At 40.4% G+C, this 288,358-nt stretch overlaps 3 protein-coding genes and 1 pseudogene across 17 annotated transcripts in view; 2 read left to right on the top strand and 2 right to left on the bottom strand.

The window, feature by feature from the left end:
• ANKS1B (ankyrin repeat and sterile alpha motif domain containing 1B) overlaps positions 1-161,961 on the top strand; it is a 1,152,360-nt gene extending 990,399 nt beyond the window's left edge. For 2 of the 12 annotated variants that reach the window (XM_060025438.1, XM_060025439.1), the window contains exons 18-26: positions 75,550-75,657; positions 77,932-78,111; positions 105,272-105,400; positions 107,289-107,360; positions 121,701-121,712; positions 123,041-123,127; positions 131,393-131,530; positions 156,462-156,629; positions 160,106-161,961. In XM_060025438.1, coding sequence (XP_059881421.1) covers positions 75,550-75,657; positions 77,932-78,111; positions 105,272-105,400; positions 107,289-107,360; positions 121,701-121,712; positions 123,041-123,127; positions 131,393-131,530; positions 156,462-156,629; positions 160,106-160,216 — 1,005 coding nt within the window. In that variant the 3' untranslated portion in view covers positions 160,217-161,961. Of the gene's footprint in view, positions 1-9,749; positions 9,766-10,016; positions 10,268-75,549; positions 75,658-77,931; positions 78,112-97,685; positions 97,790-98,961; positions 99,037-105,271; positions 105,401-107,288; positions 107,361-121,700; positions 121,713-123,040; positions 123,128-131,392; positions 131,531-156,461; positions 156,630-160,089 lie in introns of those variants that run through there. The other 10 variants (XM_060025447.1, XM_060025445.1, XM_060025437.1 and 7 more) reach the window with 10 other exon arrangements.
• Positions 161,962-176,432: 14,471 nt separating this feature from the next.
• On the bottom strand, positions 176,433-267,788 carry APAF1 (apoptotic peptidase activating factor 1). 3 transcript variants are annotated; one of them, XM_060025431.1, is made up of 27 exons: positions 267,712-267,788; positions 263,521-263,694; positions 263,201-263,387; positions 262,342-262,539; positions 245,013-245,196; positions 242,927-243,039; positions 242,686-242,817; positions 240,462-240,700; positions 239,540-239,707; positions 238,169-238,300; positions 234,335-234,448; positions 233,466-233,650; positions 229,323-229,449; positions 227,941-228,066; positions 225,867-225,998; positions 222,512-222,637; positions 213,698-213,859; positions 209,992-210,120; positions 207,253-207,378; positions 202,915-203,034; positions 200,757-200,873; positions 198,952-199,077; positions 186,581-186,700; positions 186,141-186,266; positions 184,368-184,493; positions 181,992-182,138; positions 176,433-177,662 (listed from the first exon to the last, which is right to left on the bottom strand). In XM_060025431.1, exons 2-27 carry the CDS (start codon positions 263,656-263,658, stop codon positions 177,516-177,518), a joined length of 3,747 nt encoding a protein of 1,248 aa, XP_059881414.1. In that variant the 5' UTR covers positions 263,659-263,694; positions 267,712-267,788; the 3' UTR covers positions 176,433-177,515. The 3 variants fall into 3 exon arrangements, with proteins under 3 accessions (XP_059881414.1, XP_059881415.1, XP_059881413.1); XM_060025432.1 differs by lacking the exon at positions 267,712-267,788 and adding an exon at positions 266,943-266,976; XM_060025430.1 differs by lacking the exon at positions 267,712-267,788 and adding an exon at positions 266,552-266,844.
• On the bottom strand, positions 256,704-256,817 carry LOC132434691 (U6 spliceosomal RNA; annotated as a pseudogene).
• On the top strand, positions 267,176-286,119 carry IKBIP (IKBKB interacting protein). 2 transcript variants are annotated; one of them, XM_060025434.1, is made up of 3 exons: positions 267,176-267,607; positions 273,661-273,778; positions 285,028-286,119. In XM_060025434.1, exons 1-3 carry the CDS (start codon positions 267,432-267,434, stop codon positions 285,781-285,783), a joined length of 1,050 nt encoding a protein of 349 aa, XP_059881417.1. In that variant the 5' UTR covers positions 267,176-267,431; the 3' UTR covers positions 285,784-286,119. The 2 variants fall into 2 exon arrangements, with proteins under 2 accessions (XP_059881417.1, XP_059881416.1); XM_060025433.1 differs by lacking the exon at positions 285,028-286,119 and adding an exon at positions 278,151-280,662.
• Positions 286,120-288,358: the final 2,239 nt, after the last annotated feature.

Below are 288,358 nucleotides of genomic sequence, written 5' to 3'. Positions count from 1 at the left end.
TTCCTTTTATGCTGGGTTCTTTCCTCCGGAGCCAGTGAGGGTGACAGCAGCGCCACCACCACGTGTTAGGCTGGGCACTGCTCTGCAAGCGAGGGGATGTTTGAGAGCAAAGCTGGTGTCAGTCACTGTTCTGACATAGCCCCCTTCATAGCACCTTGCCTAACGCAGTAGCTGCAGGGTCATGAGGCTTAGAGTTAGGAATTTTGAATTCCAGCCATGGTTCTGCTGCTTACTATCTGTGTGCCCTTGAGCAAATCGATGAACCTCTCAGGGACTCAGTTTCATTATCTATGAAACAGGAACAGTATTAGCCATACTAACCTCTGGGTTGCTGTTCAGAGGATTAATTGAGAGAGTGTGTGAATATATTTTTTCAGCTAGAAAATATCTTATAACTGATCATTTTTTAAGGAGACAGCATGGCATAAAGAAGAAATCATGGGTCTCAGAGCCATACACCCCGTATTCAATTCCAGTGCTGTTAGATCTTGGAAAAATTACTTAACCTCTCGGAGCCTCCATAATTTCTTCATCCAGAAAAAAGACGGTAATAGAATAATAGTAACAACCCTCCAGGGTTGTTGAGGTAATGCATATAAAGTCCTAGTACATAGTAGGTACATAAGAAATATGTTTCTTCCCTTCCTGTCTCTTTCCCATTCCCAGAAACATCTTCCACAGGTATGCACTTCTCTTTAGCTCCAGAACCTCAAAGTCAGGCTCCGCTCCCCTGTGGCTCAGGCAAACTCTGCTGCATCCTCATGCTGAGTTCTCTGGCTCCTCTCCTCTGCCTCCCAAGGTGCTGGCAGGAAGAGAGAAGGGAGAACCTGATCTTGAGTGTTGAACATAAACGTGTTATTCTGACCTGCACCCATGTGACACAAGTCTATGCAAAAATTGTTCTGGATGATTTCTTGATTAACACTGATTCAGATTCTGTTAAAATTTTTAAAAATTTATAGAGCTGTCCCATGCCCTTGGAAGTATTGGCCCCACTGGTTTATAGTACCTCTTTAGGTAACTAGCAGAACCTTCATCTTTCCCCACACAAACTTGTTCCTTCCCTGTTTTTTCGCCATATGTCTAATATCCAGAAGTCATCTTGGACTCTACCTTCTCTCTTGCCCTCACCCTCCATTCAGCCACCAGGTCATTGAGATGCTACACCTTTGTATCTCCAGATCCGTCCCTATCTACTTTATCCCCACCCCCTCCCCCAGCCCTTACCTCAGCCCCGTATCATTTCTCACCTGGATTTCTGAAGTGGCTTCCAAAATCATTTTATATCAGATTGTTTTGAGAATTAAATGAGATAATAAATTTTACATTTGTTAGCATCACATAGCAGAAGGCCCCTGCCCCCCAGTAGGTACAAAATAAATGGTAACTATACAAAAGTTTCAGAAAAGAAGTTCTCCCTTAGTTTAAGAAGACTTTCGTCGGAGTAAAAGCCCCAACAATGGGATAGGTTTCTTCAGTTGATAATGAGCTACCTGTCACTGGAAGAGTCCAAGTCTTGTTTGAGTAACTCGTTCACCAGAAGTTATAGAGAAGAGTCAAACATCAGATGGGAAGTTGAGATAAACTGTGTTTAAGTTCCCTTCCAAGGAAGTCAGTACACTTTCAATTACAAGTGCCAGAAACCCAACTCAAAATAAGGAATTTATTGGTTCACGAAAGAGATAAAGTCCAGAGGTTTCAGGCAAGACTGCATCCAGAGCCTCGAATGCTTTCACTGGAATCCTTCAGTCTCTCACTCCATACTTCCACTCTGCTCCCTCTGCACTGGCTGCACTCTCGGGCAGACCTTCCCCACAGGAAGGACGCTGGCAGCTCCAGACATTAAGTTCAGCACCCTAGCAATGCCTGTGTCATCAGCTCAGAAATGTCAGTGAAAAGAGTTCCCCTCTTTCCCAGTGTTTCCTGTACAGTTCTGGTCCTGACCCTCCCTGAACATACTACTGTGGCTGAGTGATGGAACCCGTTGTTAGGCCAGTGGATCACAGGTCCTCTCCATGGTCAGATCTTCTAGGGCTTTCTAGAATTTCATGGCTCAGGACTGGAGAGGTGGGTCCCCAGTGAAAAATCAGACTGTTGGTAACAAAAGTAGAGGGACTGGGTATTAAGCAGGAAAAAACAGTGAATATCAACCATACCTTCCTATCCTAAGATTCAGTTATTCCAACCCAAAATTATTATTTTAATATAATTAATGTTAATATAATTGTTATATTAATATTAATATAATCCATATAGTGATATAATTAATCTTTAAATAAACTAGTATTAAAATAATGATTTTAATATGTATTATGTAATTCTTTCTCCCTTTGTCCCTCTAGTATATTTCAGTACTCCTAAGGTACATTACTACAGAATTAGCATAATGACATACCTAATCACCAAATGATAGGCTGTCTTCCCCTCCACAAAATCCTGTGGGGGGAAGAAACTTTATTATGAGTCTACTGTACAAAAAGTTACTGTCCACTCTCAGGTGCGTGGGCGCTTCTTCACCTACACAGCTGATGAGCACACCAGAAGGTGCTATGGGAATGAGCTTTGTTATTTAGTTCAATTGATAAGTTGGAGTAGCCTCTTGATTCTGAAGGCTTATGAATTAATACTAGAGTGAACTTAATTCTTTGGTTAAATAATTATCGTGCTCCAGGTATTATGGTAGATTTTTTTACATGGGTGCACACATTTAATCCTTAAACAACATCCTTAAAGAACAATTATCCCTATTTTACAGATGCAGGAACTGAGGTGCACCAAGGTTAGCAACTTGCTTAGAGCCTACAACTAGTAAATTATAGAGCCAGACTTGAACTCAGGTAGGAGCCCACAGCCTTCTTCTGTACATTATACTACCTCCTTAAGGTCTCCAATTACGAGTCTCCACTATGCTGTAAACCATATTTTTCTGAACAAAAAATCAGATCTCATGGTCTGACTCATTTAAAGGGAGCTGTCCTGGGAAAGCGGGAATGTACAGCCACTTAGTGAAAGAGACGCCCACATCAGATTACTGCAGCATTGTCTTCTCATAGCTAACTTTGAAAGTTGCTGCCAGTGTTGTACACAGCTGTTTGGTTGGCTAAAGGTGTTGTTAGAAGGATGAGGTACTTAACACCTGTGCTGTGCGGCTGAGACAGATTCTCAGGGGCTGCTTGTAAGCAAAGTCTGCAAGCGAATGTCTTAGCTATGGCTCAGTGGAGCTGTATGCGGCTCAGGCCTTGAATGTAGTTAGCATCCAAAAGAAGTCCCTAGGTCTAATTCAGAAGACTGGGGCAGAACATTCCTGGCAGATGGGCTTCAGTGTTTACATTCATTCCCCCTGGATTCCAAGCCTGCTTGCCTTCAGGAAAAAGTGTAAAAGTCTCCTCTGCTCTGGGTTGTTAGCTTGGTAGTTAGATCTGTAAATATGCCCATGGTTAATAGGTAGTCTATAAGTTGTTTTAAATTTACTATCCAAATAAAGGAATTTTTCCACAGCAAAAGTATGATCATGCAATAAAAGTAATAAAATCTATGAGCATTGGAAGTCGGCCTATGCCTTACGTGTCTCATTAATGACAAGCAAGCGCTGAGTATAAGGGAGAGCCACGTTGCTTCTACAGTGGACACACACCGCCAACAGCTACGCATGCCCAAACACCACTCAGAGCCTTCCCTAACGCTTACCTCTTGTGGAACTCCTTGATTTTGTCGCTTTGCCGTTACACAGAATCTTTCTCTCTGACTCACGTGCCATGCCCTCTATCTATACATACCAATTTTTTTTTTTTTACAAAATTTAAAGTCCCACTTTCCACATATTAGAAGGTAAAATTCCACAATATCATGATTATAAATCCATATTCATAGTGCTCCTATCTCTACAATAGCTTAGTTCTGAAATATCTTTCTGTTAGAAACTTGTTCACGCGGTTAAAAAGATTTATTTGGGAGTGAGGTTTCCTGAAACTTTTCTATCCTAGCCAGCGGGCCATGTATCATCACACAGTGTAAAATGGAAAATGTGGGCTGTCCAGAGTTCTGACCTCAAACCTTCTCTTTCGTAATTATACACGTGGTTCTAGTTGATGACAGTTCCACTCCCAGGCCCTCCAACTACCAGGAATTAGCTGATAGCAAATCATATTTCTTGCCCTCACCTCTCTCCTCAGCTCCAGATTTATATTCTGTCTGCTTTCTGCATGTGTCTATTTGGAAAGCAACTAAAATTCAATGTCTCAAACTTTCTTTCAAGTGTTCAGTAAATATTCACCTAATGCCTATCTGGGGTCAAGAGCTGAACATAAATTATCGCATAAGCAAGGTCCTTGATCACATGCAGTCTTATTAGAATATCCATAACTAAACAAATAATTACCAAAAAAAAAGATAAATGCTATATTAGAAGAAGCAAAGTTACTATGAGAAAAAAAGAATTTTGTCTAGGCCAGTGCAGGACAAGGGATGTATTCAAATTTTCCTGGGGTAAGTTACATGTTAGTTGAAATCCATAAGGATTTCCAAAAGGAGTTACCCAGAGAAAGAGTTCCACAAAATTAGAGTCCATCTCTACTTTATCTTCCTATCCCTGAGCACCCAGCTCAGTGTTGGAGATCATAGGCATTCAGTGAATCTTGGCATAATGAGAAGTATTTTTATCTCACTACCATTTTAAAAAATCACTAGTGTGGTATAAAGGATCACAGGACAGCTCTCTCTAGCAAATACACACACAAATACACAATTTAAAACATGTTCATTGGTAGGATTGATTCTAAGTTACCAGAGCTTTAATAAAAAGTCAAAAGGTTCTCAGTCTCTCTCTCCTCTTCATCACCTTTTAATCCTATTTACATCTGAGACAGCCTTCCTGGACTTGGTTTACTGAGCTGAGGTATTTCCAGCTTTAAGTTTTGTACGCTTGGAATCATAACTCTGAAGGATAGAGGCAGCGTCTATTTAAGTAGGTTTGTACCATGCCTGCTTTTTTCATGGTATTTTTAAGGTATTTTTCCCTTTGCTTAAAAATGTTCAAAACAATATAAGGGTAAGGAATTAAGAGGTACAAACAATCAGGTATAAAATAAGCTACAAGGATATATTGTACAATCTGGGGAATATAGCCAATATAATAGCTACAAATAACCTTTATAACCTTTAAAAATTGTGACTCACTGTATTGTACACCTGTAACTTACATAATATTGTACATCACTGAACTTCAATAAAAAATAAAATTAAAAAATGCTCAAAACAAACTAAAACCTGTAAAATATAATAATGTAGAATACTAAGATAAGCTAACATTGAGACAAGAAAGATCTTTTGCTTTAATATTCTTAAATATAAGAATATTTCTTCCTCCAGGAATCTCAAAGCAGTTCTGTTAAGTACATAATTCTAGTTGGCTTAAGACCAACAGTCAGAGATGAATCTATTACATCATGGAATCCCATGATTGAAGATCAGTTTTCTTCATAGTTTCAGGTGCTAAATCTATATAGGTCAATCAAAAAAGGAATGCCTGCCTTTTTGTTCATTGTCTTCCTAACCCAAGAAACCGTCCTCATACTAGATTTACATGATTCCTCCACATAGCTCCGGATGGAATGATCAACCCTGTTGGCCTTTTCCCTTGTTTTTCTGGAAATTTTACTCAAACATTAAATCCCTTCCTGGTTGGGATTACTAACATTGAAGGTAATAGGTATCTATCCCTATTCTATCTCAGAATTCTAAGACATTTTTATCAGAGTGCATATCCCAATGCTGTGAATGTGAGAGGTGTTGAAGAAATGTTTTTAAACAAAAACATTTTAGCTAACATTTTTGGAGTGCTTTTTATGTGCCAGATACTATAGTTAATTCTTTACAACATGTATAAGTGAGGGTTCAATCAGAGAAGCAGAACCAGTGGGAGGTGTATACTAAGAGATTTATTGCAAGGACTTGACCCATGTGATTGTGAGGACTGGCTAGGCAAGTCTGAAATCTGTAGGGCAGGCTCTCAGGAAGGGCAGGCTTAAACTCTTTGGCAGGGGCTGAAACTGCCGTTCACAGATGGAGTTTCCTTTTCTTTGGGGAAACCTCAGTTCTGCTCTTAAGGCCTTTCAACTGATTGAACCTGATTATCCAGGATAACCTCCCTTAGATAAAGTCAACTGATTACGGACTTAACTTACATCTACACAATACCTTTACAGCAACACCGAGATTAGTGTTTGATTAAGTAACTGGGGACTATAACCTAGCCAAATTGGCACATCAGAAAGACCACCCTACACGGGTAATCTCACTTCCTCCTGACCACAACTCTGTGAAGTCATTTCCTTTATTATCATATTCATTTTGCAAAGTGGAGAAGTGAAGCTGGAAAAAGTTAAGTAACTTACTCAAGATCACAAAACTACCAAGTGGAATAGCCATTACTTGAACCCACTGTCCTGTTTCCAAAGCCGGGAGCTTAACTATTTGCATAGTACTACCTCCAAACCAATGAATAAATCATTTATAATTCTATTCCTCTAAATCTGTACAGAGGACTCAAATCAGTGTTTTATGTATCTGTTTGAAATGCTACCACCATCTTTAGACTTTCTGAGACTAGACTATTCAACATGGCCTTCTGGATAATTTTTTAAACGCAGATTGGAGAATCCCAAATGTTAGTCCTTTCTGATATAAAATTGCTACTCTTAAATAAGAAGTTTATGTCAGGAGGATTGCAATCCTGATGACCTGTAATGGAATGAATGCTTTACATTTCGCTGGAGCTATAGGGAGTTTGGGCATTTGCACTATAAGAGTCTTTTCTAAATTGTCTCATTTTTCAAGAAACAATGTATTACTTAATATAACCAGAGTACTAAAGATCAGTAGATACCCTCCAAGTAAAAGAACACAAGATTATATATCATTTGTATTTTAAATAACATAAATTGGAACTTGACTGATTTTTAGCAAAAAATAACTGAAGGAAAAAATAATTCTGACATTGAATATCCTGGAGAACCATAGTATCATGGTTAAGTGTCTGAACAAATGGCAAAAATTCATGGTTTTGCTCTGCTTCTAGTTAGGTTAGGTCATTGGGCAAGTGAATTAACCATTCTAAGTATCAATTTCCTTTTCTACAATATGAGAGAGTTTTAGAAGGTGATCTCTTACATCCTTTATGCTATCCTAGAACATAAAAATGTCTAAAATTTCAGCTATAAGTAGGCCAGAGAGTAAAAAGTCATTCTTCTGTGAATTATGCAATGTTTTGACTCCAACCAGTAGGAGATTATACTGAAAAGAACTTTATATTTTAATATGCATACCTGGAGGTCATCACCAAATTTCATTATTGCCATGCTGAAGTTAATTTCCAGGACTACAGTGTTTCATATGTGAGCTGATTATGCTGCATGGAGCATAATGTCCAGCCGCTCTGGACAGCAGCTTTCCCTCCCAGTTCCCTCAAGAAGAGTTTTCATTAGTCAGGCACAAATGCTGACAGGGAATTAGATTTCCATCATTCTCTAAAGGTGTTTCAGACACAAAATGGCCTACAGCCCCAAATTATTCTATAGTACAGAGGCTTCGACACAATACAAAAATGCTAGCATAACTCCTTTCTAAAGAGCCTGCAGTTCATCACTAATAAATGACATCTCTGATAGCCCAATATTGTTACCAGAGAACAATATCGAAAGAGAATGATGCTTTCTTTGGGAAGGCATTCTTTGGTTATTGGGAAACGTCATTCTTTGGTTATTTCCAAGATTGGGAAACTAAGAAAACACCTATTCCACCTCAAGTCACATGTGTTTCAGTTGCAGAGTGAGAAATAGAACTGAATGGCCTGACTTCCCAACCCATCAGAAGTTTGCTGATCTCAGAAAACAGACATCCGAACATGCCCCAGGCAAGAAGGCAGGTCATGTTCAGTCAGGAGTACACCAGTCAAGAAGGCAGCTCATGCCCAACCTGTTTCGCTTTCTATAGGTGTAAGACAGAAAATCAAAAAGCTTTATGAACCCCTTATGGAAATGAGAAATAGTTTCCATATGGCTAAGGGCTCACACTCTGGAGGTTGACAGGCATGAGTTTATATCCTAGCCCCATCCTTTGCTAGCGGGGTGGCTTCAGATACTGTTGCCCTGAACTTCACCAAAGCAGACAATGACATGACAGTAGACAAAACGGTGGACATTCAGTATTTCTTGCTTAAGAAAGTGGATGTTGTCCCATAACTGATAGTTGCACATCTCTCTAAACCTTTTTTTATCTGTAAAGCGAGAATAATAATAAAACCTACCTCATAGGGCTGTGAGAATTAAATGAGATAATTCACAGATGTCTGGCAAATAAGTGCTCAGTAAACGTTACCTATTATTTTAAAAATCGATTAACATTTCTATTTCAGTGTCTGATGTTTTGCAGTTGATCAAAATCGTTGTTCTTTGGTTTTGAGACAATAAACGCGTATTCAAAAAGTTTAGAAAGAAAATGTGCCCAGAACAACAGGTTGATTATAAGAACCGTTTGGAGTTCATCATGTCATACATTTCCTTAAGTACTTTTATGTAAAGTTTCTTCATTGCAACCTATTTTTCACAAACTGTTTGGGTGCTGTTACCTTGTGTTCAAACGTTGGTTATCCTCTGTGGGAATCTGTGGTTCGTATCCCAGATTAAGTGGGCAACTCACGCTTTTGGATGGAACGTTGAAACAACGAGGAACTGAAGTGTGTGGGTTGCCAGATATGTTTATTTGTATGTTATGGTATTAAGCAGTCTGTAAGCCACATACTATTTTTTATTTATTTATGGCAAGGAAACACTATTGGCATTAAAAACATATATCCAGGAGGGGTTTCCCTGGTGGCGCAGTGGTTGAGAGTCCGCCTGCCGATGGACACGGGTTCGTGCCCCGGTCCAGGAAGATCCCACATGCCGCGGAGCGGCTGGGCCCGTGAGCCATGGCCGCTGAGCCTGCGCGTCCGGAGCCTGTGCTCCGCAACGGGGGAGGCCACAACATTGAGAGGCCCGCGTACCGAAAAAAAAAAAAAGGAGAAAGGCCTTGTCATTTAAGGTCAGATGTATTACACTTCATTTAATTGGCATAATTTTGAAGAGAAACCTTTGCCCAAGTTAGTTTCTACAACTGTTGGTAGCAGTACAATGATAACTTCTGTGGGAACTGTGGGTGGGGGGAGAGGTGTTTGAATCGTATCAAAATCTTACTCAGAATCTTAACCGCGACCCTCCAAGTCTGCTGGGGGCCGATCACTGCCCTCAGAGAACAGCTGGAACGCTAGTGGCTCCGGGTGGTGCCACCACCCGTCACCCAAGTTGAGGAATGCTGTGGCTTCTCCTGCGTCGTGAACTCGAAGCAGCTTGGTTAGTGGGAGGAAACTCGAGGTGGCCTCGGGGACAGAGCAGAACCTGCCTTCTCCCCATCTTCCTCTTCCTGTGCCCAGCGGCGGCCACGGCGGCAGTGGCGGCAGCCGCCACTGCCGCTGCCGCCGCCGAGCTGGTCACCTGGGCGCCGGCGGAGCTGCCTGGCTGCTGCCTTGGCGGCGGCCTCTCGGAGGGCGAGGAGGGGGCGGCGAAGAGCGAGATATCCATAGTAACACAGGATGCGCCGGGCGCCGAGCGGGACCTAGTGCGGGAGGAGGAAGCCCCCGCGCGCCGGCAGCCCGCGGCGCTAGGCGCCCTGCAGCCCCCGCGCGCCGTGCCCGAGCCCGCGTCGCTCTCGCACTTTGGGTCCGACTGACTGGTAAGCCCTCCCGGGAACTAAGCCAACGCCTCCCACCCGCCCCGGCCACCCACCCCCGGGAGGCAACCGCAGAACAATAGAGAGCGCAGCCGGCCGCCCTGAAGACCGCGCTCGGGGGAGGACGCGCCGCCGCCGCGGACGCCGCCGCCTCCCGGGCTGGCGCGCGCCGCGTGGGGCCGGGCGCGTGCGAGGGCGCGCGGCGGGGTGGGGGGCGCCGCGGGGGGCGCGCACGCGGGCCCGGGGACCTCGCCGGGAGAGCCCGGCGCTCGGCGCGGCGCGGCCAGGCTCGGCGCCTCTCCGCCCCGTTCCTCGGCGCGCTCGCCCTCGCCTCGCGGCTCCCATTCGCTGGGGTGCCCAGAAAGATGCTCAGAGGCAACGGCTAGGGGAGCGGAGGTTCCTGCCACATGTCCGCGTCCTCGGGGGCCAGAGCCCGCCAGCCCTCGCGGATCCCGGCTCGCAGCCAGCCCGCGACCGCTGCCGTCGCTAGTGCCGAGGGGCTCGGGTGAGTAGCGGCGTGACTGCGGGCGGCGTGGGGTACGGCTACCCCGTCCACGGCCCCAGCTTTCCAAGATGCGGTTGCGGGAGAAAAAAAGGAAGCCGGGTCGGAGATCCGGAAAGGCTGCGTTAAGGGTTGCCGGGGCATTTGTTGCAGCCAGGCTGGCGGTCTCCACTGTGTGGGCCTGTTTTTGGGTTTTTTTTTTTTTTTGGTTTTTTTTCCCCCTCAAAAAACATGGTTTGGTTATTGCTTTTCTCTTTCGGGTTGGGCGCATTTTCCCTTTCCTTTCCTCATCTTCGGGGTTGCAAGGAGTTTGAAGCGGTAAATTGCCGGATATCTTTCCAAATGGTTTGACTTTCACGAGTAGATATTTTCCAAAGGTCATTTGTCTTCAGTATTAAAAAGCCACACCAATCCATGTAATTTCCAGGTGCGCTTTGAATCACTTTTGAGGAGTAGCTGGAAAACCAGACCCTGGAAGGGTTGCTGTTGAGCGTGCCCTCTCTCCTCGTATTTTTTATACATTATTAATCGGAGGGGAAAGTGGGCTTGGACTTAACCACTCTACGCCTTGGCGAACTGTATTAGAGCAGCAAAGACTGCAATTTGCTGCTTTCGTGAAGGTCGGATCAACATTTCCATTGAAATCCCAATTTCGGTGGTTGCAACTTGGGTGTAATTTTACTCCAGGCTAAAACTTGCCAAAGGCAAACAAGATGTTGTTTTTATAAGGATGCTGCCACCGCCGCGGTTTGGGGGTTTTTGTCGTTGCTGCTTCCCTCCAAGAAAACCAGCCACCTACAAACATGAGCCCTTAAAACAAATGGGCAGCTCAGGAAGGCTTTACATTTTCAGAGATTGTCCAGGAAGGCTCGTTCTCGCTGCAGTTATCATTTCTCCTCCCTGAGCGACTGAGATGTTAGTTTTAGGAGGCTAAAAATTCAGCCCCCAGGCTGCAGATAAGCACCCAACATATATGGGTAGATCGAAGGCATGTGAGCTTTGGGGTCCTTAACGATTCTTAAACACTTACTAGATTAGGATACTTGCTACTTGGACTCTTGCATGGAAAGGCAACGTGAGGAATTTAGGTACAACGTAAAGACTTTCCTCAACGTTGACACAATTACCAAAGGAGTCTATAAATCTCTCTGGGAGTCTTTACACTAGGGTAGCTTCACGTTGAAGTTTGGAGCCAGTTCTGAGCTTGTTTGGAGCTGGAAGGGAGAGAGAAAAGGAGATTAGGAAACCTCCCAGAGGTTCCTTCCAAACCTGTGTTCTTTGTACTCAGCAGATGAGCTTGGGCAAGGAGATGCCAGTGGTGTCTGGGTTATTTGAGTCCGTGGTGTCGATGGCTCTGTGACAGAATAGACTATAATGACTGGTGCTGGCATTGTCCCACTGCAAAGACTTCACAAGTGTGCCATTCTGTCATTCCACCCTGTCAGTCCTGAATAGTGCTTGGTGTGGTTGCAGTGATCCTCCTGGACTCAGATGGCGGAGAAAAGAGTAACTGGTACAAATGAAATTAAAACAGATTCATGCTACCGGGGCGACTTTGTGACGTATTTTAAAAAACATCGTTACAAAGACTTTTTTAACTTCAGAATGCAGGGGGAAATAATAATGTTGGATAAAAGCAGTGACGAGTCAGTGCTCCTTGCTCAAGGATAGGAACTTCCTCCTACAGTTGCTAATTGCCAAAACTTAATTTTACTGCATTAGAGTTACTTTGCTTGAAGCACTTCGGCACTTTTAGTAGAAGTAATATTTTTCTTCTTAATCAGTGACAGTAGAGTGATAATATATCCATGTATTAGGAATGAGCGACTCTGTATCATTACAGTTCCCCAAAGGGGGACCAGAGAAAGAGAACAAAGTATCTCACCTCTACTTGGAGATCAAATCTCCATTAAAATACTTTTGAAATATAGATACAGCATGGTACAATATTTAATAAGATATTTGGGGGTAACTAGTTTTTAACAAAACTTTGTAAGTACATTTATTTGTCAGCAGTTTAAAATTATAATCACTGGACAGTTAGTATCAATCTAAAAGTTTGCAGGTTTAACTAAATTTGTATACATGTATTGAATTCTGATACATTTCTTTTCTGTTAATTTACTGCGTATGGTATAATTGGTCTGAAATGTTAGGGAATGGCTTTCTTTAAAATAGTAATATTTGTTTAAAGTTACTGTACATATTCTAAATAGAGTAAAAATTAGCAGACATTGTTCAGGAAAGGCATTCCCAATAATCATTTGCGATGTTATTGTCCTCTTTTAAATGTTGGCAAATGTTTACCAGTTTATTATTAACTCATACTCATTGCATCATTCATTGAATGAGGATTTTTGAGCACCATGTGTTTTGAAGCAGGTTTATCCTTTCTCTAAATGGAAGGCAGACATGTTCTTTAAATATTATATTGAAATAAATGTTTTGGCATTATCAGTGTTTATAGCATTGGCAGAGTCTGTATAAACACCGGGTAGAGTTTACTGATGTCCCTAGTTCTAACCAGATGCTAATGTCAACATATGTCACATTAATATCCATCAAGCCAGTTAATGTCCCAGGAAGAATGAACAATTAGCAAAATTAATTAGGAGATCTGCTTGACTGAAGTCATTAATGGTCATCAGTAAAACATTTGTATTACCATAGGCATGTTTGATTTTTATACATTTTGGATTTATAGCAGTAATTCAGATTTAGCATTTACAAGTGCCACTACCAGTAATCAAAGTACAAGGTCTTCCATAAGCCACCAGTAATTAACAGAAGTGTGAACAGAAACCAGATTTATTTATTGGTTACCTATTTTTTTTTCCTTTCATGGACAATAGCCAGTAACAAAGCATAAGTGTTTGCGGTGGAATTTAATGGCAGTGGATAGCAGTAAGCCTTGGAAAAAGTGTTGCATGTGTATTTCTTTAAGTGAAAGAGTACATTAGCTGTGATGTCTTTACTCTTGTATTAATATTTGATTTCTTTAAAATGATTGTTTTCAAAGTGCAATGCTGTCAATATATTTAATAATTTGCTTGAGAAAGAACATTTACATGAATGCATTTATCTTCCCACATATCTGTCAATAATGCATTGTTCCAGAAATCTATTTTTATGTAGATGGAATTTTCATGTAAAAATTAGCCTTCTTATAATTCTAGTGTGATCTGAAAACCATTCTTGTTCATCTGATTTTTGCTTTCTCTCCATGAAATCATGAGACGGTTTTTTTAGAAGTCAAACTATGATTAAGCTGAGTCTTTTTTTTCTTTAAAAAAAACTGTGAGAATAGTTTGTTTAGAAGAAAATTCAAAGTTAATTCCCTTAAAAATTTTATGTTTAGGCAGTATCTCCCGATTCTGGTATTTACAGAGCAAAGACTTACTGGTAGTTTTCTCATATGGGGATAGGAAGGAGTGCAGAGAAGATCAATACAGGATTTGATCTGGAAGAAGCAAAACTGCATGTTCTGATCCCCTCTGTTACTAAATGCTTTATAGTGTGTTTTTAGGTGAATCTCAAAACAGAATTTTTCTATAAATGGCTTTTGTGGATACGTCTCTTTTGGGTTTGGAATTAAGGTAACTAAACTGAAATTACTTACTTCACAAGACTAACCACAAGAACATGCTCTGGAAAATCAATGGCTGCATTGAGATTGTCCAGATACCCATGTTTACCACGTTCCAGCCCCTCTGTCACTATAGACAGCCACCTTTGAAGCATACAGAAATCAGTGGGCAACCCCAGCACAGTCTCAGCACTGCTTGGCCATATGTTTAAGTGGTACTCAGTTCTGTAGGTCTTATAACATTGGTCAGGGCTAGGTTTTATGACCCTGTGAAAACTAAGACACTTGGCAGGAGAAAATTGTATTTTAAGACTATTTGAGCACATTTCAGTTAGAAGAATTTTTTTGTAACTGTAAGTTTTATGGTCTGTTTTTGGTTTCAATTAAGGCTTGAGCGTGACTTGCACATAGTCGTAATTGCAGCAGGTGGTATGTTTTGTGTTGTGTAATGTTCATAAAAGTCTCGTTTCCTGATGTTTAGAAATCATGACCATTTTGTAGTTATTCTTCCAGAAATACAAAATGTAACTGTAAAAATAAGCTGCTCCTCTTTAGCTCCATCATTCATTTCTTCAGAAAAGATGTGCAGACCATATGCAGCATCTCTTGGCTCTTAATACTTTTTTTTTTCTGTCTTAACTGTCAATTTAGTGTAAAAATAATTGGTTCAAATTGTTTTCTAGTAGTATAGCTTTCTCTCTGGAATGAAAGGTCTGGCATTGCGTCCTAAATATCTCCCAAGGCTTGGTTGGTACTCTTGTTATGAGTGATGCTATTTTTTTCACCCTACTGGTAGATCAGTCGTACACACTCATGCCAAACCAAATTTGGTACAAAGCTTCAAATTAGAAATAAATAGTCCCTCCCAAGTTTCAACATTATTTACACACTGGCTCTCCCTCCTTTTACATCCCCAGAACTATTCCAGATAGGAACCAAGCTGTCTTGGAAGATGCAAATTCCTAGTAGCTAACAGAAGGAACTTTTTCCCCTTCTTTTCCTGACCACTCATCACTGACTTTTTCTCTCCTCTCATTCACTGCTCTTAGCTCAGGTATCTTTCAAATCACATAATCTCTTTAATCCCTTTCATTAGGTTTCTCATTACTAAAACCTCCAGAAAATCTGTTATTTCCTCTTTTATGTTTTTGATACAGTGACCCAAGTCATGGCTGATAAGTATTTAGGGTGCTAACAGTGTTATGTCTGTTATCAAAGGAGCTGAAATCTATAAATTTTAAAGTTCTATGAATAAAAAACCAGGACCGGGAAGCTCTAAGGCCCTTCAAAATGGACCTGAAGCCCCCTTCAGAATATCCATAAATGTCTCCACCAATATGAAAGATAAATAATAATTGTAATTTGTTCATATTAAATAAATTAAAATATTTCTTTTAAATTGTATATTATGCCAGTGATAATTCATCATGTTGATTTTCTAGTATTTTTGTTGAATTTTCTAGAATTTTTCTAGAAAAAATTTTATTTTCTAGAATCTATTTTCTAGAATTTTTGTTGCATATATACAGAATTTTAGCCCAGTAGACATTCGTGGGCTCTAACGCTAATATTTAATTATTGTTTATACTGTGGCTTAGTTGAAGGAATTTGCATTCTGAATTCTAAACAACTGACCTAAAAGAGATTTGCCAACACAACCCTTTGAGAAACAGTATCTGTGTGTATTCAATTCATTCACTTGAGAAATTTTTACGGAATGTCTACTGTCTTCAAGGCACTGTTGTTAGGGCAGGAGATATAATGATGAACAGAATAGACAAGGTCTCTGTTTTGTAGAGCAGATATTTAATGGGGAAAGTTTAATACAAAACAAGTAAATAAATAAATGGAGAAGATGATCTCAGACAGTGGTAAGTGCTATGAAGGGCATATAACAGGGTGAAGTGCTTGAGGGTGTTCTGGAGGGGAATGATGCTACTTTTAAAAAGTTGTTCAGAGAAGGTCTCACTAAGAAGGTGTCCATCAAACAGAGAATGGTGAGCAGGAACCAGCCATGCAGAGAAACCTGGGGAAGGAGCATTCAGTCAAAGGTACCCACTCACCTAAGTGCCCTTGGGGGACAGTCACAGTATGTTTGGGTAACAGAGAGCAGTACAGTGTGCCTGGGTCCTTGCCCACTCAGGTCAGCCTTGCTGGTCATGGCAAAGGGTTTGGGTTTTATTCTAAAAGCAACATGAAGCAAATGGAGGATTTAAAGCAGAAGTACAACAGCTTTACCTTTGGAAAGAATACACTGGCTGCCGTGGGAAGACTGGACAAAACCAGAGGCAGAACGGACATAGAGGAACCACATAGAAGGCTATTATAATAGTCCAGGTGAGAATTGATAGAGATTTGGGCTAGGGTAGTGACAGTTAACAAAGAAGAGCTGTGGGAAGATTCGGAGTATCAAATTGTGAAAAGCTTTTGTGAAGTTCTACAAATATAAGAAAATACAAAAAAGAAAATAACAATTCTCACAGTTCTCACCATCCAAAGTAATATCTTGGCATTTTTTAAGGAAAAATTATCACCACATTATTTTTTATATTTTGATATTTGATCATAAGACATAATTCAGGCGATGCACATAATAAAAATACTATAATTTTTAAATTACGCTAAACCCCACCACCCAGAAATAACCATCTTTAACATTAGACTAATATCATTTAAGGCATGTTTCTATGCATATATACAGAGGGATTGGTAGATGGATGCATGAATAGAAAGAAATGTTGATACTTTTATGGTAATGGCAATAATGGAATCATACTGGAGATGCTGTTTCTAAATAAAAAGTATTAAAATTTGTTTTCTTATGTTTAACAGCATAAAAAAATGGAAGTAAGAAAAGCTAAATAATTATTGAACTTCAAACAAAGTTCTCCTTCCTACAAGTTATTTCCTAAAAGATCTCCCTTTATGTTTAAGAGAAATGGTTATGATTAACGGTTATTAAATGGCTATGGTTAAGAGAAATGAAAAATGTTAAGAGGTTTGAGCAGGAGTGGATTGAGATTTTGTAGGAAGGTTATTACAAGTTGGGACTCCTCTTTAAGAAAACAGAGTATATTTTACAAAAACATGATCATGTGAATGCTTTGCTGTGACCACCCCCAGGGCCAGCGAAAAACAAAACACCCACGTAGGTGAAAGGCCTTGAAGCTTAAGTAGCTTTACAGTAAATCCACCTCAGGGTTGCAATTATTATGCTTTTTAAACTACATATTCCAGCTTTAAGTACGTTATCACCCATCTCCTCTCCTCAGCTAATAATTTTAATTAATTTATATTGATCATGTTGTAATGCTTGCTATTATGTAATCATAAAATCATAATTACTAAGTTTATTTAATATAAATTCTTCTATTCAAATAGACCCAGTGTTTCCCAGTCCTTTAGTATAGCTTCTCCATTTCTAAATAAGTTCTTTGATTCATCTCTTAATTGCCTAGATGTCATTGTCAATTGCTTTCTGTTCTTATTTCAAGAAAGACTTGTAGCTACTGCATTTCTGAGAGTTTTTGTTTTTGTTTTTTTAATATTCGAGAGTATCTTTCTGTTACTTTTATAATTGAAACAACATTGAGGCTGAGTATAATATTCTTGTGTTGTGCTCTCTTTCCCTTATAGTTTTGCAGCCATTACCCCATTGTTGAGTAGCATTCACTATTACTGTGCAGTCTGAAGCCACCCTTTGTAGGTGTTTGCTTTTTCTGCCTGGATAGCAAAGAATTCTTTCTTCATCCTCATAGTTCAGTAGCATAGCTAGGATATGTCTTGTTGAATGTTCTGTGTCAGAATTTTCTGCAATACAATGTGCTCTTTAAATCTGCTGACATTGTATCATATCTTTTATTATACATTTTATTCCATTTGTATTGTTACCTACTTTGGGGCCATCAATTATCCTTATTTTGGATCATCTTTGTCTCTCTTCCATATCTCTTAATTTCTTTATACTTTAATCTTTTTGTCATTTTCAGCAGCATTCACAGTGATTATGTCAATCCTTTCCTCTGTGTTAGTAATTCCATTTTCAGAAGTGTCTACTCTGTTTCTTGATGTTTCTAATTTATTGATTGATTCTAAAATGATGCTCTTTGGTCCTTAAATAGTTTCATTAGGTCCACAATCTCTCTTTTCATCTCATTCATTTGTTTCATTATTCTGTCTTTAGCTTCAGTTTTTACTGAAATCATTCTTCTGTAGTAGAACGTTTGTGTGAGGAGGTCCTTCCTCTTATTTGAATAAATTTATTCTAGATTTGCTTCCTCATGCTATGACCCTTGCATTTTATATTCTTCCCTTCCCTCCTTCCTCTCTCCCTCCTTCCTTTCGTCCTCTCTCCTTCTGTCCTTTCCTCCTTCCTCCCTTCCTTGCATATCTGCCTTGCTATTTTTTTTCATCCGGCTGGTGCTTGGGGAGCTTTGCCCAGACATGGTGTAAGTAACTCCTTAGATCACTTCCCACCTTTTGGGGGACCAGTTTGATTTTTTTCTTTGAGCTATGTTTTACTGCCTGGACCTGTCCACTTTTCTGAAGTGGGAGGGAGTTGCCAAGGGAGGTAGAAATCGTGGAGAGAGGTAGCTCATGCCCTGTGCAGCCTTGATTACGTTTCCAGGGCTTTGCCTTCTCAGGTTTTGCAGAATGTCCCTGTTATCAGCATTCATTTCAGCAAACTGGGAAGGGGTAGGTGGGAGATACCAAGGACAGTCTTTTTATAATCAACTAAAGGGTTCCATGTGAGCTGGCAGCTACCCTGGAGGTAACCTAGGACTTCATGGGTCTCCTTATCACAGTGGGCAGCCCTGGAGTCTTCAGTTCCATGGAGTCAGCCCTTTGCTCCCTTTTTCTCATTTCACATGTTTCCATCACTCCTCCATAGAGAGAGGAAACAGATAAGGATATTCACTGAGTGTGTGCTTTCTCTAAATTCAGGGTTATTACTGAGAATTCTCAGAGTTTTGTTGACTGTCTGGACAGTGAGAACAGGGTTGGGAATCAAGCAACACTGTGCCTCTTCATCCTGCTCCAGAATCTTCTCTTTCTTTCCTTGGCTGCCAGTGTTGAAGTTTGTTTATATTTGTTTATGTTCCTTTCCTTGATTGGTTACTGTTGGTATTTTTTTCATACTGTTTACTATTTTTTTTCCACATTTTGTTGGGTATTTGGGAAGGGAAGTTCTGTGAGGCAGTTTAAATTTGCCATCTTAAATCAGACTCTGGGATATATTTTGGAGACAGAATTTAGATGTCTTGCTGATGAATTAATTTGAAAGATGAAGGGAAGGGAGGAGTTATGGATGATGCCTAAATTTTTGGCCTTAGCAACTGGGTGGGTGATGAACAGATTGGGCCAGTGTTGGGAGAAGGAATCAGGGGTTCTGTTTTAAGCATTTTAAATCTAAGAAACTTGATATCCATGTGGAAATGTCAAGCAGGTGGTTGGCTCTACTAGCCTGAAACCCAGGGGAAAGATGCTCAGCATATAGGTGGTACCTAAAAGCACATGCGTGGATGAGATCACCTAGGGAGAGAGAATATAATATTGGGAAATGTATAATGAATATGTACTAATCAGGATGTGTGGGTGTGTGGACTCTCCAGGCTCAGTGTAAACTCTTCTTAATCTGACAGATGTCTGAAATCTTTCAGTATAAATGTATCAGGTTAATGTTTGGTATGAATTAGTGAGAAATGTAGGTCAGGGAACATTTTGAAAGATGGGAAATTTTATACTTCTAGATCTACACAGTAACACAGTAAAGTGCTGCCTTTCAAAGATGGTTTAGACTTGCTTTTTAGCTCTTACCACATCAATTATCTGTATTTGAGGATGATAAAGATTTAATTTTAAACAAATATATAGCTTATTAGTTATGAAGACTCAATTTTTTCTTTCAAAATGAATCTATATATACATTTTTATTTAATACATACTTTTACAATTAAAATATAGCTTTTGCTTATAGTAGATGTACATTGTACATTTTAAAGCATTGCTATATTTGGAGGGAATGTGCTTAATGAAAAGGATACTGTTCTGGAAATTAGGAAACAAATTCTAGATCCAACTCCATCAGTAATAAAAATTAGCAGTATGAAACACACATAATCCTTTCAGTGTGACAGGTGCTGTTCTAAACACTTTACATAATATTTACTTTTTTAAGAAGTTGTATAGTCACACAGCTTTCAGCTACTTAATCTCCCAGGACTTTAGCCTCCTCATTTGTAAAGCCAGTGTTCCCTCTAGCTCTAAAATTCAGCATGATTTATCTTTAATTTTACAATTTTATCAAGAAACGTAAAAATGTTTTAATGATCTTATTAACCAAAGCAAATGGTAACAGACTCTTTTATAGTCAGGGGAAGATGAACCGTTATATCACAAAGGTTGACCAGTAAATTATGGAGATTTTGGTCGACTAGGATTGCATCCCAAACATACCTCCCCTTATGCTTTTGGTCACACTTTACCTAAAACATAAGGATTTTTTTTTTTTTTTTTTTTTTTTTTGCAGTATGGCAGTTACTTGCCCAGTTGCTAGGTAACAAGGCAGATCTCTATAGCTTTATCTGAACACACAGCAGATGATTTTTTAGTGACAATTGTTTATATCCAATATATTAAAGTATGCTGTATTGATAATGATTAAACTGTTGATTTATCTACTGTGCATTTGCAAGAAAGTGTGCAGTAGTTCACAAAGCTAGTTTTGTTCTAATCTTTCTCAAAAGCATTATTAATATTTGCCACTAAGAATGACCAGTTGTCTAGCAAAGAAGCAATAGCTAGATTGTTTATTTGATAATCCTTCCAGGTTGCTGATCACAATCAAAAGCATTGCCACACCTTTCTGATTAATTATGCTGTACATCTTCTGGGAGGGATGTTTTGTTCTTCTGTGGGGTCCATTCATATGTTATAAAGTTTGAATTTTGTGAAAATTGATATTCTTTATATCGCTTGTGGGAGCGATTCCTCGTACTATAATCATTCAGGAGATCTAGCTGTACACTGAGAAGTAGCAGTTGATTTAGAAGAATTGTCATTTTAAAACATTATCCAAATTTATTATTTTTTTTGTCTTTTGGTACAGAGGGGAGAAATCATAGCTGCACATCACCAATGTTACATAATCAGCAATGGTGTGTTGTTAGAGATCTTTTAACAAAAGTTACAATTAAAAGATCTGGGGGCTTCCCTGGTGACGCAGTGGTAGAGAGTCCACCTGCCATTGCAGGGGATACGGGTTCGTGCCCCGATCCGGGAAGATCCCACATGCCGCGGAGCGGCTGGGCCCGTGAGCCATGGCCACTGAGCCTGCGCATCCGGAGCCTGTGCTCCGCGACGGGAGAGGCCACAACAAGTGAGAGGCCCACGTACCACGAAAAGAAAAAAAAAAAAAGAAAAGATTTGCAATTTAAGTATTATAACCAGTAAATTTCCATAATAAGGAAGGAAAAAATCTCCACTCTTTGTGGATTTTGTTCACAATATTTGCTTTTAATCAGGTGGATTTATTTGCTTGAATGTTTCTTAGTATATGCCAGGAAACATGTGAAGTATATGCTTATTCCAAATTCATTTTCCTCCCGACATTTATATTGGTAAATTTGGATGATTATTATATAGAAGTTATCCATTGAGTTAATAGTCCTTTGTCACAGTCTTTTCAACTAAAAGTCAAAAGGCTATTTTATACTGTAATGGAGAAGAGGTGTCTGTTGAGCCTTGCACTTTTGTGGTAGAGTAGCTGTAATTAGTACATCAGCTATGGGATAATTCAAAATTATGGTACAATTTCCTTTGTAGCATAAGAAATATCACAATAGGTAATGTTAGGATTCAGGTTTGTCTTAAAAGATTTAGTTTATAGGACAGTGACATAAGAAAATTCTTGGAGATTATTTGTTCACAAGTTATTTTTTGATGATAGCAGAAAGAATGCATTCTGTAGAATCAGAAATCACAGAGACAAAAATGAGTTATTACCTGTCTCTTGGGAGAACTCAAGGTAACCCTGTCTTTACAAGTCAGCACACCAGGAAGCTAGTTTATATAGAAAATAGTTTAATATGGAAAATTGTGCTTTAATAATACCTACTAATTAAATGCCTGCATTCAATAAAATATAGTTCTCGCTGCCTGAAAACTATAAAAGCCACCTGGAATGATTCTGAATTTCTGTAGTCTTGAGTAAACCACAAGCAAGGCGTATATTTTATTGACTGTGGACTGAAGGCCTGAGCTATTTTCAAGACAATTAAACAGTAATTTATTTGACTCTTTACAGTGTTCAGTTATCACTGTGGCATTTAAATACCGAAAGTGAAATGGAAATCAGCCCTCTGATTTCTCCACTTTTCATATTCTCAGTGACATACAGTTTTGCCTAGTTTTTAGAAAACATTCTGTTATACAAACCATCACTTATTATACAAAAATTTTTAAATCATTTCAGGCAGGGAGTCGAAGCAGATGTCTGTTTGCCATATAACAGTAGTTCTCTCCTTATAGGGGAACTCACTGCAAGATTTCATTAGGTTTTTTTATCTTTCTCATAGTAATTTTGGGAAAAAAACCAAACCTGTGTTTATACAGAACTTATAGAAACTTATCCATCTTGTTAAGCTAGGTAAACTTGTGAATTCCAGTTAAGGTTGACTTATTTCATATTCTTATTTTTGATTGTCATATTGTTACCAAAACCCAACTCCATGTGATTGCTACCTTCTTTTGTGTCTTATTTTAGAAACATTATTTGAATGGACTTTCTTCATCACCCTGTGTGTCTTTGTGATTATTGTTGCTATATCATTTTAAATGATTTTAATGGAAATCTTTTTTCTCTCTCTCAATACTGGAGCCTATCTCCTATAGAGAAACTAGGTAATCCTAAATATGAGCTGTTATTGTCTCACTTTTAGGCTTTACTTACTTTTAAAAAGGGTTCTGTGGCCATAGAAAATAACACATAGATTTGTCAGAAGATTAGCATCCTAGGATATGAAAGCTACATTCTGCAAAGCATTGGAGTTGGTTCTGTTTTGTATTGTTAACATATATTTTATACTTTTAATTATTGTTTATCACACTGTGCAAAAAAGAAAAAAGCCGAATAATCTAGTGTTCAACTCCCTTTTTGTTTATCCAGGCATTATGGGAATTTTAGTTGAGGGTGAGACTAATACTGAATAATCATTTCAAAAGCAAATGTCATTTCTGATTTTAAAAAATGATTCTAATTTGTGTGTGTGTATGTGTGTGTGTGTGTGTGTGTGTGAGTGACTATGAAGATTCCAAGAGAATTTATTTGTCCAATATTCAGGGTGCCTGAAAGCCTAAATGTATTTATCCATACTATATGGATTAATAATTATTTTTAAGGATTTAAAGATTATTTTATGGCTCTTTTTCTCAGAACACCCTCAGACACTGTTTAAAGAATTTTCAACTGAGGTTTATCAAATGCCACAAAATCATAGGAGGGATAGGAATTGAAAAAAGGGAGGGGAGAGGGAAAGGAACAGAAAGCGGCAGAAATACATAAAGAAAAATGAGGAAGAGCAAAAAGTTTAAATTTTTATTATGTGTCAACAGAATACTTCGTACAAGTTGCTTCATTTCTTCTGAAGAATGGTGAGGAAAGATGGGCTTGGGAGTGCTTGTGATTCCTCGAATTGCGACTTACCTCCACCACTAATTGGCTGTGTGTGCTTTGGGGAAGTTACCAAATTGAACCTTTCAGAGCCTTATTTTCCTCATCTGTAAAACAGTCATGATGTTTACCTTGCACGGTTATTCTGAGGACTAAGAGGTTGGACAGACAGGTAGATGGATAGCCCTCTGACGCACAGTAGGTGCTGAATAAACCTCTAGCTGCTACTTTTGATAGTTCTTATATTTGTTAGAGACATTTTCTTTCATCCTTAGCCACCAAATATCAATACAGAACCAATTTTAGGACCATGAATGTTGCTTTCAAACCAACAGATCTGAAAACTTATAGCCAGGACAAGAACTTAAAGCCCAAAGCAAACCTAGAGTGGCTGACTGTGGCCTCCAGTTGTCCTCTGCATGGCCCCAGGGTGCCACTCCCACAGACAGTCTGTGCAATGTGATGCCAATTCAGTTGATCTGTTCTTGGTCTCTGCTTTTAAAGAAGCATAAAAATCAAGGCATGAAAAACTTTTTTTTTGTTCAAAACTACTTATGTGTTGTAAGTCCCCTTGTACAAAAGATGGGAAAATAACTTGTTTCCAGATCTGTTGGTTTTGGCATCCTCATATGAACCATCATCTCTCAAGGGGGTGCTCTGGCCAACAAGAGAGTTGATATATATATATATATATATATAGAGAGAGAGAGAGAGAGAGAGAGAGAGAGAGAGAGAGAGAGAGAGAGAGAGAGAGGGAGGGAGAGAGAGGGAGAGAGAGGGAGAGAGAGAGCACCAAAGCAATCTTGAGGAAGAAGAACAGAGCTGGAGGTATCATGCTCCCTGATTTCCGACTATACTACAAAGCTACAGTAATCAAAACAGTGTGGTAGTGGCACAAAAACAGACACATATATCAATGGAACAGAATAGAGAGCTCAGAAATCAACCAACACACTTAGGGTCAATTAATCTGTGACAAAGGAGGGAAGAATATACAGTGGAGAAAAGATAGTCTATGCAATAAGTGGTGCTAGGAATACTGGACAGCTACATGTAAAAGAATGAAATTAGAACATTTTCTCACACCATATACAAAAATAAACTCAAAATGGATTAAAGACCTAAACGTAAGACCAGAAACGATATAACTCCTAGAAGAAAATATAGGCCGAACAGTCTTTGACATAAATCGTATCAATATATTTTTTATCTGTCTCCCATGACAAAGGAAACAAAATCAGTGGGACCTAATTAAACTTAAAAGCTTTTGCACAGCAAAAGAAACCATCAACACAACAAAAAGACATCCTGCTGAATGGGAGAAACTATTTGCAAATGATATGACCAATAGGGGGTTAATATCCAAAATATATAAATATCTCATACAACTCAATATCAAAAAAAAAAAAAACCTTTTAAAAATGGGCAGAAGACCTGAATAGACATTTTTCCAAAGAAGACATACAGATGGCCAACAGGCACATGAAAAGATGCTCAACATTGCTAATCATCAGGGAAATGTAAATCAAAACCACAATGAGATATCACCTCACACCTGTCAGAATGGCTATAGTCAAAACAAATGTTAACAAGAATGTGGAGAAAAGGGAAGCCTTGTACACTGTTGGTGAGAATGTAAATTGGTTCAGCCACTGTGGAAAACAGTATGGAGGTTCCTCAGAAAACTAAAAATAGAACTACCATACGACCCAGCAATCCCACTACTAGGCATATACCCAGAGAAAATGAAAACACCGATTCAAAAAGATACATGCACCACAATGTTCATAGCACTATTATTTACAATAGCCAAAATAGGGAGCCAACCTAAGTGTCCATCAACAGATGAATGGATAAAGAAGATGTAGTGTATATCTACAATGGAATATTACTGAGCCATAAAAAAGAATGAAATTTTGCCATTTGCAACAACATGAATGGACCTGGAGGGCATTATCCTTAGTGAAATTAGTCAGACAGAGAAAGAGAAATTCTGTACATTATCAATTATATGTGGAATCTAAAAAATAAACAAATGAATATAACAAAAGTTACCAGTGGGGGGAAGGAAGGGGGAAGGGACACCATAGGGGTAGGGGATTAAGAGGTATAAACTACTATGTAAAAAATAAATAAGCTACAGTATCTGAGGGTCTTCTGAGAAGAAGAGCCATAAAATAATCTTTAAATCCTTAAAAATAATCATTAATCCACATAGTATGGATAAATATATTTAGGCTTTCAGGCACCCTTCACGTTCCCACCTAGGCCTAGAGTATTTATGTTCAGTGAATATGTGTAGAATAAATAATATTGGAGATTGGGGGACAGGTTTGTGCGTAATGCCTATATTGTTTTATCTCTCACTTAAAAATCTAAAATAAAAAATTAATTGTTGCCCCATTAGCCAGTATGACATTTGCTAGATTCTTCTTGATAAAGATAAGGGTAGCTAGACAGTTCTTAAAGGATGCCTTCTTGTTCCTAGCTTGAATCCTAACAAAACTAGAATGCCTTCATATACTAAACAAGCAAACACAAACAAAACCAACCCCCCAAAACAAAACACAACAACTAAAAAAAAATCCTTGATCATTAAAAAAGAAATAATATTTCTTGTTTGTGACTTTATTAATTCACTCATGCTTACCATGTATAAGTCATCAAAGAAGAAGGGAGAAAGCCATTTTGGACTTCCTCTGCCACTAGTTTCCACTTACTAAACATTCAACCTGTTGTACTACCCCAGTAATAGGTCAGGAAGTATTTCTTCAAGTTGATTTAAAATAAGCTTTGACTGATGTTGTTTTCCTATTATTTCTAGTAATGGAAGGGTCAACCTGATAATGTTGATATCTGTTGTTTGGAGGTAGTTCCTATCTCATTAGAAGTTTTGGATAATAAGAATCAAGATGGCATCACAACTCCTTCCTGGGCAGAACTTCCAATGATACTGCCCCATCGCTGAGACTGCTCTTTCCATATCTCTTTAGTCTCAGGAGGGATTTGTTAGGCTGTAGGTAGAATGCAACTCATTGTCTTCATAGGTGCCTATAGCTTAACTACATAGTGTTTTTATGAGCCACTCAGACCCAAACTGGCCCCATTAGATTGGCCGTGTTGCTATTCTGGTTAATTACTTGTCATCTAATTGCATTATTTAGCTATATATGCATAGTGACCCGAAGGCCAAGTGCTTTTCTTTATTGTACAATTACTCTGAATAAACTCACCGTGAAAGTAGAATTTAAATACCTGTTGTAAAATACCACTTCTGAAAGCCTGTTTTGGACTTTTTGCCAATGCTTTGATGCATTTTTAAAGAAAGCAATCTAAAAATATCATGTGATTTCTACCTGTACCCTAAAGCCATTAAATATTCTTTTCTGTGATTGCTCTTATGTTCAGTTTATTTAACTAAAAAGTTTGGTATCCCCATAGTTTCTGATTGTGAAGGTCTTTCTGCACATTCTTGATCATTTTAGTTTATTCTAATAATGTTCCCTATAGTCAAATGAAACACAAAAGTATAACCACTTTAGTTTTTCAGGCTTTCGGTAAGTGTTCTCTTCCATGTGAATTCAACAGATTCTATTTAACAGATAATTTATTGAGTTCTTTTTTTTTTTTTTTTTTTTGGCTGCCTTGGGTCTTCGTTGCTGCACGCGGGCTTTCTCTAGTTGTGGTGAGGGGGTGCTGCTCTTCGTTGTGGTGCTCAGGCTTCTCACTGCGGTGGCTTCTCTTGTTGTGGAGCACGGGCTCTAGGTGTGTGGGCTTCAGTAGTTGTGTCACGCGGGCTCAGTAGTTGTGGCTTGTGGGCTCTAGAGCGCAGGCTCAGTAGTTGTGGCGCACAGGCTTAGTTGTTCTGTGGCATGTGGGATCTTCCCAGACCAGGGCTCGAACCCGAGTCCCCTGCACTGGCAGGCAGATTCTTAACCACTGCGTCACCAGGGAAGCTCCATTTATTGAGTTCTTAATCTGGGATGAGCATTATGCTAGAATCCCAGAATACGAAAATGTGTTAAGTCCTGCCATGTGGGGAAGGAACAGCATGTAGACAGACAATCTATTCAATTACATGGTAGATTACAAGGTGTATTGGAGGCACCAAGGAGGCATTTCAGCTCTACCTAGAGAGTTCATGGAAGACTTCTCAGAGGAGGTGACAGTTGAGATGAGACTTTGAAGATGATCAGGAGTTCACCAGGAAAACCTGAGAAGAGGAGGAGGGAAGAAGGCACTGTAGGCAGAGAAAACAGCATGTGCAAAGGCACAGAGGAGTACACCATGTGGTGCCACTAGCAGTGTAGTGTGGGTGGGTATGAGGAAGAGGAGAGAAAGGAGGCTGTTAGACTTCAGCCTTCCTATGATGGGAAGGTGTGAAGCAGAGGTGTGATGTGATCATGCTTGTAGTTGGGAAGAGTCACTCTGGTGCAATCTGCATTCCTCATCCTCTGTTGTTTGTATTTAAAGACCAGCCCCTCCTTCAGTTTTTATTACAGTTTCTGTAAGGCTTGATCTAAACTGTAACATATTCCAGGCCAGATGAGCTGAGGAAGACTGAGTTTAAGGGCCACAGGCCAACGGGTGCCTACAGCAGTTATCCCCTACCTTGTTATAGCAACGTTTAGGTTGTGTCATCCCTGTGGTTCTTTTGTGGGCCATTCCTACCTCCTGTACAGTGCTCACAAAACCAATGAGCTTTGGATCACAAGCTCAGACTTGTCTTGATATTGGGTGCAGCCCCTGATTATGTAGATGATCTGGGTCCACTCACTCAGCATATACCTGAGGACCTGCTATGTGTCCCAGGCTGGGAACACAGAGCAGTGAGACAGCTCCTGCCTCCCACTATTTATTTGCAAACACGTAAACAATTCCAGTAGAGTACAATAAATGCCATAGTAGAGAAACTAAAGGAACAGAAAGGAGAGGAGAAAGACCAGGAAGGCTTCCTGCAGGAGACGGCATCTGCATCTCCTGAAGGAGGAGGCATATAAAGGTGGACAGGGTTGTCCAGGTGCCAGGCAAACAGACTGAAGAGCTGCTGAGAACTGAAGTGTGTCAGGCCAGAGTGTGATAAGAGAAGGAGCTAAAAGGTCAGAGGGCACCAGAGCCTCCAGGGCTGTACACAGTGCCACCCGGAGGGTTTTAAACAGGGAGAATTAACATGTTCAGCTTTGCAGAGGATTGTTCTGAGAGCAGAGAGAGCACATTGGAGGACAAGATGGAGACAAGGAAACTGTGTCTGTTTCCCTCTGTTACTGAGCTCTGAGAGTGATGCTGGTAAAAAAAAAATGAGAGCTGTAGCCAAGTTAGCATCTACGGAATGTAGAGGTAAAGATGGGTCTAAAAGAGAGGCAAGGAAGCAGAATCGCCAGAGGCTGGAGGTTCAGTGGATGTGGAGAGGAATAAGAGGGCCAAGCTGAGGATGAAGAAGGGTGGTCCATAGTCCACGGATGGTACAGGTTTTCAGTGGCTGCCACTGCTGTGATAGTTACATTACTGGCTGGATTTGAATGCCACACTGGAATCCCGTAACCCTTAATATGCCTTCTCCTCCTTGATTCATTTTCATATTCTTGTCCAAAGAACACTTCTTTTATAAGCCCTGAAAATTGTTTCCACCTCTTTTATATCATTTTTCCTTCAAAACCTGCGAGGAAGTTTAGACAAGTGTCAGTTTCTTCATTTTGCAGATACACATGTCACGCACAGAATCACACAGCTAGCATGCAGAGTAGCGTTAGAATCCTTGCCTATTTCTTGCTCCTAGACCACATTGCCTGCTTTGAAGATACGTCATGAGATTATGTAATTCTGACAAAACAGAATTCATTTTTTGGTTTTCAGCAAATAGTCATCGATGAGCATCCAGAGGCAAATGGCATGTTTTTCTCTGAAATTCATCTCTTTTAAATGTGTTGTCTGCTCACAGTGAGTCTAGCTGGGAATGGCTAACATTTACAGGGGGCTCACTGTGTGCGTTACATAGCGTCCATTCATTTAATCATTTCACCTGTGGACTGGATACTAGCGTTAGCCCCTTGTTAACTGAGGAAACCAAGGCACTGAAATGTTAAGTGACTTACTCTAGGTCACCGGCCAGCAGCAGTTGAGCCAAGGTTCACGCCAGGCATGGCGGCTTCCAAACTTCTCACCTAGCTTCTAACAAATACGTGAACTTAAGAGTGGACAAGTCCAGGACACAATCATTATTTTTCAGAACCTGCTCTGTTTGGTTAAGGTTTTTTTTTTAAACTTTGAAAAGAGATTTCTGAAAGCAGCAGCAGCAAACCTTCACAGCGGTGCTCGGGATCCTTTTAGAGTTGGTCACGACGGCGCTGGAGAAGGTTCATTTATCCAGAAATAGTTACAGGCGAGCTGGGCCTCATCGAGGACCAGATAAAAAGCCAGGGAGCGTCTCAGAGAGAGACTGAATGAGTTGTCCCTGCCCCAGAAATAGTTCATTTCAACTGTTTTAGTAGTTTTATTGCTAAACTTGAGGGTTCAAATTCATAATGGTAAAATCCAAAGTGAGTAAAAATCAGCCCTTTGGCACCTAAAAAATTATTTTGGGGTGAGTACATAATATGTCTTCGTTATGACATGGTATAAGTCATTAAAATCTCTACTTTCAATCTGTGTTACAGTTCACGTTTACAGCAAAGAGCTTCTGGGTAACTTTCAGTGTTATTCATTTCTGGTTTCTTCTTTTATGTGTGCATTTTTACAAATATGTTTCCAACTGTATTTACTTTTCTAAATATATAAATATATTTGTTAGCTCTCATTTTTCTCTATGTTCAGATCATTTTAACCGTGTTTCTCATCCCTTTGTCCATTAAATCTCCGTGTTTCCTGTCTGCAACTCTCATCCTTCTTTCTGCACAGATCATTAAAAAGAATATTCTGTCCACCCTACACAGCAGGGACCCTTGTGCCACCTCTTAACCACCTTCCTCCCAATGAGATTGATTGCACTGTATTGTTCCCCTCATTTATTATCTCCTCAGTCCTGCTTCAAGCCAAAGTTACTTCATTTTATGTAGGAAGTTGTATGAGATGTTCTTCCAAATGCTCTAATAAAATTCAAATATATCACATCTGCTCCATTCCCTTAAACTAATAATCTTGTAATTCCATCAGAAAAGCAGTCAAATTTGGCGTGCTTTTTTCTTTCTTCCTTCCTAAAGCTCACCTTCTTATTTGTTTTTTGGGGGATTTTTTTGCGGTACGCGGGCCTCTCACTGTTGTGACCTTTCCCATTGCAGAGCACAGGCTCCGGACGCGCAGCCTCTGGACGCGCAGGCTCAGTGGCCATGGCTCACGGGCCCAGCCACTCTGTGGCATGTGGGATCTTCCTGGACCGGGGCACGAACCCGCATCCCCTGCATTGGCAGGCGAACTCTCAATCACTGCGCCACCAGGGAAGCCCATCACCTTCTTATTACTTTTGGTTTATTCCCTCTGGATGTGAACAGATTTTTTATTACGCTCACAATATTGCAAACTAGCCAAATTACAATTTACAGGGTCACTTTCATCGTTTGCAAATCGGGCTCTCTTTTCCTTTTGCCTCATTTCGTGGTGCCTAAATCTGTGGATTCCTGTCGATTTTGTGTATCCTGTATTAACCAGGCTCATTATTGATAGGGGATGGTGGTAAAAGTGAGGAGAGGCGGGCAGAGGCTGAGTCCCTGATGCCTGTTATCTGAAGCCACCTTCTCACGCTACTCCCAGACCCTGTGATTCCTTCCCTCAAGTGAGCGTTTGTCTAAACAAGTCTACACCCAGGTGTAGCCCTTTTGGGTTATGTTGTTCTGTCCCAAGCTCTCTGGTTCCACTTTTTTCAACTTCTCATCTGCAATTACTTTCTTCACTGTTCTTAAACTCATCGACAGGCACTTTCTCTCTGTAGAGTTTACTACGGTTTTTTTTAGCTTCATATAACTTAACACTTTTCTTCCCTCAATGAACACACACAGCTGTTCTTCGAACTGTATTGGATATTTATTACTCTAGCCTTATTCCAGGAGGAGTGGAGACCTTGTTATTTCATTTATTCATTCATTTGTTCATTCTTTCAACCAACATTTGATGAGTACCTTCTAGGTTTCAAACACTGGGCTACAAAGATGAGTCTTGCCTTTGCAAGCAGTCACAGGATCTCGAAGGGGGGCAGCAGTGGAAGCGATTCTAACATGGTGTGATAGGTGCTATGACAGAGGTGGATTTACAAGTGTAGCAGGGGCACCACTCTGAGGAGATGAAAGCTCTGAAGAAGAATCTAACCATAGATCTGGGGGAATTGGGATGAGTTTTCTAGGCAGACAAAGGGGGAATGGCATTTCATGGGAAGATGTAGGCTTACAAGATGGTACTCTCAACTTATCCTGATTCCTCCTTCCAGATCTGCCCATCTTTGTATTGTTGACAGATCAAGGATAAACTAAAAGTCTGTGGGAAACACAGGCACAGAGACTGGAGAGAGAAAAATAAGTATTAGATTTGTGTATTAGTTTGTTAAGTTGCCGTGCAAAATACCACAGACTGGTTGGCTTAAACAACAAATTTATTTTCTCACAGTTCTGGAAGCTCAAGAACAGGATTAAGGTGTCACCAAGTTTAGTGTCTTCTGAGCCCTCTCCCTTTGCCTTGCAGATACGCATCTTCTCACTGTGTCCTCACATGGTCATCTCTCTGTGATGTCTGTGTCCTCATCTTCTCTTCTTATAAGGACATCAGTCTTATTGGGTTAGGACTCATCCTAGCAACCTCGCTTTAACCCAGTTACCTCTTTAAAGGCCCTATCTCCAAATTCAGTCACATTCAGAGGTACTGGGCTTCAACGTAGGAATTGTGGTGGGGAGACACGATTCAGCCCATGAGAGTTTGGATTTAGTCTTCGGTAGTGTTTGAACTAATGACATAACTGAACTTCAGAGTCACTTGACGTAACTAAAAGGGTATATGATGAGTTGTTATCTGCTGAGCAAAGCTATTTAAATGTTTTAAGTTTATACTGAATGTTACCATCTATGTCCTAGATTTCCCATGTGGCTCTGTTTAGAACTAAAATATTACAGAAGTCCTACCTCATTAAGTCCTATGTCCCTGAAGGCCCAGGACACGTGGCTGTATGTGAACCCTTTCAGTACTGCAGTGGAAGCCACGTCCCGTTCAGTAGCACTGATGAAATGATTCAGCGTCACATTGCTTAATTTCCAGTAATTTGTTCCCACTGCAGAGATAAATTCATTTGTCTTGATTTGGATGGATCACTGTATAGAATTTCAATATAGATAAGAATATAGTTAGTTAAAAACAGCTCCTCAAAGAGTGTAACTGCTTCTTGGATCTCCTCTGTGGAAAAAAAAATATATATTGTTACATATGAAAGTTTGAAAGGTCTTTGCATTATTAGACGTTCATAATTTTTCTAGTTTGCCTTTGGTGGTCTGACAGGAAAAGCGGTGTAACGACCACGTGATGTCAGTTCTGCTTTCCGCTGGGCGCCACACACCTTCGTGACTTGTGCAAGACCTTTAATCTTCCTGAGCTTTTGTTCTTCATTGGACAAATGTGGATGATTATATCCACATCCATCAAACTTATTTCATATTTTACACTCTTGTGTACTTTTCCAGTGTAGAAATTGTTACTGAAGTAATATGCAAGACAGTACTTAGATTTTAAATACCAGAGCTTATTTTTAAATATGAATATGTTATGTTTTCTAATGGAAGAGAATTGTGGATGATAGTATTTATAATGGGCAAAAAGTAATAATGTCTTGCCAAGAGGGAATTGATTTAGAAAAAAATTGGAAATTCAAAAGGTGTAAGAAACCTCACAGGTCGCTTATATTACATGAGGAAGCAGTCAAAAATTAGACCATTAGAGTCATTCCTCAGGTAAAATGAAAAAGATGTCTTTGAGGCAAATTTTTGAAAGGGAAAAAGACCTGCGCCCGCGGTTCAAAGAGGTAGGAGGAAATTTTGATTCACTGAGAAAGGAAGAAGTGAAATGGTGACACCTTTCTTGCCCCTATCCCAAGTCTGAATAATCAAAGGAATGACACAGGCAAGCCCAGAGTAAGTCTCCTCTTATAAAATCCCCTGGGAGGGACCTGTCTCATTATTGTCACGCAGAAGCATTTTGTAAGCACCACTGGAGCCGGCACAGCATTGAGCGTAGCACACAGGAGGTTGTGATCCTGGTCCTGCCTCCTTGTGCTGACTCAGGTGCGGAAGGATGTGATGGATATCCAGGCCATTGGATGCTGACAGCCAAGTGTTTGCATTTGTTATACAAGCTTTGTTAGGAGCAGGAAGTGGAACTTTGTTAGGAGATCACTGCCTCACTTCCAGTTAATTGGGGAAGATTGAGTGGATGGGGTGGAATAGCAGGGGTTTAGCCTGTTTCCTCATCAACTCCCAGCTGGACTCCCAGCTGCCCTAGCATCTCCTCCTAGGCAGCCCTGAATTCTGCGTCTTATTTAAATAGAGAAGAAAACATAACAGGAAGGACAGAGGGAGGGAGGAAAAGGAAATAAAGGGCATATACCCCCAAAAGTTCTTCTATCTGGGTCCTCTCTGTCTGGCAAAATGACCACCTTTATTGGATTGCGGGTGGGCCTGGGTCTGCATAGCCCTCAACCCGCCCATTACTGGGGACAGCTGTGAACATCCCCTTCCAGTGCTCAGGAAGCATGTAACTGGCCAGAATCGACATTTGTGTGCTGATCGTGAAAGCAGAGTAATAATCACAGTTAACATTTTTTTTTTTTTAACATTTCTCATGGGTTGGGCCTCTTCTGCCTTCTTTAGGTGCATTATCTTGAATCTCTCTACCAATTCTAGGAGCTGGGTCCGTGATTACCCTCCTGTTACAGATAAAGAAACTGAGGCACGGGTTCTCCTAAACTCGCTTGAGAACACAGCCAGCAGGTGGCTAAGCCAGGGCAGGGGCCCAGGGCCTCCCTGTTAGCTTCTGCAGCCAGAGTGAAAAAGATAGACAAAGCCCTGATGTTGACGAGACTATTTTCTGGTTTTCGAGGCATTTTAGCATATTCCGTCATGCACTCATCACATGAAGCAGAAGGTTTTATTATACCCATTTTACGGAAAGAACTGAGGCTCAAAGGAGTTAAATGACAATGAGTGGTTGAATAACCAAATTATTAGAAAAGTAATGATGGACATGGTTTCTTTTTGTTTTAAAATTCGATTTCCCACATAAGACAAGGGTTGGCAAATATATATGTGTGTGTATACTATTGTGTGCTATTTGTAGCACAAAATCAGAATATTGCAAAACTTTAATTAGATTGTTGGTTGCTAAACCAATTAAAGATGGTTGTCACAATTCTGGGAATCTCTAGAGCTCCAGGACTTTAGTTATTTTAATTTTCATCAGGACTGGGAATTAAATAGTAAAAGACAGGCCCCCAGGCATATCTTCCAGATGTAACTCCATCCTGAGTCTCCCAGCTCCTTTGTCATCTGAGTTGACCCAAGTCTCATCCTGACTAAGGAGTCCTTAAACTCCCCAGTCAAAAACTTCCTTCTCCCCAGGAAGGCTTGGGCTCAGGCCCTGCCCTCCTAAGCGAAAAGCTCACTCTCGTATGGATGGAAAGTGGTGCTGGGGGCAGAACACTCCTCCCCAGGCCCAGAGTCTGCTCATTTCTCAGCAAGTATTTACTGAGCACCAAGCATGGACTCACTGTGGATGGCACTGAGGGTGTAATTAACAATGAAGAGAAGCATAAAAGTTCCTGTCCTCGTGGAGCTTACTGTCTGTCTTTTGGACGTCCACAAGAGAAGAGGCAGATGCAAGGTTTGCTGTGCAAGAGAACAGAGCAGTCTGGGACTCGCAGTGGGGCTCCTGATGGAATTTGGAGTCAGGCACCTGCATGCATATCTTCACTCTCCACCAGTCATCTTTGTGCTCTTGGACGCACTTAACATCTCCAGAGCCTTCTTATAAAAAATGGGTATACAGGGGCTTCCCTGGTGGCACAGTGGTTGAGAATCTGCCTGCCAATGCAGGGGACACAGGTTCGAGCCCTGGTCTGGGAGGATCCCACATGCCGCGGAGCAACTGGGCCCGTGAACCACAACTACTGAGGCCTGCGCGTCTGGAGCCTGTGCTCCGCAACGAGAGAGGCCGCGATAGTGAGAGGCCCACGCACCGCGACGAAGAGTGGCCCCCGCTTGCCACAACTAGAAAAGCCCTCGCACAGAAACGAAGACCCAACACAGGAAAAATTAATTAATTAATTAATAAACTCCTGCCCCCAACATCTAAAAAAAAAATTAAAAATGGGTATACAGCATGTCTCTGAAAGGACAGTTTAGAAGATCAAATGAGAACAGCACATGAAGCAGCTAGCAGAGTGCCTAAAACGGGCAAGGTATTGAGTAAAGGTTAGTTCTGCGGCACCAAGTCCCCCATCCCTGCTTTTGTTCAGGCGCAGAGGCTTTTCCCATCCCAGTGCTCAGCTGGTAGGCTGTTGGACAGCTAGTCATAAATCGTAATAATAATCGCCCTCGTTTGTCAAGCATTTCTCACACAGGGCCGGGTCTCATGCTAAGTGTGTTAGCTACATCGCCCCATTTTGTAGATCTGCTTTTGGTGATTTCAGGTCTGTTTGGGGGCTTCTCTTCCTTCCTAGAGCTACCCAGCACATTCAGGGAAGTCTGTGTTTCTTATATGTGGTCTGTTTTCCCAAGAGTCAGTCAATCATGCCGTCAGTATTTGAGATAATTTGGGAAACCCCTTGTCTACATGGCCAGAGATTAATACCTGAATGCTCTGTACTCATTGAAAGCCATTAGAGGGTTTTTGTTGTTGTGTTGTGTTTTTTGTTTTTTTTTTTGAGGACTTCTTTCCTAACATGTGCATCCTGCAAAAGATTTTGAAAGCATGTCTCTGCAATATGCACCATCCATGGATCCTTCCACCTCCAGACAGCTGGATTCCTAGTCTGTAACACGAGGCAAGCCACTCCTGGGACGTTCCAAGCAGCCCACTCCTAACACCAGTGTTCCCGTTGCCTGTGCAGCCCACACTTGGTGGCTCTCCTCCAGCCTCCTCAGGCCCAGGGTGTGCTCTGCCATGAGTTATGGCTTTATTTATCTGAGTCTAGACCTTTTTCCCTCTAGACTTGGAGCACCCAGAGCCGCTAAAACATGTTTATTAATCAGTCAACACAGAATGCCTTTTGTCTCCTATCAAACCACTGATGGTTTGATAGGAGACAAAAGGAGAAGACTGTCACATTGAGGTGTTCGGGGAAGATGCTCTGCTGAAAGAGGTGGGCTCTTCTGAAGAAAACGCCTGGGTGGGATTCTGAGGCAGTTTCTAACTGGGGGTGGTGGGGGGAGCAAAGAATGCTTTACCTTCCATAAATGGCAGAAGCATTCAGAAGTAATATCCAGAAAGGAAACTGACTTACATTCCAGAAGATGCAATTTGCTTTAAGAAGTTTATGAAAGGAATGAAGATGACAGCTGCCTTTTTCCTACTGTTAGTTGCTGATTGCATTTGGTCATATTTCATTTTTCTGGATTCAGCTCTTTCCTGTCTGTATGATATTACCATTACATTTTTATGCCGTTTTAGATTTTCTTTTGTTGTCACGTGCAGGAAATGGATTACATTCTTCTTGTCTGTGAAGCCAAAGAGACTGTTTTGTTTGAGGATGGTCTCACCCTGTGAGTACTAAAGAAAGAGTACAAAAGCGATCAGGTGCTAGAAACGTCTGTGCTCAAGATGAGGCTTATTGTAATGGGTCCGGGTAATCCAGTTGACCTGAAAACTCATCCTAACCCATAGTGACAAAAGCAGCACAAATTATTCCTCTGCTCCTCTAGATGGCTGACTGTGGTTACAGATTCTGCTTCTGTAAGAAATTCCTTTTTAGAGGAGGTTATATGCAGTTTCTACTTTTATTTTCTTCCCTATCTTATCCACCTATATAATCCTCAACGTTCTGTGTGGGGATTATTCATTTGTTCATTCATTCAAGAAACACTGATGTAGCACCTCCTATGTGTCAAGCCAGGTGCTAAGTGCCGGGACATTAAAAAAAGCACAATCCCCACCCTGACTTAAAACCTAGCTGAGAGACCAAGAGAAGAAGAAGAAACTGTGGAGATACAGTGTGAATTTGCTGCAGGAGATAGGCAACAGTTCTCCTGGAAGCATGGTGGAGGGGGACCTAAACCAGAGAGAGGAAGGTCAGGAGAAACTTTCTACAGAAAGCAGCGTTGCAAGGAGAAAGCGGAGATGAGGCGGAGCTGACCAGACCATGCTTCTTAGCATGAGGAAGGTTCAGGAAGGGCTGAAGGAGGGTTGGAGAAGGTGTTTCAGGCAGAGGCAGCAGTGCTCACAGAGGCACAGGTGCCAGAGAGAATGCATTGTGTTCAGAGAATCTCATGCAGGGCCACGTGGCTGAGCACCAAGGTTGGGTGAGGTGTGGCAAGAGATGACAGTGGAGCGGTGGGCTTGAGCCAGGTGGGGGAGGGTCCCTAAGCCCTGCTTGAGGACCGCACACATCACCTCACAGGCAGTGGGGCTCCATGGGCCAATTCTAAGCTCATCTTAGCTACAGTGCTGTGTAGGAAACAGATGGGGGTGGGGCAAGACTGGACAGGAGAAAACCACCTGGAAAATCAGCATATTAGTGGAGCTGAGAAAGGACCAGGGCCTGGATTGAGGTAGTAGTGAGATGGACCGACTGGGGCTCATCTGAGTGCTACAAAGGAAGGAGCATGGCGGCTCTGCTCAAGCCACACTGGCCTCTTTGCTGCTCCTTAAACGTGCCAGGAACATTTCTGCTTTGGACCTTTACGCTAGCTGTTATCTCAGCCTGAAGTGATTTGCACCCAGATATCTGTATGGTTCCCTCCTAATTTCCCCAAGTCTTGGCTCCAATACCACCCTCTCATCGAGCCTACTATGATCACACTGTTTAAAACTGCACCCCACCTCCCCGCCACATACCTGAATCCCCATCACCCTGTCTTTTCCTCCTAATTTGTTCACCTCCTAATATCCTCTGTAAATTTAATTTTTTTTTATGTTCATTGTTTATGATCTTTCTCCCCTGGCAGAACATAAGCTTCTTGAGGGCAGGAGTGGTTTGGTTTTGTTTGTTCACTCTTATATCCCAAGCTCTAGAACAATGCCAGGTGCATAGTAGCCACTCAACTAAGTAACATTTGTTGAATGCATAACCGGATGGATATTGAGATCAAAGATGAAAGAAGAGGCATAGATGTTGCCTAGTTCTCTTCTGCTTTGGACAGATGAATGAAGAGAGTAGGTAGTGAACTCCTCAAAAATGGAGAAAAGAGAAGAGGAACAGGAAATAGGGAAGACGGTGAGTCCCACTTGAAGCATTTGCCAAGTGGTCCAATCAAGCATCCCAAGATAGAAATGGAAGAGGACCTGAGGAAGATCACAGAAGGTTTAGGGTAAGGACTCGGGCGGGGCTGACTAGGAACCACAGTTAGCCATTAGCCATCATGAATATGTAGTGGCTGGTGGTGGGACTTTTCTCCAGTAGAAGGCAGCTCTGTGGGAGTGGAGAAGATGCTCGATTTGATTAGAGGCTGAAAACTTGGAAGGCCTGAGCAGAGGAAAGACAGGGGCAGTAAGCTGTAGGTATAAGCAGCATCCTGGGGTTTATCCTGGCTGAGGAAGGAAGGTGAATCATGAGCAGGATAAATGGCAGGGAAATAAAGGAGGATGTGAAGGGCGGGAGGTCTGGATGAGGTCTAACAGCTCGGGTACTGAGAGTCCAGGTGACAGTTGGGAGGATAGAAGGAAGCAGCCAATCATTTTTCAGTCATCAGTCAAGAGATTTTTATCAGGCACTATATTAGTCAGTGTTCTCCAGAGAAACTAAGCCAATAGAATGTAAATACGGAGAGACTTACGTTAAGGAATTGGCTCACATGATTATGGAAGCTGACAAGTCCAAAATCTTCAGTTGGAGTGTTCATGCCTTCAGGCTGGCAACCCGTGGAGGAGCCAATGCTGCAGTCCGGCCTCAAAGGCCATCTGCTGGCAGAATTCCCTCTTTCTCGGGGGAGGACAGTGTTTTGTTCTATTCAGGCCTTCAGTTGATCAGCTGAAGCCCACCTGCATTTATGGAAGGTCATCTGCTTTACTCAGAGTCCCCTGATGTTGATCTCTTCCAATAACCCCCTCACAGAAACATCCTGAGTAATGTCTGACCACATATCTGGGTGCTAACTAGGAGTCCAGCTGTCTGGAGGTGGAAGGATCCACGGATGGTGCATATTGCAGAGACACACGAGAAAACCTCTAGTGGTTTTAAAGGAGCACAGAGCATTCGGATATTAATTTTTGGCTGTGTGGACAAGGTGTTTTTCAAAATACTTTAAATACTGATGGTATGACTGATTGTCCCTTGGAAAAAAATAGCAAATACATGAAAAACAGACTTCCTTGAACGTTCTGGTTATCTTTGGGAAAGAAGAGAAGAAATCTAGCAGAGCTGACACTGAAAATTAACCAGGCACCTGCTATGGGCCAGGTCTTATTGGGGAAACAGTAAGGATAAGATAGCTCCTTCCTTGGTGCAACATAGAGTGTGGAGGAAGACAGTGGCTCCTATGGCTACTGAGGTGAATAGCACTGAAGTCGTGCATCCAGGCCACCTCCAAGAGCATGAACATACTTTTATGTTTAAGATAAATCCGGTGCAGTGCATGCCTGTGTAAGTAATGCAAAATGTTGAAAGATGTTTATCCAACCCTTTTGTATCATTTACATTACAGTTAACTTTCTATCAAGATGACCATGGAAAGAGAATTCACTGATATTTGTGCACTATTTCCCTACCCCCAGAATTTCGCCAGTCACATCTTTAGCATTCTGTTCCTCAGTAACTAATATTCCAGTTTATTTCTATTCTGGTTAGGTCTCAGTGGTCCGTAGATGACATGAGAAAACAACATCTGTCAATCAAGTTGACATGAAAAGTAACAAGTTTTATTTATATGTAAGAATGCCCTCTTCCGCTCTTTCCCCTAATATTGAACCTATACAACCAACATACGTTATTCAATCCCTCCTTTAGAAAAGGGAGAGTAACAGATAACTTTCATGTGCCCTGTAAAGGAATTAAAAATTTACCGCCATAATCTGACTCATCAGGTCCCCACCTAACCGGGCATGGGACACAGAAATGCCTCGCTTGGCTTGTACTCAGGGCCGTTTGGGTTTTGCAGCCGATAGAACATCAGTGCTCTAATTTGCAGAGCTGGTGTCTCCTGTCCATTGCCTGTGGAGAGGCTGTTAGCAGCAGAGGTCACAGAGGCTGGGGTCACACAGCTGCAGGAGAACCCTGCTGTTTTGTTCTTCTTAGGTGAGAGAGTTCAGAACCTCTTTATTATTAGTTATTATCGTTAATAAACATTTACTAATCCATTGAGGGGGTGAACTCCACTTACAGAACCTACAAACTTTATTATGCAGGGCAAGACTGGAATTGCTTGTATCCCTAAAAGTAGCTGGAAAAGCCTATCTTTATATCTTTGTGATGAGGGTCTCCGGTCATACATAAGTCAAGGACCTCACAGTTGGTGAAAACCCCCAATGACATGGATGGGCTTTAGACCGTGTGGTCCACTGCAAGTGTGTTGGAGGTTATGTTTCATGATCTGTCGGTTTTCACATAGGGACTGTACTGGATCATTAAATTGTGAAACTCTGCGGTGGAGATCTATTATTTTGTACTAGGGCCAAAAAAAATCTGTGGGAACATACTTCTATCAAAATGCTCACGTTGCACATCGCATTTCGGAACTCTAAATGAGTCTTGAATGTGTGTTAATATGTGTAATATGTAAAGCAAGGTTTTCCTGAACAGTTTTTTGGGGAGCGAGAAACAGAGAGAAGGGGATGGGCATCTTGATTCATGCTTGAGAATTTAAGCCTATTCTTTTTTTTTTTTAATTTTTATTGGAGTATAGTTGATTTACAATGTTGTATTAGTTTCCAGTGTACAACAAGGTGAATCAGTTATACATATCCACTCTTTTTTAGAGTCATTCCTATATAGGCCATTACAGAGTACTGAGTAGAGTTCCCTGTGCTATATAGTAGGTCCTTATTATCTTAGTGTGTATATGTCAATCCCAATCTATCCCTCCCCCCTTCTCCCCTGGTAACCATAAATTTGTTTTCTACATCTATAACTCTATTCCTGTTTTGTAGATAAGTTCATCTGTACCCTTTTATTAGATTCCACATATAGGCGATATCATATGGTATTTGTCTTTCTCTGTCTGACTTCACTCAGTATGACAATCTCTCAGTCCATCCATGTTGCTGCAAATGGCATTATTTCATTCTTTCTCATGGCCGAGTAATATTCCATTGTATATAGGTACCACATCTTATTTATCCATTCCTCTGTTGATGGGCATTTAGGTTGCTTCCATGTCTTGGCTGTTGTAAATAGTGAACATTGGGATGCATGTATTTTTTCAAATTATGGTTTTCTCCAAATATATGCCCAAGAGTGGGACTGCTGGATCATATGGTAGCTCTATTTTTAGTTTTTAAGGAACCTCCATACTGTTCTCCATAGTAAGCCTATTGTTTTTCAATAAACAGATTTTCAGACTGCCGAACTTGTTCATATTAATACATATTAATACATTTCCCCAATATCTGAAAGTCAGTCATTGCTGAGTTACATTATTTGAGCAAAGGATTTTGTGTAAAAATTATCTATTCAGATTTAATGATGAAATTTCATGTTCTCATAGTGTGTTGTGAAGCGGAGTTCCCACTAATATAAATAATAACTACATAAAATTATTTTTCTTTTTTTATAAATTTATTTATTTATGGCTGCATTTGGTCTTCACTGCCATGCGCAGGCTTTCCCTAGTTGCGTTGAGCGGGGGCTTCTCTTCGTTGCAGTGCGCGGGCTTCTCATTGTGGTGGCTTCTCTTGCTGCGGAGCACGGGCTCTAGGTGCGCGGGCTTCAGTAGTTGTGGTACACGGGCTCAGTAGTTGTGGCATGCGGGCTCTAGAGCACAAGCTCAGTAGTTGTAGCACATGGGCTTAGCTGCTCCGCGGCATGTGAGATCTTCCCAGACCAGGGCTCGAACCCGTGTCCCCTGCATTGGCAGGCGGACTCTCAACCACTGCGCCACAAGGGAAGCCCCTCAGTTTTTCTTTTCTAGTAATAATAATAACTATGTTGAGTACTTACTATGTGCCAGTCACTGTTTATATACTCTGCATTGATAAGCTCATTTGATTCTCACCCAAACAACCTTATTATTAGCATTTTACAGATGAGACAACTGAAATGCAGAGAAAGTTAAGTAGCTCTCCCATGGATACACTGCTGGGAAGTGATAGGATAGGGTCTGAGCTCATTCCGAATGGCCCCAGAGTCTGTGCTCTTATACTATGCCAAGGTCAAGTCATTAGTTTTCTTTAGGAAAAGGAAACTTCAATGTCAGCATAACCACAACAAAATTTTATTACACTGAGGGATGACTAATGCAGTATAGAATAAAAGAGAACTGACACAAACTCTTAACCTCTAGAAATGGATACAGCAAATTTATCTGAATTTTAAAAAGAAGGAAAATGAGATTTAAAATATTAGTAGCATTTTAAACATGGGGAAACAGGAAGGTCAAGATGTTTTTTTTAAATCATCTGTTAGAGGAGAAAGCTAACCCCAAAATGACAGTGTTACTTTATGTCGTTCTTTTTCAAAGTGTGAATCTCAAAAACTGTGATTTGCAGTAGAAAAGCAGCATAGCAGAACTCAGAAGCCCCAAGATTCACTCCCGGCTTTTCTGTTAACTCCGGGTGACCTTGAACACATCACCCTCTGAGTTTGTTTCCACAACCTTAAAATCTGTTTCTTCTAGTAACTGCCAGAGTTCATGCCGGCTCTAATACTTTATATCTTCAGACTAGAAATTAGTGGAGAACTTGTACATGTTGTCTTAGAATCAAAATGCATTAACTTCTTTTCTAAGATGCTTATTCTGTTGTTTTCCTGATGAGATCAACAGCTAGACAGACTTTTTTTTCCAAACATTATTCATTGATCACATTAACTTCACCATCAGTGGCTCTTTGGTCATTTGATGAGGCTGGTGAAGTCTTCTATTTCTCCTCAAGAAGGTACTGTCGAGTCTTCGGAGCCATGTGGAACCGTTAGAGCAGCAAGCAATAAGGATGATCTAGTAAATAAGCAGTGCCTTCTCTGCCTCCCTTCTTTTTTTTTCCCCAAAGACACTAAATCTGTTTTCTCTTTATATCAGAAATTAGGCTACAAAAAGGTCCTCCCAGGAAATTGATAGGAGAAATGTTAAAATCAAGATACGGAGCTGATCCATCTGTATTAACAACACCTCTCCTGAGAGCTGGAAATCATGAAGTAGTAGCATAAATTTGGAAGGAGAATCTGTCATGATTTTACCATAAGAGAATCTAGTGGGAAAATTCGGGGTCCTTCCCACCTCAGTTAACCCAGGCGGGGGTAGGACAGATGAACTATGAAGCTTTTCAGATCGCTACAGTTCAGTCAATAATCCTTTTATGGACTTAAACCACTCTGTTCCTGTTGCCCCTTCACCTCTCAGAAAACAGCAACAATAGCAACTCATGTCAATGAAGGAGAAATGAGAGCACTTTTCATTTTTAGGGCCTTCAGCAGAAAAGCAGTCTGAGGAAGTCTTTTTCAATGCGCCTTTGACACTGTGACTCTCTTCTTCCTTTGACGGGCCTACAAAGTCCTGATCTTTTTCAACCCCTTCTAATTTTGTGCATATTTTAAGTGAGGGCTGTAGTGTGCTTCTCTATCTAGGTTTAATTAAGACATTAGTATTCATTCAGTAAGCACAAGGCAAGCTTTTATCTCCAAGGAGCAGAGATAGACCACAAAGGGCCAAACTAACTGAAGTAGAAGTATGGCATCTTGTCTTGAAATTCAGAGGCCCTGTGTTCGGCATTTGTGTGAAAAGCTGACACAGGACAGCTTCAGCATACAATGAGAAATTTGTGGTCCCTTTCCAATTCCTTTGTTCGAAGAATATATTTCAGTGTCTGTGCTCAGCATCCAGGTATGAAAACTGTGTATTAGGGTGTTCAGGACTGTGAAAACGCATAGGTTTTTAAATCTTTGAGATTGCAGAAATTGCATACATACATTAGCAGAACAGGTTTTTAAAGTCATTTTGGAATGAGGGAAAAACGTGAGTAGCCTACGTTAAACATATGGTAAGAATTGTTCATTCCATTTGCGTTTGTTTCCGAGAGCTGTACTTATTGCAGCTTATAAAATCGATTAAATTTGGCTTCTGTTTCTCTGGGCAATAAATTATTTTCTGTGTAATAAAGAAAACATGAGCCCAAAATATGTATGTGAAAATGTTTCTGTCACAAATAAAAATGTCAGCATTTTGACGCAAATATAAGCAAGATTGAAAAGTCTCTCTCCCAAAAAGCCAAAATATTAGGGAGCCTTTTCCATTTTGCTTACACTGATCTTAAGAAAAATAGAATATATAAATGTCAGTTGTTTAGAAGACCACATAAGCCTGTACTTTTATATCTCCTGGGCTGAAGTGATCTAAATGTCGTCTCATACATTATCAATTTTAATTTGAACAACTAGAATGCATTGCATAAAAGATAATTTGTCCCTATTGTTACCATTGAAAACATTGAACCAACATTCAAATTATACTTTTCTAATCAAATTCTTAGTCTGATGAGTCCTGTTTGTTGTCATTCATAGCTTTACTTTTGATTCATTATTAATCACAGCTCACGTGTTCAACTCCTATAAACAGTTCATGATGGCTTATTTGTAGCTTGTAGGTTTTCTTTAATCTCCCCACATTGAATTGCAGTAGAACTCAATTCATTTGCTGGCATTATGAAATAGTTGATTAATGCCCAGGTTTTATATTGTTAGTCTTTGCTTTTTTTATATAAAGAACTGAAAAATCAGGATTTGCTGTTCTTGCCAGAAGCCAGTGAGAATTTTCAAAATATTTCTCTTTGAAGACTTGGGCTCTGATACTCTCACATATGTGAATGTTCTGTTGAAGTCGCTTTTGGTAGCTTGAGCTCCCGTAACTGTCTATTCTTACGTGTCAGGTCAGAAGTGCTGGCATTAGACCCCAAAGCTCTTCTAGAACTCAGCCCTTATTTTCCTCAGGAACCAGATGAGTTCACGGGGATGAAATGTCTTTGGCAAAATGTATCACAACAAGCTAGACACAACATTCTTTAGCAAAAAGGAAGTCCATGAAAGTAAGCATTTACCCACTTGCCTGAAGTTCCAGAAAGAGACAATAACCCTAAGAGAAACAGGAAGTCTTTTCAATAGAATTGGGTAATATATGCTCCTCTCATCCCATGGGAAACAGATGGCTCACAAGACGTGCTTCCTCAAGGAACACTGGGATAAGCTAAGGCTGTGTTTAGTTAGATCTGCCGGAGAGCCTAGGTTCAGACATCAGTTACCAGCGGTGCAAGAGCAGCATCCTGTCCCTGTTCCGTGGCTCCTTATCACCCGTGGAGTAAGGGTCAGATTCACGAGCAAAGCATTAAGACACCGAGTCTAACCCCAACCCATTCTTCCAGCCTCACCTCTCAAAGCACGGTTGAAAGAACCTTCTCTTCCATTCAGCTGGCCAGCTTTTCCTCTGAACATGCTGTGCACGTCCCAGACTCTATCTTCTACTCTGAGCTATGCTTTCTCATTGATTCAAAGAGCTTTTTTTCCCAGAGCTACAATCCAGTGCTGTCTTCTCAGTGCAGTCCTCTCTAATCACCCCCATTTCCTTTTGGGGAGCACCGTAGTGCAATAGGTCCCAAACTGTGACCTGAAGACCCTGGGGGTGGGGAGAGGGCTTCAGGGAGAAAGTGGAGAGTACACTGAACTACTAAAACCACCCGAGTCTGTCTGTGTACCAAACATTGTTAGGAACACGAATACAACTAAAAGTACAACTAATGTCACATAGAGGCAGGCTCTGACAGTAAGGCGGGAAAAACTCACTGAGAAAAATCAGGATACATCATAGTGTATTATATAAAATGTAGCTACAAGCTTTTCCCTTTGAATATTCTTATTATTTTATGAACCATTCATTAAACTTTCTCTGCCTTGAAAATATGTATTATGGCCTTACATATGTTTCTTCAACTCACTTGCAAATACCTTGAGATCAGAAGCCATGCCATGCCTTCATTTGTTTCATGTTTACTGATCCCCATAAATAGCTCTCCAAAGCTTTATTTTATACTTCTTAAGCCTGTACTCAGGCCACCTTCATTCATTCATTCAATGACATTGCCTCTCACCGCACCAAGAGCGTGACGGTAACTAGACACGTTCTCTTAGAACTTACTGCCAGAGGGCAGAAGGAAACTTGGGGGTGAGGGGTATGTTTAGGGCATAGGTAGTGGTGGCAATTTCACAGTTATATACTTATCTCCAAACTCGTTGAGTTGTACCCATTAAATATGTACAGAGTTTTGTATGTCAGTCATACCTCAATAAGGTGGTTTTGTAACTGAAGTATAGTTGATTTACAATGTTACAGGTGTACAGCAAAGTGATTCAGTTATGCATATATATATATATTCTTTTTCAGATTCTTTTCCATTATAAGTTATTACAAGATAGTGAATATAATCCCCTGTGTTCTACAGTAGGACTCTGTTGTTTATCTACTTTATATATAGTAGTGTGTATCTGTTAATCCCAAACTCCTAATTTATCCCACCCCCACGTTCCCCTTTGGTAATCATAAATTTGTTTTCTATCTCTGTGAGTCTGTTTCTGTTTTGTAAGTTCATTTGTATCATTATTTAGATTCCACATATAAGTGATACCATATGATATTGGTCTTTCTCTGTCTGACTAAAGTGATAGTTTAAAAAAAGAACTTACCATTGCTCCATCTCTGGACTTACTCAATTAACACCCAGACTCACCTGCTCACAGAAACATGTGTCCCTCCTTCTCTCCAAAGCTAATCATTCTCTCTGTGTGCTGGGTCCATCCCCACCCTCCCTCTCCAAAGTCCATCCGTTCTTCCCTCCTCCTTTTAGCCTCAAGGCTCCCTGTAGTGTCCCCCTCACTCAGGTCCCCACTGCTGAAATCACTGTGCCTCCGCAGTATCAGAATATCTGCGATGCTCCAGGCATTGCTCACACTGTATCCCGTTCCTGACCCCCTCCTTCCCTGTGATCATCTTATAGCTCCTCCAAGACCTAGCTTAAAATATCCTTAGCTCCTTGGAAATCTCTTTTTAAATATCTTTTGATATAGGACTAATCACAGCCTGGCAGGTGCTTTCTTATGTACATACAGCCTTCTCCATTAGATTGAGAACTCACTGTACACAGGGGTTACGTCTTATGAATCGTTGTCTTCCCTATTGTGTGACTTTCTCACAGAGTTGGTATTTTAACAAATGCTTGTGGCATAATTTTGCCTTCTTTTCTCTCACCAGGTAGGACTTAATAAAAGTAAACACTCATGCCATATGTCGTTTGTGTTCTCAAATATAAACTTTGTTTTGATAACGTGCCTTCCTAAAGATTCTTCTAGACATAGAAGAAAATATGCTTTAAGAACTATTTTGTTTCATGCTTCTTTTGTTCCTAGCTGGTTGCAATCATCTGTCCTCCTGCGCTCACAGAGGTTATTCTGGATCTGCCTGTGGCCACCCTCCCTCATCTTACACAAACCATAGAACCTCTAGAAGGAAAAGGCAAATAATAGCCCTCACCACTGTCCTCACAGTCATAGTAAATCATAAAGCATAAGAGAAAGGCAATATTTACTACTCCTGCACCAGACACATGCACACATGCACATGCATGCACACAGCAGATCTATGAAGGAGGTATGACTATCAGCTCCATTTCACAGATGCAGAAAGCAAAGCTGGGAAAGGGGATCACCTTCCCTGAGATACAGCCTTAAATATTAGAGCTAGGAATCAAACTTGGGTCAACTTTGCATCAGAGCCAGTGTGCTTTCTATTCCTCATACTGCCTCAAAAATAGGGGGAAGTGATTAACGTTAATGGTTGTAAGGCTCATATGTACAACTGTGGTAGATTATTCATAGCTACACTGGGTATACATCATAAAAATATAAATTAGTCACTAAACTATGATGTATCAGGCCTCACATATGTTCCCAACTGCTGATATAAGTACCTTGCAGAACATCATTCGCTGAGGCATTATGTAATCTATGTTTGCAACCTTCATCTGAGACAGAGGACACTCCATGATTCAGATGAGAAAATCAAGGCCCAGAGAAGAGCAGATGCTTCCCAAAAGTCAGAATGATAGTCTCAGAGCAGCATAACTCCATCCTGGACTTGAGTGTATAGGTCTGACTAACCATGCTTTTTGAGAAACACAGTGCATCAACTAGTTTTTCTTGAGGGAGCAAAATTGACACTCCCCATAATTAAGGATTCCAAACCACAGACTAATTTGGAAGGGACACCAGGTTCACACAACAATACCAGTTGTAAGAAGAGGACAGCAAAGGCATTTTGCAGTTCAAAAATATTTGAAGACCTTGTTTTTAAAAAATCACCGGCCAACAGCCAGTTTTGACTTCTGCATCCCACTTTCCCAAACTTTTCCCACTGGTTATATATTTATATAAGTGGGCCCAGTTTTTAAGCCAATGCAATTCTAGATATTGTATATGGGTAGAATTATGAAAAAACAGATTATTTTAGCCTCCATTTATTTTCTTCATTTAGTACCTACTGTCTGTCAGCTATTCCATATAGTTTGAGTGAAGAACCAGAAATGATCCTTTTCAACATCAGAAAATTAAATATGTTGCAGAATAGGCTTCTATTTTAAAAAATTGATGAATAAGCACATTAAGCAGTAACAAATGATGTGTAGGGATATTCAAGGCACTGAAGCCCTTCAGGATGAGAAGTTTAGCAAAATACAGCATCAGAAGAACAGGTTTTGGTGCTATAAATATGGCTACTGCATATTTCAACTCTTGGCAACTATAGCTAGGATGCAGAATTCATGTATCTTTATTTAGAATTGTCAGAGAAGATGTTTACTGAAAAACAAGTATTTTGCAAGGAAACAGTTTGTAAGGAGATAGTTTCCTTAAAAAAAAAATAAGGACTGTTTAGTAGGATTAAAATCATTCAGTGGGAAATGGGTGAAATTCTCAATGACTGCCATTGTAGTCAACACTGAGAAAGTAAAACTATTGCTTCCCTAATGTGTTTCCAAATGGAAAATGCACCCCACCTCTTGGAAGCCACCATTTTTGCAATGTCACTGGGCCATCAGAAATATATTCCTAGTATATCAAAAGTGTATAAAAAATACGTAAGAAATGACATTGCAATAAGGAACTTAGAATTCTGTTCTGAACGGTGATCTGGCTTTGGCTCCAGTGGTAAGGAAAGTGCAAGTGTTGAAATGTAACAGACTCAATTGCTTGCATAAGCTCCCTGAACCTCTTTCCTCACTTGTAAAATAGGGGATAATACTCCTTTCCATGCAGGTTGTAAGGATCTGATGTGATAAACTATGCGTAGAGCCTGGCTGTAAACTAGTCTTACGTGGCTTTCCAGCCATATCACTACATATCATCTACTCATTTTAACTCTTAACAATTTATTTCACTGGTAGAAATGCAGGGGAACAAATGCAGTTCCAGAACCTCCCATGCCCTGAAATATGTAAATTGTTTCCTACAGTACCATTTCCTGGAGTAGTTTCTATTCCCACCCCTGGCACATTCCAGATTCTCCTAGCAGTCGCACCACCCACTGAATGGTCCAAACACCTTCCTGGTCTACTTTGAGCAACTGTGAGTCCTTCTGTCTGCACAATTATTTTTATATGCCATGCATATTTAACTAGGAGAGCAAGGAAACTACTCCGAGGTTGAGGAAGAGTGGTGTTTCTGTGCTCCTCCTTTGGGGCTTGTGTGAGGATCATTCAGTTCCTTTGGTTAGCATGTCTTGCTAATGAGACCAGAGAGGTGGCCTCGGTCCACGTGTGAGCCAATCCACTGCTCCATTCCTGGTCCCAGATCGTAACGAAGCCTAACTGTGGAACAAGATCCCCCAGGTGCTGTGTGGCCCTCTGCTTTCCTGTCACTTGTCTCACCATCTCAGGCTTAGCATCATTTTTCCATTAGACCAACACATAGGTTCTAACAGCCTTCAATATGCCAGGCCCATGCTAGGTGCTGAGTTGAATCAAGTAGAGACACATCACCGTACTCTCCACGGGCCCTCAGTGGTGTTCAAAGACTTTGTCCGGCACAAGGATAACGCACATCCCACCCAACGGCCACTTGCTCCCCACCCAGTCCCCGAGGGAATTTTGCAGACACAAGTCGTATGAATCTGGGTTTATTCAGAACCAAGGCTCTTTGAGAAAGTATTGAAAGCAAAAGAGTTGTAAACTCTCTGACTTTGGAAGGCAAAATGCATTCTTTTCCCATACCTCAAATCCAGATTTTCATGTTTTAGGAAAATTGACAGAAAAAAACAACTCAACAAGTTCTCTGAACTGTGGTTGCCAGTCAAATGGTCCTAATACAGCATCCAGCTCCTCTCATCTTTTGCACTTTTCTAGAATTCCTTAACAGGAATCTGAATATATTTTCTTCTTTTTCTTTTTTATATCGCCTTTTATAGAATGTTTTATATTTTTCAAAAGATTTCCATGTCTTTTTTGGTTCCTCATAATAACTCTGTGAATGAGGAAGGCAGGTTGTGGAGTATTAATGAAGCAAAAGTTAAGTTATGCTTTGGTTTCTTTGCAGAGGTACCTCTCCTCCCCAGCCACAAGCTGTCTGAATGTGGAATATACCTTATTCCAAATGTTCATTTTAAGAGGGGAGGCAATGTGATGGACTGACAAAAGCACAGGCTTTGTGGCAGAAAGATGTGTGTGTTTTTAATCTGGACTCTGCCACCTAGTTAATATGTCATCTTATTCCTCAGTTTCCCTGCCTGTAACCAGGGATAACAATACTGAACTCAGGGAGGGTTTGTGGGGATTAAACAAGGTGCCTGTGAGAGGCTCCTTTGCCCTCCCATGGCCACTTTTTCTCAACACTCAGGAGAGGCTGAACCCAGCAGCTACATGGAAAGAAATCCTCATTCACAAGAGCCTTGTCTTCCCCACCGACGCTGTTCCTCCCCCTTTCTGCAACACTGTTCTCCCAAGCCCAGTTTTCTGGAGTCATCCTTAAAAAACTTTCCTTTCCTTCACCATTTACAGCCAACACTCCCCATCCCTGCCCTTTCTGCTGCCAAATGTTTCTCAGATCCGCTCCCTCCTCTCATTGACACTCATTTGTTCATTCAGTGACTGTATTGGGTACTTACTACATGCAGCCACTTCACTGGACTCTGGGGGTACACAGTGAACAAGAACTCATTCCTGGCCCTCATCCTCACTCACTTGAATTACTTCAATGCACTGGCCTGTGGACAGGATCTCCTTACTCCAATGCATTCTCAGTACTGACATCAAATTCAGTATTATAGAGCAATAGTGATCTCTGATCTTATCAACTCTAATCTCATCCTTTCCCTTCTTTAAAACTTTGGTTGACTTCCCAAAGATTTCACCATAATAAAAACAGTCCATATTTACTGAGCATGCACACCGTGCCAGGCATTCTTCTAAGCACTTTACACGTGTTGTCAAACATAATATATTTGATATAATATAATACATAATATAATTAAGTTGGAAGACCAAATTTCTTTCAAATGCCCTTAAATCTGGCCACAACCCACCTTCAAGCCTCCTGTCCTGCCACTCACGTATACAGTTCTCCCTTGCCCAAAATGAGCAGGGACATAAATAAAATTGTAAACCCATAAACAGACATGTCATGTTCTTATGTTCTTGCACACGTCTGCACTTTTGCACGTGATCTCTCTTTTGCCTGAATTCCCTTCCCTTACTCCTCTACCTGGAAAACTCCTACTCATCCCTGAAAGCCTGTCTCCTACACCATGAAGATCTCCCACAGGCAGAGATTGTCACTCCCTACCCTGAGCTTTCATAACAGTGAAGATACTCACCTGGAGCATCTGTCACTTCATTTTCCCCGCTGGACCAGGAGCACCTCGAGGTGCTCCCGGTCCAGTGGGGAGCACATCCCATTCATTACATCCCATTCATTAATTACATCCCATTAATTACATCCCATTAATTTCTGTATGCCCCTAAGCACGACACAGCCGACGCTGGATACATATTTGCTGGTGGATAACTGCGTGCTACAGGCTGCATTTTTGGGGTCCCTCACCAAGGTGTGACTCTCAGAGCAGAAGCTGCCAGTAAGAACCTAGAACCGTGGGACTGTACCAGTCTGTCAAGGGCACAGTGACCAACTTCTGTACAACATGCTGTGGTTCCTTAACAAGCTTTCTTGCTTCAGTGTTTTGCACTTTAAGTAGCAAAAGTAATATAACTCCACGTTTAATTAAAACGTTGTTCCCCAAATGTAAAATAGGTAGCTAGTGGGAAGCAGTCGCATAGCACAGGGAGATCAGCTCAGTGCTTTGTGACCACCTAGAGGGGTGGGATAGGGAGGGTGGGAGGGAGATGCAAGAGGGAGGGGATATGGGGATATATGTATATGTATAGCTGATTCACTTTGTTATAAAGCAGAAACTAACACCACTGTAAAGCAATTATACTCCAATAAAAATGTTTAAAAAAATACTTTAAAAAAAACAAAAAAAAAAACGTTGTTCCCTTGTTCAGTGTGAGGTTAGGTCTTGGCCGGCCTGGGTGCTGTGAAGATGGCAGTATTGGCAGGCTGGGCAGAAAGAACTGGAGAGAGTCTTTTTTCCCCTTAAATGTTGCCTCTGTCATCTCCATCACCTCCATTATGTGGAAAATAACTTCCAAGCCGCCAAAGGAAGCCTTCTGCTGAAATTTTAATCAAAGATCGAACTGAACATTTTGAAGAGGAGTATTTGCTAACGGAAGACCCAGCACTTATAATTTCTGATATTTAACACCTAATTTTCCATCTTCCCAAAAGTCTCCAGTTGTGGAGAACATGACAGTGGATCAGGAAGGATGGCAACACGAAGCTCTTCCACTTCCTGAGAGGTAATTCGGCGAAGAATTAAGCAACAAAAAATGCTTAATGCTGAGCTTTTGAAAATTGACTTTTTTCATTTAATTAAGATAGGGTTCTAAATAGTAAGTGTGTCATGGGGGTGACTGTCCGTCTGTCTGTCTCATTTGGAAGTCAAGTAAATTTTCTGCAGGCATAATGATTTAATCGTCAAGTAAACTGAACTAATCAGACAAAGCCCATTTGTTCTCTTGTCTTAATGATCAATTCAGATACTCCAGCTTCCTAATAAATTGCTTGGCAGTCAGTCCAAATTAACCAGAGACATAAATCTATTTTGACCTTGTATATAGACAAGATACTAGCCATGAGGCCATTCCAAGGGATAACTTCAAATTCTAAGTTTAAACACTCTTGAATTTAAGCCCTTTCATATTGAAACGAATAGTTTATAAAACTCTTCTCCCTGCAAAAATCCTCATAAATGAGTGCAGTGTTACTATTTTAAAATTAAAACCATCTCTGTCAGCTTCTGCGTGACTAGAGATTTTGCAAGTAGCCATGTAAATGATTATAAAATGGGGGAAAAGTGTTTGAAAGTCGCATTTTATTAAATTCCTAGCTAGATGCAATTTGTTTTTCTTTCAAATTCACAATTTAAATTATTCAGCTTTTGGTTTGCCCAAATGCTGTCTTTTTTTAGGAAACAAAAACTAAGCCATGCTTATGTAAGATTTAAGTGCTTCATAAAACCACTGTATTAATAATACTTGGTTTTTAAATGTTGTGTTTGGAAAGGTAACATCTCTTTTCTCCCAGCCTCCTTAATTAGCATCTCTCATAAGCAACATTTCCCTAAGAGACACTGCAGTCAAGGAGCTAAGGATCTTGCAATATTTACCTCTGCTCATGGTTTTCCCACAGGGAGCCTTCAACACATTCTGTCCGTGTTCAAGAGATATAAATACCATTTTTTATGAACCTTGATGAGAGAAGAGATTAAACCTAAATAAAAACAAGAATGAACTGTAAATGTCAAGTATCCTGTTTCTGGGGGGTTTTATGCTTTATTATACTTTGTTAAAAAGGAAAAATTGTACATTTTTAGAATGTTTTTATCAGTCAGTTTAATGTACTAAAATAAAAATTTTTTTCAAATGCTGGGGAAAGGAAGCCACTTTCATCTCAAGGAATTAAAATATGAGATTTTAGTAATTGAGGCATTTTGCCTGAAATACTGTTAGGAAATTCTTTTTTAAAATTGAGATTAAATACTTCTATGGCAAACAGTCATTTTTCATATATTGGAAATAAACTTTGGCATTTAAATTCATCATCAAAAATGACAAATTACTTGAATCCCATGAAGATTGAACCAGGAAGATTTAATTTAAGCCTGGGTGGAAAATTGTTGATGTAGTCAGTAGGTTTGATATTAACACTATGGCGTTTTCATCATTAATTATGCATCTCATGGCTATCAAGTGCCCACTATGTGAATAACATTATATTAATTAATTATTGACATGCCCTGTACTGTCATCATTCTAGGGCAACATAAGAATGAATTACCAAGTTTTCATCGTATGTTGTTTTCTGTCCAGCTTAATATTAGGATTATCTTGAAGTAAAAATGAATAATCTCTCACTGTGCGAATGACATTATATGAAGGTGTAATGAGTTCTGTGACAATTGCATATTAAACCCTGTTTTCAACCACATACTAAATCATTGTTTATTGCTTGGTTTTCATTGGAGGCTTGTAAATTATAATGAATTATATTGACAAGTAGGGGTATAACTTTTCCATTTGATAGTTCAGCACGTCCTTTTTAGAAAGCATTGCTCTTCTTTTTGCTTTTTTGCCTTGAGCTCATATATTTGATCAACAAGCTTACAAACCTGATACAAAATAAATATACTTCATTTTTTCATACACTGCGCTAACTTGATACTTTTTTCTTGGAGCATGACTAATTTGATACGGTCATTCAAAGGTCTATTGCTGTGATTTGTTTTGAGATCTGTTTTGGTCTGGTTTGGTTTAGTTTTGAGCCATTTTATAATAGCTGCATGTAAGGAATACAAAAAGAATAAGACTGGGCTTCCCTGGTGGCGCAGTGGTTGAGAGTCCGCCTGCCAATGCATGGGACGCGGGTTCGTGCCCCGGTCCAGGAGGGTCCCACATGCCGCAGAGCGGCTGCGCCCGTGGGCCGTGGCCACTGGGCCTGCGCCTCCGGAGCCTGTGCTCCGCCGCGGGGGAGGCCACAGCAGTGAGAGGCCCGCGTAACGCAAAAAAAAAAAAAAAGAATAAGACTTATTTCTGCCTTCAAGATTTTGGTCTAGAGAAGGAAGCATGCAAACACCTAGCTGTAGTACAGTATGACAGGTGGCAGGGAATTGGGTGACAGGGGTGTTGGTAGAAGTTTCATCTTTCACAAAGTAATATTTGAACTTGGTCTTGACATATTGAAAAATGAGTAGAGGTTCACCAGATAGAGAAGAGATGAAGGCCATTCCAAAAAGAAGGCACAGCTCATAAGCCTTAAAAACCTGAAGGGCGGGTCCCATTTTATCACAGATTAAGTGCTCTGGCCCCCAAAGGATCCTTCAACACCAGAAACATCACTTCTTTGCATACCTTTATAAGAGAGTTTACAGCAGAGATTCTCATCCACTGCACAGGGCAACCTGGTCGCTCACCGTGGCTATCCCTCTCCACACCAGGATGGGAGAACAGGACTAGCACTGTCAGCCCCTAATGACTCCATCTTTTTAATGACTCTCCATCCTCCAGCTTTGTGAATCGTGGCTGGCCTAGGCAAGGAGAAGGAAGGAGAGAATATTAAAAGGAGCTTGCCCCTCTCCCTCAAAGAATTTTTTTTTTACAATAAACCCTCCATTAACTGGGACTTTTAGATAGCTAATGTTGTCAGCCCTTGCTTTTGGTGCAAGAGACAATGACAAACAACTGCTCCTAAGTATTTATTAAAAAGAGAAAAACCTGGGATGCTGCTGGGGCTAATGTGCATTCCTCCGCCACCTTCTGCAGCAGCACTGTGGCCCAGTGACAAATGTCTTCACACAGCATGAATCAGATGCTATGTGATATTCCAGATATCAAGGAAAGAATTAAAGACCTTCAATTAACTGCACTTAGGCAGGGGAGGAGCAAAAGTTGTTTATGTATATATATTAGATATATAGAGATTATTACATATTATGTATAATATATCATATATTTAGAATTTTTCCTAAATATTTACATATATTATACATATAGGCAATATATATTATATGTTTAGGAAGAACATGTATTATATATAACATTTGGAATTCTTACATATTTTATATATTATATTTATATGTATGTTATATTACTAAATATATATATTTAGGAAGAATGCCAAATATATATAACATATTATGTATAATATAATATATAAGGTATATATATTTAGAAAAAATTCCAATAAAGACTCCAACAATGGGAAAAAGTGTCATATAAACCATAAGATACACTAAATAAATAATTGAATTAAGTGAAAAATTTGTACATTTTATATGCATATCATTATACTAAGGTTACTTAACACACCACCCCATTATCTAAAGGTAATTGAGGTTTTTTCAAGTAAATATGCAACACTGAACCACTAATGCAGCCCTTGAAAATTACCTTAATTTAAAAAAAAGTTTTTATTATCTAGGAATCATTACTGACTGACAGATTTCAGATTGCCCTCAAATTTCCCACTACCTTTTCCTGGCCAGGGCTTCCCCTTCTGGCATGAAGGATTTTGGAATAATAGTGAGAGTAAAAGGAATATAAGAAAACAGAATCATTTCTGTGGTAGATATATTAATGGATAAACTTGAAAAGACTTAGAATAAACTGCAGGGCTCATACTGTAGTAAATAAAGTACCAGTCTTTTAAATAAGCACATAGCCTTACAGCTAAATGAGTCTCTGGGGAAAGACCAAAAACTTTTGAGCAGAAGATGTGGGCTGGGCACCATGCTAGGTACTTCTTCTAAAATTGTCTCACTTGAGCCTCACAGCGCCTCTGAGAGAGAAATGGCAGCAGGATATGATGATATACGTATAAAGAGCGTGAATTTTGGAAGTCAGCTCCTGACTTCGTCACCTACTTTGGCAACTTCCTAAAATCCCCGAGCCTCAGTCTGTTCACTTCTAAGATGGAGATAATCACCAAACTTGTAAGACTGAAACAGTAAGGTAAATGAGCTGATCTGTATTATATGTACATTCCTTTCCCCTTCTGACCTGTCATCTTATGTTCTTTCCACTAAAAAGAGGCACTTTTTTTGTGTTCAACTAAAAATTCCAATATTTCTCTGAACTGTGGCAAAGCCATATATTCCTCCATCTTGAACTTGAACCACTGATTTCTTTTGGAACCTTAATGTAGGACATTACATTTAACCATGTTAAATTGCATCTTTTTGGTGTCACCATGGCCTGTCGGCCTGTTGAGGGAATTTTGAATTTTGCATTGGCCTATTACCGTATTAAATATCCTTCACAGCCTTATGTCATTGAAAAATCTGATAAACGTCCCTCTTAGGTCTACTTTGATGCCATTAATAAAAATATTGAATAGAGCAGAATCCAGGGGCAGAGGCCTATGGCATTCAATCAGTGGTCCCCCCCTACAGGCTGTGACAGAGTCATTCATCAAGCCTCTTGGGTATAGCTGTACAACCAGCCGTGAATCCACTTAATTTTTCTCTCATAGAGCCCACCATCTTATAGATAATGAAAGACTTCATCAAGTGCTTTATTGAAATCAAAGACACTATATCTATGGCATTCTCCTGGTCTGTCAACCTCATACTAATATCCCTGTCAAAAAGAGGAAATTAATATAGTACAGCAAGAACTTATTTTTAATGAGACCACTGAAGTTTGAAGAGAGGCTGATGGCAGAGGTGTTCTTGCCAGAGAAAAGATGCCTGGCCAGTTGCCGAGGGCTTCGAGTTGTAACATGACGTCGATGAGTGACCAAGTTCCAGGGGTGGGCTCAGTCCTTCTGGTTCAGAAACTGGACTAAATCACACACTGAATGAACTTACCCTTTATTGAGACTCATTCTGTGCCAGGCACTGGGCTAGGTGCTTTTCATATATCTCATTTAATGCCGACACTAAGAGGGTAAGTACTATTTTTTTAACCCCATTATTCTGAATGAGTTAGGTGAAGCTGAGCGAGGCTAAACAATTGACCCAAAGCTATATATAGTAAGTGCCAGAATCAGGGCTCACACCCACGTCACCCTGACACCAAACCCTGCTCCCAGTCACTATGTTCGTCTGATAGAATCTTGTGCTTCCACGGTGTTGAGTTAGTTGACTCGAGAACAGCGTATCAACAAGATTTGCAGTCAGTTAATGTATGGTGGGAAGGCCTCTCTGTGGTCAAAGTCTCCCCACCCTCCATCTTTCACACTTCCTTTCCTGGTATCTGGGTACCAAGAGAACGGATTCTCTGATTGCCTCCCGGTGCACGTGGTATTGGAGGAAAGGGAATTTTGAGAGAGATCTTGTTTGGATCAATAGGAGACCTGATGAAATAGCCTCTGCCCAACGGCAGAGAATGCCTTTTAAGTGATCAAGGAGCTTCCTTTCTCCAGATTCAAGCTCTCTGTCCCAACAGTACTACCAAGGCCAGGCTTTTTAATTGTGTTTTATCCACTGTTTTGCTGCTTGAATCTGCCCCCCACCCTTTCTTCCATGCCCACCCCACCCTGACACATACCTTCTTTGTTCAGCTGGGTTTCAGTATCTAAACAAAGTAGTCAAACTGCCGGTCTATTCCATTGGCGCTTTCTGAACCAAGTCATTCTGTCTCCATTCATTCTGTTGGTGTGATTAATTTAGTGCTTAGAATGCAACCTTATTCCCTAGTGCTGAGAGAATCTCATTATCACCACCTGCTACCCCTACAGAGCCCATCATGGCTTCTAGTGAGCACTTCTCTCTTTTCAAACATTCACAAACCGTTTGCTGCAAGCATTTAAAAAGCATAAACATTTTTACCAAAGTGTCATCGCTAGGAAGATTAAGACTCTTAAAATATACATATTGAAAGCCATAGGTCCTCATTTACTGTAGACATGTAACAGAGAATGTCCTACTCACCCATTAGCCTGTAGCTAAACAGCACTCGGTACCTAGAGCAAAGCTGCCCTCTGGGTCACATTTCCCTTGAAATATCCTGGACACCCTGCAGTTCGAGTGTTGCTTATCCTTTAGTCCAGGTAGAAAATGGTACATTCCTAGAGGACAGCGGTTTCTCTCTGGAGCAACCTGAATTATAGCCTTCAGGAATGGCCTATTTACACCACACTTGCTGAATACTGAATACTGAGGGCTTTCTCCCAGCATTACTTCTTAAACAGCTTTATTGCGATACAATTATGGGTCATAAAAATTACCCATTTTAAGTATACAGTTCAGTGAGTTTTAGTAAATTTATACAGTTGTTCACCCATCAGTGCTCTTCGGTTTTAGAACATTTCCATCACTATAAAAAATTCCCGGGCTTCCCTGGTGGCGCAGTGGTTGAGAGTCCACCTGCCGATGCAGGGGACATGGGTTCGTGCCCCGGTCCGGGAAGATCCCACATGCCGCAGAGCGGCTGGACCCGTGAGCCATGGCCACTGAGCCTGCATGTCCGGAGCCTGTGCTCCACAACGGGAGAGGCCACAACAGTGAGAGGCCCACGTACCAAAAAAAAAAAAAAATTCCCTCACAGCCGTTGCAGTCAGTCCTCACTCCCATTCCCACCCTAAGCAAACATTGATCTGTTTTCTCTAGATATAGTTTTATATTTCCTAAAAACATCAAAAAATGAATCATACAACATGTAATCTTATGTGTCTGGCTTCTTTCACTTAGCATAATGTTTTTGACACTCACGCACACTGTAGCATGTATCTATAGCCTGTTCTTCTTTATTTCTGAGTAGTACTCCATAGCCTGAATATACTAGATTTTACTCATCCATTTGCCAGTTGATGAGACATTTGGATTTTTTCCAGTTTTTAGCTATTATGAGTAATGTTGTCTAAACATTCATTTATAAATCTTTGTATGGACATGTCTCCATTTCTCTTGGGTTGCTGACTAGGAGTGTACTTGGTGGGTTGTATGATAAGAAACTGAGTCATAATGTGAGATATTGGCAGTTCTCCAAAACGTAGAGGTACCATTTCACGTTCCCACTAGCGATATGAAGGTTCTGGTTTCTCCACATCCTCACCGCCACTTGGTATTGTCAACCTTTTTTATTTTAGTCATTCTAGTGAGTATATAGGGACTCCAATTTTATTCTGTTATGGGATTCTTCAGGAGATAAAGATGATAAGGAGATAGCTGATAGGGGTGGGGGAAAGCAATGGAAGAAAAGGATTATAAAAAAAATCTCTCTCTCACTACCATCCTGCTTCCTCATCTTGAGCCTGTCCTTGGGACTAACAACAACATCTGCTTTCCTCAGAAATACTTTTTTTTTTAACCCTTAACATCCTTTTTTCCCTCCATATAGGGACTGAAATACAGTGAACACCCAATTCTAAAGTGCAGTAGTAGCTAGGTAGGCTAAGTAAAATCCATGCAAGCATTTTTTTTTTTGTGGTACACGGGCCTCTCACCGCTGTAGCCTCTCCCGCCGCGGAGCACAGGCTCCGGACGCGCAGGCCCAGCGGCCATGGCTCACGGGCCCAGCCGCTCCGCGGCATGTGGGATCCTCCCGGACCGGGGCACGAACCCAAGTCCCCTGCATCGGCAGGCAGACTCCCAACCACTGCGCCACCAGGGAAGCCCCATGCAAGCATTTTTTAAACCTCAATTTGAACTAGTTTTAGATAGATTTTTGCCTCCTCCCATGCCAAATTCTTTTATCAGAGCTGCTGACAAGAAACAGAATCGACTGGTTTCAATTCATTGTCCCTTTCACTGTCCTACCCTCTGATAGAGGGTGTTACATGACAGTAAAGTAGCTAAACAGAAAGAAGGAAGCAGAAAAAGAGCAGAGAAGGAAACCATTTATAATCCAAAAATTGGATAACCAGGACCTCACCTAAGATTGCCTCTTGAGATTCAGTTTCTCTTAGAGATCTTCTACAAATATGTTATATTCATGTATTTTGTATATCTCAGTTTAATTTATAATAAATGGGTGTGTGTTAATAATGAACTTTGTTAAACATAATTTCATTTACAATAATGGGCACATTGGGCACACAATATAATAGACCATAAGTTTTATGATCTCAAAAACTGAAAAAAACTAAGTTGAAAAGTACCCTTAATAACCGTAAATATCTTGCATGGTTAGCAAAATATAAGCAAAATTGTGGCCTTTCTACTTCTTCAGATGCAGAGCATTTTTATGTATTAATAATACCGCAAAGAGATTGCAGCTTTCACATGCTATTAGCCCATCATCACATCTATAAGAATAACTTCACATGTGGGATATAGCACATAGTTCCCATTTTCTTTCTTTTTTTAAAAAAATAAATTAATCTATTTATTTATTTATTTTTGGCTGTGTTGGGTCTTCGTTGCTGTGCGCGGGCTTTCTCTAGTTGTGGCGGGCAGGGGCTACTCTTCATTGTGGTGTGCGGGCTTCTCATTGTGGTGGCTTCTCTTGTTGCGGAGCACAGGCTTTAGGCGTGCAGGCTTCAGTAGTTGTGGCATGCAGGCTCAGTAGTTGTGGCTCGTAGGCTCTAGAGCGCAGGCTCAGTAGTTATGGCGCACGGGCTCAGTTGCTCCGTGGCATGTGGGATCTTCCCGGACCAGGGCTCAAATCCATGTCCCCTGCATTGGCAGACAGATTCTTAACCACTACGACACCAGGGAAGCCCCCCATTTTCTTTCATAACAAATTTTTCCTTCAATAATCCCAAAAATTGCTCAAGTGCAATGCAAACCGAATTTCTCCTATGAAATTCCGATTTGCAGCAAGCTATACTTACAAGTAACTTACAGGGAAATTAGTTAGGAACTGATTCGTTGGTTGGTTGTTTGCTTGGTTGGTTTGTATTTTTTAAAAATCTTCTGGAGCAGTGTTTATATGAAAATATAATCAGAAAATTAGTACTTTCATCAAGAGGTAATTTAGAGAGCTTTGCAAATAAGCCTAAGATTCTCATTGATTTCAAAAAAGGCTTTCTACCTCCAGAACCCTTAAACGCTGAGGCAATTATACCATTAAGGCCTCTCTTTCTATGCAGAGATTATCTTGTTTCCTCGTAATTAGTATTTCCTGTTTACTGAGACAGACTACATTCAGAAACCACACATATCCCCAACTCCCAGCCCACCTCCACCCCCGTCTCACACTCTGCCTCTTTCTCACCACCCTCTGCTCTCTCTGGAATTGTGTAACTTGGAACCTCTTTTCCTTGCCGTAGGTTAACACAGTTGTGTTTTGGGTTTTGTTTTTGATTAAAGTATAGTTGACTTACAATATTATATTAGTTTCAGGTGTACAACATAGTGATTAGATATGTTTATGGATTATACTCCACATAAAGTCATTATAAATTATTGGCTGTATTCCCTGTGCTGTACATTACATCCTTGTAACTTATTTATTTTATAGCTTGTAGTTTGTACCTCTTATTCCCCTTCACCTGTCTTGCCTCACCACCACCACCCCCCAACTTCTCTCCCCTTTGGTAACCACTAGTTCTCTGTATCTGTGAGTCTGTTTCTGTTTTGCTATATTTATTTGTTTGTTTTATTTTTCAGATTCCACATATAGGTGAAAATATATAGCATTTGTCATTCTCTAGCTTATTTCACTAAGCATAACACCCTCCAGATTCATCCATGTTGCAAATGGCAAAATTTTATTCTTTTTTTTTTATGGCTGAGAAATATTCCATTGTATGTATATACCATATTTTACCTTCTTTATCCATTTATCTGTTGATGGACACAAGTTGCTTTCATATCTTGGCTGTTGTAAGTAATGCTCCTACAAACATTGGGGTGCATATATCTTGTTTGAACTATTGTTTTCATTTTCTTCAGATATATACCCAGGAGTGGAATTTCTGGATCATATGGTAGTTTTATTTTTAGTTTTTTGAGGAACCTCCATACTGTTTTCCACAGTGGTTGTACCAATATACATTCCCACCGACAGTATCCTAAGGTTCCCTTCTCTCCACTTCCTCACCAACACTTGTTATTTCTTGTCTTTCTTACTACAGCCATTTTGACATGTGTGAGATGGTATTGTATTATGGTTTTGATTTGTGTTTCCTGGATGATGAGTGATGTTGAGCACCTTTTCATGTGCCTGTAGGCCAACTGTATGTCTTCTTTGGGAAAATGTCTATTCAGGTCCTTTTCCCACTTCTTTAATTGGGTTGTTTGCTTCTTTGATACTGAGTTTTATGAGTTCTTTACATACTTTGGATATTAACCCCTTATCAGACATATCATTTGAAAATGTCTTCTCCCATTCAGTAGGTTGCCTTTTTGTTTTGTTGATGGTTTCCTTCACTGTGTGAAAGCTTTTAAGTTTGATAAGGTCCCATTTGTTTATTTTTGCTTCTACTTCCCCTGCCTAAGAAGACAGATCCAAAAAAATATTACTAAGACCTATGTCAGAAATTGTACTGCCTGTGTTTTCTTCTAGGAGTTTTTTGGTTTCAGGTCTTACATTTAGAATTTTTTATAAAATAAATCCATTTTGAGTTTATTTCTGTATATGGTATAAAATGTTCTAATTTCATTCTTTTACATGTAGCTGTCTAGTTTTCCCAGCACCACTTATTGAAGAGACTGTCTTTTCCTCATTGTATATTTTTGCCTCCTTTGTAGTAAATTAGTTAACCATATGTGCATGGGTTAATTTCTGGGCTCTCTGTTCTGGTCCATTGATCTATGTGTCTTTTTATGTGCCAGTACCACACTGTTTTGATTACTGTAGCTTTGTAGTATAGTCTGAAGTCAGAGCATGTGATACTTCCAGCTTTGTTCTTTTTTCTTAAGATTGCTTTGGCTATTCGGGGTCTTTTGTGGTCCATGCAAATTTTAGGATTATTTGTTCTAGTTCCATGAAAAATGTCATGGGTATTTTGATAGGGATTGCATTAAATCTGTAGATTGCTTTGGGTAGTATAGACATTTTAACAATACTGATTCTTCCAGTTCACAAACACAAGATGTCTTTCCATTTATTTGTATTGTCTCCAATTTCCAACACAGTTGTGTTTCGATGGCATCTGTCATACAAACTTATTTGCTGATTATTTAGTAGCAGTTGCTCTAAAAAATAATAGCAGAAGGAAAGAAAATCTGGAAAATCTAGTCACAGATTTTTGATTTTTTAGTTGAAGGGGTAGAGGTATAGGGAAGGACTTAGAGATGGTGGGAGGTAAGGGAGTTTTACATCACCCTTGGCAAGGCTGTGTAAAGGAATTTGGTGCTAAAATCAGAAGGAATAGAAAACTATTGAGAGTAGAAAGGAAAAGAAATAGGGTATAGTTGTTCCTTTCTTCTCCTCTTTGCCTATCAGAGGTATCTCCCCTACTTCGTTTGTTGTCCATTGCAAAAGGGATCAGATTTGAGATTTCAGGGATGTCCCTTTAAGGTATACTTGCGTGCTAGATGCCATGAGGGACCCTAGGTTACAGTGACGCTGTACCTGACTTCCCAGAGCTTACAGTCTGGTTGAACAGGTAAGACACATATATATAACAAGAGAGGTAGCAGTACCCACCCTTGTATATCAAGTGTCAACAGCACAGGGCAGCCCACAAATACTAGAGAAGTTCAAAGAGAGAAGCGAGCAAGGAAGGCTTTAGGTGAATTTTAATCTCATCCTTGCAACATTCTAATGATAAAGAAGACAGGGACATTCTAGAGTATGCAAAGGTGTTATATATTTGGGCCAAAGAGATGCACATGACACAGTTGAAGACATGGAAGAGATTTGTCTGGTTGGAGTTAAAGACATTTTAGATTAATAGGAAAGAGGGCTGGAGAGGTGAAAGGCATGGTTCTTGATCTAAATCTACCCAGAGGTATCCATAATTGCACATTTAAGTAACAAAGATATTATTCAAAATTTTGCTGATAGGATTATTCAAGGATAGGGTAAGAAAGTTTTAAGTTTCTGTTGTACTTAAAAGAGAAATAATGCCCTAATTTAGTGCTTTATAATTTCCAGAGCAGCTTCCTAGCCATTCTCATTCAGTCCACAGAAATCCCTTTTAGTCTTGGAAGGCTGTGTAGTCATATATATTTAGATAGATGGGTGGATGATAGGTAGGTAGGTAGGTAAATGGATGGATGGATACATGCATAGATAATATGCAAGAATATATACACACACACATTTTAAAAAATATTTTTTCACCTACTGGATTGAGAGCCCTAGAGGACTGAATTTTTTTCTTCTTTGGTGCTCCCAAATTGCATTATATGTGGAAGACATCCAATAAATGTTTGCTGAATTAGATTATTATTGTCCCTTCAATATCACACCTCAAAGATGTTAAAGATCACTTAGCTAGAAGAAGAATTCAGAGCAAGAACAAAATGTCATGACTGTCTGCTCCAGAGGTCCTTCTATCCACCATACCATTCCAGACATGGATTATTACAGCCCAAGAAAGGAGAGAGCAAATGTCACAGTCAAAAATCGAATGCAAGTTCAAATGAGGATTTCTGGAATTGTGGGAGTTGAAATTGAATGACACACAGGCACTTTTGCCTTGATGCTCTCAATGGAAAGTGTTTAGAAATTATTACCAGGAAGGGAGGAAAGCTTTCACATTTAATTGCAATTCCTCTGAGTTCTGCAGAGGAGAACAAACCTGATAAACTTCCATCTGAGCTTCCATTCTTGGCATTCAGAGCACTAGGAGTTTTGTTAGAAGAGGCCCCTCTGAAGGAAGATGAGCTCTCTAGATTTGCATGGGAGCTGCTGTCCTCACTTGGCAAATAGCTAGAAAAGGGAAGGGGGAAATAATCTACCCTTTTAAAATGGAAGGGGGGTTCCGCATGCAGCGTGGAGCTGTTTCTTTCAAAATACCATTTAAATAAAAATAAAATAAAAATCCCTCCCTAAATAAAAATCCAGAAATAAGAAGGATGCAGTCCCACAGTGATAACCAGAATCGCCTGTGTGCTCAGCACTGCTGCACGTGTAATCTCTGGAGGATTCCAGCTACCTGTGTTATTTCACGTCTGTCAGCTAAATCTGAACTACAAAATATAACAAATGCAAAATGTGACACTGAGGAACATTATGTGGGTTTGTGATTTCTCCCTGGAGGACTGGGTCCAGCCGGCAATAAACGGATTGAGATTTCATGTGGAACATGGAGACAGACTGTCGCTACATGACTCTTCTTCATGACTCACATGCATTCCTGCAGCGTTCTCTGGTGTTTTTCATATTGTGTCTATGCAAACATGGCAACGAAAATGGAAGTTGTAGGATGATAGCATTTATAAAGCACGTGGAATGTTTGATATTGAGAAAAGCACAAGCTAAATTTCCAACAGGGAGGGGGGTGGTTAATGAATTATGACATACTTCTCAAAAGCAATAATATGGTAACATGGAGTTACTTTAAATGCCTGCTGAGGGTAGTATAAGTAGGAAAGTTCTTTAGGTTTAATATTGAGTGAAAAAAATTACAGTAAAAATTGTACTTACAGTATGACAACCGCAACACATAATCATGGAGACAAAATGAAAGGAAATGTACCTAAACACTAAGAGCCTAGGATAGCTCATCCTCTTATTTGTTTTTCTGTATTTCCTGTCTCTATAATGGGAACACAGTATTGTTATTATAATCAAAACATTAATTTTTAAAAAGAGAAAAACATGTTTAATTTATGTCACATTAAATTTAAAGAGGGAAGAAAAAGAAGTCTAGGTACCCTGACTTCCAGTTTGCTGTGACATATATTCTGATGTGACCTATTCAGTGTGAGGGTAATGTCATGATATTGTCTAGCAGAATTCCCACAGCTAAACCCAGAAACATAAATGACAGTGATATAATACTATAGGATTGTCACTCAGCACAGTTATTCACCTATTGCCAGGGTGTGCAAAGGGGTTTCTGAAGTTGTCTTCTTTAATTGATACTGGAGAAGATTCCCAGAGGCAGCTACTACTCTGATGAGTGAATACCAATATGCAGCAGGCCTGTGTTGTTCCAATTCCTTCCCTTTAACCCACATTTCTCATGATAGTTGTAATAAAAACCATTAAGAAAACATGCACTAACTTTAATTTTTTACCCATTGGAACTCAGCAGTTGGAACCACTTTCTTATCCTCATATGTATAATAATTTATTCTTTTTTTTTTTTTTTTTTTTTTTTGCGGTACGCGGGCCTCTCACTGTTGTGGCCTCTCCCGTTGCAGAGCACAGGCTCCGGACGCGCAGGCTCAGCGGCCATGGCTCACGGGCCCAGCCGCTCCGCGGCATGTGGGATCCTCCCAGACCGGGGCACGAACCCGCATCCCCTGCATCAGCAGGCGGACTCTCAACCACTGCGCCACCAGGGAAGCCCAATAATTTATTCTTAGTTAATAGTTTGGCTCTGTAGTTTTTATGCCCAGTTTCTCTGTGTTTCCTCTTTGAATCCACCAAATAATTTGTGGCAGAAACTTGGTATTGGTTTTTTTGTTTGTTTGTTTGTTTTAGCATCTTTATTGGAGTATAATTGCTTTACAATGGTGTGTTAGTTTCTGCTTTATAACAAAGTGAATCAGCTATACGTATACATATATCCCCATATCTCCTCCCTCTTGTGTCTCCCTCCCACCCTCCCTACCCCACCCCTCTAGGTGATGACAAAGCACCGAGCTGATCTCCCTGTGCTACGTGGCTGCTTCCCACACATGTGGTAGTATATATAAGTCCATGCCACTCTCTCACTTCATCCCAGCTTACCCTTACCCCTTCCCGTGTCCTCAAGTCCATTCTCTACGTCTGCATCTTTATTCCTGTCCTGCCCCTAGGTTCTTCAGAACCTGTTTTTTTTTTAGATTCCATATATATGTGTTAGCATACGGTATTTATTTTTCTTTTTCTGACTTACTTCACTCTGTATGACAGTCTCTAGGTCCATCCACCTCACTACAAATAACTCAATTTCGTTTCTTTTTATGGCTGAGTAATATTCCATTGTATATATGTGCCACATCTTCTTTACCCATTCTTCTGTCGACACTTAGGTTGCTTCCATGTCCTGGCTATTGTAAATAGAGCTGCAATGAACATTGTGGTACATGACTCTTTTTGAATTATGGTTTTCTCAGGGTATATGCCCAGTAGTGGGATTGCTGGGTCGTATGGTAGTTCTATTTTTAGTTTTTTAAGGAACCTCCATACTGTTCTCCATAGTGGCTGTATCAATTTACATTGCTACCAACAGTGCAAGAGAGTTCCCTGTTCTCCATACCCTCTCCAGCATTTATTGTTTGTAGACTTTTTGATGATGGCCATTCTGACTGGTGTGAGATGATACCTCATTGTTGTTTTGATTTGCATTTCTCTAATGATTAGTGATGTTGAACATCCTTTCATGTGTTTGTTCGATATTGTTTTTTGAATTGAGCAGAATTGGCTCAATATCTTGGAATAGCTAAATCCTCAGTAGGTTGCCATTACTTTTCCTTTTACTCTGATGGGGTTCCTTCCTTTTACATGCAGTTAACTTTTCACCCAAGCAGTGATGAAAACCATACAGAATTCTTTTCTACCACAGTAACTATTGCTCCAGCTTTTTGAAAACTGAAGGTTTACAGACTGACTGCTCATGAATTATGGTGCCTGGGGTGGCAGGATCTCACTATTTCCCTATCTGCTTACAACGATGATCAGATGTTAAGCTGTTCTCACTCAAGGCAAACCCAGCTGCCTTTGGACTTAAGTTTTCCATAATGACTATCTTTCTTTGGAATAGTCTTCCCGTTGTTTTGCCAATTGGATTTCTTACTGTCAACTTTGGAGTTTTGAAGCCAAATGTCACCCTCCCTACCTCTCTAACATTAGTCAACTTGAATTGAATCTTAGGTTCATGAGGACTTCTTGTCCTTTGTGTATATATGCATTTCATGAGGAATTCTGTAAGGTACACCCACCTGAGCTCTTTTGGCTTGAAGCTTTAACCCTGCCTTGAGCCTTGTCCAAAACTGAAACTGTATTATTTTAATGTTTTCAGATGATCGAGACCCAGTATAAATGTTTTGAACATGATAACTCAAAATAAAAATCACCATCTTATGAAGCATCATAATGTGTAACTAATAGTGTAGCTAAGACCAAACAGTACAGAGGTTGATAGCAAGAAGAAGAGTGTGGTGAGTGGTAAAGAGCAGGTTAAGAATCAGGTGCAGATCCCAGACAGGATACCTGTTAGCGGTGAGACCTTCAACAAATTACTCAGTATTTCTAAGTCTCAGGTTTGGTATCTCTAAAATGGGAATGATACTGTTATAAGAATCAAATGAGATATTTACACATATATAGTACACTTGAAACAGTTTCTGGCACACCTGGAACATAGCAGATGTTCAATAAATGTAATCATCAGTATCTTCTGTAATATGGGATCATTTCTGGACTTCCCTGGTGGCGCAGTGGGTAAGAATCTGCCTGCCAATGCAGGGGACACGGGTTCGAGCCCTGGTCCGGGAAGATCCCACATGCCCCAAGCAACTAAGCCCATGCACCACAACTACTGAGCCTACGCTCTAGAGCCCGCGAGCCACAACTACTGAGCCTGCATGCCACAACTACTGAAGCCCGTGCGCCTAGAGCCCATGCTCCGCAACAAGAGAAGCCACCACAATGAGAAGCCTGCGCACTGCAACGAAGAGTAGCCCCCGCTGACTACAACTAGAGAAAGCCCGCACGCAGCAGTGAAAACCCAACACAGCCAAAATATAAATTAAAAAAAAAAAAGGATCATTTCTAATATAGAAGGAGAGTTACCCAGGCGTTCTTGACATGAACCATCACTCTGTGTTAATTTGTTCATTCTGTCCACCCATCTGTCTGTTTCCCTCTTCGGGCTAGTTGTGTGGAGGAGGCATCAATGGAGCTTAGTGTGGAGGAGGGCCTCAGCTTACCTCCTATTGGAGATTGAATGGTGGGATGGGAGAATAGGATGCATTCTTTTAGATTAGGTCTGATATTAAACTAATAGCTAGAAACCAGACCCATTACTACCAGTACATGTCACTTCAATGAGGGTTTTTCCAAGCTTAACCACATCTCATGATGCAAGGCACCAGCATATTTGTTTGACATCATTAACTTTATGAAAATGACCAAGTCCCTGTTTTTGCAGGTCAGATTTCCTTGCATCCTTAGAGACCACTAGCTGGAATGAGCACACCGTGAGATTGTGTCTTCTATGTGCTGGCACCGTGCTGATTATTCTCACAGTTTCACTCTTCATCTTTCCAACAACATTTGAGATTGGCATTAACTTCCTTATTTTATAGGCAAGAAAACTGGGATCAAAGGAATCAGGTAACTTGCCCAAAACTGAGCTGTCAGAGAGTAAACCAAAAGCAGCAATGGAAGTTACGCCAACTCAATTCTATCACAGTTATTTGTTATTTAGTGTCAGTTTTTTGTCAAAATAATTTTGAGTTGCTTTATTGCTATAAAAACATTTCTTGGCGGCTTCCCTGGTGGCGCAGTGGTTGAGAATCTGCCTGCTAATGCAGGGGACACGGGTTCGAGCCCTGGTCTGGGAGGATCCCACATGCTGCGGAGCAACTAGGCCCGTGAGCCACAACTACCGAGCCTGCGCATCTAGAGCCTGTGCTCTGCAACAAGAGAGGCCGCGATAGTGAGAGCCCCACGCACCGCAATGAAGAGTGGCCCCCACTTGCCACAACTAGAGAAAGCCCTTGCACAGAAACAAAGACCCAACACAGCAAAAATAAATAAATAATAAACTCCTACCCCCAACATAAAAAAAAAAAACATTTCTTGGGACTTCCTTGGTGGTCCAGTGGTAAAGAATCCGCCTTAGAATGCAGGGGATGTAGGGCTTCCCTGGTGGCGCAGTGGTTGAGAGTCTGCCTGCCGATGCAGGGGACACGGGTTCGTGCCCCAGTCCGGGAAGATCGCACATGCTGCGGAGCGGCTGGGCCCGTGAGCCATGGCCGCTGAGCCTGCGCGTCCAGAGCCTGTGCTCCACAGCGGGAGAGGCCACAACGGTGAGAGACCCGTGTACCACAAAAAAAAAAAAAAATGCAAGGGACACGGGTTCAATCCCTGGTCGGGGAACTAGGTTCCCACATGCCACGGGGCAACTAAGCCCACACACCACAGCTACTGAGCTTGCGCACCTCAGCTAGAGAGCCTGCATGCCGCAAACTACAGGGCCCATGCGCTCTGGAACCCATGCGCCACAACTACAGAGCCCACGTGCCCTGGAGCCCACGCGCCACAACTAGAGAAGAGAAAACCCACACACCACAACTAGAGAGAAGCCTGCGCGCTGCAACGGAAGATTCTACATGCCTCAACGAAGATCGCACGTGCCGCAACTAAGACCTGATGCGGCCAAAAATAAATAATAAATAAATAATAAATCTTAAAAACGTATATCTTTAAAAAAAACCCAAACATTTCTTAGCAGGTTTTAGGGGCCCAAGGCAGCACCATCAGCATCAGGTTCAATTCCCTACTGAGAGAAAGGCAGTGGAGATTTGGGGGGAGGAATTTATATCTAATAGCAGCTTTGGCAAAGTAATTGAGAATAAGAATAAAAGGGAATAAGAAAATGTAGTGGTTTTTAGACTTGCAGATACACTTGAAAAGGTTAATGTTGTAATTTTCCGAAATGGAGGAATTCTTTGATCTTGATGCTTAAAAAAAGAAGAAACAATGAAAGAATATAAGGGTATTTCTCTGGATTGTATGAACAGTATTGCCTGCAAGTAATCAGCCCGCGGACCACACTTAGCATATTTGTAAATCACCTGAAAAAAGGAGTATATGGTGAAATTCCCAAATTTGCAAGAACTACTAAGCTCCTCTGGGTAGTGAAATGCCAAGCTGGCTAATATGAGTATAGAAGGATAACACAGGGTTACATGAGTGGGCAGAAAGATGGCAGATGGGCTTCTGCATGGACAACTGTAAGATAAGGAATGTAGGGAGAAATCATTCAAACCATCCTTCCAAGATTAAAGGGCTTTCAACTATCAGCTATAACAAAATGAAGAGGTTTTACAGTCAGTGTATATTTTTGTGCCTAGTTATTCCTACTGCAGCTAAAAAGCCAGCCCAAAATCAGGAGTGCTTAGAAAGGGCATTTTTAAAGGGGCATTAAAAGCAGGAAATAGTAGCCCACTCGTAAGGCCATGGTTCACTTATACCTGGAATGTTGTGAGTAATGTGTTCAGCAGACCTGAAGCATTTGGAATACAGGAGGAGAAGGTACAGAGAGAGTGGACTAAAAGGACTGCTTTATGAAAACAACCTGCAAAGATGAGAGGATTTATCAGCCTGGGAAGATGAAGGTTTATAAAATCAGAGGGATGTGGTGCAGGTAGACACACGCTGATTAACATTTACCATCCCCATCTTCGACAGACATGGGTCAGAGAGTGAGTATAAAAGGAATAGAGCAAATTTGTGTTTATCAGAGAGGAAACATGGTGGGGTTAGGGATAAATTAGGAGTTTGGGATTAACATATACACACTACTATATATAAAATAGACAACCATCAGGGACCTACTGTATAGCACAGGGAACTCTACTCAATATTCTGTAATAACCTATATGGGAAAAGAATCTGAAAAAGAATGGATATATGTATATGTATAACTGAATCACTTTGCTGTACACCTGAAACTAACACAACATTGTAAATCAGCTATACTCAAATATAAAATAAAAATTAAATTAGAAATTAAAAATAAATTTGGGGGCTTCCCTGGTGGTGCAGTGGTTGAGAATCTGCCTGCTAATGCAGGGGACACGGGTTCGAGCCCTGGTCTGGGAAGATCCCACATGCCGTGGAGCAACTAGGCCCGTGAGCCACAACTACTGAGCCTGTGTGTCTGGAGCCTGTGTGTCTGGAGCCTGTGCTCCGCAACGAGAAGCCGCGATAGTGAAGAGGCCTGTGCACCGCGATGAAGAGTGGCCCCCACTTGCCACAACTAGAGAAAGCCCTCTCACAGAAACGAAGACCTAACACAGCCAAAAATAAATATAAAAATAAATAAATAAATAAAAAAGATTACTATTAATTAAAACCAGACATCCCAAGTTAATGAATTTAAAAATAAATAAATAAAGTTTTAATTAAAAAATAAATAAAAGGAATAGAGCATCATGCTGGTTTAAAATTGAAATCAGATTAGGCAGAAAGGCCAATAGGCTAACTGACAAATAGGCCAATAATAGTTCAAGGTAGCACAGGATGAGTGCCAAGGAAATGCGCACTTCAACCCCTTAAAACTTGAAAAGAGAAATTTTTTTAAAAAATCATTTTCACAATGGGTCATTCACTTTGGGAACTAGTTACCCAACAAGGGTTGTTCTATCCTGGTACTACACTTGTGCAGAAAGAGGTGAATATATTTCTTATGAAGGGATTTATAATTTGTTGTTTTAAAAAAGTCAGTAATATTTGGAGATACGCCCAAACTTTGCTGTTTGCCTTGGCATAAAACAAGTTTTGGAGTCAGGCAAACCATATTCAAATCCCAGAGCCACCACATACTAGCTCTTAGGTGGGCTACTTAACCACTCTGAACCTCAGTCTCCTCCTCTGTAAAGCAAGAAGAACACCTTCCAGTTAGGAATGTTGGGATGAAGGAAAGAGTAACATTTGTAAAGCTCTGGGAAGGGCTGAGGACAGAGGCTGTCTGCAAGGCTTGGTTTCCTTTGTTATCTCTTCTACACTATGCCCTTTGCAGCCCTGTCAGATTCAAAAAGACTCCCCATCCTGGGGAGTCTCTGGTCAGGCAGTACTTGATTCTAATCCTACTTTGCTACTTTCATCTGTATTAACATTCATTCTTTCATATTCATTGAGCCCCCACTATTTCAAACATTGGTTTAGGTGTTTGGGAAATAGTAATGATAAAGATATACCTGCTGTCTGGAAGCTTACCTGGGGGAGAGGGCTACACAAACACTAAACCTGCAAATAAAGTTATTTCAGAGAATTATACGAAGAGGATCACAGGGTAGAGTGTGACGGGGTGAGGGCTCCGTTCTTTTAGAGAGGAGATGGGAAGGGCCTTTGTGAGAAGACAGATAACACTTAAACAACGTCCAAAGGGATGAGAAGGTGTCATTTGAAAATTGCTGGGGAACATTCCAGGCAGATGGAGAAACAAGGGTGGAGGCCCCAAGGCCAGAATGAGTGTGGAATGTTCAAAGAACAGAGAAGGCTGGAGGGGAGAGAGGAGGGGACACAGAGAAAGACAGAGGGCAGGCAGCCTTATTGGAACTTGAGGCCAGCTCAGGACTCAGATTTTATTCTGAGCCGTAGGAAGCTATTAGAGGGACAAGGCTTGACTTCTACTTTGGAAGGGTCCTGTGGCTGCTTGGTAGAGAGTTAGACCCTAGGGCAGCCTGAGTGGCAGCACTGTCCCTGCTTTCTCTTCCTACCCACACTGCCTTGCCATTCTGTTCCTCTCTCTCTGGATCCGAGGGGACACACTGATTTCACACCACATCTCTCCCGGTGCAGAGGTAACTTTGCACAAATCTCTTTCCGCTCCTTTATCTTTTAGGACATGTAAAAATTATTTTTCTCAAGTGAAATATTTAACCCAAATATATGTCTTTTCAGGTTTTAAAAATCAATTTGATTGGCCACAGGAAACGTATCTTGGCATCTCTAGGAGACAGGCTGCACGACGACCCACCACAGAAGCCCCCTCGGTCCATCACCCTCAGGGTAAGTACCCAGCATGCTTGTTTTGTCCTCCACTCTTATCCTCGAAAATTATTTTGTGCAATAAAATAAAAATGATTGAAGCAGTGGGTCAGGAAGTACGGGCTGTTTTCCATGTAGCCTACCTCGCCTGTATAAAAAACTATCTCGCCTTTGATAGTGTTTTCTACGACAAGATTTGTTTTTCTCGGTTGGTTAAATATATATTTTTGAGATTTAAATTAACATCTGAAAAACCACCACCTTTAAAGAACCTCTCCGCTACCCCGCATCCCACACACCCCTCTACACCAAGAGAAGAAATGAGTTTTCTGTCAAACTCCTCAAACCCACAGGTAGAAAATCGATGAGGACCAGAGTTAAGTAAAAGATCAATTTAAAATTAACCTTAGGGTCTTCTGTTTTTAAGAAGTGAAAATTTTTCAACTTTGCCCACTTCAAAAATTAAGAGCAGAGAATCTAGAACTTTATTTAGTAAACTGTTTCAGCTGTATTTTAGAATTATGGGGTAGAAAAACTAGGAGGAAGAGAGAAATAAAGTGGGAGAGGAAGGAAGGCAAGAAAGAGCAGAGGGAAGGAGACAGAGAGAGAGAAGATTGCCAGGCCGAATGGCAGCGGAAGGAGTAGCCAGTGGTCGCTGGTGTTCATGAGGCCTGTAGAAACGTTTCAAAAATTTACCATAAAGGCAGGGTCACCATGACCAGTTGGAGAGTTCCAACTCTGTTCTCTTTATTGAGTCCTGCACTTGCTTGCTTCTCATTCCTTTTCTGCAAGTGTCAGAAAGGGTAGTGATAATAAACGAACACAAAAGTAGCACTTAGATATCACTGCCAGCGATGAAATGCAGTCGAATGCCTCTTATCAGTGGACTTCAGCAAACAGTAACTACTGTCAGTATCACAGAGGATCGAGCAGGAGAGGAGCTGTTAAGATTTTTAAAGCTGATTCAGTTTTAAAGGAAAAGAAAATACACAAAGGCTTCAGGAAATGCAAGAGAATTGGCTCCAGGAGGGCCATGAGGAAAACTGACAATTGGGGCAGTTGGAATACACTGGTTTATTTGGAGGCTAGTGAAGGCTTAGGGAGTAGTGAAGATAGAAGAGGACCTATTTCTCCCTCAGTAAGAAAAGCCTCAAATAAATTGGGGGAAAATAAGGCTAGAAAGGCATTATCGTTTTGCCTTTGTTTTGCTACACAAAAGAGGAGAAAGATATAGGCACCATCAGTGTAACCATCCTAAAATGACCCTCTTGAGGAGTAATTCCCTGCTACTTACCCTACTGTCTTTCCTTCCTCTGCTGAACCTCTCCCTCTGGGTCCCTGGAAGAGATTTAGGGAAACAGACAAATCAAAGACAGAAGTTCCCGAGAAAAAGTGTAGGACCTTAATCCATCATGGGAGGTCCAGCACATCTTGGGGAGAAGTAGCCTGGAGAATCGGCACGATCCAATCCTCCACTTACTTGCACACATCAGAGCCCAGCTGTCTTCCCCCCTTTATCTTACTTCTTTTTTTTTTTTTTTTTTTTTTGCGGTACGCGGGCCTCTCACTGTTGTGACCTCTCCCGTTGCGGAGCACAGGCTCCAGATGCACAGGCTCAGCGGCCATGGCTCACGGGCCCAGCCGCTCCGCGGCATGTGGGATCTTCCCGGACCAGGGCACGAACCCATGTCCCCTGCATCGGCAGGCAGACTCTCAACCACTGCTCCACCAGGGAAGCCCCTATCTTACTTCCTGACCCGTTTCCCCCAGTTCTCTCTGCCATTGAAGCCCATCCTCTGTCATTACATGCATTGCTCTGCAGTCTGTGCGTGTGACATGCCGTTTCCATAGTGTCCTCTTCCTGGCAGGGATTGCCAGGCCACTCGCTGATGGAGGATCAACACCCATGAGGTCCCACTTTAGCTTTCTTGTCATGGCATCTACCATGGTGAGGCCCCTCTGTCCACATAGAGACACGGTGCCTTCCCTTGTAAACACAAGTGATAGTGTCAGGGGTGCCCAATATAGGTGTGCCTCTCTCCTGGGATCATCCGTGGTGCTGGCTTAAGAAAACAGAGCCTGATTGTTGATATTGTAAACCTTCAACCTGAAATGCTTAGTGGGGAGGTATTGATTGTGCCTTTAATAAAATGGTAGAATGTCATCGATTCCTTGGCAGTTGATTCAGAAATGACTCCCCACCCCCGCAGTGTATCTTGTCAGTATTTCACAGTTTTGAAACCAGAGGTCAGCCACAAGAACATGGTATTTATTTCATGATGTATTTCCATTCAGGAACCCAGTGGTAATCACACTCCTCCTCAGTTGTCTCCATCACTTAGCCAAAGCACTTACACCACTGGTGGCTCCCTAGACGTTCCTCACATTATCATGCAGGGCGATGCAAGGAGGAGAAGAAATGAAAACTACTTTGATGATATTCCCCGATCAAAACTGGAGAGGCAGATGGCCCAGGTAAGGTGTTCGAAGCGTCTGTGCTGTTTTTGTCTTTCACCCACATCAAGCGATGCAATTCCAGTTTTGAACAGTTGCTTACGATGGATGCCTACTGTGCACAACGTAACTGGAATTCTACCATTTTATGCCATGACTTTCGTTCTCTGCTCAGTTGAACTAGAATGAAATGGACCTTTCTGGGAATGGAATGTGTACACAGATCCCTGTTATCCATTTCTTTACTGAAGAAGTTATGTCTGATCTCTTTGCACCCAGAAAGTCTTTGCCCTAAAGGGAGTAATACTGTGTAAGAATCAAATCATAATGAAAAACTAAATCATAAAAGTCTAGATTATAGAATGTAAATTGGTCAGATGACAGGGCAAAAGTTGGGGGTGGGGGAGTATTAACTCCGAGAAGTGTGGTTCATTTTCTCCCAAGTTTACACATTTGTGTAGAATTGTACAATGGGGACTAGTTGCATCCATCTCATGCTGTCACCTCGAGTGGTTGAAAATGATGCTGCTGCCTGACACAGATAACTGAAGAGAGAGGTCTGTCCTGTTCAGACCTTTCCATGTTTTGGGTATGGATGTCCGTGTTTCGCCTGTCCGCAGGTTGCTGCTCAGGAACTCAGGTCAGCCATGACCAAATAGTGGTGCTCTTCCTAAAGCACATTCAGATGGGCAGCTAGCTCTGCAGCGTCATCCCGAGGCTCACAGCTATGCATTTGTTGACAGCTGTTGGCAGAATCAGCCCTTTTCATCCTCATTCTAGGTTCAGACTGAGCGTTGAGAGGCTTCTCTGCCTCCCACACCTAAGATGCCAATCTTGAGGTGAAAATTTGACTGCAATTGCGTTGCCTTGGTTGTTAAATATTTTCCTCAGCTGTTCGGTGAGATACTGTTTTTTTTAAAGCCTTTGGTAAACATTCAGTGCTTGCCGCTCACGAAAGAAAAATGTGAAGAGAATGTTCTGGAAGCCATGGCTCTTCTGCCTGCATATGCCCTGGAGAGAAGGGGTCTGAGATATTGTGTCTCCTTTCAACTTGCTCAATATCAAATTGTTCTCAGGGTTCTTTGTGCAAAGAATAGCAATGTTGGGATTATGGAGAATCTTTTATTGAAGGGAGGTGGAAAATGTGGGAGAGACAAGAAAAGAATAATTTTCCCTCTCTCTCTTGTTAAGTATTGTCTTTTAATCCTTATTACTGTTTCACTGATGCTTTTTTTAAATAAAGAATCTAAAAGCTTTTTTCCCCAAGATGTTCATACATTTCCTGCTATTTGTTAGTATCTGTGGATCACATATGTGGTTACATTTCTCTAATGACAGTCTTTCAGAGACATGGTTTGTTTTAACCTTGAACCATGTAGTCTTTAGTATTAATGCAAACTGGGTCTTTCCTGGACCCTTTTCTTCCCTGAGTAAGGGCGGAGCATCCATTAACAAGCATTATCTGTTACTGCCTGTGCCAAATTCAGGAACAGAATCACCTGTCTGAACTGCTTATGTAATTTATGCGAGTTCTCCACACAGTGCAGTTTTTTTCAGAGAGGAAATTAATTACTCTTTGGCCTGAGTATGCACATCAGAAGTAATCTAGCAATTGCTCCCTTATGATCTTTGTGAGATTCACAACCTAGGGGCAGTATTACCGTCTGAAGAGCCTAGATCTTTCTCTTGTCATTCCAATCAGAATGCATCCCTTTCTGGAATTGCCTTGCCCTTGAGAAAATTGAATGAACTTTTATCTGGCCAGGTGAGAAAGGCCAAAATGCACAAAGAGAAATGAGGTAAGCAGTGGATGAGTTGGGAGCTATGGGAGGTCTGTGTGAATGTGCTTATTTCCCTCCCGTGTACTGTTCACAGTGATCGGATGACTGATGGAGACCTAGGCCTCCATCAGCAGCCAGGAGCTTATTAGAAGCTTTCTAACATCCCACTGCTCAATACAGCACTTTTGCTGCAGAATAAATAGGAGATGGCACTACAGGAATCCAATCGATAAGAAAAAGGGATTCTGGGATTGCAGCTCTTTAGGCTGTGTTAATTGCAGTTTTTTATTTGTCTTGAGACTTTCTCAGTCTAGAAATGCCAGAAATCGTGGAGAAATGAATGGGTACCTTTTAAAAAATAGAACCATTTCAAAGCTTTAACCTGTCAAAATATGAAATACTTGGTAATTTTGTTGTTGAACAGTTTTATTTATGTGACTTTTTCACCACTCAGCCACCCAATTGATGTTTTTTCTTATTTTTCTGCTTCTGGTCATTTGCTGTAATAATTTTTGAAATCCGTTCGCTTTTTTTTTTTTTAGAACCCATCAAACTGTCTCTAGACCACGTCTTCCCCAATGTTATGCCCTTAGCCAGTAAAGCTGAATTCAAGTCTTCTTCCTAAGGGCTTGAATTAGCAATTTTAGCAATTAAATTCCTGTAAGCAAGCAGCTAGTTACACCTCCTTCCCACCTGGAGCTCAGTCCCTGAGGTTCCTTCCCAAGGGGTTTCTCCCAAGGGACTTACTTGAGGTTGGGTAACGCATGCCTAACCAGTCTGTTTCCCACTAAAAGGCCGAAGTCCACCTTCAGCCTTTCTTACTTACTTACTAAAAGAAAGGAAAACACAATTAAAAGAAAATCACCTGGACAAATCCTTGTTCTCAGAAACCCCTTTACTGCTTCACGTTTACCTGCGCCCCCAGAAGAGTGATTTGGAATTCTAGCCGTAGGCCAGGAACCTTAAGTTCTTGGCGGCTGCAGTAATTCATAGCAGCATAGCTTTTGCCCAGCAGACGTGTGGAAGTGCTTTAACTTGAAAAGCCAATGCTGAAAGTTACATTGAGATAAATTTAATGTCCATTCCACCTATTAAATTTGTTCGTTAGCAAATATTTTTTTAAAAGGTAACACAGTGTTTGACTACTTGTTTTCAGTTCGAACCGATGTTTAAAATACTTGTCTTGGAATCCAGAGGGTTTTAAATAGTACGGCTATTGTTTGCTTTTATTCTGATGTAAGCAATATTGTGGCATCAAACTGTCTTAAATAAATATGTGAGAAACAAAATCAAGTTCAGTACTGATAGGATTTTTGAAACCATGAAATGTAATGATGTAAACACATCTAAACAATGGGTTGCCTATCATGCTGAAAACATAGCTTTCTAGCCTATAATTCTAAATTGGACTCAGCCCAGAAGTTCTGAAAGGCTCCCCTATTTCCATATCCCTAATAAATAAATGTTGCATTCACATTTGTATAATAATACCTTAATGCGTATAGAGCTTGCTTTTAAATTTCCAAAGTACTGTCACATCTGTCATCTCATTTTAGCACAGACAAGGTATCCTACACAACTATTTATGTGTGTGTAGCACATGGCAGATCAGCTTTTAAGGCCAAGTTCTGTGGAGATGAGATAGTAAGTGAAAATACGAAAAATAATAACAGAAGGAGGAAAAGTATTTCCAGTATTTAGGACCTAATTGCAATATTTAGAAATTTTCTTGAGTGATATTTAGGAGAAGTCAAAACATCCTTAAAATGAATAATAAATGAGAGTAATGGAATTAATAAAGTTTAGGGACCACATTCTCCAAAGTTATGAAAAAAGGAAACGGAGTTTCCCAAAGTGAAACTTATAACCATTTATTTATAACCAAATACTTATGGAAAAATGAAATAATACTTCTATTTTCACAAAATAAAAAAGACTCCTAAACAGTAAGAGAAAACCCACACTATAGAAGTTCTTGTGTTTTGAATGCTCTCATCTAATTAGAAATATCAATATTGCCTGAGGCAGTTACCTTACCTGATGCGTACAAACCTTAGAAACAGACATTATCCACATTTCAAAGACTGGGAAACAGAAATTATATGACTTGGTGGGGGTAGCACAGCCAGAAAGAAACCAAATGAGAACTTGCCTGGGGCAATATGTCAGGCACTAGAAAGGCTTTGTCTAAATTGCTTCTAAATCACTAGAAAGTTGATTCAGTTGAAAGTCTAATATATCTTGATCCAAACAGTATTACTTAATAAGTACGACTAGATCAATTACTTCTTTATTTGAAAGCACTTTACATATTATATTAGTTCTACAAATGGTCGTTCTTTTGATTCTGTTAGAGGAAGAGAAATGGAAACTGGGCCACATAGAAGCCCTGCCATGGCCCCATCCATGTCTGAAATTCCACATGCAGTATCTTATTTAAACCTCACAGCAGCCCCTTCTATACTCAAGGAACCCAGCTGGGTGAGCGCTTTGCCTTGCAGCTGCTACGTGGCAGAGCCAGGACTCAAGCTGTCTGCCTGACCATGTCCTGTTCTATGGCCCCTGATGCCCGGTGGGCTACTTCTATTTTAAAATGATATAGAATATCTTAGTAACAGTTCAATACATACTAATTTCCCATGTGCTCTAACAGATTATACATAGGAACAGTGAGCAGAATGAGGATAAAATTGCTAGTTGTTTAGTGGAAACTTACTGAATCAGCTCATGGTTCTCACCATAAAACCTTTTTTTAAAAAAATACTTAATTTAAAATTTATTTTATTGAAGTATAGCCAATTTATAATATCATGTTAGTTTCAGGTATACTATGAGTCTGTTTCTGTTCGGAAAATAAGTTCATTGATATCTCTTTTTTTTAGATTCCACATATAAGTGGTATCATATGATATTTGTCTTTCTCTGTCTGGCTTATTTCACTTAGTAGGATAATAGTAGTAGTAGGATAATCTCTAGGTCCATCCATGTTGCTGCAAATGGCATTATTTCATTCTTTTTTATGGCTGAGTAATATTCCATTGTATGTATATAACCACATCTTCTTTATCCATTCATCTGTCAATGGACATTTAGGTTGCATTCATGTCTTGGCTATTGTGAATAGTGCTGCTGTGAACATAAGGGTGCATGTATCTTTTTGCATTATGGTTTTCTCCAGATATTTGCCTAGGAGTGGGATTGCTGGGTCGTATGGTAGCTTTGTTTTTAGTTTTTTAAGGAACCTCCATACTGTTCTCCATAGTGGCTGTATCAATTTACATTCCCACCAACAGTGTAGGAGGGTTCCCTTTTTTCCACACCCTCTCCAACATTATTGTGTGTAGATTTTTTGATGATGGCCATTCTGACCGATGTGAGGTGATACCTCATTGTAGTTTTGATTTGCATTTCTCTAATAATTAGTGATGTTGAAGCATTTTTTCATGTGTTTTTTGGCTATCTGAGTGTCTTCTTTGGAGAAATGTCTATTTAAATTTTTTGTCCATTTTTTTATTGGGTTATTGGTTTTTTTGATATTAAGCTTCATGAGCTGTTTATATATTTTGGAGATAATCCCTTGTCAGTTGCTTTGTTTGCAAATATTGTCTCCCATTCTGAGGTCTGTCTTTTTGTTTTGTTTATGGTTTCCTTTGCTGTGCAAAAGCTTTTAAGTTTAATTAGGCCTCATTTGTTTATTTTTGTTTTTATTTTCATTACTCTAGGAGATAGATCAAAAAAGATTATTTGTAGACTTTTTGATGCTGGCCATTCTGACCGGAGTGAAGTCATACCTCATTGTAGTTTTGATTTGCATTTCTCTAATAATTAGCAATGTTGAACATTTTTTCATGTGGCCATTGGCCATCTGTATGTTTTCTTTGGAGAAATGTCTATCTAGGCCTTCTGCTCATTTTTTGATTGGATTGTTTGTTTTTTTGATATTGAGCTGTATGAGCTGTTTGTATATTTTGGAAACTGATCCCTTGTCGGTTGCATCATTTGTAAACATTTTCTCCCATTCTGTAGGTTGTCTTTTCGTTTTGTTTATGGTTTTCTTTGCTGTGCAAAAGCTTTTAAGTTTAATTAGGTCTCATTTGTTTATTTTTATTTCCATTCCTCTTGGAGATGGGTAAAAAGATATTGCTGCGATTTATGTCAAAGAGTGTTCTGCCTATATTTTCCTCTAGGAGTTTTATAGTATCTGGCCTTACATTTAGGTCTTTAATCCATTTCCGAGTTTCTACAGTGTTTATTTGTTGATCCTCTTAGTGGAAACCCTTCCTGCACATTTGGTAGAACTCTGCCCTCCTCCCACGTTTGTGAAAAGCTTTGTAGGTAGCTGTGGGGTTTACTGCATATACAGAGAAGTTCTTGCCCGTGAGGGTTTCTCCGATTAGTGGATGCTGTTTCCTTAGCAGCATCTTCAGTTGGAGTTTTGATTTGGTTTCTTTCAGGCTGTGTGACCTGTACCAAGTCATGCGATTTCTCTGAACTTTGGTTTCCTTGTCTTTAAATCATGGATAAAGACTGCCTGGCAGGCTTGTGTGTGTCAGATAATTTATGTTTAAGTATATTCTAAACTGTAAATCACAATGTATATATAGATAGATAGATGATATGACTATCGATTCAGATATATCATCTATCAGTCCCTAATTCAAAGGTCCCTGATTCATTGTAGGGCCAGTTAATGCCAAAGACATTAGAAAGGTAAGTGCTCAGATGGTTGTAGCATTCTATAAAGACCATCCTTTTGTTCCAGTATTATTTCCATGCTTAGAATGTATATTGAGAATGGAATTGGAATTTTCCTCCTTATTATTTTAATTGTATAAATATGAAGGCTGCCAAGGAGCATCTTTCATCATGGAAAAGGGATCTGTGAAATGATCACAAAGCCAGGGAAAGCAGAGGAGAGATGGAAGAGTCCTCTGCAAATTCAGCATACAAAAGTATGTAGCAAAGGATATCTTACAGTAATAACACATTAATATTGTAACATGGTAAGAGAAAATATTAAGTGAGAAAGAAAGGATTGTTTTTGACTTAAATGAACTTTAAAACTTGTTTGAAATACAAAGTACATAAAATTGTTAACTAGAAAGCATGGATAGCCCCAAAATCCATGAGGCAAACACTGAGCCAGCCTATGAGAAAGAAGGGAGTAATTTATTCTTCTGTATTTTCTCTGGGAAAGGAAGCCTGGTGTTCCTAGAAATTCTACCCACTGCTCTCATGTTATGGAATTTACAGAATCAGCCTTCAAAAAATGGTACAACTGTGTTGAAAAGAACAGCATTTTACAAAGCGACTTTTCCCCCACTAAACAAGTTTTATTACTGAGTTACATTAGATTTTTTCAGATGTCCATGAGTTAGTGGCTAATTTTTAATTTAGATTTTCATCACCTCACCACTGCTCAGAAAAGTTCAGCGTGTCCATGACTTCAAAAATTTTTTCCATGAAGGTCTAAAGAGCAGCTTCTAATACTTAAGCACAGACAGATAATACATAACCCCAAAAAGAAGGTTAAGAATAAATTCAGTAAGCTCTTCCATCAGGAGCTTCTGATGTGACAGCTTGTTGAGTTGACAAGCTAACACACCAGCTTCAGTGATAACTTGGGATGTTGATGATATCTGTGCCCTGTTTCAAGCCAGGAACTCTGGACCATCAGCCATCTATGCCCAAAGGCATCATGCCAAGCAAAAGTGGAAAAAGGTGCTTTCATACTTGGAATTTAAACCTGATGTGTTGTATACCTAGTTTGTTAATGTGGACGGTTAACTGCCTTTTCTCAAAATATATGCTCTCCCTATACTACAAAGCTACAGTAATCAAGACAGTATGGTACTGGCATGAAAACAGAAATATAGATCAATGGAACAGGATAGAAAACCCAGAGATAAACCCATGCACGTATGTCACCTTATCTTTGATAAAGGAGGCAAAAATATACAATGGAGAAAAGACAGCCTCTTGAATAAGTGGTGCTGGGAAAACTGGACAGCTACATGTAAAAGAATGAAATTAGAACACTCCCTAACACCATATACAAAAATAAACTCAAAATGGATTAAAGACCTAAATGTAAGGCCAGACACTATAAAACCCTTAGAGGAAAACATAGGCAGAACACTCTATGACATAAATCACAGCAAGATCCTTTTTGACCCACTTCCTAGAGAAATGGAAATAAAAACAAAAATAAACAAATGGGACCTAATGAAACTTAAAAGCTTTTGCACAGCAAAGGAAACCATAAACAAGATGAAAAGACAACTCTCAGAATGGGAGAAAATATTTGCAAACAAAGCAACGGACAGAGGATTAATCTCCAAAATATAGAAGCAGCTCATGCAGCTCAATATTAAAGAAACAAACAGCCCAATCCAAAAATGGGAAAAGACCTAAATAGACATTTCTCCAAAGAAGATATGCAGACTGCCAACAAACACATGAAAGGATGCTCAAGATCACTAATCATTAGAGAAACGCAAATTAAAACTACAATGAGGTATCACTGCACACCATTCAGAACGGCCATCATCAAAAAATCTACAAACAATAAATGCTGGAGGGGGTGTGGAGAAAAGGGAACCCTCTTGCACTGTTGGTGGGAATGTAAATTGATACAGCCACTATGGAGAACAGTATGGAGGTTCCTTAAAGAACTAAAAATAGAACTACCATATGACCCAGCAATCCCACTACTGGGCATATACCCTGAGAAAACCATAATTCAGAAAGAATCATGTACCACAATGTTCATTGCAGCTCTATTTACAATAGTCAGGACATGGAAGCAACCTAAGTGTCCATCGACAGATGAATTGATAAAGAAGATGTGGCACATATATACAATGGAATATTACTCAGCCATAAAGAGAAATGAAATTGAGTTGTGGTGAGGTCGATGGACCTAGAGTTTGTCATATAGAGTGAAGTAAGTCAGAGAAAAATAAATACCGTATGCTAACACATATATATGGAATCTAAAAAAAACAGGTTCTGAAGAACCTAGGGGCAGGACAGGAATAAAGATGCAGACGTAGAGAATGGACTTGAGGACACGGGGAGGGGGAAAGATAAGCTGGGCCGAAGTGAGAGAGTAGCATTGACATATATACACTACCAAATGTAAAACAGATAGCTAGTGGGAAGCAGCTGCATCGTACGGGGAGATCAGCTCGGTGCTTTGTGACCATCTAGAAGTGTGGGATAGGGAGGGTGGGAGAGAGGCTCAAGAGGGAGGGCTTATGGGGATATATGTATGCATATAGCTGATTCACTTTGTTATACAGCAGAAACTAACACAACGTTGTAAATCAATTATACTCCAATAAGGATACTAAAAAAAAATTTTTTTAAGTTTATATATATGCTCTCCCCTTGACAACTTCGGTGCCGGAAATTCCAGTATGATTATCGTCTTATGGGCAACATTGAAGTGTTACCGTCTATCCTGTACCACAGTCAAAAAATAATAATAATAGGAAGAAGTGGGAGAATCACTCAGATGGAGTCGCTTTTACGTTTTGATACTCATCTTACAAGTCTCAATTCTTTCATTCTCTTGTCAAGTCCATCAGTGAGGCACATTAGATGACCAGGAGTTTGTTCTGACTGACGCAATCAGACCTAAACACCTCCACTCTCTTTGCTAGGGAAGCTGTGATGTCTCCACCTACCCATCATGTGCTGGTACTTAACCAAGGAGAATGTTTCCAGTTAAAACCAGATCACGGATTTTTTTTTAAAACATGAACAGAAAGGATCCTATTTTCAAGTGAATAAATAATAAATCGGACAATATATAAAAACCTTGTTTTAGTGGAATTGACCTTGTGATATTTCGTGGTGCCTTAGGCTGGCTGGCATTGAGCGGCATGTTTGCCAAGAGGCACACCAGGCTATCTTTTTCCACTTGTTAAATTTTTGGAATGTTTCTTATTAGATTCAGTCCAGTTCTTGGGTCCACAGGTCAGTGTTGGCTCTTATAATCTGACCTTGATATGTTTTCAAGGGTAGGAGAATTCTCTTCTTTTCTCCTTCTTCCTTTTCTTTTTCCAGTATTAAAGAAAATAAAGGGAAGGTGTTTAATGTCTAGAGGAAATGGGGCTTCTTGTGCAGTCCTGCCTCAGTTACGTCCGTTTATGTATGACTAAAGTAATAAATCAGTAGGGACTCTTCTGAATGCATGCAGGTAACAGAAATCCAACTCAAGATGTCTTAAGCAGAAAAGGGCACATACTTGGGTCATTTTTGGTACAAAGTCCTGGTATCCTGGGTTCAGGTGCTCATATGACATCTTGGTCTCAGGCTCTTCATGTCTTAGCTCTGCTGTCCTCTGGGTTGGCTCTTTTCCCAATCAGGCTTTCTCTACATGAGGGGAGTTTCAAGTCCAATTCCTGTTAAACTGGAACCTGTGAGAAAGAGGGCTTATCTTACCAAGGGTTCCCCAAAAAGCCCCAGGATTGAGTCCCACTGGTTCAGATCAGGCTGGTTTGGCTCTTTTATGTGTCCTGAGCTAATCACACAGGAGAGGAGCATGTGTGTGTGTGGTGTGTGTGTGCATGGTGTGTGCGTGGTGTGCGTGTGTGTGTGTGTGTGTGTGTGTGTGTGTGTGTGTGTGTGTGTGAGAGAGAGAGAGAGAGAGATGCGATTAGCCAGGCATAGGTCACATGCCTGGAGATGGTTTTAGCTCCACCTGAACCACAGGAACTGAGGGATGGCAAAGAAACTCCTCCTGTGGACAGGCTTTCATGAGCAGAAGTGGCCATGGTTTCTGGGCAGACAGAAATAGCAGTGGTGGACACCTGATTAAACCCATTCTGACATCCGAATTCCAAGAATATCTGATCGACAATTGTTATATTACATGGGTATTCATTTCATTTTTGCATACTTGATTTGATGAGCTTTTTTAAAATACCAGATTTGAAGTAATGAGGTCAGAGTTAAAAATTCTGTCTCTGATATCTGATACCTCTGTAACCTTGAACAAGCCTCTTAGCTACTCAGAGCCTTAGTTTTCTCTTCCTCAAGTGAGATTAAGGCCCCCTCACATTGCTGTTGTGAGGCACAAATAAAGTAGTAGTTATCACAGTAGTTTACAAAGTATACAGCTCTACGTTTGGGTGTTTTTAGAAATTATTATTATTTTGAGATAACTCTAGCTTCCTTCTACGCTATGCTTTTTCAACTGCAACTGGGAATAAATGCATTTTAAAGTAAAGCTCATAATATTTAGCGGTGTTTTACAAAACTATTTCTGTTTTCCAGCTGGTAGGCCCCAAACTAATACCTTTCCAGAGATGTGGAAACAATAGTTCTTAGGATTGCAAACACTGCACAGGAGGTTCCTATCTGTGTGATAACCTAGTTAGCATTGGAGCTCTTTGGAGAGGATTTATGGATGGTATCCATACTTAAGTACTTTTAAATACTTTATGAGTTAACATATATTAAAAATGTCATTATATTATATATTAAATTTTATTTTATTTCTCTTATAGTAAAGTATATGAGTGCTAGGGGTGAGGCCTGACTCTTCCTTATTTTTTAATTCCCTGTAATAAGCATTCCATAAATACTTGTTGACCAGATTACTTTACATAGGTATTAGGCACCACAAAACCACAGGTTTCCAGGACTCCAGCTTAGACACAAACTGGGATGGTCTCAAATCTTTTAGAGAAACAAACTACCTGGAATAGTAGCATATCGTCTGCCAGGCTTAGATCTGGTAGTTAGTTCATCGTCATTATCGTCAGAGCCAGCACTGATGAATACAACTTTAAAATGAGGAAACTGAGGCTCGGAGACTTTGTGTTGTTGACCCAAGGCCACAGAGATTGTAAGAAGCAGAGCCAGGATTTGAACCCAGGCTCTCTAGCTTCAGAGCCTGTGCTTTAACCACTGTGATGATGAACACCCGGGTTGTGTCTATACCAGCAGACATGACACATTCTAAAAATTCTAGAACCCCAAAAGGCTTCAGCGCAATTTTTTGTAGTCCTCTGACAAATTCTGTTACTAATAGCTAATACTTTATGTAACTGCAAACTTAGTAGAGAATTGAACCTCTAAGGTGGTGTGGATAAACATTGTATTTAAAGAAGATCCTTTGCTCTTGACATCCAACTTTTCATTCTTTGCAAATCAGGGGTAGCAAACAATTGCTTCACATAACCAGTTGTGAAATGTTGTGACACCCCCCCCTTTCTGTATCGATCTCTACTTTGAGGCTTGAATGTAGTATCACAAAAATTTATAGTAACTTGCAGTATCTACATGCACTTATGGCTAGAGGATCCTTTTGTGCTTCTGTTAATGAAAAGCAGGGAGCTTTAGGGTGGGAGGGGGCCAGAAAATGTATCTTGATGCAGCGCCCCTTCTAATACATCCTTAATAAACAGCCGCAAGTTTGTTCCTGAGCTTGTCCCTGTAAGGCAGTCCCCACTTTGTGAGGCAGCCAGCCCCACCATCATCAGAAAAGTTCTAATGAATAGAACTCTTGCCTTATATTGAACTGAAAGAAGCCTCCTTAAAGCTCCCATGTAGTTAGTTAATGCTATCTTCTGAAAACACGAAGAGTAAATCTACTCCCTCTTGCTGAGAATAGTTCTTTAAGACTAAAGACAATTTGATGTCTTCCCTTCACTATATTAACCGCATCCACCTCTTGCCAATAGCATTCTGGTAAGTGGGACGCAGGCTACGCAGCATCCGGATTCCCCAGCTCTGGGCATGTCAGTGCCGTTTTAGAACTTGGTCAATGCTCAATGTATCAGTGATCCTTCCCAACTATGTAATATGTTGCTTTTAAAAGTGTACCTCAGAAAAGTGTGCCTTTCAAGTAATTCCTCCAGTGTATTGATTTCAGTGCTGAACAAGGCAGAACTGAGGAAAAAGTTCTTCTGGAGAGACCTCTTAGGCTGGCATCATGCAAGAGAATTAAATCAACCAGACCTTGTTTCCCCATACATTCCACAAGGAAAACGTGAGGAAGTAGTGCGGTCTCAGTAAACATCATTGAATGAATGTCCTGTCCAATACCTCTCTTTTTTTTTTTACCAGAGGCAGGAACCAATGTTGAGCATATAGTTAATAAATGGGTTGAAATTTTAAAAATGACATTGTCGATTTACAAGAAAGGAATATAATGTATATTTTAAAGAGATGTTACAGGCAGAGAACAATTAGTACTTTGCAAAATGGAATTTCTTTGCAGCAGTTCATGTTATGATAAAAAGCAGATCGGTGCAGTTCTGAATGAGTGATTAATATTTCTGCTAATGGCCCTGAAAAATGTTTGTATCAAGAGTCGTGGCATCCAAACTTTGAGGGAGAGCAAGTAAAACAGCCCATATTGCAAGAAACAGCATGATCCCAATTGACTTAAATTCCCTGCAACATCCAGGGAACCTGGGGAGCTGAACAGTAAGATCTGGATTGTATAGACAGTGTTCCATTTTTTTTCCTCTGCTCTGTTTTTTCTTTTCCTGTGAAGAGATTTCATAAATAATTGTGTAATGTCATTTAGGGCTACAACTGTCATATTAGGGAATGCAGGTTATGTATTATCTCTACAAATGAATAACAGGTCACATGGCTATAGTTCTCTCCTATTTCAGCAGCTGAGAGCTTACTTTATGTGCTGTCAGTAGCAGAATCAGAGTTTACAGGGAAAGAGGGAAGAAAGATGGTGGGGGGTGGAGAAAAGGAGGGAGGAGGGGGGAGGGAAGGAGACAGGGAGGAGCGAAGCGGGGAGGAAGTTAGTGAAAGAAAGCTGTAACTTTGGGCAGGCAGCAAGTAATATCAGAATTTGTATCATTTCAGTGTACTTATGATGAGACCGAATGCAGTGTTTACTTCCTCCCATTTTTGCTAGATTGATCCATTCTGACGCCAGCAATAATGGGTCACACATGGAAAGACAACTATTGGCCTGGCTTTTCATTTCCAGCAGGTGATTACCAATCTGTGCAAGAATTTCCCTGATACGGGGTCAAGTTCACAATCATGAAGGTTTGAGAAGACTGCTCATCAGAAAAGTGAAGAAATGACGGGAAGCAGGATTTTTTAGTCCAGCATTCCCTGCAAATAAAATAGTTGATCCAAAATCTTTCACAGAAAGGGCCAGTGGTAAGAAAGCCTGAACTTGTGACGTTCCCGACGTAGTTGAAGAGGAGAATCACACATGGTTGTTAGAGAGTGTCTACACATTGCAGAACTCCCCCGTGAAGAGAGGAGGAGGATGGTTCCCACGTCTACGACGGTGGGACGGAAAAATAAGATGCTGGCCTGCGACTTCTGGGTAACTCAGGAGAGACAAAAGCTTCTGATTTCTGGTTTCCAGGCAGGGTTTGGTTGGTGCCCATGGAAGAGGAGGCTGCGAGGGCTGTCGCTGCTAAAGAAAAGAGGTGTTTTCTTTTGCATACGAGGTGTTTGGTGCGTTGTTCCTTGACTGATCTGAATTTGTCTGACTCCATCCTTTGACAGATCTCATCTCGTTTTATTCTCTGCTCAAGGAGGCGCTGAGTTTGCTGGCTGCTGACCGAGGCTTCCTTTGTTAGGGTGCCCATTTTTCTTTTGCCTTTGAAGCTGTTTTGTTCTCTCTTCAAGTTTGTTTTTGTTTCATTTTAGAAGAGCTGTCATCCAAGAGAAGAAATGGACTTCATTACTCTTTTAACTTTCACTCTGAACCTTTCGGATTTCTTGTTAGATTCTTTCTGGTCAATTTCTGAACACCCCAAAGTGTGAAAAATTATGACAAACATAAGGGAGAAACAGAGGAAAAGCTTTCTTTTTTTTTTTTTTTTTTCCGAGCTAGAACAAGGCAGAAAATTTCATCTCTGAGAGAATCTGACCAGAGGGCTCTATTCACACAAGCTTCTTTATTAAACTAGCTACACAGCATCGCAGAATCCCGAAGGTTTTCAGAGCCTAATTGGTGTTACTGAGTGGGTGGAGCTATCGCCCACTTGCTGCTTCTAAGGCCCATCAACCTCTGAATCCCAGTTTACCACATACTGGTCCTGACAAAGGAAAATGGATCATGTCCATAGCAATCCCTATTCCATAAACGTTGACTAAAAGCAGGGCTGACCCCTACTCACTTTGCGACCTATGCCTTGTACCCAATAGATGAGCAGTAATTATCTCTGGATGAATGTCAGGGTGCCAGGAAGACAGGTTCTTATGCTGTAAACGTTTTTCCACATTTTCAATTTGTGCCTGAAAGAATAATCCCTTTGCAGCGTAGAAAGCATAGACTTAATTTGGATATAATATGCTGGGTTTTGGGGGAAGACTTCTCCGAGAAGGTGACACTGGAGTAGAACGTGAGGTATGGGAGCTGTTCCTGCAGCGTCTGGAGAAGGGGAAACAAGGGCAGAGGCTTTGAAGCAAGAGTGTGCTTTGCTGTCCAGAACCGAGTGAGCAAGAGAGCAGAGAGGTAAGGGCGGGCATGGGAGCCGGAGGATGGAGATCCTTGCCGGCCGTTATTAGGACTCTGACTTTTCTTCTGAGTTAAATGGAGCAGAACAGCATGATCTGGCTTTCACTTTAAATGGATCGTTTGGGCTGTTGTATTGAGAATAAACACTAAGGGGGCAAGGACGAGAGCAATGAGTTTGGAAGCCTAATGGAAGAATCCAAGTGAAAAAAGGTAGTGACTTGGACCAGGTAGTGATAGGAGGGTGAGAAGATTTTAGAAGTAGATTCAGTAGGATTTGCTGCTGGAATGAATGTGAAATGTGAGCAAGAGGACGACCCCAACTGGAAGAAGAGGGTTGCCATTTGGTGAGATAAGAAAGCTTACAGGGAAGGTGAGGTGATCCGGAGCTTGGTTTGGGGCATTTAAGGTTAGGATACCTCTTAATCACCAAGATTAAGAGAGGTGTTAAGAAGGCAGCTGGATGTCTGAATCTGGAGTTCAGAGGAGAGATCTGGGCTGGAGACATAAATTTGGGAGTCGGGACAGGATGAGACCACCTGGTAAAGCCAGAGAAGGAAAAGGGATTGAGGTCTGATGCTCCAGGGACCAGAGGATGACGGGAGCCAGCAAAGGAGGCTGAAAAAGGAAGGAGTGATCAAGTGTCAGGAGGTCAGGGAAGATGACCAGTTGGATTTGACACAATGAAAAAAGCAGTTTCGGCAGAGTAGGCTCAGGTGAGGACGGGAGAAGGGGAAGCCGAGACCATATAGATACTTCTTGGGGGGATTTGCTTCTTAAAGAACAGGAATCGGAGCAGGAGCTCGGGGAGAATGTTGGGTCAAGGAAAGGGGCTTGTTTGCTTTTAATGGAAGATGTTTCAGTACTTACAGGGAATGTTCCAGTAAAGAAGGGAGAACAGACGGTGAAGGAGAGAGAATTTATTGTAAAGTACTGGGTTGCTACCAACTGAGCAAAAAGAAGTCAACCTTTAGGAGAAAGACTTTGAATATAGGTAATACGCTTTTTAGTTTGTTACTAGATTTGAATGCAAACGTGTGGTATTTTCTGAACTGTATTCGTGGTAACCTGAGCTACATAATGGTAACAATAGCAATATGTGTGTTGCATTTTAAGAAAACATTTCCAGAATCAGGAGAGAGGTCTGAACTCAAGATAAAATTGTGTACCTCTAAAAGTGTGCTAACTTCATCACCAAAGAAATAAACATTAAATTATTGATATCTCAGTTCTAAGATCGCTATACCTTAACCCCCATTTATTTGGATTTCATGGTAATTCAAGTTCAGATCAACTAAATTAAGCTTCACAATGTATGAGGAAAAGGAACTGAGAGAAAATTAATAAGCAAATGAAATTGCAAAGGGTGTTTACCATCCTTTTACAGAATTGTTTCCAGGCTCGTACAAGCAGCTCTTTAGCATATAGGTGTGCCTCTCTCTTCAACAAAGTTAGCGGTGCTTTTTCAGCCTTTATCAGGAAAAACGAGACCATCTCTAACAAGAAGTCTGCAAGGTTAATCTCTGGTGCATTTTGCCAGAAGAGTGTTGTCAGTGATGTAGTTTACTGAAGGCACAAGTGGCAACAACAAAGTAGATCAACTAAACGTGATAATGAAGAGCAGTAATTAATGTTCCTATGGTGCTTGACCATTTGCCAAGAAATATCGAACACATTCTGTGATTCCATTCACTCAGTCAATACGTTTGATGGCTTCTGTATTCCAGGTCCTAGAAACAGAGATGTGAAAAAGTTCCCTCTCGCGTGAAGCTTACTTAGCACGAGCCACACGACGACCTGATGAAATAAGCAGGCCAAGTGCTATTCTTCTTCTTCTTTACACATGAGGATGTTCTGAAGTTTAATTAAAACTTAGATTTAAATCACTTCTGTTCTAGGAATTGGGGCCCCAGATGAAATTTTCTCACTGCTATTTTCTTTCTAAAAGCTTTTGAACACTCTGTAGTTCAATGCATGTTGTACCCTGAAGTATCATCTTCATAAATGTAATGAAATTCTGCAGGGGAAGCTCTTTTGCATTTAAAAAATTCATTCCAACACGCAGCCTGATAACCACGTGTCTAGAAGAAGAGCCATTTCATGTTATGAGGACACCAATTACAGCTGGTCTACCTTAAGCTACTGCTCTTACGCGCCTGGTAAAGTCTTTGCTACCGTCAGAATTACTGTGATGTCTGACATGTTATCAGCTTTTTAAAAAACCATCTCCATAACTAAAATACAATTAACTGCCTTTATTTTAAACTCTGTTTTTTGAATCTGACTTTTTACCATTTGCACTGAGGCACATAGTTATTGGAAATGAGAGAGGATTTCCTTTATCAAGTTTGAACATACCTTATAAGTGAAAAATAGTTATTGTAACACCTTTAAAAGGTATATAAGCCACATGGGAACTCTCTTCAGTGTATATGACTAGAGGTGGGTTTTATTTCTTCACTGAGAAAATCTTATATGGAGTTTTAAAAATAAAAATAATTATGGCACAAGACCCTCTCTTCCCTCCTTAACTTTCTGGTAACTTCTGTGACTGTTGGAAGATATATTCATGTAACAGGATGCTAAGGAGGAAATTGCCTGTAGGTACTAAGTATTGCACGTTCTAAAGAGAGAGCTGCTGATAAGGGAGCCAGACACCCTACTTGGAATTTACCAACAGGTGGTAAATCCTGCCCTGCACAGTCAGCCTCCTGTCCACAGAGTCAGAAGATTGGTGCTGGGGGCGGGCCAGGGGGGCAGAGAATTGTCTGAGCCACTGTGGAAAGAACCGAGGCTTCTCCTCCCTTCCCATGGGAGGGGAGAGAGTGCATCCCCATGCAACCCAAGCCTAAGGAGAAGGTCTCCAAGAGGAATGCTCACCCGAAGTGAGGGAACCAGCCAGAAGGGGAAACTGGTATCTCTCTCCCTAGGTGAACTTCTGGGAGCAGATGCAGATCAACCAACCTGAACTGAGGAAGAGAGAACTGGAGGGAGATGTCCTGGCAGAGAGGAGGATTGGTCACAGAGCAGACTGCTCTGCGTGGCAAGGATGTATATATGTGCTGTGGATGAGCAGTCAGGAGGCGGGGCTCGTGCACTCTCCCCTGCATCCCACCCAAGGGGCGTGCACGTGTCCTACCTAAGAAGGCTGGATGGGGTTGGGGAAAGTCAGGCTAGAGCCACATTTCTCACATCAGGGACTGTGCAGTAGGGACATCCCTCCCCAGCAAAGACCTCCAGAGAACCTCCACAGATACGGTAGAACCCAGGGCGGGGCAGCTCCTATGAGAAGGATCAGAGACCAAGTTAGTATTACCCTGAGAAGCAGTGACAACCAGCAGGGAGAATTCAGCCACTGTCAAGTAAGAGAGAGGCACTTGTCCTTCTCCTGTATCCTCCGGCCCAGCTAAGTGCATGAAGGAGGCTGAGCTTGGCATGGGGGACATCCAAGGAGGACCGTGCCACCCTACCTCGGGTTTCTTTAAGCCTCAGGACTGGAGTGTGGTGGGGAAGGGCAAAGTTTGAATCATAAATGATATTGGAGTTTTATAAAAAAGTGAATTCTTCATAACTCAAAGTGACCAGGAGGTCATGCAGGCTGCCCAGAATGTCGATTGGCCTGTTGCCCACCAGGGAGGAGGGACTGGGCATGGCCCGTTTGGGAGGAGTTGACTGGAAAACAAAACTTTTAAGGTATTTGAACCCCTGTAGAGTTGAGACTGTTCCATGAACTGGCTCCATTTATATATATTTGTTTCAGGATTAGTAAACAGCCTCCATATAACTGAATATTCTCTCCGTCTTCTGGCGAGGTCAGTACTGGGCTGGCATTCCTCCCTAGCCATCCTGGCAGGCTGACACGTTGTGACACTTCCCTGTGTGACCACAGCAAGCCACTTAACCTCTCTGAATGTCCTTCTCTTCATCTGTCAGATGACAGGTGATCCCTGGGTTACTTCTAGCACTAAAAGTCTGTGAAAGTCGTAGAAGATGTAATTTCTGTAAAAGAACTATCTCAGAACTGTGGGTGACAGTGCTTTAAGGGTATCCTAGAAGTATGTTTGGCGCCGGTTAAGATGGTAGTCCTGCTGAAGCATGGAATTAATATATTTAAATCAGATGACACCTATTGGAGACGAGGCTGGGGGTTTAATGGCCCCAAGACTTAACTTGCTAGAGATTTAATTTTTGCAGAGAAGGAAGGGGAAGATGCCCCTGTGGAGAAAATAGCATGAAGTTTAGAGCAGAAACTGAGAATAGCAGAGCTGGTTTAAGTGGGAGGTGGTTGGAGGTGCCTTTTGGTCAGACCCCAGGTATCTTACTTTCTTAACAGAATGCCAATTACCTGACAGTCTGTCCCCAGCAAGCCATCCAGATGACAGAAGGGATGGAAAGCAAAGATGTAGGTGTGTGTGGAGCTGCCTTTGGAACCGGAGAGAGAGATGTTAAATTTCTGGTGAGCGTTTCTGGGAGGGTGGAGGTGGGGGAAACATTTAGCCAGGGATAAGCTTTCTTTTCCACAGCGCATTTGCTGATGATATTGTTCTTTGCTGGGGTTCTAAACTGTGTTGTGGTTCCATTCTTATCTCCTTCCTGCACTGATCTTTGTGCGCTCTGCTTGTGAATTCTGGGGATGTTCGCGGCGCTTAGCTGAATAAGTTCAGGCGTTCTGCCATTTTCTGTGATTCAATTTCATGGTGTCTTTTAGATGATGGAGTTCAGGAAAAGAACTCTGTAAAGGTCAAGCCAGGAGTCTCGTTGGTTTATCTGGTGGTTTCTGCTATAACTCCTGGGAGGGTGTTGGTTCATTTGGCATTTGGTTCTAAGCAAACGTTACTGCCTTTGAATAATTGTTGGTTGTTAGATTGTTAATGGTGTGGTAGAGAATCCGCATCATGGAGCAGATTCATTAGGCTCCCAGACACCAAATGGCATTCCCCAAAGTTTCTGGTTGAGGGACGGAGCTGAGCTTCCCAACCCCAGCCCCTCCCTGCTGTGCCTCCCTGGGGCCCCTCCACCACCACACATTCCCTCTGCTGGGCAGCAAACTGGCACTTCTCCCTTGTTAATCACAGAGCTTTGCTCTTGAGAGCTCTGGAGGGGAAAAATCTCTCTAGGTTTACCAACTTGAGCAATGACTAAGTTAGGAAAGTCATTTTATTGCATTGTTTGCTCTCGGTCATTTGAAGATAAGAAAATTAAAATGTTTGATCTGTGTTAAAGATTTTTTTCCCATCCTTCTTGAACTTCATAAAAATATTTATCCTCTGAAACGAATGACATGAAGAGGGAAGGTATTTCCGTTCTCTTCGGCAAATGTAAAACACAGTTTGCTTTTTCCAAGATGTGAATGGATTGGTAATTTCCCTTGACATAATACTAATGCATAAATGGTCTTTTTTTTTTCCAGCCAACCCAAAAGTGTTTTTAGGCAAAAGAATGACTTGAAAGTCAATTATTAAACCTCGGGCACCCTGAAAGTTTTTTTGGTGTTTTGAGTTGGTTTTTTTTTTAAGAAATATGATTCTTTGCTTTTTATTATTTTCCTCCTTCCCTTCTTTGATGCTACCTTGGTAGCTGCCGTGTTTTAAATATTGACAAGATGAGATAGTTTTCTGTTTATATCAGCAGTCGTCTGTCTGTGAGATATGGACGAATCAGAACGCTGGATTTCCTTTCTCAGCCATCCATCAGGTTCATAATGTAAGGTTACAAATGGTTATTTTTCTCTTCCTGAACTTGAGCTGTGTCGTGTGTTGCAAAGTGTCGTCAGTAGCTATAGGGACCATGTCCTGGCAATGCAGAAAATTTGTGATGTCTAACAACTCCTGAAATTTCTTTTGTCTCTTATACTTCATTCACTGTGCCTTGTGACTAGTTAACGTGCAAACGTTGTCCTAAAATAAGAAACGTACTTGGTTTTGAAGTCTACAGTTAAAATCTGTCCCATGTGAGTTTGGCTTTCATCCCAGGTGTCTGCGTTAACTTGCTTTTACAGGAAAAAGGAAAAGGGTAAATTGATATATATATATACCCATGTATATATCAGTGTTATTCTTCCCCATTTTGTATTTCCCATGTCCATGGGCTATTCAGTCCTTTGTGCCTAACAATTCTTAAAGGTTCATGCACTTTACTTGTGAGAAATATTTGAGTATGATTTGCATGATATTATATATAAGTTTTATGCAAATATGGGAGGAGTATAGCCAGGAGAGGCACCATTACAGCTACAAAGTGGTTCTCAGCCTTTTTCTTTTTTTCCACTTGACAGTACTGAACTGATCTTTGGAATGTGTGTGAAATCATGACCTGTTTTACTCTGAGCTGCTTAATATTCAAATATTCACAGTTCACTTTGGCATACTTTTTAAAAATTCATTTTTGTTTGGAAAGGAAACATTTTAATGTCTGGGTTTTTTTTCCATTTTGTATTTTAAAATCCAATTCTATTTTCACACTCCGTTAAATTTCTCTTATTGGATAGCCTGCTGTCTAAGAGGTTGAGGCATTTGGTTGAGAATCACTAAGCAGAGCTCTTGGGGTGGCATGCAAAGGGCATCTTTTGAGGTGCCATGTCAGGCACACCCCTCCTCCTGTGCATGGGAATTTCTGGCACTTGGGGACCACAGTGTCTATACATTGCCTGGTACTGATGCTCCAGTGACCCAGCAGTTCCTCCTGAACACGTAAATTCTAACCAGTGCTTTTTCGTGTTCAGAAGTGGCCATCTCTGCTCTTTATCATCAAAAGGAACAAATTCAAGATAACCAGCTGCATTTGACCAAACCAGCATTCTTTATTCTTGAAGATGTTTTAAAAGAACTGCAGCAGCATCTTGCTTTCATGTGTGTGTGAATGTTTGTAGGAGACCTTTCCTTACATTCACATCCAAATACATGTGTACGTATTTATAAATATAGAGCTATATGTAGCCTTCTTCAAAGCTGTAGAGATAATGGAAAGTAAATGTAATTACATATATCATACATGTTTGGGTAGCCCATCTCTGTCATTTGTCAGAATTATTGAAAGTGAAACCTGAAAATAACAGTCGTCATTTAAAATCATTTTAGTTTTTCATTAAGTGTTCTCAGTAGAGAATAATGTTTGGTAATATTCAGATCTAAATTTACAAGCAGGTAGGTGGGAGCAGTTCCTAGTAGAAAGGATTTAAAAGCTTCTATTTAAAAAATCAATTAAATCCTAATTTTAAAAATTCTTTAAAGAATAATACAAGGCCTGGAAAATACCATATCTTCCTGTTCATGTTAGGAAACTAAGTCATAATCATAGCTTTTAATTATCTACTGACGTCCTTACAAAACTGTTTTCTCAGGAAGTAAGTAAGAATATAGATGATGTTTCCCCTTTGTATTCTCAGAACATATAGAATATGTGATATCTTCAGTTTCCATTTTGGGGGGTAGAGAGCTATGTGATATGATGTTTTAGAATTATATGTCTGGTGCACATGAACTAAAACCTTGCAGTTTTACCACCCTTTGAAATAATGAAAAGATTAAAAGCTACATTTTGGAATCCGCCATCCAATAAAAAGCTCTGAAATTTTGCAAATTTTTTTCTGTGTTATAACTAAATTCAGTTAGCAGTTTTATACTTTCAGCTGGTGGTATGAGACATTTAATGTAATTACATTATATTGGGTACGGCCCAATTATAATCCTTCAAACTCAGCAGGCTATGAATTTCTAGCTGGCAGTTGGCAAATACCTCTTAAGCAGAATCAATTCTCCGTTTAAAACTTTAATCTCAAATTATGTTTTTCTTTCGTATTGGAAGGTTAATTTTTATTTGAGTTTGAAGGGGTAGTTAATAATGTACATTTTCCTCTGTTTAACTGATATATATTAAAGGAAATAAATACATACGTATATGCCAAGTAAACAAGCTTTTGATCCATGGCCAAATTCTCGGACTGTTAAGAGCATTCAATACGTGAACCTAAAGAAAAGATTTTTCTCTAAGTATTTTAAGCTTTAAAGAAATATCCTGAAGATGCTTAGTAAGAGGGCCTTGGATCATTTTAATTTCTCTTCTGCAATTTCTTAAGCCTTTTAAAAAGCACTGCCAGTCACTAATAATCTACAGTATGACAGGCTTTTGCCCCAGGCTTTTTCAATTTTATTTTGTTATTCTAACTAAATAGTATTGCTTCATTGTAACCCATGTTTAGATCTACTTTTCAGTAAATATAAGACTTGATTATAAACCATTATTTCAGGCAAAAGACTTTCTAAGTCTGTTTGATTTTTATTTAATATTTAACAAGCATTTTTAACTGGGAAAGTATTAATGTTTTAAACTTACCTGAAGAAATACAGATATTATCTAGATACGAATGTACTATTTAACAAGAGCTAATACTGGGCTTCAAAACTGAAATTATTTTCTATGCGAGGCAAAACCCCTTCTTTGCTTTTTGGTCTCTACAGCTCCTCCATATTAGCACTGCTCTACCTCTTTCCTCCATAGCTCATTCCTGCTGTAATTCAGCCTCCAAAAGCACGGAGACCTAAGGCACCCTTGTTCTCCAAGCACTTTTGTTTTTACTGTCCGTCAACCAGGTGAAGCTGAATGCCACCCCAAGGATCAAGGCCACATCTGCCCTTTACCATAGAGTAATGAGGAGTCCATCCATTCCCACTGAATTAATTCCAAAGAGAAAAATCAACACGTACAAGCAGAGTCTTCTAAATATTCTTAGATCTAAGGTTAAAAAAAATCAGTTGATGAATTTCCAGGAAGAAAGGAAAATTATTTCCTTATAAATTTAATTTTAAGAACACTTTTCCCTCTGTTTGAAAACGAATTTCTGGAAATAGCACTAAGTATGACAAAATTCAGTTTCTATTTCCAGAAAGGTAGATTCAGTCCCTGTAGGGAATTTTTAAAATATTTGCACTGTAGCAAAGTTTTCTGGGCCTCAAAGAAAATGAAGTAAGGATTCTGTTTCTCTTCCCTATAATTATCTCCCCCCATTGCACGTAGGGAAAGTGTGTCAGATCACTCTGGATTCAAAGCAGTGGTTTGTGATTTCTGGACAAAGTGGAGTCATAGGAGAGCAGATGATGGCGCTGCCTAAACAGATTAAACGGAAGCACCACTGATTTCTTCAAGTGGTTATCAAATAAGAGATGGAAATGATCTCCAGACTGAGGTGCTGTATGCTGGGGCTTGTAATTCCCAAAATGGCTGCTGCGACTTCTGTGGATGATGTAAATATTTGCATCGGCATTCTGCTTTCAGTATATGTGGAACTCACATTGAAATTCAATTATAAAAGTGCCTGAGTTAATTCAGCAGTTAGAGAATGAGTTTGCATATGATTTGCATGCTTAATGTACGAACACCTCAAATGTCCCCATAACCCCAGCTTCACCCACCCATCCCCACCCCTACCCCACAACCCTTGCCCCACAACCCATGGTACCCCCAGCTCCTGCCATGTCTGTTCAGGCTTTTCTGAAAACTGCCCATTGAGCTTGGCCAAGGTGAACCTCAGCTAAATGATGACAGGGCTAACGTGAAGATTGGATGCTTGCTTTGGGTTGTCACGTCAGCGGACACTGGATCGAAGGATCTTTTGAGGTCAACCAGCTCCTTTTGTATCATTCCACAAAGTTGTGTGCCAACTTCTGTTGTTCCGTTAACAGTGTTACCTGTGACTTAAATGTACAACACCTGTTTGCTATGTTGTTGTTGCTTTATCGAGGGAGGGGGGAGAACAGGGGAAAAGGTTAATGGGGGGAGATTAGAGGATGATTTGCTAGATGTGAGGAGAGCTTTTAGTTAAGAACTCACAGCTGCATGTTTCCAGAGTTTTACCTTATTTAAAGGTTATTACACTCAGCTTCAAAATAATATTGAAATTCGCATATTCTGCATTTTTAGTTTTATACTAGTTTTTTTAAGACCAAATCACAGCCAGTTGAAATAAAGACTGGAGAGATAAAAAAGATCCAGACATTTGAGAGAGAAGGAAAAGAAAAGATCAAAATAGGAAGTCAGAGGAAAACTTACTCCAAATTAATTAATTGCAATCAGTTATTGCTTTCACGAAATAACAGTTTGTATAAACATGAAGAAAAACTCAAGAATGAGTCAGGGATGGGTCATAAAACATAGGATTTCTGTTTAAAAATGCCAAAGTAAGTATTCCAGGTAAAGCCTTAACAATATCAACAGACGGGAGATGGGAGAACGGAGCCCTGTGAGAGTAAATCAGCAACTAGAACAGAACTAACACACAGAGTAGCTCAGGGCAGAGCGTAAGAGACGAGCAGAGGGGTTCTGACTGGTCACACACTCTGGTGAGAAGCCAAGGAGATACTACGAGGCTCACTTTGCTCTTCCCGTGGTTGGGAGTCACCCATCTTAAGGAGAAAAGCTACAGGCTCTCTGCTTCATGAAAAGGCTTGTGCATTCCTCTGCCTCTGTGACAAGGCCTTTGCATTCCTAAGGGGCTCTAGAATTCTTTTGTTTTTTAAAGCCAGTTAGAAATTTCCAGACGGCAAAGCCTATGCCTAGCCCTTTCCAGTAATGACAGCCACCTCGTATTCCTCCTAATGTAAGTCCAAACTGCACAGGGAAAAAGTGGAATGGTAGTCGTCTTCCCCAAAACACACATCCTATTTAAGCTACGCCTGGAGACTTGGGGCTCTTAACCTTTTGAACTTTCTAGAGCATTTCAAAGAATTTAATGAAAGTTATGGACTTTTTTCCCCCAAAACATACACCTACATCCAAAATTTGGCATTCTTATCCCAGACTTCTTGAAAGTCCTCCTTAAGAAATCCTAGTGCCAACCCATTTGCCAGTACTTCTGTGGAACTTTGTCTCTAGCCAAGGTTTTATTTGGTTTTGGAGCTCATGAGACCTCTTTATACTCTTCCAGCTCCTGAGAAAGGTAATTTCTCATAATTCTGTAAGACCAACCAAATCCAAGTTAGAGGGAGAGTGGCTTTGGAAATCTGCCTGTTGTCTAGATTGAGTTATGTCCAACAAAGAACCGAATCTTGAACAATCAGAATCTTTACGAGGGAAAGGAGAAATCTCCCAACACAGGCCTTTGACTTTATAGATGCTCATACTAAACCATGACAGTAATAAAACATATCGAGGTTAACCTCATGGAAAATGATAATTAAAATGATAGAATGTCCTTCTGTCTTAGGTCTGTCTTTGTGGACATTTATGTACTATATGATATACCAGCATATGGGAATGTGCTTGTATTTGTGATTAGGGTCCTCAAGTACATGCATGTGCATGTATGACCAAACCTGGTATTTAAATATTTATTTTTCATTCATGCTTTAGGTTTTCTGAGGGAGCTGGCTGAGTATATCCAAGACAACCACAGTAGTATTGTATTGATACAAATGAATTCAGAGGAGGGAAACTAGGTATCATCCATTAGTATATTTTTCTTCTAAAATTCTGTTTAGTGTCACACCTACTGTATCTTTTCTCCAGAGATATAAAATTATTCAGAGTACATGGTACATGTCCTAACTGGGAACTGAAACCGATGGAACTGTGTATTCTGAATGCAAAAGCAGTTCAAACTAAACATTTCAGTCAAGTTTAAAAACAGAAAAGTCTTTCAAGGATTGTATGTTCTTTTCTGTTGGAACAGAAAATTAGTAAATCATTTATGAATATATTCATGTTTTATTTTAAAATTACTTACCTTAGGGTGTCATTCGAAAAATAGAATAGGTCAACTTCTTTCATACCTCAAAAATTAACTCAGCTTTGGGAAATATGATGCTAAGACATATTAAACCATAACAAACATATAATATACATTTGCACATTTACAGCACACAGGTATAAGATGAACTCAGGCCAGCTATAGGGAATGAACTTGGCCTACTGCTCATGTTACCTCTAGAATAAATGTGATTTTCAGACAGGAGACTGGGGAGAACCTTCCATTACCTTGCGACCTCCAAACGAAGCCACAGCCTCAACTCCAGTGCAGTACTGGCAACACCACCCGGAAAAGCTCATCTTCCAGTCGTGTGATTACAAAGCTTTTGTAAGTTACCCAGAATTCACTACTTGGGTACCAGCAGGGATAGAGGGTACATTTCTAACCTGTTTACTTTTATATTGAAGGTATCCCCAAATGTCCATCACTGAAATTCCTAAAATGTTTTCCCCTTCTCTTTTTTCTTAAAGTAGCCTTCTCACCACAGAGAAAGTCCAAATAAATAGAGCTTTATAACCCTTTTAATCTTGTAAGCTCAAGGTCTGTTTTATCTCCTTATATAGTTGTATATTTTAAATTAAATGTGATAAACTGCTATCTTAAAATGGAAATGAGTATAAATACAGCACATATAGACATTTCCACTTACAAATCTCAAAACATTGGGTCTACTGCTCTATATAAATAGCAGATTCTTTTCATTGTCATCATTTGGATTATATTACAGTACTGGGCTTTTTTTTTTTTTTTTTGAAATAGGAGAGAGAATCAGGCTTAGCTGAGAATTGTGAATGATATGAACAGGTAGATGTTCAAAAGATACCATTGGTTTGGGGGCAGGTGGTTGTCATGACTACAGCAGGGAAAGTGGCTGAACCCAGGACAGAGCATTGCAACTGTCTCTCTTTAAAATAAATGTTTCAATTAGGACAAAGTTTCCTGATACCTTAAAAGATAAGGATTTCACCATGATCATTTTCCTTAATTTGATGAAGATGTGGATGTTCTGATTATCTCACAGTAGTTTAGGCTTTTTTTTCATTTTGTGCTCTCTGCACCCCTTTAACTGCTTATATCTTGAAGCATTGGACTCATTTCAATAGTGATCTTCCCAGAACTGGGGGATTGAAATGCCTCCCTCCTCCAAGGCTCAAATGCCAAATCCCTGAGCCTTTCTTGGAAGGCTTTGACCAAACCCTCTGCTATTGTGCCCTTGCACAACCTCTTCAAGTCAGAGACCTCCCGGGTCGGTAGGACTGATTCCCAACCCAGTTTTTGCAGAGTGCCAGGGTCTCCTCAGTCATGTCAGGAAAATAATTATTTTAATGCACTCTTTTAAAAAAGACATATAGAGCTCTTTCTGTTTTTTGAAGGGAATTAGAGAAAAATGATAAATGGGAAGAGCCCCGTTGAAGCTTCAAAAGGTTGAAGGGGAGTCAACTGATAGAAAGACAAAATAGACATTTTGCTAAAAGCTATTTGCGCCCCCAGCCAGAATTTGAAGCATGCGTGACGATTTGTACCAACGCAGTATTGGAGCCGATCACCTAACGGCAAAGTGGTTGGTCATTCCTGGGAGGAGACATTCAGCCCCATTCAGCCCCTCCAGTGTCAGTTTGCACCAAAGACTCAGCTCTCTGGGCTGTGGAACAACTGTGAATGACATTCCCCCTCCCCGCACGCTCCCAGCCTGTTCTCAAGTGGATCAACCACAGGGCACACAGCTGTGAATGAAAAAGGTCCAAAACTGCATCTCTGCCTCAGAACAGCCTAACGTTAATTACCTATGCAGCCAACTAAGTCCAAATGGGGTGCATGTTGCTTAGCTTCTCAGCTGTCTCATACAGCCCTGTAATTACATAGATAGTGATGTGATTTATTTTTGCAGACATAGCTGCCTCAAAAAACAAGGGAAAACATTTTTAGATGCCCCCGTTTTGCAGTTAAATATGATCTGAAAGATGGCGTCTTTAGAAACTGCTACAGTTTTATTATAAAGAGCAATTTACAGCTTTCAGAACTGTGCTTAATTCTGCTGCATTCTCTCTATACGTGCATTTATTTGTTAGAATTAGTTACCGTTAGTTTTTAAAAGTTATGCAGCAGCCTACAGCCAGGAAACCTGGCCAGTAGTACTTCTACAGTCTGCTTTTAAATTGCTACTCATATTTATATTCTGTTTTTCATAAATCGTTAAATTTTTTTTGTATTTCAGTATTTAGGTTCTATGCTGATAAAAGAGCTCAGGGGGACAGAATCAACCCAAGATGCTTGTGCAAAAATGCGGGTAAGTTTGCCAAACCATTTTATTTCTAGTCACTGAAATACTAAATACTGGCTGTGGATACAGATTGCCACTTTTCAGATTACTATTTTCTTCATCTGTTGGTCTGCTGAATCACATTGGTGTTATATAAAAAGGTGTTTGGGTTTTTTTCATGTTTTTATATTTGAGCTTATGTCACTGTAGTTTGAGCTGATGTCTATTTAATTCAGTTACTCTTATTTTTAAAGAGTTAAAGTAATTTTATATACATTGATCATTCTCCAGATTAGGAGAAAAATGACCTTTAGTTTACTACAAGAAAATGTTTTAAGCACCCACTTGACAGTCTGAGAATATTTATTGAAAAGACTGCCAACGAACTAAAAATTAACAAATGGAGAATATTGAGAGCACATTATAAAAAGCTCATTTTCCTTATGAGCCTTCTTAATTATTCATTTTTTAATGTAAGAAAAACATTCAACTCTGAGCTGAATCATATAAGGACACAGTGTTGACAGAAACGGCAATTCCAAATGTCTGTGATTGGTGGCTGCTGGGTTCTGAGGAGTCTGTATTAGCCAAACTGATTCTCACTCACACTGCAGATCCATGTGACCTTTTTCTTTCATGTGTCCCTATTCTTCTTCCTCCATAGCACATGTGTAGAGGATATGGTGATATCTGACTGATGATACAAATTAAGAATATCGGACTTAGTCCATATAGCAACTAATCAGGGTCAAATTTAAGATCATTAGCAAGTGAACCCTAACTTTTGTCATTTATTTTATATGAGCACCTTTTGATGGGAAATACTTGAAAGCATATAATTTAACAGTTACAAAGGTAAACATGTAATGTCCATTGCTCACGAAAAGCTCAGTACACGTGAATCTTCATGAATTTGACACCTCAGTAATGTAAGCGTCATTTTAATATTTTGATCATTTCAGTAGCAGAAAAACTGAAACAGTTATCCTTCTATTTGATGTAGTTATACTTAAATTGTCAGGACCAGTGAATCTTTATCCCAGGTACTATTTAGATGAAAAACACTGTGACACGTGCAGCAACTCAAGTTCTAGTTCTGTTGCTGCTTACTTGCCTTAGGAGTCAGTTTTTAGTCATAATAATAATAACTGGTAGCATTTACTGAGTAGTTACAGTGTGCCAGTCTTCTGTGCTGAATACTTTCGAGTGTTCAGCTCATCCAGTCTTTACTACAAAGCTATAAAGATTAGTACAATTGTTGATCCCATTTTGCAGACGGAGAAACTGAGGTTTAGAGAGCTTAAGTAACTTTCTCAAGGTCCAGCAGTGAATAACTTGCCAATCTGAGACTGGGTCTGTCTGACTCCAGATCCCAAGCTTTTAACTACTACATTCATCTGCTTCTTCTGGGCCTCATTTTCTTAGAAAGTAAGGACATTGGACTGGATGCCCATTAGGGTTCTTCCTGGTTTTATAATTCTGGGAATCTTGTATACTAAATATCTATCTGATCTAAATTATGTCACCAGTGAACAATAAGAAATGGGAAAGGTTTTCAATCATCAAGCCTCATAATAATTTTAGAGCTATTTATGAAGATGTCTAAGAAATTAACTTGGCATCTCTGATTTAATACATCTGCGTCCAGCCACTTCGATGTGGTAATGAGCACAAATAGCGCATAGAGCACATAGCACCATTTAAAATACACCAAATCTGTGATTTGAATTTCGGTCAATTTCTTAAAATTAAGTGGATCTGAAATTTCATTTGGATAGCAATAGCAAAACCATTTTAATAGTCTCGGTGGAGAATAATTTAGTTAAATACTTGTCTGTTGCTTAAAATGAAAAGGCCATCTATTTAGAAGCCAGTCTTCTGTTCTTTGGGGTGTTTATCCAGTTTGCTGCCCTTGGTGTTATTTTGGGTAGTTTGCATGAAGATAAGAACTTTATCGCTTCTTAGGATATCATAAACCCTTATTTCCCATCTTGATTAAACAAACATCAGTCTTTGATACAGTAGCTGAAGTTGCACTCACTGGGTTCACCAGAGCCTTTCACAACCAGAAGCGCAGATTTGATCTGTTACGTGGAACTATTGAATTGTGAATTAGAGCTCTCACCAACTAAAAATGGTGTGGATCTCAACTTGCAGTTGATGTTCAGTTTGAACATCCAGTTGCTGTTTTCTCTCTTTTCAACATGGTTGCATTTCAGCCAAAAGTCCCAGTGTAATCCAGTCTCCCCAGAGGAAATACTTGAGGGCACAGATGATCTTAAAATTGATATACCGTAATGTCACTGTGCCAAAGTATGGTGCGCTAAAACTTTACCTGGTTTCCTCTTTCAGTTCAATTGAAAAAAAAAAAAGTTTTCAATTCAACAGTATGAATTTTAGCTGAAATTAAAATTTCTTTCCCAGTAAGAAGTAAATCAGTGTAGTTCCTTATTCTGAGAACTATTTCCTTAAATGTGTTTTTGTTAACAAAGATGACTACAGTTCGGCTCCTGCTGTCACTGAGTACGATTCAGTGGAGGAGGCCAACATGTTAACAGTAATTCTAGGAGTAGCAGAAGTATCACCATAGAGGTGTCTTCATGTTGCCATCAGGCGTGGTCTCCTAAAATCAGTTTATTGGGATTAATAACAGTTAACAGTTGAGAACTGTGGGCCGGGCCCTGCACAAGTGAAATGTACATTAATTCATTTAATCATGAGGTTAAGTATTGCTATTGTCCCCACTTTCCATATGGGGAGACAAAGGCCAAGGAAGGTTAAGTAACTTGCCCAAGGTCACCCAGCCAGTGAGTAGTGGAACCAGGATTTGAACCCAGGCAGTCTAACTCCACCACCCATACTCGAATCCCCAGGCTGTACCACCTCTCACATGTGCCAGTGGAACGTTTATTGTCCTGAATTTTAAAATAGCTGAAAAGGTGGATCATTTATGTTGATAAAGAAAGAACTTTAGAAACCCTCAAAGAGTGTGGAAGATTAGTACCAACTAAATTAAACCATTTAGCTAACAAACATATGTAGTAATTTGGGCTACATTCCAATGTACTAACATAAATAAAAACTTCAGGAGTTTTTTTTGCATCCTTAGCAACTATAAATGTTTTTTTTCCATAACACTTACTTTAACACATTCAGTTTGCCCCAGCAGAAACCAAACACAGTTTTCCCTTCTCTGATAGTCATGATTGGTTATTTTCTGAGTTTATCTAAACCTGTTTATTCATCTCTAAGGTCCCATCGGTTCTGAAATAAAGATAATTCTACACTACTCTCCTGGTGTTCTATTATACACCTATTATTTCAATTAAAAATACACCATAACTAACAGACATGTGTGAGATGATAGTCATTCATATCATTCTGCAGTATGGAATCACTTCTCTCTTTGTTTGTTCAGGTTAACCAGTCTCTTTCCTCTTCAACCTGTCTTAAGATTTTTTAATTAATAGACTTAACTTTTAGAGAAGTTTCGGGTTCACAAGAAAATGGGGCATAAAGCACAGAAAGGTCCTTCCATCACCACCACCCTCACAGTTTCCCCTGTTACTAACATCTTGCATTAGTGCGGTATGTTTGTCACAGTTATGAACCAATATCGATATATTATTATTAACTAAAGTCCATGGTTTACATTAGCATTCGTTCTTTATGTCATACAGTGTTTTGGGTTCTGACAAGTGCATGATGTCATGTGTCCACCATTACGCTACCGTACAGAATAGTTTCACAGCCTAAAAATCCCTTGTGCTCCACCTACTCACCCCTTCTCTCTGCTGCTACCGTAACACCTGACAACCCTGACCTTCTTGTTACATCCACAGTTTTGTCTTTTCCAGAATGTCATGTAGTTGGAATCATACAGTATGTAGCCTTTTCAGACTGGCTTCTTTCACTTAGCAGAATGCATTTAAGGTTCCTCTGTGTCTTTGGTGGCTTGATAGCTCACTTCTTTTTATCACTGAGTAATATTCCATTGTATGGATGTGCCACAGTTTGTTTATCCATTCACCTATTGAAGGCCATCCTGGTTGTTTCCAAGTTTTGGCATTTATGAATAGAGCTGCTGTAAACACTTTTATGCAGGTTTTCATTGTAAGATTCCCCCCATCCCCGGAAGAATTATCTTCTGAATTGTGTTTAGTGAAAACGAATCAATAGAAACCTGCAAGAAACCCTGATCATTTTGTAAGTAAAATTGTAGTTTTTGCCTTATCTTTTAGAGTTTTTTTTTTTAAATAAAAGCCTACGAGACTATCCATGTCTTGCTACTGAGGCATCCTTTTAGGAAGGATCATTTCTATGAATTATTTTGCACCTTAGTGGTACAACTGGCTGCTTATTTCCTTTCCCATGATAGCTTTACAGACATGTCTATTTAAAATTAAAAATTTTAAACATATTAGTAATATGTCAGGAGTTGTGACAGATATCTGTTTAATCTGAACACATTCATTTCGTGCTGCCTTTATGTTCCTGGTTGGGTTTTCCAGCTAGATTTGGGCTCAGAGCCAGAGTCTTCCTTTCTAAAAGGGTTCCTGAGAGGAATCCTAGCTCTACGGTCCTGAACACGATCCTCCCCTAACATATTCCCCACAGAACATGGAACCTTCCCTCTGTCACACCTCACACAACACTGTGTGACGTCTGGTCACACCTGCCCTGTGCCCCTTAGAAGGCAGGAACCGTGTGTGCTGTGTCCCCAGGGTCTGCTGATAATAGCTACCTTACGAAGTAGCTGTGATGGTTCCATGAAGTAATGCCTGTGAAGGGTCTAGCTCAGTAAAATCTTAAAACACGTGACCTCTTCCTCCAAACGTTGGAAAAACAAGTAAATTGATGGATAGATTTGCTTTGGATTATTTCATTTGTTTTTCCCCACCTCTGATGGGGTCCTTACCCTGGTTTTCTATGTATACAGTATATATGAGAGTATTCAGAAATTTAGGGACCCTGCACTCTTCTTTCCAATTTTTAAAGGTCATTGCCAAAAGCAAGAAAAAAATGAAGGAACACTGTAGATACGATGTTATATGTAATTTTGCATTTCATATTTAGGGGAGGTGATTTGTTCCTAATTCTATTGGGAGTTGCTTCTTTTAACTAATGTGTCTACAGGACTGAACTTTACAAAGCAATAAATAGATTGCTTGGGCCTTTCTATTTCCAAAAGGGCTTAGACAGTTTCACCATGGTTCAGACTTCTTGTTGAGTCTGTTCCCTTTAACTTTATATGCTTTTTAAACTTTTAATCTGGAAACAATTCTAAAGTTGAATTTTAATATAGATTTCCAAATAATCATCTGTGCCTTTATTGAAGTGTGAAGACCATCTTTTTTCTGTGTTTTCAAGGAAAGAAATTAATGGCAGAGAATGGATTGGAAAGATTGAAAAAAGGTAGAGTTTAGAATCAGGTGGAAATGTTAAATTAAGAGGCTCTTTCCTTAGGAGAGGCTCAAAGTGAAGTCATGTTTAGTCCTTCTGTCCTCATACAAATCCCTTCTCTGAGGAACTGTCATTTTCAGAAATAATTTCAGGGACTACTTCTTAGGAACCAGGCTGGGAAAAAAACCTAAAAACAACTGTTTTTTAAAAGTTTCTGTTGCCCAAGTTTCAGGAAGGAATCAAGTTTTATCTTTCACTCTCTCAAAAGTACTGCACGAGGCAGGTAAACACAGGTCTAAGCCCTTGAATGTGGTGTGTGTGTCTGTGTGTGTGTATTAAGATAGCAATACACACAACGAAACAGCTGCCCTTCTAACCCCTGTCACTGTGCTTTGCTCGTGTGTACTTTTTGCTTCGTGAGTATTGTATTTTCCTAGGAGTCTACCCAGTGGAACACCAAACGGTCCCAATCACCGTATCCCATATCATCTTCATACCCCAGTTCTCTTTACTTTTTATTTTTGTTTTTATTACTCTCGTTACTGGCTTTTCTCCCATGTAACACCCTCACTGCTCCACATCACTGAAAGATGTCATGCGCCTCTTCTGTCTTTAATTTCCACTTGTCTGAAGCCCTCTTTCTAAACATAGTGAGTCAGTTGTTTTTGGTTCAGATACATTGTTCTGCTGAACATTCCCTGTTGCAGCCACCGTTTCACTGCAGTCCGAGTATGTTCCGCAGAGGTTATTCAGTTACGCTGACAGATTTTGATTTTACTTCTGCCCTCCTTTGCCAGTGGGGTGCTGTGCTTTGAAAAGCTAAGCGAAAGCATTAATCCTCAGAATAACAGTAATAGCCCAAATCTATTGATGTTCACTACATGCTAGGCACGGAATTATGTCATCTCACAACAGCTCCACAAAGGAGATGCTATATTAACATACCCATTTTACAGATGAAGTAACTAAGACAAAGGGAGGTTAAAATACCTAGCCACATAGTTTGAAAAGGGTGGAGCTAAGACAGAAATCCAAACATACCCTCCTGTGCTCTTACTGTAGTGAGTAGAGGAGGCCCTGGAGGAAGGAGCTTATCATTGGGTCCCTTCATAAATTCAGGATGACACCACACACACACACACACACACACACGCACACGCACGCGCGCGCTCTGAAGCTGTACTTAAATGTGATAGACTGAAAAAGTCCGTGTGTTTTTGCACATGTTTACAGTTGACTTTGCTAACTTAATCTTAAATTTTTTAAACTTTACAGTTGCTTCTTACAAAAGCGATACACATTCACTATTATTCAACTTTCAAATAGGGATATAGAAAAGAGAAATAAAAACAACCCTAATTTTACCACCCAGAAGTGGTAAACACCCCTCTGTTAACACCTCGTTTGTACATAATCCTCCAGACTGATCAGTTATGCGTTTACAGGCATCACTTTTCGACAAAAAATGGAAATACTCTGAGCCTGTTTATAATCTATTTTTAAATACAATATATTTTGAAACATTTTTATTCCAATAACTGTTCATCCCCAATATTATTTGCGCTGGTTGAACAATATTCCAATCCATAACTGAACCAAACTTATTTAACCAGTTCCCCTTTTTGGTCATTAGGTCATTTTCAATTTTTTCCAATTATAACCAATACTTTGGGTAACATCCCTATACCTCAGTCTTTTGCAGCTGGTCTGATTATGTCTTTAGAATAAGCCACTAAATGTAGAATGACTGGGTCAAAGAGTATACACATCCTGAAACTCTGGGTAAGTATTGCCAAACTGCCTTGCAAAAACATTGTTCCAATTTATACTCCCAGAAGCAATCCAAGAAGACGCATTGATGTTTGCTTGTCACACCTCTCAGGGGCATAACTTAATATCTTGGATGTGTTCCTAGTTGAGGATGAACTGGGGAACTTTTACGAGAAAACATACATCTCCAGCATGACCTCTGGGCTTATCAGCTCTATCTGGTCAACATCTATTCTAGACATAACTCTAGAATCTGTCTTCAGGACCCAAACTCTTTATTTTATGTGCAGAATGTTTTATACTTTCACAGTCCCCGAGGAACCAAGGGTGAATTAAATACTAGTTAATTGCTCTGAAGACCAAGAGCTGCAGCTAACTGCTAACTAAGGATTTTTGGAAATCACTTGTCAAGTGGAGCATAGTGTGTTTTGATAAATTAATGTCTCTCTGAATTAATGTTAAGATGCAGTACACTGAGTCTATATGTATAGCAGCAGAGAACAGTTCTGACAGTGACTTTCAATCAAATTCATCAACTGCATCTTTAGAGCAGAAGTTCTCAAAGTGTGGTCCCCAGACTGGCAGCATCAGCAGCATCTGGGAACTTGCTAGAAATGCAAAATCTTAGGCCCTACCACAGACTTACTGTCTCGGTCTGTTTGGGCTGCTGGAACAAAAATACCGTATACTGGGAGAAATTTATTTCTCATAGTTCTGGAGGCTGGGAAGTCCAAGATCAAGGCACTGGCAGACTTGGTATCTGGCGAGGGCACTTTTCCTGGGTCATAGATGGCCGTCTTTTCACCATGCCCTCCTGGCAGAGGGGGCAAGTGAGCTCTTTCAGGCCTCTTTTATAAACACATAATCCCACTCATGAAGGCTCCACTCTCATGACCTAAGCACCCCGCAAAGGCCCCACCTCCTAATACCATCGCATTGGGCGTTAGGGTTCAACAAATGAACTTCGGGGGGATGCAAACATTCGGCCTGTAGCGCTTACTGAATCAGAAACTCTAGGGGTGGCACCCAACAGTCTGTTATTTACCAAGCACTCCATGTTACTTGAATGCTCTCGAAAGTTTGAGAACCACCGCCTTGGTCCACTGGGCATTCCAGTAAGGCTGCTGTGTAGATAGGCTATCCTGGTAGAACAGTCTGCCACAGTGCCTGGATACCAGCCAGGGCCAGAGGAATAGAGATAGAGGGCATTGCTTTGTGCTGTGCAGACCTGGCCAGGGTATGTGAGTTACTCCACAGTACAATAGCCGAGTCTTATGCCGGAGGAGGAGTTTGAATGGCTGCTGCTTGCCCACTGTCTCTTCTTGTCACGTGGCCTTACTTAGGCTCTGTATTCGCCCAGCCTTTGGGTCAGAGTCCTTGTGACCAGAAAAACCCTTGAGAGGTCATTTACCCTCATTTTCCAGCTAAATGAGACTTACCCCTAAGTCATTAGGGATAGATGAGGGAAACTCTTACTAAAGACCAGATGGAGAAACTTCCCAGCTGTCCCTAATAATCATTCTGTCCTCTCAAGAAGTCTTTCCTTCTCATCTCACTGCTTGCAGTTTGAGCCAATTTTCTGTTGCCAAAACGAAGTCCTAACCCTTCCCTCCTCGAAGCTGAACTCCACAAGATCTGTGACGCGTTTGCCACGCCATAGGAGTCTCTTGCTGCATCTCTGGTCACATCCGTGGTTCTCCTCCAAGGTCTTCAAAGGCCTCCATGCCTGGCTCTGAGTACCTCGGCCCTCTGAAAAGTCTCCCGAGTTCTCCGTGTGTCGAGAGGCTGGGGCAGTGGTCCTTCTTTATAAAACTGGCTTCTTCCTCGTTGCTGTACATGAATTCGTTTGCTCATTCCTTTAACAATCATGGATTTCAGCAGCTTTTAGATCAAACCCTATGAAATTGCTGATATTGAGCCATTTTTGACCCTTAAAAAAAATGACAACTTCATAGGGTTCACCTGAGACCATGTGCTAGTCATTATAAGAGAGACAAATCGAGAAAGGTGTGGGCCATCCTCAGGTGCCTGAGGGGAGCAGACAGCCCCACCCCAGAGCAGCGAGACGCCAAGGGACGGCAGAGGCTCACAGAGCAGGCGGGGGAGCAAAAGGAAAGCCGTCCCGTCGGCTGGGAGGCCAGAAAGTGACTTTGAAACTGAGCTCCAAAGGGTAAGAGTTCATGTTAAATGGCTGATTTGCGGTCCGTTTTTTCTCTCTTAATAATCCCCGCAGCGTAGCTGGTTTTGCTGCATACAAAATCACCACAATATTGCTTGTTTGGTGTATTTTTTTAATCATTTGAAAGTCACTTGAGGCTACCAAACATAATTGTTTGATCCTATTTTAATTTACTTGCTGAAACTGAATATAATAATTAAGTGTTGAAACTAAGGAAAATATTATATGGCAAAATTAATAATTATGGGGCTTCCCTGGTGGCGCAGTGGTTGAGAGTCCGGCTGCCGATGTAGGGGACGCAGGTTCGTGCCCCGGTCCGGGAGGATCCCACATGCCGTGGAGCGGCTGGGCCCGTGAGCCATGTCCACTGAGCCTGCACGTCCGGAGCCTGTGCTCCACAACGGGAGAGGCCACAACAGTGAGAGGCCTGCGTACCGCAAAAAAAAAAAAAAATTAATAGCTATAACTCAGCACTGAATATCTAACTAGAAAGCGTTCTCAGGGTAGCCATGTGTAGGTTAAAATATGCTCTAAGTTGGATGGCAGTAGACCATTGGGAAATCTGTGCCAGTCTGTGCTTAAAATACGCCAGCAGTTATCGGGGTATTGTAAGAATGAAGAGTCAGTGACCTCCTCCCCACGGACTGCCTCACTCTTTTTCCTCTCTGTGCTGATTACTGGGCACAGTTGATTCCTGTTAAGAGCATAAATGTCACTCTGGACTCAAATCCAACATTACAGCTCACAGCTGAAGTGTTTCCAGTCCCAGTTATAAATCTCTTTGCTCTCATGCACACTTGTGAAAGTCCTGCTCTGAGATGCAAAGGTCCCTGCAATCTCACAAGGATATTCTCATACTGTTGATTCTGCATTAGAAAATGAGAAACTATTGATATTTTCAGGGTGTGCTGTAAGGCTAGAACAAAAGCTCAATGGCAAATTCTTACTTGATACAAATATTCCAAGCAGTTCATAATTTGTCATTTAAAAGGAAAAGAAAAAAGATGGTGAGTTTTTGGATTCACCAAGGTTGATTCCTTCCTTGGTGAATCCAAAAATCCCTCTTAAAAAAAAATGCTTTGAAAGTGTTCAGTTACTTTTCCTATTAAGTACAATATTTCAGAACAATATTCAGTCCACCTCCAGATAGAAAATTATCCCTGTTCTGTATGACGCTTAAAAACAATATAAATCCAAGTGCTAAATAAAGGACTGGCTTCAAATTGAAGATTCAAAAGTTGCATTTTATTTTAGGTTTCAGAAATGTAACATCTCTATATAACTAAATACTGTTTCTCTTAGAATAATAAAAGGATGGTCATCTTAATTCAGGAAATTGTGAAGAAAATGCAATGGAATATCACTCTATTCTTTCAGCTTTCAGTGGGAGAACAAGATGCTGCAAAGGTTAAGTTAATTTGGGGCATTACCCCTGAGTATGTAGCTGATTAGGTATGCAGAGGTCCTCATTACAAATTAGTCTCTCCTGTGAAGCTGGCACTGAAGGGAGGGGCTTTGAGGACTCCGGAAACCTCAGAAATTCCACAGAGTGGGGCATAGTAAAAAGCAACTAGAAACAAAAGGGAACCACAAAAGAAAGTTTGCCCTGAGCATTTTACTGAGGAAATGGGCCTGAAGAAGAGAATTCTGTTTATACAAATAAATAAAGCTTCAATGTTTAACATACACATATGGGAGTATTCACCATCCAGAAACACAGCAAAGCATGAAGATAGGTCCATAGAAACCAAGCTGCCTGAGAGCAGATGCTTTGTAACCTGAGCAGTGGTGTCCAGACTAGGTGCCTTTGTCCCTGGGCAGGAGAAGAAGGTGATGACAACACTGAAGAGAAGCTGGGGAGGGTGGGACTTCAGCTGCCTGGGACCTCACATTTTGATATCTGAAAAGCCTTCCTAAAATGAAGCACTTATTGGATTTCTTGCCTCCCTGGTTAGCCAGTGAAGACTCAGTATATTTACCTTCTTTCTGTGCGCTTTCATCTTTCATTAAAATTATGTGTGAATAGACCTCTCTAAAGCTCTGTAAAGTACACCATCAGAAAATCCTCTAGATTGTAGAGTCCAGAAAGAGGTTGGATCCGTATCTCTTATAGAAATATAATGGCCTTAACAGAGGTGCATTACCCTGAAGACCTCCCACAGCCCCTTTGAACTCTGCGGCTGGCCAGATCCATCATCTTTTTATCTTGACTCAGTGGAAGAAGAAGTACAGTTTGGGCTGCAGGTTGGAACCTGTGGCCACCCGCAATACAGCCTGCATCGATGGGACCCCAGTGTGGCCTCCAGTTAGGAAAGCAGGGCTTCTTGCCACCCACGGAAGAGAAAGAAATGACCATCCTTTATCTTTTCTTCTTTGTTTAGCTTGGCTGGACATACGATGTGAAATCTTAGTATCAGGACAGAAATCCCCGCTGATGCCCTCATTTCAGCCTAAGAGCCTGTGTCCTGACCTGCCTGTCTTTCTAGCTCTCTGGTCCCCCTCTTGGCATTCATTGCACCGTGTTCTTTTCTGTGTCTGCTGTCACCATTGTCCTGAAGCTGCTCTTGATAAAATCAGCAACAAATTTTTCTACTTGCCCAAACCAGGGGTTTCACCCAGGAAACGCAGTAGAAGTAGCAGCCACTCCTATGTGTGCCAGCCGCTGTGCCAGGCACAGATTTTTAGGCCTTTTTAGTCCTCCTGGCATCAGGCACTGCTCCCACCTTCTAAGGAATCTTCTTCTGGACTTGTGATACTGCTGTCAGGTTTCAGATTCCTTCATTGACTCTTCTTACCCATTTCTTAAGTATTAACCATCCCCTGAGGGGTGATTCTTAGACCTCCTCTAGTTCACTCTTTGAGCCACTTTATCTGCTCCCATATCCTCAGCCACCCCCTCAATGTGGTTGGATTTCCAGATCTGAAAATGCTTATTTCCAGTTTTCTAGTGGACATCCCCACAGGATTATCACATTCGAGAGGGTTTCATGCGAAGGCACGTCCCCCTCCAGGGTTCCTATCTCGGCTGACGGCCTCTTTGTCCGCGGTCCTCCCGCTCGCCCATCTTCTGTCCGGATCAGTCAGCAGGTCCTCTTGATTCTTCTTTATCAGAATGGTGGCCCCCCCCCCTTCCATTCTCCAGAGCATCTACTTCAACTCAGTGCTTAGGTTCTCTCAATTGAATTTACACCACAGCTTCCTGCCTCCCTGCATTCAGCCTCTAGCTATTCCAGTCCATCCAACCACCAGAACTATCTTTTTGCAACAGAGATCTGATCCCTACTTAAAAGCTTCCAGTGGATCCCAGCTTGGTGGAGTAAGTCACAGTCTTCCAAACCTATTGTACCAGCCTCATCTCCCACCAGTTACCCAAACCCACTATATTATTTCTCATTTCCAGATGTTTATTATGTTGATTCTGCGGCTAAAACAGCCTCTGTGTCCTCTTCTGCCACATGGAAAATTCCTATCCAACCTTGAAGAGCCAGGTCGGTCACCCCTAGCGGGCAGCCGGTGTTAGTTGAATGAATGGATGAGGACTTGCCCACTTCCTCGTGCAGAGTGAGGCTGTCCCTGCTCAGCACTCTGGAAGCATTCTGTTCACATCTCTGTCCCATTTGTCAACATTTGCGTTATAGCTGCTCTCTGTATCAGACCAAGCCAGGAACGGTGACGTGTGCTTCATGTGCCCCTTCCTCTCCCTCTCCCATGGCAGAAGTTGTTCCCAACCCTCTTTACGACAGCCCAGACACAGGCTCAGAATCCTTCTCAACACGGCACTAGACAACCACTCTCAGCAGACCGGAGTCTGCACACAGTCTGAGGTCTGTGTGACATCCCCCAAAGAAGACTCTGCATTTTTCCAGCACATGGGCCGCCTACCTAGTATAACCACTCAATTGCTCAATGAATGAGAAATGGGTTTTTCTCTTTTCTTTAGGGGGTTTTTCTTGATACTACATGAAGTGTTGGTATTTTAACCTTGGGTTAGGTGTATATTATTTCATGTTACAGATAGATCTGTCCACGAGAATGTACTCACAGCAAGAGATGAGCGAGGTGATTTGTTAAAACCCATTGTTACTCTTTGCAAAGAATTCTTCACACACACACACACACACACAGTCCACCAAACCACTGCCTGTTCCTTCCCCGTCTCTACAGATTCAGCCCACGGCCTTGCCTTACAGTCAGCACACTGCATGTTATTTCCTCTAGCCTTGCCTTCACTTAATCTTGCACATTGTTAAGAGTTGGTTGGATAAAGCATTAAAAAAGATAAAAGTATCCTTACATTCCAATTTCATAATATCTCTTTTCGGCAATCACAAAAGAAAACTGTTGAGTCTGGGTAATTTTAAAACTAGTTAAAAAGCACTTCGAGGGAGCTGCTTTTTTCTATACTGTATGAAACAGTTAATATTAAATAGTAATACTCTCAGTAATCCATTCTCTTTGTCTTTGATGCGGATATAGTAGCTATCAAAAAGGTGTGTCAAAAACAACCAGGAAAATGAGAAGCACCTTTTCCATGGCTCAAGTGAAAGATGAAATGTAATTATCATTATTGAGTTCAATGAGTTTCATTCACACTATCCAACCTTCTTTCATTCTGGTCACATTTTCAGAGTTTAAAAATGGAAAATGGGTAATAATAAATGAAGAAATCAAGAAAGTTCATATTTTTCTCGGTTTCCTTAATATACATAAGACAGCTGGTTGTGGAACACTCAAAGCAGAAGGCTCTTGCATGTCAGTCATCAGACGACTGTGCAATGCAATAAACAGAACGATGAGAAAACAGTAGAAGCAGAGGAGAGACAGGGTCTGGAAAAGCCTGCAGTAATCTCTAAAATTACAGTTTCCCTGCATCAACATATATCTGTAGAGCCTATTCTCTTTACCGTTTAATGAGTCTGTGCTGTCTGTGAATTACTGAAATGGTTTCCTCTCACCTTTTTATGTATTTTCTCTCCTATTATGTTCTCACCTGTCTTGTCTGGAAAATCCATCAGGCTAACTGTCAGGTAGGTTCTTCTTGATGTTTAATGTGATTATTAGGAGTATCCACAGCAGGAAATGAAGTAAACAGACTGTGAGTGACCTGTGATGAATGATGAAACTAACCAGAAAAGGCAGTTGCTAAATTACAGAGAAACTTTTTGCAGATGCATAAAACTGTAGAAGCTGCAAACTGTAAGCACATTCAGCCATTGTGAACATCTATCGTAAGAACTTAGCCTAAGGGATTACAGCAGCTCTGAATGATAAAGTAGGTTGCCTGCACTGTCCGGTTTTGCTGTGGCTGAAAATACAGCCTCTGCCCCCGAGGGCTCAGTTGTCATGGGGTGGTATTATATCCTATGTGGCCATGAGCAGTTCTGCTGTAAACTATCAGCTTTTATGGATTTGGCCAGGTCCAAGAAAAATTCACAACGATGTTTTTTGTTTTTTTGTGGTACGCGGGCCTCTCAACGTTGTGGCCTCTCCCGCTGCAGAACACAGGCTCCGGACGCGCAGGCTCAGCGGCCATGGCTCACGGGCCCAGCCGCTCCGCGGCATGTGGGATCTTCCCGGACACACAAACCCGTGTCCCCTGCATCGGCAGGCGGACTCTCAACCACTGCGCCACCAGGGCAGCCCCACGATGTTTTTTTTTTTTTTAAATCTTTTTGATGTGCACCATTTTTAAAGTCTTTATTGAATTTGCTACAATATTGCTTCTGTTTTTATGTTTTGGTTTTTGGGCCACGAGGCATGTGGGATCTTAGCTCCCCGACCAGGGGTCAAACCCACACCCCGTGCATTGGAAGACAAAGTCTTAACCAGTGGACCACCAGGGAAGTCCCCACAATGATGTATTTTAGATCCCTGTTTTAAGTACGTATTCAGGCATGCCTTGTGCCTTGAAGAAAGAGAGAGACTAGGAAGAAATGGGGAGAGGTGGCATGTATTTTGTTAATGCTAAACTCATCCTTAGAGTTCAATCTGACGTGGCTTAACTCTAGTCAAAAGAATAGTTGTTTGAAATTGCATAAGGGACAGAGCTGTTCATTTCTCCCCTCGGGGTCAGGGAAAGGGCGTATTCCTTCACCCACATGGAACAGCGGAACAAGCTCTTTTTAGATCCTCAAGTGCAAAGCAGATACTTTATAAACCCAAACCATAGCTAAGCCCAGGAGGAGAGACATACATTTAAATTAGGGTGTGTTTGGTGTGTGTTTGATGTGTGTGTGTGTGTGTGTGTGTATTGTTTTTAGCTTGAGCTCATTTTTATCTTTCAAGAGAAAGAATTATATGCTGCAGTTGCCATGGAACACAGACTGCTCTAATAGCTTTCTAATTTTAATTTCAGAAGTCTACAGAGCAAATGAAGAAGGTCCCTACTATTATTCTTTCAGTCTCTTATAAAGGAGTCAAATTTATTGATGCAACAAATAAGGTGGGTACCGCACCTCTCTTTGGTTTAGACACCAGATACAGTCCTGAGTAAATGATCTAAAATCCGTTGCTTCCCATCATACCCAACCTCCCCCATTTTAATCACTCCTCACCCCTGACTTTCATGATCCCTAAAACAACTGTACACACACACACACACACACACACACACACGCACACGCACACAGGGGGGCACATCGCATTTGGGGGCTTGATCTAGGATTCCTACACATACTTTGCTTTCACTTTTCCCTGGTACCTTCCTTAGTAGACTGTAGCCACTCAGTATCTGGCACGTCCCTTTGGATCCAGAGAATATTAAAACAGAAAAAAAATCATGTCTAGTGTGAAAATGTACCAGTGTCATCATTCCTCCACCAGAGGAAGTGTATGTTACCAGGTGAAGGGCTAGAACATTTGTCTTTTCATTGCTCCAGAGATAGGCCTGTCCTTTCTTTTGATGTATATAATGAATACCTGACACAGGGAACCCATGCTCTGGCGTTTACATCATATAATTGCATTTCGTTCTCAACTATTGAGATGGAAGCGAGGGTTCCAACCGTATTGTTTTCTTAAGAGACACAATCAGAAAAGAAGCTGAGGCCGTGCTGTGACTCTGCGGTGACTTTGTGCTCACAGTGGGAACAGCTTGTGGGCCCTGAGGTCAAGTGTAGACATCTGGGTTGCATTTTACTTAGAAAGTGTCCTTTCTTGGCCAAGGTGACAGAGTGCAGGTGCTAGACTAGAAAACTCGGGTATGACCACTCTCACCCTCCATCAATTCAAACCTGACCTGCTCCTCCTCCAGAACCCCCAAATGTCCTGCATTTTCGTCTTACGTCCTTCCAACCAAAAAAGTGTAGAAATAGGGGAAATGAGGTGATGCCCGTTGGTAAACACCATTTGTTTTCTGGACTGCCTACCTAGTCCTCCCAGCTGGACCCACTCCACTCTGGAGAAAGGAAACAAAAGTCATGAAACAGGTGAATTTAAACAATGGAAATTTAGGACCACGGCAGCTGGATTTAGATCCCGGGAAACGTCCCGTGGGCAGTGACCCTTGACCGTCTATAATAAACCTGAGCATCTGAATCGACCAGTTCAAAGCCTTCCCAGTTTGTTTTCTGTAATGAAGAAGATGGCCATGTCAGCAGTCCAATAAGGCCAAGCTCCCCAAGTCTACTTAGAGCCACCTCCCAGGTTTAGAAGCAGTTCTGAAACTCAAGCCGAAAGCTGGTAACTCAGTCTGGTCGTGCTAGTTGATGACACCCAAAGCACACTCAGAGTCAGATGCCTTCCGTGGAATGATGCTCCAACCCGGCAATATGTCATTGACAGTTACTGCCGTCAGATTACAGTTATGGAAACTCTGATCAGAAAAATCCCAGTTGATTTGCTTTTTTATTTCTTGGAAGCAACTTTAGGTGCTGGTGCACAAACTTCCTTTAGCCCTAGATTATAGTCAGTTGGCTTTAAAAGTTTCTAAACTTTATGGAACTCTGACTGAAGATAGCATTGCTTTCACTGTTATCTAAATTTCAAGAAAGGCTTTGGCATTTGGATTTTTTTTTTAACCTAACCTGGAGCAACTGTCTCTACCCCATTTGCACTTGAAAAACATGAATGGCAGTATGTTATTAGCTTATGAGTCTGACACTCTCTTAGATTAACAGCCTTAGCAGGCTTGGATTCTGACAGTTTCTGAGCAAGTGGTATTTGGCCTGAGAAGTTTCCAGAGTCTTAAGGCTGTCATCCTATGAAGCTGGTGGTATGACTGGGTGCGTCTGTATTAACTGCATCCTCTCTAACCCACTCTGCACCATCAGAGGAAGGAGAGAGCGCTATCGGCCCTGTGGCATTTTGCTTACAGACACATCAAGGGCCCTAGATCTTGATCTCCCAGACTTTGAGGGAGTGCTTCTGCTTCAGTCGCCAGTACTTAGATGAGTTATTCATAGATCTCTGCTCACTAATGACTACTCTGGAAATCTAAGCAATGAAAGATACGCAAAAGATAATTGTGTGAATAAAGACACTAAATAAAGAAGGCCCGCATTTCTTTCAAGCCCTTGCAGTGTGGTCCTCAGCCTGTTTTCAGAATCCAGAGCAAAGGCAAAGTGCATATGTTGGTAGCAGGTGGAACCAGCCTCTCTGTGACTATATGACAACGTGTGCCTGGCTGTTTTAGGAATTTGGGGACATCGACTTCAACACTGGGGCTGCACAGGGTCCCCATCCCAGTGTCCTGTGACGTAGTGACCTACCCCAGTCTAATGGTGGATAGGGAGAGGGTGGGTGACTCGGGGCCGTGGTCTAGGAGTTAGTGTGTGAGAAGCCTAAAGCAGAGAGCTTGTATTAGAAGGTGGAAGAAAGAAACGGTGTAGAGCTGCGTTGGTGGAGTTTGGGGGAGGCTGAGAAACACCACCAGCCAGGGCTGAAGGCCTGGTTTCAGGGGGCGCAGAGGAGCCAGTGTTGAAGAGCCTTCCTCAGGTTGTGGTATGAAAGGAGCTGTGCTCATCCAGCAGTGTCTGCAGTGGCATCGTGCGTGCCACTTGGTCCTGTACAAAGACCAGCCTCTAAATTAAGACCCACAGCAGGAAAGGAGCAGATTGATAAACTCCAGGTCCTGCTTTCGGTTTGTACCAGAGATTCCTCCCCTGGGAAGCATCTGGGGGGAACCACTTTGATTTGAAGTGAAGGACTTGTGACGCATAGACATCTGTGAAGACCTCACAGTTTGTGGTGCTTGTGAGCACTAAGCCTGTAGTAAGACACAACCAGAAGTCACAGCTTATTGTTCATGTTTGATGCTTTCTTTTTTTTCAGATGCTCATCATTTTTTTAAATTTATATTTATTTATTGATTGGCTGCGTTGGGTCTTCGTTGCTGCACACGGGCTTTCTCTAGCTGTGGCGAGTGGGGGCTACTCTTTGTCGTGGTGCACGGACTTCTCATTGCAGTGGCTTCTTTTGTTGCAGAGCACGGGTTCTAGGCACACAGGCTTCAGTAGTTGTGGCACACGGGCTCAGTAGTTGTGGCTCGCAAGCTCTAGAGCGCAGGCTCAGTAGTTGTGGCGCACGGGCTTAGTTGCTCCGCATTATGTGGGATCTTCCCGGACCAGGGCTCAAACCCATGTCCCTTGCATTGGCAGGCGGATTCTTAACCACCGCGCCACCAGGGAAGTCCCCTGTACTTTATTGTTAACCGGTCCTCTCCTAACCGCCGCATCTCTGTAACCCTACCCTGGTCAGATAGAGGGGGTGTTCATCCTGCACTGGACGTAATCGAAGGCCTCAGACCTTCACTAAGTGACTGCCCTGCAGTCACACAGCTAGCTGGTCATGGAGAAGGACTAAAACTTAACTTTCCCACTCCCTAACCTAACGCTTTTTCACTTTCACTTCATGCGACCTTCCACCAGTCCGTTTGACATGCAGTGGATGCTTAATTAGGTGTTAATGACTTTTCCCCTCCTTTTAGCCCCCATTAGACTGTGTGAAAGATGTACCCTCCAGCAAAGCACTTCTTTCCTTTTACTCTAATATAAAGTACCAGCTTTGGCTGAGTTCATGGGGAAGGGTTAGGTGCCTAGCTGTAAACTTGTAAACCTGTTACCTAGCAACCTGGGAAATGAATTGAATCACTAAACCTGGTAAGAAGGAAGAAGCGGAAAATGATCTTGAATTAAAAATGGAACTTGGATTAGATCTATACTAAAATGTTACAGGTAAATCACACCAGCTTTCTGTAGATCCGTAGCCCAGAGGTACGTCAGCATGGCATTCTGCCAAGAGGGCTGCAACTGCTTAGCTCCAGACCCATCTTCAGATCAGCAGGGTCTTCCAAGAAGCGACACCGTCCGCACATCCAGTGCCTGGCTGAGGGTGGGTTGCATTTTGCCTTCCTGCTGTGACCCCCTCCTCAGTCTTCTCATCCAGCTAGATTAGGAACAATGCAGTGCCTGGGTTGGTTTGTTAGTTTGTTTTTAATTTATTTATTTTATTTATTTTTGGCTGCGTTGGGGCTTCATTGTTGTGCGTGGGCTTTGTCTAGTTGCAGCGAACGGGGGCTACTCTTCATTGCGGTGCGCGGGCTTCTCATTGCGGTGGCTTCTCTTGTTGTGGAGCACGGGCTAGGCACTCGGGCTTCAGCAGTTGTGGCACATGGGCTCAGCAGTTGTGGCTCGTGGGCTCTAGAGCGCAGGCTCAGTAGTTGTGGTGCACGGGCTTAGTTGCTCCACAGCATGTGGGATCTTCCCGGACCAGGGCTCGACCCGTGTCCCCTGCATTGGCAGGTGGATTCTAAACCACTGCGCCACCAGGGAAGCCCAGTTTGTTTTGAATGTCAGCTTCAAACAGGGCTTATGCTATTTTTTTAGGCACAGATTAACTTGGAACTTTTGCCTAAACAAGTGCCAGTTGTTTTTTATAGCACATGTTTCTAAAAAGCTCAGAGTCAAGTTAAGAGTGTGTGCTGTCCTCATCTGCACCACCCTCTCTGCAGGTCTCCTCCAGGTAGCCCCCGACCAGGCTGCTGCCTCTATGTGGGGTGCTCTCTGGACGGGTGCTGCATTGTCTCCCTCATAAAAGGCCTGGCCTGTGGAGGAGACTCAGAGAAGGGCCCTACCTGTCGTAGTCAGGAGTGAGGGAAGCAGGGAGAGGCCAGTTTCTAGGCCCATCACTTCGTTATCACACCCCCTTCTGAGACCGTCTCTGTTAATTGGCTGAACCAAACAAGTCTCTTCTACACCCACCAGCCAGATACCTCTTTAGCTGTTTCTCTACATGATGAGAGGCAACAGACAAGAAAAAGAACCACTCCCTGCTGAAGGGTACTGAGCTGCCACATTTTCTAGCCAAAGAAGCGACAGGGTGACCCCAGTCCTGGCTTGAGCCTTTTAAAAGCCCTCGTCTCCTTAGAAGGTGCTTAGATATGGAGGCTCAGCTGCATAAAGGCGTCCACTGTAAACTGAGGAACATCACCTGTACCTCATGATGATGTCAGCTTTTAATGTATGGAGGAGCCACTAATGACAGGGTGGAAAGAATGTATCCTTCCTTGACTTCTCCAAGGAGGAAACTGCAGTCTCCATCCTGTCTCCAGCTGTAGTCTCCTTAGTCTTGGAATCGTCGTACACATGGAGAACTAGCCTCACTGCTCTGCAGAGGTGGGCAGTGCAGACTGATGGCAGTGTCTCAGTGTTGCCTAATGCACATTTGTGTGCCCGATGCACAGTGAGGCTAAGCAAACCGAAGGTCAGAGTTCGGAGCAGAGAAAGGTTTATTGCAGGGCCAAGCAAGGGGAACGGGTGGCGCATGCCCCCCAAATCTCCAAGCTCCTCAAAGGGTTTCAGCAAAACATTTTTAAAGGCCAGGTAAGGGAGGGGCGTCCCAGGGTATGTGATCAGCTCATGCACAGTTTTCTGATTGGTTGATGGTGATCAATCCTTAGGCACTGGAAGGTCTGGGGGCTACGTGCTCATGATCATCAGTAGTTAATTTCTTCCTTTTTGTGGTGGTTTTGAGCCTCTGAAAAACTCAGGGAATATGCATGAGATACTATTATCTGGGTACTTCTGAGAGGAGGTGCAGCAGAGGACATGAGGGAGGGGTATGTCCTGAGAAGGCCGCTGCTCAGTTACATCAGTAGTGAGATCCCAGGTCCTCAGCACATTCTAGCACCACGGATATATTAGGAAGTTCTGTTCAAAATACCTCCCTACACAGTCCATTGCTATGAATTCATTTAAAAGCAAATTTTTAAAGTGCCAATTAGGATGACTGAGTGCCAATAACGTGAGTTATTCTTAACTGATTGTAGAATGTCTGTATTAGCTTGCCTTTCCTCTAGTTTAGACCATGGGAACAGAGGAATTAAAGTTTCAGCAGTGGGAGAGGAGGCTGATTTGGGGACATGGAGCAACACAGAGGAGGGCAGGCCTCGGAGTTTAAAAGACAGCCCTGGGCTCCTGGAGATTAGAGAAGAGGGGGCCGGTTTCCAGAAAATTGGGAGGGAGGACCCAGAAAGAGGAAAAATGTCTTAGCACTATAGTAAATTACCACAGACTGGGTTGCTTAAACCATGAATATTTATTTCTCACAGTTTTGGAGGCTGGAAAGTCCAAGATGAAGTCACCAGCAGATTCAGTGTCTGATGAGAGCCCCCATTCCCTGCTTCATAAGTGGCCGTCTTTCTGCTGTGTTCTCACATGGCAGAGAGAGCCAGCTAGCTCTCTTGCCTTGTCTTGTAAAGGCACTAATAGCATTCACAAGAGCTCCACCCTCATGACCTAATCACATCCTAAAGGCCCACCTCCAAGCAGCATCACACTGGGGGGCTAGAATTTCAAGATACAAACTTGGGGAGGATGCAAACATGCGGTTCATAATTAAGAGAGATCTCCAAAGATACACTTTACCTACTTAACAATTTTTCCCTGGGCCACAGTGCTGTCACACACCACTGAAAATTGTCAGGAGTGACATCTTGTGAATTGGCAAGATTCAGGGAATTCAGTGCAATGAAAATCACAGGGCACTTCACTGTTAACACTTTCCCGAGAAGCTGATCAACCTTATGCTAGTCAAAAAGAAAGTCTCAAGAACACAAAATGCCAATTTAGTTAAAAGTTGGAGCCAATGCTCTATTTTCAGTAATAGTGGATCCTGGATAGGTGAGACCAAATCCACAGGCTTCCCGAAGTAATAGCAGCCCCCAATTAAAATGATGGCGGAGGCTCTCAGCACCTGCTAACATACCTATAAAGACCACGCAGAGCTCATTAATTTTAAATTTAAGACTCACCGAGCTCCTAATTTAGTTTTCTCCTTGGAGAAATGCTATCTGGATGCCAGAAGAGGATCGGCACCTTCTATTTTGAAACTCTGTCTTGCGATAGGATGTTACTTGTTTATGGGATTCTGATTTCAATTTGAGTTATTTCTGACAGCGCTGCATGTAGCGTCAACATACAGGGTCACTGTGAAGAACGTCTTAATTTAATTTTCTTTTATGTGTTAATTCTGTAATTGCTTACCAACCACGTAGCTCAGTAGAGTGAGGGGCGTGAAGTACTTGCCGGGGGCGCTGGCAGGAAACGGCGTTTTGTAAGCAATTTTAGGCATTGATGGGTATACACGGAGCATTACATTCGCTCAGGTTATTTAAGACTGTGCAGTTACAAAGTAATTAGGGTAACTAAAGCATTGAGGGTTTTAGATCTATGACAACTGCACAAGCATAAATGGGATATTGTGAGGTTAAGAAATGTTTGCATGATTATGTGAAATCTTTTGCTTCTGAAATACATGAGTGTATCAAAAGAAGTTTCTGGCTGGGTTTGCAGCCCAGGTGATGCTCCTTGGTTATTTTGTGCTTCGGGATAATGGTACTTAAACCTTTCCTCAGTTACCTCCCACCGATTATTCTTAGAGGCAAGTTGGGATGAGGGGGCTGGCAGGGAGATGGCTTGAAAAAGTGCTAGCCGAGAGAAAAAATGAAGTTATGTTCAACCAGTGAGAGAGAGGTGGGGCTGAGAGGTATTGCAACATCAGGCCCAGTTCCACTACCTGCCCTGCATAACTTACACTGTCTGAGTACTGGTTTCGCCACCTGTGAGCTGATGATGAGGATAACCACAGCACCACTCATAATGATACACAGCGGGTATAGTTAGCAAAGCGTTGTCATCCACGGGGCGCTGCATCTAGCATGCAGCGTGGTGTTTCCCTCATCCCACCCTTACACCTTAGTCTCCACGGAGTCTTCATGAGAGAGCGCCTTGACGCGCCCTCGCCTACCTGCCTTGGCTCTGAGGAGCTAGGGGCCAGGCACAAGACAACAGGTAAAAGATGGTGAGGGATCAGCCTCCCGGCAGGCAGAACAACATGGCAGGTGATCCTTTCCAGACAGAGTTAGCAGGAGGCGGCGCTGACTCTACATGGAAAATGGAAACAGTGAAATGCTTAGTAGTTACTATTTTTTTAAAGTGTCTGCCACCCAGACTGCTTCTGCACACAGCACCATGTGAGAACTGCTGCTCCAGGACAGGACTATTTTAGGTTGTTTTTAATTAAACGAAAGCATTCCTTCCAGACCTGGTGTACCTTTGCCCACAGATAGTGTGTTGAATCACTTTGAGTGTTGCTGCTCTAGAACATTCTAGGACGAGGGAAAGCAACTGCTTCCCAGATCATTTGCCTTGGTTCTAAAATATGCTGGTTTGCAGAGGAAAACAACGGTCGTTTGTGTCATTTCTTCCAGAACATAATTGCCGAACATGAAATTCGTAATATCTCCTGTGCTGCCCAGGACCCAGAAGACCTCTCAACATTCGCTTATATCACAAAAGATTTGAAGTCCAATCACCACTACTGTCACGTGTTTACTGCCTTCGATGTGGTGAGTAGCTACCCTCTTTGGACAAACTAAGTATTTCCCTGAATATACCTGGACATTATTAATTATTATTAAATTATTGCAATTTAGGTGCTTGGTTTGTTTACCAAGTTTTAAGGTATACCTGGCGTAAGGTATTTTGCAGACTCAGCTTTTCTGAGTTTTTTCTGTATTTTCGTTCATTCATTAAAGTTAGAACTCCACTTCTATCCAGTATCTGAAATGTCATTGCTCAGTTACTAACCTCACTTTTCATATCAGACGAGTTCCTTTCTTTCTCTGGTACCAAAATATAGTAAATGTCTTCCAGCCTTTCTGTTCCTTTGCTCTGTCTGTTGGTTTCTTTGGTAGCCATTTCTAAGTAGTAGGGCATGATAGTCTAGGTTTGTTTGGAGGAAAAGTAAATTCAGTGCCTCATACAATATTTGTGGTTTTCTATATTGAATAGTAGTTAAATTAGACTTTTATAAATAATAATTGGGAACAGCAAGGTTTGGTTCATTTGAATATGGCCCGTATTCAGAAGTTAGTCTTGTAATGACGTCCTTATGGTGTTACACACCTATAGTCCTATTTGTCATTAAGTCTAAAAACTAGCCCATATATTACAAACTTGGAAAATGGAAGCAATTCTAGAAAATAACAAGTATTCCTTCTTGTACCTTCAGGATGGTACAAATTGCTCGAGGATAACTCTATTTTAGTACATTGGGCATTCTAAATTTGAAGCAGACAGAACAGAGACAGCTACAACCATGAAATAATTTGTAATCAGAAGAATTCTAAAATGTCACTTTAATATGACAGTTCTGCTCTGCTCAAGTTTTGAGATACACACGTTTAAAGAATTACACAGAAACTGCAGTATAATAGATTCTTGAGGGGCCAGCCCACAGTTCAATGTCATGGGTAAGACTGCTTGAAGCGATCATTTTTAGTTCTGACAAACTCCCATGGACCAAGGACCACAGTAACCCAGAATTTACCCCATCCTAAGGGATGTTAGGCTCATGCCCAGAACGTTGTATCAGGCTGCGTGTGGCCCATCCCTTTCAAGTTGTGAAGATTGAAAACAGGAAAGAATGCTGTGTGCCTTTAATTTTTTTTTCTATTTTGAGAGGCATGAGGAGAATAATATACAGGTGGTCTGTGTTAACAGTAAGGACTGCAAAGCCAAACCCTCAAAGGCTGCTCTAGATATCTCTGGATGCGTTTGTTTGCACAGGATCAACAGTGTTGATTAAAACCATGTCAGCATTTAGGTTTCTGGTGCCTTAGACATAACTTGCCATTCTTGTGAAATGCAATTGTTTCTTTTTTTAAGCATTTTTAAAAGTATATTTATTTATTTGGTTGCACCAGGTCTTAGTTGTGGCAGGTGGGCTCCTTAGTTGTGGCATGCAGGCTTCTTAGTTGCAGCATGCATGTGGGATCTAGTTCCCTGACCAGGGATCAAACTTGGGCCCCCTGCATTGGGAGCTCGGAGTCCCAACCACTGCACCACCAGGGAAGTCCCGCAATTGTTTCTTAAAACAGCGAAATTCCATTCTATCCACATACATTTTGGTTTGCATGATACCCCTTTCTCTGGGATTTGCCTTGGTGTCATAGAAAGAACAGGCTGCTCAGAGTTCACATCCCAACTCGCTGCCTGCTCCCTGGTCTTAGACGAGTTGCAGGACTTTTCTGAGTCCTGATTTCCTTTGTCTATAAAACAGGCACAGGGATTGTACCTTACAGGTTTTCTTTGGGATTGAAATGAAGGAACGTATGTAGAGCGTTCATAAGTAATGCGTGTTCAGTGTTTGCTTCCCCCGCACCACCTCTTCTCTCTCCTTGCCTGCTGACCTCACAGTTCACAGCCTGGACGTTTTCTGCTAAAAGACATAAGATAGATTTTCTAGAAGTGTACTTATGGTCCGAAGTTTTCCCACTGCCCTTGTGAAAGAATTGAAAAAAATAGAAGAAAAAATAAATAAAATAGAAACAATAGAAAGAAAGCATAGATTCTGTAGGCCTTCTATTGGTATATTGCATCTATATCGTGTTTTCATTGAATGTCAACATTAGTATTCCAGTATTGTCAGGATGAATTCCACCCTTCCCTGGGGTATTACAGCATTTCTTTCTCAATTGGTTTTAGAGTAATATATAATTTGCCTTCATAAGGCTATCCAAAACATTGTTCTCTATTGAAGCTAAAAATGATGCCCATGGGCCATCTGGCCTCTTGAGTTTTTCAAGCGTGTGTATATGCGACGCCAGAATACAGAAGTGAAATATGGGGGAAAACAGTCAACTGTTTAGTTTTAAGATCAACATGATGTTCCTGATACATTTGGAAAACAAGCGGAGAATTGCTTCACCTTTTGTTTTTTCATCCAGATGTTTGATTTAATGTAGACGTTCACTAGGTTAGGAGTCTGGTTTCAGCTCCAGAGGATTTTCGTCTTACATCACAAATCCACCATTTTAATCCTCTCTAGGTGAACAGTTTGTTTAACTTCAAAAATAGTAACAAAGGCCACCAGCCTTAACGTGGGCCTTCGAGCAATTTTGAGATGCACCAAGCTTTGCTTGCACTAAAAAAAAACCTCTTTGAGCGTGGATTTTGTATCTTTATGTAGGGCAGTTCAATATTCAGTCCAGTCTCGAAGCCTTAAAATTCTTTTGGTATGAACCAGTCCCCCAGGCTGCCCAAATGGCAAAAGAAAAGAAAAGAATACCTTAAGTATACATTTAGTCTTTCAGCTGATGTGTATGAGTACATGCACATTTTTAATTGCAGTTATTGCTACTTTGACCTTGTAGATCTTTTATGGGTCGCAGGAAGTTTTTATGAATATTTCTTATCACCAAGAAAACCCAATGATGTCTAGGAGGCTTCCAGTTTACGGAGAGTCGGATTTGAAATTCAGAACCTTTTTTCCATAGAAATCCTGCGGTCTTGGAAGGGAGGCCCAAGCCCCCCTACTCATATGAGCACGTGAATTTAACGTAGTTCCTTGACTCTGGGACCTTGCGGAGCCCTTCATAGGCTCAGACACCGGGAGGGGGTGGAGTGAACCTGGCTTCCCAAGTTCATTTGGCTGTGGTAGCCTCTTTTGGGGAGAGCTTCTCACGGAGGTGGTGTTCTGCGGAACACACTTCAGGAAATGTTACGCTTTATCTTCTCTAAGCTTGTTTCCATGACTTAGAATCTATGCTAAATTCAGCTTGTGATATTTTCAGTTTTTAATGACAGGTAGATGGAAATTTTAAAAGACTAGAGCAGAAAGGGAATTAGGGTTCCCAAGAAAAGCCAGTATGTACCTACCGGCGCATTCCAGACCTACTCTGCATTCTAGACTCACTATGGTGGTAGCTGATTTCTAGTCACCTCCCCAGTGGGACACATCTCACCCACTACAGAACAAGAGGCTGCCCGACCTCCACCTTCCAGGCAGTGAAAACTTGGGGGAAGAGAGTAGGACTGTGTAGGAAAAAAGAATGTGTTACAAGACCAGGAGTTGTCAGGCTTAAAACAACGGATTCAGCTTTTCTCTTCTCCACTCTTATCTCAAATGAATGAAGGGGAAATCCATGCTGCTGAGATGACAAGAGGGAGAATGGGTATTTCAGCGGCCACCAGATCCCAAGGCTGCAGTGATCATCCTTAAAAGGCCACCGTAGGAAAGAGATAGATACAACCTAGATCATTTGGCAACTCTCATCTATGTATTATTCACTCCGTCTGGATTTCTAGGACATAGAATGGAGATAGGTAGATTCGAAAGATTTTGATGCATTCTCTGCAAGACTGTCAGATTTATTTTAAAAATCTGGGAGGGACCTCATTCACTAGTTCTAAAATACGAAAGGTTTATTTTGTTTAAATAGCATTAAAAGCCATGACTGCCGCTAAACCCTGGCTAATTCTCACTTCTCTATAAAGAACATGTTTGCAGTCTTTGATAATTTTAACCATGCTCATTTTTCTCTTACTTGCACCTCCCAAATTCTGTCATCTTCAGTGTGTACAGCTTAGACTGGTTGTGGAATGTGTAGAGAATGTCAAAGTCTTGATGCCGGTGGGCGGTGCGTGGGGGAGACGAGGCTCCCTCTTTCCTGTGCCTTCTTGCCTGAATGTGGGCCGTGAAAGGATCTAAACTGGAGAAACAGAGATGACCAAATGCAGGAAACCATGGTCCGCAGGGGGACAGCATTTTATAGTCGTTTCCATCACTAGGGACCAGCAAACCTAAGCGCAGGGGAAGAACACCAGAGTCGACCACTCTGTCATAATCAGTCTAATGAAAGTGAGATTCCGGAGCCCTTTAATTTTCTCCAGTTTTATTGAGATAAAATTGACATATAACACTGTATTCATTTTAGATGTACCGCATAAGGATTTGATATATGTATTGCTGCAAAATGATCAGCACAATAAGTTAGCATCCATCACCTCACACAGTTACACGTTTTGTGTGTGTGTGTGATAAGAACTTTAAGATCTACTCCGTCAGCAACTTTCAAATGTACAATACAGGCATACCTGAAAGATACTGCAGGTTCTGTTCCAGACTACTGCAATGAATCGAATATCACAATAAAGCAAGTCACATGAATTTTTTGGTTTCCCAGTGCATATAAAAAGTATGTGTACACTGCACTGTAGCCTGTTACGTGTGCAATACCATCATGTCTAAAAAAACAATGTACATGCCTTAATTTAAAAATGCTTTATTGCTAAAAAATGCTAACCATCATCTGAGCCTTCAGCGAGGCATAATCTTTTTGTAATGGTAACATCAAAGGTCTGATCACAGTTCACCATAAGGAATATAATCATAATGAAAAAGTTTGAAATCTTGCCAGAATTACCAAAATGGGACACAGAAACACAAAATGAGTAAATGCTGTCAGAAAGCTGGAGCCAGTAGACTTGCTCAATGCAGGGTGCCACAAGCCTTCAATTTTTTAAAATAGCAATATCTTCAAAGTGCAATAAAACGAGGTACGCCTGTACGGTACTGTTAACTATAGTCACCATGCTGTACATTGCATTCCTAGGACTTATTTGTCTTATAACTGGAAGTTTGTGCCTTTTGACCACTTTCACCCATTTCTCCCTTTCTTAAACTCGGAGATTCTTTTCGTGGAGTAGCGTAGGGTTCCGAATGGAAAGTACTTATGGCTTATGTTGCAGAGATTGTCCCACAGAGTGGGAATTTACAAGTGCAAAAGAACTTCCGTTATCGTTGACGTTAGTTGACCTCTGACAATGAAATTAATACTGTACGTGGAACTAGGTGGTCTCTTTCATTCTGTTTCTCCTTTTCTCCAACTGAAAATGGCCCTCAACCTGTTGGACTATGATACTATGAAAATAAATGGCAATGTAAGAAAATGCTGAAGTGCATAGAGCCCTTAAGATGGGACTGTCACACTCCCTGGCTAGTCTCCCACTTACAAAGTAGCAACCTACACTTAAGTAGAAGCCTTTCCCTGGCCCCTTGCAGCAGCTGAAACTCATCAAGTCAGTGGCAGGAGTGACGGAATAAAAATGGCACTTTGCTGGTGGTCCAGTGGTTAAGACTCTGCGCTCCCAATTCAGGGAGCCTGGGTTCGATCCTTGGTCTGGGAACTAGATCCCGCATGCTGCAACTAAGACCCAGTGCAGCCAAATAAATTAAAAAAAACAAACAAAAAAAAAACACGGCAGCACTCCCAGTCCTGTGGCCGTTATATACCACCTCCTCCCCCGCCCAAAAAAAAAATAGATCAACACTGCTGCTGGGTTACATTTATCCATACCTCCTCTCCGTTGGCATAAACTGTTGAGAATTAACTAAGCCATAAAGCCAAAGGTGGGTGAATATTAAGAGAATAATTGTCACTCTTTTTTCCTCTCATCCCTATTTTTTTGAGGGTTGAGGGGGATGGATGTTATCAGAGCTTTAAATCAATCCCATTTTCTATGAAGTTAGAAAGAAAGTAGTCATTCTGACTTTTTTCACAGGTGGTTTTGCAGCATTCGTACATGTATTCGTTATAGCCCCCTCCCAAAGAACTGGAAATCAAATGTCATGTCTAGGGGTGACGCCTTTAGAATCAGCCTGGTTTTGAATCCCAGGTCGGCATCTCTTAGTTTCATAGTTTGGGCAAGAATGCCTGTAATCCTCAGTCTCCTCATCTATAAAATAGAGATAACAGCAGTACCCGCTGCCTAGGGTCACTGTAAGGATTCGGTGAGATGACACACGTCCGTGTCTAGCACACGTTCAGTCAGTCTTAGCTTCTAAGGGCAGGAGAGCAGCACCAGCAGTTACGGGGCTGGTTCTGTTCTTTCCTGTCAGACCTGTGTGAGGATTTATGTCCCAGTTTTCGGTTTACAACGTACATTTGATGCGGCGGTATCCCACACCTGAGATGAAAAGTCCAAGTCTGCATAAAATATATTTCTACATGTATTGAGTGCCTGCCGTGAGTCAGGCACACCACACTGCTCTCCAGGATGTCTGAGTTCAGAGGGAGAATCAAGGACATAACCAATGGTTGCAGTAAAATCCTGTCTGTGCTCTCCTGCAGTTTTGCTGGCCCCAGCAGGGTGAGGGCTCCCAGAGGAGAGGGACACAGGGGCTGGAAGCTGAACGTTGAGTTTGTATGAACATGTGGGCATCTTGGAGGCCTGACAATTCATTAATGCACTTTGGAAAGATGAGGTGAGGCATTAGGCAGTCGTCTGCCATAAGCAGAGAAAAAGTCATTTTTATCACCTGTCTTGTCCATTTGAGAAAGATGTTCAACAAGCATTAAAATTTGGTAGGTAAGAAGCGTCTTGAATGTGATAAATGCCCCTTTGGAGGTATCACAAGTTGGCAAAGGGTTTACTGTAGCTTCCACTAGGGGCTTTTACTTTTGAAGAGTGGCGAGGAGTTGAAATCCAGCAAATCTCTCTTCTGCACACCCTTTCCCCAAGTCCCTGCCAAGTAACAGGACAAAGACGGATCGTGTTCCCCTTCTGCCCTGGCAGGCCAGCCCCTCCAGCATGGGTGTGAGAGGTCTGCTGTCCAGCCACCGTAGGCTGTGGTTCCATGTGGACAGGCGACCACCGGGCGTGAGTACATGATTGCTATAGAGAACCTGTAACTTTATAAGAAAGACTTTCTTGGTCTTTCACGGAGCTGATGACACTCATGTACTTGGGGTGAGGCATGACGTGAAACCTTAGCAGATGCAGTGGAATGCTCTGCCACCTTTAAAAATCTGGTTTTTGAAGACCATTTAATGGCATGCAAAAACCATTCATGATTTAATGTTGCGTGAAAAAGTGACTCATGAAACTGCGTGTAAATATCATTCTAATTTTGTTTTTAAATTCACATAAATATTCATATAGCTTATAAAAGTATTTGTGCATATATACAAATGTAAGAGGAAAAGAAACCAAAATGTAGCAGTGGCTATATCCCAGCAGTAGAATTTTGCAGGTGATTTTTAATTTTCTTCTTTATGTATTTTCAAAAATTTCTCCATGTACCCCCGTTATATTTAGAGAGAAATATTAATTTCATTATTCTTTTAGTTAGCTGGAATTAGCCCTAAAGAAACTATCTGCATTTTATCCAGTTGCTGTGTCAGCCCTGGGCTAGATAGGCATCTTAGCAGAATTCCTGATACTTATTTCTAAATGCTGAAGACCTGTGATTGGGCAGTATTTGTTTCTATAAATATAATCAAGACTTAATCACTGACTTGTACTTGAGAGAACTAAGTAGGTAGAGCTAAGGAATGTCAATGAATTCTGTGAATATGGCCAGAATATTCTCAGTTATTTTTGCCTCAAGACGTGGATGAAGCAAGTTGTAGATGAAACCTACCCTGGCTCTTAAAAAACAAGATGTACAAGCAAAATACAGCCAGAGGAGAAACGTGGCTTCTTTCTGGAGGCCCCACCATAGACCCGTATTGAAAACGCTTTATCTTTAGGCCCAAAGGGCGTGCCCTGCACTGGTTCAGCATTTATTCAGCCAGGATCTACCTGTGGAGAGAAAATAGAAGGGAAGAATCCGCTGTGGCCATCCACAGGCAACCGTATCTTACCCCTGAGGTGCAAGTCCTCTTATCTTAGGAACCTGCCGGGCAGCGTCCTTTTTTCAGTTCCTCCAACATTTATTGCACACCTGCTATGTCCTAAGCCCTAGAGATGCAGTCAAATGAGAGGAGAGCCCTCAAGGAGCTCAGCCGGCTGGGGCATTTGGATCTATAAAGAGAAAATCCTAATAAATGCTTTACAGTCAGTGGAGCTGTGCCCATCTGAGCAGGGGCACCTGGCACAGCCTGGGGTGTCGGGGAAGGGGATTCAGAGCAGGCTCCTGGAAGATGTAATACCTCAGGTGAATCTTCAAGGTTGAGCAGTAACTCACCAGGCAAAGGGAGAGGTGGGGAACGGGCATATTGTTAAGAATGAAAGCCATTTAATAATAGACAAAATACTTGGCCATTTAGAATAGTTTTGGGGTGAGCGTTGCTGTGGGGACATCCCCTGTGGTGAAAGCCAGCCCCGTGGTCACTGCACTTCTGTGCACTGGCTGGTGGATTGTTGAGACCTGCAGTCCAGGCTTTGGAGAATGTGCTACTATTTAACATGGCATCAGCTATATATACACCTCTAAACTGAAGCTGTTGTTGGTTGGGTAAAAGACAGACAACAGCGTCTAATCAGAGAACCCTGGAGCTCCCAGTGGAGAGGGACCTAAAGGTCACCAGGACCAGACCCCCTGTCAGTGTCATCTCCTCAGTGGCAATGATAGGTACAGAAGCAGGCAGCCCAGGGCAGACTTAGCCCATGCAGGTGATCCAGGCATGGTCTTTACTCCCTGACACTGGTGCAGTAGACCTCTGAGGATCCTCTTAACACCCCAGGCTTCTTTGCACGGATACAGCCCTTTTTTCCTTGAATGTCTGTTTGCACCCTCTTCAGGTGCGGATAGCCTCTGCCGACCTCAGGAATTGCTTCTGCCGGCCCCCGGGAGCCAAAGAATATTCAGGTCCTGTAGCATTCTGAGACTATGGAATACAATTATTTGTTCCTTCAATTTTAGTCACTAAAATGTGGTGTGTTTTTGGTTTTTTGTTTTTTTTAATGCTAATGGAAAGTACCTGCAGGCAGATCAGAATGGTCCACTTGTAAACAGCAGCCTCCCAGCCTAAGCCGGCACGGCCACTCTCCCTGTGCTGTCCCCTCTCTCCTCAGCACACTTCCGCCTTTGTCACTTTAACCAGATGATGTGAGACTCGTGTCTGATGTACCTTGTCAGCCATTTTTTCAGTAAGGGGTTAAACAAAATAAGCTGTCGAATAAATGTTTAAGTGAACAAACAACCACCATTTATACTATACCTCCTTCCATAAAGGACTTAAGGCAGCCTACATGAATAGGTATGTTAAATCTGAAAATATAGATGCACGTGGATCTGAAGTAGGGAAAATACACACTAAAAAGAAGATCAAGACCCAGGGGAAAGTTTTAACATCAACATGCCGACCACAGAATTCTACATTGTTACGAGAACTGAGCCACAGATTTAGCTCTGAGCTTCCTGAAGGTCAAGGCAAGTAGGAAAACACAGTCATTACATGCTTGATATTTCTTGGGTGAGGATACCCCATCCTCTCAGAAGACAAAACTTCAGTGAGAGTGATTCTGAAAGAACTTTTTTTTTTAATTGAAGCATAGTTGATTTACAGTTTCCGGTGTACAGCAAAGTGATTCAGTTATATATATATATATATATATATATATATATATATATATACATACACGTATATATCTATTCTTTTCCATTATAGGTTATTACAAGATATTGAATATAGCACCCTGTGCTATACAGTAGGTCCTTGTTGTTTATCTATATTATATATAGTAGCGTGTATCTGTTAATCCCAAATTGCTAACTTATCCCTCCTTCCCCCTTTGGTAACCATAATTTTGTTTTCTATGTCTGTGAGTCTATTTCTGTTTTGTAAATAAGTTCATTTGTATCATTTTTTTAGACTCCACATATAAGTGATATCATATGATATTTGTCTTTCTCTGACTGCACTTAGTATGATAATTTCCAGGTCCATCCATGTTGCTGCAAATGGCATTATTTCATTCTTTTTTATGGCTGAGTTATATTCCATTGTATATATATACCACATCTTTAACCATTCATCTCTCAATGGACGTTTAGGTTGCTTCCATGTCTTGGCTATTGTAATAGTGCTGCTGTGAACATTGGGGTGCATGTAACTTTTCAAATAAGAGTTCTCGTCTTTTCCAGATATATGCCCAGGAGTGGGATTGCTGGATCATATGGTAACTGTATTTTTAGTTTTTTGTAAGGAACCTCCATACTCTTCTCCATAGTGCCTGCACCACTTTACATTCCCACCAACAGTGTAGAAGGGTTCCTTTTTCTCCACACCCTCTCTAGCATTTATTATTTGTAGACTTTTTAATGATGGCCATTCTGACTGGTATGAGGTGGTACCTCATTGTAGCTTCGATTTGTATTTCTCTAATAATTAGTGATGTTGAACATCTTTTCATGTGCCTGTTGGCCATCTGTGTGTCTTCTTTGGAGAAATGTCTGTTTAGGTCTTCTGCCTGTTTTTTGATTGGGTTGTTTGTGGTTTTTTGATACTGAGCTGTATGAGCTGTTTGTATATTTTGGAATTAATCCCTTGTCGGTCGCACTGTTTGCAAATATTTTCTTCCATGCTGTAGGTTGTCTTTTAGTCTTGTTTATGGTTTCCTGTGCTGTGCAAAAGCTTTTAAGTTTAATTAGTCCCATTTGTTGCTTTTGCTTTTGTTTCCATTACTCTAGGAGATGGACCCCAAAACAATATTGCTGTGATTTATGTCAAAGAGTGTTCTGCCCGTGTCTTCCTCTAGGAGTTTTATAGTACCTAAGAGTTTATAGTATACGGGTCTTACATTTAGGTCTTTAACCCATTTTGAGTTTATTTGTGTATATGGTGTTAGAGAATGTTCTAATTTCATTCTTTTATATGTAGCTGTCCAGTTTTCCCAGCACCACTTATTAAAAAAAGACTGTCCTTTCTCCATTGTATATTCTTGCCTCTTGTTGTAGATTAATTGAGAAGTGTGGGGGGTTATTTCTGGACTCTCTATTCTGTTCCATTGACCTATGTGTCTGTTTTGTGCCAGTACCATACTGCTTTGATTACTGTAGCTTGTCATATAGTCTGAAGTCAGGGAGCCTGATTCCTCTAGCTCCGTTCTTCTTTCTTTTTTTTTTTTTTTTGTATTGGCTATTTGGGGTGTTTGGTGTTTCCATAGAAATTTAAATTTTTTTTCCAGTTCTGTGAAAAATGCCATTGGTAATTTGATAGGGATTGCATTGAATCTGTAGATTGCTTTGGGAGGTACGGTCATTTTAACAATATTGATTCTTCCAATCTAAGAACATGGTATATCTTTCAATCTGTTTGTGTCATCTTCAGTTTCTTTCATCAGCATCTTACAGTTTTCGGAGTACAGGTGTTTTGCCTCCTTAGGTAAGTTTATTCCTAGCGATTTTTTTGTTTTGTTTTGTTTTGTTTTTGATGCAATGGTGAAAGAACTTTTTGTCCTGGGTCTCCAGGAGGGGATATTGTGTGATGGTGTCTTCACCAACATTCATATGCTGAATCTCCAAAACACAAGATGGTTCCTCAGAGGGTCCTCCAGTGAAAGTGGAGGCAGAACACCAACAGACTCATGAAAGCAATAGGGCAGGACAGCCCAGTGGCACAAAACACTGTCTTATCTAAAGTCAGATCTGGGTTTGAATCCTGGCTCTGCCCCTGACTAGCTGTGTGAACTTGGCCAAGTTAATCAATCTTACTAATCATGAGTTTCTCACACATAAAATGGGGATGATAATTCCTCCTCTACAAGGTGGTTGTGAGGGTTAGATAATCCACGTCAGGCCCTTAGCTGGTCTCTGGGGTGTAGTTAACAATGTCATGTAGTAGCTGCTGCTACCACTGCGTTATCATCTGTATGAGAGGAAGTAGAATGTGGTTCACATTGACAGGTGGTCCGATTTGGTGCAGGGATCAAACCTAGCACGGCTACAAAACTGGACTGACTGCATGTCCATAAGCTAATGTCCACATAGAACATTTTCTGCTGGGTCTGATAGAAATTGGACAGAAGAGTCAACTCTTTGCTCTGGACTTGGAGTAGAGGCATTGGGTTTCCAGGTTAAAGGAAGAACTGAGTATTCTAAAATTCAGCTGAGCAGATGCTGGAATTGACATCCAATACAAAAACTGACCAAATGGATGGCCAGCCCCACTAGTACCTGGGGGTGAGCCATGGAAACACCAGAAAACAGGGCCTGGATTTTGCCTGGAAAACAGTTCCAAACCCTCTCTGCCAAAGAAGGAAAAGGCAGGTGATGGATAAAGAATAAGATTATTTTGAGCTAGAAGATTTCCTCTTATTTTTAATGCTCAAAATGCAAAAGCTTATTATTTTTTATGATTGTAAAATTATTCGTCATTTGAATAAAGTTCAAAACATACAAAGAAGTATAAAGAAGAGAAAATTTGTCCACGATCTTAACACTTAATGATAACCACTAGTAACGTTTTGATATATACTGTTTTCTATGCACATAGACAGATACCATCTATGTACGTGTACATAATTTTTACTGAGTCTTGTAACCAGTTTTTTAAATGCCTCCATTTTCATTTTAAATGGCTGCCTGGTATCTCACTGTGTAGATCTATGTAGTATACTTAATCAGTTCCCTATTGGGGGAAATTTTTAAACTACGATGAATGTTCTTGCAAATATGCCATTGAACCCTTGAGCCCAAGAGATTTTCAAACCAGGAGTTTCCAACACAGAAAAATCCTAGTGATGAGCCAATTAATATAAATTAATTACCTGGGTGCCCAGAGTTTTCCCTAGGGGACAGATTGCCTAAAGCCTATGCTTCAGTTATTCTAACACCAAAATGATGAGTGTGCTGGGTACAGCCTCGGTGACTAGGATGCAGGAGAACAATGGGGTACACCTCTTTGTCTCATCATGAGCCCCCTCTCCCTGACATCATTCAGGGAGCACTTCCTGGACACGTGTTAGAAGCCAGGCACCAGGGACTCAGCCCCTGACACAAGGAAGTAGCTCAGTAAATATCCGTGGTGATTGATGTTCAACTGCCAGTCCTGACTGCCTTAAGAAGCTCACAGTAAATACAGGCTGGCCTACAGATCGATCTAGTTTGCATAGAAAAACAAGTTTGCATCCCTGGATTACATTCAGAATCTGTCCTTAAAATATGATGGTCCTGCAAATACCTCTAATGTAGCAATTCTTAATCCACAGATCAAAATCCCAGGGGGAGAAGGGAAGGGCTTTGGAGATTGTAATGTGCCCCCATTGAATTGGGATTCCCTGCCTCCACCCTAAAGAGCCTCCATTGGAGAGGGAGTGTTGCCTTTCCTCCCTCACATCACCCCTCATCATGGGAGGGGCAGGGCCACCAGCTGAGAATCCCTGTGCTAAGGGTTCAGGGTTCACGTCAAATCATAACACCCTCTGCCTGGAGACTGGTCCAGGCATGAGACCCTCACTGCAGCCAAGATGCATCCACCACCCAGGAGCTTCTGTATTTAATGTTTTTAAGTTGTTTGTTTTTGTTTTTGTTTGTTTTTTTTTAGCAGTTTGCAGAAGTCTATTTATTTTTTTATTGAAGTATAGTTGATTTACAATGTTGTGTTTCTGGTGTACAGCAAAGCGATTCAGTTATACATATTTTTTTCATTATAGTTTATTACAAGATATTCAGTATAGTTCCCTGTGCTATACAGTAGGTCCTTGTTGTTTATCTGTTTTGTATATAGTAGTGTGTATCTGTTGATCCCAAATTCCTAATTTATCCCTCCCCCTCCTTCCCCTTTTGGTGACCATAAGTTTGTTTTCTTTGTGAGTCTGTTTCTGTTTTGTAAGTAAGTTCATTTGTATCATATTTTATATTCCACATATAAGTGATATCATATGGTATTTGTCTTTCTCTGACTTCACATAGTATGATAAGCTCTGGGTCCATCCATGTTGCTGCAGATGGAGTTATTTCATTCTTTTTATGGCTGAGTAGTACTCCATTGTATATATAAACACCACATTTTCTTTATCCTTCCATCTACTGATGGACATTTAGGTTGCTTCCATGTCTTGGCCATTGTAAATAGTGCTGCTATGAACATTGGGGTGCATGTATCTTTTCAAATTCGAGTTTTCTCCAGATATATGCCCAGCAGTGAGATTGCTGGATCACATAGTAACTGTTTTTAGTTTTTTAAGGAACCTCCATACTGTTTTCCATAGTGGCTACACCAATTTACATTCTCACCAACGGTGTAGGAGGGTTCCCTTTTCCCCACACCCTCTGCAGCATTTATTCTTTGTAGACTTTTAATGATAGCAATTCTGACCAGTTTGAGGTGGTAACCTCAGACAGTAGTTTTGATTTGCATTTCTCTAATAATTAGTGATGTTGAGAATCTTTTCACGTGCCTACTGCCCATCTGTATGTATTCTTTAGAGAAATGTCTATTTAGGTCTGCCGAAGTCTTTTTTTTTATCATTTATTTTTAATAGATCTTTACTGGAGTATAATTGCTTCAGAATACTGGGCTAGTTTCTGTTGTATAACAAAGTGAATCAGCCATATGCCCTCCCTCTTGAAACCTCCCTCCCATCCTCCCTATCCCACCCCTCTAGGTCATCGCAAAGCACCGAGCTGATCTCCCTGTACTATGCTGCTGCTTCCTACTAGATAACTATTTTACATTCAGTAGTGTATATATGTCAATGCTACTCTCACTTCACCACAGCTTCCCCCTCCCACCCTGTGTCCTCAAGTCCATTCTCTATGTCTACATCTTTATTCCTGCCCTGCAACTAAGTTCATCAGTACCTTTTTTTGGTTTTTTTTTTTAGGTTACATATATATGCGTTAGCATACGATATTTGCTTTTCTCTTTCTGACTTACTTCACTCTGTGTGACAGACTTTAGGTTCATCCACCTCACTACAAATAACTCAAATTTGTTTCTCTTTATGGCTGAGTGATATTCCATTGTATGTATGTGCCACATCTTCTTTATCCATTCATCTGTCGATGGACATTTAGGTTGGTTCTATGTCCTGGCTATCGTAAATAGTGCTGTGATTAACATTGTCGTACATGACTCTTCTTCAATTATGGTTTTCTCAGGGTATATGCCCAGTAGTGGGATTGCTGGGTCATATGGTAATTCTATTTTTAGTTTTGTAAGGAACCTCCATACTGTTTTCCATAGTGGTTGTATCAATTTACATTCCCACCAACAGTGCAGGAGGGTTCCCTTTTCACCACACCCTTTCCAGCATTTATTGTTTCTAGATTTTTTTTGATAATGGCCATTCTGACCGGCATGAGGTGATACCTCATTATAGTTTTGATTTGCATTTCTCTAATAATTAGTGGTGTTGAGTCTTTTTATCTTAAGTATAATTCTAAGGTACAGTGATCAAGAGCACAGCCTCTCAGAACACCTGGATTCACACACATCCCAGCTCAGCCAGGTTCTGGCCTCATGAACAAGTTATTTAACCTTCCTGAGCTTAATTCTCTCACATGCAAAACAAGGATGATAATGGCCTCACAGCTGTTTAATATGATAACTCCCACAGGGTTTCTGTTAGGATTAAATGAGATAGTCCATGTGCAACATGGCAAACAGTAAATAATAAATGTTGGCTGGTATTGTCATTAGGGTAAATGTTATTATGAATGATTCTCACAATAATCCACCTGCATGTGTTATTATCCCCATTTTAAAACAAACAAAAAATAACTGAGGGGCTTCCCTGGTGGCACAGTGGTTGAGAGTCCGCCTGCCGATGCAGGGGACACGGGTTTGTGCCCCAGTCCGGGAAGATCCCACATGCCGCGGAGCGGCTGGGCCCGTGAGCCATGGCCCTTGAGCCTGTGCTTCCAGAGCCTGTGCTCTGCGGCGGGAGAGGCCACAACAGTGAGAGGCCCGCGTACCGCAAAAATAAATAAATAAATAAAATAACTGAGGCTCAGAGCATACTCTTCCCAGTAACTGCCCCCCACACCAGCCCTGAGGACACATGCACACAGGCTTCCTTCTTTCATTGGTGGTCTGTGTAAGGTAGAAAATAATGTCAATTGCCATAATAAGTGTGGTCCCAAAAAGAGACTCATGCTGGAAAGGCCAAGGCAGGTATTTTCCAACAAGCTAGGAGGGGCAGAAGGAGCCAGGGTCAGAGACAACCAGGTTACAGCATTTGAGGGATGAGAGGTAGTGAACATGAAGCTAAATTAGTTTGGATTTATGCCCGAGCAAGGTAGCAACCAGAGATGAGAGTGTGGTCATGCCAACTTGAAAGGACATTCCAGCTCTGTGGTTTGGGCTAGCATGTGAAGGGACTCCTTAGTGCTTACCGTGATGCTGTGACCAAAATGGGTCACAGGCATCAGCCACCTTCCCCGAGGTCGGGGCTGGGAGTGGAGGCTCCGACCTCCTGTGACTATGTACTGTTGCTGTTGTTGTCTATCATTTTATTGAAGTATAGTTGATTTACAATGTTGTATTAATTTCTGCTGTACAGCAAAGTGATTCAGTTATACATATATATATATTCTTTTTCATATTTTTTTCCATTATGGTTTATCACAGGATATTGAATATAGTTCCCTGTGCTATACAGTAGGACCTTGTTTATCCATTCTCTATGTAATAGTTTGCATCTGCTAAACCCAAACTCCCAATCCTTCCCTCCCCCACCCCCTCCCCCTTGGCAACCACAAGTCTGTTCTCTATGTCTGTGAGTCTATTTCTGTTTCACAGATTCCACATATAAATGATATATGGTATTTTTCTCTTTCTTACTTCACTTAGTATGATCATCTCTAGGTCCATACATATTGCTGCAAATGGCATTATTACATTCTTTTTTATGGCTGAGTAATATTCCATTGTGTTGATGTATATATATCACATCTTCTTTATCCATTCATCTGTCAATGGACATTTAGGTTGTTTCCATGTCTTGGCTATTGTGAATAGTGCTGCTATGAACATAGGGGTGCATATATCTTTTCAAATTATAGTTTTGTCTGGATATATGCCCAGGAGTGGGGTTGATGGATCATATCATGTGGCAACTCTATTTTTAGGGTTTTTTTAATTGAAGTATAATTGATTTACAATGTGTTAACTACTACTATGCAACAAAGTGATTCAGTAATACATATATATATATATATATATATATATACACATTCTTTTTTTATATTTTTTTCCCTCATGGTTTATCATAGGATATTTTTTTAATATTTATTTATTTATTTATTTAGGCTGCGCTGGGTCTTAGTTGCAGCATGCAGGACCTTTGTTGCAGCACGTGGGCTTCTTTTTTTTTTAATATTATTTATTTATTTGGTTGCACCAGGTCTTAGTTGCGGTAGGCAGGCTCCTTAATTGTGGCATGCATGCGGGATCTCATTCCCTGACCAGGGATCGAACCCGGGCCCCCTGCATTGAGAGCGTGGAGTCTTACCCACTGGACCACCAGGGAAGTCCCTATCATAAAATATTGAATACAGTTCTCTGTGCTATACAGTAGGACCTTGTTGTTTATCCATTCTGTATATTAAAGTTTATATCTGCTAACTATGACCTCCCATTCCATCCCTCCCCCAACCCCTTCCCCCTTGGCAACCACCAGTCTGTTCTCTATGTCTGTGATTCTGTTTCATAGATAGGTTCATTTGTGTCATATTTTAGATTCCACATTTAAGTGATACCATATGGTATCTGTCTTTCTCTTTCTGACTTCACTTAGTATGATCTCTAGGTTCATCCATGTTTCTACAAATGGCATTATTTCATTGCTTTTTATGGCTGAGTAGTATTCCATTGTATATATGTACCACATCTTTATCCATTCATCTGTCAATGGACATTTAGGGTGTCTCCATGTCTTGGCTATTGTGAATAGTGCTGCTGTGAACATTGGGGTGCATGTATCTTTTTGAATTATAGTTTTGTCCGTATATATGCCCAGGAGTGGGACTGCTGGATCATATGGTAGCTCTGTTTTTAGTTTTTTAAGGAACCTCCATACTGTTCTCCATAGTGGCTGTACCAATTTACGTTCCCACCAACAGTGTAGGAGGGTTCCCTTTTCTCCACACCCTCTCCAGCATTGTTATTTGTAGACTTTTTAATGATGACCATTCTGACCTCTGTCAGGTGGTACCTCATTGTAGTTTTGATTTGCATTTCTTTAATAATTAGTGATTTTGAGCATCTTTTCACGTGCCTATTGGCCACCTGTATGTTGTCTTTGGAGAAATGTCTATTTAGGTGTTCCACCCACTTTTCAATTGAGTTGTTTTTTTGTTATTGAGCTGTATGAGAAGTTTGTATATTTTGGAAATTAAGCCCTTATTGGTCACATCATTTGCAAATATTTTCTCCCAGTCTGTAGGTTATCTTTTTGTTTTGTTTATGGTTTCCTTTGCTGTGCAAAACCTTATAAGTTTGATTGGGTCCCATTTGTTTATCTTTGCTTTTATTTCTATTGCCTTGGGAGACTGACCTAAGAAAACATTGGTACAATTTATGTCAGAGAATGTTTTGCCTGTGTTCTCTTCTAGGAGTTTTACGGTGTCATGTCTTATATTTAAGTCTTTGTGTATAATGTGAGGGTATGTTCTAATCTCATTGATTTGCATGCTGTTGTCCAACTTTCCCAACACTACTTGCTGAAGATACTGTCTTTTCCCCATTGTATATTCTTGCTTCCTTGAAGATTAATTGACTGTAGGTGTATGGGTTTATTTCTGGGCTCTCTATTCTGTTCATTGATCCATATGTCTGTTTTTATGCCAGTACCACAGTTTTGATTACTGTAGCTTTGTAGTATTGCCTGAATTGTTGGGAGGGTTATGCCTCCTGTTTTGGCAATTCTGGGTCTTTTATGGTTCCATATAAATTTTAGGATTATTTGTTCTATTTCTGTGAAAAATGTCATGGGTAATTAGATAAGGATCACATTAAATCTGTAGATTGCTTTGGGCAGTATGGCCATTTTAACAAGATTAATTCTTCCAATCCAAGAGCATGGGATGTCTTTCCACTTCTTTGAATCATCTTCAATTTCGTTTATTAATGTTTTGTAGTTCTCAGCATATAAGTCTTTCACCTCCTTGGTGAGGTTTATTCCTAAGTCTTTTTTTTTTTTTTTTCTTTTGCGGTACGTGGGCCTCTCACTGTTGTGGCCTCTCCTGTTGCGGAGCACAGGCTCTGGACGCGCAGGCTCAGCTGCCATGGCTCACGGGCCCAGCCGCTCCGTGGCACGTGGGATCTTCCCGGACCAGGGCACGAACCTGTGTGCCCTGCATTGTCAGGCAGACTCTCAACCACTGCGCCACCAGGGAAGCTCCCTAAGTCTTTTTTGATGCAACTTTAAGGGACTGTTTACATTCCCTTTCTGACATCTCACTGTTAGGGTAAAGAAATGCAACCGATTTCTGTATGTTAATCCTGTATCCTGCTGCCTTGCTGAATTTGTACTGCTACTCTTCTAGTAGTTTCTGTGTGGAATTTTTAGGGTTTTCTATATATAGTATCATGTCATCTGCATATAAGGACAGTTTTACCTCTTCCCTACCAATTTGGATACGTTTTATTTCTTTTTCTTGTCTGATTGCTGTGGCTAGGACTTCCAATACTATGTTGAATAGAAGTGGTGAGAGTGGGTATCCTTGTTCCAGATTTTAGCAGGAAGGCTTTCAGATTTTCACCACTGAGTATTATACTGGCCATGGGTTTGTCATAAATAGCTTTTATTATGTTGAGATATGTTCCCTCTATACCCACTTTTGTAAGTTTTTATCATAAATGGATGTTGAATTTTATCAAATGCTTTTTCTGCATCTATTGAGATGACCATGTGGTTTTTACCTTTTCTTTTGTTGATGTGGTATATCACATTGATTGATTTGTGTATCTTGAACTATCCTCGTGATCCTGGGATGAATCCACCTTGGTCATAGTGTATGATCTTTATGTTTTGTTGGATTCAGTTTGCTAATTGTGACCAGCTCACAGGTTGATGGTTCCTCTTCCACCACCTGAATGAGGGTCCAGCCAGCCTTCCTTAGCACTGCATGGTATCCCAGTTATCTATTACTGCTTACTTAGCAAACCACCCCAAAACTTAGTGCCGTAAAACAACATGCACTTTATCACGTTTACGATTCTGAGAGTCAGGAATTTGGGCAGAGCACAGCAGTTCTGCTCTTCTGCTCCACAACATCTGGGGTCTCCACTAGGTAACTCAGATGACTGCAGATGCTGGGATGGCTTGACTGGAGCCATCTGTCTGGGGCCTTGGTCCTCTGTGTGGCATCTCCTGGAGCTTGAATGTCCAGTATCACTCCTTTGCTTCATATCTGGAGCCTGGGCTGGAGTGGCTGCAACTGCTGTTTCTCTCCAGGCAGCCTCTTCCCCTGGCCAGCTTGGACATACTCACAGCATGGTGATCTCAGGGAGGTCAGACTTTTTATACATGGCTGGTTTCCCTCAGAGGGAATGTTCCATGAAAGCTGAGAGACCTCTCACAGTGTAACCTCAGAAGTCCCAGCATGTCACTTCTGCACATTCTGTTAGTTAAGAAAGTCAGTATAACCAGTCCAGATTCAAGGAGGTGGAGGAGCAATTAGCCCTCTCAACAGCCCCCCTCACAGCATGGCACGAGGCAAGGGGAATGGTGATGGCTGCCACCTTGGGGACAAGCTACCCACACGGGAGGGTAAGAACAGAGACTTTCGAAGTATAGTTGATGTGCAGTGCTTCAGGATTTCAGCACAGTGATTCAGTTTCGTGTGTGTGTGTGTGTGTGTGTGTGTGTATTTGGTTCGAGTATAATGTTTAATGTAAGATACAGTGGATTGGCAGAGTTGATACGAAGTTAAGAGATTTACTTCTAGTCAGTAAGTTAACAACTTAGGCACCGGCATATATATATATTATATATATATATATACACACACACACACACACACACACACGTATATAATGTTCTTTTTCAGATTCTTTTCCATTATAGGTTATTACAAGATGTTGTAATATAGTTCCCTGTGCTATATAGTAGGTTCCCTGTGCTATATAGTAGGACCTGTGCTATATAGTAGGACCTTGTTTTTCTATCTTATCTATAGTAGTGTGTATCTGTTCATCTCAAACTCCTAATTTATTCCTCCCCCCTTCCCCTTTGGTAATTTTTTTAAATTAATTAATTTGTTTATTTTTGGCTGTGCTGGGTCTTTGCTGCTGCGCGCGGGCTTTCTTTAGTTGTGGTGAGCGGGGGCGACTCTTCGTTGTGGTGCACAGGCTTCTCATTGCGGTGGCTTCTCTTGTTGCGGAACACGGGCTCTAGGTGCATGGGCTTCAGTAGTTGTGACGCACGGGCTTAGTTGCTCTGCAGCATGTGGGATCTTCCCAGACCACGGCTTAAACCCATGTCCCCTGCACTGGCAAGAGGATTCTCAACCACTGTGCCACCAGGGAAGCCCCATTTTGGTAACCTTAAGTTTTCTATATCTGTGAGTCTATTTCTGTTTTATAAATAAGTTCATTTGTATCATTTTTTTAAGTTTCCACATGTAAGTGATATCATGATATTTGTCTTTCTCTGAATTACTTCACTTAATATGATTATCTCTAGGTCCATACATGTTTCTCCAAATGGAATTATTTCATTCTTTTTTATGACCGATATTCCATTATACACACACACACACACACACACCACATCTTCTTTATCCATTCATCTGTCGATGGGCATTTAGGTTGCTTCCATGCTGCTTTGAACATTGGGGTGCATGTATCTTTTTGAATCAGAGTTAAGAACACAGACTTTTGAGCCACAAATATTGGTTCATACCACTGCTCTGTAACTTTCTAGCTCTGTGATGTCAGATAAATTACTTAACCTCTCTGAGCCTCAATTTCCTCATCTATAAAATAAGGATAATGATATTCTACTACAGATGATGTACATTCTACTACAGATGTGGTAAGACTTAAAGGAGATAAATCTAGTGCTTGGTACAATGCCTAATATCTGCGAAGTCCTCACTTAATGGTAGCCATACTACCTATAGTGATAACTAGTAGTGTTATTACTCCAGCTTGCCCTTTAGATATTCATTCATTCACTCAGCAAACAAGCCTCTATTGTGATTGTGTGCCTACTGTGTGCTAGGCAGTCTCTGGCCCTGGCCTGCCACAGTTGTGAAGACAATGATATGTTGTAAGCAGAAACTAAGCCGGCTTTCAGGCTTTCTGAGCAGCATCCCTGGCTCTTCAGTGCCAGGCAGCATCTCTGGGGTCAGCAAGCCTGGCTCAAAGGAGGAAGCAAGGGCTTGTCACCTAAGCCTCTCTGATCAGATTACGGTAACATTTTTGGCCCTTTCCTATAGTGTCTTCTGCTCTCACAGTACTCTCTTCCCATTTCAAGTAGTGCGGATATTACTAAGGAGAGGCTGGAGAAATGAACCCGCCTTCCCATTCAAACGTGTGTCCTCAGGTCCCATCTGATGAGGATCTGTGCCCTCAAGGGCCCCGGTACTTTGGCTGCACAGGACTCCGCGTGCAGAGCCCCATCAGCAAGCAGCTGCTCCTTGTGGGCTATCACTGGCATCCAGAATTGAAGCCTCCAACACCGAGGTGACAGAAAGTGCAGGAAAGGTAACCATCTCCAACTCTTTACAGATCACAAAAGAACTCTTAAAATGCAGCATTCGACATGAAATGAAAAGCAAGACGTCATGGAGAAAGAATGCAAGCCAAACTAAGGAAAAGCTGCTTGGCAGGAAACCTCACCGTCTGGTCTGGTCTCTGCGTCTTATCTCAGCAATTTCCTAACACCAGCAACTTCTTTACAATGAAAGGAGGGCAGAGCTTCTAACCCAGAAGCTTCCAAAAACCTTTAGCCTTCCCATCAAAATCTTGTGAAAATCTCACCTGCTCAAATGAACATCTTTAGCTTTCATTTGAAGACACTGGAACTTTAAGTAAATCTCACTTTCAGGAACTTGTTTCTAGGTTAACGATAAAGGAATTCACGCTTATTAAGCACCTTTGTTCTGGCATCAAAAAGCAACATGTTACAGAACTGCTGCATCTGCCATCTTTCCCTTAGTCCAGTTGCCCACCCAGAGCATGAATTATCTGCTACGTGTCCCTGACAGACAGACAGCCACTATCTCCACAGCACCTGTGGACAAGACAAGAGTCCGGACTTCATGGGGACAGCCAAAGCCCAAAGCCCCAGGCCCCCTTTCCAGGGGACCCATTGCACACCAGGCAATGGGCAACACTGGTGGTGACGCAAGTGCCAGGCGTAGGCACTGACGGTTCAGCCCTCCTGGTGCAGCCACGGCCGGAGCTGTCTGCCAGCCCTCCACTGTCACTTGTCGGTGCATTACTGATTTCCTAGTCTGACGCGTGCTTGGAGGCAACCTCGGGCCCCGAGCTCCTTGCGGGAAGTGCTCAGCAGGCCGTGCAAGGCTGGGTCTCCAGTAAGCACACGTCTGTCTTGAGGGGCCACGGCTTCTTAACAAGTAGCTCAGAGGAGAAGACACGTCCTCTGTCAGACCAGTTCTCCCACTCAGAGGCGTTTACCCTCAGGCTTGGGCCTAAACCCCGGAAGTCCGGCGTGGATCTGAAATCTGGTCCGTCTGGAGATCCGTGGGCCTCTTCCACACGAGCCCTGACAGCCATGCCGCGTCTCCCTCCATCTTCGTCAAGTGAGAACAGTCCTCAGCGGATCTCCCCAGAATCATGGGAATCAAGATGTTCTGTGTGCTTGACTGGGGCGGAGGGAGCAGGGGTGCAACATCAGCAAAAGCAATTTCTGTGGTTTTGAGGAAAAAACCACACAGACTTTCTAGGGGTGTTCGTGAGCATGGAAACTTGGGACAGACCACGCCGGCTCTCAGCTGGTGCGGTGGTTGTAAGAAAGCTCTCTGTGACCCACAGGCATCCAGCTCTTTGATGCGCTGTGACCTCAGGGTCTTGTCGAGACCCTGCTTCTGTGGGGTCAGACCATGTCCTGTTTTCTCAGTGAGAGCAGACAGGGTGGGACTGTGCTCAGAAGAGAAGGCAGAAATGAAGTACGAATCTGGAGACGAGAAGCTAGACGTCCTGAGGGGAGTGATTGAAGGTCCGAAGGAAAGAACTTCTCTCCCAGACACTGCTTGGCATGGCATTCGAGCCTGACAGGATCTCCTGTCTCTTGCTGATTTGATAATAAAATATGGAGTGGACCCACAGGGAGAGCAAACGCCTCAAGAAATAGCTGGATAATTGGCTCTGTTTGCATGCTCGCTGTGAGTGTGAGACGCCACACCAGCATGACTAATGCCTCTCCCCTCTGCCTAAATTAGATTTTGATTGTGTCTCAGAGATGTTCACTGAATCACAGATGTTGGAAGTAAAAAGACCCCAACTTCTCAGGAACGCCTCCTGTGGAGTGTGTGGGATCCTCCTCCCAGGCTGAGGGACCCCTTCCCTTCCGAGACCTGGGAGCAAAGCAGCCACCCCGGATGGAGCGGGCTCCGGGGTCCCGGCACAGGCTCCTTAGGTGGCTGTAAGCAAGTGCACCGCGGCAGTAACTGATGCCTCGTACAGACCCTAAATCGGACCCAGTGTCCTGTTTGTCAAATTTCCCCTGGCTCTCTGCCACATCAGGTGGAGCAGTTCAGGGTCCTTGCCGGTTCGCCCACTCGGTGTTCCTCAGCCACTCTGTTCTGATCTGGAAGATGCTATCATAAATGCTTTCTCATTTCTCTTGCAGAATTTAGCCTACGAGATCATCCTAACGCTGGGACAGGCATTTGAAGTTGCTTACCAGCTCGCGCTGCAAGCCAGGAAAGGGGGGCATTCCTCCACACTTCCAGAAAGCTTTGAAAACAAGCCCTCCAAGCCCATCCCCAAGCCCCGAGTCAGCATTCGCAAGTCGGTGGTAAGTAGAAAAGACAGATGTTCTGAAAACCTTGAACTGGAGGGGAGGGATCCTTGGTGCCGTTGGGGCTGGCGAGAATCCAGGGCCTGCCCTTCTTGTCCTTCCCTTGGCCTCATCCTGGCATGTGTCTGTCCTCCTCTCAGCCCAGTTCCTGCAAAGTCTTGGGGACCATCTGCCTGAACTTGGAGGCTCCCAAGAAAATTCCACTTCTTTTGTCCCTTGCAGCAGCCTGTGAGGGGACTGGGTGCTGCTGGCCTCCCGGGGGAGTCTTCCCTCAAGGTCCAGGCGATCTTGGGAAAAAGGATCCCTGAGGCCCCGGCTGCCATCCTCTAGGGGGCAAGCCTCTCACAAGCCGCTGGGCAGCAGAGAGGGTAGCAGAGGCTCTTGGGGAGGGCATCCCTGGTACCCAGCTAGAGGAGGCTGGAGGTGCAGGCTGTACGCGGGCCTGACAAGGAGGCCTAGGCGCAGGCTTCCTGCAGAGCGGGGACTGTTCAGAAGGTACTGCCCCTCCTCCCCGGCATCTGCCTCCCTCCAGAAATTTCCCCCCTTCCCTCCCACACGCTCTGCACACATCCTGTCCTAACAGACTTTCATGACTTCAAAGCAGCCTCCTCTGGTGGTAGCAATACCCAGAAGCTGGAAGCCTCCCGTCTGGTTTCTGCTGCCGTATGGCATCCTAGAAACTCGGGGACTCAGGGCAGCAGGCACCCTCAGAGGCATCGCTCAGCCCACGTATCCTTCCGCCTGTGACTCCTCCTCCTCCCCACCGAGCCCTGTCCCCGGAGTCGTGGGGAATTGTAGGGTTTTTAATGTTTGCAGAGGCACCACCCTTTGTGACCATGTGGCTTCTTGTTCACGCTCTTCTCTTTGGCCTCTACTCCTGTCTCCATTCTTGGCAACTTCAACATCCATGGGGCTGATCCTCCCAGCGTGTGGCCCCTCTGCTCCTTGACAGCTCACCTCTCAGACCTCTTCCCCCACCTCACCCTTCACTCCCACGCTCACCCCACATCACTGATCACCAGTAACTGCAAGCATCCTCTGACTTTCCTTCTGACCCCCAGTGCCCCCACCTCAGCCCCTCCCGGCCCCACTGGCTCCCAATCCTGAAGCACTCCCAGAACGGCAGACTTACAGGTTCAATTGCTCCCTCATTTCTCCTTCGAGGCTTAGCACACGTGTGTCCAGAACAGAATTCTTGATCTCTCCGCAAAGTTGCTTCTCTCTCTGTCTCTCCCAGCTCAGTAAATGGCATAACCGTTCACCGTGTTGCTCAAGCCATAAATCTAGAAGACACCCTTGATTTCTGTCCTCCTCTCACCTGTGTCCACCCCACAAGCAGATTCCATCCGTTCAGCCCCTAAAACATCTCTCAGACCCGTCCACTCCTCTCCATTTCCTCTGTCACTCTTCCCATCCAAGCCATCACCACCAGTAATCTGCAAAATACTCCCATACATCTCCTAAAAACTCCCCTCCTCTGCCCGGCAACCAGGGTGACCTTCTTAAAACACAGATCAGATCATGGTACCACTGCCCCAATTTCCCGCCACACTCCTGACACTCAGGCCTTCTTCTTCCTGGAAACAAACAAAGCTCACTCCCACCTAAGGCCTCTGTGCCCCCTGTTCCCTCCACCTGGCTTTGTCTCCCCCTTGTTTCTGCACGGCTGAGTCTGGCTTGTCATCCAGGGCCCAGCTACACAGAGAGGCTTCTCCTGGACCACCCAGGCTTCTCCTGGCTTATCCTGTTTATTGTCTATCTATCTTATCCCACAAGAAAAGCAAGTCAAATGTCCAGGAATTTTCAGAACATTTGGGGGAATTAGCTCTTAGAGTACAGTATTCATTCCTGTGTGGGCTGGATAAATCTGTTCGTGGCAGGGACCTCCATCTGACTTTTGTCTGGTCCCCATAGATTTCTTCCAGATGAGCACAAAGGGTGGGTGCCGTAAGAGCTCAGAATACTCATTTAGAAGCCTTCACTGAAAAATATGAAACATACAGTGAATAATACTGCTGTCCTTTAACTACCCCAAGATCCTGTCCCCCTCAATAGGTGTCTGTGTTCCCTTTCCCTCGGCCCCAGTAGTTTATTTTTGAGAAACAGCCCATGATTAGACATGTAGAGTCCTCCCCACAGCCTTGTGGAGACACAGTCAAATTGCAGGTGGCCGACGGGCACAGACCGCCGCACTCTTCGGACAGCTCCCTTGCTCCGGTTTCCTGAGCAGAGCAGGTGGCCAGGGCCAGGGGGAGACATGGAAACACCAAAGAAAGAGGCAGCAATCTGGTGGAGAACTGCCCCAGGCCGCCCGTGAGAGCTCAGAACTCAAGCTTCACCCAGAAAGGGCCTGTTTAACCTTGTACACGCAGGGGCTGAAATGGTGTTGACGTTTTACAGCTCAGTTTGGTTCAAGGCTCACCCTGACCTGGGCCCACTCACCTCTTCACCCTCAGTTGTCTCCCCGCCAGGTGCCCTCGGCGACCTGACTGCAAGCCCTCAGCCGGCCTCTTTCCCTACCTCGGGGACCTTGCACATGCTGCTCCACACCCCCTGCCTTTACCAGGAAACTCTTGCTTCTCCTCCAGCTCTCCGTTTAGACATTACCTTAATTAACTTTTAAATAATGTCTAGTCAACAAGTATTTATTGGGTGCCTACTGTTTAGTGGGTTGCCGGGAGCTTTTCTGAGTTTGAGGGAAACAGGAGTAAACAGAACAGACAGAATCCCACCTTCATAAGCATACATTGTAGTGGAGAATGAACAAATAAACATGATGTATGTGGCAAAAGGATTATAAAGAAGAGACAGCAGAGGAAAGCAGAAAAGTTGAGGTGCTGTTTTGCTTGGGGTAAGCTGGTGAGGAGGTGATGTTTGAACTGCACCCTGATTCACATTAGGGCATAAAGCAGGCAGGTGTCTGGAGAGTATTCAGGCAGAGAGGTGATGAGCACAGAGGGTCTGGGCTGGGGCTTGGTGTACAGGGAGCAGCAGGGAGGCCGGTGTGGCTGGAGCGTAGAAAGGCAGGCGGACAGGGCCACCGTGGGTCACCTCGAGGACTCTGGGTTTATTCTGACTGTAATGGAAATCACTGGAGGCTTGAGAGGCAGGCAGGACATAGCCTGGTTCACCTTCTCTAGGAAGCCCCCCTGGCTCCTGACATGGGTCAGTGGCCTTCCTGGGTGCCCACAGAGCACCTTCTTCCCCCTCAAATCTCACTTCTCAGTAAAGTATTCCTACGTCTGCTCCCCACCTGTGTGCCTTCAAGAGCAAGGGCTGTGTCTCACTCACCATCCCCCCCGCCCAGTGCCTTGCAGTAAATGTGTATCAGAAGAACGAACAGAGGACTCTCACGCCCCCAACATCCTGAGGTCCTGCCAGAGCACAGTGATGGTTTCCAGGCAGCGTTAGGATGCATGCGTGCAACCCCAGGCAGGTACCGTATAACGGGCATCAGCCTTTCTGTTTTAAAGCAGATCGACCCATCTGAGCAAAAGACTCTGGCCAATCTGCCGTGGATTGTGGAGCCGGGACAAGAAACCAAGAGGGGAATAAATACCAAGTATGAGACCACGATTTTCTGATACTCACCGTCCTCCCGTCCTCGCGGTGCCTTGCACGCCGAGCAGTCCCGGAGCAGGCTTTCCACCCGGCGCAGGAGGAAGACTGCTGTTTGTGTGGCCTTGTCACGGGCGAAAGGCCACTGGCCATTCCTGGGGACGTTCTTTCTGCACCAGTGACAGAAAGTGCAACCAAGACTTTCCAGTCGTAACCCCTGAGAGAAATGAGTTGAGATTTGTGGCTCACTGTCCCGACTCCCCTCCCTGCTACCACCCAAGGTATTTCTAGTGACTTTGCCCCAACACTTGCTTTGCTGTATTTGGGGATAATACCTTAAGAAAAAAAATACAGGGGATCTCTAATACTGCCTAAAAGTATAAAAATCTTGGGTTTATTTTTCACTGTCAGCAGTTTTCAAGGTAGAATGAGAACAGAACTACCCCCAGAAAGCATCTGTAAGATCATTATCTCACCGAGTATCGTTTCATGCAAAAGGACAAAAAGTACCCGATTGCCAGGAAATCCTATTTCCCAATTTCTATATTTGTGGATTTTATATGTAATCAACTATGTCAGATAAAGAAAACCTTTACATCTATGGATTGATTCAAAAACTTAATGATTTAAAACAGAAGAATTTATTATGCACAGAAAAATGTGTCTTGTATTAAATATTTTTATTAAAAGAATGTTTCACTAACACATTGATAAGAAAACTAGGTTAGTTGTGAGGGATGTTTTGCTTTCATTTCAAATAACTAAATTTCTACTGCTACTACCAAGAGAACTGGCTTGGGCGTTGCAAAGTACGGTACCAGAGACGCTCACTAGAGCAGGAGATTTGGGCAAGCAGGCTGGCGTCTTACCGAAAGTGCTGACACAGCCATGAGCCTGCAAAGATTTTTGATTTTTTTTTTTAACTTCACAGTTTTAAAAAAACATGTTAAACAAAAAATCTAGGGCTCCTGCTGTCAAGATTTCTGTCATGGAAACCTTGTTTGTTTGAGAAAGGTGTTAATAAAATTCTATTGCAAAAAAAAATTTTCTTTTCTAGAAAAACACAAATACAAAAAAAAAAATAGAGATTCCAAAGTAATAAAACTCTTTTCTTGAAACAAAATAAATAAATAAATGTTTGCTTACTCTTTGATTAAATAAAATTTACTTACATTTCATTAAGGTATTTTAATTTTTTTAATGTCTCTGTGGAGTATTTGTATGATACCATAATGTATATTTATGTAGAATCAAATTATATAAACAGTACCAATATCATTATAGAAAAAATAACGTATATTGTTCTAACCAATCATATTGTGAATCATTTTGGAGTTCATTATAATAAGCGATATTGATAAATTGTGGGATTGTCTTAATTTTTTTTAATTAACCAATATTATTTTAAACCTGAGATTATCAGTTACATTCATCAGTTGGTGAGTTTTAAAAACTAAATTTTATTTCAAACTGACAAATGTATATGGTTTTAGTTCAGTGTTGGAGAATTTTAATACAATATTAAATTACTTGAACTGAACAGTTCCTTGTATATATTTTGCCTATTCACTGTTGATATGTATGTAGTAAATTGAGAGTAAAATAACCCTAAAATATGGTACCAAAAAGAAACTGTATAGGAGCAAAGTAAATAGTAGCTTTGCTGAAAAGGAAACATGTAAATATGCTTGGGCTTCCAGTTATAAATTTTGTAATTTTTGTCATTATTTATATCCTATAAAAAAACACACAAAATAAAATGGAAACTGTACAGCTGCTGGTGCTTGGCATCATTCTGTGAGCACCTTCCCACTTCCACTTAGGATAGAAACAAAAGCCCAGCCTTCTCAGCATCCATAGCTAAAGGGATTTTTTCATTTGGCAAAATTGAGAAAATTTGCTCATTTCCAAGTTCAGCCAGGCCTTTAAAGCTTGAATTTCAGCCATAAAGCCCCCATTGTCTTTAATGTTAAAGTGGGCTGTAAGGAAGAATTACCAAAACAGAAATTGGTAAAAGGGAGGACTACCAAACTAGATTACTTTTATAGGACAACATCTACATGTTTGTCTTAGGCTGCCATAACAAAATACTGGGTGGCTTAAACAACAAATTTATTTCTCACAGTTCTGGAGGTCCTGGGAAGTCCAAGATCAAGGTGCCAGCAAGGTAGGTTTCATTCTAAGGCCCTTTTCTCCTGGCTTGGCTTGTTGGTGGCTGCTGTCTTGCTGTGTGCTCACATGAGCCTCTGTGGTGTGTGTCTGCAGAGGGTGAGGGAGCATCAAGCTCTCTGGCTTCTCTCCTTATAAAGGCACTAATCCCATCATGAGGGCCCCACCCCCATGACCCCATCTTACCCTAATTATCTCCCAAAGGCCCATTTCCAAATACTCACCATGGAGCATTAGGACATCAACATATGGATTTTGAGGGGACACAGATTTTTCATAACAACAGTCATTTTTCCTAAAACACATGTACCAGCTATGAGTCAAGTAATAAAAGGGTCATGTTAGAGACACACTGGAAAAATCAGTGATTCACATTCCATATCCTGTGACTTTCAGCAAAAGATCTCCCCACTGCTGGATCCAAGTTACTCTCCAAAACACATGCCAAACCAATCACGGGGTGCTCCCAGCCTGACATGCAGAGGCCTAGGGCTTTGAACCTGAAAGGGCTAAAACCATCCAGAGATGGGGCAACATTCACAGAGGCAGAAGGGTAGGTTTCCTGAAGGAAGGTTTGGGCTGGGATTTTAGACAGTAATGCTTTGCCTGGGCTAATTCAGCCCCTTTTTAATCTTTGCTAGCCACCAAGAGGTCAGCAACCCTCTTATTTATTATCTCTGTGGATCAATGCTTATTTGTATCAGTTATGATCCCAGCATGAAGTAGATGGCACACTCCAATTGGGAGAATTTAAGAGTTTAATAAGTAGAATACTAACAAAGGTCTTGGCAGCATGTAGGGAAACTAACCCTGGGCTGGTGTGGCCTGAAGGGAGTGGGAAAGGAAGCGGCTTGTGGAGGGGGCTTCCAGACAGGTGCTGTGGGCTTCAGAAAGGGATCCGTAATTTTAAAAACTCCCAGCAAACAAAAGTCCTAGACCAGATGGCTTCACAGGTGAATTCTACCAAACATTTAGAGTTAACGCCTATCCTTCTGAAACTATTCCAAAAAACTGCAGGGGAAGGAATACTTCTGAGCTCATTCTATGAGTCCACCATCACCCTGATACCAAAACCAGACAAAGATATCACAAAAAAAGAAAATTACAGGCCAGCATCACTGATGAATATAGATACAAACATCCTCAACAAAATACTAGCAAAAATACCTCAACAAAATACAAATCCAACAATACATTAAAAGGATCATACACCACGACCAAGTGACATTTATACCAGGGATACAAGGATTTTTCAATATCTGCAAATCAATCAGTGTGATACACCACACTCACAAATTGAAGAAAAACCATATGATCATCTCAACAGATGCAGAAAAAGCTTTCGATAAAATTCAACATCCATTTTTGATAACTCTCCAGAAAGTGGGCAAAGAGGAAACATACCTCAACATAATAAAGGCCATACATGACAAATCCACAGCTAACATCATAGAGTAAGTCCCCTACATATGAATGAGTTCCATTCCAAGCGCACATTTGTAAGTCCAATTTGTTCATAAGTCCAACAAAGTTAGCCTAGGAACCCAACTAATACAATTGGCTATATAGTACTGTAATAGGCTTATAATACTTTACACAAATAATACATAAAAAACAAACACAAAAATTAAAACATTTTTAATCTTACAGTACAGTACCTTGAAAAGTACAGTAGTACAGTACAACAGCTGGCATCCAGGGGCTGGCATCGAGTCAACAGGCAAGAAGAATTACTGACTGGAGGAGGCGGAGGAGGTGGGAGATGGTAGAGCTGAAGGATCGTCAACAACAGGAGACAGAGGGCAAGCTGCAACTTCATTCATGCCTGATGTTGATGGAACACATGTTTGCATCTTTGAAAGTTTGCAACTTGAAGGTTCATATGTAGGGGACTTACTGTACTCAATGGTGAAAAGCTGAAAGCATTCCCTCTAAGATCAGGAACAAGACAAGAATGCCCATTCTCACCACTTTTTTTCAACATAGTTTTGGAAGTCCTAGCCACAGCAATTAGACAAGAAAAAGAAGTAAAAGGAATCCAAACTGGAAAGGAAGAAGTAACACTGTCACTGTGAAAACCACTAGAAAACTATTAGAGCTCATCAATGAATTTGGTAAAGTTGCAGGATACAGAATTAATATACAGAAAATTATTGCATTCCTATATACTAACAACAAAGTATCAGAAAGAGAAATTAAGGAAACAATCCCATTTACCGTCACATCAAAAAGAATAAAATACCTAGGAATAAACCTACCTAAGGAGGCAAAAGACCTGTACTCCGAAAACTATAAGACACTGATGAGACTCCGAGAAGTAGAGAAGAGACTTGTGGTTGCCAAGGGGTAGAGGGTTGGGGGAGGGATGGAGTGGGAGGTTGGGGTGAGCAGATGTAAGCTTTTATATACAGGATGGATAAACAACAAGGTCCTACTGTATAGCACAAAGAACTATATTCAATATCCTATGATAAACCATAATGGAAAAGAATATTTAGAAAAAAGAATGTGGGCTTCCCTAGTGGCGCAGTGGGTAAGAATCTGCCTGCCAATGCAGCAGACATGGGTTCGATCCCTGGTCCAGGAAGATCCCACATGCCGTGGAGCAACTAAGCCCGTGCACCACAACTACTGAGCCTGCACTCTAGAGCCCGCGAGCCACAACTACTGAAGCCCACATGCCTAGAGCCTGTGCTCTGCAACAAGAGAAGCCACCACAGTAAGAAGCCCGCACCCCGCAACAAAGAGTAGCCCCTGCTCGCCGCAACTAGAGAAGGCCCGTGTGCAGCAACGAAGACCCAACACAGGCAAAAATAAAATAATTTTTTTTAAAAAGAGAAGACAAACTTAAAAAAAAAAAAATGGGCTGAAGACCTAAATAGACATTTCTCCAAAGGAGACATACAGATGGCCAACAGGTACATGAAAATATGTTCAGCATCACTAGTTATTAGAGAAATGCAAATCAAAACTACAATGAGGTATCATCTCACACCGGTCAGAATGGACATCATCAAAAAGTCTCTAAATAATAAATGCTGGAGAGGATGTGGAGAAAAGGGAACCTGCTACACTGTTGCTGGGAATGTAAATTGGTACAATCACTGTGGAGAACAGTATGAAAGTCCCCTAGAAAGCTAAAAATACAGTTACCATATGATCCAGCAATCCCATTCCTGGGCATATATCCAGAAAAGACAAGAACTCTAATTTAAAAGATAGATGCATCCCAATGTTCACAGCAGCACTATTTACAATAGCCAAGACACTGAAGCATCCTAAATGTCCACCAACAGATGAATGGATAAAGAAGATGTGGTACATATACACAATGGAATATTACTTGGCCATTAAAAAAATGAAATAATGTCATTTGCAGCAATATGGATGGATCTACAGATTATCATACTAAGCGCAGTCAGACAGAGAAAGACAGGTATCATATGACATCACATATGTGGAATCCTAAAAAATGATACAAATGAACTTTTTTACAAAACAAACAGACTCACAGACATAGAAAACAAACTTATGGTTACCAAAGGGGAAAGGGATAAATTAGGAGTTTGGGATTAACAGATATGCACTACTATATATAAAACAGATAAACAACAAGGACCTGATGTATAGCATAGGGAACTATATTCAATATCTTGTAATAACGTACAATGAAAAAGAATCTGGAAAAAAAATATATATATGTATGAAACTGAATCACTTTGCTGTACACCTGAAACTAACACAATACTGTAAACCAACTAAACTTCAATTAAAAAAAAAAAAATACCCTGATCTCACTCTGCACCATCCACCCTGCATTACCTAAACCCACTGGAAGCCATAGGGCAAGGAGCGCATTGATTTGGTCTACACAAGGCACTTCCAGAACCACAACAGGGCAGGGAAGAGGGAGGAGGGAGTCTGAGGGGCAAACAGAAGAGAGGCAGCCCTTGTACTGAAGGGATTTGCACCTCATTTTCTTGAAGGGGAAATTTGACACATTGGCAACTGAAATATCCATGGGGGTGGAGATCCTGGAATGTTAATATTATTCCAAAAAGGACTTCGATTCAATTACTCCATCTATTTTTTTTCTTCTTAAATGATACTCTATGATAAATTTGGGTAAATGAACCCAATGAAAATTATGCCTAGTTAGTTCATTAATAAGTCATGGAAGTGATTTTTTTCAAGACATACCAGATTTTCTGCTGGAATACTTGGGAATATTGCTGGTGCATAAAATGTTTGGATATGATGGGGCAGAAGACGGGCTTAGATAAAGAACACATGGCCAAAGTCTCAAAAATCAGCGAAAATTCATACTTGGACCCCAAGCAGCATTGCTCCTAAGCTATTTCTGAAAAGAAAAGAAAATTTGATAAGTGGGCTAGCCTCCAGAGTTGTTCTTCCACAGAACTGGAATACAATAACCGTGTTCAGAAGTCTGTATGGAATGAAGCCTCTTTTTTGTTTTTTAAGACATTAAGTTTTTCAGTTCCTTTTTTTTTTTTTTTTTTTTTTTTTGCTGTACACGGGCCTCTCACTGTTGGGGCCTCTCCCATTGTGGAGCACAGGCTCCGGACGCGCAGGCTCAGCGGCCATGGCTCATAGGCCCAGCTGCTCCGCGGCATGTGGGATCTTTCCAGACCGGGGCACGAAGCCGTGTCCCTTGCATCGGCAGGCAGACTCTCAACCACTGCACCACCAAGGAAGCCTTTCAGTTCCTTTTTTATACAAGCTATTCACTGAGTATGTTTCCTATGAAAATTAAGTAATATGACAGTTATAGACACATTTTCTTAAAAGTGGGTAACCAAAAAAAAAAAAAAAAGTGGGTAACCAACCAACAAAGGCTGGCAGAGTCTACCTGCCCCAAGGCTCCAACAGCCTCCCCCGCACTCCCTTCCAGCCATCCACACGCCCAGCTTGCCCCAGCAACAGGGTCCTGCTTCCCACAGAAACCAGTTCCAAAGCAGGGAATTTCATTAGGTCTGTTGCCCAATCACCATCCAGCATCCTACGAGATTCCATTAATACTCAAATTTTTGCAGTGGAATTAACCCTAAGACTTTGGTGCTGACCTGGGAAATGCCGGTTCCACGTAACTGTTTCCTGTCTTGACCTCAAGCCAGTCTACTGACCGAGAATTCACTCTGTGTTCACCGTGGCTCCATTTTACTTAGAGTCGCTAATGCAGAGATGATCATTCCCAACCCAACACGCTGCACTCTGTTGCTCATAAATAATCATAGCTACAAATTATCATCCAGACAGTTTTTGTTTTTCTCTCCAAAACCCCAGACACCTATGTTTGTTTGTAAGAGCTTCATGGGCATTTAACTTCCCAAGCATAGTTAATGACTAATGATATAAAGACTTACACACACGTCAGACTGAGATAGAGATTCTCCATTTAACGGCTCCAGTAGGGTCACTCCAGCTGAAGGTGGCAGTACAGCCGCTGAGGTTTTCAGACAGCCGAGGAGCACACATGTCACTTCACAAGCCCAGAGCATCTTCCAAGTCCTGCCATACTGGAAAACTCGGAGTGATGTCTCAGCACCCGGTAAGAGCAAGCTGAGATGGAGCTGCTCTTAGCAACTTGAAGTCAGCTCACAACATGGTAATAAAAGCCATTCAAAACTATCCATATTCAGTACTCAATTTAATTGTCCTCTGGATGTCTCGGTGCTTCAATCAAATGCCCAACAGCTGCTCCCCAGGGAGCGTGCAGTTCTCCCTCTTGTTGCCTCTCGTCAATAAGACATATGAGGGACTTGCCTGGTGGTGCGGTGGTTAAGAATCTGCCTGCCAATGCAGGGGACACGGGTTCGAGCCCTGGTCTGGGAAGATCCCACATGCCGCAGAGCAACTAAGCCCGTGCGCCACAACTACTGAGCCTGCACTCTAGAGCCTGTGAGCCACAATTACTGAGCCCACGCGCCCAGAGCCTGTGCTCCAGAAGAGAAGCCACTGCGATAAGAAGCCCAAGCACCGCAACGAAGAGTAGCAACGAAGAGTAGGCCCCACTCACTACAATTAGAGAAAGCCCGCGTGCAGCAATGAAGACCCAATGCAGCCCAAAATAAATAAATAAAAATAAAGATAGGGGCTTCCCTGGTGACGCAGTGGTTAAGAATCCACCTGCCAATGCAGGGGACACAGGTTCGAGCCCTGGTCCGGGAAGATCCCACATGCTGCGGAGCAACTAAGCCCGTGCGCCGCAAATACTGAGCCTGCGCTATAGAGCCCTGAACCACAACTACTGAAGCCCGCGCGCCTAGAGCCCTTGCTCCACAACAAGAGAAGCCACCACAATGAGAAGCCCGCGCATCGCAACAAAGAGTAGCCCCCACTCACCACAACTAGAGAAAGCCCGCGCACAGCAACAAAGACCCAATGCAGCCAAAAATAAATAATTTTTTTTTAAATGCGTGCACAGTTTTCTCAGAGAAGAACAAAAACCAAAAAGCCCAACATGCTAGTGTTGGGTCAGGGGAGACTGGGAAGAAGGAAAGGCACAGGAAATTCAGGAATCCTGTTTTAGCAGACCATCTCTGGGGTGCGCACTTGGCAGGGAGAGGGAAGACTGCAAACTCAGATACCTCCAGGCCACACAGGTGACATGAGTGAAGGTGGACTGTGATGATCCACGCATCCACCATCTCAGGGGGCGGCTGATGCTCAGCTCCAGCTGATGGCTGCCAGGCAGAAAAGACGACCCTGGCTCAATAGATTTTCTAAGAAATCAGGATTTTTATGTGAAACCACCAGACTTTCAAATGCTGGCAACAAGTTCAGTGTTTTTTTAAAAATTAAGTGTGGGCCAAACAAAACTCCTCTGTGGACTGGGCCTGGTCCATGAATCACCTGTCTGTGCCTTTCTGAGATTCCACCAAACTTCAACAACCTTCCACCTTGATTTCTAGTTATTAGAGGAGGTACGGTGGGCGGCTAGGGCTAGGGGATGGAAGAGACAGGGATGCAGGGGTCACTGACATTTGCTGAACTGTTCTTACATACTTGGTTTGTTTATGGGAGTATCAGGAGCTGAATTCAGGGACTAGTAGCAAAGACCAGAGATAAGAGTCTCTTAAAACAAGGGAGTGGTTGAATATTTTCTCATGTAACATGAACTTCAGAGATAAACAGTACAGGGCTAGAATGGTAGCTCCACAGTTGTGATCAAAATGCCAAGCTCCTTCTATATTTCTGCTCTGCCACCCTTAGCTTGTGGCATCCATCTACAAGGTCACCTCATGGGCACAAAATGGCTGTTAGACCATCATTCAGCGAATCCACATTCCAGGCAGGAAAAAAGATGGTAAGGAACAAAGGGCTCCTGCCTCCCAACTGAGTAAGGCAAGCTTTTAGGAGCTTTCCTGGAAGCTTCACCCTACAAGTTCTGCTTACATCTGCTACCCCTAGATAAGCAATTGGAAAATGTAGCTGTTGTTGATTTTAGCTGAGCACACTGCAGCTCCCAACAATACAGCAGTTGTGAGGAAAAGGGAGAGACTGGATATTAGGATGGCCACCAACAGTATCTGCCACAAAACAACAACAACAACAAAAAAACCAGTATCTGTCACAATGGGAATGTCACAGCACTAGGTAAAAGGTGAAAGCAAACAGACACAGGTGAGACACCTGAACAGAGAAAACAGTGACTGGAGGAGGAACTGGTAATACTGGTAATACTCCAACCTTGGCAGAGTTGCTCTATAAGCTAGCCATCAAATCCAAGCAGAAAACACCCCCCCCCCCCCAGCTGTGCTAATATGCACACCAGACATCTGTGCTGCTCGGGACGTTCCTGAGAGAGTGTCACAACAGAGCAGGTGGACAAACCATGCTGCAAAAGCAGACATCACAGGCACAGCTGGCTGTGGCACAGGAGTGGGACTGGCAATGGCTTGGTAGGCCACCCAGGGCAAGGGCGGAGGACATGGGTTCTCAACCTCCGCTGTGCTCTGGAATCACCCGGGGAACTTTCAAACATATGGATGCCTGGGTCCCATGCCTGGCAACTCTGAGTTAATGGGTCTGGAGTGAGACCTGGGTTTGGGGTGGGGGGTGGTTTTTGCAGTAAAGTGTGAGAAGCTTCACTCCTGGATGGACCAGGCCCTCCAGATCCCCTGAGAAGCTGGGTAGCCCACGTAGATCCCCACATCTGAGGCTACCACGGAAGTAGCTCCTTGAGAAGATTAAACCATTTGCTGAAGGCCACACAGCTGGGATGGTAGTGCAGCCAGGATTTGAACTTGGATCCACTTGACAGCCAAAGCAAAGCCGCTGTGACCCAAGGTCTTTTCCCCAACGCCACTCCTAATCCTCCACCACTCAAGTCCATGCATATCCCAAAAAGAATAATGTCTGGGACAGCTTTCCTGCTGAGCAAGGTCTGTCTCCTGGGAGCCAATAGCCATGAGGATAGATCCACCATGAGGTAGAGGAGGATGCCTGGAGTGAGGTGTCTTCTATGGATCAAAAGCCGCACAGTCCCAATCTGTAAACCAAGGAAATGTGGGCAGCAAAGGAATAGCAAATTGTAACTGGGACAAAGGTAATTATACTATTGAGACCTGTGTCAGATGTTTGACATATTTTTCAAGCCTCACAAAAACCTTGCAATTAGATGTTGCAGTCCTTATTTGACAACTGAGGAAACTGAGGCTCTGAGAGTTGGCACCTTTTCAAATGTAAGGAAAAGGAGAAAAGGAAATGAAATCAAGATGGCAGAAGAAACATATGGATCCAGTAGCCCCAGGGCTGCCACTAATTTGAAATGAACCCCCTAAAAGTTTCCAAGTAGAACAGGCTTCTCCACAGACCAGGTTGCAGTAGGGCTGCCACCTACCTTGCTCAGTGTTTGAATCATTTGTGAACTGAGACTAGGTTGAGCCGCGGCCAAGTGCTGGCAAATCCAAAGCATCCCCCAACCTCTGCTGTCTGTTTGGCTCCCATCAGAATGGCCCCTGCTGCTTTTTTTCCAAGAGCAATCCCTACGGGCACAGAGATGGGTTAGCCAGGATAACAGAAGTGGAAGCTCTTCAGCAGCAGAGACCACCTTTGACATCATCTCTGAGAGCTCAGGACTTAAGATCGGTCATGCATGACCCATGATGTGAATGAGTGAAATGAACAATGATTTAAGTGCAGAGCTGAAATGACGCTCCTGGATCCTCCAGCCCAGGGGGCTGTGGTGGAGACCAACAACCATGGACCAAAACCACAGCTCCCCACCTTGCATATGGGGCCCTAGTGATTTAACCTCTCTACACCTGTTTCCACATCTAGAAAACAGAGATAACAGCTTGCAGCCTTGTCGTTAGGATTTAATTAAATAATGTGTGGAAAGTGCCCAGCATGGGGCCTGACACATAAAAGGCCCTTAAAAAAATAGTAGCTCCTTCTTCCTTCCTCCTAAAAAGGATTTTTTATGTCTCAGAAAGTTGACAGAGTGCAGCAAATAAATCAGAAATGAGAAACACAGATCTCCAAAATCTTCCCCAGCTGCTGAAACTCACACCTTGACCCCTAGTCTGGGGTTCATTGGCCACGTTTCCAAGAGGATTCCACTTCCAACCGAAACACTCAACACATAGCCCAGTGGGTGTTTCCATAAAGAAAAGAAAATCGGATTTGGATTCTGGCCCTGGCTTTATCAGATTAACTGCCTGGGATGTAGTTCTTCCCCTGTAAGCTAGGACTGCATAGTCTGCAAACGCATCAGCTACTGTGAAGATAAAATAAGGGCTGGGGAGGGGAGGAAGATTTGAATCTGATGAATGTGAAAGTCTGCTCCAACTCCTCAGAGCAGCCACCTTGGTACTAAGCTGGAGTCTTCATTCACTGCTGGATGTTTCCCAGCTGATCAGTTGCTCAGAACCACCAAACCCAAACTCAGGCCCAGAATGCTCTCTCTAGACACTTACTCTAGCCCTGGTGATGAGAAATTACAGAGGCAGATTTTTCTTTTACTTCCACGTGATAAGCAGTTCTGAGGGCCTGACCTCATAAATGAAGTTACAATGAACACCAGCGACTCATTTTCCTGAATCATAACTGTAACGAAAATGTCCCAAGTTTTGGTCTGCTCACAATGCCATCTGACTCAGCAGTAAGTCCCTGTTGATGCCAAATGACTTCAAAGGCCTGGTCTCTGTTGAGTCCCATGTTTGATGCAAATTCTTCTGCCCCTGCCATGTGAATATATACAACTACACAACAATTCTTCTAGCGTTAAACTCATAGCCCCACAGCAAATGATTTTCTAATTTAGATGTTTTAATAGCTGTGTGGTATATCCATAGTCTTAAGGATAGAGGTTATGAGCAAGGAAATCCATTCAAGTGCTCTTAAGAGACTAAGAGTTATTAGAAAATCATTTTCTCCTTCTCTAAAGGTCGGTAAGTAAATTATAATAACAACACAAAACATATGTTGAATAATAGACTGCCATACTTGCCAACTTAAACACTCCAGGGATATGTTTATTCATTTCATATAATTTGGAAGCAGATCTTTTTTTATCCAAGTAAAGTTTTACTTTCCCCTAACGATGCTTCACAGCAAAATGCCAAACTAAAATGGGAAGATAAAGAAAATGCTGGTAATGTGCTACATCTTAATTTGACAGCCTCGTGACATCCTAGTGCAGAGGGAGAACACAGAATGCACTATGGGCATGTGGGCATACAGGAATTCCAATCATTCAGCAAAGATTTATTGAGGCTCCAACTGGAGCCAGGCTTCCGTTGGACTCTGGTACAAAACACCTAAGAGACCTGGCTTTCATTGAGCTTACAGTCTAATGCGGGACTCCATTAAATAAATGATACAGGTCAAAAAAACCACAACAGAGAAAAGAGGGGGCTACAAGAGGGCAGGGAAGCCTTCAGTAGAAGGATCATCTCAAGGAAAAAGATAAGAAGGAATCAGGAAAAAGAATTAGGTGGGGGAGGGCAGTATAGAAGAGAGAACCGCACATACAACGCCACAGAAACAAGAGAGCACAAGCAGGTCCAGGATTTTAAAGAGGACTGACATGATAAGCACTTTGGAAAGATCACGCAGAGGCATGACTGCTGGGAGAGAGAGTGATCGGGGAACTGTTGCCACGCAAGAGGATGGGATCCAAATAACACCAAGGAATGTGCAGTGAGCACTTTCTTGGTCCAAGCACTGAGATAAGTAAGCACTCTGTGAGCATTATCTTATTAAATCCTTACAACAATGCTGAGAGGGAGGAACCCCTACAGATAAGACAACTGCTGATATTTTCTGGGTTTCTTATTATCTCTTGTCCCCAATTTCCCCCAACAACTAAAATGTGTGTGTTTATTGCCTTGGCTGCTGCTGAAAACAGTGCTAGGCGTAGTAGATATTCAAGACATAGAGGATAGACAGGTGGCTGCACGAATAAACCAATAAAGGAATTTTGCCCAAGAGCACACAGAGTGAAGGACCCCACACCCGTTGCACTTACCACACTAAGCTGCAACTGTTAGTCCTTGCTGGTTCTTCTCAGTGTCCTGTGCCGGTCCCTCAGCTCACCAACCTCCAGACTGCCCTGGGCTCAGTCTGGGGTCTCCTGTCTTGTCTATCTACACCCATTTTGTTGCATCTGGTCCTGTGGTTTTTAAATACCATCAATTCACTGATGACTCTCAGATTTTTATCTCCATCACAGACTTTTCCTATAAAAGAACCATCTACTCAACAGCCTCAGGTGTCTTCCTAACACCTACCTCAAACTTACTTTGTCCTAAACCCTGCTCCTTTTACATAGTCTTCTCATCTCAGCTAACAGCAACTCTATTCTCCCAGTTGTTCAAGCTGGAGGCCAAAACCTTGGTATCATTCTTGACTTGTCCCTCTCACAACCTGTATCCGATCCATTAGCAACTCTTATTAACTCTTACCGTCAAAGTATACCCAGAATCCAACTTGTCACAGCCTCTCCTGCCGCCACCCCAGTCTAGCCGCCTTCATTTTGCCCAGATTATTGTAAAAGCTTCTCATTGGTCTCCCTGCTTCCCTCCTCACCTGTTCTCCTTTCAGCTGATCCTCAACTGGTTCCCACCGCCAAAGTGATCAAGTTACAGCTTACGTCAGATCTCCCCACTGCTCACACTCCTGCGCTAGCTACTATCTCAGGGTAGACATCCTCGCCATGGCCTGGGAGACCCTCCACAGAGCTGGCTACACGTCCTACTAAGCTCCCCTCGCTCAGTCTTCTCCAGCCACACCAGCCTCCATGCTGGTTCTGGAACAGACCAACCCGTCCCACTTTCCAGTCTTTGCACTTGCTGTACCCTTGCTTGGGGACTCTCTCCAGATACTTGCCTGACTCACTCCCTCCCTCACCTTTCAGGTCTGAACTCGAGTGTCACCTTCCAAACAAGCAGCTCCCTCTAGAACTGTAGCCCTCCTCCTCTCCTCACTTACATACCAACTAATCACTATAAATTTGACTGACTGACTTTTTTTCTGTCTCTCCCTAGCCCCCAACTGCAGGAGGGCAAGGACTTTGTTTTGCTCACTGCTATATCCCCAATACCTACAAAAATGCCAGGCAGTTCTCAACAAATATGTACTGAACGAAAAAATGAATAAATGAATTCTCTTCTTTACAGGATCTTCTCCATGCCAGCCACACCAGGCATCAGAGACAAACTGAGGAAAAAGAAAATTTTGATAGAATTAAATTACAGATAGCTGACAAAGCATGGATAGAAGTTGATGGCTTTAATTTGAAGACTCTTTCACATTCGTTTTCTGATCAACAAAGGACAAGGAAGGAGTCTGAAACAATCTGAAAATGTTTTTCAAAAATATTTTAGAAATTTTATTTTTATAAAATGTTTTAAATTCGTGTATTAAAATGTATACCAACACACACCAAAAAATTATGTAAGCTGTATCATAAATACAAAACTAACAGTTTTCAAAACATACAAGACACATCCAATGTAAAAAAAAATCTTATATATACAAAATGCAATGTATTTCCAATACAAAAAAAATATGCTCAACCAAAAGTACAAAACAAAACCCTCCCCTTGACTGGCCACTTAAGCTGCTATGAAAGGCTTTTCTTCTTCCTTATGTTACCTGGTCTTTCTTCTCATTTTTCTTTTTAATTTATTTGTAAGATAAGAGCCAATCAAGGTGTTTTAAAAGCTGATGTTTGTTGTTATACTTTTACAGTCAAGTGACTTTTAATTCCAAAAGTTAATACTTTATACTCTGAGCTATAAATGAGTTCCTAAACATTGTATGCAAATCAAATTATGATTTGGGTACTCTAAGCAGAACATATCATTTACAGAAATTTCTTTTTATAAAATTAAGACTTTCATGTCACATTTGCTTATATCACAGTAAGCCCCTAAATTAATTCCTCAACCCACCATAAAACAAAAAAACAAAAAAACCTCCTTAACAATGTAAAATATTTTATTCACTCTCTGTATGGTTCCCTCAAATGCTAAATAGGAACATCTAATCTAAAATACATCTGGAGGGGTCTGTTCCCTCCCTACCTACCCCACATCTACTAATATGCACCAACAATAGAAACTGGCTCAGTGTTTACCTACTGTTAATGCTAATACTCATCTGATTTAGTTGTTGTTGCAGCAACAAAAAATTTTGAATTTTGGTTGTTTTTTTTATGTAAGAACCACATCTATTACTAATTTATCACCATTTCCCTTAACAATATATTTCAGGGAAAATGTTTAGATTTAAGCTACAATTAAAGTTCCTAATCAGGAAATCAAAAAAGCTAGTTACTGATGCTGATATGCTTTTTCCCTCCCTATCAAAACTATCTTTCCTGATTAAACTTGGAGGGAGGGAAGGAGAGAAGGAGGGTGAGAAGGGGAAGGAAAACAGACTGGCTGGAAGGTTAAAGGTGACATCTTGCAGTCACAATGACTCTTCCAGTACTGTGTAGAAAACCACAGAGAATTCTGTTGAAATTCACTAAGAGAAAAGCACTAGCAATGCCGTTCATCTAAAAGTAAATGGAATTAGAAGAAATTTTTTTTTTTTTGCGGTACGCGGGCCTCTCACTGCTGTGGCCTCTCCCGTTGCGGAGCACAGGCTCCGGATGCGCAGGCTCAGTGGCCATGGCTCACGGGCCCAGCCGCTCCGCGGCATGTAGGATCTTCCCAGACCGGGGCATGAACCCGTGTCCCCTGCATCGGCAGGCGGACTCTCAACCACTGCGCCACCAGGGAAGCCCAGAAAATTATTTTTTACTATTTTCTATATCTTGGAAAAATTCTGTTGTTAAAAATTATGATTAAAATTGGCTCCTCGCCAATTATTCAGATTTACTAACATTTAACTGTGGAGTAATTACTTTAAAAAAAGAGAGAAAAGTGAGGATTAAGAAAGGTTAAGTTCAGTCAAGTAGGAAGTCTGGTATGTAAAAAACCAGAGAAAGCAGGAGAGTGCCCAGTTCAGAGACCGACTGCTAGAGTCCAGGTCCAGCCCAGGGCTGCCATCAGCTAATGAGAAAAGGTAGACCAACAAAATCTACTCACTCCAACACACGTAACTTTTGCTTCACAGAGAGTACTTTTGAAAACTAAGACTCACTTATCAAGTGAATTAAAGGAAATTTTGCAAACTGTGCACGTAGACACAATATTTTTAAAGCAAGTTTAAGGGGTGCACATAAGTTCTGAGATTATATTTGTGAGAACTATACCCCCTTGGGGTAAATGTGGTTCAGAAATCAAGCCACTACTACCCTGAGGCACAGCCTGCATAATAATAATATTATTAAAATATATATTTCCTTCAAATTATTCTCATTAATTATGTCAACCAATTTGAATGCATCAAGGGAGAATTTTACCAGTGGTATAACAAGGTACATATTTACATTTTCATTTGTATCTTAAGGACAAACTGTTAAAAATGATGATGATGATGATGAAAAGTAAGATTAAAGGTGTGTTCATTTGGGAAAAGCTACATTAATAGTATTCATCCAACCACAAACACTTTCGTAATGAATGCAATACTGCAAAACAATTCACAGCTTTATAAAAAGTTGAAATACAGTTTCATTAGGATTTTTTTTCCAATTCAAAATTAAAAGAGTTCAACTTACATCGCTGCTTAACTATTTTACTCTAAAATCTTTAAAATATATAAAATACCAAGATTATCAACAGTCACATATGTTTTGAAGTCAGGGGACACATGTATTTTCTTAAGATTGGTTCCATTTGTGTAGAAGGTCTGTGAGGATTCCCCAGTGACAACATTCCACCACTGTTCAGAGAAAAATAAAATTCTTATTAGGTTGGCAATTATAGTGTGAGACAATCTGCAGTGCCAGCTGGATCCTTCACCCCATCACCTCCCCACTCCCAAACTAAAGCAAACACCAGGAAGGATGTCTAAGGTTTAATGCTGAATACAGTATTATCAACCCAGTCCACCATTCCTGATTAACCCTGGTGACTGCCTCACAGCTACCCTACACCTAAACCCACTGTAAGGCATGCTGGAGAAACATGCAGCCTACTCAGAGCTGCAGACAGAAGGCTACACAAAGCCCATTATGGCCATGGCTGGACTGAATTCTCCTGTCTGCATATCCTTCTCAGTGGAATGGAAAGAATGACCCTCTCTTCTCTAAAAATGCCCCTTTGCAGAAATGGACAGGAATTTTGGCAGATATCAAGACTACTGATAATACGGGCTGCAGGATAGAATGTTCTCTCTACTGAATCTTCCCTTTCACCAGGAGTGATTCAAGAGCCCATGACCAAGTTTTTTATTTAAAAGTCTATACATTTATTTACTAAATAAATACTGAACATCTCAAATGTAGCAGGTGCTCTGGCCAAGTCCTTCCTTTCTCTTCCCAATTACTGAATTCACTAAGATTATAACAATATTTATATTCCTTTACTAAGTGGAGATCATGAAGCTTACCTACATATCTCACAACTAAGATGAAGGCAAAAGAGACCACGTATATGAACACCTTTTGAAAAGGCCTCAGGTACATCAAGATTCTGAGTATTATGAATGCAATGATCACTTCTGTGTCCGTGGCAATGCCTAGCATTCCGCCTTGCTCGTGTGACTGGGTCAACTATTCATTAGTTATTAGTTATACTAATATTAGTTATTAGTAATGGTAACTGGTAAAAGTATACCTTGTGGACTTAAGTAAACCTCAATGAAGCAACATGTACTAACTTGAAATTTTCCAGGACTAACAATTTTGCTTTATAAAATAGCAGTGTAATCAAGACTGTAGAGGAGAGTCGCTAGAGGCAAATCGTAGAGGTAGTGAGGCCCTTAGAGATCACCTAGTCCAACTGCCTCACTTAACAAGTAAGGAAACCAGGGTTGAGAGAGAAGAAAGGCCTTGTCACTGTGGACAACACCACTAGCAGGTGGCAGAGATGGAAGAGTTATCCAGCTTCCAAACCAAGTGCACCCACTGCCTTTCCCTCTATTAAAACAGACCACTCGACTTGGAAACACTACCCCAGCCACTAATGTGAATATGGACTAAAAGACAATGATATTAAATAGGACTTATGCAGGGGACTTCTGGGCAGTGAAACTACTCCGTATAATACTACAATGGTGGACACGTGTCGTTATACATTTGTCAAAATTCACAGACTGTACAACACCAAGAGTGAACCCTAATAGAAATTATGGATTTTGGGTGATAATGACATGTCAATGAACATTCATCAGCTGTAACAAATGTACCCTCTGGTGGGAGATGTTGACAGTGGGGGAAGCTGGCACGTGGGGAAGGGGTGGGTATATGGGAACTCTGTACTTTCCATTCAGTTTTGCTGAGAAACTAAATCTGCTTTAAGGAATAAAGTAAATTAAAAAAAAATAGCAGGGATATTTTTGGAAGGAGGGATAAATTGGGAATTTGGGATTAACAGATACAAACTACTATATATAAAATAGATAAACAACAAGGACCTATTGTATAGCCCAGGGAACTATATTCAACATCTTGTAATAACCTATAATGGAAAAGAATCTGAAAAAGAATATATATATATATATTATAATATATATATATTATATATATATTATAATATATATATATTGTATATATATATTATAATATATATATATTATATATATATATATATATATCTGAGTCACTTTGCTGTACAACTGAAACACTGTAAATCAACTATACTTCAATTTTTAAAAGATAGCTAACATTTACTCAGGGTACACTATGTGCCACCATGTATAAGTATTTTACTTGTATTAACTCCTTTAACCCTCCCAACCCTATGAGGTAGGTGTTATTATTACACCCATTTTACAGATGAGAAAGTAGAGACTAAATCACCTTGTGCAAGATCACAAAGCTACTGAGTGGCAGATCCAGGCTTTGAATTCAGGTAGTCTGCCCCAAGTCTCACACTCCTGACCTTTATATTCTGTGGCCTCTATGTAATGGAAAACCTGAACTTATCATCATGTATTTCATATTTCAAATCAGCCTTTCTCCTCATGAGTATGAATTAATGTGGATTTCTTGTCTTTCTAACAGTATGTACTCTGTGGCATAACACAAGTAAATTACATTATTTTTTACTTATAAATAGGAATAATTTTGAAAGTTTTTTAGCTACTGGATACCTACTTTATCTTACTGACATTCAATTCATACAGCTTGGATTATAAAGTAAACAGACTCAAAAGGCCTATTTTCTTGGACATTACAGCAGCTGTTCCTTTTTACTTTTAATTTGCTCTGTGCTCTTAGATAGTCTCATGAACATGCTGGGTAGATGCAGGCTGGGCTATATCACAACCAGTTTAACCATGCTAGTAATCAAACCAAAAGGAAGAACAGCCTGATTGCCACTGAAATATACAGACTGAATATATAGGCTATAGGCTCTTTCACCCTGAAGACATAACTTCAACATCGATTCTGCTGTTTATTTCAAGGTTCTCCAGGAACTCTGGAAATCTAGTCACTGATCTCTATCATATCTTGTAAGCCAGACTCACAATTATGTGATACCCTTCTATGGTGCCCAGAGCATCAAAAGACATGGTCTCTAGAAGCTCAGTGTCAAAGCTGAGCAGTTAAGTTTTTCAGCAGTTAATACGGCTGAAGACTCCCAGCTTCCAACACAAAGACAGCAATGTCGCTCCTCTAAGAATCATCCTCAGAACAGACTAAGAGTGCAGTTTATCTCTACACTAAAGGAGGACAAGTGGTGATAGTCTCACAATCCCCTAATAACTAAATAAAGGTGTACCTTTATTTAGGTACAGGTTAATGCAACATCTTGTAAGCAGCATTGTATTTTCAATGTAAACTTGTAAAGGAATCATAACATACATCCTCTCATAGAGCTAAAAACTGCCCTCTGATTTATCTTTTTTATAAGCTAGATTTTTACATTAAATAAAATTGCATCTACATAGGTCCCATATAACCAAAAACTTCAATTCAGTCATTCAAATATTTTTGAACATCTATACTATATTAGACAATTAATCAGAATCATCTCCTACAGTTGAATGTTTTCAGTAAGAAAAAACAGTATCGTAAGATCTAATTCATTAGGGCCTAATTCATTAGGGATCTATTTTAAGTGATCAGTACAATACACAGTATCATCTTCAACCCCTTTTACAAGTAAATCACTACTCAAGACTCAGCTCAAGCATTCCCCTCCAATGGAAGCCTCTGCTAACTCCCAAAGGTAGAACTGTCCTCTCCTTTGTGCCTCTACTATCCTTATGCAAATGTGTCCCAGAACCCCTCTTACACTTAGAGACTTTATTTATTTACTGTCTGCTTCCTCCAAAGACTGTCAACCACCTGGGCAAGAACCAAGTCTTAAACATTGTGCCATGTAGCAGTGCCAGCACACAGTGGGCACTTAATACATTCTTAGTGAGTGGATGGATAAAAAGATTGCAAGCACCAAAAAATGACCCTGAGGCACCACAACACGCTCAACTGTGGCCTCAGTATTTGCTAATAATAAGTTTGTATAAGGCAATCTACTAAGTAATTTTAGGAAATTCACAACCTCTGTGAACATCAGTTTCCTCACCTACAAACCAAGAATGATAAAATTTAAGCCTCGCAAAGCTGGCTAATAAGATGATGTAAGTAAAGCATTTTGTAAACTATAAAGCAACATGCTGCTGCTGCTATTTTTATTATTACTACCACGACTACCACTACCATTACCACTAATACTTAAGAAAGGAAATTTCACAAATAAATTTTTTTAAACACTCAACCAACACAGCTCACAATTAGTGAAGTAGAAAATCAAATTAAGTTAAACACCCCACTTTCTAGCCATTCTGATCGCCTAAGACTTTGTTTGGGGCAGGATGAGAGCTCTGGACTCAGAACATCCCTAACACTGTCATCAAAACTTCCAAGAGATCTGAAGAATGCAGCCTTGCAGATCTCAGTTTCGTCACTCAGAACGGGATAACAGTAATCACCCTTCCTCTCTGATGGGTTGTACGAGGCCCAACTGAGACACAGGAAGTGAAAATAATTTGGAAAGTAGGATACAGGCTGTTCTTTTCTTTCAGTCTTTGAGAAACCCTTACCTTAAGATATCCTCCAGCAGAAACAAGCATTTTGCTATCTGGAGAAAAGCAAAGGTCAGTCACCCAGCCTCCGTGAGTAGCAGCTCCTTCTTCTACTGAAATCGGAGCAAACAAATGAAGAAGCTCACCATTTGAGACATTCCATATCTATAAAAACGATACACAGTTCATTAACAGGGTTACTCAGAAGTTTTATATATCTATCTATCTCATTTGGAACATATTTGGAAATCTTTCTTAAAAATATAATTACAATTCAGTGATACCTTAGGAATTTTTTTAGATTACATTCTCTCCTGTGCAAATTTTTAAAAACTACTAATTATAATTAAAATGCATTATTTACAATATTTATCATTAACTATACTCCAAAAAATATAACAAAATGACTTAGAGTGACTGATTAGAATACTGTGACTCTTTCACTGAATAAAAGGAGTATGGGGCTTCCCTGGTGGCTCACTGGTTAAGAATCCGCCTGCCAATGCAAGGGACAGGGGTTTGAGCCCTGGTCTGGGAAGATCCCACATGCAGTGGAGCAACTAAGCCCGTGCACCACAACTACTGAACCTGCGCTCTAGAGCCTGCAAGCCACAACTACTGAGCCTGCGCTCTAGAGCCCGTGAGCCACAACTACTGAGCCTGCACTCTAGAGCCCGCAAGCCACAACTACTGAGCCTGCGTGCTGCAACTACTGAAGCCCACGCACCTAGAGCCCGTGCCCTGCAATGAGAGGCCGCCGCAATGAGAAGCCTGCACACCTCAATGAAGAGTAGCCCCCGCTCGCCGCAACTAGAGAGAGCCCGCGTGCAGCAACAAAGACCTGACGCAACCAAAAATTTTAAAAATTCAAAAAAAAAAGAGTATGATGGGAGAAGCAAGGAATAAACAAAAAAGGCCTAACAAATAAACTACCTCAAAAGAACAAAGAATTCTAGTTCAGGATCTACCACTAAGAATATTGACAGACACTATTCAAACACCTAAAGTATATATATTTTAAACAGTTAAGTCCCAGTAAGGTTATATATATATGTATTTTTTTATATTTTATATGTATAAAATAAACAAGCAAGCAAGCATATACATTCACTAAGATTAGTTTACTAAGCTCTTAAAAACAACCCAATTACTTATAGATACTAATATTTTCATTTATTTCCAGTGATACTTAATATATGAGCAGTACTCTAATTTTTCAAAGAAATTATACATCAGAATAAGAAAAACAGAGGCATAAATAGCAAAAGAAAATAATCAAAATCATCATTTGTAAATGTCCCCTGGGAAATCCAAGAGAATCAAATGGAAAAACTGATTATCAAGAATTCAGTAAGACAGCTAGATAGAAGATATATATATAAAAAATGAATAGCTTTCCTATATTTTGAAAAATCAAGAAAAACAGAAAATTTTTTTAATGTACTAAAGAAAAATTTTTAAATAACCCTTATTTAAAGAGACAATTTTTACCTTTAGGGGTTTCTGGAAAATGAAACACTGCCTCATAACCAGTAAAAGAGCCCTTTCATCCAGAGGTGAAAACTCAGAGCAAAATGAATGTTCCCAAAGCAGTCCTGCCCCTTCAGCTGGCATGGCATTTATGAGAATGGTATACAGAAGGTTGGTTACTTAGTCCTCAAGCAAGAGAATCTTAATTTTCCTGGAAAGCCTATCTGATAATGCCCCTATTCCTGCATAATGCATACTGTCTCATTCTTCTGCATTATATACCTACCTATTCATTGAATTTTAATTCCTCCTTCGTAAAAAACGAACAAAATAACATACAAAAAACAAGACTCTCCTGATTATACCAGTTACCAAAGCAGCCACCCCCAATGCCCAAACTTTTTCCATCAACCGCCCAATCCTTCTAACACAACCAGAGGCAGACAATCCCACGAGGATGGCAATAGGCTCCACTCTAAATGCTGACTACCTAATGGATATAGTCCTAAAGAGACCTTTCAGTGCAGGAAACAGCAGAATTGCAATTCATTTATAATCTAGACAACAATTTACAAAAATTATTTTCCTCACATTCTGCCACTAAAAACAATCTTTGGTTCAGGTCCAAGAATTAAGATGAATCATTCTCAAGCTAACAGCACAGAATCAACTGCAAATAACTAGGGCATCTGCCTCCTCACGTACATGGGAAATGCTTCACTTTAACTCTAAAATGAATTCTTTTCTGCAGTGAAGTGCAGCTGTGAACACAACGTGCATAAGAAACAGAACAAAGAATGCCTCATCCAACCAGAACCCTGGGGCCTGTGCTTCCCTGTCACTTAACAAAGGCCCCAGATATGGTACAGAGGGCTAGCCAAAGCTATAAGGAGAGCAGTGCTTTCATGTCAGCAAACACCCTACCCTGATTTCTCCGTTGTCATCTCCAGTTGCCAACAGGCTACTGTCCACAGAGAAGGCAGAGCAGCGCACGCAGCCTTTGTGGCCTCTCAATTCATGAAGAGGGGAAACGAGTTCAAAACTCCAAATCTGGAAGGCAATTCAGATTGTTTAGGAATAGTAAATACACTCGAAACAAGCATGTATAAACCCTGCCTCGAGTGCTAGTTAGCCATAAATTCAATCATATGAAGTTCTAACATTCAACAGTTCATAAACTTTCATGAGAGGCCCAAATGCCAACTAGCAACCTGGTTCATTTTTTAGAGTTTCCCTTTAATTACTCAAGTAAACTTAAGCTCAAGGATCAAAGTCACAGCTTCCTTAACTTTAGACTTAGAAGGAAGAATAGCAAAGCAGTCTATGGAGTACAGCAGACTTGAGTGGAGTCCTGGCTCCACTATTTACTAGCTCCTTGGCCTAGGACAACCCACATAAGCTTCTCTGGCTTCAGTTTCTTCATCTGTATGATGGAGACAATAGCACCTATAGAGTGAAAATTAAATGAGATAATAGAGACTGAAATTCCTAGCAAAGGGCCTAACGTACGGCAAGAGTACTTTAAAGGTTAGTCCCTATACCATCCTACTATCTTAGCAGCCAAAGGCTGTTCTTTTCCTTCCAATATTCTCCCTGGTGGTTCTGTCATCACCATTTAACAAGCTTAAACTGAAAATGTGTTCCAGGCACTGTGAGCAAAGAACTGGTGGTGCAAAGATAACTGGATTCAGTCCCTGTCCCTGAAAAGTTTCTAGTTTAATCATAAATGTTTGAGCCAACAGTGGTATGAAGTAAATTAACATGAGTAATATGTAATAGGAACACTGAGGGTGGAGCAGCTAATCCTGCCTGAGGGCCAGGAAAGGGTTCACTGAAGGACTGACCTTAAATCTAGGTCTAGAAGAATGAGTCATAATGCTTCCAGGTAAAAAAGGATATAAGGTTGTATCAAGTGAAAGTTAGCAGTGCACACAAAAAGATGGAAGTAGAAGTAGTATGGCACAGAGGGAACAATGTAGCAGAAAGAGGTGGTGATGGGCTAAGGAGTTGAGCTTATAAACCATCAGGTCACAGAGGAGTTTCAACAGGGAACTCAGGCAGCAGTAGGGAAGATAAACCGGAGGAAGTACAGACCAGTGGCAGGTCCACCAATAAAAAAGGAGAGCCTGGTCTTCAGGGTGGGGACAAGGAAGAGAACAAGGATCCAGGAGACACTGAGGAGTAATCAATAGAGCACAAAAGACAGGAGAGTCCCAGGCAACTCCAGGGTTCACAGTTTGGAAAGACGGGTAGATAATGATGCCATTAACAAAGATGGTGAAAAAAGAAGAGAATGGAGAATGGAGTATTCAATGTCCCCAACCAGGGAGCATCATTTCACTGGAATGTGATTTTTAAAAGCATCGATTTACATCAATTACAAAAAAATTTACTGTGGGTGTACAATTAAATGTAAATCTCTTTCAATGCTTTTTATTGCCTAAAATATTCAGTAGACACTGCCTTTGATTACTAACAGACAAAAGTTATCAGTAAGGGAGAAATCAAAAATCCTCAATGTCATTCACTTAATCTATTTGACACAGACTAAATGTCAATGGGCATCCTCCAAAAATTCACAAAATGAGACAGACATGTGGACAGAAACTTATTATTCTGTTTTACACATTAGTTGGACTCATAATACATAACAAATACCAAGGTCTTATGCATGCACCTTTCAACCGATTGGCCTACCTTTGCAGTCTTGTCAGCAGAGGTAGAAGAATACTTGGTTGCATCAGGAGAAATATCACAAGAAAGAACTGTATCCTGATGACAGACAAAGTCTTTTTCTATTCTTCCAGTAATAATATTCCATACCTTCAAGGAAAAACTCAGAAGTTGACAATTAAGAACATTTTGTCTTACTGAGCATACACAGCCAGAAGACATCCTATAAACCAAGAGCTTTAGCACATTGGTTGTTCTGACCTCTTTAAGTGCCTTTTAGTACAAATGCTCATAAACACACAGCAGATGGATGACTGCAGTAGACAGAAAACAGGCATTTCTATTTTAGAAATTTAAAAATTTAAGTATTTACTTATCAGCCACCTGCTTTTGGCTGTCACAATATAATCAATGCAATCAATATTAGAATATTTTTTTTAAAAGAAATACGTGCTTCAAATTACCTTCACTGTTCCATCAAACGACCAGGAAAGCAATCTTGAATTTTTCAAGAGTTTAAAGTCTTTCACAGTTTCCTGATGGGCTTGCAGAAAGACATATTCCTCTGATTGCCAATTCCATACCTGAATATCAGAGAAATAAGTCTGCTATAACCCTTTCCCCATAATATCCCATTAGAGAGGTGGAGGTGTATCACTCGCTTATCTAAAGTCTTTCATCCTCATGGCACTTCAGTAAAATAAAGAAGAAAACCAAGTAAGAATACGGTATTCCCATTTTACAGACAGAGAAGAGAAAAGGTGGGGTTAATTAACTTGACTATGGGCAAAATAAAATATTTTTCCTCCTAAATAAAGTCTGTTTTCTTCAGTTGCTTGGAGAGCAGTTAATTATACCAGAAGATAGAGAAAAGTCACAATATGTTCATGAGCTCACCATCTGATTAAATTTTCCAAAGAAAATTATCCCAATTACATATTCACAGATTTCTAAACTTCACAAGTTAGGCCAAGTGTCCAGATTCTGGCTCCAATGAAGCTACTGAATCCTACTGGCCCTATTGCCTGGGAAGGTCAGTTGACCAGAGCAGCTTCAAACCAGGTCGTGGAATTTCTGAGCTTCAGAGATCTTACCTAGGCCCTAATGCAATCCTCAAAATGACAAAAGTGATATAGTACATTATGTTTCACATGGCACTCCAGGAAGAACTCCTCAGATACAAGAGAAAGAGAAGAGATTGCAATGTTGGAGAAAATGCGTTCAAAGTAGGCTTGAGAAATGAGCTGGAACTATGATTCACAAACTGAGAAGGGCACTTCAAACAAAGAGAATGAATGCTAGAGTTAAAGCACAGGAGCAGGAAAATGTGGAAAGATTACAGGTACCTGTTCATAGTTCAATCTGACTAGAACAGGATACATAGAAGGAACAGTAGGGAAAAAAGTTGAGAAAGATATTCAAAGAAACAGCCCAGAGAGCCTGAAGCTAGACTTCTGAGCTGTGGGCAATCAGGGAGTCTCCCACAGAATTTTCTTCTATTTTTTAATATTAGGAATAAAAAGATAATGAAAAAGCAGCCACCATCTCAGGTATGCACATTAGTAATATTCTGGGTCTCCTTTTTGACTGGTGAAGGTTAAACAGTAGAAATGCCTTTAAGGCTTTTCTTACTGGGCTTAGGCAAAATTGTAAAAGAAATTCACCTCTCTTACCCCCTTTCTTTACTCCTCTGTCCTCCACATTTAGCAGTCACCCTCCCAGCCCCACCGAGCCCTGGCTCTCAGATATCTCCATCTTTTCTGTCTGAGTGTTCATTCACAGAAGCAGGGTATCTTGTATGAGAGCAAGGGACCTTAGAAGAGGAGCTGGAAGTGAGAGTAGTTCTAAAGAGGATGAAATGGGAATTTCAGCACTTTAAGAGCGCAGTAAGATATGCTGAGGTAGGGGGAAGAAACAGAAGCTTTCTGGCTCCCCAAATCGTATCAGGAAAAATGGCATCCTGTGTGACTAAACATAGAATACCCTGGACCACTACCACTAGGAAACTTCTGGCTCCCTCCTCCTACTGTCTGGGCTTTACTGGACTAGAGGATCAGTGGCTGTTACTAACAGCTCTTCCAGGTTGGCTGGCACTGCCATTCCCAGCTGTGTCTGATTCAATGTTCACTCCTGACTGAGGTTCTTACTGCTACCCTCCACACATCAAGAAGTCAGAGAGCCTTCCTGAGCAGATATAACAAAGAATTTGACAATCACTGAGGGGAAATGAAGACTAGCCTTAGCAGCTTTTGTTGCAGATGCTTTCTGATAAGGCAATGATGACAAGGATACCTTTTTTGTTGACCTCAAACATACTGTGCTAGTTGAATCACCTTATATAATAGCTAAACTTCCACCAGCATTATCAGTCACATGTATAAAGGTTAAGTTTGGGTATGTCTCTACAATTAGCTATAATTTTTGCAATGTATGCACACTGGAATTTTTTCAGCTATATAAATTTAAATTTTAAAAAATGCTAAAGAATCTTTTTATACTTGTAAGAATCAATATATTCTCATTCATTGGCTCAGGTAAACACAGCTACTACTTGGGCTTTATTTACATCAAGGTAAAAGATCAAAAACTACCAAAACAGGGCTTCCCTGGTGGCGCAGTGGTTGAGAATCTGCCTGCCAATGCAGGGGACACGGGTTCAAGCCCTGGTCTGGGAAGATCCCACATGCCATGGAGCAACTAAGCCCGTGAGTCACAACTACTGAGCCTGCGCGTCTGGAGCCTGTGTTCCACAACAAGAGAGGCCGCGACAGTGAGAGGGCCGCACACCGTTATGAAGAGTGGCCCCCGCTTGCACAACTAAAGAAAGCCCTCGCACAGAAACGAAGACCCAACACAGCCAAAAATAAATAAATTTTTTAAGAAAAACTACCAAAACAGACCTCAACTTTCACAATTCTAGGTGCTATAATCAAGAGAGCTGATTCTTCAAATTTTGGCAATAACTTTAATTGAGCTTGACAAAGATTTACCAAACCCCAACTACATTCCAGGCACTGGGGATACAAAGATGATTAAAATAAACCTCCAAAATGGCAACTATGTAAGGGGTTTTCAGATTTGTTAATTAACTTGATTGTGGTAATTATTTCACAATGTGTACATATATCAAATCATCACATTATGTGTCTTAAACATAATACAATTTTGCCAATTATACCTCAGTAAAGCTGCAGGGAAAAAAAAAAAACCTCCAATTAATTATTTATTAAAACATTAAAAAACTATAAAACAAAAACCCAACCAGTCAATTCTTGGAAATACCTACCAAGATTTTTGTTGCATGAATGTACATGCATTAAAACATTTTAAATGTAAAAAGTATTCTGAGTAGAGCAGAAAAAGAGGATGAAACACAGCTCATTTCTACAAATAATCTAACTTGGATCCTAAAAATATTCCTAGAAATTATTTCTCCCTCTGGCTGAGAATATCTGATCTTCAAGGAGGTCATAAAACCTGTGAATTTAGCTGTTGACAGAAAGACTATACTGTATACAATGTCTCAGCAGAATTTCATCAGATGTAGCTTAGTTTTACACATTTCAAAGCCATCTAGAGAGGAAGAAAGGTGAATATTACACTGAGTTTCAGAGCTAATACACTAGTACCATGGGAGCCTATAGTAAGTAAGTTTCTGTACTAAAGGCAAATTTCATTCCAATCATATAGGACTCATAGAGACATAACATAAAAAGATTTTTTCCAAAACAGTTTTTAACAGTGTAGTTAAACATTGCCACTGTAGGAAATATATACATATGTATAAAATAAGAGAATACATACTAACTCCTGTTTGAACATATGCATTTATCTCCTTCTCCTTCACTTCTAAAACCCCACTAAAATGACAAAGTCAAGAATGAGAAAGAAGGTAACAACAAAACATTGGAGGCTGTATCGCAGGAGAATGGTAACCAAGAAAACCGAATCTTAAAAGCATTAGAAAGACAAAAGCAACAAAACTGACACTACAGAACTCCCAAAATGCTCAGAAACTGAGGGCACAAAGTACATCCAGAGGTGGGAATGAGGGTGGGCTAAAAAAAGATGTATCAGGAGTTGTGGGAAGATGGCAGTGATGCAGGCATCTCCTTGAAGCCTCCATAAGAGTAGCAAAGCAACTAAAATAGCAAATCCAAAAATGCACAGACAATATCAACAAGACTAATATCAACAAGACTTAATATCAACATGTTAAGTGACACAGTATCCCCCAAAACCACAAGATACAAGTAAGTGGGGACAAACTGAGAGCTGCAAGACTTGCACAGTAACAGCATCTGTATGGGTAGAAGCAGAGGGAAGCATAATGAGTCTGACAAACCTAAAAACAGGAGAATCTCAAAAGAGCCAAGCACCATCCACTGAAAAGTGCAAAGGACCAACAGGGAACAGCAGCAGAAACTGAGTGCAAGACTGACTGTACTGTGTGGCACAGTCTGGAAGGGCTAAAGCAGTCTAGACCCTATGAATTCTCAAAAATAACCAGGACAATCCTACAATGAGGAGAAACTGTTGGGAATAGAATCTAAAGTAAGAAAAACAAGGATGATGGCAGCAAAGGAAAGGGAAGGTCTCCATAAAAATGAGGGAAGGGGATAGAACAAAGGGAACTCATCAGAACAATGCCATTATTTTTAACACTTCATGAAAACAACAGAACATGGAACTGCAGAGCTGTGAAGAAAGAAATGTTGTCCTTCCCAATCCCTTCAAAAAGTTCAGGAAAACTAATTTCCTGTAAAAAGAAAAGAATCACTATTGAATCCCAAACAATGTTATTATGAGAAAAAAAAAGAATAAAGTGCTGAATAATACTGCTAAAACAAACCAGAAAGAAGAATCTCTGGATTAAAGGACACCAGCACAACTGAGGGTAGGATAGCAATTTTGAGAACAGGGGGATCAGTGAAGGTTTACACACTAAACGCTGAGACATTATACAATCCACACCCCCCTTCCCGCTCTCTTCCCCCACTTAGCTCTAAGAACCTATCTGCCAGGTTTATAACCTCCAGGAGAAGACCAGAGATTCCTCTCTAGGAATCTGACAAGACCAAGACAAAGACCTAAAGACACTGACAACAGAGTTTCCCCATCCAGATCACCTTTCAGAGGAGGTCTCAGTCAATACACAGAGCTCCCAGTCAGCCTTTTAGTATCCATCTCTGGGTAATGAATGATCACCACACAGCTGAGGAAGGCCTTTAACATAAGAGGCCAAAACATCCAAATAGAAAAAAATTGGAGGGAAGAGCAACTATGCAGGAAAATGAGATTTTGAGGGAAAAAATACATGTAATATATATGACAAAATTTATACATTATTTATATACCCATCTATCCTCAGAGAAGATATTTCATCTACAAAACAAGAACACATGCTCTACAGAAAAATTAAACAAACAATAGAAAGGACTCTCCAGCATTAAAAATATAATGGTAGAAACGAAAAACTCAATGAAAGGGTTGGAAGATAAAGCTGAGGAAAACTCCCAGAAAATAGAGTATGGTACAGAAAGATGAAACATAGAAAAAAAAAACTAGATGATCAGTCCAGGAGATCCAATATCTGAATAAGGGATGTTACCAGAAAAAGGAAGCATATGGGGAGTGTGGGGGGTGGGAGTGAATCAAAGAAATAATTCAAGTAAATTTCTATGAATTGAAAAACTTAAGTTTCCAAACTGAGAAGGGATAGTGCAAGTCAAAAACAATGGATGAAACAAACACACAAAGGCACATCATCATGAAATTTCAAAATTCTGGGGACAAAGAAAAGATCCTAAAATCTTCCAGAGAGAAAGATTAGGAATCAAAATGGCTTCAGACTTCTCAACATGAGCTTTGAAACTTGGAAAAAGAAAAAAACAATGTCTTCAAGGATTTAGGGTAAAATAATTTCCAACTATTACCAAAGGTAGACTTTTCCTAAATTGCACTAAGGCAGAAAAGGCATTCATAGTACACTTGGTCTACTTAGTCATAACAATGACACTAATGACCTAAACAAACTTTTGTTGTGATTGTGTTGGGATGACAGGGATCGACAAAAGGGTGTGTGTATATGTTGGAGGTAGGACAAGTGGGAGGAGAAAAAGAGCTAAATTTTCATCTTAATATAAGGAATTCAGTAGATAAACCCTCAAACCTAAAAATCAAGAATTAGCACTACAAGCATGCAGTATAGGGTCATGAAGGTAAACAGCAAAAGAAACATCTAAAAGCTAAAAGTGGTGCTTTAAGAGAAAGAGAAATGGGGGAGTCTATTTTTTATAATGAGCCTTGTAATACTATGACTTTTAAAAGTATGTGCACTTTTAAAAGTATGTGCATACTTTTCAGTGGATGGTACTTGGCTCTTTTGGGATTCTCCTGTTTTTAGGTTTGTCAGACTCATTATGCTTCCCTCTGCTTCTACCCATACAGATGCTGTTACTGTGCAAGTCTTGCAGCTCTCAGTTTGTCCCCACTTACTTGTATCTTGTGGTTTTGGGGGATACTATGTCACTTAACATGTTGATATTAAATGTACATACACACAAGTGCTTCCTCACAGAGGGGTTGGAGCTGCGGCAGACGCAGCCCTGGGCAGCCCCTTCTCTGCCACCTCCTTCTCTTCCTGAGGGCTCCCCACTCCTCTTGCCCTCTGACGCTACCCAGATAACACTGAAGAAAACCTCTGTGCATAAATATTTCTCCATACTTGATTATTTTCTTAAGACAGGAATAAAAATGTTCAGTCAAAAGCCACGTGGCTAACAGGGTCTTGGTGCTCCAGCCAGGTGTCAGGCCTGTGCCTCTGAGGTGGGAGAGCCGAGCTCAGGACATTGGTCCACCAGAGACCTCCCAGCTCCACGTAATATCAAACGGCAAAAGCTCTCCCAGAGATCTCCATCTCAATGCTAAGACCCAGATCCACTCAACGACCAGCAAGCTACAAAAAACTAGCAAGACAGGAACACAACCCCACCCATTAGCAGAGAGGCTGTCTAAAACCATAATAAGGTCACAGACACCCCAAAACACACCACTGGACGCGGTCCTGCCCACCAGAAAGACAAGATCCAGCCTCATCCACCAGAACACAGGCACCAGTCTCCTCCACCAGGAAGCCTACACAACCCAATGAACCAACCTTAGACACTGGGGACAGACACCAAAAACAACGAAAACTACGAACCTGCAGCCGGCAAAAAGGAGACCCCAAACACAGTAAGTTAAGCAAAATAAGAACACAGAGAAACACACAGCAGAAGAAGGAGCAAGGTAAAAACCCACCAGACCAAACAAATGTAGAGGAAATAGGCAGTCTACCTGAAAAAGAATTCAGAGTAATGATAGTAAAGGTGATCCAAAATCTTGGAAATGGAATGCAGAAAATACAAGAAATGTTTAACAAGGACATAGAAGAACAAAAGAGCAAACAAGCAATGATGAACAACACAGTAAATGAAATTAAAATTTCTCTAGAAGGAATCAATAGCAGAATAACTGAGGCAGAAGAACAGAAAAGTGATCTGGAAGATAAAATAATGGAAATAACTACCACAGAGCAGAATAAAGAATGAAAAGAATTGAGGACAGTCTCAGAGACCTCTGGGAAAACATTAAATGCACCAATATTTGAATTACAGGGGACCCAGAAGAAGAAGAGAAAAAGAAAGGGACTGAGAAAATATTTGAAGAGATTATAGTTGAAAACTTCCCTAATATGGGAAAGGAAATATTCAATCAAGTCCAGGAAGCACAGACAGTCCCATACAGGATAAATCCAAGGAGAAACATGCCAAGACACATATTAATCAAACTATCAAAAATTAAATACAAAGAAAAAATATTAAAAACAGCAAGGGAAAAACAACAAATAACATACAAGGGAATCCCCATAAGGTTAACAGCTGATCTTTCAGCAGAAACTCTGCAAGCCAGAAGGGAGTGGCAGGACATATTTAAAGTGATGAAAGGGAAAAACCTACAACCAAGATTACTCTACCCAGGAAGGATCTCATTCAGATTCAACGGAGAAATTAAAACCTTTACAGACAAGCAAAAGCTAAGAGAATTCAGCACCACCAAACCAGCTTTACAACAAAAGCTAAAGGAACTTCTCTAGGCAGGAAACACAAGAGAAGGAAAAAACCTACAATAACAAACCCAAAACAATTAAGAAAATGGTAACAGGAACATACATATTGATAATTACCTTAAATATAAATGGATTAAATGCTCCAACCAAAAGACATAGACTGGCTGAATGGATACAAAAACAAGACCCGTATATATGCTGTCTACAAGAGACCCACTTCAGACCTAGGGACACATACAGACTAAAAGTGAGGGAAAAAGATATTCCATGCAAATGGAAATCAAAATAAAGCTGGAGTAGCAATTCTCATATTAGACAAAATAGACTTTAAAACAAAGACTATTAGAAGAGACAAAGAACGACACTACATAATGATCAAGGGATCAATCCAAGAAGAAGATATAACAATTGTAAATATTTATGCACCCAACATAGGAGCACCTCAGTACATAAGGCAGATACTAACAGTCATAAAAGGGGAAATCGACAGTAACACAGTCATAGTAGGGGACTTTAACACCCCAATTTCACCAATGGACAGTTCATTCAAAGTGAAAATAAATAAGGAAACACAAGCTTTAAATGATACAATAAACAAGATGGACTTAACTGCTATTTATAGGACATTCCATGCAAAAACAACAGAATACACTTTCTTCTCAAGTGCTCATGGAACATTCTCCGAGACAGATCATATCTTGGGTCACAAATCAAGCCTTGGTAAATTTAAGAAAATTGAAATTGTATCAATATCTTCTCCAACCACAACACTATGAGACTAGGTATCGATTACAGGAAAAAATCTGTAAGAAATACAAACACATGGAGGCTAAACAATACACTACTTAATAATCAAGAGATCACTGAAGAACTCAAAGAGGAAATCAAAAAATACCTAGAAACAAATGACAAAGAAAACACGATGACCCAAAACCTATGGGATGCAGCAAAAGCAGTTCTAAGAGGGAAGTTTATAGCAATACAATCCTACCTCAAGAAACAAGAAATATCTCAATTAAACAACCTAACCTTACACCTAAAGCAATTCGAGAAAGAAGAACCAAAAAACCCCAAAGTTAGCAGAAGAAAAGAAATCATAAAGATCAGATCAGAAATAAATGAAAAAGAAATGAAAGAAACAATAGCAAAGATCAATAAAACTCAAAGCTGGTTCTTTGAGAAGATACACAAAATTGATAAACCACTAGCCAGACTCATCAAGAAAAAAAGAGAGAAGACTCAAATCAACAGAATTAGAAATGAAAACGGAGAAGTAACAACGGACACTGTAGAAATACAAAGGATCATGAGAGATTACTACAAGGAACTATATGTCAATAGAATGGACAACCTGGAAGAAATGGACAAATTCTTAGAAAAGCACAACCTTCTGAGACTGAAACAGGAAGAAATAGGAAATATAATCAGACCAGTCACAAACACGGAAATTGAAACTGTGATTAAAAATCTTCCAACAAACAAAAGCCCAGCACCAGATGGCTTCACAGGCGAATTCTATCAAAAATTTACAGAAGAGCTAACACCTAACCTTCTCAAACTCTTCCAAAATATAGTAGAGGGAGAAACACTCCCAAACTCATTCTATGAGGCTACCATCACCCTGATACCAAACCCAGACAAAGATGTCATAAAAAAAGAAAACTACAGGCCAATGTCACTGATGAACACAGATGCAAAAACCTCAACAAAATACTAGCACACAGAATCCAACAGCACATTAAAAGGATCATATACCATGCTCAAGTGGGGTTTATCCCAGGAATACAAGGATTCTTCAATATATGCATATGAATCAATGTGATATACCATATTAACAACTGAAGGAGAAAAACCATATGATCATCTCAATAGATGCAGAAAAAGCTTTTAACAAAATTCAACACCCATTTATAATAAAAACCCTCCAGAAAGTAGGCATAGAGGGAACCTATCTCAACATAATAAAGGCCATATATGACAAACCCAACAGCCAACATTGTTCTCAATGGTGAAAAACTGAAACCATTTCCACTAAGATCAGGAACAAGACAAGGTTGTCCACTCTCACCAGTATTATTCAACATAGTTTTGGAAGTTTTAGCCACAGCAATCAGAGAAGAAAAATAAATAAAAGGAATCCAAATCAGAAAGAAGAAGTAAAGCCATCACTGTTTGCAGATGACATGATACTATACATAGAGAATCCTAAAGATGCTACCAGAAAACTACTAGAGCTAATCAATGAATTTGGTAAAGTAGCAGGATACAAAATTAATGCAGAGAAATCTCTGGCATTCCTATACACTAATGATGAAAAATCTGAAAGAGAAATTAAGGAAACACTCTCATTTACCACTGCAACAAAAAGAATAAAATACCTAGGAATAAACCTACCAAAGGAGACAAAAGACTTGTATGCAGAAAACTGTAAGACACTGATGAAAGAAATTAAAGATGATACAAACAGATGGAGATATATACCATGTTCCTGGATTGGAAGAATCAACATTGTGAAAATGACTATACTACCCAAAGCAATTTACAGATTCAATGCTATCCCTCTCAAACTACCAATGGCATTTTTCACAGAACTAGAACAAAAAGTTTCACAATTTGTATGGAAACACAAAAGACCCCAAATAGCCAAAGCAATCTTGAGAAAGAAAAACGGAGCTGGAGGAATCAGGCTCCTGGACTTCAGACTACACTACAAAGCTACAGTAATCAAGACAGTATGGTACTGGCACAAAAACAGAAATATAGATCAACGGAACAGGATAGAAAGCCCAGAGATAAACCCACGCACATATGGTCACCTTATTTTTGATAAAGGAGGCAAGGATATACAATGGAGAAAAGATAGCCTCCTCAGTAAGTGGTGCTGGGAAAACTGGACAGATACATGTAAAAGAATGAAATTAGAACACTCTCTAACACCATACACAAAAATAAACTCAAAATGTATTAAAGATCTCAATGTAAGGCCAGACACTATAAAACTCTTAGAGGAAAACATAGGCAGAACATTCTATGACATAAATCACAGCAAGATCCTTTCTGACCCACCTCCTAGAGAAATGGAAATAAAAGCAAAAATAAACAAATGGGACCCAGTGAAACTTAAAAGCTTTTGCACAGCAAAGGAAACCATAAACAAGACGAAAAGACAACCCTCAGAATGGGAGAAAATATTTGCAAACAAAGCAAGTGACAAAGAATTAATCTCCAAAATTTACAAGTAGCTCATGCAGCTCAATATCAAAAGAACAAACACTCAATCCAAAAATGGGCAGAAGACCTAAATAGACATTTCTCCAAAGAAGATACACAGATTGCCAGCAAACACATGAAAGGATGCTCAACATCATTAATCATTAGAGAAATGCAAATCAAAACTACAATGAGGTATCACCTCACACTGCTCAGAATGGCCATCATCAAAAAATCTACAAATAATAAATGCTGGAGAGGGTGTGGAGAAAAGGGAACCCTCTTGCACTGTTGGTGGGAATGTAAACTGATACAGCCTCTATGGAAAACAGTATGGAGGTTCTTTAAAAAACTAAAAATAGAACTACCATACGACCCGGCAATCCCATTACTGGGCATATACCCTGAAAAAATCCGTAATTCAAAGACTCATGTACCACAATGTTCATCGCAGCACTATTTACAATGGCCAGGACATGGAAGCAACCTAAGTGTCCATCGACAGATGAATGGATAAAGAAGATATGTCACATATATACAATGGAATATTACTCAGCCATAAAAAGAAACCAAATTGAGTTATTCGTAGTGACGTGGATGGACCTAGAGTCTGTCATACAGAGTGAAGTAAGTCAGAAAGAGAAAAACAAATACCATATACTAACATATACATATGGAATCTAAAAAAAAAATGGTTCTGAAGAACCTAGGGGCAGGACAAGAATAAAGACGCAGATGTAGAGGATGGACTTGAGGACACAGGGAGGGGGAAGGGTAAGCTGCAACGAAGTGAGAGAGTGGCATGGACTTATATATGCTACCAAATGTAAAATAGGTAGCTAGTGGGAAGCAGCCACATAGCACAGGGAGATCAGCTCGGTGCTTTGTGACCACCTAGAGGGCTGGGATAGAGAGAGTGGGAGGGAGACGCAAGACAGAGGAGATATGGGGATGTGTGTATATGTATAGCTGATTCATTTTGTTATAAAGCAGAAATTAACACACCACTATAAAAGAATTATACCTCAATAAAGATGCTAAAAAATTAAAAAATAAAAGAACATACAGTAGGCTTAAGGCCTCTAGATCCATAATCCTTCGTTATGGTAAACTATTCTTTTTTCACAGGATTTTATCCCTGTAATAAATATCTTACTCTTAAAGAAAGAATGAAATTATTTCAATTAGATTTTACTACTGTAAAGTAAAATAGAAATTACATAAATGTGGCAAAAAGTATATTTATTGATTCAAATACGAAGGCAGGTGGGAGAATTCAAATGAATGCTTCATTTTCAAAATAAAGAATCTCCCACTAGAGGGTTCTGAGTCAAACTGCCTGCCTCACTCACAGAAAAATATGGGTTTCATTTATGCCCATGTGCATAATCTAAAGGGAAGTCCAAAATAATGTGATCTGAAAGTTTAAAATACATATCAGATTTGAGGCATAATCAAAGTGTCCCTTCATTAGAGTCAGCATTATGTATGTCAGAAATTCAACCTCCCTCTCACCTGAATTGCAGAGTCATCAGAGCTTGAGATAAGAGTCTTTGCATCAGCTGTGAACTGGATGTGCCGTACAGTGTTCTTGTGCCCAATCCTGGATTGGAAGATTCTGTTGTTTAGGAGTTCTAAAATCTTCAAAGTAAAAAACCAGAGAAAATTAATACGAAGAAATTCAGCAACACCCAGGCATTACAACCCCAAAATATTAAATCGAAACTAGACTACAGAAGGGTATAGAATTTCCATCTCAGTGCTTTCAGTTTAACTAAAGATACACAAATGAACGGCACAAATACAGACATGCACATCTATGCACACACACACATGCACACCCATAAACACCCTAAAATAAAACATTCACTGGAATGACCAGATGGCAGTAGGAACCAGTGGTCCTTCTTGAGTATTCAACTACCCAATTCATCAAACAAGTAGCAGTCTGAGCTCAGCCTCCAAAAAGAAAATGACATTCAAGATGGATGAGAAGGAAGAAAGAAAAAAATCCTGGATGAGAGACAAAGCAAGCTCTTTATAAAACAACACAGAGACAATGCAAGATAAAGGATGATGAGGGAGACAGGTAAAGGAAAAGAGCATACACGAGCAGGCTGGGAGGCAGTACACTGAGGAGACTTGAAAGGGCTAAAGATTAATATGCCAAATACAGAGAATAAGAAAGTAGAAAAGAAGTCAAAAAATAACAACTATGTCAAAAAGGCTTTCAAATAAACTCACACCAAAAAAAGTAAATATGTACTAAGTAAGCACTAGGGATGTAATGTACAACACGATAAATATAATTAACACTGCTGTATACTCTACAAGAAAGTTACTAAGAGAGTAAATCCTAAGTGTTCTCATCAAAAGGAAAAATATTTTTCTGTTTCTTTGATTTTGTGTCTATGTGAGATGGTGGATGTTCACTAAACTTACTATAATAAACATTTTATGATGTAAGTCAAATAATTATGCTGTATACCTTAAACTTACACAGTGCTGTATGTCAATTATATCTCAATAAAGCTGAAAGGTAAAAAAAACTCCTCTTTGTAGGGCAATATGGACTGGAGAATATTTGTGTAATTCCTTACGACAATGAATCCAAAGTAAAATAAATGTGGCCAGTGGCATAATTAATAAATTAAGAAACAATTCCAAAAAGCTGAGGTGAGAAAAGGAGTCAATATTCTTTTAAAAACTATTATGTAGCTAGAGAAAACTTGCTTTTGTGATGAATTTCACTTGTGATGAAATCACTTTTTTCCAAAATGATTTTTATTATACTCTCTTTTTTTCCTTACAAGCTTTTATTTTTATTTATTTGATCTTATTTGATAAATTAAGGATTTCAGGTGGTAAACTGGTGTACTTCTAATACCAAAAGTAGAACAGCGAGGACTGGTGAAATAGGTAAACATAAGGCACCTGCACTGATATTCCCGATGAACCTGATCAGAACCAACATGGAAACAACTTACACCCCTAAACGGCCAAGTTTCTAAGAAGAGAAAAAATGCTCTTTGCATAGTTAGCTAAATCTCTGAGAGTGTTTGATATATTTGGAGAACAGCAAGACAACTGGGCAGAGAATAAGGAACACAAAAAGACAAAAAGTATGAGAAAGAATAGTAAAAGCAATATGAAAAATATACAACTAATAGGATTGTAAGATTATTTTTAATCTAACAGAGGAATGACTAATTATCATAGAAAGATTTATTTAGTATATAAGTCTACAATTCCAGGTGTATCATTAATTTTAAATAAAAACTATACTGCACAGAATGCCTCTGCAGAAAAGAACTGAATACCTGAATGGCTCCATCTTCGCCTCCAAATGCAAGGTACTGAAGCTGTGGACTTAAGCAACAGCAACTCACTTGAGCTTCAGTCAGATAATCAATCTGACCTGTGTTTCCATTAATGAGCTAATGAAAAATAAGTCACAATCAAGTATTAGACTGTAAGAGCAGTTTTTGTTCTTTAGAACAGAGACTTCAACTGAAAAAATTAAAATGAATATAACCAATGAGAGCTCCCAGGGGGAACAACAAAACCCTATTCTATTCTCAGCAGCTGCATTTAGCACTTCACACTTTCGTTTCATTTCACTTTTGTGGTTCATATACATTTTCGTAAAATAAAACAAGCTTTAAAAGGTTTAAAAAGCAGCTACTGTGCCCACCACCTGAGACACATCTGTCTGATTTGCAATCCCACAGCTAGCTCCACACTGTTTCCCATTTCTTCACAAAGCCCATTTTAATAGGGCTATCGTTTATTAAAATACACTTCCCTGATATTTTTCAAGGGGTTTGGTGAAACAGGACTGAGACAGACATTACATAAAAAGACAAATTAAAATTAAAATGGGTTTTATATCCTCCAAATTACTCACCAAACAGTATAAATTAAGATTTTTTTCCGCTTTTTCTTCTGGGAGGAGGAGGCGTTGGAGAACAACCCATTAGCACAATTTGGGTTGTAATGCATAGACTAAGAGTACCAAGTTTCATAACCTGTACCCAAACTAATGATTATTCTTTAAAATCCCACTAATAAAAATACCTTATCACTCAACTAAAACATGTGACCTGGGAAAATATTTCTCAATCTTAAATAAACTAACTGTCAGATCTATCCCTCTAATTACAATTACAACCTAAAAGTCTTGAATTATTTTTCAATACGAAATAAGCAGTCACCTTCATTTCAGGTACAAAGATTATAGGGTCAATCAATCAAGATAGCTTTTCCTTTACAATATTTTACCCGGCGTGTTCTGATCTATTAGACATTCAAAATGAAGACTGAATTACTAAAAGGTGATTATCTTCTTTCCCTCAAAAATCAATTTCCATACTTTTTTAAGTAGTGACTAAAAAATGTATGTTCACTTAAATGGAACTATTACTTGTCAGTTTAATTGTCCTCTAAACTCTCCCACAATCAATGACATAGAATAAAATATTTTTATAGTCAGATGACTTCTTGAAGTCTCAGTTATGACAACTATTAAAGAAAGGTTGCACAAATTTAATAAAGGTAATATAAGCATTGAACTTGACAAGAAAACTGTAGTGGAAAAAACCCCAAGTGGAAGAATCAGTCTGCTAAAAATCAGTAATGAGGAAATCACATTCAATTCCACATCCCAATTCATCCCAGAAATACAGGGCATTAGGAGCTCCTCATCGACACATTCAGGACAATAGTAAAACTTGTAAAATACAGAACAAGCCATATTTAGAGGAGTCTCACAGCTTGACTCTGACCCACACAGCAGATGAGAAGAAATTACCACACACCATAGACAATTTATTCCCAGATCTCTGCTTCCTGAGTTTGGATTCCACCTTGACACTATAAAGCAGCTTACAGATTTTTGAAAATGAAAAGGACCTTACAGGTGAAGAAAGTGAGGTTCAGAGAAGTGATGCTATTTACTCAACATCACAGAACTGGCTGACGATAAAGCTTGAACTTGTACCTTGGTCTCCTCAGTGAACAGTCACTATTCCCTCTACTACATCAAGTTGAGCTTTGCAGCTTTAGAACTTGTTAAACTCCATCCTACCCTGTCAGTCTGTCTCAAGCTCTTGCTACATTTCACACCTTTCATGTGCGTGCTCCCTCTATTTCCCTCTCCTCTTCTCTATTCCATTTCTCTCTTCACTCTAGTTCCATTCCATTATCTCATCTCATTCTCTCACATGTTCTTGCCCCCTGTCTTCCAGCTACTAACAGGAGAGGAATGAAGTAAAGCAAGGTATCACCTTGTTTAATTCTAAATACTAGCATATGTGAGCCTCAGCTCAAGACCCACATATCTATAAAACTGATACCTACTGATCATCTGTTATATACTATACAATTACGCATGATCAAGTCCAAAAACAAACAAGAAAAATTTTGAATTGAGAGTTCAATCAAAACACTTTTTCCAACTATTTTCTAAAAAATACTCACTTGCAGACGTTTTATGTCATCAACTGCAAGAACCATCACTTCATTTTCTTGAAACACAACATCTATTTCTTGCTTTAACGCTACAGCAGAGTTCTTACATACTTTCTTTGTCTCCCAGAGCTGATTAAGAAATTAAAATACTAAAGTAAGATAACTGCATTCTCTGAAATAATGCAAAGACAAGTCTTAGTCTTAAAAACAATATACAATCATACCTCACTCTCCAAATGCCTATAATGCTAGAAAATTTTCAATTAGATTATAATTCAACAATAAAAATTTATTAATTACATAGTATAGGAAGAAGCAGTTATTATTAAGAGTAATGAATGCTAGAATCAAAATACCTTAGTAGGAATTCTAGTTCTACTGAAAGTTGTGACTTTGGGCAAATTACTTAACCTGGTGCTGCTCAAAGATAAGGACCTCCTGCTGTTTCTCACTGCTTGATACCAAGATAAGGAGCAAATCAGCTATATCACTAAACACACTGTTAACAGTATGCTTATGATACAGTTGATTTTTTTAAACAAGACTTTCTTGATGAAGGAAGCAGTGCATTGATTTACATTCTGGCTCAACCTTATTGAGACTGGCACTTTAAACAGCACTGACTTAACCTTTCTGTGACTGTTTCCTCAGCTGCAAAAAAGGATTGCTATGAGAATTAGCAAATTAACACAGGCACAGTACTTTGCCCAATGTCTGGCATACAGTAAATACTAAACAAATTTTAGCTAAACACAAATTTGTACAAAACACTGTATTAGATGCTACAGGGACAAACCAGGGTCTCCGGCCTCAAAGAGCTTATAATTTAAGATGTGTGAACAAGTCTGAGGGGCAGTGAAGCATTAGTGGTAAAGAGTTTTAAAATAACTCTGTGCTGGGAGATCAGCTGGGTGCTTTGTGACCACCTAGAGGGGTGGGATAGGGAGGGTGGGAGAGAGACACAAGAGGGAGGGGATATGGGGATATAAGTATACATATAGCTGATTCACTTTGTTATACAGCAGAAACTAACACACCACTGTAAAGCAACTATACTCCAATAAAGATGTTAAAAAGAAAACTCTGTGCTTAAATTTAAGGCACAATTTGATAAGTACCATAAGAAAATGACACACAGTCACATAGCATTAAAGGAGAAAGACATTTCCCCAAATGGAATACTAGGAAAGGCTTCACTGAAAGCTTGAGGGGACTTGTAGGGCTGTTAGGTTTTCGACAAGGAAAGATACAGAGAAGTAGGTTATTCCAAATGTAAGAAAACACACAGGGCTCCCCTGGTGGCGCAGTGGTTGGGAATCCGCCTGCCAATGCAGGGGACACGGGTTCGAGCCCTGGTCCGCGAGGATCCCACATGCCGCGGAGCGCTGAGCCTGCGCTCTGGAGCCCGCAAGCCACAGCTCCTGAAGCCCGAGCACCTGGAGCCTGTGCTCTGCAAAAAAGAAGCCACCGCAATGAGAAGCCCGTGCACTGCAACGAAGAGCAGCCCCTGCTCACCACAACTAGAGAAAGCCCCTGCACAACAACAAAGACCCAACGCAGCCAAAAATAAATAAATAAAATATTTTTAAAATACCTTTAAAAAAATACATAAGCAAAAGTACAGAAGCAGGGAAGTACAGGGTGTTTGGGGAAATGTGAGCAATTCAGTGTAGGTTACTTGTAGGAATAAAACAGAAGACAGACTGGTAGAGAATAGGCTGTACTGTAGAGAAGTTTAATGGCAGACTTCGGAGTACGTATTTGTTGGGTTGGCCAAAAGGTTCAGTTTTTTCCGTAAGATGGCTCTAGTAGCACTTAGGTGTCTTTAACTTCATTCGAAACAATTTTATTAGACTATATGTGACAACTGCCATATCAGCATGCATTTAAAAAAAAAAGACTTATCAAAATTGGTGAATTTTTGTGTAGCTATTTTAATATTGAAGATGGAAGAAAAAAGCAACATTTTGGGCATATTATGCTTTATCATTTCAAAAAAGGTAAAAACGCAACCAAGGGCTTCCCTGGTGGTGCAGTGGTTGAGAATCTACCTGCCAATGCAGGGGACACAGGTTCGAGCCCTTGTCCAGAAAGATCCCACATTCCGCGGAGCAACTAAGCCCATGCACCACAACTACTGAACCTGTGCTCTAGAGCCTGTGAGCCACAACTACTGAGCCCGTGTGCTGCAACTACTGAAGTCCATGTGCCTAGAGCCCACGCTCCGCAACAAGAGAAGCCACCACAATGAGAAGCCCATGCACCACAACGAAGAGTAGCTCCTGCTCACCGCAATTAGAGAAAGCCCGTGCACAGCAAGGAAGACCCAACACAGCCAAAAATAAATAAATTAAATTAATTTATTTTAAAAAAAAAGAACGCAACTGAAACACAAAAGAAAAGATTTGTGCAGTGTATGGAGGAGGTGCTGTGACAGATCAAACATGTCAAAAATGGTTTGCAAAGTTTCGTGTTGGAGATTTCTTGCTGCATGATGCTCCACAGTCGGGTACACCAGTTGAAGTTGATAACGATCAAATCGAGATATTAATTGACAACAACCAACGTTATACGATGCGGGAGATAGCCGACATACTCAAAATATCCAAATCAAGCGTTGAAAATCACCTGCACCAGCTTGAATATGTTCACTGCTTTAATGTTTGGGTTCCACATAAGTGAAAAAAACCTTCTTGATCGTATTTCCACATGCAATTCTCTACTGAAACATTCCGTTTGGGACGAAGTGAGAGAGTAGCATTGACATATATACACTACCAAATGTAAAATAGATAGCTAGTGAGAAGCAGCTGCATTGCACAGGGAGATCAGCTCTGTGCTTTGTGACCACCTAGAGCGGTGGAATAGGGAGGGTGGGAGGGAGACGCAAGAGGGAGGGGATATGGGGATATATGTATACGTATAGCTGATTCACTTTGTTATACAGCAGAAACTAACACAACATTGTAAAGCAATTATACTCCAATAAAGATGTTAATTAATTAATTAATAAAGCAAATTGTGACAGGCAATGAAAAGTGGATACTGTACAATAACGTGAAACGGAAGAGATCGTGGGGCAAATGAAATGAACCGTCAACAACCACACCAAAGGCTGGTCTTCATCCAAAGAAGGTGATGTTGCATATATGGTGGGACTGGAAGGGAGTTCTCTATTATGAGCTCCTTCCGGAAAACCAAACGATTAATTCCAAGAATTACTGCTCCCAATTAGACCAAATCAAAGCAGCACTCAACGGAAAGCGTCCAGACTTAGTCAACAGAAAACACATAATCTTCCATCAGGATAATGCAAGACCACATGTTTCTTTGATGACCAGGCAAACACTGTTACAGCTTGGCTGGAAAGTTCTGATTCATCTGCGTATTCACCAGATGTTGCACCTTCGGATTTCCATTTACTTAGGTCTTTAGAAAATTGTCTTAATGGAAAAAATTTCAATTCCCTGGAAGACTGTAAAAGGCACCTGGAATAGTTCTCTGCTCAAAAAGATAAAAAGTTTTGGGAAGATGCAATTATGAAGTTGCCTGGAAAAATGGCAGAAGGTAGTGGAACGAAAGGGTGAATAAGTTGTTCAACAAAGTTCTTGATGAAAATGAAAAATGTGTCTTATTTTTACTCAAAAACCAAAGGCACTTTTTGGCCAACCCAATACTTCGGTAGACAAGGGAGCTACTATCTGTTTTGAGCAAAAATGACATGACTGGGGGCTTCCCTGGCAGTCCAGGGGTTAAGACTCTATGCTTCCACTGCAGGGGGCACGGGTTCGATCCCTGGTTAGGGAACTAAGCTCCTGCAAGCCACTTGGCAAAAAAAAAAAAAAATTACATGACTGTATTGTACATGAGGAATATACCTTGCAAGCAGCATGTAAAAAACCAAGAAAGAAAAGACTTGTAGCAGAGGCTAATACAAGAAAGGCAACAGCTAATGAGCACCTAAACTTGAAGTGGAGAAGTAGAAAGAAATGATAGAAAATGGAAAGGTATCAATAGAATCCATTAGAATTGGCAAGTAATTGGATGTGGGAATTCACGGTAATGGAAAGAGTCAAAAGTTACTCTGAGGACTCAAATATAATATATTTAAATTAACCAAAATACAGTTTAATCATTGGACTTCTCCAGCACCTGGACCATGGTAACACTCAATTAACATGTACTGAATGAGACTGCTATAGTCCACATAATAGCTCTTTTCAAGGATAAATATGAAACCAGCAGTTTCCTGTTTTACTTCCCTCAATACTTCCCATCAATTTCTTAACTAGGAGATTTAGCTTACCATCATTAAATGTCTAAAATGAAAATCTCAATATATCTCACCCTGATTGTCTGGTCATCAGAAGACGTCAAAAATGATGATCCATCAGGAGAAAACATCACACAATGGACCCAACTTAAATGTCCTCTACAATCAGCTACTTTTAAACATGAGTCCATATTCCACAACTACAGAATAAACACAACAAATAGGAAATCACATTCATAAGCATTTTGAATATATCAAGAATATTAAAAATAGCAAGAATGATCCAGCAATTCCACTTCCATGAATATAGCCCAAAAATACACTAGCAAAAATACAAAATAACTTGTGTGGATTATTCACTGCATTGTTATTTTTAACAGCAGAAAACTGGAAACAACTCAAATGACCATCAATAGGGAACTAACTGAATAAACTGCATTAATCACAAAATGGGATAATATGCAATCTTAAGAAAGTAATGAGAAAAACACCCTGATAACGACTAGTCTCTGGGATATGTTGTTTACACCAAAAAAGCAAAGAATGGTATATACATTTCTGCAGAAGGGTATATATGTTTCTCTCTCTCTCTCTCTCTCGCTCTCTCTCTCTCTCTCTCTCTCTCTCTCTGTGTGTGTGTGTATATATATATATATATATATATATGCAAGCTATACTAAATGAGATAAAAAATGTGACTCTAGAGATGTGATATATATATATAGATGGATATATAAGGCTATATATTATACACATAGATATCCGTTTATACATGCAAAAAGAAACATTAGGATGTTAAGACAAAAACGGTTACCTTCAGAAGGTAGGGAGGGAGAGTGGCAGGGAAGGGATAGGGATGAAAGTCAGACTTCCCTGAATAAAATTTATTATAAAGCTTTGATTTGGAGTCATACAAACGTTTTATCCATTTTTTAAAAATCAATCTAGAAAAATAATAGGATGAACATAAGTGGTTTCCATATTTTACTTTCCACTGTCATCTAATCCTCATTTCAAATGACTGCAAAACCCTAAAACAAATGAATGTGCTAATTGTACATGTATATACTTCTCCTGTTATTCATGCTTATTACAAATTGTCAATGTCTATCACTAGCCTGGCTGTATTTTGTCCTGAGTTCTGCTGCAAATTACTCAAATATATTCCAGTCTAATGAAGTACCATATGTGCCTGAGTTCCTCTCATTACATTCTGAATTACAGACCTACTTTATGATTTCAGAACTAGCATGGACAAAACAAGTACTTCATCACATGCCCAGTAGTTTTCAATCAGTGAGTTCTATGGTTACCAATTCGTTATGTGAAATTTTCTCTGCCTTATCTCTGGAGTCCAATCTGGGACATACAGAGCTAAAGGCCAGAAATGAAAGTGGTTCCACAACTGAAAATTCTCCCTTGAAAATCCTTCTTTCTCTTCCCTTCTTGCTCTCTCTCATTTCTTTGTCACTCACAGCCTCCAAAACTAAGTCCCTATATTTCAAGAAGAAAGACAATGTTTCCAGGAGATTTTTAAGAATAGCAAGGGGTAAGGATTTTAGAAGTGACAGGAAAGGCCACAAGAAGGGCTGCTCCTCCACTCCTCCTAAAATCCAGACAAAACCCAGGAAGGGGAAATTTCCAAGCATGCCTACCTTGAGGATCTACGGGTAAGGTGTGAGATCTCCTAGTAGCTCTGAATCTTTCGATTCAAGACCTCTGCTGAAGAGAACACTGCCCACAGCACCTACTCTCTCCCATTGCTGCAAACAGGACTGGAGCTCGTTCACACTCATTGCCTCTGCTTCCAATGGGAAGATTCTCACAGGGAAGTTATTCAGTGTTAGTTGCACTGCTGTACTCAGAATTAGGAGGAGCTTACAGAGCTTATCCACTCACTCTCATCTTGCTTGTATCTCCATGCTGAAGGGCTATATAGCTCAGCCACTCTCCAGCCATACCTTCATGTATAGGGCAAGGTTGGTGAACTCACTAAAAAATCACTGAAACAGGCTCAGAACACTGAAGAAGTGCTTGCCATTGTCAAGCTTCCTTTGAAGGTAGCCTGTGAACCAAATGAATTTCCCTATTTTCCAAATAAAGGCCCAAACCCATCTTCTTGGACTGTAATCACAAGGGGCTTCAAATTACTTGGTGGTAAGATAAACTCAAGGAATGAGTAGTAACAAAGCTTGGAAAAACTAATCCATCTATGGAGAAAAAATATCAGGGAATTCATTGCTTTTGAAAAAATTAATACAGCAACTCACTGGGTAGAATTCTTCTAGGTATAGACACTGAGTATAAAATCCATCAGGTTAAGGGCAAAATTATAAATATAAACAAGAAATCATTTTATTCATTAGTGCTTAGCAATGAAAATTCTAGGTTAACCAATTCTAATTTTAACTTCCATCTTACCTTTCTCAATGATCTAAGAAATGTGAACTGGACTCATTTCTCATCATTTCTTTTACAGAAGAGTCTGTACCCATATTTAAGAGATGCCATGTTTCTGCCTAGGAAACCAATGGTCATGCCATTGTTTCCCCAGACCTTGGCACATATTGACTGTTCGATAAATGCCTGGTGAATGATGCTGTCTGTCAAACCAATTCTTCAATCACTGCTAAAGTATTAAAGCTGTTAATGCGGCTTAATATCCTAAAGCTAAAGGTCATTATGCTATGAAGAAAACACTCTATAATATCTCAAGCAAACATCCTCAGCAGTTAATGGTTTAAGCAACCCATTCTTTGTCATCCTTGTACCTCTGAAGACCCAGACTTCACAGAGTAAATTCAACTACTCACCTCCACGCAGTACTGGGGCAAAGCCACCACTGCCAGATGGTTATGGGGGGAGAAGTCACAGTACTGGACAGTGCTATGATGGCCTGTGTGGATTTCTGCCAACAGGCCACTAGTGTGAATGTCAAACAGCTGTCAACATAAAATAGAGAGGTATCTATAAAAGTAAATATGTTAAAAGATAAGCTATACCCAAAGTGAATCTAAATTTATTTCTAAAAGAATACCCTCCCATTTCAAACATAGAGTATAAGTCCTAAAAAAAATACTACAATTACTGATAATTGGCAAAATTATTAACTCATTAAAAAGATATAAATTAATATACATATACTTTTTAAATACTGCTTATCCTGAAACATGTTTCCTATAAAGGAAAACTTATCACAGATGATCGTGCTAGCCTAGGGAGAAATAAAACCTTTGTGAATACATGAATGGACTAGCCAAATTAATATACAGAACAGTTCTCCCTAATGCTCATTTATTCAAAAGAGAAAATGCCTACTCATAAATGAAGATGATCAAAATAATATAGGGCAGAGGCTTACTAAAATGAAATTAGTTCAATCATTTCTATTTCTCTTCAGAGCCTAAATTACTCCATTATCAATCATTTTCCCATTTTTGAACCAAAAAAAGCTATTTTTGAGTAATTCATTTCAATTTTTGAAAGATGTTTACATGATGAATATACTCTTCCAAAGTTTTTGCCAAATGATAAAAACGTTTATACCAATATACAGTATAACGATTTAAGGCCAAGCCATAGTCTTCAGGAAGGAAAAAAAAAAGTTTCCAGTGGAAGCCATGAAAATGTTTTGCGAATGCATAGCCCTGTGAGCACACATAGACGGTAAGCAGCATGGCATCAGGGGCCAACAATAAATGAAAGGAAATCATACTTAAAATGCTTCCCAGGACAAGTTGTTCTTAAAAATTAGTGGCTGACAGTCATAGAGGAAACTTGGCAAGTACAGAATAGGCAGCTGTCCCAATTATTGGGTAGCAAAAAGACCTAATAATAGGAGTGGGCTAATAACACAAGAGAATTGGAAAGAAATAGAGGAAAAGAATAAAGAGACCAAAAAGTAAGAACTGGAATCTATATGTAGTTAAGGGTAATCTTAGGGTAGCTTTATTTTAGCATGGTAAAATAAAGAGTTGGCCTATAGATTTTTGAAACAGGAAAGTACTTCACACAATATAAAATTATTTTCCTCTCTCACTGGACAGATAATTTTAAACATTCAAATTTTGCTCAACACCATTAGTCATTAGGGGAATGCAAACCAAACCATAACTTTACACCTAATATGACAGTTATAATTTTTAATAATGAAAAAAAGCAAGTGTTGGCAGGATGTAAAGAAATTGGAATCCTTGTACACTACTAGTGGGAACAGAAAATGGTATAGCCACTATGGAAAGGTCTGGTGGTTCCTCAAAAAGCCCAGTATAAAATTACCATACGACCCAGAAATTCTACTCCTAGGTATATACACAGAAGAACTGAAAGCAGGGACTCAAACAGATACTTGTACACTAGTTCTTGTGGCATTATTCACAACAGCCAAAAGGTGAAAACAACCCAACAACAGATGAATGGATAAACAAAATACAGTATATCCATATAAGATTATTACTCAGCCATAAAAAGAAATGAAGTTCTAACACATGCTACAACATGAATGAACCTTGAAAATGTTATGCTAAATGAAATGAGCCATACCCAAAAGGATCAATATTGTACGACTCCACTTATATGAAATATCTAGAAAAGGCAAAGTCATAGTTTAGATTAGAGGTACCAGGGGCTGAAGAGAGAGAATAGGGAGTTACTGCTTATTGGTTACAGTGTTTCTGTTTGGGACAATGAAAAAATTTTGTAAAAGTAGTGATATCTGCACGAGACTGTGAATGTAATTAATGCCACTGAATTGTGTATTTTAAAATGGTTAAAATGGCAAATTTTACAAATCTTCACATCTTGTAAATGTAGTGGTTCCTTTCTGTTCTTACAGACTTTAACATACTTAAAGACAAAAGGAGATATTTTTCTTTGGTTTCCTGCTAAAGGGGTAAAAACCTATAAGCAACCAAGATCCAAGGGTCATAACTACTAGATCAATAATAATAATATAAATGGCCCCTCAGTTTTTATACAAGTATATATATTTTTTTTTCGATTTATTTTATTAATTTATTTATTTTTGGCTGCACTGGGTCTTGGTTGCTGTGCGCAGGCTTTCTCTAGTTGCGGTGCGCAGGCTTCTCATTGTGATGGCTTCTCTTGTTACAGAGCATGGGCTCTAGGTGCGCAGGCTTCAGTAGTTGTGGCGCACAGGCTTCAGCAGTTGTGGATCACGGGCTCTAGAGTGCAGGCTCAGTCCATGTGGCGCACGGGCTTAGTTGCTCCGCAGCATGTGGGATCTTCCTGGAGCAGGGCTCAAACCCGTGTACCCTGCATTGGCGGGTGGATTCTTAACCACTGTGCCACCAGGGAAGGCCCCAAGTATATGTATATTTCAACTGTGTTCTTTAAAACTGTAATCTCTTGGGTGGGGGAAATAGGGAGAGGTTGATAAAAGGATACAAACTTTTAGTTATAAGATAAATAAGGTCTGAGGATCTAATGTATAAAATGGTGACTATAGTTGATAACATTGCATAGTATAAGAGAGTAGAACTTAAATGTTTTCAACAAAAAAAAAGAAAGAAAAAGAAAAAAAGGCAAATACATGAGCTGACACGTGTTAATTGGTTTGATGGGAGGAATCTCTTCACAGTATACGTTTATCAAATCATCACGTTATACACTTTAAATATTTTATAATATGTCGATTATACCTCAATAAAGTTTAAAATAAAACAGAATAAACTTGTAATATCTCTTATTTAAGTCTTTAAAATTACCATCAGAATGGAATGGCACTGTGCCCTAAATTAGAATACCCAGCTCTCCTAATCACTGTGTAACTTTGGATACATTATTTGGCTTCTCTGAACCTCAGCTGCCTCATTATTATCATAGGGCTATTGCAATCTGCTGTGCCCTTTGTATATTTATATCAAAAGAAATTACACGTAAGAGCACTCTGAATACTACAAATGTAAACTATCACTTGAATTGAATAAAGAAGAAACATTTCTTTGCCATTTACCTTTCTTTGCATATCTTCCTCATTTACTTCATAGAAATTTCACAAACTTCTTCAGTTGTTGATAAGTATTTCTCTCAGTCACCAAATCATAAAATTTTACAGCTAAGAAATAACTTCGAAAATCACCTAAACCAATGTATTTCAAATGGGGGAAAGGGGGGAGAGTAATGCAGAAAGCATTCCATCCATATTTTAGATAAATTTGAGAAACACTGGTTAAACAACATAAATTGTTTCTTTATTGTAGGACTCCAGAGTCCTTAAATATGTTTGTACACACTGAAGTACCTCTAATAGCGGAAAGTAATACGTAATATTTCCCAAACCCGTGACCATGGAGACCCTTCCTCACAAGGCCTATGGACATTCCCTGAAGCATAGTTCTGAGAACTATGGGAGGTTAGAGCATCTGCCCAAACTCGTTCAGCTATACTTTATATCAATAAACAGTATAAAATGCAAAAATCAATTAGATGTTTCAATTTTCTTTAAATTAGACTAAATTTGGCTTTTTAATTTTGGCTTTTTAAAATACTGGTACTTACAAAGACTTTATTTTTTGCTGCCACCATTATCCTAGCACCATCAGCAGACCATGAACAGCATTTCACTATCACTTCCATATCCTCATGAGGCTCCTCTGAATTTAGGAAGAACTGCTTCACATTAATGCTCTTCCTCTCGTTTGCTGATTTCACATCCCAAAGCTTCAAATTACAAAAATAAAAAAAGTTTAAGTTTGTTTTGATCTCAAATCACACCTCTAGAATTCCACCTGGCCTAAATGTCACACAAATTATTCAGTTCATCTAATGACTTATTTTTAATTATGCATAACTTTTCATAAGGCTTTTAAATTAAGTATTCCAGTTTCATTCAGCACCTTCCTAAAAAGAAAAAACTTAAGAGCACTGCCCAAAATGCAGAATGTAAAACTACACAAAATGTTAAAAGAGCCTTGCATGGTGTGGAGGAGGCTAAAGATCAGGTGTTGACAGCAAGAATGAGCGTGGAAGAAAGAAGAGACTCACGACTTGCCACGGCTGCCCTCTGCTGGGCCAGGCATGAGGTTTGCTTCACATGCACAGCACAGACACTACACACAGGCACCCCCCCCCCAAGCTGAGTTATAACCTAGCAGAGCATCAGAGACATAAGGAAGTCCCTGAAAATAGAAAACAAAAATATGCTGAAAGGAAGCAAGCCACCTTGTGTGCTTGGTGGGGTCAGACAGGGCTCTAAAACAACTGGATCCTGAGGAATGGGATACGAAAGACTAAACCTCACTCGCTAACAGAGCCACCTGAGCAGCCCAAATGACAAAGGTCTTCAAGAAGATCCATCTTCACTCCCCTGGGCCTTGAGCAGTGTCCCAGTTCCACAGAATGATAATGGCTGCCATTCACAGACCAAGGGTTGGCCAAGGAAAAGGATTTAAAAACAAAAAAAGCTGCTTCTCAGGCTTTAACTCAGCTTCCAAAGCACAGCTCCCAGGGTAAAACCCGATTTGACTGGCCAGGCACACGTTTACATCTCTCTTGAGTTTAAAGATTATGTACACTAGAAATACAGCCAAAACCAAAACCTTTCCCCTTGCAATAACTATAGGTAAACTGGATGAACCAAAAGAGACATCTAAAGTAGTTAGCCCTCCTTGACACTGAAGAGAGAAAATCTGAACATCAGTGCCAGAAGCTTCAGTCACATCAAGTCAGATTATATGAGAAATCACACTCTGTTTCCCTCTTAATACGAAAAACAAAGCAATCATTGCCTGGATTTAAGAAAGAAAAAGAAAACTAACACAACCCAATTTCACTACATCTATCTAAACTACATCTTCTGCATGTGGACCTGACCTTAGCCACTATCCAAGGAGTGATGAAATTCCACATACTGAGGGACCAAGTACATACCAGCATTTCATTTTGAGCAAGTCACTGCACTGTATCCAAGGCCCATGTGAACCCTGGTCCTTGTGTGGTTCAAATGGCAATTTTTAAATAAAACTCACATTTTGAAACAGTTTATCATCAAGGCCTGAAAAGCACATGCTTACCAACATGATATGCTATAAAACACTTAGAAGATTACAGAGCCATTTGGGACAGGAAATAATTTTATGGTTCTTCATCCTCTCGGAAAATAAAAGCTTTACAAGACTTTGACCTTGAAATGCTCTTATCCAGAATCATTTTTCAAGACCTCTGCTTAGTAAACGTCACTGTATCAGTGTGAACCAGCCAACGATACTGGCTTAACAGTAAAAGCTGCCACAAACACGGCAGTTCTTACCAAGAGTGCAGCAATGTCTGTCCCCTGCTGTTAGTGCTCTACAGTCACATTCTGATACCCATACCTGAAATCAAAATCCTGTCCCTGAAGACTTTTAACTTGTTTTTCTTTTGAGTTTTGAGAAGTCTTAATTCAATTTGAAGGGACACAGCAAAGGTTTATCATCTTGAACACATTTATTAACCACGATGCTAGTCACTTCGAGATTATATAAGTGAATCAGATATAGACACTACTCTCAAGGAGTTTATAGGCCAGTAAAGGAGGTAAGACAAACATATAAATGACTCTAACACAAGATATGCCAGATGTGTCATTTGAGAGGAAAAGATACAGCACAGTGGGAATGCTTTACCAGAGCCATGGGCTTGAGGAAACACTTTTTGCAGAGGGGGCCACCTCACTCTCCTCCCAGAAGATCAGCCTACTTTATACCAACTTAAGATGGACTTAAGATGGATTTCAATACCAAAAAATACCAGAGAGTCTAGGCTAAGGGGTCACCATAAGCTAAAGAACAAAATGGAAAAGCACAGACAATGAAAAGCGAGAACAAGTGCAGTCTGGGTGCAGCAGCAGGAGCCTGCACACTCCCCCACAGAGCCACTGCCTGCTCTGAGCCCCCTCCACATACTTTTACCATTTTCATGGTTTGCCTATTCACTTACCTTTCTCCCCAGCTAGACCCTGAACAACTTCAAGCCAGGAACTATACTTTTTTTTTTTTAAAGTATTTAAAAACCAAATGCCTAGGGCTTCCCTGGTGGCACAGTGTTTGAGAGTCCGCCTGCCGATGCAGGGGACACGGGTTCGTGCCCCAGTCTGGGAAGATCCCACATGCCACGGAGCGGCTGGGCCCGTGAGCAACGGCCGCTGGGCCTGCGCGTCCGGAGTCTGTGCTCCGCAACGGGAGAGGCCACAACAGTGAGAGGTCCGCGTACCGCAAAAAAAAAAAAAAAAAAAAACCAGATGCCTAGTACAGAATCTGGCACATAGTAAGTACTCAATAAATGATCAATAAATACATTTTAAGTGAAAAGACAAATTATTCCCATGTTTCAAGCACAGGTGAGTAGAGACAATAGCGTTACTGAAAGAAACAGGGTTCTGAAGATAGAACACATACATTCATCTCCACACCCTCCCAAAACCCACGTAAAACAACAGTAAAGAGAATTTTTCTCTCTAGGCATAATTCACAAAGTAAAGGAGAATGGAGGAAGATATTAGAGCGACAAAACTATAAAGGCTAGAAAGAAAAAAGACAAGTGATAAGGGGACTCCTTAAAATTGAATCCTGAGCTCACAGTGGAGAAAGCCAAGAAGTAGCCCAATTCACACCAGAGAACCCCCAAAAGGCTCAGGAAGTGTTGGGCCTAGCACCTTCCAGTAAAGATGGAGCTAACACAGGAGGAATCATCGAAAGTCCCTTGAAATCCCTTCCCCTACTCTGCCATCCAGATTGCCCTACTCTGGCTGAAGAAAAGAGGGTTAATCTACACCCAACACAGTTGAGAGCAGGGTCACCATTCTGAAAATAGGGAATTTAAGAGAAAGTCTATATTCCAAGTGTTGACATCTCTGCCTAGATATCTTCGTAGAACTTGCCAGCCAGACTTATACCCTACAGGAAGGGGACTGAAGATTTTTCTCTGAATACCCCACCAGATCAAGACAAAAGATTTAAAGAGTCTGACATTAGGAGTTCACCATCAAAAAATGACAGCCAGATAACACTACAGGGAAACCCACTATAAATAAGTTCACAATTTCCTATCAGTTTTTTGGTGCTGCACTCTTTAAATGTGTTTGTTTGTTTGTCTGTTTCTTATTATTTATTTTTGGCTGTGTTGGGTCTTCATTGTTGTGCACAGTCTTTCTCTAGTTGCAGCGAGTGGGGGCTACTCTTCATTGTGGTACACGGGCTTCTCATTGTGGTGGCTGCCCTTTGTGGCAGAGCACCACCAGCTCTAGGGCATGTGGGCTTCAGTAGCTGTGGTACACGGGCTCAGTAGTTGTGGCTCATGGGCTCTAGAGCGCAAGCTCAGTAGTTATGGCACACACGCTTAGTTGCTCTGCGGCATGTGGAATCTTCCTGGACCAGGGCTCGAACTCGTGTCGCCTGCACTGGCAGGAGGATTCTTAACCACTGCGCCACCAGGGAAGTCCCAGTGCTGCACTCTTTAAGCATGAGCACATATCCAAGGATCAGGCAAGTAAGATATAGCTCTCAAGTGCAGACAGAAACCAAAACCAACAAACAGAAAAAATAGCAACTATAAAAGAATATGAAAACTTAAAAAAAAATATTACTAATACCCACAAAAATATAAAAGGTATTGTACCCACGAAAAAAGAATAATATTAAAAAAGAAACTGATCATAAGAATGGGTACACTTAAAAATATGATAGCAGAAATTAAAAACACAATAGAAGAAGTGAAAAATAAAGCTAAATAAATCTTCCAAAAAGTAGGACAAATGGATGAAGAAAAGAGAAAAATAAGAAAACATCCCTAATAGACATTCTAGAAAGAGAAACTAGAGAAGAATAAGTCAAATAATTAAAGGAAACCTCCAGAACTGAAGGACATGAATTTCCAAATTGAAAGACGCTATCGAGTGCCAAGCACAATAAATGAAGACAAACCCACACCAAGGCACATTATCATTAATTTTTTAAAGTACTGGGAATAAAAAAAGATCTTAAAAGTTTCAAGACAGGAAAATAGATCACATACGAATCAGAATGGCATCAAACATCTCAAGAGAAACTTTGGAAGCTAGAAGACAAGAGAGCAAGCAATGTCTCCAAAATTCTAAGGAAAAATTACTTTCTTCTGTATGCAAAAATATAAATTAATGGGTTTCCTTGGTGGCGCAGTGGTTGAGAATCCACCTGCTGATGCAGGGGACACGGGTTCGTGCCCTGGTCCAGGAAGATCTCACATGACGCGGAGCGGCTGGGCCCATGAGCCATGGCCGCTGAGCCTGCGCGCCCAGAGCCTGTGCTCCGCAATGGGAGAGGCCACAACCGTGAGAGGCCCACGTACCGAAAAAAAAAAAAATATATATATATATATATATATATACACATATAAATTAAGTATGAAGCTAGAAGAAAGACACTTTTAGACAGACAAGTTCTCAAAACTTTACCTCCCAGAGATTCTTTCTTAGAAAGCTAGAGGAGATTTTCCACCAAGCGGAGAGGGTAAACCAAGAAATTCAGGAAACAAGGGTTTCAACTCAAGAAAAAAGCAAAAGGAACTCCCAAGATGGCAGCTGAACACTGGGAATAGTACCACCAATCATAATGGAGCAAGGTAGAACCCTCTAAGGAAGTTATTTCTAAGAAGAGAAAATGTCAAATCAAATACCTGATACATTTAAATTATTTAAGAAAGAACTTAGGCAAGGGATAGTTTGAAGGTGAATTAGTGGTATGCACATTTAAAAAATAATAGGGGGACTTCCCTGGTGGTCCAGTGGGAAGATTCCACGCTCCCAATGTAGGGGGCCAGAGTTCAATCCCTGGTTGGGGAACTAGATCCCGCATGCCTGTCGCAATTAAGAGTTCGCATGCACAACAAATAAGTCCGTGTGCTGCAACTAAGACCTGGCTCAGCCAAAATAAATAAATTTAAATAAATAAATGTCAACCTTTGGGCTTCCCTGGTGGTGCAGTGGTTAAGAATCCGCCTGCCAATGTAGGGGACACGGGTTCGAGCCCTGGTCCGGGAAGATCTCACATGCCACGGAGCAACTAAGCCCACGAGCCACAACTCCTGAGCCTGTGCTCTAGAGCCCGCAAGCCACAACTACTGAAGCCCGCACCCAGAGCCCGTGCTCCACAACAAGAGAAGCCACTGCGGTGAGAAGTCGGCACTTCACAACAAAGAGTAGCCCCCGCTGGCCGCAACTAGAGAAAGCCTGTGCGCAGCAATGAAGACCCAATGCAGCCAAAAATAAATAAATAATAAATAAATTTTAAAAATTAAAAAATAAATGTCAACCTTTAAAAAAAAATTAAACAAATGAAAAAAACAAAGCTTCACTGTTAAATATACAACATCTTTAATCCCAAAGAAAACAAAGTGTTGTACAGGAAAGGGGGAAAAAATCAACATATACTACATGGCCCAACTGTGATCAGTCACAATGATGTAAAAATCCTAAACACTGATCTAATCAAAATCCTGAAACATATAGGAAGTTTGGGGAAGAAAAAATGAAGAGTTCAGTTTGGAGCACAGTAAGTTTGAGGTCTGGCATATTATCTAAGTGACAGCAGTGAGCAGGCAGTTAAAGATGCAGGACACAGCACATAAGAGAAATGAGGGCTGGAGAGAACACATCTGAAAGTCACTCACAGAAGGGAGAAGAACTGAAGCCACAAGACCAGCTGAACTGGGACGGAAGAAAGGTGATGGAGGTAGGTAGTCAAGATTAGAATCTTGAGGAAACAGCTATATTTTAATGGGCAGGAAAAAGAGTTAAAGAAGAGGTTAGAGACACAGAAAGAGAAAGAAGAAAACATTCATGTCAAACGAGTAGAGTTTCAAAAAGGAAACAGAAGGGGGTGTAACACAACCAAAAGAATAAGGACTGGATAAAGAAAAATACCGGATTCCACACTCATCCAAAGAGCATTAGATTTTACAACAAAAAGAACGAAAACAAAATAAAACTGGATTTTACTCTTCAAGGGAATACAGGGAAGACAGGACCAGGCTAAAAAAGGGTTAAGTAATGAATAAGTAGTCAGAAGGTTGAGGCAAGTATAGGTGACTTAAGAAGTCTAGTCATAAAGGTCTAGTCAAAAAGAAAAACTGAATGACTCTTTCAGAGGATAACACAATCAAGGAAGAATCAAAGGTTTTTCACTTTTTGCTTGTATAATGCTTAGGAAGGGCCAAGAACATCTGTAGGCTGTGGGAAAGGATTCAAAAGAGAAAAAAAACTAAAGATGCAACATCGAGAGGAAATAACCAATGAGGCAAGGTCTCAGGGGAAGAAGGAAAAAAAGGAACAGTAGGCACAAGCAGAAGACTTCCTGGGCACTGAGATGAGAAAAAAAAGGGGAGTAGAGACTTCTTATGGCAATTTTTGAGAGGGCTCATGGCAGGGAGCTCTTGGGTGGTGTCAACCTTCTGAACAGGTATGAGGTAAGGTTATCTCCATAGAATGAAAGAGATACAGTGACATTGTTAGGGGCTTAAGAACAGCAGAAAAGGTTTGGAACAGGCACTATGGTGAATTCAGTTCGGGAAACAAATGGCAGCAAAGAAGGCCCAGTAGAGTTACACAGCTCAAACTTGTAGAACAGATAAATGGCCTGGTTTCACAACTTTCTTCAACATTAAGCAAACTAATAATAATGGAATCTTCCCAGAACTTGCATTAGCAATGGAGATAAGGTAAAAGGAGAACCTTCCTTGAGATATAAAATGCCTTCTGAAGTCATTCACTTAGTAAAAACCAAGAAATAACAAGCTCATAGGACTAGAAGAATCTTTCAGAAGAGGGTTGCCTTCACTGAGCCTCCTCTGATATGGTCATCCCAAAGAAGAGACAGATATTTGATATTTGTAGAGAATATGTCATAGAGGCCAGATCCATTTGGCTGAATATTCTAAGAATGCTCCAACATCTACTAGATGTCAGGAAATTATATCAAGTAGAATTCTACCCATAAAATTCCTATAACAAATTTATAAGTGGAAATCAGAAGACCAAGCAGCTTCCATCTATCGATATATATAGATACAGGTATATAGTAGATATGTATATATTTGTTCTCAGAACCAGATGGATGGATGTCATAAGAGAACACCTTCTGAAGAAGGCTTTGCATTTATTTTTTAAATTTATAAAGTTTTGAGGGTCATTAAAAACTACAGACAAGTGAATTGGAGGCCAAAAAAATTCCAAAAAAGACTAATGAAACATATATAGGGACAGTAGCTGAAATAAGCCCCCAATATTATCTTGCCCAGAAGTGACAATTAATGTACTGGACAGGATCAGAGGTAGCAGAATGATGGAAAGTGAAGAGCCTTAGAGGTGTGCCTGATGAGCCTGGGTTTACCACAGTTTAGAATTTGGTACATATGTGTTCCAGCTAAAAACAGCAAGATGAAAACAGAGGTAGAGAGTTAATCTAGGATCTACATATTGGGATAAGGAAGGATGAGGAGTATATCTTAGAAGGCTGCTATCACACATGAGGGTATAACAGCATAAACCAGAGCAAACGCTACAGAATGGGAGGGGAAAAGGTAGACCAAGAGATGAGGAAGTCAAAGATGGATTGGATTTAACACCAAAGAAAGGAGAATCAATAAACAGGAGACCAGAATGACAGGAGAGAGGAATAAGAAAGTGGCATAGGGGGCTTCCCTGGTGGCGCAGTGGTTGAGAGTCCACCTGCCGATGCAGGGGACACGGGTTCGTGCCCCGGTCCGGGAAGATCCCACATGCCGCAGAGCGGCTGGGCCCGTGAGCCATGGCCACTGAGCCTGCGCGTCCAGAGCCTGTGCTCCGCAACAGGAGAGGCCCGCGTACTGCCAAAAAAAAAAAAAAAGAAAAGAAAATGGCGTAGGTTCTTATTGAGAAGTAAGGTGGAGATTTAAGGAAGAAGAATTCAGTTTTTTTAAAGACTATAAATTTCAGGAGGCTGAATAAGCTTTTTTCCCTAGCTCTGAGTTTTCCCCCATAAGATTTCGCAAAAACAGGAATACAGGAACATAAAAGGCAGAATAAATGAATGATAAATAAAAGCAGGACCTTTACAAATTTGATCCCATAGATCTCAAAAGATTTTATGAAACCATAAACGAAATACATGCTTAAAAATTAAGAATCAAAATTATATGAACTTTAAAGCATAAGGTAGTAAACCATTAATAAGCAATCATTATGACAACCAATTACAGTTATATTAAATATGCTCCTGGAAGTTGAAGGAAGAAGCTTTCTGTAGAAATGTGAAAAACAGAAACCTCTTTCCCTAAAACAATAAAATTATTTACAACCCATTTTAACAATGAACAAAAGCATACCTTTAATGTTCCATCAGCTGAACAACTAGCCAAAAGCTTATCATCTGGTGAAAATCTGCAGTGATTGACTGAATTTGTATGGCCAAACATGGTATTTCGACATTCTTTTTGATTCAGAGCCCAGAGCTATTTGAGAAAGATAAAAAGATAACTGAAAAACTAGCACTGAATGGGGAAAAGTTAGAAATCATGTGAAGTTCTTCCTTCCCTCCCAATTAAGCTTTTTCAGTTACAGGAAGCGTTCCATTCACAGTTTGACAAAGGTGTCAAACACAAAGGTGAACTTGTGATTAACAAGTAATGGGGCAGTCCTTAGATCAGCACCTAAATCTACTAAGGGACTTGAAGGTTTATCTAGGCTTCAGTCTGAGCACTAAACTAGCTAAACAATTACTGCCTATTTTAACAAAGTAGTTTGAAATCATTATTATTTTACTCAGCTGTATAACAAGTAATATGTAAAATAAACTGCCCAATTTTTTTAGATGCTAAGTTATCCAACTCTAAAAATAGTCATTTCTAAGATTTCCCTATGCAAACCTAGAGTCTACTAACTAGGATAAAATCTATTAACACTCTTAAAAAATGACTCAAAAATACAAAGACTGCAAAGATAGATATAAATACATTTGACGGGAAATATAAGGGATTAGAAGAGCAAGTTAAACCACCCTTCCTGGAAACAATCAACCAAATCCAGAAGGTGGGACATTCCACAGGATAAATGACTCAATTTTTCTAACAAATCAATGGCATAAAAAAAGAGATAGACGGGAAGGGGAACATTTAAAGAATAAAAGATTTAAGAGACATATCAACCAAATGCCACTTGAAGTTTGGATTCTGACTCCAATAAATATATGGTAGAAAGATATGCTTTGAGACTAATAAGGAAAAAAGAACATGGACGAGGTATATTATGAAATTACTGTTTATTATGTTAGGTATGATAATGGCATGGTATTTATGTTTTAGACCTCAGAGATTCATGCTTAAGTATTCTGGGTGAAATGATATGTTACCTGGGATTTGCTATAAAATGCTCTAATCCAAAAAAATGGGAGGTGGTGGGGGAATAAAATACAACTGGCAAATGTTGACAATTGTTGGAGCTAGACGATGGACACCACGAGAGTTACTATTCTCTCTCCTTTGGGGTATGTTTGAAAAGTATAAAAAATGTAAATAAAATGGGCAAGGGGGATTTATGCAAATTAGATTAAACACAGAAGAAATCATTTACCTCCCAAAATTAATCTTAATAAAAATCCTTTGGAAATGATCAGTGAGTTAAGTCCTGTTCTTTATGTCCAACTCCATCCCTAGCTTCTTTTATCCCAGTCCCAGATAAACCCCATTCTGCAGATAATGCAAATTACATGCGAGCAGCATCAAATTTACATCTTTTCATTGGCTTCTCTCAGTTCAAAAAGCACAAGAAGGGCTTCCCTGGAGGCGCAGTAGTTAAGAATCCGCCTGCCAATGCAGGGGACACGGGTTCAAGCCCTGGTCCAGGAAGATCCCACATGCCACACAGCAACTAAGCCTGTGCGCCACAACTACTGAGCCTGGGCTCTAGAGCCCGCAAGCCACAACTACCGAGCCCATGCGCCGCAACTACTGAAGCCCACACGCCTAGAGCCTGTGCTCCGCAAGGAGAGAAGCCACCGCAATGAGAAGCCCGCACATGCACCAAAAAGCAGACCCGCCCTCTGCAACTAGATAAAGCCCGTGCACAGCAACAAAGACCCAACGCAGCCAAAATTTAAAAAAAAAAAAGCACAAGAAGTGTGACTTCCCTGGTGGCACAGTAGTTAAAAATCCATCTGCCAATGTGGGGGACACGGGTTCAAGCCCTGGTCCTAGAAGATCCCACATGCCGCGAAGCAAATAAACCTGTACACCACAACTACTGAGCCTGCACTCTAGAGCCCACGAGCCACAAATACTGAAGCCCACGCACCCTAGAGCCCGTGCTCTGCAACAAGAGAAGCCACCGCAATGAGAAGTCCGCACACCTCAATGAAGAGTAGCCCCTGCTCACCGCAACTGGAGAAAGCCCATGCACAGCAACAAAGACCCAACGCAGCCAAAGAAATAAATAAATTTTTTTTTTAAAAAAAAGAACTTAAAGTTTATAAAAATAAGAGAATAGAACCCTTGCATAGGACATAGGATCCAGGACTTGAAAGAATACAATAAAATCAGATTTTTTTTAAAAAAAAAAGCACAAGAAGTAAGTCCTAATAGTCCTCATGGAAATGCAAATGTGGAATGACCGGTCTTAAAGTAAAACTTGTCCTTATTCAAAACTGTTGACCAGGTTTCCCTGGTGGTACAGTGGTTAAGAATCCGCCTGCCAATGCAGGGGGCACAGGTTCAAGCCCTGGTCCGGGAAGATCCCACATGCCGCGAAGCAACTAAGCCTGTGTGCCACAACTACTGAGCTTGCACTCTAGAGCCCACAAGCCACAACTACTGAGCCTGCGTGCCACAACTACTGAAGCCCGTATGCCTAGAGCCCGTGCTCCGCAACAAGAGAAGCCACCACAATGAGAAGCCCACACACTGCAATGAAGAGTAGCCCCCACATGCAGCAACGAAAACCCAACACAGCCAAAAATAAATAAATAAAATAAATAAATTTATCTTAAAAAAATTATCAAACATATGTGGAACGAATATCTATTTCTGGTTTTAGTTTGGTTTAAATTTTTTTCTTTTCCTATCAGTACATTTTTTCCCTCCTCTTTCTGATGACCCTCTCTTTCGAATCTTGAATCAAGCCCCAGTCATAATTCAAGTGGAGCTGACCTCACCTATTTGTCCCATTTCTACATGGCTAAAACCTGTGACCCCTGGCCAATTGAAGGATTCCATCCTACTGACCGCTAGGGTTATTCTGAAATGCGCATGTAACCCAAACCATGTCAACTAGAGTTTTCTCTATGGGAAAACTATGGGACCTGGGAAAGAGCGAGTTTCCCTTCTTCTGTGATTATGAGCTGTAATATCCATGTAAGCCTGGAGCTAAGGATAGCCGAATCTGCTACACAGAAAGAGTATGCCTGAATCAACAAAAAGGGAAACAGAGTTTAGAGATGGAGGGGGGGGGTTAGAGCCTGAGAACGTATTTTAGGCATCTGGAATCAGTTATGCCTGAAGTCACACTCCTTCTAGACTTTTCAGTTACAAGAGCCAATAATAGATTTGTTGTTGTTGTTGCTTAAGCTAATATGAAAGTTTCTACCCCTGCAACCAAAAGATCCCTGATTAATACAATATATGAAAAAAAAGGAGATGTTGTGATGTATCTATCAAATTTATCTACATAATTCTCATTATCCACACTTACTTTGAGGAAGCAGTCATTTGAACCAGTGGCTAAGAGCAGGTGATTACTATTGTTGGTGAAGTGGCAGCAATTGACTTGCTCTGAGTGCTCGTCATAGGTATGTACTAGTTCCCCAGACATAGAATTCCAAACCTAAAGAGAATAGAGAAAATAAAATTTACAAGTACCCCTTATTTTCAAAGAGAAAACAGAGAGGCAAAGCAAATGTGAGCTGTTTTGCAGATTTTCCCAGACATGATACTAATGAATACCTCTCCCTTCCCTAAATTATGTCAGCATTTTGCCAGAATGTTATTTTTTTTAATTACCTGCAAGTCTACCTGCAAGTAATGTAAAACATTACATTTTTCAAGGGTAAGATTTCACATGTTCATATGACTTGACAGCAGGCAGAAAAGTGCTATAAAAGGGACGGAATAATGGACTTCAGATCAGAAAAATTAATCAGAGCCAATCTAAGACCTGGCTCTACCACTTATAAGTTGTGTGTCCCTAGTCAAGTCCTTAATTTACCTGCATTTCAGTTCCCCCCTTTGTAAAATGGGGATACCTGTACCCATCTTACACAATGCATGGTGTCAAATGACAAAGAATTTGGTAAGTGTTCTGCTGACTTCAAGGTACTAATAAATAAGTAAAGGCAAATGGCTCAGTGAAAAAAAATAAAGACTTTAGATTCTGAGGGAAACCTAGCTTTCAACCCTGGTGCCATCAGGCATTAGTTAATATGAGCCTGGGCAAATGACTTCATCTCTGAACCTGTTTCCTCATCTCTAAAATGGGATCAACACTTACTTTGCAATTGTAGTGAGAAATTGATAATGTAATATAAGAAAGTGTGTAGTATAAAGCCTCATGCAGTGTTCTCAGTAAAAAGTAATCATTTTCCTAGTTACTATGTAAGTAGTCTGTTTCATCACACAAACAAAAGAAATAAATTACCTAATGAATTTTCACTGGGCTTTTGGACTTTTAGAGATACTAATGTCCCTCCCATAGCATTTTCTTTTATCTTATCAAAGCACTCTCCAGAGATCCAAAGAGTTTATTTTATTTTAAAGTTCTGTAATAAGTATTTCTGCCTCTTGCTTTAAATTTCTTACAAATAGAAACTTGAGCCACATAGCTCTCACTCTGGACCACAGAATGGCCAGCTCCAAGTCTGACTCAGAACAGAGGTTATAGAGTGAATTAACTGGTTGGTTGTAAAGCCACGTAGAGAGTCCAATCTATCAAGAAGATTTTTCCAAAGTCTCAATTTAGTCTGGACACTCCGGGGTCCTCTTCAAGTAGATGCAAACTCCACAAAAACTCTCAAGCCAACTTTCTTGCTCCCAGGTCCACTAAGGCCCACCCCACCTAAACAGATTCAGCATTCCACACCCCCTTTGAAAAAAGCCCAAAATGAGGTCTCCCCTCCATTTATCAAATAAAATATTCCCCTAGACTTCACTTTCTCTTAAATTCCATAAAAATACTCTGGCTAAAAGCCAAATTTAGGGACAAGAAACAAAAAAAAGAATAATTAACAAAGATAAGAATTACCCTGTGAGTTTTCTCTTCTCTGTTTACTTTGTAGACTAGTAACCTGATTGTTAGTATGTTTATTCATCTAGTTTTGCATTGAATGTAAGCCAGCTCATAAAGGTAAAAAAAAATCTGGGTTGCATTTCACAAATTATATATTTTACAACAGGAATCGATCTCAGACAATAATTTTGTGCAGCAACACTTCCGACCACAGTACACTTAGAGATTTCAACTGATATTTAACCCACAGACCTGTCAATAAGTGTCAGGCAAATTCATTAATCTGAAATTGTGTTTCCCAGCTGCCTGATAAATATAAATATCAGCTGTGTTTCCTAGGCTAATCAACCTAGGCATTTTTGCTTGTGCTTAAAAATAAAAAGTTTTAGACAGAATTAATTTACAATGGATAAAACTGGTTTGCCTCAAGTTAGCAGATCAATAGGCAAGAGTCCTTTAACTCTACTTACTCTAGTCCCTCTATTACAGAAAAAGAAAATAAATTCTGTGGTGATTACAACTCAAGAGGAAAATATTTCCCTACCTTCACTTTTTTATCCACTGAGCAGGTTGCTATAAATCTGTCATCTGCAGAGAATGCACAGCAAAGCACTTCATCCTCATGAGCCTTGATTTCTAGAAGTTTCTCTCCTGTTTCAGCTTTGAAAACCTATATAAGCAACAATAAAATCTTTTTACTATACCTATTTAACCATGGGCCGTCATTCAATAAAAATATTTCTTTAAAAGATCTTTATCACTGTTATTTTGCAACAGAAATGAACCTTGGCAATATCACTGCAAAAATGAGAATTTCTGTCAGAATTCGTATGCCTTAACATAAAAAGAAAATCATCCTGCCCCCCCCAAAAAAAAAAGAAAAAAGGAACTTCCCTGGTGGTCCAGTGGTTAAGACTCCACGCTCCCACTGCAGGGGGCCCAGGATCGATCTCTGGTCAGAGAAGTAAGATCCCGCCTGCCGCATAGTGCAGCAATCAATCAATAGAGCTCACAGTAGCTTCAGTTTGGCAAATTCTTAACAATCAGTAGAAAACACTTCATTCAATATGCTTTCTGCGCTCAAAAGCCAAAATTAATAAAAGTAGTAATAAAGTACACATATAGAAATAAGGCTTACAAACATAATCTTGCAATCTTAAATTTAAATGTTTTAACTAGTTTTTGTTTCCTTCAAAATCAAAAGGTTGAGTACCAATTTAAAGAAAAGCACTCATTCATGTTTTCTGAAAACAAATGAGAAATTAAAATTCCTTCAAGCGCCTAAGGAAATAATCTAGTCCAATTCCTATTTGCAGTCAGAAATCTATGCCCGAGCCTATGATAAAATAGGTATTTTACACAGTCACTGTTTTGTTTTTTGTTTTTTTTGCAGTACGCGGGCCTCTCACTGTTGTGGCCTCTCCTGTTGCGGAGCAACAGGCTCCGGACGCGCAGGCTCAGCGGCCATGGCTCACGGGCACAGCCGCTCCACGGCATGTGGGATCTTCCCGGACCGGGGCACGAACCCGTGTCCCCTGCATCGGCAGAAGGAATCTCAACCACTGCGCCACCAGGGAAGCCCCACAGTCACTGTTTTTTAATCAGAATCCTGTTCACTGTGCTATGAAGTCCTTATGTCTTTTAACAGTTATCAGTTCCTCATTACCCTTAGCTGTCACATGGATGACAAGAACTGACTGCTAGGGTAAAAGGCACTTCTATGTCACTTGGCAAGTTTAGAATTATGAAAATACACCACCATATCTTTTAAATCTATAGAGAAAGCTTTCATAAAATGTTCAAGAGATCTGAACATTTCTCTATTCCTAATGTGCAATTTTCTTGAATTTTAGAATTTAAATATATTCTAATATGCACAGTATTAGGTGCATGACTCTTTGAATTTTTCTCAAGAGAGAGGTTTACCTGCAAGTTTTTATCAGCTCCACAAGAAGCTATTCTTTGACCATCCTCAGAAAAGCAAGCATGGTACACAGCATCTGTATGGGGGCGGACGACCAAGCGGGAGAGATTCTTGATGTTTTCTTTGTTTCTAAATATAAGGGAAAAAATGAACAGAAATCCAATAAACAAGAGTAAAAGTAATTATTTTCTTTCAGTAATAAACTGTCTTTTAACATAGTTATGTTCCAAAAAACACAAAACTCTTAAAATTAAATTACCAATATGTAAATGACAGCACACATCACCTGAGGAAAAAAAGCATAATATAACAAAAGCAGCATTTTAAGATAAATGCTACGCTATATCAAGCAACCTGTCACGTACTACAAATATCACTGAGTTGGAAGAAATCTAGTTAATCAAATACATGTCAGTTTTTATTTTCCTCTAATACATTAATAACAACATGTGCAGAGAAAACATTATAAGAGGATAGCCTCAAAAAAATCTCCATCTTTTTCAAAAGGAAAGAGCTATAGCAAAATGAAGCTCATTTTCTAACTAAAGTATGACACTACACCCACCATTATGATGTGCACTTTAAAACCATTCTTCTCTAACTACAATTATTCAGATATAGAGAAAAAAAGTAATGTCATTTTCTTTGTATCTTAATCTACTAAATACTAAGTATTGCACTAGTAAAGATATTATTTCACAAAGGCAAAAGGATAAAGGAATGTGATGTATACTTAAAATGGGGAAAGTATTAGAACAGTGTCAGAATTCCACATACATACACCCCAGTCACTGTGAGTAAATATGTTAAGTGGTATCATGCTTATCTTAAGAGGAAAAGGTTAGGCGTCAGATAAACCTAAAGGGCAACCCTGCTTCTACTACTTATTAGGTGTGTAAACTTATGCAAATTACTTAACCTAGTAAGTTTCCTTTTCCTCATATGTAAAATGTGAGTAATGATATCTGCTCTGAACAGGTATCACACACAAAACAGACCAAATGAAAAAAGGGAACACAAAGGCAGATCAGACTTAAACCTTGCCTAGAAAGTATTAAACTTCACTAGAATTGATAAAACAAACAACTGTAGAAACTAGAGTGATGAGAATCTGGAGGATAAACAGGTAAGCTACTGGCAAAGTTTAGAGAATCAGATTAAGAAAATATGTCCCCCGATCTATCTACTCAATTCCTCAAAGCTCGGAAAGTGACCTGTCACAATGATGGGCATGTGGCCAAAAAGTATTAGATAAATAACAAACGAATGCATGAATGATTTCTTTGAAAGATGAAATCAAATTACGTTTATATCAACCTAAACTTTCTACAGAAGAAAAAAAAAGCTTTCTAGTACTGAAAAATAAAGCATTCTTTGAATATGACCTGGTCAAACCCAGTTAAAAAGATACAGCTATTAATGACTAACCATCCTATTAGAGAACATCACAGGTTGAAATGCAGTTGATGAAGCGGAAAAAAAAAAACAGCAAGAAAAAGTAAAAATGACAAACTCAAAGTTCAAAAGAGAACAAGAACTAAACCAATGCCCATCTGATTATCAGACCAAGTATCACAATTCTATTTTAGTCACTAACTAAAACATGAATTCAGTCGATCTTCTACAAATTTCTCTTGAATATCAACTACATGGACCAGGCAAAATGCTAAATGCTATTTATCCTTTTCTTTTTTTTTAAATAAATTTATTTATTTTTATCTATTTTTATTTTATTTTTGGCTGCATTGGGTCTTCGTTGCTGCGTGCGGGCTTTCTCTAGTTGCGGCGAGCAGGGGCTACTCTTCGTTGTGGTGCGCAGGCTTCTCATCGCGGTGGCTTCTCTTGTTGTGGCACACAGGCTCTAGATGCACGGGCTTCAGTAGTTGGGGCACGCGGGTTTCAGCAGTTGTGGCTCACGGACTCTAGAGCACAGGCTCGGTGCTGTGGCGCACAGGCTTAGTCGCTCCGCAGCATGTGGAATCTTCCCAGACCAGGACTAGACCCGTGTCCCCTGCATTGGCAGGCAGATCCTTAACCACTGCACCAAGGAAGCCCTATCCTTTTCTTTTTTAATCTTTTTTTTTTTTTTTTTTGGCCACACCACGTGCCTTGCAGGATCTTAGTTCCCCAAACAGGGATAGAACCCAGGCCCTCGGCAGTGAAAGCACAGAATCCTAACCACCGGACCACCAGGGAATTCCCTAAATGCTATTTATTCTTAAAAACAACAACTAACATTCATTGAGCACTTTCTATGATCTAGGTACTGTTCTAAGCAACCTATGTAGGTGTGTATGTTTGTGTATACACACACACTCATTTAATCCTCACAACAATGCTATGCATAGTACCACTAGGCAAGATAAGTTGAATAACTTTCTCCTAATGATACACAACTAAAAAATAGCAGAGCTGGGATTCAAGCCCAAGCGGTCTAGAGCCAGAGTCTGTTATTTTAACCTCCAAATGTTCTATACTATAGAATGGATAGAAATTATGGAAAAAAACAAGTAAACAGAAAACCACCGTAAAATGACACAATGCTATGATATTGAGCAAACAAGTATTCTAGAATACAGACAGATCTCAATTAATTAGGTGGCTGCTTCCAGGGAGAGTGAAACCTCTTCCCAAAAAAATGTTAAAGAATGGTGAACTCTGGGAAGTGAGAAGGTAGGGGAACATGAAGAGTCTCTGACTTTTCATTTTACATCCCTCTAACACTGATTTAAAAAAAAAAAAATCAGGAACATGGATTGCTTTAAAACAAAAATAAAATCAATGAAAAATTATAATTTAATTTTTTGAGGAATTCCCTGGTGGTCCAGTGTTTAGGACTTGGCACTTTCACTGCCGTGGGCCCAGGTTCAATGCTTGGTCAGGGAACTAAGATCCCACAGGTTGCATGGTGCGGCCAAAAAGTAAAATAAAATAAAATTTAATTTTTTTTAATTTAATTTTTAATTAAAAAAAATTTTTTTTAACTCTCTCCTTTACGGAACCTTACCAGAATCCCTCATCCATCCAAGCTAAATTACCCACTTCTCAGTTTTACCTCTATTTTATACATTACTTCTGTTGCATTTATCACATTATAATTATCTGTTTAAACTTCTTTCTTCACTAGTAGATTGTAAGCTCCTTGGGGAGAGCCTTAGCACCTAGTAACAGTGCTTTAGCACAGTAGAGAAACTCAAATATTTATTGAACTAAACTGAATTAGGGAAACCACCTATGGCAACCTGAATTATTTGGAAAGAAGGTCCAGGGCTATATAGATCACAGACGATATCAACCAGGAGGTCAATTTAGATATAAATTATACATGTGAAAAGACGACCATTCATACTTATCAAAAGGAGCATGAAAATAAAGCCAGACCCACAGTTTAAATCACATTCAGCAAGCCACATGAGCTCAGTCAAGTCTCAACCTCTCTGTGCCTCAATTTTCTCAATTGTAAAGTAGGGCAAATAATATTTACGTTATAAGGTTGTTTTGAAGATAAAATGAACAATGTATGTGAGCATACAGTATATAATAGGCATTAAAAAGATAGCAGTCTTACCCTTTCTTTTACAAATTGATAAGATAAGAACACAACTGAATGGCCTCTTAGGAGCTAGAAGAATCAGGATTCAGTGGAAGTTTAATATGGGCTATATGCAAGGCAAAGTTCTCATCACTTTATATCCAATATCTGATTTAAATCTTCACAAAAACAGCACTTACCTCAAAGGATTGTTATCTCTATTTCACGTATGAGAGAGAAGAGTAACCTGTAACTTGTTCAAAATCACAAAACTCTTAGGTTTTAGAACTGAGTCTCAAACCTAGGTTTGTAGCTTCAAAAACAATGCTCTTTGCTACTATACTGTATTACAGTAAGTGAAGCATTTATATTAATATTTAGGATGACTTGTCAAAAGTCATCTTATAGGCAAGCATCTATTTTTATGGACTCTGAAAATATGTATTTCTCCTATGGTTACTTCTCTAGAACTTTTCAATAAGTAAGAATGCTTATTAAAAGTTTGAGCCCTATCCAAAGTAGTTAAGTCTTCCTGGAGTGAACTTATTCACTACCTGAAAAATAATGACACAGTTAGTGCTGTTCCCTTTGGTTTCTCTCCTAACCTACTTACATCCATTCCAAGTAAAGCATTCCGTTATCGACCTCCTGCTTGGCCTTCAGCTTAGCTTGCTGATAAACTTCTGAAGTTTCCAGTTCACAGAGGCCCAGTTGTACAATATTAGGAAATGGCTGTCGTCCAAGAAGATGTCCATTTAAAGATAAAAACTCCTGGAAATTCTCACAGACTGTACCATCCTATGAACAAAATGAAATCTCTTAGAAATGTAACCAGAGCCCAAATCTGACATTTTTTTGTTTCTGTGATTTTGTCACTTTAAAGGCTTAAATATTCTCTATACGAGCTAAAATTAAATAGCCAACCATTAGGTAACAAATACATAGTGATCCTCTTCGGACTTTTAAACATAGGATAAAAAAAAAAAATCTCATTATCTAAGTGCTACCTTCTTAACACATTCCCTTTCCTAAAAAAAACACTGAAGGGCTTCCCTGGTGGTGCAGTGGTTGAGAGTCCGCCTGCCGATGCAGGGGACACGGGTTCGTGCCCCGGTCCGGGAAGATCCCACATGCCGCGGAGCGGCTGGGCCCGTGAGCCATGGCCACTGAGCCTGCGCGTCCGGAGCCCGTGCTCCGCAATGGGAGAGGCCACAACAGTGAGACGCTCGCGTAACGCAAAAAAAAAAACCAAAAAAACAAAAAAAAAAAAAACAAAACACTGAACACTTTACTTCCCCAGCTTTCAAACCTCAATCCTATCCACAGCAGGAGAGGAAGCAAAATAATTAGAATAATCAAAGATTAAGTAAGGAAATTATCACTCTTCACCTCTGCTATTTTGTTCATCCTCACTATTAAACCTAGAATTAAATGTCAAAATGAGATGTCCTTTAAGGACTTATTTTTCATAATAATATATACCTTTTCATCCAACATATGCCTGTATTCCACAAATTCATGAATCAGATGAGCAGGGCCTACGAGCTCCGTTTTTGCTTTAATCCAATCCAGGGAAAACATTAAAGCACACAGTTCCTTAAAAAAAAAAAAAAAGATCAGAAGCACTGTTAAAGAGATCAAAGAATTTTAAATCTACCATCATTATCCTAACACTAATGAGAGAAACTTAGCAGATGCCTAGAATTTAAGGACAAAAAGGAACATATCATTAATAGTTCCAAAGAAACAAAAAATGGACCTCACACCTTAATTCAAAATAAATTTCAGATGGATTTTTCAGACTTAAATATAAAATAGAAACTTCAAAAAATACTAGAAGAGGGCTGCCCTGGTGGCGCAATGGTTAAGAATTCACCTGCCAATGCAGGGGACACAGGTTCGAGCCCTGGTTCAGGAATATCCCACATGCTGCAGAACAACTAAGCCCATGCGCCACAACTACTGAACCTGCGCTCTAAAGCCCGCGAGCCACAACTACTGAAGCCCACGCGCCTAGAGCCTGTGCTCCCAACAAGAGAAGCCACCGCAATGCGAAGTCCACACACCACAACGAAGAGTAGCCCCCGCTCGCCGCAACTAGAGAAAGCCCTCATACAGCAAGGAAGATCCAAAAAAAAGCAGCCAAAAATAAAATAAATAAATTTAATTTAATTTAAAAAAAAATACTAGAAGATACAGATATTTACTCTTTTTGTAACCCTGGGGTTAAGGAAATTTTTATAAACATGACCCCAAAGCAAAATACCGAAAAGAAAAATAGTGGTGCATTTAACTACATAAAAACTCAAGTGTTCAATATAGTAAAAAACAATATAAATAAAATTTAAGACAAAAAATAAACCAGGAAAAAAATTTATTTACAAATGTATGATAGATGAAGGCTTAATATTTTTATAAAAATTCTAATAAAAGAGTAAGAAACAGATAAACACTCCAATAGAAAAACAGGCAAAGGCAATCAATGGATGAGAGCCAATTCACAAAACAAAAAGCACAAATAGCCAAAAATCTCACCAGTAATCAAAGAGAAACAACGAAGATTTACTGTCTTTTAACATCAGATTTCTAAAGACTAAAAGGAATGATAAAAATGTTAGCTAGAATCAGAGGAAATGAACACCCTCATACACTGCTGGTAGTGATGTAAATCAGAGCACCCTTCTAGAGGACAGTTTAGCAATCTGTATTAAAATTCAAACTGTACACATCATTGACCCAGAATTACACTTATGTGCCCTAAAAAAATAAGTCAGACAAGTGTGCTTAAGCAATCTGACCATCCACCAACCAACTGACCAATCATAATGTACCTATACAATTAAATAGTATGCAGCTTTAAAAATTATGTCAATCTATTATATATAAACTGACATAGAAAGATAACCCTGAACTACAATTAAGTAGGAAAAATAAGATATAAGACTACATTTCTATCATGATCCCATTCTGGTTTTAAAGAACAGGTGTGTGTATCTGAGCAGCAAAATGATCTGGAAAACTACACATAAAAGCATTAGCGGGCTTCCCTGGTGGCGCAGTGGTTGAGAGTCCGCCTGCCGATGCAGGGGACACGGGTTTGTGCCCTGGTCTGAGAAGATCCCACATGCCGCGGAGCGGCTGGGCCTGTGAGCCATGGCCGCTGAGCCTGCACGTCCGGAGCCTGTGCTCCACGACAGGAGAGGCCACAACAGTGAGAGGCCCGCGTACCAAAAAAAAAAAGCATTAGCAATGGTTGTGATCTTCATTTTCTTCACTTAGTTTTTTCCTCAATTTTTCCAATGAAAGTAAACTATTATCTTTAAAAATCAGGAAAAAAAAGGTTAAAAAAAATGAAAGGAACTGAATCCTGTCACACTACCATACATATCAAAAGTTTTTAAAAGATGCATTGACCCAATAATTCCACTTCAAGAAATTTCCAAAGGAAATAATACAGGTGTGAAGACAAACAAGAATTTCATTACAGCATCATAAGAGTAAAAAAAAAAAAAAATGAAAACAACCTAAGTGTTCAACAATTAAAGTTCAGCTAAGTAAATCAGAGCACAGATATTTATTGGAATACTGTCATTCCAATGTAGATTATTAAACGTAAACTGTATGTAACCAAGAGATTAAAGTACATAAGACTGAAAAATTATTCAAAGTATATATGGTTTTTTTTTAACATCTTTATTGGAGTATAATTGCTTTACAATGGTGTATTTCTGCTTTACAACAAAGTCAATCAGCTATACATATGCATATATCCCCATATCTCTTCCCACTTGCGTCTCTCTCCCTCCCACCCTCCCTATCCCACCCAAGTGGTCACAAAGCACAGAGCTGATTTCCCTGTGCTATGCGGCTGCTTCCCACTAGCTATCTATTTTGCATTTGGTAGTATATATATGCCCATGCCACTCTCTCACTTTGTCCCAGCTTACCCTTCCCCCTCCCCATGTCCTCAAGTCCATTCTCTAGTAGGTCTGCATCTTTATTCCCATCTTGCCCCTAGGTTCTTCATGACCATTTTTTTTTTTTAGATTCCATATATATGTGTTAGTATATGGTATTTGTTTTTCTCTTTCTGACTTACTTCACTCTGTATGACAGACTCTAGGTCTGTCCACCTCACTAAAAATAACTCAATTTTGTTTCTTTTTATGGCTGAGTAATATTCCATTGTATATATGTGCCACATCTTCTTTATCCATTCATCTGTTGATGGATACTTAGGTTGCTTCCATGTCCTGGCTATTGTAAATAGAACTGCAATGAACATTGTGGTACATGACTCTTTTTGAATTATGGTTTTCTCAGGGTATATGCCCAGTAGTGGGATCGCTGGGTCATATGGTAGTTCTATTTTTAGTTTTTTAAGGAACCTCCATACTGTTCTCCACAGTGGCTGTATCAATTTACATTCCCACCAGCGGTGCAAGAGGGTTCCCTTTTCTCAAAGTATATACGGTTTTCTAAAATGTTAACATTGTGAGTAGTTAATTGGTAGTCATAACTTCAAATATCTATGTGCTGATGATTCCCAAATTTTATCTTTAGTCCATAGTTTTCCCCAGAAATCCAGATTCATATATCCAACTATATGCTAAATATATCCAGTCAGATGTCTTAATGTCTACACCAGACTTAATATATTCCAAATGAGTTCCTAACCTTCCCTTCACTCCTGGTAAAATACTTGTTTGACCCACAGCTATCCCAAACTCAGTTCATGGCAACTCCAATCTTTAACTGCACAAGCTTGGAGTCATCTTTGACTCTTCTCTTTTTCTTACAATGTACATCAAATCCATCAGCAAATCATGATGACTCAATGCCAAATCATCACTTCCTTTCTCCTTGCACACTTTTTTCTTCTTCTGAGCACTTACTACCCCGCTAACATATGATAAATTTATTTGTCCCGTGTCAATCTCCCCCCAGAATGTAAGCTCAATGAGAGCAGGGACTTTGTGCCTGTGGTATATCCTTCATAATGAAGAACACCATCAGTACACAACAGGCACTCCATAAATATTTGCTGAATGAATGAATATACTTTCCCACTCTCCATTTCCTCTCAGAACTTAAAAACAAATCCATATTGTCCACAAAGGATAGCTACTGGTATGAAGAGACTGAATTTTTAGGTGGTTCATTTACTGCAGTTACTAAGGTACCTGCAGGTAAAAACAGTAACAAAATTACTTACACAGGTTATAACCCTATTTTTACTAATAAAAGAAAATTCTAAACATGGGACAAAATAAAAGTGAGATAAAAGAAAATAGTTTTTTAAATGAGTAATCTTACTTTGTGCATTTTAGCACTAGCCATGTGATAGGCCAGAAAATTGTACCAATACATGCAGTCCTCCTGATCCGGTGAAAGACAATGTAGCCGGAAATGTCTCTGGAACTGAGTGATTAGTTTCTTGTGTAGATCCTGAAACCCAAATGAAACATTTCAGAGGACAGAAACAATTTCATAACCTAAGCATCACAGAAACTCCAGCTTCCAAAGCTATTTAAGAATGTACAGAGAATCTCCCCACAAGATACTTATTAACTACAAAAGAAAAAAACAGTAACTTTACAGTTGAGAAACTTTAACCAAGTAATCAATGTTAATATCACTGATTAGATGTGTCAACACCCTGATATGATGCACTGAGAAGGACACAACAGCACTTCTGTGGTGTTATTGCCAAAAATATATAACCTTACTCTAGTCAAGAGAAAACATCAGACAAACCCAAACTAAGAGGGGCTTCCCTGGTGGCGCAGTGGTTGGGAGTCTGCCTGCCGATGCAGGGGACATGGGTTCATGCCCCGGTCCGGGAAGATCCCACATGCCGCGGAGCAGCTGGGCCTGTGAGCCATGCCTGCTGAGCCTGCGCGTCCGGAGCCTGTGCTCCACAACGGGAGAGGCCACAACAGTGAGAGGCCCGCGTACCGCAAAAAATAATAATAATAAAAAATAAAAGAATCTGCCTGACAATGCAGGGGACATGGGTTCAAGCCCTGGTCTGGGAAGGTCCCACATGCTGCAGAGCAACAAAGCCCATGCGCCACAACTACTGACCCTGAGCTCTAGAGCCCACGGGCCACAACTACTGAAACTCACGTGCCTAGAGCCTGTGCTCCACAACAAGAGAAGCCACTGCAATGGGAAGCCCATGGACCACAACAAAGAGTAGCCCCCCTCTCCACAACTAGAGAAAGCCCCTGCGCAGCAATGAAGACCCAAAACAGCCAAAAATAAATTAATTAAAAAAAAAAACCAAACTAAGGGACACTGTGCAAAATAACTAGTGAGTACTCTTCAAAAGTGATCATGAAAGAAAGAAAATCAAGGAATTTTCCTAGATTTGAGGAAACTAAGGAAATATGATGATATTATGCAATATAGAATACAGAATTGGATCTGAACCACAAAAAAGGACATTAGTGGGAAAGCTGGCAAAATTCAAATAAAGTCTGTGTATTAGTTAACAGTATTTTATCAATGTTAATTTTCTGGCTCTCATAACTGTATTATAGTTATGTAAGATGTTAACATTGGGGGAAGCTAGATGAAAGTATATGCATAGAAACTGTATTATTTTGCAACTTTTCTATAAGTCTAAAATCATTTCAAAATTAAAAGTTAAGAAAAAAAAAGAACGTACAGAGATGCAAGTACCTGAAGCTGGCTGTGATTCTTCTGTGTAAGGAAATCTACTTGAAGATCATGTAAATAATAAAGAAATGATTTTCCATTTCGATCACAGAACAAGAGAGACTTATTAACAAACTCCTGCAGTATGTCTTCAACTTCTTCAGTTTCCATATCCCAGAGGATACACAACACCTAGGAATCATTTTAAACATTTAATGTGCCACAATGTACAATGACCAGGATTGCACACAGGAGGTTAACAGACAAAAAATCATGTGTTAGGGCTTCCCTGGTGGCACAGTGGTTAAGAATCCGCCTGCCAATGCAGGGGACACAGGTTCGAGCCCTGGTCCGGGAAGAACCCACATGCCCCAGAGCAACTAAGCCCATGCGCCACAACTACTGAGCCTGCGCTCTAGAGCCCACGAGCCACAACTACTGAGCCTGCGCACCTAGAGCCCGTGCTCCAAAACAAGAGAAGCCACCACAATGAGAAGCCCGCACACCGCAACAAAGCGTAGCCCCCACTCACCGCAACTAGACAAAGCCCACGCAAAGCAACGAAGACCCAACACAGCCAAAAATAAATAAAACAAATAATTTTTTTAATTGTATTAAAAACATCATGTATTAAAGCCCTGAATAATATCTCCATTTCATAAGAAGCTCAAATACTCATCAAGATAGAAAAGAAAAAGAGTTCTAAAGAAGTCATATGCTTCTCCAGGTTCACTAGAACCACTGAGAACTAGGTAACTCATCTGAGTTCAACACCAAAGCCCATGATGGAAACTAAGAACAGTGGGATTTCTACACCCTCCAGTCCACCACCCTCAGGTACACAGGTTTTATCCTCCCAATATCCTCTGTAACAATATCCTCAGGAGTAAACCAAAGGTTATATGCCACAATACCCAATGATAAAGATTGTTGGTCCTTCTATTACCTTCGTAGGCACCTTAACATCTTTCTGAAGGATGGAAAGATCTGTGTAATAATCTTTGATGTCTTCTCTGAGCATTTCAACACTTATAGACATGGCTTCATCCAAAGCCTCATAATCATAAGATGAAGATTTCCTTATCTTCTTAAATTGCTTATTCTGAAGTTGTCTGAGGTAGTACTCCCAGCGGTTGGGAAAATCTCGTAGAAGTGCACCAATTAAAGACACTACAAGAGGTGAACCTAAAAAATAAAAAAAGTCAGTGTTATTACGGTATCATTTCCAAATTACCACTAAGAATCAATTTATCCTCAAGAAAGAATTTCTGCCACATGCTATCCAAAGCTTTAAAATATTTATAACTCTTGCATTCACTTCAGGTACTTATTCTAAAGAAGTCATTAGAAATAAGAAATATTTCACTTAAGGATATTCATTACAGTATTTAAAATAGTGAAAAATCTTAAACAATAACAGGGAAATGACTGAATAAAGTATATCACAATATTATGCCACTGGTAAATTTTCAAAAGATATTTAATAGGGCTTCCCTGGTGGCGCAGTGGTTGAGAGTCCGCCTGCCGATGCAGGGGACACAGGTTCGTGCCCTTGTCCGGGAAGATCCCTCATGCCGCGGAGCAGCTAGGCCCGTGAGCCATGGCTGCTGAGCCTGCACGTCCGGAGCCTGTGCTCCGCAATGGGAGAGGCCACAACAGTGAGAGGCCCGCGTACCGCAAAAAAAAAAAAAAAAAAGATATTTAATAACATGGGAAAATGCTCAAGATTTGCTATTTAAAAGGGTAAGATTGAAAATTATATATACCATTATAATCTCAATATTTTTTTCAAGGTTTTATATGTCCTGAAAGACTAGGAGAAATACTCTCATGATGCTAATAATTATCAGATTATGGATAATTTCTATTTTTTCTTTTTAAGTGTTTCAAAATGCACATGCATCACCTTCATAATGAATACAAATCAAGTATTTTTTCCTAAGGTTGAGATACTTTTTAAAAGTCAATTAACTCAAAAACAAGTTTGATGGAAGAAAGAAAAACAAGAAACTATTTCCAAGCATTAACAATGATGGAAAAAATAATCTTAAGAGCTGATAGATTTGACTATATAAAATTTTAAATTTCTGTGTGTCAAAAAAATACTACAAATGAAATTAAAAGGCAGACACAACTAGAAGAAAAACAGTTGGAAAAAATATGACAAAAGGTTAATAGTTTCCATAGTTAGAGTGTCAAAAAATCAATGAAAAATACTTATATCACAAAAGTGAGTCAAGGATAATTTTTTTTTAAATAAATTTATTTATTTATTTTTGGCTGCACTGGGTCTTCATTGCTGCACACAGGCTTTTCTCTAGTTGCTTCGAGCAGGCGCTACTCTTCGTTGTGGTGCACAGGCTTCTCATTGCGGTGGCTTCTCTTGTTGTGGAGCACAGGATCTAGGGGCACGGGCTTCAATAGTTGTGGCACACAGGCTCAGTAATTGTGGCTCGCAGGCTATAGAGCGCAGGCTCAGTAGTTGTGGCGCACGGGCTTAGTTGCTCCACAGCATGTGGAATCTTCCCACACCAGGGTTCAAACCCGTGTTCCCTGCATTGGCAGGTGGATTCTTAACTACTGCGCCACCAGGGAAGTCCAGGATAATTTCTTAAAATGCAATATTCAATAAAAAAGTTTAACTTCACTATTTAAAAATGCAAATTAAGAAGACAGCACCAGTTTTTACTTATCAAATTAGAACATTATTTTTATAAAATCCCAACCAGGGAATTCCCTGGCAGTCCAGTGGTTAGGACTCCATGCTTTCATCGTGGTGGCCCAAATTCAATCCCTGGTCAGGGAACTAAGATCCCAAAAGCCACGCAGCACAGCCAAAAAATAAAAAATAAAAAAATAAAATCCCAACCAAAAAAATTTTAAACTGTGACTCTCACTACATTTTTTATTCTTTGACAACAGAGGTCATGTCTTCATCTTACCCCTTTCATAACATATTGTGGGTGTTTGTTAAATATTATTTTAACTAAAGAATGAATACCAAAATATCACTATCCATGTAGGGTATCAGAGAAGAACCTAAAATACTAAATATTCTAGTAAAGCTTTTGGATGTTCATGTGTTAAACTGTTATGTTCATTAGCTTAACTTACAAAAGGGTAAATTAATATCTCTATAACCCCCTCATACACAAAATAAATAACTATACCTTTACATTCTTTTATAATACTGTGAGCTTGTTCTGGCAAATCTGCTTTCTTCATATTAACAAAAAGGGATAAAATTTCAAGTCCTTTTTCTTTTCCTAAACCACTCTCCACAGGGACTACATATTTAGGACCTGTGAAATCACAAGACATAGTAAGCAATTTGGTATGCCACATATTTAAATGTAACTGAATTATTATAAAAAGCAAATTAATAATAATAATAATAATAATAATCCTTACCCATTACTGAATCTGTAACGCTCTTGTCTCTGGTTGTAAGAAGAATCTGACACTGATTGTCAAAAGCTTTTAACACCCAAGGATCCCAAACATCATCCAAAATCAACAGAGACCTTAATAAGTAAAAACTGTATTGAGTCACTAATGACATTTATTTTAAACTTCCTTTAAAAAAAAGAGAATGCCACCAGTGTTTTCTTAAAATTTACAAAATTAAAAAAAAAATAGATGTCCATTTCATGGTTCTTTCTCTTTTCTTTGGTATCCCTTTCACAATATACCAATAAGGAAAAGAAAATTAGAGACCTTCCCTTCCTTCTACCCCAAATTACTGCATATTAAAGTTAAAGGACTTATAAAAAGAGAACTGTGTATACTTTATTATAAGTATTAGAAATAAGCCTCCTAGTGCCTAAAAAGAACTATCCAAGTAATGAGATTTTTCCAATTCAGTCTTTAAGCACCCAAACCAAGCAAGAACTGGGCTTAGGTTAGCATTAGAAAGCATCACAGAACAATGACAATATTTGACCATTTTACATACAAAACTAGCAATTTCATATGTCCCAACCTAACTGAATGCACCAGCAAATATTACTTTTCACTTGGTACACTAGTGGGCTTTTTTTCCATCCAAGAAATCAATTTGTTTACGCATAATGACAAAGAATCTGTGTGCTAATTCCTAATCAGCCCCTCCAAAAAACTTTTTTAAACTCGTCAGAACAAATGGAGAAAATAATACAACTAAAACCTGACAGCATAATTATACACTAGCGTTATTATCTGAATGGCATACTACTTCTGTACACTACAAAAAAAGACTCTAGGAATATACACAGGCTGGAAAATTACAAAAACATAAACCAAAATGATGCTGAGAGAGAAACAAAATGACTTTATATGCCATGATCTGATACATCTGAGAGTGGTTACAATATTTTCCTACACAGGAATCATTTTTATTTTTGCAAAGAAAGTAGAACTAAGGAGAAGTTACTGATCAAGAAAAGAGGAAGTGGTTAGTGGTCTCAATCCCATTTCTGCAGGAAAATGGATACTAGTGACTATCAAGGGGAGGGGGAGATAACAGAGGGATCTGGAAGAGAAAGAAGCCAGAGAGAAGGGAGCTTGCCCTCCGTAATGAGTATCCATCATAATCACTAGGAGGCTTTTTCCCAAAATTATTCCTCTCACCCAATATTCTGATATGAATCCCCTTACCAATTTGGGGAAGCACTACCATATTCAGCCACTACTACACATGAAAGTATACAGCATCATCAGGTGCATGGGGGCAATAAAAAAAACTTCAGAGCCATCACCTAATTCTCACCCAATTTACTGTTATACTCGCAAGGAATGCTTTATTAATCTTTGTACTTGTAGCACTTGACCCAGAACCTGGCACGACACTCAATGTTGGTTAAATGAACAAATAAAATAGCTGCTAGGTGGCAGAAATCAAATTGTTGACTAAATCCCTTAACTCTTAACAAAGATAGCAACTCAGTTGCTGCCTCCCTTTGGCTAATGAAAACTGTGATATAGCTGACAACAGTGCCTGGCACATAATTATAATGGCATTTATTTAATAAATTAATTAATTATTGAAATAAACAAAACAAACTCTTAAAGTACTTGGAAGTAGAAGAGTTACGTGTATACCCAAAAAGTAAGAGAACACAGTAGAAGGGTCCCTTTAAATAAATAATCCTTCCTGACTCAGTCTTTTACAAGTTGCCTGCATGCATTTATTCTGTCTCTTGTTCTGTGTTAATCTATTAGAAATAATGTATTCAAGGTAAAAAGTCTGCATCTTTTAACAAAGACCATTCACCAACTCACCTACTTAAGGAATATTTCTTGAGAGCCTACAATGGCACACAAGAGAGAATTGGCAGGTACGATGCAAAGGTCAGTGGCAGACACTTTTTTTTAATACAAGAGAGAGGAAGAGCAGGAAGGCAATGGTTCTTTCTTAGACCCTCTACTCAACAGCAAGAAAAGGCTATGATGTTCTCAAGATGTCAGTAGTTAAGTCTCACTGTGACTTCATACACCAAATAAGTATAACCATCTGTACCTTGGATGTTTGCGCAGCATCAGAATGCGGAGACGGTCTTTAGCTTCTTCAATATTAAGTGGAAGCCTCTGGGAGAAATTCTCATCCTGATCCAACCGTGTGCAAAGATTCTGCAGTTTCATCAGAAGCCCAGATTTGTCTTGTTTCCCAACTGAAACCCAATGCACACCCCCTGGGAAACAAACTGGTGAGGAAAAGAATAATAAATTTAAGGCCTTTGAACAGCTGCCCTCCTTTGAAAGAGGAGGAAAGATTTGTTCCAATCTTCAATCTCATCACATCTTCAAACTTCTCTTGATTCAGAGTATATATGTTGCTTGTAGGGTTATTATTGAGCTTTATAGCCCAAATCTAAGAAAAGTTGCAGATGTGAAGAAACTGAAGTATGGAGTTAATCTGCTGCTTATCAGTGAAATCTCACCAAACAAAATTTCACAATCTTTATCTTATGTCATCAATGATCACTGTACAACAGTTTCTCAACGTAAGCACTCTGCACATTTGGGGCCAGATAATTCTTTGTTGTGAGGGACTGTCCTGTGCATTATAGGATATTTAACAGCCTCCCTGGCCTCTATCCACTAGATGCTAGTAGCATTTTCCCTCCCCAGTTACGACAACCAAAAATGTCTCTAAACTCTGTCACATGTCCCCTGAGGGGCTAAATCACCTCTGAGAACCACTCATGTCCAGGAACACATAAGTCACTCATTATGGTTCCCACACACTGACTTAAAAGTAAGAAGTTAGGTTCAAGTCTGGCTCTACTGCTTACTAGCTATTATATCTTTAGCAAATAACCTGTCTCATTTATTATACCAGAATAAGACTGTTTACCCCCACCTATTTCAGAGTTACTGTGAGAAATTAATAATATAAAATATGTGGTTTTGCTATGCTAAATGTAAAGGGTTATAACAGACAGGATTATTAGTGATATGGATCTGAGAGTACCTTACAAATATTAAGCTTTGAACTAGTAAGCATTATATAACAACAGACATTATTATTACTGTTACTGTCAACTTTCATCATCATTTTTGTTAATCAAGCCACAGCATATAGCATATCTTAAAATACACATTTTTACATACATATTATCAGAACCAAAAATCTTAAGCTTTCATAGACTATACGTAATCAGCTCTATATAGATATAAAAAAAGTAAGAGGGGTCCCTATGTATAAAATATGGGGAGGGACTTCCCTGGTGGTTCAGTGGTCAAGAATCCACCTGCCAATGTAGAGGACAGGGGTTCGAGCCCTGGTCCAGGAAGATCCCATATGCCACAGAGCAACTAAGCCCATGCACCACAACTACTGAGCCTGCACGCCACAACTACTGAAGCCCGTGTGCCACAACTACTGAAGCCCACGCACCTAGAGCCCATGCTCTGCCACGAGAAGCTACTGCAACAAAAAGCCTGCGCACCCCAATGAAGAGTAGCCCCCGCTTGCCACAACCAAAGAGCCCGCGCGCAGCAACGAAGACCCAATGCAGCCAAAAAAATTAATGAATAAAAATTTAAAAATAAATAAATAAAATATGGGGAACAGCAGCATTAGACCAGACCAGTGGCATTAACCATAAAGATTTATATTATATGATCATAAATGTATAAGAAAAAGCAAAAAATAGATACAAAGATAAATGAGTTTTATTACACCAAAGGGCAACTTATTTACTGACATTCACAAATAATTAAGTACAAAAAGAAATCATTATTTTAAAATTGTAATCATCTAAAAGAAATATTTGTATATATGCACAAAGATCTTCTTATGACAGACATTTATTGAACACTTTCCTAAGAGTTCTACATATTAATCTACATTTAATCCTCAGAGTAGACTATCAAGCAGATACCATTATCATCCCCATATTACAGATGAGGAAACTGAGGTACAGAAAGGTTGAATCCCAGAGCTGGGATTCAAACATCCAGTGTCAATGATCTACTTCTAAACTATTCTGCCTCCACAGGATATTCACCACAGCACTGTCTACAACAGGAAAAAACTGGAAACAACCTGCAATGTCCATCTTAATCTCTTCTTCCACTGCAGGCTTCCAAAGCCTAAGGCAGGCCAAACTGAGAAGAGGAGAACATTATATATAAGTGAAATTTAGCGTATTAAATAGAACTTGACTTTTTTTTTTTTCCTTTGGCCACACCACGCAGCTTGTGGTACCTTAGCTCCCTGACCAGGGATCGAATTCGGGTCCACAGCAGTGAAAGCCCAAGTCTTAACCACTGGACCCCCAGGGAATTCCCAGGACCTGACACTTTAATTAGTGAAATGACCTGGATACTCTGAACCTGTACAAGGCCAGGGAAAGAATCAGGCCCAGAGAAGAGTTTAGAACAGGCAACGAAGGAAAAGAGTAAAGTTGTTTTCTTTTTTTTTTTTTTGCGGTACACGGGCTTCTCACTGTTGTGGCCTCTCCCGTTGCGGAGCACAGGCTCCGGATGCACAGGCTCAGCGGCCATGGCTCACGGGCCCAGCCGCTCCGCGGCATGTGGGATCTTCCCGGACTGGGGCACGAACCCATGTCCCCTACATCGGCAGGCGGACTCTCAACCACTGCGCCACCAAGGAAGCCCTAAAGTTGTTTTCTGATTACACCCTACAAACCCCAATGCGATGGTTACACATCCACTAAATGAACCTAGTAAAATTGCCAAGGTTTATGATCATGAATTTAAATTGGAACTCAGTTGGGTGATTTCTTCAGCAAGGAGAAAGGAAGTAATGTCTGGATGAAGCAATGGGGATCAAGAAGAATACCTATTCCATCTCCTAGCAATAGAGAAGGAATCATCTTTCACCCAAGATAAGGAGAGACCTAAAGAGTGAAGAATATACGCTGAGGAGCAATTAAATAATGGGCAATAAAAATCTAGGCCCAAACCTAAGAGGGGGCTGATGGGATAAACAGTGAGGATATTAGGGAGTTAAGGGATAAGCCCTGACAGGTCAGAAAACTGTAGTGAACTCAAAAAATAGAATAGATGGAGGTAGGCAAAGAGTAGTATAGAATGTTTAACATCAAGATTTCAAAACTGGTATCGTTTCTGGTAATGCCATGGGCCGGGATCCAGCCTGTGATCAGTGAATTATATGGCTGAAGGGGAGTGAAGAAAATGGTCACTGCAGATAAAGAAGTCAAGAAACTGAGAGGCCAAGTTTTTGGATGACGCATCCACATAGATATCAAAATTACTAAGAGTGCCAACAGGAGAAGGCCTTAAATTTATAACTAAGAACTCCAATCATCAATGAATGAGAGGGCAATAACATAACAGGGAAAGATTAGAAAAATGAACCTCAAAGGACAAAGAATTTAGCTGGAGAAGGAAGTATTAATGGCCTGGACAAGGTAACAGAGAGCAAGGACAGCATCCACCCATTTCCTGGTGCTGAAATATGTGGAACAGAAAGGGAAAAAAGTTGCTACACCACTGAAGGAGGCTATGGAGAAGGTGGTATCCTCAAGAAACTGCCCAGTTTCACATAAGGCAAGGAGGCAAATATTCTAAGAAGGGCTGATGATATAGAGGAGCTTCCTGATCACAGAGGAATCTAGAAGGTATAGCAAAGGCTTGGGAATGAGGGGAGGGGACCTAGATCAGAATTTGGCAATGAACTGAGTAGTAACTACAAGAGAATCTAAAAGATAACAAATGACCAAGAACTTCCCTGTGGTCCAGTGGGTAAGACCCCGTGCTCCCAATGCAGAGGGCCTGGGTTTGATCCCTGGTTGGGGAACTAGAGCCCGCATGCATGCCACAACTAAGAAGCCTGCGTGCCACAACAAAGACCCAGCACAGCCAAAATAATTAGATAAATATTTTTTTAAAACACAAATGACCAGAAGAAATAGAACTCTGCAGTAAGTGAGGTAAGGCAAGGCTGTGAAGCATGGTTTGATTACCAGTGCCAATGTCTTAGAAGAAGGTAAACAACAAGTCCTACTCTATTCCTGAAAGCTTCCTGACGTTCTCTAGGCTTGCTTCAGCTTGAGTCAGCACTTATGAAACAGTAAATCCGTGAGGCTTCACTTACTTTGACTATGTTACTTTTAGCTATGTTCTCTGTGTATACATGATTGTAAATGCATAGGAAAAAGTTTGGAAAAACTCACTCTAAACTGTTAACCATGACTACCACTGGTGACGAATTTAGGAGAAAGAACAGAAGGGCAAATGAAAAGAACTTTACTTCTTTTTAAATGAAGATACTACAACTGTTATGTTAAAAACACAGTTTTAAAATACCTGTTGCTCCTGAAGTGTTATTTTTTAATTTGCACTTTCTATTTAAGATTTTCTAAAATCATCCCAGGATTAAAGACAAGGCAAAGAAAGTATCCTGATACAACTAGCTAATGAATTTTTCAGATTTAAATTTAAGTACCAAGCGAGGAACCAAGATGGCGGAGTAGAAGGACGTGCTCTCACTCCCTCTTGTGAGAACACCAGAATCACAACTAGCTGCTGGCCAATGATCGACAGGAAGACACTGGAACTCACCAAAAAAGATACCCCACATGCAAAGACAAAGGAGAAGCCACAATGAGATGGTAGGAGGGGCACAAGCACAGTAAAATCAAATGCCATAACTGGTGGGTGGGTGACTCACAGACTGGAGAACACTTACACCACAGAAGTCCACCCACAGAAGTCCACCCACTAGAGTGAAGATTCTGAGCCCCACGTCAGGCTTCCCAACCTGGGGGTCCAGCAATGGGAGGAGGAATTCCCAGAGAATCAGACTTTGAAGCCTAGCAGGATTTGATTGCAGGTCTTTGACAGGACTGGGGGAAACAGACACTCCACACTTAGAGGGCACACACAAAGTAGTGTGCACATCAGGACCCAGGGGAAGGAGCAGTGACCCCAGGGGAGACTGAACCAGACCTACCTGCTAGTGTTGGAGGGTCTCCTGCAGAGGTGGGGGGGGGGGCTGTGGCTCACCCTGAGGACAAAGACACTGGTAGCAGAAGTTCTGTGAAGTACTCCTTGGCTTGAGACCTCCCAGTCTGCCATTAGCCCCACCAAAAAGCCCAGGTAGGCTCCAGTGTTGGGATGCCTCAGGCCAAACAACCAACAGGGAGGGAACCCTGCCCTATCCATCAGCAGACAAGTGGATTACAGTTTTACTGAGCTCCGCCCACCAGAGCAACAGCCAGCTCTACCCACCACAGGTCCCTCCCATCAGGAAATTTACACAAGACTCTTAGATAGCCTCATCCACCAGAGGGCAGACAGCAGAAACAAGAAGAACTACAATCCTGCAGCCTGTGGAACAAAAACCACATTCACAGACAGACAGACAAGATGAAAAGGCAGAGGGCTATGTACCAGATAAAGGAACAAGATAAAACCCCAGAAAAACAACTAAGTGAAGTGGAGATAAGCAACCTTTCAGAAAAAGAATTCAGAATAATGATAGTGAAGATGATCCAGGACCTCAGAAAAAGAATAGAGGCAAAGATCGAGAAGATGCAAGAAATGTTTAACAAAGACCTAGAAGAATTAAAGAACAAACAAACAGAGATGAACAATACAGTAAATGAAATGAAAAATACACTAGAAGGAATCAATAGCAGAATAACTGAGGCAGAAGAACGGATAAGTGACCTGGAAGACAAAATGGTGGAATTCACTGCTGAAGAACAGAATAAGAAAAAAGAATGAAAAGAAATGAAGACAGCCTAAGAGACCTCTGGGACAACATTAAATGCAACAACATTCGCATTATAGGGGTCCCAGAAGGAGAAGAGAGATAGAAAGGACGAGAGAAAATATTTGAAGAGATGATAGGCAAAAACTTCCATAACATGGGAAAGGAAATAGCCACCCAAGTCCAGGAAGCGCAGCAAGTCCCATACAGGATAAACCCATGGAGAAACATGCCAAGACACACAGCAATCAAATTGGCAAAAATTAAAGACAAAGAAAAATTCTTGAAAGCAGCAAGGGAAAAATGACAAATAACATACAAGGGAACTCCCATAAGGTTAACAGCTGATTTCTCAGCAGAAACTCTACAAGCCAGAAGGGAGTGGCATGATATACTTAAAGTGATGAAAGGGAAGAACCTACAACCAAGATTACTCTACCCAGCAAGGATCTCATTCAGATTCAATGGAGAAATCAAAAGCTTTACAGACAAACAAAAGGTAAGAGAATTCAGCACCACCAAACCAACTTTACAACAAATGCTAAAGGAGCTTCTCTAAGTGGGAAACAAAAGAGAAGAAAAGGACCTACAAAAACAAACTCAAAACAATTAAGAAAATGGTCATAGGAATATACATAACAATAATTACCTTAAACGTGAATGGATTAAATGCTCCAACCAAAAGACACAGGCTTGCTGAATGGATATAAAAACAAGAACCAGGGCTTCCCTGGTGGCGCAGTGGTTGAGAGTCCGCCTGCCGATGCAGGGGACACGGGTTCGTGCCCCAGTCCGGGAAGATCCCACATGCCGCAGAGCAGCTGGGCCCGTGAGCCATGGCCGCTGAGCCTGCACGTCTGGAGCCTATGCTCCGCAACGGGAGAGGCCACAACAGTGAGAGGCCCGCGTACCGCAAAAAAAAAAAACAAGAACCCTATATATGCTATCTACAAGAGACCCACTTCAGACCTAGGGACATTACAGACTGAAAGTGAGGGGGTGAAAAAAGATATTCCATACAGATGGAAATCAAAAGAAAGCTGGAGTAGCAATACTCATATCAGATAAAATAGACTTTAAAATAAAGAATATTACAAGAGACAAAGAAGGACACTACATAATGATCAAGGAATCCAAGAAGAAGATATAACAATTATAAATATATATGCACACAACATAGGAGCACCTCAATACATAAGGCAACTGCTAACAGCTATAAAAAAGGAAATCGACAGTAACACAGTAATACTGGGGGACTTTAACACCTCACTTACACCAATGGACAGATCATCCAAAATGAAAATAAATAAGGAAACAGAAGCTTTCAATGACACAACAGACCAGATAGATTTAATTGACATTTATAGGACATTCCACCCCAAAACAGTAGATTACACTTTCTTCTCGAGTGCACAAGGACCATTCTCCAGGATAGATCACATCTTGGGTCACAAATCAAGCCTCAGTAAGTTTAAGAAAACTGAAATCTTATCAAGCATCTTTTCGGACCACAACACTATGAGATTAGAAATGAATTACAGGGAAGAAAACATAAAAAACACAAACACATGGAGGCTAAACAATACATTACTAAATAACCAACAGAACACTGAAGAAATCAAAGAGGAAATCAAAAAATACCTAGAGACAAATGACAGTGAAAACACGACGATCCAAAACCTATGGGATGCAGCAAAAGCAGTTCTAAGAGGAAAGTTTATACCTATACAAGCCTACATCAAGAAACAAGAAAAATCTCAAATAAACAATCTAACTTTACACTTAAAGGAACTAGAGAAAGAAGAACAAACAAAACCTAAAGTTAGCAGAAGGAAGGAAATCATAAAGATCAGAGCAGAAATACATGAAATAGAAACGAAGAAAACAATAGCAAAGATCAAAAAAAAAAGCTGGTTCTTTGAGAAGATAAACAAAATTGATAAACCATTAGCCAGACTCATCAAGAAAAAGAAGGAGAGGACTCAAATCAATAAAATTAGAAATGAAAAAGGAGAACAACAGACACCACAGAAATACAGAGCATCCAAAGAGACTACTACAAGCAACTCTATGCCAATAAAATGGACCACCTGGAAGAAATGGACAAATCCTTACAAAGGTATAACCTTCCAAGACTGAACCAGGAAAAAATAGAAAATATGAACAGACCAATCACAAGTAATGAAATTGAAACTGTGATTAAAAATCTTCCAACAAACCAAAGTCCAGGACCAGATGGCTTCACACATGAATTCTATCAAACATTTAGAGAAGAGCTAACACCCATCCTTCTCAAACTCTTCCAAACAATTGCAGAGGAAGGAACAGGCCCAAACTCATTCTATGAGGCCACCATCACCCTGATACCAAAACCAGACAAAAATACTACAAAAAAAGAAAATTACAGACCAATATCACTGATGAATATAGATGCAAAAATCCTCAACAAAATACTAGCAAACAGAATCCAACAACACATTAAAAGGATCATACACCATGATCAAGTGGGATTTATCCCAGCGATGCAAGGATTCTTCACTATATGCAAATCAATGTGATACACCATATTAACAAACTGAAGAAGAAAAACCATATGATCATCTCAATAGATGAAGAAAAAGCTTTTGACAAAATTCATCACCCATTTATGATAAAAACTCTCCAGAAAGTGGGCATAGAGGGAACCTACCTCAACATAATAAAGGCCGTATACAACAAACCCACAGCAAACATCATTCTCAATTTTGAAAACTGAAAGTATTTCCTCTAAGATCAGGAACAAGACAAGAATATCCACTCTCACCACTATTATGCAACATAGTTTTGGAAGTCCTAGCCATGACAATCAGAGAAGAAAAAGAAATAAAAGGAATACAAATTGGAAAAGAAGAAGTAAAACTGTCACTGTTTGCAGATGACATGATACTATATATAGAGAATCCTAAAAATGCCACCAGAAAACTACTAGTGCTAATCAATCAATTTGGTAAAGTTGCAGGATACAAAGCTAATGCACAGAAATCTCTTGCATTCCTATACACTAATGATGAAAAATCTGAAAGAGAAATTAAGGAAACACTCCCATTTACCATTGCAACAAAAAGACTAAAATACCTAGGAATAAACCTACCTAGGGAGAAAAAAGACCTGTATGCAGAAAACTGTAAGACACTGATGAAAGAAATTAAAGGTGATACCAACAGATGGAGAGATATACCATGTTCTTGGATTGGAAGAATCAATATTGTGAAAATGACTATACTACCCTAAGCAATCTACAGAATCAATGCAATCCCTATCAAATTACCAATGGCATTTTTTACAGAACTAAAACAAAAATTCTTGAAATTTGTATGGAGACACAAAAGACCCCAAATAGCCAAAGCAGTCTTGAGGGAAAAAAGCAGAGCTGGAGGAATCAGACTCCCTGACTTCAGGCTATACTACAAAGCTATAGTAATCAAGACAATATGTTACTGGCACAAGAAAAGAAATATAGATCAATGGAACAGGATAGAAAGGCCAGAGATAAACCCATGCACCTATGGTCAACTAATCTATGACAAAGGAGGCAGGGATATACAAAGGAGAAAAGACAGTCTCTTCAATAAGTGGTGCTGGGAAAACTGGACAGCTACATGTAAAAGAATGAAATTAGAACACTCCTTAACACCATACACAAAAATAAACTCAAAATGGATTCGAGACCTAAATGTAAGACCGGACACTATAAAACTCTTAGAGGAAAACATAGGAAGAACACTCTTTGACATAAGTCACACCAAGATCTTTTTTGATCCACCTCCTAGAGTAACGGAAATAAAAACAAAAATAAACAAATGGGACCTAATGAAACTTAAAAGCTTTTGCACAGCAAAACAAGATGAAAAGAAGACCCTCAGAATGGGAGAAAATATTTGCAAATGAATCAATGGACAAAAGATTAATTTCCAAAATATATAAACAGCTCACGCAGCTCAATATTAAAGAAACAAACAACCCGATCCAAAAATGGGCAGAAGACCTAAATAGACATTTCTCCAAAGAAGACATACAGATTGCCAAGAAGCACATGAAAAGCTGCTCAACATCACTAATTATCAGAGAAATGCAAATCAAAACTACAGTGAGGTATCACCTCACACCAGTTAGAAAGGACATCATCAGGGCTTCCCTGGTGGCGCAGGTGTTGAGGGTCCGCCTGCTGATACAGGGGACATGGGTTCGTGCCCCGGTCCGGGAGGATCCCACGTTGTCGCGGAGCGGCTGGGCCCGTGAGCCATGGCTGCTGAGCCTGTGCATCCAGAGCCTGTGCTCTGCAACGCAAGAGGCCACAGCAGTGAGAGGCCCGCGTACCACAAAAAAAAAAAAAAAAAGAAAGAGTGGGCTTCCCTGTTGGCGCAGTGGTTGAGAGTCCGCCTGCCAATGCAGGGGACACAGGTTCGTGCCCCGGTCCGGGAAGATCCCACATACTGCAGAGCGGCTGGGCCCGTGAGCCATGGCAGCTGAGCCTGTGCGTCTGGAGCCTGTGCTCCGCAACGGGAGAGGCCACAACAGTGAGAGGCCCGCGTACCACAAAAAAAAAAAAAAAAAAAAAAAGAAAGGGCATCATCAGAAAATCTACAAACAACAAATGCTGGAGAGAGTGTGGAGAAAGGGAACCTTCTGGTGGGAATGTACATTGATACAGCCACTATGGAGAACAGTATGGAGGTTCCTTAAAAAACTAAAAATAGAATTACCATATGATCCAGCAATCCCACTACTGGGCATATACCCAGAAAAAACCATAATTCAAAAAGACACATGCACCCCAATGTTCATTGCAGCACTATTTACAATAGCCAGGTCATGGAAGCAACCTAAATGCCCATTGACAGACGAATGGAGAAAGAAGATGTGGTACATACATACAATGGAATATTACTCAGCCATAAAAAGGTACAAAGTTGAGTCATTTGTTGAGACGTGGATGGATCTAGAGACCGTCATACAGAGTGAAGTAAGTCAGAAAGAGAAAAACAAATATCGTATATTAACGCATGTATGTGGAACCTAGATAAATGGTACAGATGAACCAGTTTGCAGGGCAGAAGTTCAGACACAGATGTAGAGAACAAACGTATGGACACCAAGGGGGGGAAAGCCGTGGGGGGATGGGGATGGTGGTGTGCTGAATTGGGAGATTGGGATTCACATGTATACACTGATGTGTATAAAACTGATGACTAATAAGAACCTGCTGTATAAAAAAATAAATAAAACAAAATTCAAAAAATAAATAAAAATAAATTTAAGTATCTATTATCTACAGTATAAAAGGTCTTTCTCTCCTAAATTTAAAACTAAATTAGGGCATTATTAACATACGCAAGAAAAATAAAACACTATTAGCTTTAAAAAGAAAGACAAAAAGCCCAAAAGACCAACTGATCTGCAAATCTCCTACCATCACAGTAAGACAGTTAAATACAGAAGCATTAATTTCGCATTTCAGAAAGAATCTAAACATCTTGACTATGGGCACAAGAGGGAGCAATTTAGCCTTGAATGAGGCTTGTACCTATAATTTCATTCAGAGAAACTTAATCAGAGGAAAATTGCCTTTATTCAGAGAAAATTAACCCCTCCTACTTTCACATGAGGTTTATGCAGGTAGCAATTAATAATCTAACAGCATCAAGGAAATCTTGGGAAAGAAGGAAGCAAATAGGTAGCCAGCCTCTGAAGAAAACTTTCATACTTTAAAAACTCAGCACTTAAATAAAATTGTATGAATGGTTTAAAAATACATCAACTCTTTATAATTTCCCTAAATAAATAAAGGGTTGAACTTTCAAAACGAAAGTAGGTTTCCTAAAAATGTATAGGCATAAGTAGTTAAGAACTTAATAGTTTTTTTTTTTTTTTTTTTTTGCTGTAGGTATGTGATTTATTTTATTCTTGAAGAATCCTTCCAAAAATGTTAATCAAAATAAGAACAAAAAGCCTCGGGCACGAAAGACAAATATGGAACGCTTCACGAATTTGCGTGTCATCCTTGCGCAAGGATTAGGGGCCATGCTAATCTTCTCTGTATCATTCCAATTTTAGTATATGTGCTGCCGAAGCAAGCACTTAATAGTATTAATTTACACCAAACACCGCTCTAAGATAACAAAATTTCTGTAGGAACACAGTTTTAATGAAGTTTGTAACCCATACAGTTACCCACTTACAAAAGAAAAAAAAAGGTTTTATACTACAATTAAACAGCAAAAATCTAATATTCCTATATTTTAGAATGGAAATGAACTCCAGAGATTAAAATTCATCTTTAGGGGGACTTCCCAGGCAGTCCAGTAGTTAAGACTCCACGCTTCCACTGCAGGGGGCACGGGTTCAATCCCTGGTCAGGGAACTAAGATCCTGCATGCCACGCAGCACAGCCAAAAAAAAAAAAACTTTTTTTCTTTAGGAAAGTATCTACTCTTGAACTAGTGGATATACAAAAGCAGACTCCAAATAGATTAAAAAGCTAAATATGGGGCTTCCCTGGTGGTGCAGTGGTTAAGAATCTGCCTGCCAATTCAAGGGACACAGGTTTGAGCCCTGGTCCGGGAAGATCCCATATGCCGCGGAGCAACTAAGTCTGTGCGCCACAACTACTGAGCCTGCACTCTAGAGCCTGCGAGCCACAACTACTGAAGCCCACACGCCTAGAGCCCATGCTCTGCAACAACAGAAGCCACTGCAGTGAGAAGCCCGCGCACGGCAACCAAGAGTAGCCCCTGCTCGCCACAACTAGAGAAAGCCTGAGTGCAGGAACCAAGACCCAATGCAGCCAAAAATAAAATAAATTTATTTTTTAAAAAAGCTAAATATGAATGGTAAGACTATAATAGGACTACTTAAGAAAATTCAGGAAACACAAATTAGAAGGCAAAAAAAATTAATTTGACTACATCAGAATTAAAGATTTCTATCAAGGACATCCAGGACAAAATTAATACAGATAATATAAGGAGAAAGTATTTACAAAGTCTAAAAGCAACAAGCCCTACTATCTAGAATATATAAGAAATTCCTAAAAAGCAACAAAATGGAAAAACTGACAAATGTTATCAACAAAATTTATAAACAAGGAAACCCAAAAGCCTAAAAAGCTTATGAAGAAATGGTCAAATTCAAGTTATCAGAGAAATGCAAATTAAAAGATACCACTTTACACCTGCTGGCCTGGCAAAAATTACAAAGCTGGATGATACCTAGTGTCACTAAAGAAGTGAGGATACAGGAGCCCTCACATGCTATTGATGGGAATGCACAGATTGGAGGGCAATCAAATTTGATATTTATATATCCTGTAACTTGGAGATTCTGGTCCTAGCTACATATACTCAAGAAATTCTCATATCTGTAAAAGTTCAACCGAGCTTTGCTGGGGCAGCAAAGAGTTGGAGACAATCTATATATCTATTAACTAGGGAATGAACAATAAAATATATTGGAGGTACCCCATGGAGGATAGCAATCAGGTGTAACAAATAATATGTACATACAACAAGGATAAATCTTAAAAACATAGTGTCAAGTGAGATAAGAAACAGAAGAAAATAATTAACATTAACATGTATGCAAATTTAAAATATTTACATATAAACAAACATTTTACAAGAAAACATACGTTACACATACATTTACAAAGAATATACAATAAATACATTAGAAAGGTCGCCTATGGGGAGGTGTAATTCTGTGATTAAATATATATTTGGTTTTCATCACTCTTCCTGGCACACAGCTCTAAGATCCTTGTAATTTCCCATATAAGAAGAGCCTTAGGGGCATCTTTTGTTATACTATTTAGTTTTGTTCCTGAAATAGCTCCAGGGTATAAAAGTGAAATGGTGTCTTACATTATTCATATAACAAGCCCCTTTTAACCACACCTGAGTTTCTGTTAATAAAGTGATTTCTGAAAAGCCCCTAGATAACCTAAGGATAGGGGCTGGTTACCAGAGGAACCAACCCCTTGATTAGAGTTGGAACTTTCAGCCCCACCCTCCAGACCTCCAGAGGAGAGGGGAGTGAGTGGCTGGAGATTGAGTTCAATCACAATCAGCCAATGATTTAATCAATCATACCTACATAATGAATGAAGACTCCATAAAAAAACCAAAAGGGCAAGATTCACAGAGCATCTGGGTTGCTGAACACAAGGAGATGTAGGAAGAGTGATACACCCAAATTGGGCACGGAAGCTCTACACCCCTTCCCACATACGTGCCCCATGCATCTCTTCCATCTGGCTGTTCCAGAGTTTTATCCTTGTATAATAAACCAGTAATCTAATAAGTATAGTTGTCAGAAGCACAGGTAACAAACAACCTGGACTAGCAATTGGCATGTGAAGGGGTTAGGGGGCAGTCTTGTAGGACTGAACCCTTAACCTATGGGATCTGATGCTATCTCCAGGTAGATAGTTTCAGAAGTGAGTTAAATCACAGGACACCCAGCTCGTGTTGAAGAATTGCTGGATGTGTGGAAAACTCACACATCTGGTGTCAGAAATGAAGCAGTGTTGTAGTTGTGTAAAGGAAACACATAGGAGGAGTGTGTTTTCCTTTAGAGGAGGGAAATGAGAATGGGAAATTTTTAAAAGGAAATAAACACAGCAAGAAGCTAAGCCTTAGATAGACCTAATAGGATAATGGGCTATAAACTAAATATGATTTACTCAATCTTCCATACTTGAGATCTCACAAAAGCTTATAAGGGATATGAATTAAGCTCATTATGCACTGGACAATTGCTAGTATCTCTGGCATTTTCTCAAAACAAAGTGGTGAAAATCTATTCCGAGACCACAATTCATACAATATGATTCCTGGCTAGTTAATTCCATAAGTTGTTGGTCAATTTTAACCCCTAAAATTGAAAATTCACCCCAATAATATAGAGCGATTGGGCTTCCCTGGTGGCGCAGTGGTTGGGAGTCCGCCTGCTGATGCAGGGGACGCGGGTTCGTGCCCCGGTCCGGGAAGATCCCACGTGCCGCGGAGCGGCTGGGCCCGTGAGCCATGGCCGCCGAGCCTGCGTGTCCGGAGCCTGTGCTCCGCAACGGGAGAGGCCACAGCAGTGAGAGGCCCGCGTACCGCAAAAAAAAAAAAAAATATAGAGCGATTAAAACTGATTTAAAGAGCACATTTTAACCCTACAAATTGGTATATTATAAATACATAGTATTATAAATACATAGTTTAAAATAATATATAAATACATATATTATAAATACATAGATTTAAAGAGCACATTTTAACCCTATAAATTGGTATATTATAAATACATAGTTTAAAGGAAATTCATCACTATATTGAAAGGAAGACCATTTCTTCACACTAAAGAAATTTAAACCAATTTTATCCTGAAGTATCCTTGGTGATCAACTTTGCAGGAGAGGGGAAAAAAAAAGTGAATAAATAAATAAATCCTTAGCCCTGAAATGTGCATGGCTCTGAGTCTCATGAAACTTCTCTACAATGACAAAGGAGAAAAACCAGGGCTTAGGAAATTAGGCCTACTTCTGACAAGAGTATGATCAATACTGTTAACAAGGGCTGTGAAGTATTAACTAAAACCAGGTGTGTACAATAGATGTGCCCTAGCCTCCAACTTTCTAAATCTCTCAGGTGCTGACTATTTACTCTATTCATTTTGTCATCTTGTCATAAACTATCTTTTTTTTTGCGGGCCTCTCACTGTTGTGGCCTCTCCCGCTGCGGAGCACAGGCTCCAGACGCACAGGCTCAGTGGCCATGGCTCACGGGCCCAGCCGCTACACGGCCTGTGGGATCTTCCCGGACCGGGTCACAAACCCGTGTCCCCTGCATCAGCAGGCGGACTCTCAACCACTGTGCCACCAGGGAAGCCCGTCATAAACTACCTTAATTGGTGATTATATATTGTAAACACAAAAAAAGTTATTAAGCACTATAAGTCAGGAACTATCTTTTTAAGTTCCCCAGAAAATGGATGGAGGCAACCAAAGACTGAGGAAGCTATATAATATTCCTGATAGGGAATACCCTGAGAACCTACCAGACTCATTAGGGTCAACAGTACACCTGCCAAATGTCCTAAATCCTCTTCTGCACCATATGTCCTTCCCCACTCCAGTAACTACCCAATACCCTTCCCACCTTCTCTACTCTCCCATCCTTGCCTAGTCGGCCTTGCAAACTTCTTTCTATTCTTCCTTCAAACTCCAGCTAAAATGTCATTTCAGGAAGCCTGTCTTGTTCATTTTCTTCCCCCAGACAGAAAGCTTCCTTCCTTTGTTCTAACTTTGTACCTTATACTTGTTTCTACTGTTCAATTTATCACACATGATGTAATTTGTTTGTATGTCTGCCTCCCTTACCAGACCGTAAGTAAATTCCTTAGATGCACAGGCTTCTTTTTGAATCCCTTTTGCCCCAAAACAGTGCCAAGATCCATAATAGGTTCTCAAGTATTTATTGAATACATGAATATCTGAAGCAAGGGAAATCAGTTGCCAGATGTCACATGAATCTATAAAGCCTGCCTGCAAAAACCCATTGGTTGTTACAGTCAACTCACAATTTTTCTTTTTCTTGAGATTACACATAAGATAAACAAGTTACTAAAGATTTTTATTTTTAAAGATAAGTAACTGATAGAATTAATTGCGGAAATGGAATTAATAGTTTATTTAATACAGATGCCAAATACATGGGAGAATCTCCCACTGGGATGGTCCTTATTGGAACCAACTTTCCAACTATCTCCTTCCCTACAACACTCTGTGCCAAAACAGACACTCAACTGACAGGAAGCTGTAAGTCTAATACTGTTGAAAGTCAGGGATACAAGCTGGACAACCTTTCAAGATACTTTGTCAACCCTACAATTCCCCCAATTATTAAGATACGAGGGAAATAGCTTCATTCCATTGATAATAAGTGCCATCTGGTAACACATGAATTTATTGGCCTGGCTAGTCAAGCCTGATTGTGACAGGCAGGGCAGAAAATAAAATTCAAATTCAATCACCTGCGGTAGGCAGAAAAATGCCCCCCCACCCCGCTCCCCCGCACCAGCCAATGATCTCCACAACATATTCCACAGAACTTGTAAATATATCACCTTACACAGCAAAAGGGACTTTGTAAATGCGATTAAATTAAGGATTCTGAGATGAGATAATCCTTGATTATCCAGTGGGGCCCATGTAATCACAAGGGCCCCTGTAAGAGGGACGCAAGAAAGTCAGGGGAGGAGATGTGATGACAGAAGCAAAGACCAGAGAAGAGAGAAAGATTTGAAGATGCTATGCACTGCCAGCTTTGAAAATGGGGAAATGGACCATGAGTCAAGGAATGCAGGCCACCTCTAGAAGCTGGGAAATGCAAGGAAAAGGATTCTCCCTAGAGCCTCCAAAAGCAACTAAGCACTGCTGACACTTGGATTTTAGCTCAGTAAGAGCTATTTTTGTCTTCTGACCTCCAGAACTTCAAGATAATAAATTTGTGTTGTTTTAAGCCCCCAAAAGTTTTGGTAATTTATTACAGCAGCAACAGGAAACTAATGCAATGCCTAAACAATATCTTCTTAGCCAGCAATGGTAATCAAAACTTACCTTCTAAGAAAGAATGATCTCGAACAGCTTCTGCAGCTAATACAGACTTCCCACAACCTGCCATTCCATATATGGTGACCCATCCCGGTTCACCACTCAGTTTGAAGAGCTTCTGCTGAATTGCATTCACTAGCTTCCTCCTAGTAACAAAAACAACGGGCCTCTGTGGTACTCCACCTTCACACAGGACTGTCCTTACTGAAATCCAAAACAAAACAAGCATGAATGAAGAGAACTCTGAAATGGTTACTCAAGTAACACCATAAAAACCAAAGAGAGCAAGGCTGAGGTCTCAGCCTCAGAATTTCCAAGAGAAGTAAGAAAATGTGGCTAGCATATTAACTTCAACTTTGATTTCTCAGAACACCCAGAACAAAAGCAAACATATACCTCTCAAGATGACTAAAGACAATGAAAATCTCCATCTGTATCTGCCCTTACTCACCCTATTCCTCCCTGACTCTCCAATCTTTTTCTCATACTAAAAACTGAGAAGAGACTGTAAAGGAAAGAATATGGAATTGCTTTCAAGAACACAGATTTCTAAAGATTCTTATTCTTTCCTATGCTTGAACTTGATAAACACAAAACTGAAGAACTTAAATAAAGGACTATAAATTGCCGTATTATCTCTAAAAATTATGGTATGTATATTATTACCTCAGCAGTAGATAGTTCACTGGGCAAGGAAATGAGAGAGGTAACATAGATGCAAATAAAAATATTTGAATTGGAAAACGATAATTTTTTCACATGCATGATTCAGTGAACTGATCAGTCTCTCTAGCAGATTTCATCTACAATAAGACCAAACTGCAGCAACGGAGCCTTTATGATAGAAAGTATCATGGATACAAACCATATGAAGTTATTCCAACTGAATCTTTGCCATTGGAAGAAGATATGACAGGAATGCCACGATGGAGAAGGTCGGCAAGATCTTTATACCCTTCATGTAGCAGAGCATTGTAGAATGATATATAGGAATAATTATCTTTTTCAAGTATCGTTTTAATTAGCATAGCTGCTCGTTGCCGTTGGGTGGGCTAAAAAAAAAAAAAGTAGTTTAGTATACTACAAAGAATATATTTGCAACATAAATTAGTGGAGACCAGTACAAGTTTTGAAATAAATTCTAAAACTTTTTAAGAAAGCATAGACTGCCTCAGAGGGCTTTACCTCATTTTTTACTTTTTCCTCCTCCGACACTGTTAAAACTCCATCACTAATCATGTGATCCATGATGTAGGATGTTTTGACGTCCCTTTCCAGGGCTTCTCTATGTTGAAGCAAACAATTTCGCGCTTTTGCATCCATCCTCCCTCAAATTTTTCCTTCTCTGTCAACCATGAGCTACAGGCAAACATCAAAATATTTGTCAAGCCAATAAAGATATGAAAAGATGTATAACCTCATTGGTAATGAAAAATGTAAAGAAAATAAGACTTCTTTTGCAAAGTTTTTTTTCCTATTTATTTAAACAGAGTTTATTTAAACTCTCCTACGTGTCCGCCCACAGAAAGGAGGACGGAAGGGGGACGCCGAAAAGAAAACGAGCAGGCTGTCTGCACCGCCGGTCACTCTGTCCTCCCCTGGGCTTCATCTATGTCCTGGCTTTCCCCAGTGGACTTTCATCAGGCAGACATGCAAAGATTTTTTTTAAATAAACAAAATCTAATGCTTTCAAAGGTGTGAGGTAATGATTATTCTTTTAAGATACCTGAGGAGAGTACAAAGTGGATGCAACTTTTCTGGAAGGCTTATAAGGTAAGATGTGTTTAAAGTAAGCATTCTCTTTAACCCAGAAATCCCACTTCTAGGAATTTACCTCAGAGAGATACTCATATATGTATGCAAAAATATCCACAAAAAGGGTTAATAGAGAGTGTTTAGGTAAGATAAAAATATTAGAACAACCTAAATGCCCATCATTCGGAGTATGGATTAAAAAAATTAGAGTATGGGGCTTCCCTGGTGGCGCAGTGGTTGAGAGTCCACCTGCTGATGCAGGGGACACGGGTTCGTGCCCCGGTCTGGGAAGATCCCACATGCCGCGGAGGGGCTGCGCCCGTGAGCCACGGCCACTGGGCCTGCGCGTCCGGAGCCTGTGCTCCGCAACAAGAGAGGCCACAACAGTGAGAGGCCCACGTACCGAAAAAAAAAAAAAAAAAGACTCGGTACATAAGATGGAATATTATATAGCCATTTACAATAAGACATCTCCATGTACTGACATGGAAAGGTGCTCATGACATGTCACTGATTGAAAAAAATTTAAATATGATACCATGTATAGCACAAAATATGTGTTGGTCTCATATAAATGCATAGAGAGATGTTTAGAAGTCTGTTCAACAAAATGTTTGGGTTACTTCCAAGTAGCAAGATTTGGGGGGAATTTTCCCCAGTTCTTTTTTCTTCTTTTCTATACTGTCTTAATATTTTTTCAATACACATTATCATTTGTACAATTTTAAAACTTCCTTTAAGTTAAGATTTTATAAACAATGGTCATACTAAAGTCCTAATATTTATAAACTACTTGATTTCTTTACCATCATTAAGACTAAATAGAGCATTCTTGGTATTGCGTATTAGTGCTCACTCAAGATGAGTGTCAGCTGGTAGGTCTTCATTGGTAAACACATTTCTCATGTGCTTACTCCACTAATTTTTCAGCTGAGCTGCTAACTATGACAAAGCAACAGAAAATATCCTCTGATGTCATTTCTTAGACTAGGAGGACACAAAGAATAATATTCTTCACAGTATAATACTCTAAGTTCCTACCGACTTTATTTCAAATATGATGCAAATTTTTCAATAGGTATAAAACCCAGATCAGAACATTTTCAAGTTTTTAAACAGAATCTACCCAATGTAATACAGTGAGTGTCTAAATGTGTTTATTTATATACTCATTCAATAAACATTTGAGCCCCTCCTGTGTGTCAGGCCCTGAATCTACAGAGATTAAATCATACCCCTGAAGGAATTCACAATCTTGTAGGAGAGTAAAATACAGATAATTATAATGTGATGTACTAAGCGCCAAGAGATAAGTACAAGTGATTTTGAGCACACAGAAGAGGAGCAATAATCGTTAAGCTTCATTAATCAGTAATCAATAATGACTATAAAAAGTACCACCGAATGTGTCACTTTGAAACACAGGTAAGTAGAGAATTTGCCTATGCTTGTCAAGGTTCACAAAATGCCCAGTACTGGCATGAAACTGATTGATAAAAGAAAAAGTTATGGTTAGGATCAAGGCTACGTTTTTAAATGTTAGTGTTTTTATGATCTCAAGTTAAACATAAAACGTCCCGGGCTTCCCTGGTGGTGCAGTAGTTAAGAACCCCCCCCGCCAGTGCAGGGGACACGGGTTCGAGCCCTGGTCCGGGGGAAATTCCACATGCCGCGGAGCAACTAAGCCCGTGCGACGCAACTACTAAGCCTGCGCTCTAGAGCCCGTGAGCCACAACTACCCAGCCCGTGTTCCACAAAAGAAGCCACCGCAATGAGACGCCCACGCACAGCAACAAAGACCCAATGCAACCAAAAATAAATAATAAACTAATTACTTTTTTAAAAATCATATTAAAACATAAAACGTCCCTTAATTTTTCAGTAATAAAACTCTATTTAACAAAACAAAAATGAACTTTTTAGCTTTTGTCCAATAGCTAAGGCAATAGACACACTCTGACCATCTGAAACTAATTTCCAACTTTACCTAGCCCTATTAAAACTAAAGACGTTAAGTTTTATACGTTTTTTAACTCTGCACACATTTAGATATTCTGAACAAATTCTCAGTGTCCCACCTTCCGTAACCACATCAACATGTAAAGTCAGTACTCTGCAGGCTTGTGAAATATAAAGAACAGTTCCATCCAGGAAAACATTTCCTCTTTAGATAAGTTCACTTCCTGGTACAGTATCAGAATGATTAATAATAATTCCTTGACCCAGAATTCTGAGTCTCTAAAATCGACTACTGAACCTCCGAAGAACCGGGTTCGGGGAGAAAAGCGAGGCGCAAAGTTACCCAAACCTTCGCACCTGGGTCTTCACTGGGAAGAGAAGCCCTGAAGGGACAGACCGGAAAATCAAGGTAGGGGTGAGTGGAGGCAACGGAACTTCCAAAAGGAAATTTGGGGCTCGGGCCACAGCCCGGGGGCAGGTCGGGGCCTCACAGGTGTCTCACCTGGGCCTCCGCAGCCGGGGGGCTCCTGAAGACCCCCGGGAATCTCCGACCTGCGGAGGAGGCGTCACCCCCGCAGGCGGCCCACGCAGTCCCGGGGCGCCGAGGTGAGTATTCCAACCCAGACACAAAGGAAGGAGCGCCACTCGGACTGTCGTTCCTTCCCTCCCGCTGCGGCTGCACCCGGGCGGGAGCCCGGAGCCACTGCGGACGCCGCCGCGTCTACTTCAAGTCCTCGCGGGTCGCTGACAGCCCAGACGCCTCACCTCCGGCTCCCTCACCCCTTCTGCCCAGGAATAAAGCCAGCCTCTCCGCCTCAGGACCGTGGAGCAGTGAAAACCCGCCAGTCCGCCCCCCTGGGACGACGCCGGCCCGCGCGTGCCAAGAAACACACCCGGAACCCCTCCAGGCGTCCGTCGCCGCGCGCGCTCCGGCTCCGGCTAGTGCCCGCGCGCGCAGAAAAAAGCCTCCGCCGCACCAACTGGGGCGCGCCGCGCTCCAACGAAGGGCGGACCGAGGCGGCGGCGCGCTCGACGCGCGCTGCCCCGCCCCGCCCCGCCCCCCCCCCCCCCCCCCCCCCCCGCCCGCCGCGTCCCGGCGGCTTGCAGACGGGTTTCCTCGCTTTTGCAGCGTTAACGCAGAAGTTTGGGGAAGTAGGATTGCCGCTTACCCCAGCTGGAGGAACTAGAAAGCGGGTGGCTGGGAGACGCTGTGGAGCAGGGAGGATGGCCGGGAGAGGAAGGGGGCTGGTTTCTGGGCGGTGTCAAGTCTGAAACGGGGCGCGGTCACCGCCGAGCCTTCCCGCGGAGGCTGAGGAGGCCACGTCTCGCTACCCCAGGGTGAGGAGGCAGCCCCGGGTTTGTCATCCTCAGGACCTCCAGACATGTCTGAGGGGAAGAGCCGGAAGAGGTCGGCGCCCAAGGGAGCCCCAGCGGAGCCTGGGAAGCGAAGCGAGGACGGGAAGAGCCTCGAGGGTCGGGGCGGTGGAGGCGGGGGCTGGGCGGATCCCCGGACCGGCTTGAGCCTTCTGTCGCTGGGGACGTGCCTGGGCCTGGCCTGGTAAGTGGTCCGAGGCCGCCCGGGTGTCCGGCCTCCCGTGGTCGCCCTCTCTTCTCTGGGTCCCGCGTCTGCCCCGGCCCCGCCCGGCTCGGCGTCCCGCTAACCTCTAGCCGCCACGCTTGCGACTTCTGTTCCTCAGCATCGACCCCAAGGAAGGGACGGCCCAACCTTTATTTTAACTTTCGCTCGTTTCTCGTAATTTATTTTTGTACTGCTGGCGTGCCTCGATCGCCCAGCTGGAGCTGAGGCCAAGGTTTGGGAACGTCAACCATTAAGAAATGCAGATTCGGCCAAATTTCATTATGTGCCTGTACAGGACAGAAGCTTTCCCGTTTTTAGAACCCGTTACTTCCTGTCCGCTGTGCATTTGGGACAAATTTGCCCCACCCCATAAATGCCTAGTGGCAACGTTTGCAACCTTAAAAGAATTCATTATGCTCTTAGAGCAACAAACGTGCATAATATAAAGTTTTGGAAGATAGCTCTTATTTTGGTTATTGTGCATGCGTTAATAAGTCTGTTCCTAAGTTACAGACTGAGTTTTAGTATAACACTTTTGTTCACCTGAAACTAAAAACTTATAGTTTTTAAACCAAGCAGATAGCGATATATTGATGTCATAGGAAAGATGAATATTAAGAAATAACCTTAAAACCAACTTATTTTGTTTTCCTCAATCATATTCTTTAGGATTAACCTATTTCGTTTTAATAACAAGACTGACTCTTTAGAGTTCCCCTCCATTTTCACTGATTTTTGAAGTATTTAGAAGATAGCTATTTATCTTCAAGAATAATTGGATTCTAGAAGCAACCCTGGATGTCCTCTCATCTAGAACATTTTTTCCTTTTTTTGGCTGCGTTGGGTCTTTGTTACTGCGCAGGCTTTCTCTAGTTGCGGTGAGCGGGGGCTACTCTTCACTGTGGTGCGCGGGCTTCTCATTGCCGTGGCTTCTCTTGTGGAGCACGGGCTTTAGGCACACGGGCTTCAGTAGTTGCGGCATGCGGGCTCAGCAGTTGTGGCTCGTGGGCTCTAGAGCGCAGGCTCAGGAGTTGTGGCTCACGGGCTTAGTTGCTCCGTGGCATGTGGGATCTTGCCGGACCAGAGCTCGAACCCGTGTGTCCCCTGCATTGGCAGGTGGATTCTTAACCACTGCGCCACCAGGGAAGGTCTAGAACATTTTTGATGCTAGTAAATTTTGAAGTATACTTTACTGATGACTCATCCTCAGTCAATCAGTCAATAAAAGATTTGTTACAATAAAGTGAAATGTTGATTATTAAATATTCTCTCCAAAAAGAAATAAATTGTTATTTTACTAATATATTTGTTTATGGAATATTTTGATCTTAAAAGAATAAATGTACAGAACTTACTGTTTTAAATAAACTGCTTTTATGTCTTATATTGCATGACCTTCTTCAGGTAAATCAAAAACTTTGTGCTGGGAAAGTTATTCAGTACTAGAACTTAGTAGGCTAAAATATATATGTTGCTTCTTTCTAGAACCTAATACAACTGGTTTTAGTTACTGAATTTGTTAATTCTCATCCAAAGATTCATATTCATATGAGATAAATTACATCAGAAAATGCTCAACTTTTAAATAATTTAGTTAGTGTCCTAGGAAAACACACTAACAGGAATCTATAAAGGAAAACAACTGTTGAAAAGCAGACACTTCAGCTCAGGAATTTACTGTTAGTGCCTGCAGTAAAGATACAAACAAGTTATATTCAAGTAGGAAGATTTTATTTGAACTGTGTCTTTGCAAAATAATAAAACAATGCTCAAAGATTATTTCTAAAATGGGCAGATTCAATGATTGTTATTAAATGACTGTTAATTGCTCTTGTGAAATCTTTTGCGACAAGAGTTGAAGTATAAATTCTTTGGTCACAATAGCACATATGTATTCGTGGTAAATTTGGGAATTTTCTAAATAAAATGCAAACATTGGGCTTCCCTGGTGGCGCAGTGGTTGAGAGTCCGCCTGCCGATGTAGGGGGCGCGGGTTCGTGCCCCGGGCCGGGAAGATCCCACATGCCGCGGAGCGGCTGGGCCCGTGAGCCATGGCCACTGAGCCTGCGTGTCCGGAGCCTGTGCTCCGCAACGGGAGAGGCCACAACAGTCAGAGGCCCGCGTCCCGCAAAAAAAAAGAAAATGCAAACATTTAGCATCTCAGCACACTGGAATTATAACTAAGCCACTGACATTTTTACCACTAGGATTAGCACCTAAAGATTGGTCTATCAAATCTTTATTGCATGCTATTGTACTGACATTGTTCTGGTTGTTAAAATGCAAAATCGAATATATGTGCCTAAATACAGCTTAGGAGTACTCTAATTTTGTCTGATTAAGTTGGGGCAGAGATTTGAACCCTTGCACTGTCCGAGGTTGATTTCAAGGCATCACTATTTCAGTATCTTCAAACCATTAGTGTTTGGATCCTTGTTTGGAAAATAAACAGAGATAATGCAACAAAAGGGTGGTACTTGAACATCTCTCTATTAAACAAAGTCCTGATAATCATCTTCTGTCAGCCTGACAATAAGATGTTGGAGATAACAGTTGCCCAGAACTATAGGGCCTGAGTGTTGGTTTGCATACGTCATTTATAAACTCTTTAAGGAAATTTTCCACGTAAGAGATTGAAGACATTCTGCTTTCAAAAAGTTTTTAAAATTTATGAAGGTACTAAACAAGACAAAACCTTAAAAGCTTATTACATAGAAATTTAGTCAACTAGAAGTTCCATTGTAAAACTTTTAAGTTTCTTCTGGAAATTTCAACAGATTTTTTAATTGCCTTTATAAAAGTTTGTCATAGCATTTGTGATAATTATGTATCAGAAGTCAAAAGCTCTTTCAACCATCAGATAATTCAGGGGTTTTTTTTCTCTAATACAACTTTCTCTATAAATCGTTTATACAGTAAAATCTTGGCTAACCCCATTTTTCAGCTTTTGTTGTTAGTGGAGTTTAATCTGAAAGACAGTTATCCTTTAATTACCTTGATTTTTAAAAATGGAATATGGTCTGTGTGTTCCTGAACTTTCAGTATTATGCTGAAAATGAAGTTTCTGTATGAAACATACAGCTAAATGGATACTGACTGTTTCTCATTACTAAGTTGAAACAGAGCCAGAGAAAAATCCTGTATATATAAATCCTCCATCAGCTGTCTGACATCTAGGCCTCCTAAAGGAGCTATGCAGAGACAAGCCTCCAAGGAACTACATGGTTTATTCCCACAGGACCCTGAATCTATATGAGTTCTCTGTAAACTGCAATGGATTATGAAGAAGTCAGGAAGATTCCCTTTGTAAAGCCTACACTAAGGTGGCCAATTAATCCGGGTGCTTTTCTCATACATCCATACCTTCAAGATCTTTATCTATGATAGGGAAAAGAGGCCCCAAAACAGAGTAAGAGAATGCTGCTTTTCCTATTAGTGGGTCTCATCCATTCACTTCATCCTTTGTCTGCTATAAACCCAACCCTGGTTCAAAGTGTGACAGGCCTGGGGCTTCTATCAAGTGTTAAGTAGAAGGGAGCCCTGATCCATTTTACCACTCTAGGCTTGTCAGAGGGATGGGAAAAGCAGCTGTGCAAAGCAATTCAAAAGAAAGGGCCAAGGTACGTAAAGGGAATAGTTGACGTTTTATGTTCAAGGCACTTTAAGAGCTTTATTAATGTGAACCTGTTTAATCTCTGCAACACCCTATGAACTAAGTAGTTTTATCCCCACTTTGCAGATGAGGAAACTAGCAAAGGTAAGTTAAATAACTTGCCCAAGGTGCTTGTACAGCTAGTAAATGGCAGAGCCAAAGTTGCCTAGCTTCACATTCAACCAGTATGATATGCGGTCTACCTTTGATATTAATCCAAAAAGAGGCCAAGACCCTAGAAATAGAAATCCCTAATCCAGAATTGTTTATAATCCTTTCTTCTCCTAGAAGCTGTAGCCTTTAGCAGACCCTAATTGTTGTCTCATCTAAACGAAGGAAGATAGGGAGTAAGGAGGTCTTGAACTGCTCCTGTTAGAAAATGCCTCTGACTCATAAAAAGGAAACAAAGCACCTTGGGCATAATCTGGATGCCAGTTTCAAAAATTAATGTTTCACAATTGAAACCACCTTCTCTAGTGTACATTTTTGGCTTCTAGAAAAATCATTCTCTTCCTTAATGTTAAATGAGTTAATATTTATAATGCCCTTAGAATAGTGTCTGGCACTTGTAAGTGAAAATAAAACAAATGTATTTTAACTCAGCATCATACAGACCACTGTTGATTATTTTCATTACTAGCACTAAGTAAACTTTATACTTGTTTTTTCTTTTATGCACTATTCACATATAGAAATAGTGAATTTTATTTTATTTTATTTTTTTTTTTTTTTTTTATGTGGTACGCGGGCCTGTCACTGCTGTGGCCTCTCCCGTTGCAGAGCACAGGCTCCGGGCGCGCAGGCTCAGCAGCCATGGCGCACGGGCCCAGCTGCTCCGCGGCATGTGGGATCCTCCCGGACTGGGGCACGAACCTGCATCCCCTGCATCGGCAGGCGAACTCTCAACCACTGTGCCACCAGGGAAGCCCGTGAATTTTATTTTTTTATTTTGGTGAGAAGCTAACCATGAAAAAAACTCTACAAATTATCATCAGAGATGGTCACTAATATGATACAGTTTTCTTCAAGCTTTTGCTTAATATTTGAATTTTGAAGAGAAGGGTGGAGATAACATTAAAAAGATTAAATAAAACAGAAAGTCCTGTAATTAATTTTTGTGGATCAACCTTCATAAGAAATCCCTCTTATAATAATGATTTTATTCTAAATGAACACACTGATCTATAGGATAAATCCATGAGGTTAACACTGGAGTAATGGATGATAAAACTAGTTCCTGAAATTAGACATTTCTTTAGACCGTCTTTCTCCTTCATCTCTGTCTGCTGGTCCCTAAAAGCCAAGAATGAAATAGCCAATCAGAAAAGAATTGTCTACACATCCTTCTTTGAAATTAGGATAATAGTGTTTTCTAATAACGAGAAGTTTTGTTTAAAAGTTCATATTAACACACAGGAGAAGTCAGTCTGTACTAATTATGTAACCTGGGCTTACTTAATTCACTGTTATCTCATAGAATAAACATTAGCCATCATCAAAAGAAATTTATTTCATCTGACATTGTAAACATTTGTTTAAAATGCAAAAACTCCATTTTAGTTTTGGACAGTTTTATAAGCAACAGTTAGCCTAATGATATTTATGAGTTTGATTCAATCACCTCTCCGTTGAGTTTTGAATCTTTAAATGTTTGTCTTGCAGTGGAAGTCATTTTTACAATAAAGTGTCAACTTGCCGTTGTCATCTTGGCTAGGAGATTTGAAAATTTACAATATCTAAGTCACATCCCAAACCAATTAAGTCAGAATTTCTGTGGTAAGACCCAGGCATTACACTTTTTTAAAGCTGCCAGGTGAGGGTTTCCCTGGTGGCGCAGTGGTTAAGAATCCGCCTGCCAGTGTAGGGAACACGGGTTCGTGCCCCGATCCAGGAAGATCCCAGAAGCCGCGGAACAACTAAGCCCGTGCGCCACAACTACTGAGCCTGCGCTCTAGAGCCCGCGTGCCACAACTACTGAGCCTGTGTGCCACAACTACTGAAGCCTGCGCGTCTAGAGCCCGTGCTCCACAACAAGAGAAGCCACGGCAGTGAGAAACCTGCGCACCGCAACAAAGAGTACACCCCGCTCACCGCAACTAGAGAAAGCCCGGGCAAAGCAACGAAGACCCAACGCAGCCAAAAATATAAATAAATAAATTTTAAAAATTTAAAAAGTAAAGCTGCCAGGCGACTCCAATATGCAGTGAAGCTATTGAACCACTGGACTGCGTACTCACTCCTCCCTTCTTATAAAAGCTGCCACTACCTATACCAGAATTTATGTTGTCCTTACCAGAAGTGGGCATAAAATACTGCTTTAACATCCGAACTTAAATGGGTTTGAGTTAGGAAGTACTGATTTTTTTTCCCCCTTTTTCAGGTTTGTATTTCAGCAGTCGGAGAAGTTTGCAAAGGTGGAAAACCAATACCAGTTACTGAAAATGGAAACCAACGAATTCCAAGGGCTTCAAAGTAAAATCAGTTTAATTTCAGAAAAGGTAATTATTAATTGGCATATTTGGGGAGATTTTACCGTTTTTCTTCCCCATTGCCACCCTTCTACCCCAGTTGATAAATTCTTTTTCCCTGCCTTTTAGACCATTACTACTTTAACTCTCACTGGTTTTCCTACTTCTTCACATTCTCCCTTTAATCCAACTTAGTCTTAGCTTACATTTCAAAAGGACAAGAATTTTCTAATATATGACAAATGTTATTGTTTAAAAAGACCAATATTGTCATATTGACGTGACCTCAATTTTCTATTTAAATATCATGTATCTAGGGCACTGAAAATATTATTGATCTTTAGATATAAAATTAAAATAGGAGTAGCACTTTTTGGACTAAGATCCATCAGTTTTTTTTCTTTATTTCCACTTGGTAAGCATATATATTCATATGCATATAAGAATGACTAACCTAAAATAAATATTGATTTTTATAGACAAATGAAAATTAAAATCCATGTCTATTTTGTGTTTCTTCAAGCTGCAAATACAAGTGCATTACTACTGTGATTCTTAGAAATGTGAGACAGATAAAAAATTTTTAACTACCACATGTCTCAGGAGAAGGTCAGCTGCAACCAATAAGTCATCATGTGGGCCTTGTCTGGCTACCAGAGACCAAGCTATCATTGGGAAACATGGCTTGTTTGTTCCTTTGTTCATCACTGAGCCTTTACTCAGTGATAAGGTAGAAAAGGATTTGTGCTTGGCCCCAGGGTAAGCAAAGATGTTGCAAAAATAGAAATGAAATAGACGGCCGGCCGAAGTCCCTGCAGCCTGATGCACAGAATAAGCCTGTAGTCCCCGAAAAGATAAGAGTCATGGATTAAAATCATCCCTTACACGTGCCAGTGAATTCCATGGAGGGTGAGTTTAGAGGCCTCTGGGAAGGTGCTGCAAGAGTTGGTATTTTGACCTAGGGCTCAGGTTGGAAACTGATTGTAGTTATCGAAAGCCCTCTAATCAGAGCAAACGTAATGATAGAAAAAATTTCAGGAGATAGAAACTTCATGTACTTAAATGCTATTGAAAACATATTTTGAAGAAAGATTTCCTTTTTAAATGAAAAATTTGGCAGCAATTAAAATGCTTTTAGTGAATCTCTGCCTTGCAAGCTTGGAACCCGGTAAGGAGGACAAAGATTTAACATATGATTAGAATTTGAAGTCAAATATTACAGGAGATTAGAGCCTGGCCTGTCGGCTATCACTCTCAGTATCTCTCCCCAGTAGCCCTCTAGTCTCCCTCTTCTAATATCTAATTACTCCTAAGCAGCTGTAAGGTGGAATACTGCCCTAAGGGGTTTTTTTTAATTTATTTATTTTTGGCTGCGTTGGGCGTTTGTTGCTGTGCGCAGGCTTTTCTCTAGTTGCTGCTAATGGGGGCTACTCTTCGTTGTGGTGCGCGAGCTTCTCACTGTGGTGGCTTCTTGTTGCGGAGCTCAGGCTCTAGGCGAGTGGGCTTCAGTAGTTGTGGCACACGGGCTCAGTAGTTGTGGCTGGCGGGCTCTAGAGCACAGGCTCAGTAGTTGTGGCTCACGGGCTTAGTTGCTCCGCGGCATGTGGGATCTTCCCAGACCAGGGCTCAAACCCGTGTCCCCTGCATTGGCAGGTGGATTCTCGACCACTGTGCCACCAGGGAAGTCCGTGTCCTAAATTTTTTGTATTAAATCTACAGTTTGGTAGACTGAGAATGTAAACCTAAGGGCTTCTCCATGCATAAATTTAAATATTCATTTTTTTCTTACTTTCCACTACGTGGCCAATTTTATAATGGGCAATGTTTTTAATAAAACTCATGTAGATTACAAAAATGCTTTTGTAAGCAACAAGGATGTATTTTATGGCACAGGCAAATATAGCCATTTGTTTGCAATAACTTTAAATGGAGTATAATCTGTAAATCTATGTTGTACACTTGAAACTAATATAAGATTGTTAATCAACTATACTTCAATTAAAAGTAAATAAATAAATGCCTTTGAAGCAGGTATTTAAAATATCATCCTAGGATCCAAGAAATATTGTCTTCACATAGTTCGTTCTCTCCCAGTCTGCCCTAGGAGTAGTTTAACAATAGCTGACTCTTTACAAAGCTGGCCCTAAAGGCCAGCTTAATGCAGTAGGAGGGGAAAACAACTAGACATGGGCTCTCATCATAACTGTGTGACTTTGGAAAAATCACTTTAACTTCTCTTGGCCTCTATTTCATCATTTATTAAATGAGAATATCAAGATTTGTGTAAGGATCAGATGAGATACAATATATATGCAAGCTCTTTGAAAACTTCCAAGCAGTAATAAATTTAAGATATTAACTTTTGTAAAAAATGAAAAACTATTAGACTATAATGGCAGCCCATAAATGCTAGCTATTGTGGTGTGCTAGTCACTTATTGTTTGCAGATTAAGTCTTGAGACCTTTGTTATCCTGAAAAGTTGATCTTATAATTGGAGTCTCCTGGGTTATACTGCCTCCAGGTTATAGTGATGCTCTGGTGAACAGCCTAAACAAGGAATTACCTTGGACTAAGATAAGCTTGTCTCTGCAAGATGCTGCTAATAAGACAACTAAACATAACACTATTACCAATGTACAAGTATTTCTCATAGTTGGTGTTTTTAAAGGAGATTGTATTATAGCTACATGTATACATTAAAAATAATTTTTAAACAAGGTTTCAGAGTGATACTGTTATGCATTGTTCCCAGCTATCACCTGGAACTGCTTCAGGTCCTGATTGGGGTGGACCCAGGAGGCTTCTGGCCATTCTTCTTCCTAAATATCAAGAAACATGTTCTTTATACCCTGAGATACGGGGACTACAAAAAGGCATAAAACATGGTCTCTTCCCCTAAGGAATTTAGAAGCTCTCATAGCTTCTCCTGGCTAATTCATCAGTATAGGGACTATACTGTATCTTTGTTTTTATATCCAGTGTCTAGCACAAGGTCTGGCACAGAGCGAACACTCAAGAATTCTTGAATTATATGCGCTAAATGCCAAATAAGTGGCAAATATGTAATATGATAGATTCTACAGGAGTTCAGGCTCTCATGGCTAGGGTCATGGAAGAATGCTGCACTGAAAACCTGAGACCTGGTCTGAGCCTTGAAGGAAGGACAGAACTTAGCTAGACAAAGAAGGAAGGCTAACATATAGAGAAGTTATGGAATTTGGGACTTCCTCCTAGAAGTGTTAGGAAACGTTAAGGGGTTTTTAATGTTCTACCATGGTGTACATAGCAGTTTTTAAAACTTCAAATCTGGCTGTAGTGTGTAGGATGATTTAGAGGAAGTAACTAGAAGCAGCTGTTAGATAATATTTCTATAGTATTTTCCTTGATCATCGAAGTTCGGTTTGGATGCCCTATGTAAGTGCTTCCATAGCTTTCCCTGTCACAGCGCATGTAGACTTCGCTTTCTCCCCAAGTAAACTAAGCTGCTTAAGGGCAGAACTGTGTCTTGTACAGTATTATGTCTTCAACATAATGCTGCAAACATTTGATAAATTAACGATCATTTCTAGGCCTTCCTATAGTCTCTAAGGCTGTTATCTTTGTGTGAGTATAGGCTAAGAAAGAGGTCCACACCCTGGTCCTTCTATATTCTAGACTTAGGAGATGCTAGGAGCTTACCATAATTTATAGATACTTAGAACACTTTACTGTTTGACATCAGTTGTCTCTGTAAACTGATTTTTTATTCACTTTTTGCCTTTGTGATAGTTATAAGATCTGATTCTGGTACCTTTTCTGCAAGAGGTCAGTCAACAAATTTTTTTTTCAGGCAGAAAGTCTTCCAGAATCATAGAACTTAGGAAAGTTAACAAATTTTATAACTAAGTCAGTTTCTAAAAAGCCAAATAACTATTAAAATGACAACCAAGTTGCTTTCCATTGGAATAAAAAAAGAAGGAAATGTGATATACTTCAGGCTTCTTTAACATTATTTTTCTTTTGAATATCCCTCCATGAAAATGCACAAATATTTAGGATTATAAGTTCAGGTGTATACAGTTGGCCCTCTGTATCTGTGGGTCCCCCATCCAAATATTACATGAGGGACTTGAGCACCCATGGATTTTGGTATCCACAGGAATACCAGTGCCTCACAGGTGGATACCTAGGGATGAGGGACAACCATATTTTTCTACCATAGTGCTAATCTATTAAATGTGTTTAAAACATATTTTTAACAGCTTAAATATGTAACAATTGTTTTTGTCTGTATGATTCTTATGTATTTGGATATTTTAGACATCTTCAGAATTTGAACTTGGCAAGTGATTGTTAAAGTATGTTTCCCTAATATAAAAGTTATTAAGTAGCCTTGGGAATTGTTTTGTGTTATAAATGCAGCTTGCAGCTACTGAAAGTATCCTGCAGGAAGCTACATCGTCCATGTCTTTGGTGACCCAGTTTGAGCAGGAAGTATCCAGCCTCCAAAGTATCATGCATGACATTCAGAATAGTGAAGAGATGCTCACTCAAAAGATGCAAAGCCTTAATGAGAAATTCCAGAACGTTACAGATTTCTGGAAGAGAAGCCTAGAAGAAATGAATGTTAATACAGACATTTTCAAATCAGAATCAAAACATATACATTCTCAAGTTACTGTCCAAATTAACTCAGCTGAACAAGAAATAAAATTGCTCACTGAAAGGCTAAAAGATTTGGAAGATAGCACACTAAGAAATATTAGAACTATAAAAAGACAAGAAGAAGAGGATCTTCTGCGAGTAGAAGAGCAGCTTGGCTCCGACACAGAAGCACTTGAAAAGTTAGAGGAGGAACAGCATGCTCTCTTTGCCAGAGATGAAGACCTGACTAATAAACTTTCCAGCTACGAACCCAAAGCTGAAGAATGCAAGACACATTTGCCAACAATTGAAAGTGCTATTCGCTCTGTTCTCAGAGTCTCTCAGGATCTGATAGGGACAGAAAAGAAGATGGAAGACTTGACTCTTCAGATGTTTAATATGGAAGATGATATGCTGAAAGCAGTATCTGAAATAATGGAGATGCAGAAAACCCTTGAAGGAATTCAGTATGATAATAGCATATTAAAGATGCAGAATGAACTGGATGTTCTAAAAGGAAAAGTTCATGATTTTATAGTATATTCAAGTACAAGAGAAAAGGGGACTCCAGAAGAATATAATCTAGAAAATAAAGGAATTGATAGTGATTTTTGAATGCACTACATTTATCCTGATGAACCACATTATTATACATAACCTGATTAGTTCCATGCTTTTGAGTTATTTTGATATGCCTCACTTTACCCTACATTATTGGAAAATAAGTGAGGTGTCCACACAAATGTGTTATCCAGAGAGTCAAAGCTTATCTTTTTAAGCAATAAAACTTATTTCATTTTCACCATTTTAAATAGAAACATTTCTAAAATATATATTTCTCTACTTTTTTGAAGCAATATACTTAATATTTTTAAATGTTTTTCTAATAATTAATGGACATTATTGTGAATTTCATCTGTCATATTGGACCCAAATATATTAATGTCCCTAGGAGCTATTGAGGGGTGTTTACCTCCTCACTCAACCCCAGTTTGCTATTTTTCAAACCTTCTGTCTATTTCTTATACCTTTTCTGTCACCTGAAAAAGTGACCCACTGACCTGATCTTACTGTCAGGTTGATCAGTAATGTTTTCACCTCAGCCAGTTTTTCATTTCCTTCGCAATTTACTGCAGGCTAAGAATCCAGACAACCAAGTTTATAGGAATTTTGTCTAAAATAAAAGATAACATGCCTGAGGGAGAGCCTGGAATGCTTTGCTATGAATTAATATGCACTTTTTGAAAACTATGGAGACTGGGAAACATTTTTACTTTTTGTTAAGGTTCTAAACTGTTATAGATACTTGTAAGAAATTTTTTTAAAGAGTAAATGTGTTCTTTTTGAAAGTTTTCCGTATGAATTAAGTGTGCATCCTGTGAAGTATGGACTTTGGGAATATCTTTGTATACCTGGGCGTTTTTTGCTTTGTTTTTTTTTAAGGTTCTAACTGTGTTACAGACTCTTGTGTTTGCTAGGTACATGATCTCTAGATAAATTTTCTACTTACAATAAAAATACACTAATAAGCCTGTGGCCTATTTTAAAGAAGAAAAAGCAGCATAATGAGATATGATGTGATAATTATGGTAACTAAAATATGTCATTATTTTAGAGTCCCCAAACTAATTACCCAACCAAATTTGTTTTACATAGTGATTTTATTTTACACAAAATTATAAAATAGAGTCACAAAGAATAAGACATGGACATATTGAGATGAAATTAAGGGGAGGTCTAGACAGATTTTTGCAATAATGATAATCGGAAATGTGCAAGTTTGGGGAAGCGCATAACACTTTTATTGGTAAACTGATGTATCAAGGGTGTCCAAGGTTGGTGTTGAAAAAACTGAGTTAACTGCATTTGAAAGTACTGTTCTAATCTTCTTGCCAATAACCAACTATAGTCCCAGTTTTATAATGCAATTTCAGTGGAATTAAACACAAAGAACTTGAAAGAAGTCAGTTACAAAAGATAGTTGTGGTCAGGTGGTTTTATCATGTAAATCTGTACATTTTTTGAAAAATCCCAAATGAGTTCTGCTTTGGGGTTAGGAAGGCCTATGGTAGACAGCCGTGGGTCATAGGCACAGCATTAATTTCTAGAATATTAACATTAAATTTCTTGACTTCTGAATATCTAAGTTCTTGTCTGTGTGTACTAACAAAATTGTATATGTTTGCTTTTATTTGCATGCTAATAAAATAGATTATAAAGTTAACTGGAACTTTGTCGTTTCAACCTCCATCCTGCCAGGGCATATGTGATCTCTTGTACTCTTTACTCTTATTTATTTATTTATTTATTTATTGGTGTGTCACCAGATTTGACACATCATTATTATTAACTACGGTATGTACCATAGTAATGGTTACAGAAAATAAATGGAAATAAGGTGGCCACTGTGCTCTATAGTGACAATTACAAGGGAAACAAAAACTGCCCTTCTACAAGTATTTCATGAGAAAATATTGTGTACATGTATATACACATGTATATATTCCTTTATTCAGGGGTTTTCCTATAAAAAATTGTCACTAGAGAGATTTAGATGTACCTAGTTTGTCTTCCTCTGTTTCTTATATTCATTTATTTAACAAAGATACTTGAAATTTCAAAAACCTTCCTGTGTATCAAATATTAAATTACATTGTTAGTTTTCCCTTTAAGGAAGATTACCATATCCTAAGACACATTTTTGTATCTTTGTAATTAATAATAAATTTTACATTAAGTTTCTGATAGAGAGTAGTGTCCATTTTTTTAATTAGCCATATAAATCACTTTTACAAAACAAACACCTAATTTTCTTAACCCTCCAATGTAAAGTTGAAAAGTATATTTGTAGTAATATTTCCTTAAATTTTGCCTAAAGATGAGAAGCTGTTGACTAAGTGTATTTTTATATTTTATAATGAAAAATGTTGATTTATTAGCCTGTATGGATTGATAGAAAAGTAAATTTGTAAGATACAAAGTTAATGGCTTTTTTTTTTTTTTTTTTTTTTTTTTTGGCTGCACCATGCGGCTTGCAGAATCTTAGTTCCCAGACCAGGGATTGAACCCACACCCTTGGCAGTGAAAGCGTGAAGTCCTAACCACTGGACCGCCAGGGAATCTCCAATGGCATTATTTTAATTTTAATCTAATTGTAGGTCTTTGTGTGAATCTATAATCTTGGCCAAAGATTAACATGATGTCATATTCACCAAACATAATTTTTAATGCATTTCTCTGTAGATTTACCTCATATTTGCACAGTTGGCAAAAGCTCTGCAAATTCACCCAGTATCTGTGTCGCTTCAGCTATGAACTACTAATTTAACACAAATCAAAATGCTCCATCCCAGCTTTACAGAGCAGGGAAGGATAGAACCGACATTTTGGAGCCTATTATGTGTCACACTGCTAGGAGGCCTACATTCGTCATCATCCTAACAGCTCCATGTATTGAGAATGTATCTACCCTGTCCCAGTCATTGTGCTAGGCACTTTGCATGTTATCTGTTATCACAGATTCTCACCACAGCTTTGCTAGCTATGAGACCCCTTTTACAAATGAGGAAATTGAGGTTCAGCAAGATTAGGAATCTTACAATCACACTGCTGAGTCTGTCCAATTCCAGAGGCCACTGACCTCCCACTATACAGTGCAACCTGCTGCTGTTCAACCAGGGAGGGAAAAAAAAAAAATCACAAGAAATCAGCTGTCAGTAGAACTATCTTGAGAATTCAGAAAGCTATAATCCAGTCAAATGCGCCCACTACTATGTTGCCATTAAACTAGACTATAAGTCCCTCAAAGGTTGTAACTGTGACCTAAAATTATTTGGGCCTTGGGCATAAGAAAGAATCAATAAATGTTTAGGGAAGAGTGAGAAAGCAGTGGAGGAGAAAAAAACCCTAGACTGGAATCTTCTAATCTAGGCTTTGCCACTGACTCTGTGTTCTTGGGCACTTTATTTTGGGGCTCAGTTTTTTAATTTGTAAAATGAAGGAATTGTACCAAATAATTTCTAAAATCTCTCCTGGCTTTAAGTGGTTTTAAACTTTAGAGATCAAAAAAATTTCCAGGTCCCTTAGTACAGTCCAAAGATCCTTTAGCAAAGTTTCTGGAAGGCTGATTGGACCCACAAATCATTCCCTTGACTCACGTTGTTCTGCTTGTAGATCCAGACAACATTTAACATTGCAGGGCAGCATCTAGCTTAGTACCTTGCTCATATGATAGGAACAGGAATATTAGTAAGTATTCAAATTACTGGGTGAATCTTTCAAGCTACCAATAGACTCCAACTCTTCTGTTCATCTTAAGCAAATAGCTTAAACAAGCCATTATGTAATCTTTAAACATAATTCAGTGAAACAATTTCTAGGCTATTCCTATACTGTATTGAGTTTCTATTTTAGTGAAGACTAATAGAAGTTAGTAATAAATTGCTTTTATAGCCTACCAAGTGTGACAAAGAGGCTTACTAACAGTTTCTTAATGATCTTATACTTCTAAGAATAAATTTAGCCCTTTCTGAGATGTCTTGTTTAATGCTGTTAAGCTATCTCAACTCTACCAGATTAGATACATTAATAAATGATAACCTAGTAATGAAATAGATGAAAGTAAGCCCTCTCCTTTCACCTTTGAAAATCTTTCAGCAAATAAAATTTATTGCAAAACTTTCCCCTAAAAAATAAAATTTAAGGTTTTGCACTCACTGCTTGATTTCCTTCCTATTTGTGCACAGTAAACGTTGTTGAATCAAGATGCTTTTGATTATTAGTAGAAAGCTGTAGACAATCTCCACTTTAAAACAATGCTTTCCGGGCTTCCCTAGCGACGCAGTGGTTGAGAGTCCGCCTGCCGATGCGCGGGACACGGGTTCGTGCCCCGGTCCGGGAGGATCCCACGTGCCGCGGAGCGGCTGGGCCCGTGAGCCATGGCAGCTGAGCCTGCGCGTCCGGGACCTGTGCTCCGCAACGGGAGAGGCCACAACAGTGAGAGGCCCGCGTACCGCAAAAAAATAAAAATAAATAAATAAAACAATGCTTTCCTAGAAAACAAGCTGAAAGTTAAATGTGCAAAGTGGAACAACTGACTTACATGTTATAAATGGGATTTCTTTTTTCAATGTAATCACAATGTATATCTGTGTTACAACACAGGCTTTGACAATATATTTTACATTTGTTCTTTAATTTTTTTTCTTCATAGTTTAGCATACAGCGCACAGGCTTAAGTTAATCTTCTGATTGAAACTTAATTGAAACCTGACAATTCCTATGTGTTTTATTTATTTATTTATTTATTTTCGGTATGCGGGCCTCTCACTGTTGTGGCCTCTTCCGTTGCGGAGCACAGGCTCCGGACGCGCAGGCCCAGCGGCCATGGCTCACGGGCCCAGCCGCTCCGCGGCATGTGGGATCTTCCCAGACCGGGGCACGAACCTGCGTCTCCTGCATCGGCAGGCGGACTCTCAACCACTGCGCCACCAGGGAAGCCCATGTTTTATTTTTTTTAATTAAATAAATTTGACATATAACATTGTGTAAATTTAAAGTGTACAACATGATACTGTGATACATTGATATATTCAGCCTTGAGAAAGGATATCCTGCCATTTGTGACAACATGGATAGACCTCATGCATGTATGTTTTAATTTTCAATTTTGTATTGTTTATGATACTTACCCATCTTATCACTATAATCAACACTTTAATATTCCCCTTTCCCTCTTAACTTTATTAACTGATGGTACAATGCAATAAAAATTCAAATATTAAAAATACAATAAAATAACTCAATTTCCCCAAAACTGCTATATAAACACACATACACATGCACACAACAAAAATAACAACTTGAAATGTTGCCAGGCAGTTGTGTGGCTCAAAATGTTCATCAGCTGATTTGTCCAAGTTAAATCAAAACAATTTAGAGACATCAGTATTCAATGGATGCTGGGGAAGGAGGATGGCATTGAAACATCCAAAAGTTGAGAATCACTTGTATTTGGAATCTTGGAATTTTAAAACCTTGGAGATAGTGCTTTGTTTGTTGTTTTGGTTTTTACATATCTATCATCTCTATTAAACTACTGAACTGAGTTGAAGCCACAACCGAAGCTGTACTCATCTTTATGTTCCTCAGACTTCACATGCCTGACAACACACTAGGAACTTAAGGATTACTAATTGAATGGAATTAGTTCAATACCCCAGGAAAGTATTCATAAAAGTAATAGGACAATAAAGTTCCTTCATTCTAGCACTTGTACCTACAAACAAACTTGCATTTCAGAAGTCATGTTGTCTTGTTTGACCCCCCCAAATTTAGCGAAACTCATCTAGAGGGGGCTTCCTCCTCCCTTCTCCAGCAACAGAAGGTACATCATTTCCCCTCATTTAGCTCATTTTGTCACCATGCAGAGGACTGGTGGTGCCAAAATAACTGGAAAATGCCATTTGCAGTCACATGAAATTTCCTCAATGTTTCCCTTCCTATTCATTAGCAATACACTTGATGCATCTTTTACCAAATGCTTTCCAGAAGAGCAGTAACTTTATAGTTTAAAATAACACCTAAAATTTAAGTTGAATTTTAAATGTTAAGCTTTTACTCAATTTAATTATTCTGGTACTATATTTTCTTACAGTGTCAGAAGTCTGAAGCTATCATAGAACAATTGAAGTCTTTTCAAATAATTACTCATCTAAAGCGTCTACAGGAGGAGATTTATGAAGTGAAAACTTGGTCCAACAGAATAACTGAAAAGCAGGATATATTGAACAACAATTTGACCACTGTTTCTGAAGATGTTACAAAAGTAGACCAAAGTACAACTTCCATGGCAAAAGATGTCAGTCTCAAGATTACAACTGTAAAAACAGATATGCGACGTATTTCAGGTGTAGTAACTGATGTAACATCATTGACAGATTCTGTTCAAGAACTAGAAAATAAAATAGAAAAAGTAGAAAAACATACAGTAAAAAACATAGGTGATCTTCTTTCAAGTAGCATTGACCGAACAACAATGCTCCGAAAGACAGCATCTGACAATTCACAAAGAATTAACTCTGTTAAGAAGATACTTTCTGAGCTACAGAGTGATTTCAGCAAGCACACAGATAGATTTTTAAGCTTAGAAAGTGACAGAGCTAAAGTTCTGAAGACAGTGACTTTTGCAAATGATCTAAAACCAAAGGTGTATAATCTAAAGAAGGACTTTTCCCGCTTGGAACCCTTGGTAAATGATTTAACAGTACGCATTGGGAGATTGGTTACTGACTTACTACAAAGAGAGAAAGAAATTGCTTTCTTAAAAGAGAAAATATCTAACTTAACAATAGTCCGAGCTGAGATTAAGGATATGAAAGATGAAATAAAACACATTTCAGATATGGATTAGCTTGAAATTACTTAGATTAGACTGAAGAAACTTTTTAATGGGACCTCTGTCATGTTATAAAAAGACTGACAAGTCAGAAATAATGAAATTTTGGAGTAAATACTATTTTGTATTTGATTCTATTTTGTACAGTAAAAATAAAAGTTTTTGAAGGACTGAGCACTGGATTTTCCAAAATAAATATGCTCAAATGTATTTAAAACTTTATATAAAACATGTTTGCAACTTTATATAGTAAGAACCTTATGCATCCCCCTTACATATACATGCATATGTTCGCACGCACACGCGCACATGCACACACACATACACACTCAGGGTCTGCCAGTCTAGCGCTGGGAAATCTAGATGGGGCAGGATCTGAATCCCCACTTGCCCTCACTAACTGCCAAGGAGCATAGTACGTGTGGTTGGGGCCCAGCTGAAGAACTGCCCATCAGGATCAGGGCTGTAACATATATTATCCATTTAGAGTAAGAGAAACTAGAAAGGTCACAACCAGGGAGCTGCAGGAAAAGAATCATGTAAGAATTCCTGGGTCCTTTATGGCTTTAGGAAACAGGGAAAGGTCACCTAAAATGAGGTAGGGAAGTGGCATCTAGAGCAGGGCTTGCGGGGTGGGGGGCAGCACAGATTGCAGGGGGCTTGCCAAGCCTCAGATGGACGCTGCCCCAAAGCAGCACAACTCATGTGTGGTGTTGATGTGACCAGAAGCAGCCAAAGCAAAGAAGTTCTAACATTTAAAACAGCATCACATTAGCAATTCCACTTATATAAAATTCTAGAAAATCCAATCTCATATGTAGGGGCAGAAAATGAATCAGTGGTTGCCTGGGAAGTATAACTTTTAAAGAAGCACAAAGAAATCTTGAGAGGTGAAGGATGTTTATTATGTTGATTGTCTTGATGGTTTCACGGGTATAGACTTGTGTCAAACTCATCAAATTGTACTCTCTAAATATGTGCAGTTTATTGTACATCAATTATTCCTCAATAAAGTCATTTAAAAAGTACAATATAATAATCTAAAAAAAAACCCACCGACAAACATTAGCCCTAGTTTCAAATGCCTAGCATCAACAGTATCCAGGTGCATAGAACTAGTTACCTCAAAAAGAAGAGTTTATGAATTTTTTTCTTCCGGTTTTACTGAGATGTAATCGACATACAGCACTGTAGAAGTTTAAGGTGTGCAACATCATAATTTGACTTACATACATCATGCAGTGATTATCACAATAAGTTTAGTGAACATCCATCATCTCCTATAGATAAAAAATGAAAGAAATAGAAAATACATATTTTTCTTTGTGATGAGAACTCAGGATTTACTCTTTTTTTTTTTTAGGATTTACTCTTAACCTTCATATAAAACATACACCAGTGTTAATTATATTTATCATGTTGTACATTATATCCCTAGTATTTCTTTATCTTGTAAATTTGTACCTTTTGACTACCTAATCCAATCCCTCTCCCCCACCCCCCACCTCTGATAACCACAAATCTGATCTCTTTTTCTATGAATTTGTTTGTCTGTTTTTGAAGTATAACTGACCTGCAACACTACAACACTACATTAGTTTCAGGTACACAACACAGTGATTTGATTTTTTTTTTGTCACACCAAGTGGCTTGCAGGATAGTTCCCCGACCAGGGACTGAACCCAGGCACTCGGCAGTGAAATCGTGGAGTCCTTACCACTGGACCGCCAGGGAATTTTCACTGATTTGATATTTTTATACATTTCAAAATGAATGATCACCATGGTAAGTCTAGTTGCTTCTGTCACCATGAAAATATATTACATAATTATTAACTCTATTCCCCACACTACATTTCATCCCCATGACTCATTTATTTTGTAACTGGAAGTTTGTACCTCTTAATCTCCCCACCTATTTCTCTCCCCTCCCACCCCCCTCCGCTCTGGCAACCACCTGTTTGTTCTCTATCTCCGAGTCGGTTTCTGTTTCGTTATGTTCATTTGTTTTGTTTTTTAGATTCCACATATAAGTGAAATCATACAGTATTTTTGTCTTTCTCTGTCTATTTCACTTGGTATAATACACTCTACGTCCATCCATATTGTCACAAATGGCAAGATTTCATTCCTTTTCATGACTAATATTCCATTGTGATATATACCTCACTGTGATATGTGATATATATCCCATTGTGATATATGGTATACCCCATATCTACCCCATCTTCTTTATCCTTTCATCTATTGATGGGCACTTAGGTTGCTTCTATATGTTGGCAATTGTGAATAACGCTGTAATGAACATAGGGGGTGTATGTATTTTTTCAAATTAGTGTTTTTATTTTCTTTGGTTAAACACCCAGGAGTGGAATTGCTGATGGGCAGAGCCAGGTCCCAGGGTCTCTGGTGGCAGTGCCCTAGGTGTTCCAGAGTTGGTGTCAACCCACAGGTGGGTAGAGCCAGCACCCATGGGGTCCTGGGGCTGGTGACCACCTCCTATTGGGTGAGGCCAGTTCCCGGGGCCAGTGCTGGCCCACTGGTGGACACGGGTTGGAGACAAATCCTGGGCTCTCTGGTGGGCAAGGCTG

Source organism: Delphinus delphis, chromosome 11, assembly GCF_949987515.2.
Source record: "Delphinus delphis chromosome 11, mDelDel1.2, whole genome shotgun sequence".
NCBI lineage: Eukaryota > Metazoa > Chordata > Mammalia > Artiodactyla > Delphinidae > Delphinus > Delphinus delphis.
The sequence above is the reverse complement of the archived record's forward strand: the minus strand, read 5'-3'. Positions and strand labels throughout refer to the sequence as shown.

Coding starts and splice junctions, on each gene's coding strand:
- APAF1 (XM_060025431.1), bottom strand. CDS start 263,658: ATGGATGCAAAAGCGCGAAATTGTTTGCTTCAACATAGAGAAGCCCTG. Junction 210,121..213,697: donor CAGCAAAAAATAAAGTCTTT/GTAAGTACCAGT, acceptor TTATGTTGACAG/CTGTTTGACATTCACACTAG. Junction 184,494..186,140: donor CTGCTGACAAGACTGCAAAG/GTAGGCCAATCG, acceptor ATTGCCTTCCAG/ATTTGGAGTTTTGAACTCGT.
- IKBIP (XM_060025433.1), top strand. CDS start 267,432: ATGTCTGAGGGGAAGAGCCGGAAGAGGTCGGCGCCCAAGGGAGCCCCA. Junction 267,608..273,660: donor ACGTGCCTGGGCCTGGCCTG/GTAAGTGGTCCG, acceptor CCCCTTTTTCAG/GTTTGTATTTCAGCAGTCGG. Junction 273,779..278,150: donor TCAGTTTAATTTCAGAAAAG/GTAATTATTAAT, acceptor TTATAAATGCAG/CTTGCAGCTACTGAAAGTAT.